At 35.0% G+C, this 288,358-nt stretch overlaps 1 protein-coding gene across 7 annotated transcripts; it reads right to left on the reverse strand.

The window, feature by feature from the left end:
• Positions 1–11,654: 11,654 nt before the first annotated feature.
• LOC118192806 (solute carrier family 2, facilitated glucose transporter member 10-like) lies at positions 11,655–227,986 on the reverse strand. Of its 7 annotated transcripts, none has more exons than XM_085807059.1 (13): positions 227,671–227,983; positions 205,065–205,166; positions 168,224–168,340; positions 144,668–144,858; positions 101,980–102,083; positions 84,199–84,307; positions 75,612–75,698; positions 64,894–64,980; positions 53,873–53,983; positions 35,925–36,531; positions 34,667–34,756; positions 20,855–20,987; positions 11,655–12,054 (listed from the first exon to the last, which is right to left on the reverse strand). In XM_085807059.1, the coding sequence occupies exons 1-13, from the start codon at positions 227,681–227,683 to the stop codon at positions 11,898–11,900; spliced, it is 1,908 nt and encodes a 635-aa protein (XP_085663185.1). In that variant the 5' UTR covers positions 227,684–227,983; the 3' UTR covers positions 11,655–11,897. The 7 variants fall into 7 exon arrangements, with proteins under 7 accessions (XP_085663185.1, XP_085663186.1, XP_085663183.1 ...); XM_085807060.1 differs by having other exon boundaries at positions 20,862–20,987; positions 34,667–34,789; XM_085807057.1 differs by having other exon boundaries at positions 34,667–34,789; positions 227,671–227,974.
• Positions 227,987–288,358: the final 60,372 nt, after the last annotated feature.

The raw sequence follows: 288,358 nt of genomic DNA on the forward strand, positions 1-288,358 counted from the left end.
ACACTGGCAAAAATTATTATGGAATACACCCCTTAGAATAATTAGAACTGATTTATATGAATTTAGCAAAACTGCGCTACAGTAACATATCATTGATAAACGTATATCCCAGGAAAAATATTCATATTATTATATAATGTTCCCTTAAAAAGAATGTAATATTTATTTAGCAATCATACTTAGTATTGCCGATTTTTCAGGAAACACAAAATTCACAAAGTTTTGCAAGCGAGTACACCATTCAATACTTTTCAAATGAGTTGCACTTGATGAAACAAACCATAGGCTTATACACAACCGTCCAGGAGTAATTTAGTCAGGTATTTTTTTAAAATGTTAATATGCAAAATATAGAATTAGTACTAAATATGCATACATTTTAGACTAGATTTTATTTTAATTATGTTATGATCAAGGACACTTATAACATAATATTCACGAGACTTCTTGACGTGATGCTTTCGTGGTGTAGTGGTCTGTACGCTGGGCGCGTATTCCAGAGCTCTGCGTTTCGATTCCCGGCGAGGGCGTTGCTCATTTTTCAAGTCTCCTGCTTCCATAAAATATCGAATGTCTCTACAATGTAAGTAAAGAAATATTCGACATAACAGACATTTAACTTTTTCTTATAATATAAATTTTGAGTGGGAACAGTTTTACATTGAGCTGGAAATACGTTTATGTATTCCGCAGTAAAAATTTACATTCATTCAATTAATTATTTATGTGTACTGAAAATTGTTTTTTCATTTTATGTAAAATTTATCTGGCGAAATTGAATTTATAAATTTTCTGCATTGGTTATAATTTTCTTCCTTCTGCAGAGATTGGTATATAAACGAGACATATTTTGTCGAATGCCATAGCACAGTGTCCATTTATTTATACGATGTTCCCATCATCGCATTTTTTGCGATCCTTTTGTGTTAATATATTCAAAAATTTAAAGTGCTATTACGTAAATTACAGCATTATATGTTACATGAAGGTGATTAAATTGAATCCAAATTCAAAATATTTGCATGTCTTTTCACTCATATTTCTAGCAATTTTATTTTCATAGGGAAAGTTACCAAACACTGATGATATAATAAGATTGACAGTCATTTGTGTTCTATATTCTTAAGCAGAACACATAATGCAGCTCATCAGCGCTCCAGCGGTAGCTTAACACTGATAGTTCGACAGGAGCTCAAATCCCAGCAAACAAGCTGGTTGCAAGATAATTTAGTTATTTCTTGATGTGTAAGGTAAATCAAGTTTCCTTTTCTCATACTTCGTGAAAACCTCCACGAAGGCATCCCTTCTCTTAGACAGACAGTTCACGTGGTTTGCCATGATTCAAATAACCAAAGAAGAAATGAGGAGAAAATGCAGTAGATACTAGCTATTCAAGGGATAGAACAATTAATAATAGATGTAGAAGAGCATTTTTGAAATCATGTCTTGAGTATCAATTCCGGGGAGTTCTAAATCACCGAGAGTTCTTAAATGTTAAATAACTTCAGTGCCTTTAATTGAGTCTGAAAATTGGAATGATGGAGTTGAATTTTTTGAATTTTAAAATTTACAATTTGCTAGAAAAGACGAATCTTCTGCTCAAGTGCTTGCAACAATTTTGAAAATTCAAAATTTGCTAATCTATGGGCGACGTGCGTGATTAATTACATCAAACGCTTCTAATAATTGACATAAAAACTCTAAAATTGCGAGAACTGTAAATAATCTAAAGATATTTAGAAATACAACAAGATTTGACAGTTTAGGAAAATGGAAAAATGTACTAATTATCATAAAAGATGAACAGAAAATAATTATAATGTAAGAAAGAAAAATTTTCTTCTTTCTTTTTGTTTATTTTCACAATTTAAAAAAAAATGATATAAATTTAAAATTTGGTTATTTAGGGAAATTGCTATAAATTAAGCATAAAACAAATTAGTGCGAGAATGATTTTGCATACGAACTGAGACTGCAACACATTTCAACCAGTTTTAACCAGCTTCAGATGTTAAAAAGTTCCATAATTAAGATCTTCTTATTGTAAATGCGCAATGTTTAAATCTTGGCATAAAATTAAATAACTTGGGCATTTAAATCCCGAATATTGGAAAATATCATAATTAAGAATTTTTAAATTTTTGCAATAGCATACGTACAAAATAATGATCAACAATTGTTTCAAGGCTTTCATACGAATACAATAATCCGAATGGAATGTAAAAGATTATTAATATTCTAGTTTATATTGAAAGTTGTTACACGACCTTGAAAAATCAATATTATAATTTATAAGGCAGACATGTAACTGAAATTATTAAATGCCACAAAAATGCAAATATAATGAGACTTTTCTAATGCGACCACTAGCGACGGCTTCAAGCGATTTAGGCAACTTATATAGATAGTTGCATTAGAGAGGCAAATGTATAAAAGCCTATTTATTTATGTTGTAGGAAACACTTTTAGAGATTGCCGTCATGAGATTCTCTGTACTTTAATGTAGAACAGTTACAAATAATACGTCTTACTAAAACGATCGGACATATTTAGGCTTCTAAAATGATGTCAAAAATTTTAAAAAGGAAATCTAACAGAAAAAATCCTGATTTGGTTAATTTAAAGCAGTTAACACAGTTTATGATAAATAAAACATTAATTAAAGCATCACAATCTTCAGTATGAGAAAAGATTAGCATGATCATCAAATCAGATTATTTAGGTTATGGCAAAGTACCATAAGATTATTTGCCGAAGTAGATATGCATGCTTTCATGGAGGACTGTTTATACCGAGAAGTTGATACAAAAATTGTTTCATACGTCTGATAGAAACTTACTCGTATTTATGTTACACATGGAGAAAACCACGAAAATTTCCTGGTAAGCAGCACATCCGCCATGGTTTGAACGCCAGTCGAACTACCAATATTCAACAATTTTTACCTCTCGGCTGCTAGTGGTCGAAGATCATCCAAGTTATTCTCTGAATTTCAAAGTTATAGGTCTGTGCTTTATTACACGATTATTCATGGTCAGATTTTTGGAAACTAGGGATAAATTAAAAATTGGAATTCTGGATAACCAAGTTAAGTAATTAAATTTATTTAATTTTCCGTTTTGATACGTTTTAGGTTATGAATACGAAAAGCTCCGTATGATTTATTTGGAACTCAATTTGGAGAGTAAAATGAATAAGTTTCTTTAATTTTGTTGGTTTACTTGACTATAACAAAGCGCACGAAAGTTATCTGCCTAAGAGGAGGATTGCCTTCGTGGAGGGCTTCCTAAGGAAAACTACCTCGTAACCACGTTATATAGGGGAAAAACCACGAAAAGCTGCTTTGCTAGGAATCGAACCCAGATCTAACAACCAGGGTATTCAGCAATTTAACCGCTCGGCCGCGTTTAAGTTTCCATAAGCTTTACACGTAATCGTAATTAATATAACTACTATGAGTAAAAATCCTTTTTAAGATATCCATCAGCCATCCATCAGATTTCAGCCTATCAGCGGCCGAGCGGTAAAGACGCTGAACACTGGTAGTTCGGTCCGAGGTTCCAATCCCGCGAACGGGCTGGCTGCATGGGCACTTTCGTGGTTTTCCCCATGTGTAATATGTATACGAGCCAGTTTCCCTTAGAAAGTTCTCCACGAAGTCATCCCTCCCTTTAGGCAGATAGCCCTCGTGCGCTTTGCCATAATTGAATAATCCTAATCCATCAATGTTTCTAGTTGATTTTTGGTATTCTGTGAAGATCATCACCTTAGAAAGATGATATTCAGTGCAAGTGTTTGTTTATACCTATCACTTTTGGAAGTGATCGTCTTAAGGAGATGGTCACCAATCGTTTATGGGCTACTAGATGATCCGGCTCTGAGTAGGTTATGCATCGGTGCATTGTAAAATGCATTAAATCCTCTCTAAGACGATCATCCCCGTTTCTAATTATTTTGGTCTTTGGTGGAAGTGGTCGTCTTAAAGAGATGATGCTCGGTACAAGTATTAATTTCTACTCTGGGAAATTATTTTGGAAGAGGTCGCCATAAGAGGGTTCATTGCATATTAAATGTTTAAATCACGTGGTTATAGTTTAAATGTTTAGACGTGGTTATTAAATGTTTAGATCACGTGGTTATAGGATCCATTTTAATTAGATTTTAAAATTTTAGTAAAATAAAAAATCTGAAAGGTTTCAGATTTTAAATTACGTTCATAGGGGCCTTTTTTTAACATTTTGTGTGTTAACTTTATTTATTAAATATCATGTTCTTTGCACTTAAACCATAAAATTCAGTTCAAGAGCAGTATCGCAAAATAAGTTTAAATTGAGCACATTTTTAGAATTTCCTATTCATAGTTTCACGCGCTGGAGATAAAAATGTTTTTTTCTGTACAACGCTGCCATGGCTCGCTTTGAAATTCTTGAGTTTGTTGAAACCCCAAAATCTTCAAAAAATTGTGATTTCGGATTTTTGCATTTTCAAATTCTCTATACTTTTATCTTTCTAAAAATACCATTTTTTAATCTCTATAAAAATTAGAACTGTAAAAAAAAAAAAAAAAAAAAAAAAACTAGTTTTAATTTGTCATCTACTGCTTTGGTCAATGAGGATTTTTACATAAAAACGCGTTTCTCTCCAAACGTGATTTTTTTTATACTCGATGTACCTTTTCTCAGGAACTTTTGCTCACAGGTATCTAAACTTTTTATGGCTTATTTATTAGGTTCCCTAATATTTACTGAAATGAGCTTTTTGTAATAAACTTAGAAAAAAAATTTTTTTTAAATTTTTTTGTGTGAGAAAAGTGCTAAATTTTACTATGCCTAACAAAATATTCTGTAATTTACTCTAAAATTCAAAATGTTTCGAAAGCTCATTTCAATATAATCAGATAGGTATACTTTAATTACAGAAAAAATTTCAAGCTTGTATCTACAGCAGATTTTGAGAAAAGGTACATCAAAAATTGCTAATTTAACATTGTCGGCATAGGGGTTTCTGATACCCTTTAATCAAAAATTCGTTAACGTTTTACAAAATATAAAATCGATAACAAAACAAATTCCAAATTTCAAATTTGGGCTTCCAGTTGCCCATATTCGCAGTAGGATTACGTCATTCCAAACTCGATGGCTCTAGATGCCATTGTTTTATCACAATATTTGGTGGCAACAGTTTGAAAAGTGAAACGGACATTCAGATTCGACGCAAAATTGCAAAATGAAAACAATAGTCCCTCAGGGACTAATAATTTTGAAATAAACCTCTTAATTTTAATAACTGTGGTATTCTTGTCTTCAAACTTAAGTGCAAAATTAAACAATTTTTTCCTGTGCAGATACGCTACTTTTAATTAAAATCAAATGAGAAAAATTATGCGAAAATTAATTAGCTAAAAAATTTAGTACTATTCTTATCGCAAACCGTAACTTGAAACTGCATCTACAACTGTTTCTTATACCAAAGATCAGGATGAATTAGTTTTCTGTTGTGCGTCAATAAATGTTTCACTAAACCGCAGCTTAAGGCTATAACTACACGCGGTGCGAGGAGAGTAATTACTTAAGACCTGACAATGACCGACGCTGGACAACCCGCCTTCCCCACTGGCTTCCATCGCGAAAGCTTTCCCCGCTAAACACCCCTCTATTTTTAACCTTAACGAAGAAACCAGCAGCTAACACATCTTCTTGCTTCTACTCGCACATGTTTCCGGTAATCTGTAGTTACGGTTGTTGAGATAAAACTTTTATCACCCAGCTTGGCGATCTTTCTCAACATGCCTTATATTTCCCATTGCAAACGAAGGGTGACATTTTTTCCGTTCCTTATTTTCCGGGGCCATTCTTTTCGTTTCCCTTTTTTCGGGGTGACATTTTTTCCTACAACCAGCATTGCCGGCATAACGTATAAGACTGCAGAGCGCTGGATATATTTTTTTCGCGCTTTGTTTAGCAAAGACCGAATATTTGTATGGTTAAAGAGTGATCAAAATGAGGTTTGAGGAGAGTAAGAACTTAATGGTAGTTCTTCTCATTCTTAAACCTCATTTTCCTATTACAGAAAGGTAAAAAATAAGTTACTTCTTACCTCAGTCACTTTGAAAGATTAATTCTCATTATTAAAGAACTTACCAGAAAATGAACGAAGAAACTGCAATGAATTTTTTAGCCCAATAAAATTATTCTTCTGTTTATAAATTCAAATTAAAGCAAGTTAAACCTCGTACAGACTAGTTTTTAACACTGCGTATGTAAACTCAAATTTCGTTTGTTAAAAAATATATATATATATATATATAAAAAAATATATATATATATTTTTATAAAATATATATATATATATATATATATATATATATATATATATATATATATTGTTACTTATTACTGCACAGCACTAAACATTATTCATTACTAATATAACTAATATAATAGTGTAACAGATCAAAAAGTATTTTTCTTTTGCAGTTTCAAAGTATAGTTATTTCTATGCTAAGAACTATCGATGAATTTAATAGAATACTTTTATAACTTGATATCTCTGATTAGTGCCTCAGAGACGAGTAAGTCATTAGTGACTGATTGCCGTACAGAAGGGCTCAAGTTCTAATGCCAGATAAGGCATGGATGTACATCATGCCCATCTGTTCATAAGATAAATGTCTTCGTGAAAGATTTTCTGAGCTAACCTGTAACGTAAATAATATTTGGGTTCAAAGATATTAGCAAAATATCTAAAATAATGTTTACAAAATACAAAATATATTATGTAGCAATTAGAATTTAATCGTAAACACACTTTCAATATGAAACTCAAAACGGCTGAAAACACGTGCCTATAATTTGTAAGAAAGTACTCTGATCACTAGGCACTGTGAAACAACAACAAAAATTTGAAAATATTATTACTTAATACTTACAGACAACATATACAAGACAAAAATAAGTGTGTAAGCATAACAATTAAATTTTCATATGCAGAATAGGTAATCCATAGAGTAAGATTTCGATTCTTATAACATGACTTGCGTGTGGTACAAGGTTACTTTACTTTAATATTTTCAGATATGAGTTTCCATAAAAAGTAAGTACTGAAGATATCTGAGAAGCAACATCCTCAGATCTTCATGTAGCCCGGGACATTACGACTTGAACAGGACATCCTTAAGATGTTGATTTACGAAGTCCTCAGGATATCTGAAAATCAACATCCTGAGGAGATCTTCATATATCCTGGGACATTGAGACTTGAATAGGATATCCTCAGGATGTTGACTTAAGAAGTCCTCAGGATATCTGAGAATCAACATCCTCAGGATATCCTAACTGCTTCCCGGGACATAGCGACTTAAATAGGATATCCTGAGGATGTCTTGTGTTATGGGGGAATGTATTTTAAAATACGGGGCCCCAGTAAAAGTAATATCGGATAATGGGAAACAATTTATTAGTCACTTATTTAAAAACATTTGCACAGGACTTCCATACGCCATCTAAAAATGGTATCATATAGGCCGCAATCGAATATTGCGGTACATATAAACAAGAATATTGCTAAAATTTTTTTGGGGGACGTTAGAAATTATCATGACCATTGGGATAGCTGCGTCAATGAATTAGGCTTTGCTTTAAAAACGGCGAAGCACGATACTACGCAAAAGACCCCCGCAGAAGTCTTTTTAGGAAGGAAAATTTTAACTCTCTTACATATATTTTTTTTTATGCAGGAAAGGGAAGAAAAATTTAAATTAAAGGACATTCAAGAAATCATTGACGAAGCGATAAAAAATTCCGATATAGCGAGGCAGAAGCTGTAAATCTATTATAATAGGAATAGACGGGAGGTAGAATATTCTATTGTAGTAGTGTAGCACACTAGCTATAGTATTAGTATAGTCCGAGTGTAGCACACTAGGTATAGTATTAGTATAGTTCGAGTGTAGCACACTAGGTATAGTATTGATATTAAAGTGTCATTTTGATGTCTAGTGTGTCTAGATTTTATTTTTATTTTTAGGAAGTTGGTTAGATGGTAGTGTCGTTCGTTTTAACACGCACGCTTGTCTCGTCACAGAACAAACTTCTGGACAGCGTTGGAGGAAATGAGTTAAAATATTGTCGGGTTTCCCTTATTTTGGATAACAAATTTATTTTAAGTTTGATACCTTTCCTGAACTCCTCAACTTTCCCTCGCATTTTCTCGCCAGGATGTAAATTTAAAGTGAAGCGACTATTTAAACGGGTGAACGTGTTTTCTCTAGGCAACGCACGTTTCGTTGCTATCTCGGTGTTACGCTAGTAAACCTCTTGGTCATTTTGGATTATCATCACGCCTGTTAGGCTTTGTTGAGTCAACCTGTTAGGCGTAATTTAACGTGCTAATCCAGCAGTATTTTATTTTAGATTTTTGACATGAATTACATTCTACACTCTATTTCTACCGGAATTTGACGATGCCATTGTAAAGCACAAAGATCGTAACTTTCTGTTAATTATCTGAATTAAGCAAAGGGTTATTTTTCCCTCTTCTTCTGTGCTGGTAATTTATTCACGCCTGTGCGAGAATTCGCCAGTTTCATTGCAGGATTTAGTTTATGTGGAATAGCAGAGACTCTTACAATATGAGTGAATGAAATATCTTTGAGGGCCAAATAAATGCAATAAAATGTATTTGGAATGGAAAATGGAAATGTTTTCCTTAGAAACAAGTACTAATACCTTTTTCATCCAGATATTTTGGAAGGAGCAAAGTATGTATAAGACTGATATCAAGATGAAGAAGATGTACGTGCTAAGCAAGAATGTTGTAAAAAATTAGTTTTTCTTAGTTTTAATTTAGCTTTATTTCATTTATAAAGTTAGCCCTAACAAGAAAAATTCAATAATGAAAGTGAATTAAGAACGCAGAGTATTAGAACTTAAACTTTGAAATGCTAGGAAGTTTTCTAGGATTTAAACTCTTAAACAAGGTCGTTGCGAGACCTCTTTTCTTCGAGTATTTAAATTCTGGTGGGGAAAGATGTAACGTTTTCCCTAAGTTTATAACAGTTATTTTAAGTTGTCACACTTTCCTATCTCTTCTAATTTCAGCTTAAAATTCCTTTCCAGAATGAGTTTTTAGAATCGCGTTAAATGCAAATGAGTTCCACTGACTTCGAGAGAGAGAATTCGATTTCTTGAATAGTGCGCGTTTGCTACATTTCTCTAAGCTGTTATTACGCTCAGCCGTATTACGTGCACTTGATAGCTTCACTAGCTAATTTAATATTAGGGACCAACTAGGTTAGAAATTGTATTAGCTTCGGCTAAATCTCTTTAGTTAGTCATTAGTTAAGTTCTTATTTCTTACATTTTTGAGTTTAAGCCCAAGTGGAGGCTTTATTGTACGTCTTGAGAAAAGAACCGTCTGTACATCTTTATTGTGAGCAATAAAGGATAATTAACCCTTCTTGAGTTTTACGTTTCTGTTCTTGAATTTCAGCGATTATTCGCTTAGTAGTTAGTTCACTAGGTTTCTCCACACTAAGTTAATAGATAAAAGGGAAGATCCCTACATCATAAATGCTTTAGCCAATCACAGACATCGAAGTCGAGACTAACATTGCAAATTGTAAACTTTTGACTCTCTCAGACATTTTTTCTGAATGCGTCCCACTTTCCTGTTTTGCTTACTTTCTGTTAGGATATAGTCACTTACTTCTCTCCTTCAAGCGCTGTACTTGTCTTAAGATGTAGAAAATTAACAAAATGTGAATGAAGAATGGATGCAGATATCGTCTATAATGATGTGTGAATCAGAATATGCGTCTCAAGACTTGTTTTATCTGGAAATTAAAATCTGTGAAATCGTCATGACGGCTGGATTTGACTGTAGCTACTCAATTATGCATTCTACAAACCAGCACCGCCTACAACATCAGCCCCGACTGATACATTTGTGTCTTTTTTCATTTGAAATCAATACAAAAGCACAGCTGCATGAATATTAGATATGTGATAACTTACAAATTGCTGACGTGAAGGTTACCGGCAAAGTTTGAAATCCGGTGTTTTATAGAATGCCCAAACATTGAATATAATGCCTAAAACTATAAGGTATTTCTTCCACCTTCCTAGCGTGCCTTCGTGGTGTAGTGGTTCTGCACGCTGGGCCGGTATTCTAGAGTCCCGTGGGTTATATAAGGTATTTCTTCCACCTTCCTAGTTTGCCTTCGTGGTGTAGTGGTCAACACACTGAGCCGGTATTTCAGAGGTCCTTGTTTCGATTCCCGGCGAAGGCGTTGTATATTTTTCATCTCTCTGTCTTTTCCAACTAACCTAGTATCTCTACAGTGGCGCCCGAACTAAAAGGTTTGTAGATGATGACTCTCCACACCCAGGATTTGACGACTGGGTCGCCTAAAAACCCTAGTCTCCGTTTAAAAGGGGGAGTATATAAGGTATTTCTCCCACCTTCCTAGCGTGCCTTCGTGGTGTAGTGGTTCTACACACTGGGCCGGTATTCCAGAGATCCGTGGTTCGATTCCCGGCGAAGGCGTTTGCTATTTTTCGTCTTTCCTGCTCCGGCAATGTATGAAACGATTCATATTTCACACATTTCCTAGGCATTCTATAGCATGCCAAATGAGAAACAAGCAAAGTATAAAATATACCTCCGATTCGTATATAAATACAGAGGAGCAGCTAGAAAAAGTAATAGAAAGCTTCCAAACTATGTAACGTCTAAACTAGTAAACTTTAAGAAAGGCTGTAACTCATCAGCCAGTAGAGTTAACTTCTGGAGGTTACCTGGTAGGTGTATAGCACATAGTTTAGTAATATAGACTCGTTTAAATGCTACGAACTAGGTTGGCGCTCTCAGAAGATGAATTGGCCAACTGCATATGTTGCCCATGCTTGGAGCCGGTTCTATGCATTTGTAGTCAGTTTCCTCTAAAAGAGAGTGTGGTGTGCTTTTTTTTTTAGTTTAGATTATACTATGAACTTTTGTTGAAAACTAGATTTCACCAAGCGAAAGGTAAAGAACATGTGAAGTGGCGAGTAATGCACAGATACAGAAAACATATATACTCTAAGGTAGTGTCAGATATAATCACAGAAATTTCTCAAAAGTCTCGGCAGCTGTGGGAATTTTCAGGATAGTACCCATATGTTTATTGAACAACTATTCTTAGAAAATGTCCTACGCCTCTTTACATCAAACTTTATTTAATGAAAATCTTTATAGAGACAATGGAAAAACAGGAAAACTTTCAATATCTGTTATAAAGTTCCGAAAAACATTTGAAAAAAAATTGAGGATGACATTATTTGTTGGTCCTCTAATTAGACTACTAAGTTATTCTGAATCTGCAGGTACACTGAATAAGGCTGAATTTAATAAATGGTAGTCCTTGAATTTAACAAAAAACTGAATTTAATGAAGAACACGATGACCTTTTTAAGTTATCGAAAGACACAAAATAATAGAAAACTAATTAGTGAGCCTTTGAGAGCTTTAAAAGTAAAGGGGTGCGGTATGATGTTTAAAATTCATTTCCAGACTGGGTCTTGCTTTTCCTACAGCATAGGTGTCAAAATATAATGTAGTACAGTGTGGTAAGTACAATGTTTGTGTATATAATGACAACACATTGCAAACAAAAATGGACTCTACAGTTTTAATCAAGTAGACCATTCCGCAGATTTTCCTACCACAAAACAATATGTTAAATGTTATTGTTCAGTGTAATTTGTGATGCTTATTCTCACAGGTTGATCCTAAATGTTGAAAAAATAAAACAGCTGATTTTTTTGTTGTAAATCCTTGTAAAATCCAGATTTCTTTCAATTACAAATGATTAATAATATATTTCATATAAACGAAACAGGTATGACGCAAAGCAGATTTTACATAAAGAAATCTAACGAATTTTCGTTTAAATATTTGTAACTTTTTGCTTCATGCTTTACTCCTGATGTCTTGGATTCAGATGCGAAAGTCTTTAAGGAATATTTTCTATGACTATAAGGAAATGCACATGCCTTGATATCCTTTTGTAGAAACCTAATAAAGGAAAAAAATAACGGAATTATGGACAGAAAGATTACTTCAATAACAATAAAATTTTTATCATCATTTCTTTTCGTATTAAAGTGTTGGCCATTAAAACTGCTACACCATCAAATACCGCAACAAACCTGAAATTGGATGAAACGTAAAGCAGACTATCATATGCTAATAATCAGCGTTTTTGGGATACATACATTACAGTCAAGAGTAATGACACCTTAACGCAGTCTAAAAAGGCAAACCAAAATGCCGACATTTGATTAGAAATTGCGTTTACTCGTTGTTTCTTGCGCTGTGGGTCGTGATGTGCTTCGTCCAAGAAAATGGAACTCATACTAGCATATCTGTGAATTCAGTATCCGGAGAATCTTAGATTATCGGATTATCGTAGTATGCAATTGCTACTCGTCTTGGTTACTGCTCAACAACGCACACACAACAATGCTCGAGAGGATCGTAATCTTTTCCGCATTGCTCATAGGGATCGTAAAGCCAAATACGTAACCCTGGGACAGGAAACTTGAATCCGTTACAAAGACTCAAGAATCCGTACGTATGGTGCGAGGATGTCTGCATTTATACGGATAGCAAGGCGACTATTGCTTCGGCTTGAACATGGAGCTACAGCACAGGAATCAGAACCTACAATGATGCATTCAATAATGCACATTGATGCGTTAATAACGTAACGTTGTCGTCTCTAAAGAATTCCGAATTTACTTATAGTATTACGATTGCCGTGTCTCTGCGCGAAGACACCAATAGGGACAAATTTTAGAAGCTTGCATTCTTCATCGTCATATTGCGCCAGCACCTGGATTGCTAGTTGGGTACACATGCCGTTCATCTCTGATCTAATATCCGGTTCTTTGAAAAATTACCATTACAATACCGCCGATTATTGGTTTTAATGCCGATTATTCGACCATAGCTATATTTCTGTCTAAATGTTTTTAATTTTTAATTATTAAGTTTGAAAATTTTCCGATTTATATTGGACATTCCATAGCTTTCAGAAATGTTGTTTTGAGCTTCAATGACATTGGAAAATTTAGAACTTTATTAATTTTTATCGTCCTCTCGATAAAGAACAAAATTAAGGCAATGAAATACAGTTCCAAAATTTTGCCTTATTAGCTTCTGTTTATTTCGGCTTCCTATTAATAGTTTTTATATTTGATTTAATTTTTGTGCAAAATTTGTATTACTTTTACCTTTTCTAGTTCATATTCCATTGTTTGCGTTTTGTAACTTGGGCTTTTTATAACTTTGAAAACTGACATTTTTGGATAACTTTGGAAAGTATTAAAGATTAAATAATATATATATAATTACAAAACAATTTTTCATAAACAAAATATAAACATGCCTAGAATTTTTGCGCATTAAGCTGCTGAAAAATTATCAGTAAAGACATAAAGTAAGAAATTTAGAACTAATTTTTCACAAAGGCCAAAAAATGAAATTCATAATCCAAAATGCTTTACTCCTGATGTAATTACTCCTGATTTCTTAATTTCAAATAATCCATTAAATGTTACAAAGAATTTAAAAAATGTTAAAACCAAAACGTTTCAAACAAGCAATAACCCAATTAAAAAATTAATGAAATTTAAAGAAAAATTAACATAACAGAAGAGTAATTCAATTATTTTCAATGCCACTTCGTTAGGGGGGGAGAGGAACACTGAAATCTCTCTTCTAAGCAAAAATCCTTCCTTTTCTGTATTCAGAATTAGCCGATGAACCATTCCAATGTATTTTAATTATAATAGGTCACCCGAAAATTCTGGCCCTTCCCCAAAGCAAGGAAGAAAAAAAGTAAATTCTAATTAGAATTCTGAACCTTAAATAAAGAGAATTCTATTTTATTTAAAGAATTAAAAACGTAAGTGAAAAAAATAAAATATTTTAATGAAAAATTTCAATCAAAATTTTTGCTTTTAAACATCTTTGACGAAGTTGCATTGAAGTTGATTGAATTCTTTTTCTGTTGTTCATTTTTCTTTAAATTCGTTAAATTTGAATCGGGGTATTGCTTGTTTGAAAAGTTTTGGTTTTAACATTTTTAAAATTCTTTCTAACCTTTAATGAATTATTTGAAATTTTTTGAAATTTATTAATTATGAATTTCATTTTTTGGTCTTTGTGAACAATTAGTTCTAAAAATTTCTTGCTTTATGTCTTTACTATATATATATAGGGAATTCTATAAGAACTCCTTTCGAATGCTTTTTTTTTTTTTTTTTTTGTATGTAAAGTTTTTTGGGAATAATTTAAAGGTGTATTATAATAATGGAATTAAGAATTTGTGATAATTATCATTCTAAATTTGAATTTACTAAACAAATATCATAGATTAGCTTACATGTATTAGAAATATATAGTAAATATTAGTTATAGTTCTATTGATTGTTATAAATTCTAAACTAATTTTAAACGTTTCATCTAAAAATGTTTAATATGATGCTTAAGTTTTATTAATCAATTTATAAGTAGTAAATGCTTTAAAAGTACATTAAAAGCCTTTACTGTTACATAACAGTAAATGCTTTAAAGTTAGCGAATTATGTAGTTCCATTTTTACTTTACATACTGATTAGCTAATAAGAGCTATCTTCAGCAAATGCTACTCTCGGTTCGTAAAAAATGAGTGCACAGCATTTTATCTAAATATTATATTCGGTGCTAAGAAATTATTGAAGGAGGGAGAGAATTAGACCATTCTGAATTTCAGATGACAATTAATGCCAAATGTTTTAGGGAACAAAATATTTTTCTCATATTTTCCATATATATATATCTATGATAAAAACCTGGAAACATGTACAAAAAGAAAAAAAAATATAATGAATTTGGGAAATCTCTCGTCAACTAATTCTGGGTACACCCTTCTATCCTATAATATATGGAAATGAATATTCAAAAATTCAGAACCAGAAGACTTGTTTCTCGTGCAAACATTTGCCACTAATAAGTGAAATGCTGAATCTCAAAGGGTACAAAAGTTTTAGATAGCATGTCATTCATACAGTGATAAAAATGACACATCGTTGAAATTATATAGAAATGTTAGTTGAATAATGTTAAAAGGAAAAAAGAAAAAAAGGAAAGTTGAATAATGTTTGCTTAAATACGTAAAGTTTGATACAACGTAAAATTTAATCCTTATCTGTATATATTAAATGCATATATATATACAAATATTTGTAATATTTGTATTATATAGCGATTTTATTTCTTAGTGCATTTATATATACACTGGTGTGCAAAAATTAAGGACGAAGTCGAAAAATTAGCATATCAGCTGAACGAAGAGGCAGAGCGGACAGAAAGACCAATCAGGAGATTAAGTAAGGTGATGTACGGTAGCACATGCGCAGATATGCAGGTAGACGTAATGGGGGAGTGTCTGAGTAGTATAAAGCATGTTGTCGGTGTAAGATCAGTATTTCTGGCAAAGAGATTGCACGCCGTATAGCAGTTAAAATCACACCGAGTTGCTACCTCAGCGAGAAATGGCGAATAATCAATCTGTTAGACGACATCTGGATGCTTTTAACCGAGGTCGAATCATTGGGAAGTTGGAGGAAGGCCGCAGTGTGACAAGTGTGGCTGCAGAATTCGGAATTACTCACAGCATCGTTTCACGACTTTGGAGACAATTTCAAACTACAGGAACAGCTATCCGGGGGTTTAGTAGTGGTCGTCCACGAGGAACCACACCCGCAGATGACCGGTATATTGCCTTACAGGCCAGAAGAAACAGGCGGCAGACAGTGGGAGAAATCGCTAGACACACGACACAGGCGACTGGACGACCGATATCGCTTTTTACCGTGGCCAGAAGACTGCACGGTGGTGGTCTGTTTGCACGACGCCCTGTACGGTGTGTACCTCTAACGCCTTCCCATCGGAGAACGCGTTCTCTGAGGTGCCGGGAACACCGGAATCGGAGAGACAAGGAATGGGGACGAGTACTCTTTACAGATGAGAGCAGATTCAGTCTGAGTAGCGATTCTCATCGCATACTCATCTGGAGAGAGCGGGGAAACCGCAATCAACCCTCGAACATCATTGAAAGGGACAGGTATGGAGGTGGCGGTGTTCTCGTTTGGGGAGGCATCATGCTTGGTAGTCGTACAGACCTTCACATCTTCGACGCAGGTTCAGTCAACGGGACCCGTTATTGTAACGAGATTCTTCTTCCATATGTGCGTCGTTTTAGAGGCGCTATGGGTCCGCAGTTCCTTTTCATGGACGACAGTGCACCATGTCATCGCACAGTAGCTGCCGAACAGCTCTTAGAGAGTGAGGATATTGAACGTATGGATTGGCCGGCACGATCTCCGGATCTCAATCCCATCGAGCATGTATGGCATTTTCTAGGCAGACGCTTGGCAGCTCGTACCTTACCACCAGTAACGATTCCGGAGCTTCGATTGGCGCTGCAAGACGAATGGGCAGCAATGCCTCAACAACTCATTGACACCCTCATTCTCAACATGGGGAGACGCTGTGAAACCTGCCTAGCAGTCAGGGGAGATCATATCAACTATTAAAGACCGGATGTTTCTTGCTGTACACCCATCACAGGGATGTTTCGGCCTTCAGTCGCATTGCGCTCCATGCTACTTTTTCAATAAAGCTTCTTTTTATCCCTCTGATTTCTCTTTTAGTAAGTGTTGCTTACATTACTCATGTCCTTACGTATTGGGGATCTTACGGCATTAAATGCGTTGATTTGGAAAGCTTTTGTACAAAGTTATATTGAAAAACCGTCTCGTCCTTAATTTTTGCACACCAGTGTATATATATATATATACATACTGTATATATATATATATATACAGTGTATATATATATATGTGTGTGTATATATATATATATACAGTGTATATATATATGTGTGTGTGTATATATATATATATACAGTGTATATGCTAATTTAGCATATACACTGATATATAAAACTATTTCCTTCACTTTTATTATAGTAAATTGTTAAAAAAGAGGAAGTGATTTAATCATAGCACATCTTTCTCAATTTAGTTTCTTAAAAATAGATTAAATCGAGCAGTAAACAATTATCCGGGATATAAATCTGTTATGCCAGTAGCGTATCAGATTGCATCATTTAGTAGCTTTTATTCAATTCAGTACTCTATTTTAACCCACTTGTTTTTAAAATATACAGTTTTACACAAATATGAAAGCGAAATAAGTAGACCAGTTTCAGGATTTTAGAAAGAATGGGAAAAAGAACTTTAGGAGAAAATAAGAGTGGAAGAAGAATTTGAGAAATTTAGTAAGTGTAAATTTTTTTAAAACGGACTTATATTTATAAAAAGACGTTGTAACGACGCCTTTAAAGTAGTCCAAAAAAGGTAAATTTGGAAGGCAATAATGCGTCACTAAAACGGCGCGACATGACGTCGTTGCCTAAGTTTTTGCGATGAAAATGTGCTATATGAAGGCGTGTGAAATCTGTTACTTTCCCATTAGCTGGTTTACGTCACGTGACCAAGAAATCGCCTTCGAAATTCTGTATATCTAGACGATTGTGTAAATAGTGTATAAGGTATCAAAATTCCTTGTGACTCTACAAGTGTATATATAAATTACGAACTGAATTTCAAGAACTTAAGACCGCCGTTCTCAACTCACTCGCTGATAAGAACATTTTGAATTTACGAACTTAGATTTGCCGAAATAACAGCGCCGCCTCCGAGTGTAAGGTGCGATTGCACCATAATTAAAAAAATTACTGTGATTGGCTTTCAGGCAAGAAATTAAATCGACTAATAAAATCTCATAGTAGTTGAAGTTAGTAGTAAAGTGATGATTCGTGATCCGTGACGTCTACAATGGTCTCAAAATACTGGATTTTCGCGGACATCTGAGCGTCTTAAAGACGGCATACTGCGACATCTTTGCAACGTCGTGAGCTACGAGATTGCTATGTCAATACGATGTCATCGTTATACTTGGGTAACTATGAAAACCATTTTTTTAATCTTTGATTATGTATTTTTAAAGAGAAATTAATGATGAAGCTGTAATCAGCAGCTAATGAAAACTGGTGCTGAAATCCCTAGTCAGTCCGTAGGAGTTATGTAATTTATTTCCAGCTTCTAAATTTTAAGAATTTGACTTGAAAACTACACTTTGGCATTTTACCATACTTCTCACAAATCATGTTCTTGCGCGAAGAGGTCTGGCGAACTATCAAAATAAAAGCAGAAGGGTTTTCAATAAAAAACAGCAGTCAGCTGTAAAAAGATTATTTCAGTAGGTAGAAAACTTCATGAAAAAAGCTTAAAGTTTCAGTGAAAGTACCTTAAGCCTGAAAATTAGACTGAGTCTATAAACAATATTGATTTTAGAAATTTGATACATATAGAATAACGTTAACGTTGAAACTGCATGTATTTGGCTGCCAGTTTTAAAAATTGACATTATAAGCTGCCATATCCTTATACCCAGATGATCTCATAACGAGGTTTGACTGTATTTTGAAACGATATATCATACTGGGTATTGCTTTCATATTCTTTAATAAGAACTCGCTTAGATTGCGTATTTCCATTTTTTTTGTAATAAAATTTTTATCAATTCACTCCTAAGAATTTACCAGATTTTTGAAATAATCATCTATGATACACTGAGTAACACTCGAACAACATATTTAACTTTATATATTTTTGATATTTAACAATAAAATTTATTTTAAAAGATTGCGCTAACAAATATTTCTTCTATATTAAGTCATTAGACTCATGGTTCAAATTTTAAAATGAATCAAATAAAGTACAGTTTTCGACTATAGCAATTTCGATCACATAATATCTTTCAGTAAAATTTTGGACAAAACTTCATTATATCTATGAACGGTTTGATTGGCTTTCTGAGGTAAAGATTTGATTGGCTTTCTGAGGTAAAGATTTGATAAGTCCCCCCCCTACTCAAGAACTTATATTAAATAAAAGGTCAATAATATTCAAAATCGGCGCGGAAAAAACTGACCTAAATTAAAGCACTTTCACAGAAGGAAAGACATTTTGCATTCTTACGAATGTTAATTTGAAACCAGAGTCGTAAAATATATCTTTGAGAAATCTGCATTCCTAAACTTAACGTGTACAGGGTGTTTCCGAATTTCATTGACTAATTGAGAGGAATAAGAGTAGCCATAAAGAGCAGGGAAATGACCAAAGAACATGGGGTCGCAAACCGCATTCAGCGGGTGAAAATGGATGTTTAGAGGACCGTGAGTCTGACGAAGTGAGTGGCCAAACAGATGCGACGATTAGGAGCACTGCGGTGGAGAGAAAACCTTTTTTTTTTAATCCAAATTTCTAATACCTATGAGGAAAATAAAAGCAGCCAGCAAGTATTCATTAGTGTACACTGCAGAATTCGCAGGTGTTACATTTCATTCGGAAACAATATGCCAGATCACATGAACGAGGAATATACGGATATGCATCTAATTTGCCGCCGAGCAAGTGGCAATGGACATATACATAGAGGATGTACAAATAGCAATATCCTAGGAGGCGTTGTTCGCACCATACCACCTCACGAACATCAATCAAAGGCTGCGGAAGACGGGATCCTCCCAAATAACGAGGCGTAATGCAGGGCAAGAAAGCAGTGTGCTTACACCTGAAACAGAAAACCGAGTATTGCAACGATTAGCATTTTCCCTATCGACCAGCACACGATCGGTTGCAGCTGAACTGGGTATTCGTCATAAAATGGTGTGGAAAGTTCTACATGCAGAAAACATGCACGCCTTTCTACGTGCAGACGTGCAACTCCTAAGCGATGCCGACTACTCCCTTCGGGTAGAGTTCGTACTTTGGATGCTTGGTTGTCACACGGAATGGTTCACAGTTTCCTGCCACTGTTTTATTCTCAACTGAAGCCTGCATTAAGACAGAAGGCGTGGTCAACATGCACAGTGCGCATATGTGGTCGTCCGAAAATCTCCACTGTCTAGTCGAAAGTACAACAGAAGTTCAATATTAAAATCTGACCAGGAATGTTTGGAGATTATCTGTTCGGATCGCACTGTGTGTTTGAATCCTTCGTCAGTCGATGGTGACTGTGCAATGACCTTAGCGGCCGCAGCTTCGAACAATTCCTATAAAACTGTCTCGTCGCTTCCTTTCTGACGTTGAGCTGTGATGCACTGTAACCCTGCTTTACGTCAAATATATGTTTTCTAATTATTATTGGTCCCTTTTGCTCCATTCAACGTCATACCCTTCATAAATATTTTTGCGACCTTCTCCCACTAAACATGATTTGCTACTCTCTGTTCTATGGCTATACTTCATTCTCTTAATGCCTATTATCTCCTCTCTGAATAGGTCGGTTGAATTTGGAAACACCTTGTATAATTACATTTTGTTGTATTTGAATACAGGTTCCAAAAGTTTTAATGACACCTCCAGTTATTTTAATTATATGAATCATAGATTTTTTGTTTGGTTAATTTACGCATGGAAAATTCTTCTTTCATTGACGCTTTGTTTTTCGTATGGGACGGGTATAAAAATTTAAGCTTCGTATAAATTTATTAAACGATAACACATTACCACATTTTATTGTAGCTTGAAAGCCTTTACTGCTTGATTCACTTTTTAAATTGAAGCCACGGACTACCAAACATTTAAGTGATATTTAATAATGTTTAGAAATACCCTGCATAGCCATTATATGCTCAATGATGCAGTCAATAATATTGCATAGGCACTATAAACGTATTAAAGAAAAATACTGTTACCCTTTACTTAGATCTTTGTTGATTTCTTCAAGAGTCTTGCTCTTCGTTTCAGGTACACAAAAGAAAACGAATACAGCTGCAGCATAACATACGAATCCATAAACCACAAATGTTGGGCCTATACCAGCTACATCTGTGAAGAGAATGAAGAAAATACCGTAACAAAAGTCTAAATTGCTAAAAGAAAAGCCTCTATTAAAAGTTTTGACGTTCAGTAAGATTAAACCTTACTACCCAGAATATACAAGCTGTATTAGGAATAATGAATGTACTGACCAAGAACGAAAAAATATCAGTAGGATTCTCCAGTGTGTAAATTTAAATTATAGTTAAAAGTGAAGAATCTTAAGAGTAAGCGAATAATCGCTTGAGTTCGTGAGACAATAAGTAAACTTGGGAAGGGTTAAAAAACCCTTTATTATTCAGATAAGATTTAACAGAACTCCGTCTTGGAGTTGTACAATAAAGCCGACACTTGGGCTTGAACTTAAGAGACTAAAAATCAAACTAAACTAATCTTAACTAAAGAGATATAGCCGAAGCTATCATAATTCTAACAGAGTTGGCCCCTTAACGCTAATTGACTGTAAAGCTATCAAGGGCCTAAAGTACGGCCGAGCGTAATAATAGTTTACGAGAGAGTAGCCTATAAAGGCGGACACGTGCAGCCAGAATATCTGGTGTCTCTCTCACTAAGGCTGTAGACCTTCGTGGTTAAATACCGCTCTTCCTCATTAGCATTCAGACGTGATTCTAAAACTACGTTCTAGCCGGAAGGGGCAAGTTGAAATTAAGAATCGATAGGAAAGGAAGTTTAACTCAAATTTTAACTATTAATAAAATTAACATAATCCTTACAACTTCATTAACATGATATATTTTCATTACTTTATTCTACTTTTTATCTAAATGCTCATACGTTTCTTAAGTATAACATATGTTCGAAAATGATACAGATTCTTCACAGTTTTTAGGAGCTTTTTGGATGTCATTTGCTGAATAACTCACTGAGTATTTACTATTAAAACAATGGGTTTTATATATATAATTATACTTCTTTCCTCAGTGCTTTATAGTAATTCATTACGTATCAGTCCTAGATGCTAATAATAATTCAGTGAGGAATATAATTAGACAATACAAAAATGTTCCTTTTATCATGAAAAGGTCATACTTCTAAAACTGCAGTTAACTGGGTAAATGACGAAAAATTCTAATCATCTATGAAAATAGAGTGCACTTCTACGAACCTCTAAATTATTTGGTCCGGAAAAGGATCCCATAAAATTAATGCTAATTTTTTTTTCTGTCTTACGAACTAAAGCTGCATATTCTTTTTACGAATTAAGGCTGCACATTCTCTCCTTTTTAGAACTCAAGTTCTTCAAAGGCCGAAAATGAGTAAGAGAAAAAGTAAAATTTCGCAAATTGGTTGAATTTTAAATTTCCTTAACTTCCTAAATTCTCAGGCTCATAAAAGGAGACAGAAGTTTGCCTCTATAATGGAACTTAATAGCACGGATTGTAGTTATTGACTGCACTAGCAGGTCATCAACATACATAAAACACATTGGCATTCATGCAAGAAAATAATTTGAGCTTGGACAACTTTTCATTTACGCAGAAAAGCATCTAAAGTATGTGTTAATTAATTCTTGGCTTGGTAGATTCTGATTTTCCAAACATGTCAAACGAAAGGAAGAGAGTATGCCCTTTTTATAAGTAATAAAGAAAACAAAGTGAAACACGTCAATTCTTTTGTCTTAGCTAGGCCTTGAAAACGGCATAATGCATGGGATTTACATTTGTATCTCTATGGCAGTGATTCTCAAATTGTCCTTTTGCTAAGTTCAATTTCAAGTCTCCGCTAGCAGACTGTGCGTCACGTTGTTTATAAAGGCGCTCGCGTTATTTATAATATGAATCGAAATATTTGTAATACTAATATCAAAATGAATGTTTTGAATCCCAAACTACTTTACTTCTATTCACACTTTAATTAGAAATGGCCATTTCAGTGACTGTTGCCTGTTGGGGGGGGGAGGGAATTCTTAATCGAAGCCTTTTTTAGGATGCAGTTTGATCTGATTTACGATCCTTTGACTAAACTGACTATTTCTTATGGATAAGTGAAGTATGTATGTTTTAACACATATTTATCCTTTTGCGTTTAGTAATAAAACGTTTGAATTTGTATTTTAGGTTAAAATTTAGTTTAAATTTGTATCTTTAAAATATTCTTCGTAAGTAACAAGGGGAAAAATTATATCCAAATCAAAATCTTTCTTGCTCAATTTATTGACCATTACATTGCTGAACTTTTTTATTGCAATGGAAAGTATAATTTCACTTAGACAAGGCGAACTGGCAAAATGCTTAGTTATAAAATGGAAATTCCGTGATTCTTCAGGACATAGTTCTGATTAACAAGTAATTCCATGGATCTGAAGCCCATTATTCAGCCGTGCTTATATCATCTTTTGTAAACTTTCATTAGTATGTGACCTTTATAGAAGTAATTTTGAAATAATTTGGCACAAGGCATTCTAGTTTAAACACAAAGTTCAATAAAAAATCAGCAAAAACTTCTGTAAAGAATAAAAAGCAGAATAGGTAAAGAAATAAAAATTCTGCGCGACAGTGTTTTACAGTACGGCGAGATCAATTTCAGTAGGTCATAATTCAATTTTTTTCAGTTATTGATGGTATGTAATTCTGTCACTGATACTTTATCTGTACAGCAAAGCTACATTTGTGGGAAACAAATAGAAGGCTTAATTCTTTTGACAAAATGATAAAAAAATAAATGAAGACTGAAAGCTTACAATTTGGAATATCAGTATTATATGGATGGACATACTTCTGTGAAAGCCTGCTAACTCAGCTAACCAATTTCCAGTGAAAACGTGGCTAACCTGAGGAGACGAAGAAGAGGCAATTGAGCGAAAAAAACCTCAAAGGTTTTCTAGTAAAAAACCAGAATTAATCGTGGGAAAGTTTAAGCGTAGTTTTGGCAATTGTTGCTACAGAAACATGGCAAGACCTTTTTTCCCGCATGTTAAAGGTAAATGTTAATTTGATTTAAAAACTGCTTATCATTTAATATTTGTATCCAGCGGTCACACAATTAGCGCATCGACAAACTCAGAGTGTACATTTATAGTACGGCTAGGTTCTTTTATACCATATTCTACCCACGGTTTACGCGTTTTTTTTTTATTTACATATCTAAAATAACATCATTTTGCTATGCCGATGACTGGGGAATTAACAAAGAGTGCTCAAAAATCACACAACAGAAATTTTAAAGATGTAACGTATCTTATGTTAATTAGCCAGTTATTATGATTTTAAGCTTTACTATCCTTTCCGTTGCACGTCCATTAAGTGCAATGTGGCAGCTTGCGAAAGGATGCCTTGTAGAGACATTAGGTATTTTTTGAAAGCAGGAGATGTGAAAAATGAGCAACGCCTTCGTCGGGAATCGAACCACGGACCTCCCGGATACGCGTCGAGCGTGCAGACCACTACACTACGAAAGCATGCTAAGAAGACGGGAGAGGTACCTTATATCCTCCCCCTTTTAAAAGGCGACTGGGATTTTTAGAGAACCCAATTGCCAAATCTTGGGTATGGAGAATCATCATCTACCACCCTTTTAGTTCGGGCGCCACTGTAGAGATATTAGGTAATTTTAGGAAGCAGGCAAGGTGAAAAATGAGCAACGTCTTCTCCGGGACTCGAACCGCGGACCTCTGGAATACGCTCCCAGCGTGCAGACCACCACACCACGAAGGCATGCCAAGAAGGCGGGAGAAATACCTTATAGCCTATGCTCTCATTTTGTTTTCAGTTTTAGCAATTTTTATTATTTGAAGTTGAAATTTGGTCAGGAAATTAAGTTGTCTCTTAAAGAAATGCATAGTTTTTTTTCTTTGTAATCAGGATTTGAAATGCTTAAGAAGTTTAACAAGAGCCAAAAAACTATTAATTCGAATTTTATTACATACAACACGCACTGCATTGAAGGCATTTTTATTGCCAGTACACGTAAAGCCTCAGATAACTCTCTCATGCTTTTGCATTAACTGTGCTTTTCCGTGACACTTCCTTTTTGGATGGAATCGCACATTTTACTCGAACCGCAGATGCATCTGAAGAAGTACGTGTTCCTTTTTCTTTCAAAATTCCCATTTTTATCTAAGAATCAATATTTTGCCACTCAAACGGAATAGTGGTCAGTGGCATTGACTGCCGTACTTACGGGCACGGGTTCGAATCCCGAAGAAGGCATGTATGTTTGCAAATATATAGTGTGATGGGGAACCCTAAATAGGAGGCGAGCTGAAAGTCCTCTCGAGAGGTTGGTGGTAAGGGAAGAAGGCGAGAGTCCATCGGACTCGTTCCTCCAGGTAGCTCTCCATCAAAATTAGGGGCGGAACTGAGCCCCTAATTTTTAAAGAAGCCGTATTGTTATTTTTTAAGAAGTCGTATTGTCACCTGTATAGTGCTCGAGGCTTTTGCCAACGATAGGCGCAATTTTGCAATCCTTGCCACTAAGAATTTCGTGAGCTCGTTCTGATGTTACTGACAGACAAGTGAGATAAGTGAACAACACAACAGAATCCATATTTTACATTAAAATGGAAGTAAAGAAAAGCAGTATAAATATGCAAGAATAACAGGAATTACTTTTATTTTAAATAATTTTATATAAAAAATAATTACTTATTGTTTGTCAAGAAACAGACAGGAAAAAGTAAAAGAATAAAGAAATAAGTTAGCTAGAACATTACAGTAGTAAAATTAAAGTGTCTTACCTTTCAATTTCGATCGTTAATTGATGATAATAATAGCCTTTATTGAATCTCTAAAGTAGAACGATGAAATGTACTTATATGCAAATTTGTTAATAAATATTTGAATTCGCTGATAAAAATATTATTTTTTTATGTATTATTTAAATTATTTTTTAATATATTAGTAAGAATAAATATAATCACGTATCTATATACATATAACGTGTTAATGATAATTAGTGGCAAAACTAACAATCAATGCTAGGAAGATCAATCTAATGGTTGAATTATTTTTCAATTTTAGCTGACAAAAAAACGAGTAAAATTTTAGGTAAATTTAAAGGTAAGGTACAATTTAAAGACTTCTTACAGACAGAAAAGTGATCACTAAATTAAAAGTGATATTTGTCTTTTTTGGTATATCTCCATCGTAGTGGGAAAACTACAGTATTCAGTTTTTAAAGCTACAGTACTTATAGGGATAAAAATTATTATATTACGGGATAGTATTACAAAAATTTTGCAAAATGTCTAAAGAAAAATAACACTTTTAAAATACTAAAGTAGCACTGAAATACTTTCTTTATTTCTGAGCACAGAACAGAAGCACTAACAGAAATTCATTTTGCGTGTATTTCGTTGTCAACGAAAGCCATCAGGTATCGTGTAACATTTCTAAATTTATTTCGCGCGATTTAAATCACTTTGTTTTATATTTTTCTTTTAAATTATTTTCAGTGTCGTTTTGAATTGTGTTAAATACATTAAAGTAGACAATATTTCGTTATTCTCTAACCTCAGTTTAATAACTTTTCGAGGAATACAGTTTACAAAACGGTAGTATACGCCAAATTTCATTAAAATCTGTTCATTAGTTCTGGAGTTACTTGACCAAATATCAAAATTATCTTAATTCTGAACAATGTATTTAAAGTGCTTCGCTTTGCAGAAAGCTAGATTTAGATGTATGATTTCATGAGAGTTCTCGGATCATTACTGATTTGATTGCTTTGGGCATAAGGAAGCGAGGCATTTTATAATGTTTTATAATAGGAAATTATAAAACAAACGTTCTAAAAATACTACAGAACACCTTATGGGATGGACTTCAACAGCGCACGCAAACACTGGTTACTATATTCTTACAACTGTAGGAAAGAAACTACGTCCATTAAGTATAAAGAAATTACTTTCGCCGTACGTGTGTTAAAACTGTAAACATTTCCGTTGAGCTTGTACAGCGACGCTCCCTCTCACTATTTCTTACTATTTATATTGGTCCAGTTATTTATGTTAATATTTATCCTTTTAAATTATTTCGAACAGATTCGTAAATGCTGCAAACTCGTTTAAGTCGAATTCATTTTGTTAACCTACACACATGTAAGCTTATACACATGCTATATCTACCATAGCTCACGATTGCTGCTTCATCTTGTACGGTTTTGTGTTTATTAACCCATCATCTTATTTTTATCTTTATTGTCATTTCTACATGTCTTGACTTCTGGAATCGACTGCTGACCATTCCTCCGTACTATTTATGCCAGTTCCTAGATTACCTGGATCAGCTTTAGCCTTTCCTAACCATGTTTTGCTGGCATAGGGAATAAGGCAAAGCTTAAAATATGACTTCGCTTTGCGAATTTCATATTTTAACTGCGAAACTTTTACTTTAATACAGCTTAAATCCCTCAAGCAGCGGTGATTTATTTTGAAATATAGGAACTGTGAAATTTGAAGTTTGAATTTCTAGTAAAAGGTTTATTTTAAACCTCCTTCTGAGAACGTAATTATTTTAACTAGAAGTCTAATACAGAATAGTAAGTCGTCTGACTGTTTACACAGAACATGTATTTAGCTTTTGAAATACCTGGGTTTCCTTTTTTTTTTTATTCAATACACTGCTCTTGAGTCTCTATAAAAAGCCGGGATCTTCATTGTTCTTCTCGTCCTCCAACTGTGAATTAATCCCATTAACCTTTTAACGGTGCTAATAGCTTTAGAAATGGAAGCAAGTTAGTACAATTGTAGGGTTTATATTTATTTTAACTAACATTTATTTTAAGTTAAAACTATCTTTCCTGTCAAGCCTTACTTTCCCCTGGAATCGCCAATGCCAGAGTATGTAAATTTTAGTAGAACGCGCAAAGTATTCAAATCTTTAAGCAGAAGTAATTTGAGTTAAATAGAAGGGAAACGAGTTCGTAAGAGTGCTTTCTTGCTTCACAAGCGTGAAGGTGGCTAGGTACAAATTGAAGAACCGCGCGTTTCGGCTTGTGTGCTTGCCTCGGCAGATAGTTGAATCTTTCAACTTAATATTCAGAAAGTTTGCTGAAATATCAGCTGTATCTTAGAACGCGGTTAAGTTAGTTACGTTTAGAGAGCCTCGTAGGTAGTAACTTGTTATTATTCATTTCTAGTTTCTTATTTTTATTTTACCGCCGGGTCGGCGTAGTTTGTGAGCGTCAAGTGCACGCATCTGTAACTTCTAAAGTAGAATAAAAAGGGAGTTAAACCCTTCTTAAGAGTTTAGTGTACTTTCCAGTTCATAGCAGTCACTACTATTGTTGCGTGTAGGTTAGGGCCGCGCAACACCACACTATGAAACCACAAGTTTATTTCCAAAACTAGTTTGATTTCGCATTTTCTTTGAACTCTAGTTTCATAAAATGTTTTCTGTAAATGCGTTTCTTCGCTGATAGGATTTATGCATCTGAAGACACGATAAATAGCTTCACATTTGGTGGAAGGAGCTAAAGCAATTTCTCTATCAGTAAACTAGTGCGACGGCGAGCAATATTAATGGAAAAAAGAAGTACTCAGTAAATTGGAGCTCTGCTATATTGGCTTAAAACCTATTTTTAGTTTCGTTTCTTGTGGTTGTGTTATTTTAGTCGAGAGAAAAAAAAATAGATGGTCATGGGCAATTCAACTGTACAAAGATAACCATTTTATTCAGAAGATTTTTTATGTAAACGCGTTTCATTTCACATAGGATTCCCTCACTAAAAGCAGAACATTTGGTGAAAGATATTTCATCAGTTTATATATTGGTAAAGTAGTGCGATTGAGATTAGATTAATATAAAACTGAAACAATCCATCAATAGGTATTCTGCTATGCTATTTAGTTTCTGGTGCTGCAGTGTTGGTTTTTAGTCAAGAGGGATTACGAAAACGAAGACAATTCCAAGGTAACGAGTCTTCTTGGAGACAAACTTTATTCCACTGGCAGATATGCAAACACACAGTAGAAAAGTACTACTAAACTTTATTTTTCAGCATAGTCACCATACTCTTGCAAATATTTTTACCAATGGTACACCTGGGTATCGATGCATAAAAAGTATCAGCGAAAATTCTCTGATACTATATCATGACTGCTTTTTGACCGTACGTATTAGTTGTTAATGGCCTGCTTAAATGCTTTTTCAAAGGTCGGAAGAGATGAAAAATCACTATATATCAAGTTCTGATTGTACGAAGGATGAGTAGTATCTTCCACCAGAACCAACATAACATATACGCGTATCGCTGGCTCCTTACGTCGAGCATTGTCGTTGAACAATAGGACGTTTTTTGAGAGACGGCTTGATCGTTTTCTGCATATTGACTCCTGCACCACCCCTGTGTGATAATAACTGGTAGAATTCATTATTTCTTCTCTGATGAAGAACTAAACCAGTAATATGCCCTGATGATCTAAAAGACAATTGCCATAATTGTTTTTGTGAATGGAACTGTTTTAATTTTCTTGTAAAGGGTGATGATAAGTGTTTACATGGATGCTTGCTTCATCCAGTGCAATGGAGATGAATGCATCATATCCCATCCATTGCTATGAATTGCGATGTGATGCATTCGCATTTCGTTTCCTGCAAAAGTGCTCTGCGCTTCTCTGATCAAAATGCTGGTTAACGATGCTGGCTACCGTATTGTTGCGCTCGGTTTCTAATCTCAGGTAATGCTTAGACATTTGTATAGCTTCTATATGGCATGAAAACACTTAAATACTGGTCATCCGAAAGCTCTCTTGAAAGGTTTGTTGGTACGGAAAGAGGGGTGAACTAACCTCGGATATGTTTCTCTGGTTTCCCTATCAATCCTTCCTCATTAAACCGCATTAAGTGCATGAGATATAACTATGTAAGGTATTTTTCCCACCTTCCTAGTGTGCCTTCGTAGTGTAGTGGTTCTGCACGCTGGGTTGGTATTCCACAGAAGTCAGTGGTTCAAGTCCCGGCGAAGGCGGTTGCTAATTTTTCATCTTGCCTGCTTCAAAAAAAAAAAAAAAAGTATCTAATGTCTCTACAGTGGCGCCCGAACTAAAAGAGTTGTAGGTGATGACTTTCCACACCCAGGATTTGGGGATTGGGTCCCCTAAAAACCCCAGTTGCCTTTTAAAAGGGGGAATATGTAAGGTATTTCTCCCGCCTTCCTAGCGTGCCTTCGTGGTGTAGTGGTCAGCAAACTGAGCCGGTATTTCAGAGGTCCGTTGTTCGATTCCCGGCGAAAGAGGTTGCTAATTTTTCATCTCTTCTGCTTCCAAAAATTACCTAATGTTTCTACAACTTCTCTCCTCATTGGTCTGTGATTGCCTGTGAGCTACTTAGATACACAACATGAACACGCCTTCCATTCATTCCGTAATCCATTTGCTCATGTATAGCATTGTGCTTACATGCACTGAAACGTTGAATTTATTAGTAATATCGCTAAATCGAATGTGATAAACATCTTGAATCGGAGCTTCAACAAAGCGAACTTTGTTATCTATTGTGAATGTGCTTAGACAACTAGCACATCAACTTTTACACCAGTCCTTCCTATGTCGAACTCAGTGCAACGAAACCACACTAGTTTACGTAAATTCACATTTGTATCATACACTTTAACCAGCTGAAGGTGGGTTCGCTTTAGAAGTCGAAACCTTTTGCACTTCAAAGTTCGACCACGTTTATGTTGGCACAGCCATCTTACAGACGATAGTTCGTTGCTCTTATGAGACACGTGCATCATCTACGGGTGACGTTCAAATGTTGTCGTCATTTGCTGCTACTAAGGCAGAAAATTTGAAGAAGTGGAGATATGTTACAAATGAACTCAAGCTGAGAAATATTACGTGAGAGCTCTTGCAACTTAATTTTCTTAATTGAATGATTTATTTGTCCTAAAATTTTGATCGAAAACTCTGCCTTTCTAAGGTAACTTCAAATTCCTTATTTCCCATCCTGTAGCTAAATAATTTAAACGTAGCATTTTGCAGAAAAGATAAACGCTCTAATGGTTTAACGTTTTCAGAGACTTGACGTATGAGAAGTAAGCACATGCATTATACAAATTTCGTTGCCTAACATATTGTAGAAAACATGTCTTTTCTCTCTCTCACACACACATTGAGCCTAAGCAACAAATTCAATTGAAAAAATATAGAACTCTAAAGTTTAGGAAGCGAAAGCCGTTAGAAATCAGCTATGCTCAAACTGAGATCTGAATTCCCGTCATTCCTATTACTAGCTGCACGTGCTGCACCAATTACACCATAACAGTGCGCACTAGAGAAGGCTAAATTTCCTTACATTTTCCTCCACTTAAAGAGTAACTGGAAAGAGGAAACGAGATCCAGTTGGCCAAATCCACGCTATGACAAATTATAGTCCACAACCTTTTAAGACAGATGCCGGTTGAGTCATTATTACGATTTTTGGGACAGGAAGCGTGACGAATTTGCTTTGCCTTCGATGGTATTCAAAACAGGGATCTTCCGACTGCCAGACGGACGTGCTACCAGTTACATTACTACAGCATGTGGTGAGATAGGCAACAATTTTTTACGTTTTTCCTTATTAAAAGAATGATTGAGGAGGGAAGAACTCAATCCTAAATCCAGGTAGAGACGAATAATCGTCCATCACATTTTAGTCGGGCGCCCGCTATTAGGTTATTTGGAGCAGGAAACCTTAAAAGTCAAAAGTGCTCTTGCGGGAATACGAAATCCAGATCTTCCGATTGCTGGTCGATCATGCTACCAGTTACACCACGAGAACATGCTGTAGAAAGGCGGAAACTTCTTTAAAACTCATTAAATCATGCAAGTACTAAGGTTTTTATCACACAGTTTCTTAACAGACTTTCTTTTCGGCTAAGAAGAAATAAGGAATTTCCTTGTGTTTCATATTATAAGATATTTTTTCCCTTCCCTTATACGTGCTGGCATGGTGTAACAGTTACGGTAGCACTTCCGGCTAGCAAACGGAAGTTCCTTGATTCGGATTCTAATGAAGACATCGTTGATTTATCACCCTTTTCACTCCAAAAAAGGTCTAAACGGTGCGCGACTAAAAATGTGATGACCAATAATTCGTCATAACGTGGATTTGGCTGACTGCTTCTAGCATCTCTATCCTCAGTCATCTTTTATGTGGAGGAAAGTATAAGAAATTTTTGCATTCCCGTTGCATGTTGTCATGGTATGAGTAATGGCTAGCCAAACGAAGGATCCGGAGTTCGAATCTCGGTGAGGACATAGTTGAATTTTTCTATTTCTAAGTCAGAAAAATCTTACAATTCTACAATATTGCTCCACATTGTCGCAATTTAGCACACATTTCCAGAGGTCGTTTTTTCTAGAGGTCTTTTTTAAAAATATTTCTGAAATACATGCATTCTGAAATTGAATTTCCGATGCTAATTTTTGAACACAGTCTCTTTTCTGTAGCTTAAAAACTGTATCACTGTATCCAAATTTTGCTTGATTGTTAAAACTGTCTTGTGTCATTTAGTTGTTGGATTCATTCATTTTTAAGAAAAGCTTTAAATAAAGGAAAAAAAAAGTGGAGGAGGGACTTTAAAAACTAATCATCTATTGAAACAAACACCAAATGCACATGAATTATATTGCCCATATAGACCAGATTCATTTCCGTAGCAGTATATTTATCTGAAGCTTAAAATGTGTAACTATAATGTAGGTCGACTGTTTGCTTCTACTCATCTCATCACAGCCTCCAACCTTCAAGAAAAATGTTCTAGTAAGTTTCAGTACAAACTGCAAGTATAGCAAGTATTGCTCTGTTCTTCATGTAGCATGGTGAAGACCTCTGTTCTTCATGTAGCATGGTGAAGACCTCTGTCTTGGTTTGGGAAAAATTTCGTTTGCCTCACAGTAAAATATAAACTCGTTTCCAGATTTCTCAAATTAGTTGAGAACTGCTAATCCAATTCATTCATTTCATTTCCCCAAACCATTCAGTTTAAGCTTTGTTTTATGACGAGCGTTTTATCATGCTAGAAAAATATCACTCAGTTTAATCTTTGTTTTTTGAAGGGCATGTTATCATGCAAAAACAATTATAGTTCAGTTCCAAACTGTAACTGCAGGGTAGGGAATGAAACTAGTATTACTGCATAAACAGACTTTGGGCGCAAAACCTCGTAGATCAAACTAAGAAGAAAAAGTACACACGCAAGAATTTTTCTCCAACAAATTCACAGTGGTGATGATACTATACAATATGCAGCATTTTCCCGACTATCGTCGTGTTCCTCTATGTCTATTAGATAACTGGAACATAAGTATGTTTCATCACTCCGTAAGATGCTCTGCCAGCACAGCTATAGTCTAAGACAGCGGTTCTCAACCTTTTGACTAACGCGTACCATCTAAACAAAATTTGAAAACCTTTAGTACCACCACTACAAAGTACTACTACCACCACCACTCTTGAATAAAGTTCAGATCGCATAAATGTACGAGTGTTAGAGAAAAAGCTCAATCAAGATGTTGAGGTTTTAATTTTCGAATTTAATAATTAAAAATACTTTGCTTCTTTGCGTACCACCTATTTTTCTCTTGCGTACCACAGGCTGAGAACACCTAGTCTAAGGGAAAGGTTTCTTTCAGTAGCATCGTTCATAGGACCTTATATCGTTCATATAACCGAATGTGCAATCGCATCTATACGAATGGTACCAGAATTAGCATAACTTCTCAAAGCCAGTCAAATGTAGTTTCTGGTGAAGCCTACTGGTGGATCTTCATCACACGTCAGACGCATTCTAATGATCCCGATGTATAAAACGATTCGGTTTTCGAATTCGGGATTGAAGTTTTATAACTCTCTCTTGTTTGCGTTTCTCTAATACATCACTCATTACTGCAAGCGATATTTGAAACTTTTCTACAAACCTGACGGACAGGATGAGGAATCGAAGGACACAGATGATCATGTCACATTGAGATTCATTCAGCTTGGGTCATGGATACATTCTGAGACTAGTGCTTGGTATATAGATCTACTATAAGCTCACGTCTTTTTCGATGATGATGCATCAATTATTAAATAGTAATAATAATCATTTAGCTAATAATAATTATTTTGTTTGTATCCTATATGTATCTATGATGCACTAACGATTGCAGTGGGTGTTCTTGCATTAAAGGCAATATAAAAATGTAATGAAGCGAAGTTACACGAAGCGAATCTCTTGAAGACCTTTTTTCAGCGAATATGTATACAGTATTAGAATGCCATACTGCCGAACAAAATCAATACTCTAGAACCTTTGCCTGTAGCAAAATAACATTATAAATATAACGGCTCATATCACCTTTTCCTTTTAAATAGTCAGATAAAAGCGAAAGTTCAATGTTGCTTGCGATATTTTGGTGTTAGATTTCTAGAGCGTCTTGGATGATGACGGATTATCCGCGACACGAATAGTTTATACACGGATTATTAGAAGTTTATTGAATTTTACGAAATATATATAAATAAATATATAAATATGTTTCAGTTACTCCAGAGTGCAATATTAGACTATATCAAAATTGATATTTAGGTGCAAATAAATGCTTTTTATATGCTTGTTGATACGGAAGGAAATTTTAGTCAAAAAAAAAAAAAACTCTACTACATGATAATTTCAATTTTTTAATGTTAATGCAATTAGGGCATGACATTTAGACAAGAAGATAATGCTTAGTTACAATATTCAGAAACAATACTTACTCAGAATATCCAAGAAAGTAAGGGAGACTACAATATTGGATCCCCAGTTGATGCAAGTTGCTACAGATACAGCTCTTCCTCGAAGAGAACCTGGAAATATTTCACTGAGTACCAACCATGTGACTGAAAAAGAATCGAAAATGTTATAAAATTTGGCTAGAATATCAGCATGAGGTTTTAGAAGTTCATACTTTTCAACGTATTTTAGAAAATTCAGATGCATGCGAATAAAACAGAAATTATTTAAAAAGATCCGGCAGCACTGCTTTGATTTACATACCGGACGTACTGTCTCATCATTTTGAGGTAAATTTTCTCTAATAAATTATAACTAATTTTGTTCTACAATGGGCTATAAAGGGGCTGTTTGGTGGCTTAAAAATCAAGCAGCTTTAATTTTTTTTTTTTTCTTTTAAATTAGGTTGTATATTAGAAACACTAGAAAGATAAGACTAAAATGAAAAAGTTATTCCCCGGCGTATTTCTTGTTCTTCTATTTTAAGATATCTTATCTGTTGTTTTTTGCTTTATGCGTATTTATTTCCTAAATAAAGGGCTTATAGCAGGTACAGGTAGAAGCTAGGACAACATCTTTTAGCTAGACAGCAGTTAAGCTTCCGACATTATTTTAAGGCTGAACACTTTGGAGGTCCGAGTGTCTCCCATCCCTCTTCTGTATTACTAACTTCTGGGAAGGACTTCCGGTTCGTCGGGTATTTTGACTGCCCCCTTGCCGCACAGGCACTGTACGTTTACAGATTCTTATTCCATGACTAAATTTTTTTATTGTTTGAAATGATATGGGAAGATGGTTTCGGAAATACAAAATAATGCTTAATTTTGAATAAAGGCTCAAAACCAGCGCTTTATAGCAAATAAAATAGTTTAACAACTTTTTCTTTGATTCTCAAGTGTTTAAAGACCTTCCATCACGCCTAAATACGCCTAAAGAAATACGACACTCGTGCGCCTAAGTTTTATGCTTCTCCCGAGTACCCTTTTAGTGGGGGAGAATGTAAGGAATTATCCTATTCCCTTGTGAGTACTGTCGCGTTATAGCGCACCCAGCTAGCAAACAGAAGTTTCGAGGTTCAAGTCCGGCTGAGGGTGCAGTTGATTTCTCGTATTTCCTTGCTCAAAAAGAAATCTAATTTGTTCTAAAATTATCACCAAAAATAGCATGTATTATTGTCTGTTATATTCATTTTCATCTCTAAAATTTCTGTTTAATTAAAATAAATGATACTTAGCTTTTTACCTGGTCCGTAGCTCATCCCGTATGCACAAATAAATATCATTAATGAAGTAACTGATATAATTTTTATCAGAAGAGAGGGACCAATATCCACTTGCTGAGTTGCAGAATCCAAATAGTCTTCGCTATTGTTTGTTACTGTCAACATTCGATGTTTTTCATGTCTATTAACTGGAAGCGTGCCATTTTTTAATAAAGTTTCATTTTTACTAAGTTTTACTATATACAGACTTTTGTTATTGATTTCAGAGAATTGAAAACTTTCAAAAAATATATTGTCTTGAAAATCTTTTAGACTTTCTGGCACACTACTTTTGTTTTTAATAAAAAGTATCTTGGTGTTTTCAGTAATTATTTTTGCGTCGTTGGTTTTCGGAAAAATATAGCTTCTGCTGAGTACAAGTGGTTTAATATTGCGAGGAGTCTGAGAGGAAGTGTTTGAATAAACCGCTGGTGAAGTACAACCATCCGTCGAACTGTATGCTCCCTGAAAAGTTCCAAAAATTCCAAGAAGTGTTATACTGGTCGCCATTAATAGACAGCCTATTAAGAGGAGAGATCTTCTTCCAACTTTGTCAACTATCAGAAGAGTTACAGCTGTAGAGAGCACCTGTAATAATATTGTATGAAAACTTCAAAAAGTTACATAATTTATGTATATTTTTATACTAGAAAACATAAATTTATTATCTGAACACATTTGTGTTTGGACAACAGAGTTTAAAAATAGAATAGAATTCTTCGGAAAATAATTTTTAGACACTCTATCGTCTTCTCAGTTTTTTCAACAAGATACTCTGGAAAACATATCATAGATTACTGAAGAGTAAATTGTAAAATAAAATTCAGTGTTAAAGCTGGTATCTAAAAACTATAATCAAAAAGAAGCCGACCGAAAAAAAAATTAAATTACGTATTATATTTTATAACAACTTTAAAAAAAGAGGAATGAAACGAGATTAGAGTATTTTTCTGAACTTAGATGGGAAAGTCCATATGTAAGGATTTTATGTTAATTAACCAATTATTATGATTTAAACCGTTACTATAAGTTTTTCTTTGCGTAGTCCTCATCCGAATGCAAATTAGTTGTTTGAGTATTTAAGCTGAGAGTTTTCGATGTTGAGGTTTTCTTGAGGGTTTAATTAGAGATTTTTGGCAGCGCCACCTGCAGTTTATGTCCTGTCATCAGTTCTGCCAGAGATTATTCTGGCTTTACCCATGTTGCTAGCCGATGCTAAAAACGCGTCGTTCAAATATTTTAGCCAGCTTAAGAAGACTTTTTCGTGTAGTCTCCGACTACGTTATTTGAATTTGAACTTCAGCTTATGTTATTTCAAACTCTTGCAAGTGGTGGAAGTTCTTTTATATACACAAATGGTGTCTTCTATTTAATTTAAATATTTATAATCCAAACTGGAGCAGCAATAACTCACTTATGAGTCTAGTAATGTCTGAAAGACCTTGATTTAAGTTTCTACACCAAAGTTAGAACCCTACAAATATAGCGCAATTGACTTCCAGGAACGTGAAGTACGTTAAAAAAGTACATATTTTGCATATCATAATATTACCAAAAAGACTATATTATAAAACCAAAAGACAACTCATTGTACATCGAAATAGAGCTGCGATATTTTGACTTAGTGAAGTATTGGGTGTGAATGAAATTGCCGATAGCGGATGGGGTGAAAATACAGTCTCTGGCCACAAACACTGCATCGCTATAATCACGTCATAGCATCACTACAATTAGCAATACAGGCTGGGCTGTGGAGGTCATTTTGACGAGGGTCTCTTTAACACTGTTGAAGAAAGCATAGAGGACATGTATAAGCAAGTATTTCCTCTCTGCATGACTTGTGGAGCAAAACTTTAATACTGCGTTTGGCAAATGTGTGATTAATGAAAGCAACAATGAAAGGTGGTGTATGGAATTTCGCGCAGAGAACACAGCACTAGAAAATGTTCAGATAGCCATCCGTTGGCGGTAGTTTTAAATGAGCGTCCAACGAACATTGTTATGTAGCGTATTTTAATATAATGGAATTAATAGCTGGATAAATACCAAAATTTCACTGGTCTTCTGTATACCTAGTATGTGATGATTCATATTAAATCCAATTACATTTTAATATTTGTAAAGTAAAGCAAAAGAGTTTATTTCTCTCTTGTGTCTTGGTATTAATTCAAAATATATTTTCAAAAATAATTCTTTTAATCGCAACTCATTTCAATTTTAGTACTAAACTGACCATCCATTACCCCATCAAAGTCTTTATTATATAATCATATAAAAACATAAGATATATATCAATACATAATATCTTCCCCAAAACTACAGGTAACTTAACAACCAACATAATCCATTAAATCACTTCTATAGAATTTGAAAATACAAATTCAAAATACTTAGAGAAAATTTCGTAACACTTAACAAATCAAGCAGTAATTCGATAATATACAGATTCAAATTTAGTAACTGTATCTAGTTAAAAGTTACAAGCATCAGATAAAATCAAAAATTTACTAAGCTTATAGGTGCGAGAAAATATAAACGAAAAGCCTTAGTAACTAGGTCCGTATATTCCAGGAACTCATAAATCCGAAGAAATTAACCATGGGCTAACTTAGTAGACTACCTAAAAGCTCAAATTATAAATTTAACATTTAATAGCATATTTATTAAAGATCTAGATTAATCGTAATTTTAAAAACAGTTGATCCCTAAAAAATTTACGAATAAAATAATTTTCCTTGCAAAATTTGTTTTATCAATTATTTTTACGTCATTCCAAAGTCCTAACAAACATATTTCAGTTCATTACCTCCATAAAAACGTACTTCTATTCCAAACATATATAAATGATTAAATTATTATCAATAGAATTCATTTAGTGTTATCGTTAAGTATTCCCAATCGCTTGAGAATCCTGCATTTAGTATCATAGTTAAGCATTCCCCATATACTGAGAAATCAATTTACTGAGAATCAAGAATACATCCTTAAACAAAACACCAAAAATGGAAATGAGACAATATGTTGAAATAGACTCACTTTTGAAATTTAGGATCTTCGGGAGGGCTTGCTCTTTATTCACTTCTGTTAGACACATAGTTTATGATAGGGATGTTTGTATGATATCTGCCACTAGCCGCGAGTAACACTTCTCGGTGAAAAGTAAACGGAAGAGGGGAAAAAAGTAAACAAGGAATAGATTGCATGTAACGCCCCGAGTAGGGAAACCGCAAGTTTGAATAGTGAAGATGAGAAACTGAGGTGAAATCAATGAAGAAGGTGAGATCCTCAGCTCTCTAGACAGTGGGGTTGGTCTAAAATCTCACTGTTTTATTCTTTGTCAGAAGCTCAAACGGCAACTCGCGAATATATCACTCTCCAACCAACGATGTTCTTCCAGATTCCTCTTACAGGAAACCGGACTGCGAATCGTGTCTACCACAGACATAGTGTTTTCCTTCCTTGAGGTGATTAGACCCGGGAGACTGCAATCCCTCTCTTTCTGTGTTTATTTTAATTTCATAATTAAAGCTACTTCAAAATCTCCAGAATAGAATCTCAAGGAAATACTAACTCTCTCGTCATTCCCAACCTGTGAGGAAAACCTGTTAATATTAGTTCAATTTAAATATTGAAATTTAGCTTTAGCCAATATCTTAATTTTAAGCCTCTTTTTAGCCAACAAAATCTAGGCAATAAATTTCCAGAGGCTCCCATGAAATAGAAATCCAACTCCAGTGGAAATATTCGAAACTCTTGTTAGCTGCAAAAATTTAAAACATTTTATATAAAAGGAAAAGTCACTCCTCGGTCTTTAATTGACCATAATTGGCGAAAAACTCTCTCCTGCGAATGCAGTTAAAATCTTGAAAATTCCCTAGTCTTTATCATCTTTCGCAATAAATAACACAGATGAAAAATAATTTCTCGTCTATCATCTAATCAAATCACCTGCATTACACACCTTGACTTGCATCCTACATTGTTTAGCACAGAGATCATTACACAACCGTAACTAAATAATTAATAATTGCAATGATTCCATACATAATTTAAATTATTTAATAGTATTAATATTAAATTTTATTTACAACAATACTATTGAAGCTGATCCTCGCCAAAATATTCGCGTTATTACAGAAGAACTTTATAAACAACGTACTACTATTTTCGATGTCTCCATGACATCGGCAAGGTGAAAAAGTTGCCAAATGAATTGAAAATTCTGAATAAAGTTCAGCATTTATATGTATGCAGTCCTTCCAGTCTGAGGAACAAATGAGAAGAAATTCTACATCGGATTATGATAGCTTACAAAAAATAGCGATATAGCACGACAATTGTAAATGAACAGCACAATGGAAAGATCGAAAAGCAAGAAAACCATTCTTCCAAAGCAATTCTCGACCCAAGAAAGGTGTTTCTGCTTGTGTGGTGGTCTACTGTTGGAGTGATTCCTCGTGCCTCCTTCCGTCAAGGCCGGACTATAAAGTCTCTCAGTGCACTGTTGTATGAAACCCTTCCTGAAGCGTGTAATCTCCTGACTTATCATCCCATTAATCAGTGCCACTTCTGTCACCTTGAAAGCTTTTTAGTCGTAAAAAAATTCTCTGACAGACAAGTTCCACAAACAGATCACAACTTCATCTCATCACAGACTCTTTTCTTTTCGCTAGGATTGATTTGATTGATTTATTTAAGCACACAACGGCTACCTGCCTAAAAGAGGGGATGCTTTCGTGGAGGACTTTCTAAAGAAAACTGGTTCGTATACAAGTTGCACATGGGTAAAACTACGAAAACACCCATGCAGCCAGACCGTTCGCGGAGATTCGAATTCCGGATAGAATTATCAGGTTCAGTGTTCCGCCTTACTTGCTTTGGGAACATGTAAAGACCTGACTCGGAACAGGGAGCTTACTAAAGCTATGTTCAATAAATGTGGGAAGTAGACAAGATACACAGGAAGGGTATACGAAACCCTTTATTTTTCACTCTTTACAATAATTTCCGAACTTCGGAATACAGAGACCAACCACTTGTGGTCTGAACGTAAGAATATAAACAGAAAGAGCAAATCATAGAAGAACATATTCAGGATATGTTAAAGAACAAAATAATAACGCCCATAAATAGTGAGTACGCGAGTCCAGTCGTACTATGTAGGAAAAAGAACGAGTTTCCTCCTTCGGATAAAAGGGCTTGGAGGTTTGCTATCGATTACAGAAAACTGAATAGTATTACTAAATTCCCAGTTTACCCTTTGCCGGTTATAGAGGAAATTATTAGAAAGATTAAATCTACAAGATACATGACTACTTTGGACTTAAAGTCTGGCTACTATCAAATAGCTATGAGACCCGAAGACATACATAAAACCGCGTTTATAACAAAATCGGGCACTTATGCATTTTTACGCATGCCCTTTGGGTTGTGTGGGGCTCCGTCAACATTCCAGAGAGCTATGGACATTGTTCTAAAGCCTGTCCTAGGAAAATCGACTTTAATCTATCTAGATGATATAATTATAACGAGTAGTACGTTGGAACAACATATTAAAGATCTAGAAGAAGTTTTTAAATTATTAAAAGAGGCCGGTCTTACAATTAACGCCTCAAAATGCAAGTTCGCAACTAAAGAACTTAAATATCTGTGTTATAAAATTTCGCAAAAGGGTATAGAAACTCAAGATTCAAAAATAAAAGCAATCAAGAATTTCCCACCTCCCAACACCGCCAAGAAACTTTCTTCTTTCCTTGGGTTATGTTCTTATTATCGGTCATTCATAAAAGATTTTGCTAATATTGTTGAACCCTTTTTAGTAATTAAAAGAAAGAAAAGTAAATTCACATGGACAGCAGAAGCAAATACCGCATTTGAAAGATTAAAAGAAGCGCTTATCAATGCCCCTGTCTTGAAATTCCCGGAGGGGGACGAAAACCTGGAAATTGCAGCAGATGCGTCGGACTATGCTGTGGTTGCGGTTCTTATGCAAAATGGCCATCCTTTAGCATTTTTTTAGTAAAACGTTGAATCGTACACAAAGGAATTATACAGCTACAGAGAGAGAAACATTAGCCTTATTAATGGCTGTACACAAATTTCGAGTTTATTTCGGCAAAGCGCCAGTAACAGTCTTTTCGGATCATGCGGCTGTTGGTAGACTTTACTCGGAGAAAAACCTAACGCCCAGGTTAATAAGATGGGCTTTAAAACTCCAAGAATATAATCTCATAATCAAATATAAACCGGGTAAGAAAAACAATGTAGCTGACGCACTTTCTCGTATAAAACTGGACGATGAAGGCAATGAACTTAAATGCGCTGTGTTGACTTCAAAAATTTTAGATTCTAGACATACAATTATTGCTGAATTGAAAGCTGATCCTGAATTTGGAAGTATCTATGCATATTTAAAAGACCCCGAAAGCTTTGAGCACACAGATATCGATGCGATAAGAAACAGAGCAGAAAACTCTGAAATAATAGATAATTTATTATTTTATACGAAAACAACAAACGAAAATCTCGAGTACAAACCAGTCATCCCAGCCTCGCTTCGATTAAGCATTTTGAAGGAATTACACGACGCGAAAACAGCGGGTCATTTTGGGGTCAGAAAGACTTTTAAAAGGGTACGCGAGGCGGTATAGTTCCCGCAATTATACAAAATAGTAACTGCGTATGTCAGGTCCTGCAATCAATGTCAGTTAATAAATGATATTAATTACAGCCCGGCCGGGTACTTAAATAGCATTCACGCTACATTTCCGAATGAAATTTTAGGCATAGATCTTCTTGGTCCTTTCCCCCAGAGAGAGTTAAATAAAAATCGTTTTCGTTTAGTAATTGTAGATCATTTTTCAAAATGGACAGAAATTGTTCCACTTAAACGCGCGTCAGCCAAAACAGTCGCAGATACATTCTTACACAGATACATTTTAAAATACGGTGCACCGATAAAAGTCATTAGCGAAACGGTAAACAATTCATTAGCCAAATATTTGAAAACATATGCACTGGACTTGGCATACGCCATATCAAAATGGTTCCGTATAGACCACAGGCAAACATAGCAGAAAGAGTTAATAAAAACATTGTAAAAATAATTCGAAGTTATGTTAGCAAACATCACAAGCGCTGGGATGGCTACATAAATGAGTTAGCTTATGCTTTAAGAACGGCAAATCACGATACTACGGGAAAAACCCCAGCAGAATTATTTTTAGGCCGCAAGTTAATTACGCCATTAGATAAATTATTCTTTGTGCAACAAAGAGAGCAATAATTTAAACAGAAAGACGTGCAAACACTTATTGACCAGGCGGTTAAAAGCTCGGATAAGGCAAGAAATAGACAAAAGTTATATTATGATAGAAAACGCCGTGAAGCAGATTTTGGGGATAAAGTGTTGAAGCGGAAATTTTCTTTATCAAGTGCCCCAGACAATTTTACTGCAAAGTTAGCTCCAAAATTTGAAGGCCCCTATGTAATTCAGGAAATCAAGGGAGTCGTATTGTACCTTAAGAACGAGAGAGGGGAAATCTGTAAAGCAAGTCCCGACCAGGTGAAAAAATATTATAATCAAAATGATTTTGAAATCCTTAAAAGTTTCTTGCAGGACTCAAGCGTAAAAGAAGTAGAAGGTCCAGAAGTAACATCACCCGTTCCACCACCCAAGAAGCAGAGAATTGAAGAGAAACCTAGCCCTTCTACAACCTATGCGAAGTTACCGAAAAGAAGAAACGAAAACTTTCAGACTCCAGCATTTAAGAAATACAAGAAAGCAAAGCCGCCGCGTAAAGAGACCTTGGTAAAGAGGAAAACACCACTTACAATGTATCGCAGTAGAAATTCTACATCGAGGAGAACTCTTCCAGGGCCAGAGAGTCAGGTGCAAACAAGGCCGCCGTTCCCGAGAACGAAAAGACAGCAGGAGGAACGAAAAGACAACCACCAACGGAAGAAATTCAAGCATTATTCCAAACCGGAGGACGCCAAGACCAGCCATCCAGGGGAAAAACGGAAAAGACAGCAACCCGACGACTACCACTCTAAGAGCCCAGCATGCAGAGGGCGAAAAAGAAAAAGCAACGTGGACGGCACTCGGAGGACACTAAGGAGAAGACTGACGTCGATGAAACCTATAACGTGGGAGCAGTTCTGCCAGAAGAGGATGTCGGAGTTCCAATCATCGAAAACTCAAAGATAAGTTAAAATCTTCTATAATTTTTTTTTCTTTTGTTCCGAAATGTTATGCGTAAATACGAAGTTCTATGATTTGACGGAAGTCAATGTGTCTTGGTTGAGACTTAGTTTTGTTTTACTTTATTTAGCTAAGGCAAAAGTATTATTTTCTTTAAGTATAAAATCTAAGAACAAGCAGTTTCTGTTGGTCGAAAGACTAATTCTGTTATGTTAAAGCCAAAATTTGGCTGAAGATAAAAATAACTTCATATTCTTGTATTAATAAGAATTTTAGTTTCAGTGCCGCCAGCTTGGCGAAGAATGAGTAAAGTAAAAATTTATTTTCTCTTATTCATTTTATGGTAAATTGTAAAAATCATATGTATTAGAATTTTGTAAATATACGTAAATACTTGAAAGTTATGTAAAAGTAGAATTTAGTCTAGAAGCATAAAATCTTAGATGCTAAAAGTAAATGCTCAAAAGCAATGAATTCAAATTTAAGTATTAAACTGTAGATAAAATCATGCTTTAGAGCGAAAGCCTGCATGTCTAAAGATGAATGAGGGGGAATTTAGAATGAATGTATTTTGTAGGGTTCTCCACCTACACTTGAATTTTAAGAATGTTAAAGTAGCTCATCGAGTTGTAGAATGTCGAGTAAGGTGTGTCTATTTGGTCGTTGAATTCTAACAAATCATTGTGGTTAGGGGAAGTGTTGCAATACTAAAACACGAATATTCCCGTTTGACACCACACATGGTGGAGAGCCAGGGTAAAGTTAAATTCATGTTTGAATACATGAATGAATGTGAATTAAGCAGTAACTAAGGAAAATAAATCGTTCAAAAACAAAAACTTATTCAGTGTCAAGAAAGTGTAAATTATAATGTATTTAGAATGATACTGATACTTATTCCTTCCAGATGCTGGAAGGAAGAGAACAGATTGATTGCTGAAGTCCAGGAAAGGTTGCTGTAAGAAGAGAGAATTAAATAAGAATCTACAGAAATTTATTCTACCTTTTGTGAGATAACAGATTTTTTTTTTTTTTTTTTTTTTTTTTTTTTTTATGTAAACGAGGTTCTTAAAATTTAGTTCAGAATTGTGGAAACTTTTCAACAGGTCGTTTCTAGGACCTGCTTCCAAGTTTACCAAATTCTGGCAGCGGCAAATGTAGGGTTTATATTTATTTTAACTAACATTTATTTTAAGTTTAAACTATCTTTCCTGTCAAGCCTTACTTTCCCCTGGAATTGCCAATGCCAGAGTATGTAAATTTTTGTAGAACGCGCAAGGTTTCAAATTGTCAGCGGAAGTAATCTGAGTTAAATAGAAGGGAAACGAGTTCGAAAGTGTGCTTTCTTGCTTCACGAGCGTTGAGGTGGCTAGTTAGAAATTGAAGAACCACGCGTTTCGGCCTGCATTTCCACTGCGTTTGCCACGCGTTTCGCTTGCCTCGGCAGATTGTTAATCTTTCAACGTAATATTCAGAAGTTTGCTGAATTATCAGCGGTATCTTAGAACGCGGTGAGATTAGTTACGTTTAGAGAGCCTCGTAGTTAGTCACTTGTTATTATTCTCTTTTTAGTTTCTTATTTTTATTTTACCGCCGGGTCGGCGTAGTTTGTGAGCGTCAAGAGCACGCATTTGTAATTTCTAAAGTTGAATAAAAAGGGATTTAAGCCCTTCTCAAGACTTTGTCTACTTTCCAGTTCTCAGCAGTCACCACTATTGTTGCGTGCAGGTTGGAAGCACGCAACATTACAACATAACCAAATTAAATGAAAAAGGAAACGATGAGATTATAACCATATTGAAAATACTGATGAAACTCTGACATTTTTGGCCCCCCTGAAAGGTTACACTGGTAAGGCTAAGGATATTACTGAAAAAAAAGTATAAGCGCAGATTACGAAAACCACCTTACCATTGTGATGTTATGCATTGCTTCTGATGATCGAAAGTTAAAAAACATACTTAATTTAAAATTAAAACAAAAATACTCGACCGAAAATAACTTTCTAGGAACAGTTATGCATGTGTTCAAAAAATAGCAGGTAGATAACAGAATAACTTTCAGAAGACTGGCTAAAGATTGTGTAGAATAGACAATCAGGAAATGTTCACAGTCCAGTTAACATATTAGTACTTGATGCTATTTGAGAACATTTATATGAATAGATAAAAATAATGTAAAATGTGCAATTACTTGGCTATGACTCTGTATGTTGTGCTTATCCAACGGTAACTGCTTAATACTGCAGTTAACAAACCATTTGAAAATTTCTGTTTAGAGGATTATTAGTTGACTGACAAATGTACAATCAGAAACTTCAGAAACTTCAGATGTTCTGAATATTTATCAGGAGCTGTATCTGTGCTACAATATCTGTTCACAGAAATTGTAGCACATTTTAGACCTTAACAAAGATCGCATCACCAATATTCCCAATTCTCTTTCAGGCAATATACAGTGACTCCAAAAATTGAGAACAAAAATTGACTACTGGTGGTACGTAAGAATCTAAAAAGACAAGTTTAGGGCAAAGAGGTTGTAAGGATCTTAAGTTTTACTAACGTTTATTTTATTTTAAATCTTTACTATCACTTCTTATTTTCTACTTCCGGCCAGAATTATAAGCGTGAAGGATTTTATGCAAAGTTTGTCTGGCGAACGCCAAGTACTTAAGTTGTGGCTTTTTGCCAAGCAAGAGAGAGAGGAAGCAGTAAGTCAACGCAGGCCGCTTACCTTAGAAGTTACGCAATTGCTGTTTGCCTTCCAGGCCAGAGGTTTTAATCCTCTTGATAAATTAAACGTATTGTAGTGTTCACAGTCTCTGTGCTACATGCGCTTCCTGTTATTATAAGGCCAATCTTCCACGTGTATTATTCTAGAGTTAAATTAGAGTTTAGTTTTATTTTTATACTTTTACGTTAGACCCCGAGTGGCGGGTCATTGTATTCCGAAGTTATTGTATATAGAGAAAAATAAAGGGTTTTGTATACCCTTCGTCTGTATCCTGTCTACTTACTACAATTAGTGAACATAGCTTTAGTAAGCTCTCTGTTCCTAGTCAGGTCCTTGTATGTTCCCGAAGAAGGTTAGAAGGAACATTGATCCTGATAGTGGCGCCCAACGAAGAAGTATAACCATGGCCGAGTTTCAAGAAGAACCTGTGCTGCCTGCAGAAACGGCTCAGAATCCAGAAATGCCAGCTGCCGCCCTGGAAGGATTCGGTTACATCGTCCAGACCATGCGCGCTTCGATGAAACCAGAAGCAACGTTTAATGGGAACTCACCGGTAAACAGTTTTTTGGAAAAATTGGATGACCACTTCATGCTCTACCCCGTGCACGAGTTTCAAAAAGTTACCTTAACTACCAGCGCTTTGAGGGGCCAAGCGCTTAACTGGTTCAAATGTATAGGCAGAAGTCTCTTGGGTCAAGCAGGAAGTCCCACCTATACTTACGAAAATTTCAAGATTGCCCTACTAAACCTTCCCTACAACCTTCCCTGTTGTAAGGGATCGTGCGAAATTAGAAACGGAACTTTTCAGCATATATCAACAAAGAATCGAAAACCTCTCGAGCTTTATTTTAAGAAAAATTCACGTTTTCAAGCTCTTGTATGGAAACCGTCCGGATCCTGAAATAATTCAAGTGATTTTGCCGAGGTTACTGCCCCAAGTGCAAGACTTTATTGAACTAAGAAATCCGACTACACTGGAAAAGTTATTTGAGCTAGCAATCCAGTTTGAAAGTAGAAGAACGGCGGACGTCGAAAGAAGACGTCAATATCAACAGCGAAACCAATTTGGTACGCCAAGACTACAGCAAACTCAAGCATACGGCTACGGAGAAAAAGCGAGTCAGTGGGCAAGGAAACCCGAGCATTCAAAAACAGCCGGCGAACGTCGACAGTTCAATAGCAACCCAGGAAAAAAGTCTCAAGGCCAGGGGAAAAAGAAGGAAAGCACGGAAAGGAAAAATAATTTAAACTAAAACGGATTTCTGCTGACGAGAGGGTGCGGAAATCCGAAGGCCACGAAAACCCCTCTTCCTACAAGTTAAATACAGTAATGGTGAAAAATTTGACTCTTCCGAAGATTGAAGTCTTGGTGAATAATATCCCAGCCACCGCACTCCTGGATACCGGCGCGCAGTGTTCTTGTGTGGCAGAACAGTTTTTTAGGAAATATTTTCGCAAATACCGCATATATAATGCGGATAATACGACAGTATTAGCGGCGCAAGGAGAAAAATGTAAGTGCGTAGGTAAAGTACCTTTGTATATCCGTATCAAGGACGAACAAATAAAGGTGACGTTTTTTATAGTAAAGAATCTGCAAGCACATTTAATCTTAGGGATAGATTTTCTTTCAGACGGACAAGCAACACTGGATTTTAATGAAGCGTCCCTTAAGCTGACGATGAGACCAGTTCGTACTGAAAAGGCTGAACCGCCGATGGTAAATCTTGACCACCTGCCTAATGACGAGCAAGATAGAATCCGACAAGTGGTAAGTGAATTTGCTTCGTTATTTAGTGATATTCCAGGATTTACTCAGGTTACTAACCATAGTATTGACACCGGAGATGCATTGCCAGTTCGTCAAAAACCATACCGGTATGATAAGAATAAGGAAAAAATTATAGAATGGCATATTACCGATATGCTACGTAAAAAGATCATAACGCCCATCTCAAGTAGTTATGCTAGCCCGGTGGTTTTATGTAAGAAAAATAATGACTATCCTTTGGAGCATCCAAAAAGGTGGAGATTTGCTATTGATTACCGTAAATTAAATTCCATAACGAAATATCCGGTATATCCGTTACCGATCATAGAAGAAATTTTAAGGAACATAAAATCAACCAAATTTATGAGGACTTTAGACTTACGGACTGGTTATTTTCAAATAGGGGTGAGGCCTGAGGACGTGCCTAAGACTGCTTTTATAACCAAGTCTGGCACTTATGTATTTTTGCGTATGCCGTTTGGCCTTTCAGGGGCCCCAGCAACATTTCAGCGATGCATGGACATTGTGTTAAGACCTGTTCTTGGAAAGTCCACATTTATCTATTTAGACGATATCATTATTACTAGTGATAATCTAGACCAACATGTACAGGATTTAAGACAGGTGTTTTCTTTATTAAATGAGGCCGGTCTAAAAGTTAATGTCGAAAAGTGCAAATTTGCAGCCCCTGAATTAAAATATTTAGGTTACAAAATATCTCAAAAAGGGATCGAGACAGATGAATCCAAAATAATCGCTGTACAAAAGTATCCGACTCCAAACACGGCAAAGAAGCTCTCTTCTTTTCTAGGACTTTGTTCATATTATAGGTCCTTTATAAAAGATTTTGCGGCTATCGCTGAGCCATTGTTAAAATTAAAAAGGAAAAAGGCAAGATTCTCGTGGACGGCCGAAGCCAATAGTGCTTTCGAAAAATTAAAACAAGCATTAACGCAAGCCCCTGTGTTGAAATTTCCTGAAAAGGATGAAAATTTAGAAATTTCAGCGGATGCTTCGGATTATGCGGTAGGAGCGGTACTTTCGCAAAATCAGCAGCCCGTGGCATTTTTTAGCCGAACTTTAAATCAAACACAAAGAAACTATTCCGGGACCGAGAGAGAGGCACTTGCAGTTCTGTTAGCAGTGCAAAAGTTCCGAGTCTATTTTGGAAAGGCGCCGATAACAGTATACTCTGATCATGCGGCGGTAACTAGATTGTACTTAGGGAAAAATTTATCCCCAAGGTTAATAAGATGGGCACTCAAGCTGCAAGAATATAATCTGGTAATCAAGCATACCCCTGGAAAGGAAAATATCGTAGCAGATGCCCTATCAAGGATTAAAATAGACGAACAAGGCAATACCGTAAAGATGGCAATGCTTACAGCGTGTACAATAAATTCCCGAGAAACTGTAATAACAGAACTAGGTAAGGATCCTGAGTATGGAAGTATTTATGAGTATTTGAAGGATCCTGAAAATTTTAGCCACCAAGATATTGTGGCGATAAGAAATAGGGCGGCCCATTACGAACTAATAGATGGTCTATTATTCTATACAAAAACTACGAATTTCAACAACGAATTACGACCTGTTATCCCAGCTAGTCTTAGATTAAATATCCTGCAGGAGCTCCATGACAGCCCTTTAGCTTCTCATGCTGGTATTCGAAAAACTATCCATAGCGTACGCGAGGCAGTCTACTTTCCTGAACTGCAAAAGTTAACAAGGGCGTATGTCCAGTCCTGCCCAACATGTCAAGCAGTTAATTATATTAATTTCCGCCCGGCCGGGTTTCTAAATAGTATTAAATCCGAATTTCCAAATGAAATAATTGGCATTGATTTATTGGGCCCTTTCCCAAAAAGTCAGTTAAATAAAAGTCGCTATCTCCTTGTTATGGTTGATCATTTTAGTAAATGGACCGAAATTGTTCCCTTAAAACGAGCCTCCGCGAAATTAGTTACCGATTCTATTTTAAATAAATATATTTTAAAATACGGGGCGCCCCTAAAAGTTATATCGAATAATGATCCTCAATTTGTAAGTAATATATTTGAAGACATGTGCCAAAAACTGGGCATACGTCATTTAAAAATGGTCCCGTATCGGCCGCAATCAAATATAGCGGAACGGGCCAACAGAAATATAGTGAAAATTATCCGTAGTTATGTTAAAAATTTTCATAAAAGCTGGGATAACTATGTCAATGAATTTGCTTTCGCCCTTAGGACCGCAAAACATGATACAACGGGCAAAACTCCTGCTGAGTTATTTCTAGGCAGAAAGATTATAACACCGTTAGATAAATTATTTTATGTGCAACAAAGAGCCCCAGAATTTAAAATGGGTGATATAGAAAAACTAATAAAAGAAGCAAAAAAGAATACGGTGTAGCACAAAGAAAACAGAAGCTATATTATGATTTGAAACGACGGGGAGTAACTTATAAAGTAGGGGATGAAGTTTTAAAAATTAAGCATTCACTTTCTTCAGCACCAGAAGATAAAACTGCCAAATTTTTTCCACGATTTGAAGGACCATATGTTATAGAAAAAATAACGCACGCTGTTGTAGTGTTAAAAGCCAGAAATGGTGAAACCTGTTCCGCAACCATTGATCAAATCAAGCCCTACTTCGATCGTAATAAAATGCAAATCTTTTCAGATCTTTTGCAGGATCCGGCACGGCAGACACCGCAGGTACAAGTTCCAGAGGTGGAAAAACGACAAGTACAAGGGCAAGCCAATGAGAGACAGAAGCAAGTGAAAAGAAAATTGCCCCGCGGAAAAATTGAAGGTAACAAGAAAAAGAAGCCGTTCCACCGTCCAGAAAACAGAGTTCACGAACACCCCCAGAATGAAGAAGGGAGAAGGACGACGTATGTGAAGAGGACCAGGAGAAATGACGGCAACTATAACCCGGCTTTAAAACGGAAGATCTACTCATCCGACAGAACTCTCCGCAGCAAAAGTCGCCGAACTGCGGAAGGGCCATTTAGCGGCGGAGGAAAAAGTACAAGGAAAATTTTAACGGCCAACAACGAGGTCCAAGCAGGATCACGACAGAAGTTTCCCGGTTCCGCCAAGACCAGCTGCCTTCAAACGGCCAAGACCACAAGCAGAGGAGAAAAGGAAGGTGTTCAAGGGTGGCCGAACTGGTGAAAAACGGAAGCTTCCAGAGGAAAGCACTGAAGGGCGAGCCCCTACAAGAAGGAGGATAAACCAAACTACTATCTGCAGTACCTTTAAAGACTGGGCCCAGAAAAGGATGTCCGAATATTACAAAGATAAGTAAAATTTTATGTTACTTTGCAAACTTAAGTTAATCTTTCATTCTTACTGCAAGTGGCATTTCAAGAAGTTTTACCTCATGCGAGGTCTACCTTTATCGCCAAAAGGGCGAGAAATGAGTTGTGACCGATTTTCGTATTATGTTTTTCAATTACTCGTGCGTAAAACTAAAGTTGATGTATAATAGCGTTGTGTAAAAACTTAAATATTGTAAAAAGTTATTGTATAAATTTTATTTAAAACATTCTAGCAAGAGAGAAGTTTTAGTCTGAAAGACTTTTTGAAATGTATTATTTCAATGTAGAAAGAATTGGCACTTGCTTTGAAAAGAATAGAAGTTAACAATGTACTACTAATGTATGTTTTCAAATCTGTAAAATTAACGGCATGTTGATATGTTCTTATATACATGTGAACTGTTATTTTAAATGTTAAGAAATACCGTGATATGGTAAAAGTGAAAGTAATGTTAAAAATTTGTTATTCGTGTGACTGTAAAGATTAAATCATGGCGAATATGTGTTAAAGGTTGAATGATGTAGTTAGGCTCTCTGACGCTACACTTTAGAGTTAGCCACTTTTAGAATAGTACCTCAGGGTTTAGAGTTGAAATTAGGGTGTGTTAAGAGGTCTCGTTATGTTGAATTTTAACACGTTAGTGTTTTGATTGTAGGAGGAAGTGTGGCACACGTAGACAGAAACACATTCGTGTTTGGTGTTCTTTTACAACACATGTCAGAGAGCACGGGGAGAGATAATTAAAATAGTCATGAATGAAATAAGAATGTTAAGAGCAGTATAATTGTATATGTTACTTGCCATGTCATTGTGTAACATTTCATTAAACTAGTTTTCCTTCCAGATCTCTGGAAGGAACCAGAATTGAATAAAAGCTCCTGTTTAGATGCAGTACAGATGAAAAAAGGATTGTTGTATATCCTGGGAGCTGCTATTGTAACAAATTTCTTTCTTTTAAATTTTCTAGTTTCTAGCGAAGTTATATTTGTAAAAGATTGGCTTCGCGTTAGATTCTAGAGCTAAAAGTTTTCAACAAGGTCGTTTTAGACCTCAGTTTCAAACTAATTAACTCTGGCGGGAAGTATGTAAGGATCTTAAGTTTTACTAACGTTTATTTTATTTTAAATCTTTATTATCACTTCTTATTTTCTACTTCCGGCCAGAATTATAAGCGTGAAGGATTTTATGCAAAGTTTGTCTGGCGAACGCCAAGTACTTAAGTTGTGGCTTTTTGCCAAGCAAGAGAGAGAGGAAGCAGTAAGTCAACGCAGGCCGCTTACCTTAGAAGTTACGCAGTTGCTGTTTGCCTTCCAGGCCAGAGGTTTTAATCCTCTTGATAAATTAAACGTATTGTAGTGTTCACAGTCTCTGTGCTACATACGCTTCCTGTTATTATAAGGCCAATCTTCCACGTGTATTATTCTAGAGTTAAATTAGAGTTTAGTTTTATTTTTATACTTTTACGTTAGACCCCGAGTGGCGGGTCATTGTATTCCGAAGTACGGAAGTTATTGTATATAGAGAAAAATAAAGGGTTTTGTATACCCTTCGTCTGTATCCTGTCTACTTACTACAATTAGTGAACATAGCTTTAGTAAGCTCTCTGTTCCTAGTCAGGTCCTTGTATGTTCCCGAAGAAGGTTAGAAGGAACATTGAACCTGATAAGGTTCAGAAATCTTTCATTCTAAAATATTTTCAAATAAGTAAATTTACAACAAATAAAATATTTATATTAAACGGGGAATGCGGCAAACTACTTGTTAATGCAAACGGGTCAAAATATATCCCATTTGGAAGCTAAGCTCACTGAGTTTTACTGTTTAACTGAAAATGCAAGTAATTAGAAGCCTCGAATATTATCTTAATTGTAAACAGAAATTATTACAGGACTTTAAAGAAAATCTATTTACCTTTACTATTCCAAGACCAACTGTAACTAAAGTTGCTAAGGAATCAGAATCATACCCGAAATGCTGAAATACTGAAGGAGCATAGTACAGCACATTGGTGTTACCTGAAAACTAATATTAATACGTTAATCTTTCTAAAAAAATGGGACTTTTTTCCAAAGCATAACATTAAAAATCTGGCCCAATATTTCAGTAAAAATGTTGTAATTGTTGTATCATGTTTCCATGAAATTACTTTGATACTAAATGTAATAAAATTTCAGTTAACACATTTTATCGTTTAATTTTTGCATGCTAAAATCATCATAAAGTGGAACTCAATATCACATTAAACATCCATTTATTCGTACTATAATTTAGAGTATATTATTTCGGAAAATAACATGCCGTTTTTCTCAGATACCATGATTCATTCATAATTTAGATATTTACAACTGGCAAGAAAAAATTCGAATTTAACAGATACTCACATTATTTCTAATTTCGTTCCATACTATTTGTTATAATTTCTTGAATACCAAACTAAGGATTCACAAGACAAGAACGATTTCTAACAAGAAAATCTTCAGCTTCATTTAACTTTCCAGTGTTTATGGACATCTTATTCTACCATGAGGGTTGGTTCTGTCCTATAATAAGGAACAAGTTGCTCAATGGCATTTTCTTCGTAAGGCACCGTATAAAATAATAAATTCCGCACATTTTTATCAGAATGCGCATTATCATCGAAACTCTCATAACTTGAAAATCGAAATTAATTAAATTTTATTAAACTAGAATCATAGATCTACGACCAACAGCTTACGAAGTATTTAATCTTACACTAACCCCTGTATGATTGGAACTTTTTTGTAACCCCTTGGAAACACCCTGTATAATTATAAAATGCTTCATCTGCAGCTACATATTAGCAAATGATATTTTTTTACCTTTTCAGGGTCATCCGTAATATTTTCTGCGGTAACTCATGCTTTCATGTAAACATGATACCACGAAATTCACTTATTTCTGGCATCCATTCACTGAATGAGTAGTTGAGTAAATTTACATCTCGTGTGATAAAAAATGGAGCAACTTGAAAAAGGAAAGACTAAGAAATAGGATTAAGACATATTATTTGCTTTAAAGAAAATGTGTAAAATACTGTGGCATACAATTCTAACTATTGAACTCAAATTATTCATTTAAAATAATGTGCAATTACTAAATTAAAAAATAGAATTAGTTGTAAAAATAGTTTTTTACAATTGTAAAAAAAAATTTGTATTTATTTTTTAAATTAGAAATAAGGTAAATGAAATTAAGAATGAAAGTAACATAAAGATTTAATGGCGGATGCTAAATCAGCATTAATATTAATTTTTTGCCGGTTTCAAGAACTGAGTATTTCCAACTATCAAGGCAATAAGAATAATTACGTACAAAAATTTGTACGAATTCATCTAAGACAGTAAGTATATATTATCATTTGGCTTTGCCTTTGACAATCAGAATTTTGCTGTAACTGTGCTCGTTACAGCTATCCTTAAATGTCTGTTCATTTCTGAAATTTTCACAGATGGGGTAAGGTAGTTAGAACATTAAATATTAGCTTCATCTATATAAACCTTTTTAGGATTGACGACCTTTTATTAAGAACTACTTTATATTAAGAAGAATTAAAATTTTCAATTTGTTATATGGAAAAAGGCTCCATGCAGAGGTGATTCAAATTATTTTGCTTACTCTGCTATCACAAGTTAAAGATTTCAGCGAGTTCAGAAACCCAAGCACGCTTGAGAGTTTCCTTGAACTCGTGGTAAATTTTGAAAGCTGGAGGGTTGTAGAATATAGGCCTACGGTAAAATATAATCAGAGGGTCGGGCAGACAGTTTCATAGGCCTGCAGCAGAAAATCCTTCTAGAATTGAACTGAATATAGTTATAAAAAAAATTTGGCTCTGCCTGTAATACAAATATTGTTAAGTAATATGCCAGTAGATGGACTATTGGGCACAGGGGTTCAAAGCAGTTTTTTCGCTGATAAATTTTACCGAAAATATTTTAGAAGATATAGAATGTTTGAGGTGGAAAAAGCGCAAGTTATTGTCCCAAGTCAGCAGTGTACAGATGTCACATTACAAGTGCAGATAAAAACCGAGCAACAAAAAGTAGTTTTCTCCGTTCTGAAAAATGTACAAACTCCAGTAGCTTTAGGAATGGATTGTTTAAAGAACGCGGGGGCTAAAATCAATTTTCAGGAAGGCATAGTGCAGCTAGACATGACTTCAGTTGAAGTGAAAGAAACGCACCCTCCGGCCAGTGAGCTGAAACGCCTGCCGATTGAAGACAAATACAAGCTGGATCAGTTGGTAAACTGTTTTTCTAATTTATTTGACGACAGCCCTAGTCTCACACAAAGTGCAAACCACAGCATAGACACAAGAAATGCCTCCCTCCTGTAAAGCAAAGCTTTACCACTATGACAGAATCAAAAAGGAAATCATTGACAAGCTTATATAAGAAATGTTAAAGCACTTGGTAGTAATTCCCATAAGCAAGCCTTGCGATAGCTCTGTAGTGCTATGCTCTAAAATGAATAATCTCTCATCAACGTACCATAAGGAATGGCGTTTGGCAGTAGGTTACCGAAAACTAAATAGTATTAATAAATATCCTGTTTATCCACTGCCTATAATTGAAGAAAAAAAATAAGAATATTAAATTAATAAATAACATTACGACAATACTTCGGGATAGTTTCAAATATGTGTAAAATTAGAAGATGTGCCGAAAACCTCATTTATTACAAAGTCAGACATTTATGCCTCTTCGAGAATGCCGTTTGTCTTACACGAAGCTCACGCCACGTTTCAGAGGGCCATATACATAATATTAAAATCTGTACTCGGGAAGAATACTTTTCTAGCTAGAGGGTATGATTGTAACTAGCAAGATAATAGACGAACATATTAGGGACTTGTAAGAAGTGTTTTCGCTTCTAAACGAAGCAGGATTAAAAAGAAATGCATCAAAACCTAAATTTGTGGCCAAGAAACTCCGTTACTTAGGGTATAATATATCAGAGAATGAAATTGGGACAGGAGATTACTAAATAGTCGCAATAACGAATTATCCGCCACAAAATACCGCAAAAAAATTTGCCCTCATTTTGGGGCTCGTATTATTATATGGCTTTTATCTGGGATTTTGTAAAGATAGCCGAAACGGTGTTAAAATTGAAAAGAATCGGTCGAAGCAAACACAGCGTAACAACAACAAGAAGAAGAAATTATGACTGCATTAATTCACGTGTCAGTTTTGAAATTTTCTGAAGCCGATGGGAACTCAGAGATTGCCGAAAATGCTTCAGATCTTGCGGTTCGAACCACGCTGATGCAAAAAAGGAGAGCCGGTAGCTTATTTAAGTACGACTCTTAATCCCACTCAGAGAATTATACGGCTACAGAAACGGAAAACACTGTCAGTTCTCTTAGAGTTCCGAAATCTCCGAGTGCATTTCGGGAAGACACCGGTTACAATTTACTCACATCATGATCATAGATTATGAGTCCTTAAACTACAAAAACTTTGTGTTATTATGAAGCATACTCCAGAAAAGAGAACGTAGTGGCTGACGCTCTGTCGAGAATGAAACTAGATGAATAGGTGAACGTGTAAGGATCCTAAGTTTTACTAACGTTTATTTTATTTTAAAACTGTACTATCACTTCTTATTTTCTATTTCCGGCCAGAATTAAATGCTTTAACTTGTTTATGCAAATTGTCTTGCTAACACCCAAGTATTTAAAGTGTGGCTTTTTGCCAAGAGTTAGGGAGAGAGAAGGAGTTTTAGGAAGCACGCCGCTTGCCACTGTAGTTTTACGAGTTTTCACTCAGTTGCTGGTTGCGTTTAAGGCCAGAGGTTTAGCCCTCTTGATATTTGCAAACGTAGTGTAGTTTCAGCAGCTCGGCATACTACATACGTACCCCCTTTTAAATAAAGGCCAGTCTTAATGCTGGGCATTTGTATACTAATTCAAAGTTAGCTTTTAGTTAGAGTTTTAGTTAGTAGTTTTTATATTCTTACGTTCAGACCACAAGTGGTTGGTCTCTGTATTCCGAAGTTCGGAAGTGCCTGTAAAAGATTGAAAATAAAGGGTTTCGTATACCCGTCCTGCTTGTGTTGTCTACTTCACACCTTCTTGAACATAGCTTGAGTAAGCTCCCTGTTCCTATTCAGGATCATTCATGTTCCCAAAGCAAATCAAGAGAAACACAAGTCCTGACAAACGAACTCAAATAAGCTATTCTCTCAAATAAACTCAAATAAGCTGCGGAAATTCTTAATTTTTGTGAGACTATTATTTTATCAACAGACCAGAATTAAAAATATTTCTGATTATTTAAAAGATCCTGATCATTTCGAGCCCCAGAATATAAAGGCTATCAAAAATGAAAACGCAAATTATGAGATTACTGATAATCTCTTGTTTTATGCTGAAGTAGCAAACGAAAACAACGAATTAAGAACGGTTATCTTAGCAGTATAAGGTTGAGCATTTTGCAGGAATTGCATGATTCCAAGTTTCAGGCCATCTTGACATAAGAAAAACGATACAGCGACATCGCGAACCTTATTATTTTCCACAGTTAAAAAAGTTTATTCTGAGTATGTCAAGTATTTTCATATTTGCCAATTAGTTAACCATGCTAATTATAGCCCAGCCGGATATCGAAACAGTATAAAGCAACTTTTCCAGTAAACAGGAATTGATTTCTTAGGTCCATACCCACATAGTAAGTAAGAATGGTGTTTACTCGTTATCGCAGATCTAGAAATAATTCCCGACGAAAGAGCCTCCGCTAAAACTGCGTCAGATTCTTTTTTAAATAAGTTTATTTTAAATATGGAGTAGCATTAAAAGTAATTTCAGGAAGTGGCAAGCAATTTATTAGTTAAATATTTGAGAACCTATACATAGGGCTTAGCATATGGCATTTAAAATAAATCCTTATCCGCCGCCGTTAAATATTGCAGAACGGGTGAATAAGAAGATGGATAAGATTATTTGTAATTGTGTAAAGAATTATTATAAGAGAACATCAATAAGTGTCAATGAATTGGCATATGCTTTTGGGACGGCTAAACAGGATCCAACCGGGAAGAAGAAGAAATAATTTTTGTGTGAGAAAGTTAATTACCCTTTTGGTTAAACTATTTTTCGTTCAAAAGAGGCATCTGGAATTTAAAATGGCGGATATTCAGAAGTTTGTCAAGGAAACTATCTATAATTCGTATATTGCAAGGAAAGAAAAACAAAAATTATTCTATGATAAAAAAACGTGCAAGTACAATTTTAAAAGGGGAGATAAATTTCTCAAAATAAAACAATCTCTTTCATGTGCAACTGCGAATTAAGTGAGAAACTTTTTACCTAAATTTGAAGGCTTGTTCTTCATCCAGCGAATATGGGAGTCCGTTATTTATTTTAAACCACTAACGCGGGAAAAAGTTAGGGCAAATGTAGATCATTTAACAAAGTACTATCTGAGCGATCTGAGCGCCTTTAAAAAGATATTTTATAAGAATGAAATCCTGAGAGACGTGCAGTGCCAGAAAGAAATAACATAGAAGTTCCAGTTACATCGAAAGTGTAAGTCCCGGAAAGGAAAAGACGGGAACCGCAGACGGTGGATAAGAAAAGAAAATGCCAAGGTTTGGAGCATCAAATGGAAACGAGCTACATGAGAATATGGTGTCCCGATTAAGGAATAATAAAGCTTCCAGAAAGGAAAGGACAGTTTAACAATCTAACTAGATCAAGTGAACGACCGATGGAGAATCAGCGCCAGCTGTGGGGGATCAGCGAACAAGATCGCAGTTGCGCTCTAGTAGGCCAGCGAAGTACCTTGATCGCAACAGCTGCGCCAAAAGCTGTCAAAGGAGGAGGAATCACTGCAGAGGAGAAAAGGCTACAACAGGCCAAACGTCAGGCCCGCCTAACAAACAAACGAGGGTTCAAGAGAAACCAGGGGGGGCCGACGGCGAGTCTAGAGATGAGAAAGCTGTCCGCAACTTCAGATTTCCCCCACAGCCAGCAAAAATTCTAAATGTTCTAGGAATGAGTGCAGAAACAAGCGTTTCCATGTCATATACAGCCCTGGCCGAGGAGACAAATTAAAGTACAACAAACGGATATCTATCCTTCTTAGAAACAATTTTTCGGCGAACATACGGGCGACTACCAGAGAAGCTAAAGATGGGTGAAATTAAATATCTTCAAGTATTTACACTACTGGCCACCCAAATTGCAACACCAAAAAAGACAAGAGATATCACAACAAAATTTATTTAGTAGATAAAATGTTGACCAAATATCAAATGACTAAATTTATAGACTTCTGTGAAGTGTGGTTCCTTCCAGAATCAGTAGCCAGAGTAGCCGCCATTGTTGGAGATCACTGCTGCCACACGCCTTGGCATTGATTCAAAGAGACTTTGGTTGTGTTCTTGGGGTACAGCAGACCAAGCAGCCTCCACACGTTGCCAAAGTCGATCTGGTGTGGCAGCTTGGGATGTAATCTGGGTCAATCGTTCAGCAACCATGGACCACATGTTTTCTATCGGCAAAAGATCCGGAGAGCGAGCCGGCCAGGGAAGCAATTCAATCTGGCGATTGACGAAGAACCCTTGGACAATGTGTGCCACGTGTGGTCGCGCATTATCCTGTTGAAATATGGCTATGGGCAAGCCCTGAAGGTAAGGAAGGACAACTGGCTCCAACACCTCGGAGATGTAGCGCTGGCTGTTTAAAGTACCGGCAATGCGTACTAGAGGAGTGCGAGAGTGATATCCAATATCGCCCCATACCATAATACACGGTGCAGGACGAGTGTGGCGGTGCATAACGCAGCTGTTCAGCATCCTCTCTCCAGACTCGAATCCGAAAATCGTGGTGTTGCAGACAAAAGCGTGACTCGTCAGTAAAGACAACTTCATTCCATTCTACCGTCCACATACTTCTTTCATCGCACCATTGGCGGCGGAGATGTCTGTGGTTCTGCGTCAAGGGCAGATGAAGCCATGGACGTCTTGTGGACAGACCACTCTGCTGTAAACGACGTCGAATGGTACGCGCAGACACTGGATGATGCGTTACAGACTGAATGTGCTGTGCTATGGTTCGTGATGTGACTGAGCGATTCGTCACTGCCATGAGCACAATGTTCCTGTCATCACGTGAAGTGGTGCACTGAGGTGGATGGGATCGAACACGTCGGTCCGTCGTACCCTCCTGCATCCAACGGTCACATATCCACATTACAGTTGTTTGGTTTCGTCCAACACGACTACCGATTTCCTGAAAGATAATTGACACTCTCGGTAGACCACTATCCTTCCTCTGTCGAATTCGGATACTTGATCAAACGATGATTGCTATTTACTACGAGACATAACTGATCTTTTTATTTTTTCTGGAAAAAAAAAAAAAAAAAAAAAACAAGAAAAACACAGTTGCCGAACTTGAAATCGTCGAAAACTCCAAGCCTTAAATAGCGCTTTGAAGTGGCGCCCCAGGCAGTTTTTAGTTTATGTCTAAAAGTGCAACAGTTGCTGTCCAGCTTTTGCCTCAAGTGGGATCTTTCAGTTTTGTTATGTACGAAGGAGCTTTTAATTTAATTATACATTTATCGCAATGATTTTAAGTTTAGTCTAAGAACTTAAATTCTGATTTTAGTCCAAGAGACTGGTTTTTGAGGAAGTTCGGTAAAACTTTAGAATATTTTTAAGCAGCTCCTGTACATGTGATGCGAAGTGTAAACTGAGTAGATTTTTCTCAGTGTAAATGTACCGTAAATATTTCGTGATCTATGTTTGATAATTTAGTTTTGTAAACGTATAAGTGTCTGCTAAATTATGTGTTAACAAAAGAATAGATGCTTCCATACTTGTAAAAGATGAATTCTTAATGTGTGAACGAAATGTAAGTGCAAGCTAACAAAGGAAGATGAAATAAATAAATAAAAGCTATAGCGCCATGCATGTAATTACAAGTTAGGCTCTTAGGCTCTCCAGCTAACCCAAACTTTTAATGATCTATTTTGCTTAGCACACTAGGAATAGTTTTGAATTTAAGTTCTCAAAGTCTAGTGTGTCTAAGTTATTAACATGTAGGATTTCAGTTGGGTGGCAGTGTTGAAATGCTTGTCTAATGGCACAAGCTTGTACATTTGAGTATATTTTGCTGGAGAGCAGAGGAAGTGAAAATTAATTGTAGAATAACTGCAAACGATATGAAAGATTTTGATGAAGTGAAACAAAAAGTCAATATTTAAAATGTTTTAGATGTTAGTTGTTGAACTAATTTCCCTTCCAGATGCCTGGAAACAGATGAAAGTATGATTTTGGATGTAATGAAATGACTGCCCCTTGACTTCTCCGTCTGTAAAATTTATTTTGTAAGCTTAGATTGCAAATTTTCTTAATTGTAAAATGTTGGCTCCAGTTAATTTAAAATTTAAGATCTTACCAAGGTCGTTAAAAACTTTCGTTCCGATTACTTAAATTCTGGCTCGGAAACATCTGAGGCTCCTTAATGTCAATTAACCAGTTATTTCATGTTTTAAATCTGTACTGTCACTTCTCCCTTTCATTTTCCCTTCAGAATGAAAATTAGTTCGCATATATTTAAGGTTGGGTTTTAGATTGCAAGACACAACGTGGCCACGTTGCTATCTTAGATAAGAGTTCTTGTCTTCGACCTTGCGTGACAATTGCCAATAGTTGAATTCCAAGTCATTTAAGTTTTTCGGCAACTTCGCATTAAATTGATTGTGTAGCCTGTGAGTGTTAATTTATTTGAATTTAAGTTATCTCGCCACAAATAGTTTGCTGAGCTGGAACGACAAAGTATGTTTTCTGTTTTAATTTAGTTTTACATCCTTCTCCAGTTGTCTTTTACGTTCTTCTGCAGTTTCAGTTGTTACTTAGTGAAAATTTACTTAACTTCTAACTAGAGTTTACACACTTTGGATGACTGCTAAGCGCACTAAGCTCTACAGCATATCAAAGGCTATTTCTTCCCCCCCCCCCGATATCCGCGATTGAAATGCCTTTTCAATTTCGTTCATAAACTCCTACTCCATGCAATGTAAATATTGAATTAAATGATGAAAATCGGCAATCTTGCGTAAACAGTACAAAAACAAAAATACACTTTTAAAGGCATTTACAGAAGTCACCGTATGAATGAAAATTTCCTTGCGTCAGCAGTAAGTTAGAAATAAAACTACAGAAAATTAAAATATGTAAATACCATTTCTTTACCCATGCGTAATAAAGGAGGAAATCAAAGCTTCTTTCTATCCTATTATAACAGGCAATAATATACACTGTAAAATATTACTAGTTGTCATAAAGGAAGGGATTAATATGAAAAGTGTCTCAATATTAACGCAAGATTTGAATTTGCCACCATTCGAGCAGTAAAGTGTTGGCAGCCCTATTTAAAAAACCATTTGATACCTGATAGTTTAGAGTTATTAGTAAAGAAGCATTACACAATAGAATAACGTGTTTTCATTGTTGAAAAATATTTAAAAAATAATGAAAGTCTGGCGGGCACAGTTCGAAAATTTCGATGAAGCCCGTTTTCACCCTGATGACTTTGTTAATCGTCAAATTTGCTGCATTTGGGGTTCAGGAAACCCACATGGGATTGTCGAAAAACAAATACATCCTCAAAGTGTCACTGTTTGGTGCGGATTTTGGGCTAGCGGCATCATTGGACTATAAAGCTGGTCAAGCAGTGAATGTTACTGGTGCTCGATATCGCGATATGATAAATGTTCGCGATATGTTCTTTCTGCATTAATTGGACGATATTGATGTGGACGACATGTAGTTTCAACAAAACGGTGCCATATGCTATACAGCCAGTGAAACAATTCAATTACTGCATGAAGCATTTCCTGGCCGTGTACTCTCTCGTTTTGGTGATGGGAATCGGGCCCCTAGATCGTGTGATTTAACACCATTGGATTTCTTTTTATGGGGTTATTTCTAGTCAAAGGTCTACGCCAACAAGCCCACAAACACACGTGCATTGAAGGAGGAACTTCAACTCCACTTCAACGAAATTCAGCCACATTTATGCAAAATGGTCATGGAAAATTTCGACAAAAGCGTGCGTATGTGACAACAAAGCTGTGGAGGCTATTTGCCCGCTATGTTATTCCATACATAACCCTAGCCTGTGTACTTTACGATTCAATAAAAAAATAACAATTAAAAAAGTGTTTTTTATTTAATTCAAATCTTGCGTTAATTTTGGGACACCCTTTATTAAGTTAAAAGCTGCAGCACCTTCGCAAAGGGTTCGATTCATTGTTATTCAAAAACTTTACCCTTCAATGCTTGCTATCCGAATTCGGAACGAAGCTTCATTCTAAAGGCTTTTTGAACTCTTTACGATTCTTTTTCTCCTCTTCGGACGAGATTCCCTGCTCTCTCCTGAACTTCTTATCAAGTGTCAATATTTCACTCACTGTCGTAGGGTAGAATTTTTCAGTCTTAAAGGAATGAAAATTACCGTGTTTAATCCTATACAGGGTAAAACTCGCAGTCACTTTACAAAAGGGTCGGATTCTCAATTGAAGAAACTAAGCCTGTACTTAAGCCCTTAGGATTTTATATGATAAAGGGTGTATTTTTTTTAACAGGTATTTATTGTGATTTATTTTGCAACAAGTTTCCGAAGAGAGGTTCAAAAATGCTCGAAAAATTTCTCGATTTATTTGGTATGTTTTCCATACAATCTGTTCTCCGCACTGATATATGTTTTCATTTTGCAAGCTGTAAACCCATGTTATATTGTATATGGTTGCATAATATGTGTATTCTCTTCTAAATTCAATTAGCATTAATTTATTATACAATCATAGAGTTAAGACAACAGTTTTAAAGTAACAAACTTCTACATAATGAAATGATACGCAAAGATGACTTTCTCGAGTGATGAAAAAAATTCTATATTCTACCTGCTGTAGTGAAACAAGTGTCATACCAAGCACCATTCGACCCCGCATGTTGCTAGATGAACTGAATAAATCCACATAGCGGCAGCTCTGTAATTGAAAACATGAAAAAACTAAGTGAGATCATAATACAAAAAAAAAAAAAAAAAAAAAAAAAACCATAATTATTGACTGCAATAATAATAAATAACGTCGATTTAAATATTTCTTGAAATTTGTTTTACACCCCAGTTTTTTAACACGGGGAGTATTTGAAACTCTTTAGCTATTTCTAAAAAAATGAGAATTTTATACAAAACTAACAGAAATTTTAGTTTTTCAAGCTATTTTATTAAGTAACTGAGAGCTTAATAATGATAATAGTAACAAATATATCGCAACTTTCTTTTAATCTAGTGTCATAGACGCGATTCTACGTGAAAAGGCCATTTGAACGAAAATATGAAAAGTATACAAACTTATAATTCATAAAGAGCTAGGAAGTTGGCTATGTGAATATGGGGAAGTACATAATGGCTTTCCGACAAATTTGAATGTTGTTATCGCCTAAGCTGCTTATTGTTTTATGTATTACATCCACTAATTAGTCAGTCTCCAGCAATTTCGTGCCTTAGGCGTTCATTAAAGTTAATGCCTCATTAATTATATTAAACACTCGAAGTGAAATAGGATTTTATTTAGTTGTCGATAATGAAAACAACTTGGAACTTTTAAATTTTATTAACAATTATCAGTTATGTTAATATATTTCCATTATGAGTTATTCCGTACTCGTCAGCTAAAGATGTTTATAAAAATTGTGCCAAAACGCTGCGTACGTTGAAATTAGTCTCAGTTGGGTTCTGAGTAGAATTTTCGCCGCTGCGCCTGAGAGCCGCCCATGAGAACAAAAAGTGAACGTCTGACGTTAGTCACGTTCGGTGCAGAAATTCAGTCGTGTTACTGGCCGGCTCACCAGTGTTCTATATCTTCATGCAGAGTTATATTGAAATTGTAAGCCAGACAATATGTTAGATTAGCAGCGAGTTGCTTCTATGAGAAGTTGAGTTTATCGTTTTTATTAATTATTTTAGTTGTAAATCCAACCAGCATGAGGAATGAAGTTTTATGATCACCTTTACTTTTAGAATTGTATCTTGTATATGTTACCGTATATAATGCAGTTATTTCATAGAATACCTAGTTATTCCATGAAGTAACTGATAGTGGCCGTTAAAGTGTGTAATATGTTAATAATATGACACTTTAACTAGTTATTCTATGAAATAACTAGGTATTCTATAAATTAACTAATGAGAGACAGTTAAAGTGTAAAATAAACAATTTATCTAAAATGAAATAACTAGGTATTCTATAAATAAACTAATGATAGACAATTAAAATGAAAAAGAAGCAATTTATCTAATTTATGCAGCGTATAAATGGTATTTATGGAAATGTACCATAAAATCATTTGTTACAACAAGGATTACTAAAATGACACTTGGAATTACAAAGAACATTATTTCTAAAACAAAAACATTTTTTGTTGACACACTGGGTTTTACATGAACATTTTTTAAATCCCTGACCAGTACCTAAACTTTGAGCTGTAGCAACCGACCGGAGCGATATTTCTACATCCGGTACTTCTTCGATTTTAATTAATTTTTGTTCGCAGACACTGAACTGGGATCGGGAATATAATTGTTTTATGCGGCCGTTTCTTGTGCCCAATTGGAAAAGTCCTTTTTCGGTTATTTTTATGGTGATAGCTAAAATAGATTTGGCATCACCTTTTCCTCTGTCAACTTCAGGCACTGGGACACGGACGGTAAACGCCACAGAGGCTTCACAATGAGATTTATCCGACATTAATTTCATCTTTTTCGCTTGAATTTCTAAACATTTTTTAGACTTTTCTCTTTCTCTTTGAACATTAAGCTCATTAAAACACAATTTGCAGATTTTCTGCTCAACTTCATCTTCTGAAACATAATCTTCTGAACATAATATATGGACAGGCTCCATACATTTGAAGCAAACTATATCTTCACTGCATTCTTTTAAACAGACAACACATACTTTTGTAATGGAATTATTTAATACTGTTTGTTCAACTATTTTTTTTTTCATTATCAGGTTGAGAAGAAACATTCATTGCAGTCAAAGTATTTTGTATTTGATTTTCGTCGACCAACGAATTAAGTGCTTCCTTCGGAATGGCAGTTGTTGACAGTACAACTCTTAGCTGCGCAACCAAACATAGCCTCGTAGGGGGACCTTTTAATACCAGAATGGAACGCTCTGTTCTTCATAAGCTGGATAAATTTTAACCCGTTACTCCACGAAGTTGACTGGTTGTCTTGCATCTAAGTCGTCAACATATTTTCTATGTCCTGATTGGCTCTCTCAACATTGCCTTGGCTTTGGCTATGTCTTGGTTTGCCATGCTCGATCTTAAGCTCTGGCCAAGTTACTTTTAAGTCATCAATAAGTTTGTTACAAAATTCTCTTCCATTGTTCGACTGCAATATACATGGGGCTCTAAACAACAGGAATATATCAAGCAACAGTCCTGCAACTTCTTCTGCTCTCTTTGTTTGAAGAGGTCTTAAAACCGCAAACTTTGTAAGGTGATCTTGATAAACTAAAATAAATTTATAATTTCCATTAGGTTGTGATTGAAAATCTATAAGGTCAACCTGACATCTTGAATTCATATGTGAAAAAATCATGGGCTTAACAACAACACCTATTCTGCCCGCTTTGCGTTTTTGTTGACAAGATTCACAAAATTCAGGAAAATCTTAATATCATTTTGCGTAATAGTTTTGTAACGACTTAGTTTTGTAAGTTCTTTTATCATTCGGTCTCTACCACCGTGCCCAATAGATAAATGAGTTTCGTACAAAATGTCAAACAAAGAATCACTTGAGCAATAAAACATTACATGTGGTGTTGCATTTGTTACTGGGACTATTAATTTTTCTACTCCTTGAACTTCAAGGTCATCGTAATGTTGAAGTAAACAATAACCACGTGGCGCTTTCTTATCTGATGTTTATCTTATCTGATTTCTTTACATCATCTTATCTGATTTCTTTACATCAGCTATCAAACTTAATAATTTTTCACGGGTGAGCAAAGAACTTTTCTCTTTCACATCACGCTTATTTAGTAAAGATTCAAACTTTTCTTTCATTGAAGCTTTTTTTTCGTTATCACTTAAAGAATTCATTGTTCAAGGCAATTTAAGGTCTTAAAAATAATTGCACTTTAACGTAAGCAAACTAAATTAACGTAATAACAAATGACTAAATTATAAAACTTAAAAAAAATAAATGTATCTTAATACCTGATACGAGGAAACAGTATTTGACGAACAGCAGCCGGCACTGTACGTGCAAGCAAGCAATTAACCGGAATGAACTGGCGCCAACACTTTAAACAAGTTCTCTTCCTATGGCCTGGAATACTAGTTCATAAATGCAGTAGGAGTGGAAGGTAAATGTATTTGTCGTTGACATTTTGAGAGTATGGCAAAAAAGTATTCTCGTTGTTTTATGCTTTGGTATTTTTGCCGTCCTTCAAAAATTATTTTATTTGAATTCGAAATTAACGTTTTTTTTTACCCCGCTACTTTCCATATTGTTAAACGAAACGTAAATGTACCTTATACTAAAAAGCGAGATATATGATATAGATTATTTTACACTTTAACGGGCTGCAGATCTTTATTCTATGAAATAACTAGTTAAACCATAAAATGCAAGAGAGTTTTACACTTTAACGGACACGATAAGTTATTTCGTGGAATAACTAGGTATTCTATAAAATAACGGATTTCATACTTTAACGGTAACATATACATAAGGAAGAGGCGATAGCTCATTCAGGAGAAGCCATAACTCGTCACCCAGCAGCTTATAAAATAGTTAAATGTAGAAAGCCTCAAACCATTCATGAAGAACTTATTTTGCCAGCTGCGATTGAGATTGTAGAAACCGTGCTTGGAAATAATTTTGTCAAACAACAATAGTCCATACCTATATCAAAAGACACTGTTGCCCGTTGAAATGGTGATACAGCTGAAGATGTATAGCATCAGCGTTACGGAAAGCTGCGTGAAAAATTGTTTTCAGTTCAGCTTGATGAGGCAACAGATAGCAACAAAAATGCTCATCTCCTTGCCTATATTTGACGTTGTAAAAGTATGTTAACATTAGAACTACTTTTAGGCAAACCAACAGAACTCAAAGCAACAGCACTCTTACTATTTGTTATTTTAAATGTTTTTATAAACGAGGTAAACATAAGTTGCCATTGGCAACACTGAAAAATTGCTTCAGCATGTGCACCGATGGTGCTCATTCAATGTGTGGAAGATTCCAAACTATACAAGCACTTGTGGAAATAAAATCTGCACAGTGTCTCTAGACACATAGACACATAGCATGATCCACAGAGAAGCTCTTGGTTCAAACGAAGCGACTCCTGGTCTGAATATTATTCTAACGAAGGTTGTAACCTTAGTAAATTACTTACAGGTGAGGCCCCCTAAAACAAGAACATTTTCTGCACATCTTAAAGTCATGAATGCACTGCATTCGGAGTTATTATTTTATTGCGAGGAAAGCTACTAATCACGTAGGAAATTTTTGCAACGTGTTTATGAATTATTGCATGAAACCCCCATTTTTCTAGAACAGGAAAATCCACCGAAAGCTGAAACGTTTCAAGGTGGCTTATTTGTGATGAAATTGAGCTAACTGTAGATACACTCGAGCTTATCTTGAATCTTCAACTCCAAGAAGTAAAAACACATATGTTGGATTCGAGAAAATGTTAATTTTTTGAAAAAACTGGAATTGTGTAATAGAAATACAAAACAAAAAAAAAGTTTACAAATAGAGATGACTATGTTGAAACTTAACGTGGCTCAAGAACAACATGTTAATGTTGTTTTGTAACCACTGAAAATCCTTTAACCATGCTGGCAAAGAATTTTAAAAGTATTTCCTTGCAGGCGACAACTTATTAGGAAGTTGCGAGTAGGTAAGGGATCCATTTCAAAATACTCCAGAAGGTCTACACTGTCGAAGTGTTGAAGGTATTCGTGGTTCATTTTTGTTTACTGTTACAACTTCGCTAAATCGAGACGAGCAGATGAATAAAACAGAATTAAAGTTCTTACCTTAATAAAGTGTAATCCAAGCTGCCGATGTAAGGAACCCGATCATTATATTAGCAAACACAAAAATAACATATTTATTAGATATTAGAAGAATAAAAATATCTAGCGATGATTACAAGCGTTTTATACTGTCCATTGCATAACGCGAGAAGTGAGTCATACAAGGAGAGAATGTTTCTCCTTCTTTTTGGATCAAGTCCAATTTCAGTTAGCGGGGGTGAGGGGGAAATTAACGTCGGAGTGTACAGCTTCATCGCTGTCATTATGAATTGCTCCACAATCTTCCACTCGATGAGCTGTTCTGTCCGAAGTAAGGCCGATTCCTTTTAATAAAAATTCCAGCTGTTGTCTGGGCAAAGGTTTCGTGAACATGTCTGCATACATCATTTTATTGTTGCAGTGTATTAATTTAACAATCCCTTGATTTTGTAGATCACATACGTAGTGATATTTCACATCGATGTATTTGGTGTAACATCGATGTGTTTGGTGTTAGCTTCCTGTTGAGCGAAACATAAATCTCCCATCAGTTGTCTAATCCATCGTAGCTCCTGCAATGTTAAGGCTAGAGTGATGTATTCGGGTTCTGTCGAAGATAGTGCAACACAATTTTGTTTCTTGCTTCTCCATGATACCGTACTGTTTCCTATTTGAAATATATATCCGGATGTGGATTTTCTGTCAGGGGTATCTCCTGCCCAATCAGCGTCACTGTAAGCTTTGATGACTGGTGCACCATTGGATTTTAGATGTAATTTGTAATTAATTGTAGCTCTCAGATATCGTATGATTTTAATGATACCGTTCCAGTCCGATGTTGATGGATTTTCTACTTTTCTGCTAAGTATTCCAACAGAATTTGCTATGTCAGGTCTTGATACTGTTGCTAAATATAAAAGTGCTCCCACTGCTTCTCTATACTTCCGATTATCGGGAAAAACGTCATCCTGGTTGTTTTGGTTCTTCGAAAAATTCGTAGTCATAGGTGTATAGCTTAGTTTCTTTGGTGACTCTCCGTCGAATTTTTCGATCATACACTTAATCTTGTTAGCTTGATGAAGTTTAAAGCTTCCGTCTTTTTCTCTTTCGATTTCAATTTCTAGATATGTAGACACTTCTCCAAGATTTCGAATGTCGAAATATTCTTTGAGAATTCGTTCAACTTCTTGAATTAATTCACACTTGTCGCTCGCGACCAATATGTCATCAACGTAAACGATTATGTAAGTTCTTGCTTTTTTCTCGATTAGTGTGAAGGAACATGGATCAGCCTTTCCTTGAACGTATCCTTGTTTGCGCAGGATTTCAGCTATCTTGTGATTCCAGTTTCTGGCTGCCTGTTTTAGTCCGTAGATACTTTTATTCAGTTTACAGATTTTATTTGCTTCTGAAGCAGAGATGTAGCCTTCTGGTTGCTTCATATATATATCTTCTTTCAGATCTCCATATAGAAAAGCTGTTTTTACATCGAAGTGATTTACGTGCATTTTATTTTGAGCTGCCCCTATTGCCAAAATAGTCCTTATTGTGGTATACTTTACGACTGGTGGAATGTTTCGTCGTAGTCGTGCCCAAATTTTTGGCAATATCCTTTAGCTACTAAACGAGCTTTATATCTGATAACGTTTCCTGAAGCGTCGGATTTTGTTTTAAATGTCCACTTGTTTCCAATTGCTTTCTTTCCTTTTGGAAGATCGACTAGTTCCTATGTTTTGTTCCTCTTCAGTGCTTCCATTTCTTCTTTCGTAGCTTTTAACCATAGTTCCTTTCCTTTGGTAGGAAAAGTTTGCAGTTCTTCCCAGTCTTTAGGAACTTTGATTTCTTCATTCTTATCCATGTATGAAAGTCTGTTTGGTGGGATTCCTTTAGTCGTTCTGTGGGATCTTCTCGGTAATAGGGGAATTTCTTCTGTTTCAATTACTTCCTCTGTAATAGCATTTGGACGTGGTTCTGACAATTTATTTTCTTTAAAAGGCCATTCTATTTCCTAATGCTGATCATTTAATTGACGAGGCATTTCTTCTTTTTTGTTTACATCGAATATTACGCTTCTTCTGATCACGACGTTGTTTGCGTGTGGCATGTAAATTCTGTATCCTTTAGTACGGTTTCTATATCCAACAAGAATTCCTTTTTCTGCTCTTTCGTCTAGTTTGCTTCTTTTCTGCTTTGGAACTCGACAATAAGCTGTGCTGCCGAAAACTCTGATATGGCTTAGATTCGGCTTCTTATTATTCCATAGTTCATATGGTGTTTTTTCAACTGATCTTGATGGTAGCCTGTTTTGCAGATAGGTGGCTGTCATTACGGCTTCACCCCAAAATTCTCTTTTGAGTCCTGAATCGAGTAGCAGGTATCTTGTCATTTCCATTAAGTATCGATTTTTTTTTCTGCTCTACCGTTCTGTTGCGGTGAATATGCTACGGAGGTTTGATGTTCGATTCCCTCTTCCTTTAGATAGTCTTCAATCTCTTTGCTTGTATATTCTCCTCCATTGTCTGTTCTTAAGACTTTTGGCTTCTTTCCAAATTTGTTCTTCGTCATGGTTACAAATTGTTTTAATTTGGAGATAGCTTCATCTTTTGTAGCTAACAGATAGATCATTGTGTATCTCGAATGATCCTCGATGAATGTTATGAAGTATTTCTTTCCTCCTAGTGATGTCGTACCGATTGGTCCACAAATATCTGAATGTATCAAGTCTAGAACTGATTTTGCTCTATAGTTGTTTAGCTTGGGATACGGCAATTCAGTCATTTTGCTTCTGATACAGCATTCGCATTCTTTTTCCTTTTTGGCTTCTCCGTCAATCCTTATTCCGGTTGCCAGGTCATCATTCTTTAGCCTCTTGATTGCTTCATAATTTCTATGTCCTAGCCTTCTATGCCAAAGATCTATACTATTTTCTCTTCTTTCTGCAGTTGCAATTTTGGCTGTTTTTCTTTGCGATTCAACTACGGTATATAAATTTCCTTCTGCTTTAGCAATTCCTATGGTTTTATTTTTATTCTTTATTCTGCAAATATCTTCTTCAAATTCAACTGTGAATCCTTTGTTTGTAATTTTTCGTACGGATATCAATCCTCCTTCTAAGTCAGGAACGTACAGAACATCTACGGGTCTCACTTCTATTTCGTTATCTTCGTCGTCTGTACAGTATAAGTATCCTTCTCCTATACCTTCGGACTTCATCTGCGTGCCGTTAGCAATTGTTATCTGCTCAGTTTTGCTTCTATCCAATTTGGTGAAAAAGTTTATGTTATCGGTCATATGACAAGTAGCACCTGAGTCAACTGACCAGTTTGAGTTTTGAAATTTTCTTTCTCTGGTGACTTCGAACGTGTAATTCTCAGTCTTCTCATGATTCTTATTTTCATTTTCATCTTCATGTGTACCCTCGTTTTCAGCAACTTTCGTTTTCTGTTTATTTCCATAATTTCCTTTATTTGTTTGCTTTTCATTCTTGAAAAATGAGTTACTTTCGTTTTTATCTCTTTCTTTGTGGTTATTTAAGAATCTGCATTCTTTTTCTAAGTGTCCTATTTTTTTGCAATAATTGCATCTTCGTTGATTGAAATGCTTGAATTTTGTGTTAAAATTCGTTTTGAAGGCAGTCGTTTCTTCTGCTCGCGTGCCTTCTTTTCTTCTCAGGCATTCGTCGATGAGTTTCGTTTTTACGTATTCCAGCGTTAGTTCTTCTTCTGGGCGTGCTTCTAAAGCCGTAATAAGATTTTCGTAGCTTTTTGGTAAGCCGCTTAGTAAGAGCGCTGCAATGTGACTGTCCTTTATTTCTTCACCGATTCCTCGCAGTTCGTCTAGGATTTCGAGCATTTTGTTGACATGTTCTTCGAGTTTGTATTCATTTTCTTCTTTTAACGTATACAGCTTTCTCAGAAGGTAAAGTTTACTGGAAAGATTCTTTCTTTCATGTATTTTCTTTAATTCATTCCATATTTCTTTGGCTGTCGTTTTATTTCTTATGTGTACGATTTGGTTGTCTTCTACGAGTAAACTAATGGTAGCTTGTGCTTGTTCATCTCGTTTTTTCCATTCGACGTTTATTTCTTTTGGTGTATCATCTGCTATTAAATCCCATAAATCTTCCTTTTTCAGGATCATTTCAAGTTTGTATTTCCATTCTTGATAGTTGTTATTGTTTAGTTTCATGATCGAATATTTATTTTCGCTGCTGGTAGCCATTTCTGCTTCTGTATTTCGAATGCGCAGTACACAACTATGCAGTTTTGTTTCGCTTTTGAAGACAGGCTTGGCTTTTCCTTTTTCGAATTATCCAGCGGTAATTTATGGCAAAGTATCTTTTCTGTTTTTTATTCTTGATAGCTTATCTCGACATATTTTATGCGTTTAATTGAAGTAAACATACTCTCGGTCTCATAATCTATTGTTGAAGGTATTCGTGGTTCATTTTTGTTTACTGTTACAACTTCGCTAAATCGAGACGAGCAGATGAATAAAACAGAATTAAAGTTCTTACCTTAATAAAGTGTAATCCAAGCTGCCGATGTAAGGAACCCGATCATTATATTAGCAAACACAAAAATAACATATTTATTAGGTATTAGAAGAATAAAAATATCTAGCGATGATTACAAGCGTTTTATACTGTCCATTGCATAACGCGAGAAGTGAGTCACACAAGGAGAGAATGTTTCTCATTCTTTTTGGATCAAGTCCAATTTCAGTTAGCGGGGTTGAGGGGGAAATTAACGTCGGAGTGTACAGCTTCATCGCTGTCATTATGAATTGCTCCACACGAAGAAGAGTCTTCACAGACTGCAATCAAAAGACAATTTAGCAATAAATTACTCTTTAAATTTGGGGCACGGTTGGAGGATACGTTTTTCATCCTGAAAACTAGAACATTTCGTAAACTATTATCATTTTCAATATCCCACCTTCTCAAAACCGGATTTTTTTTGCGGTCGCTGTTTTGAAGACAAAATATACATAGATCTCAGCTAAATCTAGAAAAGAGAACTCGGAGTGTCTATTTCTTACATTAAATCTTTCTTCGTAAAACTTTTCTTTGTAAGTCAAGCCCAAGGAAGACACTATCAATTATTATTTTTTTTTAAGATTTTATATGGGTAAGTTAATTACTAAATAAATTGTTCAGTACTGATACAGTCCTATTTATAAGGGTATTATATCAGTGTAAATGTATATTTTTGTTATACCCGAATGTATTTTCTTTTACTTTCTTTTCAGTAAATTAATCAATTTTTTAAAAACAGCTTCTTATTTATTTCGATAAATAAATTTCTGTTTTCTTCGATATGCGCGCTCCTCCCGCAAGTTCAGAATCGCTGCTGTAGGAGATTAGTGAGTGCTTTTGCTTTTTATCTAGTTCCTACCTTCTTTGTTTGCCAAGACTAGAATGAGAAAGCACTTGGAAAGTATTATTGGAACATAAAACCTCAAGCATAAAATTGTGCACTTTATTTAAGTACACACAATAGACGGGATATACACATATGATAGTGTACACTTTACATGTAAACAGTTGAACTGTTCTAATACTGACCTTTTGTTCTTCGATGGATGATATAATGGCCTCCATTTCCTCCTCCACATCATTCTTATTACGTAAAGAACGCAAAACCTTTCTTGCCTACATAAATAAAAATATTTTTCAATTTACCATGTACATTGTTATAAGCATTAGTATATTTGCAAAAACCAAAGTATCTAAATTATGCCCCTCAGACGATCACCTTCTTATTGTGCGAGAGCGTCATGACGCTGAAACCCTTTTTGATCTTTCCTTTTCCTTTTTGGAGGATGGAGCTCGCTCTGAGATGTTTTTACTAATATTTTGTTCCTGACATTACACGACACTGAGACCCTTTTTGACCGCAAATGAAGCTGAGACTCTTTTTGATCTTTCCTCTTTCCTTTTCCTTTTCGGAGAATGGAGCTCACTTTGAGATGTTTTACTAATCTTTTGTTCCTGACATTACACGACGAGAAACCTGCCCATATGTTTATCGTTCATGGAGACCCGTAAGACAGGAATGAAGGACCGTATGCTAGTTCATCTACGCAGCTATCCCAGCGCTAATGATAATCTTTTATATACCTTCAGGTAATTTTTAATTATGTTTCTGTTTACTCAGTTTCAGTATTAGACTGTGGTCTGCTAGGGACAATCTTAAAATGCTGTATGTCAATTTCTTCAAAAATCTGACTCACGGATTGTGGATCATTAACGGATGCTTGTTTGATTGGGGCCCCATATTTTAAGATAAAAAAACATAAGTATAAACATTTGTCTGCAACAATTTCCCCAACACCTTCTGCAAGGGAACTAACTCACTAGTTTTGAAAAGTGGTCAATTATTGCTAAAAGTCAGTTTATTTTTTTTAACTTTTGGAATATTAAGATGCAATAAGATTTTTGTTGTTTGACTTCTAAATTAATTCTAGAATATGGTCCTAATGAATGGCCACAGTTAATATCTTTAATTAACTGGATAGTGTTACAGGACTTTATTGACGTCATTGTTTTTCACAAGCGTAGATCGACTGACAGTGGCGCATTATGTCACTCATTCAGTAAATTGAATTTAAAAGTCACTGAGATATTCAGTCAGATTCTGTATTCTTATTTGTCCCCTCCTTGAAAACAGAAGACCATCAATAATTTTATATGTTTCGACCCTGTTCCGAATACCAGTGATATAAGGTGTTTAAAATTATTAGGATCATTTAAATATGTGTAAATGTTTTTAAACTTGGGATCCACCTTTGAATTTTTTAATATTGTTTCGTGAGAAACTAAACTTTTGAAGTTAGCAGCGCATAACTTCTCCCTTTTCCTCGTCATCTAATTTAGTTCTGGGCACGGTATTCGCCATGACATTCCATTTTACCGGCGTCTTCTTAATCTTTAGATTATACTCCTGCATTTCGAGAACCCGCCTTATGAATCTTAAAGATAAATTCTTCCCCGAATACAAAAGATTGTAACATAATCCCTGTACATAGTTACGGGCTCTTTGTCGAAATACATTTTGCACTGCTCAACACTGAAAATGCAGGACTAAGAAGGCGTGACCAAAAAGTGATGAAACTCGGCAAACAGATCGAAACAGCAACGGACAATAAGTGATCTTTATTTTGAAATTATATACATAATGCACAGCGAGTACAGCGTCGGCTCAGTAGGTTGTAGCACTACATTGGACGGTGATACACGAAGCAACCCGTCTGGGTACAGTGTCAATGAGACTACGGATCGTGTCCTGAGGAATGGCTCTCCATTTGCTGTCAACCATTTGCCACAGTTCGTCTTCTGAACGCGGCAACGGCAGATTCTGCAAATGGCGTCCAGTCAAATCCAAATGTATTCGTTTGGTGAGAGATAAGGAGGGAATGGTGGCCAGGGAAGCATCTATACATCTTACAGAGAACGTTGGCTGATGCGAGGTGTGTGTAGTCGGTCGTTATTATGCTGATAAAGGGCTTTCGGGCACTCCCTGAAGGTAGTGGTGCCCAAAAGCCCTTTATCAGCATAGAAGGTAGGGGAGAAAGGGTCCCTGAAGGTAGGGGAGTGTCACCGGCCGCAGCACATTATTCACGTATCGTTGGACCGTCATAGTGTCCTGAATATGAACTAGAGATGACTTGAAATCGTATGCAGTTGCGCCCAAACCATAATGCTACGTTGTAGCGCGGTGGGGTGTTCCACAATTGCTGCCGGATTGGACCTGTCTCCACATCGACGCCACACACATAAGCGGTGACTATCATTGGAGAAACAGAAGCGTGACTCGTCTGAGAGCACGACCGTGTGCCACTCCATCGTCCACATCCTTCAAGCCCGGCGCCATTGCAGACTTTGCCGTCTATGATGTGGGGTCAATGGCAGTCTTCTTAACGGACGCCACAAGTGCAGGCCGGTAGCCACCAGTCGACGGCAAATGGTTCATGTCGATACGGCAACATCCAGGGTGTCTTGAACATGCTGCAGGATGGAGGTAGAAGTGGCTTACGGGTGCGCCACCACTTGTTGGCGGTTGCATCTATCCACGCGTGTTGACGCCACTCTAGCTGCACCGGCATTCCTCGAAATTGCCACATTTCCTTGTTTCAACCATTGTCGCCACAGTCGGTTCACTGTGGATGCGTCCAGGTGTGTGTCAGATGAGATTTGCCGTATGGACCAACCTACCTTTCTCAGTCCGATCACCATGCCCCTCTTAAAATCATCTATCAGCTGAAATTGCCTCCGTTGATGACGGAGACAAGAACAAATTTGCTACGATGACTTCTCTAGCAGAAATAACGCCACGAAAATTGAACATTCTGCAGGTTCCATCCCTTATATTTTCTTAAACTTCCGCTGGAGAGCTGCCCATTTCACATCGTTTCACATAAGTTGGTGACGTGCGTCTACCCTGAAATTTGCATAATTTTTGGACCACTCCTTTTTGGTGTTGCATTTTCAGTGTCGGGTAGTGTAAATTTCTAAACAGTCGGAAAGAAACCCTGCAGTTTGTATTCCCGTAGCTGTGTAATTTCTTTGAGTTTGAATATTTTGTTTAAAATATTATTTACTAAATTACTATCCTGCAGAAGCACTCCTCCTAATCAGATGTATTTGCAGCTATCTTCAGTTTTACTCCCGTGTCAAGAAATTTTAAGACCGGAGCTTGAATTAACGAAGCTTTGAAAATCTCAAGAGCTGTATTCATCTCCGCTGGATAACTGAACTTTAACATGAGCTCCGCAAATTTTACTAAACTCTTAAGGAATATTTTCTAGTATGAGCGCAAACCCAAGAACGATGCTAATTTCTTGTATTGCTTGTATTTGTTGACAGGCAATTTTTAATTGCAATTATTTTGAATTTCTCGATTTCAGTTCCCTTAGTGTGATATATTGCACCCAAAGAAATGAAGTAATTTGCCCGCGAATTTGTATTTTTACGCTTTCACTTTTAAACACGCTTCTTTTAGAAAGGTACAAACTTGCGTAGATCCTCAATATACACATGAATTCCGCTATTAGTTGCTATTATATCATCTAGATATTTAATATTGATCTTCATAGTACGAGGCTTAAAATTATGTGCACTGCCTTATGGAGCGTAGCGGAAGGACCTCATAACCAAAATGGCAAACTTAGAAACTCATACACGCCTGTTTTGCGCATAAATGCATTTTCTCTCGCGCAGGTCTCTTGCATATCTGAAAATACCCACAGGTCAAGTCAAGGTTGTCGTATTTTAATTTTAATAAAAATTTTCTCAATTATAGGTAACCCCCTGTCTTTATCTCATATGTAGTTCTGTGAAGTATTACACATGAGAATTTGGTATATGGTGTATTATAGACTAATATTACTTACAATTTCTGAAGCTATCTTTTAACTCCGGTCGAAAATCTTGCAATTCCAGGGATGGTGGTGACGTCTCTTTCTCGATCAGCCCGCTTATCCCGAGTTGCACCATACCGCATGAATATTAATGCGCGCCTCTGCTGACTCCAAAAAATCCAAATTCAATATCACATGTGCCGGAAAATTCTCTGACTACATAAAACAAAATGCAGTATTTTCGCTCTTAACCCGCACACTCAGAGTGACACCGCCAATGAAGTCACAATACTGCCTTGCGTCGTTACAACATTCGTTTCTACAACTTCAAACAGCATACGCTTCCTTAAATATTTGCTAAAATATTCCTCCGCCGAGATGTTACTCTGTGTCCCTATATTCAACAACATTACTGAAGGAATTCCACTCAAAACTACTTGCATGTGAGGCAGTTTGACTTCTTTCAGCAACACTGAGTTCAATAGTATTTGAGAGGTTTTCTGCTCATCATTGGCAAGTGATGTGCTCTCAACCCTCCTTTCTATTTTTAACCATTCACCTTATTGTTTTAAACACCAGTTTTTACCTTTTTATCAAAAACGTTTTTCATCTAGTCTTAGATATCGTCACCTTCTTTACACAGAAAATAATTCTGCCGATAATTATCGCTTGTTCTCCGGACGAATTTAGCGTCACTTTTTCCACGAAATCTGTTACTGAAGCTACCGACATATCTGTCACCATATTCCCACGTATAGCTATTTTACGTTATTAGATGACTTTCGCATTTCAAAACTAATTCGAATAGTTCTTCCATTGTATCGGGAATACTCTGTTCGACCAAATCATGAACATGTTGTAACATAATCTTCATAAACAACTGTATGACTTCAACATCCGGGTTTTTTCCTGTACAACAATTTCCTCATCTTCACTTTTCTCAATATAAATGTCATCAATTCTTGTCCTAACCCTTGATGTTTTCAGAAAAATTCCAACTGCACCTGAGCTCTATTTTAACTGCAGAAAATATTTCCACTAGTTCGCTGCTGGAATCACTTAAGAAAGATTTCCCTATGTCTTTGTATCAACTCAACATCTAGTCCTCTAAAACGGACCAAACAAATAAATACTAACTTAGAAAGACGATTTAAAATAAGCTTTTTTATTAGAACTTAACAACTTACACCAGGGGTTCTCAACCAGGAGGAATTTCATAGTTTCAGGAGGAAATGCGATTAACCTTTTATTTAAATCTTAGGTAGTTAGTTTTAATATATACACATAGAAAACTACTTTTACTTGAGTTTTGGTATTTATAAATGTTTTCTATGCTTTGTATTGTTTAATTTATAAGACACATTTAAAATAACCTAAATATAAGAAAGTGTATAAGACTTTTTCGAGTTTTGGAAAGGAAAGGGAAGGGAATAATCGTTTACCATTCGGCGAAAGTGGTGTATGGGTCAGAAAAGTTACATGGCTCGTATATTTAATGGAACAATCCATCGTTTCTTGTGGGATTTAACAGAACATGAACATTAAGATAAAACTTCAGTAATTAAAGTATGCAATTAACACGGCAAAGTTCTACTGTAAGCTTTGGCTCAGATCCTCTGATAGCAAAAGCAAACACGGATAAAGTCGATTCAGGTAAATTTAAGACCAGAGCATTCCTAATTCGGAAAAGACCAGTGATCGTTGCTTAAAGCTCTCTCATAATTTCAAGAAATATATTGTTACGTGTATTATTTAATTTGCACCCTGGTGGGAGCCGACGAAAGTAGAAGTGATAGTAAAGATACAAAAAATACGATAATAGATTACTCAACATAAAACTCTACGAATGTATTGATGGCCTTTAAAAGTTTTACACCATGAAATAAAACAATAGCCAGAACCATGTTTGTTTTTTAAATACTTTAAAACGGAAGGTTCAAATGATTAAAAGTTCATGGCACAGGACATACAGAACTCAGGTACCCGAGATCCACCTCTGAGAATAATCACCTCTGAGAATATAGGCGGACAAAGTTCATCTATCATCCTGGATGGTAGGTGTAGTCTTGTCAGTCTGTCTGCAGTCATGGTATAGCCATTGTCAGTTTGGTGAAAGATCTCACGAATGCACTGGATAAAGCAGCTGCTGAACAACACCCCGCGTATTACGGAAGCGTAGGACAGCGAAGGTAACATGCATTCTAGAACTTTCCTGTTCAAAGATGGTTCACCGAAGGCCCTGAACATAATGCACAGGTATGAGCATTAAAACCTCAATAGCAAAATAGTTACTTGTCAAAGTGCCGGATATTCAGACTAAAGTTGAGCAGGATGAGCATTCAATGAGACTTCAATCTGAGCTGAGCGGGTATATTAATAATGACTAAAAGCTTCCAAAGATTGTTCCCTTCGGAGCTTCCATACAGCCATCGGGATGCTATGAGAAAAGGCAGATTCGTTAGAGTGACGTCAAGTCACTGACGCATGCTTATGAGTAGTAGATGGTACTATTATAGGCGTATTCCTGTACTTTAGCGAAAGGCAAACTGCCACATTAGTCACCTTGCTGACAATCCATGCGTAGCAGACATCATAGCGCAGTACATGCGGGTTCTCGGCACTGTGCAAAATACCCATCTCTAACCAAGGTACTTGATACGGCTGCACGATTCAAAAACCGATGCAGACAAGCTGTCCATCGCCTGGATCAATGATTAGGAGCGCCGTTGAGATCCCGTACGTTGCTCTGTGCAACCCTCCTAAATCCATCGATTGCAAATTCCTTCAAAAATTACTAGATCTGCACTAACGCGAGCAGCAATAATGTGGTAAAGTAACCCATAGCCATGGTAGACTACGATTCTTTTGCGACGTTCTGGCATCATCTCTTTCTTTTCATACAAGACATAACATCACGTGCAGCACAAAAAATAACGAGAAAACACGATTTTTAAATGAAAAATGGGCATTTCAATTTTTTATACTATTTCAAGGTGACACTAATATGAACATTTCGTGAAATGATAAAAATTTGCATATACTTGCATGTTTTTTCTTTTAAGCAGTTGTCATGTTTCTGTGTGAACGATCAGCAATGCAATAATTGCATATAAGAATACAGTATCGACAAAAACGCATTCATTCTTGTTTCTTCATAAATTAGTCTCAGTATCCCTCCGGTTTCATTTACACTGCTCATGGAATACAGCATTTGATAGAAAGGGATAATTTGCCGCATATTCACAGTATTTTATTAGAATTATCAAGAATAAGGTTATTAGTATTTACCATAGTAATTAATACTTCTGTTTATTTTGTCAGCTTTCAGCATTCGGAAATGAAGAACGTTGTAAGGTATTTTATGTTAATTAATCCATTTTTATGATTTGAACCTGTACTATTATTTCACCTCTTTGTTAGCCCTCATCAGAATGGAAATCAGTTCAGGACTATTTATGGTGTATTTAATTACGGCAAAGCACACGAGGGCTATCTGCCTAAGGGAAGGGATGCCTTCGTGGAGGACTTTCTAAGGAAAACTGGCTCGTATACACGTTACACATGGGGAAAACCACGAAAACGCCCATGCAGCCAGCCCGTTCGCGGGATTCGAACCTCGGACCGAACTACCAGTGTTCAGCGACTTTACCGCTCGGCCGTTGGTGGGCTCAGGACTATTTAAGGCGAGGTTTTGGAATGTTTTAATATAAAGACTTTGGCAATGACTCCTGCAGCCTTTATTTTATCTCATTCGACTCTGGCAGTTATAGTGTTCCAGTATTAGCCATTTTGCTAGCCAAAGTTGAATTTTGCTGTTTCACGTTTTGAGTCAGCGTTTCATTAGGCCAATTTATGTAGTCTCGGGTTACGAATACATTTTAAATTGTATTTTCTTTTTTTTTATGATTAATGTACGCAAGTAGAGATATTGTACCTTCTGTTAAATTCAAATTTTAATGAAAAGGTTTATTTAAAACTTTTATGGAACTTTGTGGTATATTTTCATAGAGCGATAACTTGGTTGGCAGTATAATAGGGTCCGAAGGAAAATTAAATTAGTGTTACACAATTTAGGACCCTATAATGTAAGAAATCTTTTATTTTGATACAAACACATTTAAAATTTAAATGCCAGTCTAACTTTTAACTTCTAGATCAGATGCTGAAAATTACTCGGCAGTGTTTCACACGGTTTGTAAAGATTTCCTAGACCCTAAAAATATATTGAAAGTTTCGAGTCATATTTTGCAATTAAAAGAAACATGCTTGAATAAGCATTATATTATCTAAAAGTTAAATGATTTTGTAATTTGTAGTGTAACAGACGAAACGAAAATCAGAGCAATTTTTCGCACTACTTTTGCATTTTATACTTATAAAATCTGCGAAGAATACGGCGAATATGATAACACTCGCCTGTCGATTTGCTGAAGTTCAGTAACTGCTCAGATGCTAAAATCCTAGTCGATGTTAGAAAACGCTAGCTAGTAACTTCTGTAACATGTTGGCTAGGGCCCCTTCTAAGATTAATACGTTCTGTGCTTGTGTTATACATAGAGACCAAATAAAGAAACTTTATTTAGTAGAGTCTGTGAGTTTTAATTAAACATTAAAGGCAAAAATACTCGCTTCCGAAATTTAAATTCTTGACACGGGCTAACAACTTGCTATGCGAATACATTTTTGTGAATTACGTTTATTGCTTATCACGGGTTTTTCCAATTGCAATATCAGAGTGTATTTATTTAACCTGAAATGAAACTAATAGCTGCATAATAATTTTTAAACTATACCTTATCTTTCTTTCCTTTAACTATTAAGTAGTGATGGCTATTTGGCATAAGTGCAATTCCCAAAGCTTGCAGAAAAGCTGGAATGGCGGCTACACCAAACATGTATTTCCTGAAAATGAATTGGAATGAAATTTCTGGGGAATTTTCAGTCAAAATTATCAGAAGACTAAGTCAAATTTAGATATATTTAAAGATAAACATACAGCAATGTATGAGGATAAACAAAAAATAATATTTTGCCAAGATTAAATATAAGCATCAGTCAAAAATGAGATTTCCTTCTGATCCTGATGGAATAAGTTACACTCATGATTATTATCCTTAATAGAAACATAATGTTATACACGAAACATCCAACATCGGCAGCCTGAAATAAATTTTAAGGTACCTATAAATCACTAAAAACGATTTTAGTAGCTTTCTGCATCTGAAGTGATTCATTCACTCTCATGTCTATCGGCGTACATCTGAACATAATACTAGATTTCATGCATTTATCTGATTATTGATTTATTGATTCATTAATTTACGCAGGTAATATTTCGGTCAGTACTATATTATTTCACATGGTGCCGATTCAAATCTCTAGTTATATTGCTGTAAATTTATCTAAATATTTAAACTCACTTGATTGCGTTATTGCTTTCCTGTATTCTTGTAATACTGTATGTTATTTATTTATTTCTTGCAGTTAAGGAAATAATTTTAGGGTTTATTTTTGCATATTGAAATTGCTGGCTGATCATTTTTTATACATAAACGTTTATTTCTAGTATAAAATTGTAGATCTTCTGATTCTAAATCCAGAAAAGTTTAAATGGAAGATATGAGCATAAATGCTCCTGATAGGCCTCATTTGCATAACCTATTGCCAAACTGGCGATTTTTGCTGATTTCCCGCTAATTTGATGACTTTCTGAAATTTCAGAAAAGTACAATTTCGAATCTCCGGAAGCGTCCATTAGACTTGGCAGCGCCATATAGTTACTGCTTCGACAATAAACGATTAGACATTTTATCAGTCAACTCTGACAAGTAAACCTTCTCTCCTTTGATACTGGTTTCCCGGAAAACCACATATTTTCGGAAAGCTTATGTTACAAGTAGAAAAAGTGTGAAATATTAGGGGCAGAGGGATAAGCGTTTAAGAGCTATAGGGCCCACAAAGTATCAGAAAATTGTTGGAAACATGGCACCAAAGATCGTTAAAACGCTAGTTTCACGTATTTATTTGAAATAATAATATGGTAAGAAGGGGATCTCATTATAAAGGAAGAAACGACTCGTTGAAAAGAAACAACAGACGTTGGGATGTTGAAAATGTGACTTATTATTAACTTCAAACAAAATCTATACGAGAGATAATCAATGTGCAATTCATCAAATAAACAGTCAGACGGACTGAAAGACAGTTCACAATGCGCACATTTAAAAAAGGGCGATAGCCTCACACTTTGCACACTCATCATTTGTCAATGAATCGAAGGAGTAATCCATTGGCCCAATCCACATTTCATGTGCGTAGTCCAAGTATCTACCCTTATAAAAAGCATACTTAATCAAGTTCTTAAAACGAGGAGAGCTGAAGGCTCAGGTGCTGGGCACTTCAACAGGCTCCTAGGCTGGGAAAGCCACATCCTGTATGTAACACGTGTAAGATAGCATATCTTTTTCCTGGCATATCATGGCATAGTACTTAAAAGAGAAAAAATTCCTCGTGATAAGCAGTTGGTGAGCCTTGCGCAAGTACAGTACAGAGAGTTAGTCGGTTCCTAAGCTGGAGATGTGAAAAGCCTACGTTTGAGTAACAGATACTGCTGCTACGTTGTCTGGCGCTCTAGTGATGATGGAATAGAATGCAGAGAAGGTCGATGAGGTGCAGGGAGGAGCTACTGGGTCACGTGTGCCAATGGTTGATCTGAAAAGAAAGTGCATATTCTTGCTCGTCAGGCATTGGCTGGGGGGCTGGGCTTAGTTATAAATTTTTCTTAATGAGGATTCGAATTATAAACTACTTAATATTTGTAAAAATAAATATAATAAATACAAAAAGAATACGTATGAAAGTGAAGGGATCATTTGCTAAAATAATAAGTGGCCTAAATAACTATTATATGAGAAAGTAACGGTAATTTGAAAAATAGAGTAGTGAAAATAAAATTGGTAGTACATTGGATCGAATGTAGATGGCGACACTTATGCGTGTCTTAGAAGAATCTAAAAATATTATTACAAATGCAATTATATGATGTGAATTTTGGTAAGAAACGTAAGAAAATGGATCTTAAATGTGGGTACAGCAAGGTACAGCTACATCCAAATGCCGAAGTACTGCTCCGGGTCTCTCTTTTTGTTTTCATTATCAGTGTAATCGTAGTTCAGTCTGGGAATGGAACTGTTGTTGACTTTTTCTATATTATTAAAGAATTTTTTGCTATTTTTGCAATACAAATACTGATGCTATCAATGTTTAATTCGTTGTGGATGGCTTCGTTTCTGAAGTACCAGGGACTATTAGAGATTCTTTGCAGTGTGATATTCTGGCAGTGCTGAATTTTAAGCATATGAGTTTTACAAACATACCCCCAGACGGGACAGGCGTAAGTAACAATTGGTCGCAGCATGGATCTGAATACATGAAGTTTGTTATGGATAGATAAAACAGAGTTTCGGGCAATTAAGGGGTTGAGTAATGCTTTAGTACCCCGAAACTTATTCAGGATATGTGTGATGTGTGGGGCCCATGTGAGTTTTTGGTCTAAAATGATACCGAGGTATTTGACTTGCTTGGCACAGGGAATGCTGACGTCATACATCTTGAGGGTGATACTCAGATCGACAATTCTTTTTTTGGTGAAGTACACAGCTTCTGATTTTTCCACGTTCGTTTTTATTTTCCATTTCAGCATCCAGGACTCTAATGCATGGATGTGTTCTTGTAATGTTTGTACGACTGCGGCCATGGACGAGCCTTAGTACAGGATCGCAGTATCATCTGCATAAAGTGCGAGTGTAGTGTGAGTGTTGTGAGGGATGTCGTTCGTATAGATTGAAAATAATGTAGGCGAAAATAAACTTCCTTGAGGCAAACCCGCAAAAGTTACTTTCCGTCTGGAGTGAGTATTGTTATAGTGAACGACAAAGTGTCTATCGTGGAGATAGGAATTGATGATGTTTATGATGTATGGGAAACCCAGAGTGATTAATTTGAAGGTGAAGCCTGTAACCATACACAATCAAAGGCTTTCGAAATATCGAGGAAGAGAGCTCCTGTGGTGAGTCTTTTCTGGAAACCTTCTGCTATCATCTCAGTGACACGATAGAGTTGGTGCGTGGTGGAGTGTTTACTTCTGAACCCATATTGCTGTGGAATAAGGATGTTATTATCTTTTAGGAAGTCTTGCACTCTCTTCAAAATGACGGCTTCAGCAATTTTACTTAAAGTCGACAGCTAGCTTATCGGTCTGTATGAAGTAGCCAGGGGGGGATCCTTTCCTGGTGTTAGTATCGGTGCGATGATGGCTGTTTTCCAATTGGTAGGAAAATACTGTAGGCGGATCATAGCGTTCAGGAGTTTTTTGAACTTGCATATCATTTTCGCTCCATCTCCTTGATCAGTTTATTGCTAATCTTATCCAGTCCGGGGCTTTTCCGGTTTTTTCTCTTCTCGATATAACTAATAACCTCTGATGGCATAATTAAGGGAGTGTTGTTTGTGTGTGTTTTTGTGTGTGTTTGAAATTGTGTAATGAGTGATGTGACTGTGAGTTCTGTTTGGGGATTAGAAATGCTGTGAGTGCGAAATTGAGAAGCATAGTGATGAGGAGAGCTGAACTGACATAGTGAAAAGGACTGTAGGGCCAAAATACTGTCGCGATGCCAAATGTGCTTCTGTGTCTCGATAATAATTGTGTCCTTTATGTAGCGAACAAAAGATTTGGAGTGTCTGAAAAAAATGAATGTCCAGAGGCTAAATCATCCCCGTAAATCCTTCAGGTACCAGTTCTTCTCGTAGGACTTTACCATCAGGTAATTCGGAAGCAGATAATGCATGAACATACAGGAAATAGAGACGTCATTACGGAAAAATGTCCATCTATACACACTTCAATGATATTTTGTGGATTCTATAGCTCCTAAACGCTTATCCTTCTTGCCCCTAAGACTTTACAGTTTTTCTACTTGTGATATAAGATTTCAGAAAATATATGGATTTCCGGAAAACCGGTATCAAAGGAGAGAAGGGTTTACTTGCGAGGTTCAAAACGAGCTAGTTAAACTGCGCTTTAAAATTTACGGTGTGAGTGATATTGCAAATTAACGATATTTCTCATGAGTTAAAGAGGGTTTGACTAATATCTGTATTTTGCTTAATTTATTCGCGGCTATTTATATTGCTGTGTATAATTATTCATTACAATAACCTGTAAGTTTCTTCTTACCCATCTGAAACGATTATTTAAAGAGATGTCCACGAAGACGTAGCTCACAACAGTATCTATCTCATTCTCTTTTTAGCTTCATATTTAGTGTTGCGACCTAAGGACTCGTGTCTCTCTCTTTTTTTTTTTCAATCCTTTCTAATATTTCATTACAAATTGAAACTTACAAAGAGAAATTTTTTTATAATACTACGTGTCATGGTTTTTTTCAAAATTATGTATCACTTTTTGCCAAGCTTTATTTCCTCGACATTTCCTGAAACAAGGCCCTTACTCTCTCATGGCTTCTTAGAACCGAAAAGCAATCATTTCAGATAAGCAAGGAAAAAAAATTATAATTTATTATATATACAAATAACACAGAATAAATACCTACATAAATATAACACTATAAATAACAGTACAATAGATAACTGTAAATAACTCAAAATGTGGGTATTAAGCAATTTTCGCGCCAGAAACGTCGTAAATTTCCAAAATCTGTTAGAGATGAATTTTAAAACGCAATTCAGCTAACTCTTTGAACTGCATTTCTCAGAGCTGATTAACAACTGACTTGTCCTGGCTCTCGGACCCCCGTATGTATATATGGAGTTGTACTGCCTTCTGGAATAGCGAAAAGTCTGCAATAGGATCTCAAAAATGAGTTTTTCTAAATCTTCTAAGAAGTCGCCAAATTTGAGATAAATTGTTAAATGTCGCAGACTTGGGGGACAAAAAGATCCATTTTTGCCATTTTTGGACAAAATGATCCATTTAGGTCCATTTTTGCTTACATCTCAAGATGAATCCTATAAAGTTCTAACTGAGTTAAATTTACAATTTAAACATTATTGAACTAAAATTTTAAGGATCTATAATTCTATATAAGAAACAAGCACTCATAAGCAAGACATGTGGCTAAAAATTCAATTACAAGCTAAATAAGTCCTAAAAATTACCCTAAATTCAACAAATAAGCAAATTACTAAATAAAACAACAATGTGCTACTGTTACACAAAACAACTATGCAATCAAATGAACTTCATTATTATAGAAATTTACAACAATAGAGCTATCATTGTTGCTGTTGTTAATAAGATGACGGTTATCCGCAGGATGAGAAAATACGCACTCATAAAGATGCTGTCTAAAAAATTATATTAAGACGTTTGTAATTTTTACTAAAGTGTTATAACTTAACCATTTATTTTTGAAAGCGATATTATTTAACCATCGTTATATTTGTAACAAATATTAGACATTTATAGAGACATTAGGAGTTTTTGGAAGCAAGAGAGAAGGAAAAATGAGCAACGCCTTCGCCGGGACTCGAACCACGGGCCTCTTGTATACGCGCTGAGCGTGCTGACCACTACACTACGAAGGCATGCTAAGAAGTCGGGAGAAATACCTTACATACTCCCCCTTTTAAAGGGCGACTGGGGATTAGGGGACCCAATTACCAAATCCAGGTAATAGAGATTCATCATCACCATTTTTAGTTCCGGTGCCACTGTAGAGACATTAAGTAATTTTGAAGCAGGAGAGATGAAAAATGAGCAACGCCTTCGCCAGTACTCGCACCACGGGCCTCTCGAATACGCGCCGAGCGTGCTGACCACTACACTACGAAGACATGCTAAGAAGGAGGGAGAAGTACCTTATAGTATTTATCTTTTTAGCTGTTCAAAATTATACCTTATCCCACCAGGTGGCGAAGGTCTTGACCCTTAATTATGAGGCTAGACAGGTTTCTTCACGTAATAATAAAGTGTATATCACAATAATCGTCATAAGTGCACAGCACTATTTTGTGGTATGCAGATGAAGAGATTTAACGTAAAATTTACTAATAACAAAAGTGTCGCTGGCAGCAATTTCGTTGGAGCTCGCAAATTTAACACAGTTGCTGTTATATAGTGAGCACATCTTGATATGGAATTTGCAGTCTTTGGTCAAAAGAAGAGAAAGACGCTCTGGATAAATTTTTTCTCCTCCTCCGAAAAGGAACGAGAGGGAGCAACGTCATTCACGAGACTGATATGCAGGAAACTTTTTTAAGTTCCTAAGAAATCTACATTGAAAAAGGAACTGATGCGTCACTTTCACGTATATTGTGTGATGTATATTATGTGCGTATTCTGTGTGATAAAATTTTAAATCTATCTTAAATGATGATACTGATGATTGTTGAATGATTACAAGAAAGATACTGTCATGGCCGGTTAGTACATTTCTTTATTCTGGGCATAATGTACTGGAAAATAGATTGGTGAATCCTTTGATTAAAAATAAGGTATGTAAATTCGTGATGTTTGGCATAGTGTTTCAAAACATTAGTACAATATATATTACACATTAGAAAAGAATGTTCTGAGTATCTTCGTTTAAGTGTTAGTAGTGTAAAAAATAAGAAGTATAATATTTTTGTATGTATTCCAAATAAATTGCATAGAATGAACGAATGTATATACTGACTTAAGTCAGCTTTAAGATATAAAAAATACTACCCGTGAAAGCCAATAGAATCAGATGTTATTCATGTAAGTTCCAACATAAATTTCATAGACAAAGAAATATGTGTAAATTGTAGTGGGAGTTTTATCTCGTCTGTAACGCTTAACATCCCGGAGAGTGATAAATAACCAGGAAGCACTTTTTCAGTAGAATAAAGAATTTTCGTTAAGTTTATAACGGAAGAAGGGATCACAAACTCTGAAATTCTGAACACGCTTCGGTGTCAATAGGGAGAACATTGTAATATCTAGTTTTCTTGGACAGCATAAACTGCTACTAGACCCACTTGAAAATATGTTAGAGACCAATCGCTAAGATTAGAAGATGAATACAATAGGGGAAAAGTGTAAAAGACCCTTTTATTGAACTCAATTATTTACAGACGGCGCAGTCTTTGTGTTTACAGATCCATTATCCACTTGTAGCTATAAAACTGAAGATAACGGGGAACTAAACTATATTTGAAGATATGATAGTAGCTCCAAATTACACAAAATAATTTAACCTAGCAAGCGGGTTGACTCAGAAACTTACACCGGCGTGATATTAAACTTCGGTGGCAAGAATGCGAAACTGAGATTCAGAATTCAAACAGATGGTGAAACAACTAAGTGCGCACTCAATAACGAAACACTCTCTGACTAACCTTTTTACTACTTCAGTTTAATTCTACTCATTCACCTTAACTCATTTACATCTTGGCGAGGAAACGTGAAAGATACAAGAGATGACAGAAAAGGCTAATAAATTAAAATAACTATTAGTAAAAATAATATACACCTCTCGATATTATCTCTCGTATGCAGATGGGTAAAATATGCTCCTACATCCCCATTATGATCCAAAAGTAGTTGCTTTTCCATCATGCATCGAAACACATAACTTTTTTTGAAGAAATGATTAATCAACTCTAAGAACATTGAAAAAGATGCTTTGCAACACAGGAATATTAATTCAAATAATAACGTGCTTTACAGGTATGCACGTATTGTATTTTTTAAAGCTTCTCATCCTTCCCGGTCACACTTGAATGCTTTGTGCATGGTATTTTTGGAAACTTATATCTTTAAATTTGACTACTTATGAAATGTTTATCTATGGTGATTCATTTATGTGCTGACCATTACACCACGAAACTTCAGCAGAAAATGTTTGAAGCAGTGCATTGAGAAGAGGGAAGTGTAGCCCTAAGGAACAAAATTTGCTATAGCATTAATACGAATCTCCTTTAATTATGGTTTAAAATCAAATTGCAAACTTTTATTCTTGTATTATAAGGAAGCGTAGAACATTTTTTTAACCTGAGAAATACAAGTTTTGTAAGTAAGTAAAATCTTCCCCTTTCTTAAAATGCATTCTGTACAGACTATATACTAAAAATTTCTAAAATTTTATATAAGTATTCAAAAAATTAAATCAGGAAAAAAGTAAAAAACCAATTGGTTGAATTTATTAAGATTTGAATTTAAAAGATAGACTATGAAAACCATATTACAGTTTATAAGTAAGGAGCTTACAAAATTTTCTCCCTCTGCTTTTCGTAATCTGTTAACGCCGGATTGTGTATTCACAAATTATGAAATTTCTACTAAAATCTTGAATATTATAATTAACATAAACCTATCGTCTAGAAATTATCGATACTGTCTAGCAAGCAAAAGGTGAAATGAAGAACTGCCACGGAAAATGAAATCATGAAATGAAGCGAGTTAATATCGTTCTGAATTGAACTTTAATTTTGTCTTACCAATAATTTTTCGCTATTTGTTTTTCTTCTTTATCTTACACTTTTTCTCATATTTGTCATGTATGTTTGTGTTTTTGCTATGTGTGATGAAATTTTAAATCTGTCTTGTCTTAGATGATGATAGTAATGATTCTTGGATGACTACAAGGAAGATACTCTCATGGCCGGTTAATACACTTCTTTATTCTAAGCAAAGCATTCTAGAAGAGAGTTTGATTAATCCTTTGATTAAATGTAAGATGTGTAAAAGAGAATCTGCGATGTTTTTCGCAGCGTTTCAAAACGTTAGTAGAATATGTATTATACATTATAAAAGAAAGTTTTAAGAATCTTCGTTTAAATGTTAGTAGTGTAAAAATATAAGAAATGTAATAGTATTTTTCTGTATGTATTCCAACTAAACTGCGTAGAATGAACAATGTTTATAATTGCTTAAGTTAAGCTATAGAAAATATTACCCGTGAAAGCCAGTAGAGTCAGATGATATTCGTATAAGTTCCAACGTAAATTTTGTAGACAAAGAAATATGTGTAAATCTCAGTTAACTTTTAGGAAAGAAGGAAATGTAAGATCAGAAAGTATTTAAAGCAATAAAAACATTAAATATAAAATAAAAATATGACAAGAAAGAATTTTTTTAAATATACAAATTGAAATTTGATGAAATAAATAAAAATAAAGTACAGTAAAAATAATTCTTTTTGTAAGCAAAAAATAATAAGGAAAAAATGTTGAAAACAGAAATTTGCGTTTTTGAGGTGGAAAAAATTGAAAAGAAAAGTTAAACATGAGGGAAAAGGCGAAAGAAGAAGAATGTACAAAAAATGATATTTTAAAGTTTCCAGGGAATAAAAAAGAAATTTTAAAATAATATTTGTATTAATTAATGACTTACTTATAATGCATCTGGATCCATTAATTACGATTTGTTTATTGAAAACAGTGAGAAAAAAATTTTGGAACCAGTTTTTTTTTAAGGCGTTTAGTTCTTGATTAGTCCGGTTTCAGACAGTTTGAGACAGTGAGGGAGCCAATTACCCGGATTATCAAAGCATAGCTGTATTTGCTTCACAATTAAAATGATAGTATCATCGGCTTTAACATGTAATTTTAAGGCATAACTTCATTATTATTGACGTATTAGGCGTAATATTCATTTTCTTCTAACCAATAAATTATCCATAGACGACTTACATAAAATGTGTTTCCAAACACAGAGTGTGAAGACCAATAAAATAATGGTATATGTAGAGTCTAAAATATGAAAATAAAGTCACGTAACATATGCTAAAGTCATATAAAACCGAAAATTCGAATCTCAGACGTACCAGAATTTTCCCACCGAGATTCCAAATTCCGATTTTATGTGAATTTTAATGTCTTAAATGAAAATTTAACTGATTCTTTTTTCCGTTTTCGATCTCAAATGAACAAAGAGACCGAAATACGTTTTCTAAACATATTAAATTTCTTTTATGAAGTTTTAAATCATTTTTCCCTAAATTGGAGTTTCAGTAAAAGAAGATAAATTTTTATATTTTTTCCCTTTTGCATTTTTATTTTACGAGTTTGTACTACTATGAATTCTTATTTTAATTTTGATTTGTTTTGATACTGTATTAAACCTCTTATACATAGTTGCAATTATTAGTATTGTTGAGAATTGCCTTGGTTTGACTCCAATTTACTTTTAACTTTAGATGCTTTAACGTTATTTTACTTCAATCCTGTAGCTATAGCGCAAGACGTGTATAAAAAAAGAGTTTTTAATTTCTAGCCTCTTATTATGCTTCTTTATGTATTTATATATAAAGTAAATGCTTGCGATATAATGTATGCGAAAGTATACGCATGCGATAGTTAAATCTGAAAATACGTAAAATCAAAATAGTATCCCGACTGTTTAGGGCAAACATCATTTATGCACAGGAGCCTAAGAAAGTACAATTAAAAGTTCCGTTGAAAGATTACTATTCAGGTCTTTTAAAATGTATGAAATACCATTAATACGTTAGAATTTAATTATCAAACCAGTTATTTTATGTTAAATAACTTTACGCTCCTCGTTTTCTACCCAGAATGTTAATTTTTAGTTCGTGCGTATTGAAATGAGGTAGAACGATATGGTATTTAAAGGAAAGTTTTAGATTATTTAATCAGTGTGTGCCGCCTGTTGAAAGCCACGTTATTAGTTGCAGTTCTTTGATAGTAGTCTTCTCAATGTCTTCGGAGTTGCGTTATCCTTGCCAAGAGTGCTTCTCATGCCGGTATAGGTTTGGGCCATCTTTATGCGTTAATCAGTTCTGCGTAGATTTTGGCTAACTTAACGACTTAACGTAGTTTTAATTTGAATCTTTATCATTTTGAGTTGCGCCATAGACGCTGGCTCACTTTGTAAGCACAAGAAGAGCTGTCTGTTAATTAATTAAGTTCTTAATGAAAGGGTCTTTTACATCCTTCTTACGTTCTCTGTTTTCTTAATGGACATAGCGACAAAACACTTACAATCCAGCTCGAATCTCGATTTTGTTTATGCTGTCCAAGAATGTGAGACTCTACAAATATGTTAAAAATATGAATTAAAGTACAAAATCAAAATTAATTTAATATGTTTAGTGACGAGAACCGCTTTGTTGATTACGGTTTCTTCGAAATTTGTATTAATTTCTTTAATTTAGTTTATTTGAAACAATTCATCAACACAGCTCGAACAAACGTGTGTGTCGAAATGGGGAAAGCTACTTGTCATAATTGAGCATTTAGCCTTGTTACATTAAATATACATTAAATCTATTACGCGTGTCAAAAAAGTTGACAAATAATTTAGTAAAAAACTTTACAATCAGATTAAATCACTCTTCAGAAATTATCAATATTCCAAAAACATGAGGCAAGATACTCCAAATATCAGCTCTAATAAATGAAATAAAAAATGTAGGGGAATTACATGAGAGGTGAAAATGCATTAAATATAATGTTGTATGGCTGTTTATAGCGAAGGAAAAATTATTCTGTGTTAAAAAAATAAGGAATTCACCTCGATAAGGTGATGGTTTTGTTTTCGATTTATTTAATCATGGCAAAGCACTCGAGGGCTATCTGCCTAAGAGGAGGGATGCCTTCGTGGAGACCTTTCTAGGGAAAACTGGCTCGTAAGCACGTTATACATTTGGAAACCTCGAAAAAAACCATACATCCGGCCCGTTCGCCGAGGATTCGAGCCCCTTACGGAGCTACAGATGTTAAGCGACTTTACTGCTCGGTCCCGGGTGGGCCCGATACGCTGGTGGAAATGAGTTGCTTTGGAATCATTCAGGTACTGGAAATTATAGGAATTCATTCTGGACAGAACTAAAGAAATTTGCTTAGTATGTCGTTGTTATAATAATGGAGAACTTATAGAAACATTTGAAATCTGTAAAATCATGTTTGCTAGCCATGCTCGATTATGTGTCAAAATCATAGTGCAGTAGATGACGCTTGAGCTTCAGACCGAAAATTGTTTGATCGTAACCATGATTGGACACATTATAAATTACATACTCCGCAATTACATATTTCTGAAATAGAGATTATATTTATTTTGTTATTCAAAGCAAAATTTTCTTCTAAACTTAAGCTAAAGAAAGAAATTAATCACAATATATTTTCTTATCATTTGCCAATAGAAAGTGAACCCTTGTATTCAGTTAACTTTAGTGTGAAAAGTTTCCCTCTTACTTTGGCATGGGTGTCTGAAAACTAAACTATATTATTTTAATCATTATGGAGTCTCATGCTTAAGTATCACTTTTCATGCAACAAGTTAAAAGTATATTTAAAAATTTTATAATCTAAACCGGATATTTTGAAGTATAAAACTTCCTTTTCATTTTCAAACTCACTTTAAAATCTGAGTGATAATAGTTCAAGCTTTCTTGCCTCATACATTTTTTAATTAACAGGTGTACTATAACATATTTCTTACATAATAACCATTCGTATAGATAACTTACAGGTCAAGAGAAGATAAAACCGTAAGCATTTATTGCAGTTCCAAGCGATAACAAAATTTACAAATAAAGAAAATAGCTCATATGGGGAGTGATAACATATTTCTTACATAATAACCATTCGTACAGATAACTGACAGGTCAGGCGAAGATAAAACCGTAAGCATTTATTGCAGTTCCAAGCGATAACAAAATTTACAAATAAAGAAACTAGCTCAAATGGGGAGGGTCACTGTAATTTTTCTTAAGAGATACAAATATTACAGATTCTATCTTAAATCGCAACTGCGATATTAAATTCACAACTTTTGAGTTGGAAACACAAAGCAAACCTATCCAATCGCAACTGATTCAACCCGTAAATAGAGATAACCCAGTGAAATATCTTGGAATTCACCTTGACTCCAAACTAAATTTTAAAAATCATCTTCAAGCTACCAAAACCAAAGCTATGCAAGCATTTATGAGTGTTTACTCAATCATCAATAGCCATTCGAAACTAAGCATAAATACAAAAAGAATTATCTATCTGCAATTAATAAGACCAGTCATGCTTTACGGTTCGCCTGTTTGGGCGGCAGCTGCACATACGAATAAAAAACCGTTACAAACTCTGCAAAATAAAATCATCAGAACCATGCTGGGTGCACCGTGGTTCGTAAGAAACGAAGTCCTGCACAGAGACATGAAAATAAATACTATTGATGAAGAAATACTAATGACAGTTTATAAATTCTATAACAAAATTGAAAATCATCCCTCCAATCTTATCAAAGATATGGACAATTATGACTGCATAATCGAACAACCGTACAAAAGACCAAGGACAATTCACCATAATGTTCGTTGGTAACATGTGTATATATTCATCTTCATTGTTTATTATTTTATTATTCAGTATTTACTCAATATCATGCTATACTTCAATTCATATTGAACTTTGAACTTTTATTGAAGTATATGCTCTATTTACTCAAGAAATTACCGTATTTTTCTGCAATTGTATTGGTCGATCAGCAGCCACACCTACTTATTCAAGTTTTATTTTTTCTTAATCATCACATATCAGTATCATCATTATGTTATTTTTCTACGTTTAACTGAGAATGTTAGAAATCAATTCTATTCATTGGATTTGTATATAGTCTCTTATTTATTTTAAAATACAGCAAAATATGTCATCTTAAGCATCTCTCGCTCTACCAATTAACATCACGGAAATTGCGCACGTGACCAGTACCACTGACTTACATTAGTAAACTGATTTCACTTCCCCGTCATAGAATGTCACTCTTGAAACAATATCTCGAATTAATTGAAACTCAAGATTCTATTTACTACTCACATGCATCCTTACGAGATTTAATTCATCACAATTCTAAAGCCTTAAATGGATAATTCAATTAGGTCTGTTTTATTAGTACGACACTTAAAGATCAAAGTTATGACCTGACCTGACTTGAAACCATGTTCAGTTTTCGGGCCATCGCAGTGTAGAACAGTCGTTTTTTGAATCTTAGGAAAGCTTTTGAGAGAAGAAAGTAGTCGTAAATTCAGTTGCACTAAAATGAAAATGGTAACTGATATCAAACTTAACAGCTGTGAAGAAAAGATTTCACTGGAATGCATTAAATTTTAGAAGGATTACAATTAGAAATTTCTGAAATTCTGACATGTTGTTGGAAACGTGATTTCTTTTTGCTCTGCGCGTGTGGTATTCCACAAGATGGAATTTCATCATACGGACCATAAACAGAGTTCATGAAAATTTGCAACCTTTAAAAAATTGCCTTACTGAAATTCAATCAATATCAAATGCAGATCAAACTATTGCAAAAGCAACAGGAATTAAAAAAAAAAAAAAGAACTATATGATGATAATTTCAAGTTTTGGTTAGAACTTTTTTATCAGATGCGTCATGCTGAAATAATATACAACTAAATGCAATCCAGAGAAATTTGTGTGTTGTTTAAAGTTAACGAATATATAAAAAATTTCAAAACTGCTATTTTAGAATTAAGAAACTCAAAGTACTGTAAGAACTTTTCAAAGCCACTGGTGGCAGAAGCTAAGGAAATATGTGATTTTATACTGTGTATTGATATAATGCACAGGTATTCTTCCACTAAATACTTAGCAGCTGCTGCTAAATTGTTAAACAAGAAATGCTTCGCTAGTTTTAGGAATAACCATTCTACAGAAGAAATAGTGCTGACCACTGAAGCATATTTAATGATTGACACAGAAAAGCTTGAAACTGAACTAAAAGTATTCTATTGTAGGTCTGATATCCATGAATACTGCAAACGAAACAGATAAAAATTCTCTTGAGAGTTCCCATGACTACATCAGAGGCAGAACGCTGCTTTTCAACATTAAATAGAATGAAAACTTTTTTAAGAAGCACTAGGAATTCGAAAAGACTAGATGCGCTTGCATTGATTTCAAAAAAGAAAAATTTCCTCAGTTGTCATCCAGAGATCAAGGAGAAAATTATTGATCTTTTCGCGCAAATTAAAACAAGAAAAATGGATTTCATTTTTAAATGAATAGGCAAAGATTGAACTGTAATAATTTTGGTTAAAGTAATTAAGAAATGTTTAATTTTTTTCTTGTAGGATTTCATGAACTTTCAAAATAAATTTTCTTTTTATACATGTTTATTTCCTTTTAGACAATTTTAAAACAAAGGTTAAATTTTTTTGGAACATCACCCCCACTAATTTTAGCCACGAGCCGCCACTGGTGCCAAGACTGCAAAGAAGAGCTTGGGGAAAGTTTCGCCGGTATCCTACATTGTCCAATCTAATAGCTTTCAAGAAAGCCAAACCAAACGCACAAAGAGGTAGAAGACAACGACAGAGGGACTCTTGGGTATCCTATGTGTCAACAATCATATCCTCTACATCAAGTAGACGAGTGTGGGAAAGAGTAAGGAAAGCAACTGGAATGTACAATAACCACTCACTCTCTATTTTGGAAAAAGATGGCAGAGTGATAAACAATATAGAAGAAATTGCAAATACAAATTGGTGAGAGTTTTGCTACAGTCTCTGGCAGCAACAGCTATCCACGAGCATTTCTTTCTACCAAGCTACGCTCCGAAAAAAAATGTCCCTAAATTTTGCTCACATTTTCCGCATCAATGTACCTATATGAACCGTCCTGTTTGACTTTAAAATATGCAAAGTATAAATATAGAAACTGGTTTACTGATTTTCATGTGAATGGTGTTTTAAGAGTAACATATAGCAGTTACAAGTCTGATCTAAAAAACATTATTAAGAAAGGTTAACAGTATCAACAGTCTTATTAATTTTATTATTTGACAAATAAACACTGGAACTCATATAAGTTTTTATTAATTCTTATGTTCCGACCAGTGTGAAATAGCTGTCATATGTATGTGGCTCGCGAAGAAATGGCTGAGTATGTTTGGACTAGATTTTAACTCTTAACGATCTGCGCGACTTCTCACTCTTCTGTTCACACATCATGGAAAAGTAGCAAAGTAAAATGGAGTGCTAGGTATTCTGAGAAAATTAATACTATTGAAACCTGTGCGCGTCTGTCTGTTTGTTTGTTTGTTTGTAACATTATCTCCTGTGGAAGGGCGGGGAGTTGAGTTTCCAGAGAGGTACCCCTGGATTCCAAAATTTCGTGGCAAGCTATTTCGGCCAATCTCATCTTCGTATGTCTTTAATCAGGCGAGATATTAAAAACTCTGAAAACGCTTATTTTCCCACTCTGATAGTTGCTTTCTTCGCTAACTTCATTGCTGTTCGGCGTGCTGCGTCGAAGCGCGCATGAGGTGGAATTTAAAAACTGCCATCCCTCTTTTCTAAATAGAGTAAAATTTTTTATCGAATCATGCGGCTCATTTATTCATCCGTCACCTTTTTCTGTTTTTTGACAGTGATGTTCTTTATGAAATTTTCTTAAAAAAAGCTGAAAAAGTCAACATAAAACTGAAACATTGAGATTTTTGCAAGACAAAGTGAAGTGAATCAAGCCAACACAGAGTTGGAACAATTTGAGATTTTTTCCAAGGTTAGGGTAAACTGAAGCGAATCAAGTTAAGATGAAGCTGAAATATTTTGAGAATACCGACTTTATTTCGTTCATGTTTTAAAAAATTCAGGTGTATATAGAACTGATTTCATTCATATTGAAATATTTTTATATATTTTCTTTTCAGGTATACATAGGATTTATAAATTTTGCTTTGACCGCAGCCCGCTCATCTGGCGGGCTTGTCCGTTAGTGGGTTATGATCTCTGCAAACTGGGATTTATGAATGCTTCTGAGTTGTCACAAATTGGCGAAATATCGCAATATGTCTCAGACGTCACAACAAATGTTGTAGCCAAATCGGGATACATTTTAACAGGCTATATCTCCGGTTTTGTTAGAGCTAATAACGCAATTCCAACATCTGTTTGCTCAACATTACGCCTAATAGAAAATAATAAAATAATTAAACACCTAAAAATACAATAACTGCCCACAAATTAAAATTTATGCAGATAGAATTTTCTGCACGTAAGGAATGTACGCAAAATTATATTAAAAATAAGACACACAAAAAAATACTAAATACATAAATGCAATCTTATTGTAACACAAAAAATGCGAACAAATTTACAATAAAATAAAAATTAATAGCATTAATAAGGAAACACGTGTATAAACACGAACCATAACAATGCTTCAACCCTTTGCACTTGCCGAGGCACTTTTCTAGAATAATTTATTTTTGTCTCACGACTTGTAGAGAAATGTGATATTTATTGCTCCTGAAATAACTTTTTTCTTTTGTCTGTGTTATTTGTCGCCTGGGTGTTCATTGGTAAAGCGGTTAAAAACATTGAATACTGGTAGTTTCTATACAAATTCGGTTCTTGTGACAGGTTGAAGTGGTTTTATCTGTCGTCATAGTAACGTCAGTGGTGATGTGGTTTCCGAGTACGATAGCTGTATCCGCACTCCCTATAGCTAAAGTAACGTATTTACAAAGAGTTAATCAAATGCTCTAATTAAAAAATATAGCATTTTCTCTAGCTTTTGTAAGACAATGTTTAATTAAGTAGATTACATACCATCCATTGTGCGTGGTTATAAATAAGAAGTTGACAAGGTACGCTAAAAGGAAACCCACAGTTATTGCTACTTCGTTGAGTGAAACCATCATACCTCGTCGGCTCTGAGAACATTAAATAAAAGAAACATTTTATACATATACGTGAACAGATTATGTTATATGCATAGCAAATATATGAAAAATATTAAAGAGAATATTAATTGATGAAGATTTCTTTTTTTTTTTTTTTTTTTTTTTTTTTTTTTTTTTTTTAATTTTAGATCACAAAACATACATAAATTCAAAGCTTTTAACTAAAGGAAAGTAATCTATAAGTATTGCAATAAATTACGGTTAAATACTAATATAAGCATAGTTTATGTTTCGTTAAATGGAAAAAAAATCTGGGGATGCTTTGATTCCGGCTTCCGTTGTTTGCAGCATATCATAATGATAAATCTGCATACTGAACTACCTTTCTATCTTAGAAGTAGTGTATGAGCTAATTATTCCTATAACTAAATATGCATAGTTTAAATATGCGTGTTAAGGCAATTTGCATAAACAGTGATAAAAAAAAACTCTATAAATTTCTTCTTCTGTTTATGAAGTATGTAACGAATGTAATTTTACATATAGTCAACGCAAAGCCATTCAGTTGAATATTTAGTGCTCAAATGTAATTACAAGTAATGCTTCGGAAAAAATCATTATTACGCTTTCATATCTATTGCATATTTTTATCTTAATATTTTCACATTATGCATAGGCTAAGTTTTAACTCATGCATTTCTAAGTTAATCTATAAAAGGCCCATATGACTCCACTTTCAAATCTATTGCACAAGTAACAGACAAGTAAAACTCTAAGGGACATACAAAATTCGAAGCAATATCCGAAAGAAAATAGATTTTGGTCTTGAGATGATGAGCTCTTCTGATATTGCTTATATATTTGTAAAAATTTAAAGAGATGGTTGTTCAATGTAAATTATGAATTAATTAACACTTTCTTATTTATGGCTTTTTCTATACAAAAATAATATAATTTCATATCTTCTTTACAAAATTTCATAAAACCTTGAGGAATTTTCTCCGGTTTCTCACTAATTTTCCCTTTAAAAACCGTAAGTATAAAACTAAACATTGTATCCCTTTTCGAATGGAATAATAAATATAGAAATTCCATGGTTAAAATGAGTGCTAAGATTATTATCGTCTTCAGTGCTTTGCTTTAATTTTATTTTACTTTCACATATCATGCTGTCACCGATTTTTTGGACTACAGCTAGAAGGATAATTTCTTGTTAAGGTGCATAGTTTAAATTTGGTATTAAATTTCAATTTTTATAATACTGTTCCAAAAGGAAGCATATCTAGAAGGAGTGTAGCTACAACTGTAATTTTTTTTCAAGATGCGTAAAATAAGCAAATACAGAACAAACTTTTAGCATCTCAGCCTCAATGGAAGTAAATTTCAATGATATGCCAACAAGATTTCAAAATATAGTCATAATGTATTATACAGTCATATGTAAATAGCCTTGATTGTTTTAAAAGCGCAGCGTGGATGGACAGGAATTTTAATCCCTATTCAGAAGAGAGTACAGATGCTTCAAGTTGGGTACGACAACCATATAATTATGATAGTAATTTTGAGAAAAGATGCAGTATTGGCGCGAGAGAATTGAGTGCATCTTTCGGTGAGATTCCCAGATGAAAGGAGCTGAATTTTTCTGTGATTTTAAGAATATACAAAAGTTTGCTCGAAGAAACGAGAAGAAGGTTCTAGATATCGTAAGCTGACTACATCGACAGAGGATCATATTCAGGGTGTCTTTGGCTGGCCGATCTGTGTCATTGATAGTACTAGGACAGCAGTGGAAAAAGGACGTATTCACTGATATCTGTCCGATACGTCCTTGTTTATTTTTCTGTAGATTATGGACATCGTCAATCGGTTCTCAGGTTATCTCTGATGAAAGCAACGTAGTGACAGACTGCAAGTGGCATGTTGAACGTCACGTGTGGAGAATTGAGTGGCATGATACCGTCTTCTCTGATGAATCATATTTTTGTTAAGAAGGAAATAATAATTTCTTGCGTATCCGCCGCTGCCGGGATAAGACTCTTAGAAAAATGTACTCATACCTCGCGCCAATAAGGAGCATTCTTGTATAGAGTACTATCCAATGTAACAGCACATCACATTTCATAAGAGTTCATGCTATCATTATAAGTGTTTGCTACTTCAGGAACATTCTGTCACTAGACATACAATACATCCAGCGTCTCCACAGGGTAATTCGTTCATCAAGACAATGCCATTCATCATACTACAAAAACACGAACTTTCTTTTAAACTAAACACCATATGAAAAAAATCAAAATCATATACTAAAAATGCTACAGAAGTGTATTTGAGGATGGAAAATATGCTAGTAAATATGGTAGTTATTCATGCACTCATATCCAAAATTATCTTAACGTGCATGCACTTACGGAGTTCTCAGAGACTGGAAAATATTAAGTTTATGAATTTATGTGGAATGATACATGGCATCATAACACCTAAATACAAGGGAAAAAATTTAAGAGCACTGCATAGGATATAAAACAATATGAATAATACTAATAGTATGTTACAAGGAGTATCCCAGACAAAAAATTAAGGCTTATGAATTTAGTATGGAACCGAAGTAGCACAGCAACGTCGTTCGCGGATGTCGTTGAGAAAACGTTGCAATATGTCGTCTTTAAGACGCCCAGATGTCCGCGAACATCCACTGTTTTGCAACCGTTGCAAAGACGTCTTTATTACGTCTTTGCTGTTGAGGATTTTGTCGCATAGACGTCATTATTGCGTCTTTCGCATGTGATATTTTGGTTGTGAAAGCATCGTATCACGACGTCTTAACGACGCCTAAATGTTCGCAAAATTCCACCTTTTTGCAACAGTTGTGAAAATATCGTTATTATGTCCTTGTGTTACATATTGATTTATGAAGAAAAATAAGCTTAAAAATTAATATAGTCTTCTTCTTTTTTAAAATTTTGTATTCCTTGTATTTACTTGTATTTATCTAAAGTTTAAATATTTTATCATTTTCTGAAAACAAGAAGATAATACAATTTTTTCTCTTTAGACTAAATATGCATAATTAATAATAGCTTTAATTATTTTCAGTACTTTAAACTATAGTTTTTAAATTTCTCTTTAGACTAAATATGCATAATTAATAATAGCTGTAATTATTTTCAGTACTTTAAACTATATTTTTTAAATAACTAAAATTTTAAGTTCCGATTGTTTAAGATTTGATCAGTTTTTTTTCTTTAAGTGAGAGTAATTATGAAAGTGGTTATTATAAATATATAACATTAATAGTAGGTTTTAAGTAAATAAGACTCAATTAGATATGAATAAAAGTAAAGATATATATGTGGGTAAAAAAAAGAGCGTTTCTGATAACAGAATTATCACATTTATTTCTGTTAAATCTCAGAGACATTGAAGATTGTCCCTGTCATGATAAATTAGGAAGCGGTTCTTAAGGTAACAATAATCAGTATTTTACCTGAACTCTAGTATAAATTTATTCTCGTATCACAGTAAAAAATATGACCATTAACTTCTATATCTCCAAGATATGCAAATGAAAGACAGTATAAAGTAGTTAATAAATGTGATCAAAAATATTTCATGCAAAAATATACCTAAATCTAATAACTTCCCATATGCATATCTAAAATGAAATAATAACCTAACAAACAACATACATGACAGCACTATTTAAGAAAAAACATGAAGTAGTAGTGTTTGAAAGTATAAATAGCAGTAGGAAGATAACAGAACTCAAATTTCCAATTAATAAAAAATATTTCTGTTTTTTAAATAGTAAGCGATTAAAAGTGCAATAATTATGGATTGCAGTATTTACTAGTAATGCTGATGTTTCTTAACACCATTTCTTTCGATCACATGTAAATGTATTTACTTATTTTTAGTTTCTACATTTTAGAATAGTGGTAGTAAACAACGATTATTTTCTGCACTTTTTATAATATTGTACAGAAATAATTTAAATAATATAGTATATGATAGTAAGCTAAGTGCGTTAAAGTAAGCTCTTGGTTAAATAGCATACGATGAAATATTTTGCTTCTATTTATTATGAATATTGAGATAATCTAATAGACATATATGACGGCAATATTTAAAAAAAAGGCGAATTACACAGTGTTTGGAAGAATAAATTCCAAACGACAAGTAATAAAACTGCAATTTGGAATCAATATAAAAATGTTTAGTGTTGATTAAGTATGGCATAATTATAGATAACAATATTTCATAGTAATGCTAATGTTTCCTTAACACTATTTTTTCGATTTTATGTGCAAAGTCTGAGCACCAACCTGTATCATGAACACAATAATCTATTAATATGAATGATATGCGCTATAGCACTTAGGACGTTATAACCGAATCCGTGTATCCAAATATAACGATAATCCGTGTATCCAAATATTGCACCGCTGGAACCACTGAAGATTGGAAAACCACAATATAATTTTAATCACCCGAAAGTCATAAAACACCAAAACAGAACACTATTTAACTTTATAGACGATGTTAGCAGGTTGCAAGCAGATATTCACAAACAAAATAAGCAGAAATTCGGCATTACCATGAAGATTTCTCCTCAATTCAAAATAAACTGCCATCATTATAGTTTTGTACGCCGTTCTCTTTCTGTATTGAAGCTTTTCAGTATTTAATTCCCACGGTGAATTACAAAACCGTGAAGAAAATATTTCTGAAAATAAAATGGAGTTTGAAATTATTGCGCCGTTAACTGACTTCTTCGAATTTGGCAGCTAGCCAAAGCGCGCAAGCCTCGACGTCAAATGTTGGTTTATATAGTCATGCAGTAAATAATATACATGGAATGTCGAACAGCAATTCAGTGCAACGTTTCAGCGATTTATTCGATTACATTAAACCTTCGACGGTTCTTCTGATAATTTAATAGAATCTTTTTTAAATGGCCTAAAAGAATTATTTCAACTGAATAGAATTGTGAACAATGTTCACAAAATACGAAATTTACAAAACAAAATATTTATCGGGCTCGCTAAAACATTTGTAATGTCAATGTCGCCAAATCCCGAGTGTACTGTAATACTAGGATTAAACCAAGCATTTTGAAATGCACGGGAAAAACATAAAAACATAAAAAACAGTTCATCAGAATTTTTGCAGGTAATGAATTTCGTATTTTTGTTCACAGTTTCTCTAATTTTGATGTCAACATTTATTAGTAATTTATCAAAGCCATTAATTTTGTCGTTTTCGATTAAAATTGTTAACATTTCTTTTTCCTTTTCCATTAATATTTCCTTTCTGCTCGTCCTTACCGTCGATGAGTTTTCCGTCATATATATTGGACAGACGTTAAAAATGTATGGATATGCATCGTCTTTTAACGTTGGACGTTTTCTCGGAATTCTTAAAATCGCCCCACATCTTCGCGCACAATCATATCTTCGTGAAAATTGTACTTTTTGCTCTGTATGAGGTAAAATGTTTCATATTATGTCACCATATTAATTCAAATAAATTCTTCCTTACTTCAAAAATAATAAATAAAGTCATATTTTAGCAGTGAAATAATTGCTAATATGTGATTTGCATTGATTTCAGAAATATGATTTTTTAAAATATATCAAATGCATAACTTAATAACCTACTTTATAGATTAGTTTCATTTTTAAATATTTTGCTATAATATTTATAAAAAAAAATATTTTAAGTATTAATTATTTTTCAAAATTTTAAACAATAATTTAGAACGTATTTTTAATACTAATTAAATTTAATAATTCGAGTATATACATTAAATTTATATTTCATTAGATGAATCTACCTTAGATTAATATATTTAGATGAAATAAAGTAATGGAATATTGCAAAATAAATCTTATGCGGACATCAGATTCTTGAAAGGGCAGATTTAGTCTCTTTTCATTCTAAAAGTAGCGCTGATGAACTATGAAAAAATGCTAAAACTACCATGTCTTAAAGCGGTCATATCACGACGTTTCAACGACCTCGAAAAATTGCCATGATGCAACGGAAAATACTTTGCGTCTTCGTAACGTTGTAAAGACGTCGTAAAAGTTACCACGACCACTTTGTAACCTCTCGGACCATTTTGCAACGTCGTGTGTTACTTGTGAATGTTATCTCTCATGACTTATACACACCTATCACAGCGTATTTTTCACGTTTGCACTAATGCTTTTGAAAACATAGTTTGGAGAATTAAGTTCCACTCCTCCAGCAGTATGGACGTCAGGGGACTTATACACAGAAGTGACAAAAGTCATGGGATACCTCAATATTTTGTCGGTCCTCCTTTTGCCCGGTGAAGTGCAGCAACTCGACGTGGCATGGACTCAACAAGTCGTTGGAAGTCCCCTGCAGGAATATTGAGCCATGCTGCCTCTATAGACGTCCATAATTGTGAAAGTGTTAACGGTGCAGGGTTTTGGGCACGAACTGACCTCTCAATAATGTCCCATAAATGTTCGATGGGATTTATGTCGGGCGATCTAGGTGGCCTGATCATTCGCTGGAATTGTCCAGAATGTTCTTTTAACCAATCGCGAACAATTGTGGTACGGTGACATTGCGCATTGTCATCCATAAAACTCCCATCGTTGTTAGAGTACGTGAAGTCCATGAATGGATGGCTGTAAGTGATCTCCAAGTAGCTGAAGGCATCCATTTCCAGTCAATGATCGGTTCAGTTGCGCCAGAGGACCGAGTCCATGCCATGTAAAAGCAGCCCAGACCATTATGGAACCACCACCAGCTTGAACACTGCCTTGTTGACAACTTGGGTCCATGGCTTCGTGGGGCCTGCGCCACACTCGAACCCTACCATCAGCTCTTACCAACTGAAATGTGACTCATCTGACCAAGCCACGGTTTTCCATTCGTATAGGGACCAACCGATATGCTCACGAGCCCACGAGAGTCGCTGCAGGCGATGTCGTGCTGTCAGTAAAGGCACTCGAGTCGATCTTCTGCTGGCATAGTCCAAGGAAGACACGTTTCGCCGCACTGTCCTATCGGACACGTCCCTCGTACGTCCCACATTGATTTCTGCGGTTATTTGGCGCAGTGTTGCTTGTCTGTGAACATTGACAACTCTACGCAGACGTCGCTGGTCTCGGCCGTTAAGTGCAGGTGGTCGGCCACTGCTCTGTCCGTGGTGGGATGTTATGCCTGAAATTAGATACTCTCGGCACACTCTTGACACTGTGGATATCGGAATGTTGAATTCCCTAACGATATCCGAAATGGAATGACCCATGCGTCTAGCTCCAACTACCATTCCGCTTTCAAAATCTGTTAATTCTCGTCGTGCGGCCATAATCACGTCAATGCCTCTGCACATGAATAACTTGAACACAAATGAAAACCCTGCCAATGCACTTCGCATTTACACATTTTCTACGCGATACTACTGCCATCTGTATATTTGCATATTGCTATCCCATGACTTTTGCACTTCAGTGTATGTCCAGAAGAAGTGTCGAGTCATTAGATTATTTTGATGCAGGAGATGTAAAAAATCAGCAATGCCCTCGCCAGTACTCGAATACGCGCCGAGTGTGCTAACCGTTACACGACGAAAGCATGCGAGAAGGAGGGAGAAAATAACCTTTTAGAAGGATGTCTACTTGCAACTGCTTTTCCAGTGCGATCCCATAAGTTCTGTAATGGTTTAAAACCAGGAAGTTTTGCTGGCCATGGTATTCGCTCAATGTCTCCACTTGGAATTCGTCAACGAGTTTTCCTGGATGTGGACGGACTTTATTGTTCATAATTAAAACATCAGATCTATATGCATCTCAGAAAAGTTTTAAATGCAGGTCTAAGGCCTCATCCTAATATCTATGGCCAGTCACAGTTCTAATGTTTAAAATATGTAGGACCGTGCATCAATAGATCATTATTCCTCCCCATACCATCACTCCTTTATTACCAAAACGGTCATGTTCTATGGTGTTCCAAGGAAGATTTCGCTTTTCTGACTCCCTCCGGATGTAAACACATTTAGAATCAGATGTTAAACTAAAGCTCGACTCATCAGTATTAGAAACATGAGACCACTGGTGTTCACTCCAGTTCCGATATTCTTTTGCACCAATTTAATATGTCACTCTTTTGTTGTGATGACAGGTGATAGGGGAAGGATGACGGGAGCACCTGGTATCTACCAGAGGTAAGCAGATGACTTATGATAGCCTGCAAACTTAGAAGAATTTTACAATATATTGTGGATTTTCGCTACTTTCGTCTCTGGTGGAAAACAGCGGTCATAGTAACAATTCTTAAACCCGGAAAAACAGCTAACCAAACCAAAACCCTATCGTACCATCAGCCTTCTGCCAATGTGTAGTAAAATTGCGGAATTTATTATTCTTAAATCCATCAATAATTATGCTGAAAACCAAGGACTTCAGCAGTAAGGGTTCAGAAAACACCACTCTACTGTTCATCAGCTGTATTGAGTTACAGAAAGGATTTCATTTGAACTGCAGGAAAAAATCAACACTGCTACTAATTTTCTAGATATAGGTAAAGCGTTTGATCGAGTTTGTCTCGATGGACTTATTTACAAGTTAATCACTCTGGGCTCCCCAGAACACATCATTACAATACTTTATTCCTATATTTCAGATAGATACTTTGTCGTTCGTGTCAAAAAGACATATTCCACTAAGAAAAAATTTGCACAGGAGTATCCTAGGAATTGCTGCTAGCGAATTTACTCTTAAATATCTATGCGAACGATAGTCTACTCACACAGAACACAACACTCGCTATGTACGCAGCTGATACTGCGATCCTCACCCAAAATGCATCTATTAGCTCAGCTATACAATAGCTACAAACACACATTCACGCACAGTTCTTGCTTAATAAATGGAAGATAAAAATTAATGTTAAAAAATCAGTTGCTATCATATTTATTAAAAAATTGACTTTTGATGGAAATCTCACTTTCTACAATACTATTTCCTGGGCCAAGGCAGTCAAATATCAATGTGTAATTTTAGATCATCATTTATCATGGAAGCCTCACACTAAAACTTACAAAGTTTCGAGCTAGTAAATTTACACTCAGCCCCCTAATCGCTTGAAACAGCGTTTTAGCTACAGATAAAAACTACTCATTTATAAGGCTTTGTTGCGACCCAGTCTTACATATGAATGCCCAGTCTGGGGTTATATTTGCAAAGATGCATTACTAAAATTACAATAGCTCCAAAACTGAGCACTGAAACAACTGGCAAACTGTCCTTGGTATGTCCGAAACGACGCCATTCAACAACGAATGCAAAATTCCATTAATAGTTGAAGCGATGATCAAATTATCGAAAAATTTCTACCAGGGAGACAATCCCACAATCCCAGTTCAACCCAAGGGAGATAATCCTACAATCCCAGTTCAACCCAAGGGAGACAATCCCACAATCCCATTTCAACCCAAGGGAGACAATTCCAGTTCTCAATTGCAACATAAACTGCAAAGCACAGAAAACGGCCCAAAGCCATCCTCAGAGGTATCTTATAATTTTTACTGAATGGCGTATTATATTAAAATTAGAAAATACATAGAAAAACTTTTACAAATTTATTACCAATTTAACAAATATTGAACTATTAATATATCAAATTTTATGTTTCACTACCAGTAATCAAAATTTCAAGTTTCTTTTAATAGTTAATCATTAATTAAATCATTAATTAATCATTAATATAATCATTAATTTGAGAGTTCCAGGGTTTGAGTCCCGGTGAGGGCACTGCTCATTTCTTCAGTTTCCTGCTTAAAAAATCCTAATGACTCTACAAAATAACCGAAAAAATTTAATAATATTTTTAAATTACCTATTGGAATAATTGAAATATAAGGAATTGTGATAAGGTGGCATAAAGGTTCTTTGTCTAGGATGAGTGATTTCCGAGTTCAATAGTTTTCATAACGGTGGCGAAATCCTCTGCCTTTGTTAATGGTTCCGGTTGCAGTCTGGAAAGTCACTCCAGTGGACAAAGAGATAAGAATTTTCACCAGGGTCATCAGATGAACACTTTGTTATGTATGAGTGAAAAATCCCTCCCCCGAGAGTTCAGCGCAAGTACACACAGGGAGATATACAAGGTGGTTTCCTGAGAAGAGGGGACAAATTGAACGTAGCCACATGCTACATCCAACACTATATTTTCCCCTGTATTGGTAAGTCATGTTTCTATTCTATCAGGATGCAGCCAGCACCTTAGTGTAGAATAAGAGCTTGTTAAAATTATGGAGGAAGAGGAATTGAGAAAGTGTTTAGGAGATTTAGGCAGAAAGAATTTATCGCCGACAGAAGTTAGCCAACTGTACGATCTTGTTAAAGAATGTGAACAGCTAATAACTTCAGGTTTAAAAGCTCCGCAGGTTACTGAGAGAATTCATGAGATAACTATCAAACTTAATGACTTTCAGCTTAAAGCCAAAAATCAGGAAAGTACTAGCACAATGAAAGATCCGAATCAGGAAATGTTAAAATTAAACGAGTTAATTCTAAGACTAAAAAGAAAAAAGTAATTGATGATGAGGGTTTTATTTCCTCAAGAAACACGCTAAAAAGAACGCGTTCGAAAAGTGAAATAGCCGAGCCACCGCAGAAAAATAAATTTGCGGAATTACTTGACGATGATGAAATGGATAGCACAGAATAGGGAGAATTCTCAACCCCCAAAAAGACAGCCACGCATATTCCCCCATCGTACTCTGCGAATTTGCAGGAGACTGGGGAAAATTAAAAGCAAGAATTGAGGATACCCTAAATATAAAAAATTATAAGGCGGAATAACAGGAGACACACTAACGAGTCGTGCAAAAACTTCAGATGATTACCGTGCAATAACGGACATGTTTCAGAAAGACGGTGTACCCTTTCATACCTTTCAAGTTAACTCTAAAAAGCCGATAAAAGTTGTAATCAAAAGATTATCTCGCACTACAAAACGAGAAGAAATCGAACAAGAATTAAAAGAACTCAAAATCCCTGTTAGCAAAGTCAGGCAAATTACTAGTTACAGAGAAGGTCAAGTCGTTAATTTGCCCCTTTTCCTAGTTGAAACTAAGAAAAATGAAGCAGGAAAGAAAGTATGGAAGCTAGAAAAATTGAGAGGATTGGATATTCTTGTAAGACCCTATAAGAAAAAACCTGGTCCTGTGCAATGCCACGGGTGCCAGCGTTACGGACATACGAGAGAACTATGTAACTACGCTGTCAGATGCTTAAAATGTGCAAGCAAGTATATGTGAAACGTATACTTGCAAAGATCCGAAGGAAAAACTACCAGCACGCTGTGCCCTCTGCGATGGTTCCCATGTATCGTCCTATAAGGGTTGCGAGAAATAACCAACAATTAGGAAAGCTGAAATTCCTCCCAAAGCGGCCGAGCAAAAAGGAAAATTTGGCTTAAATAAGGAAGATTTTCCTGCCCTTCCGACAGGAAAAAGTACAGAGAACACCAATAAATCGAGCTGGGTTAATAGCGAAGCTAACTTTTTTGACTGAATTAAGACCCAATTATCTAAAGCGAAAGAACTTTTTACAAGGTTCAAAACCTCCAGGTAATTGATGACTAAAATTGAAATCGGCATGGAAGCTATTGAATATTTTACCAATTTAAACTATGAATTTTAACGCCCATACGAGAGCGAGTAATAATATCGATATAATTAATTCTTATCTCAGAATCGCATTTTTTAACGCTAATGGCGTTTTCAGGCAAAAACTTGAATTAACTGAGTTCCTGACTAATCACGATGTTGATGTCATGTTACTATGTGAAACGCATCTACGGGCTAGTGAGAAGTTTAAAATTCATGGCTATCGTATTATTAGAAATGATAGACTCCGAGGCAGAGGAGGAGGGACTGCAGTTCTTATAAAAAATCATATAAAGCATAACACAATAAATTTGTAGAGTACTGCTAGGATAGAATATACCGCAATACTTGTAAATAGCACCTCAAATGAAAATCTTCTAATTATAGAGGCTTATAACCCCCGATAGATATTAATCTGCAAGACTTAGATATTCTTACGTCTTTGAATTTTCCTACGATCCTGGCCGGCGACCTGAACGCGAAAGATTGTTCCTGGGGAGCCAGAAGAAATAGCAGAAATGGAAGACTACTTTTAAATTATTTAAACACAAGAAATATTAAGCTTGTTGCACCTAATAAGTATACTCATTATTGGAGGAATAATGGAGACATCCTGGATATTGCTTTGTTCAAAGGAATTACCCAGACCCCATATTTAGAAGTTCTGGAGGAGCTTTCTTCTGATCACTTTCCCGTGCTCTTTGATTTTTATAGGTTCTACCCTACTCCGCCAAAAATCCGCACTAAAGTTAACTGGAATCGTTTCACGGAACATATGAACAATCTGCCCTGCAATCCCCTACTTAGAGACTGTGGTGAAATCGAAAGCGAAATCTACTCGCTCACCTTAAAAATTCAAAATGCAATCAAAAGTTCGTTTTATGAATGTAAGAATTCCTACACTAGAAAACTCCCAGATGATATCCTAAATACTATCAAAGAAAGGAATAGATTAAGGAAAAGGCATAATATCACTCAAGACCCTACCTTAAAAAAGCAAATTAATTATTTAAGCAGAAAGATTTCTACTGATATTAATGATTTTAAATCAAGCAGTTGGGAAGATTTGTTGGATAACATAGGCGCAGATACAAACACAGTTTGGAAAATTGCTAATGCTATGCGGAAAGAAAAGACGAATCATATCGCGTCGTTAAATCACATGGGCTTGACCCACCACTCCGAAGCTGACATTGCGAATGTCTTCGCTGATACGCTGGAGGCGACTTTTCGGCCAAACCCTACGACCGACCCACAACACGAAGAGGAGATCAACAATGAAATTAATAGCATCAAAGGCAGAGATAACCAAGATTTTATTAAATTTGTTTCACCAGGTGAAATTCAGTACATCATCAAAAGACTTAACATCAGGAAAGCCCGAGGTTTTGATGGAATAAACAATCTAGCCTTGAAAGCCTTTCCCCACAGATGTTTCGTATTACTTGCTAACATTTTTAATGCGTGCATAAGAAACTGTTACTTCCCCTCTCAGTGAAAACACTCTATAATTATTACGATCTTAAAACTGGGGGAAAATCCATCGGAAGCTACCAGTTATCGTCCCATCAGCCTTTTACCGGCGATTGGCAAAGTATTCAAAAGAGCTCTTAACTCAAGAATCACAAGTCACCTAGAACGCCTTGATCTGATCGACCCAGCGCAGTTCGGCTTCAGAAAGCACCACAGCACGACCCACCAAGTACTTAATGTTGTAGAATTTATTTCCAGAGCTTTTTTCCACAAGACAGGAGTTGCGACGTGTTTTCTAGACCTGGAGAAAGAGTTTGACAGAGTCTGGCATGACGGCCTGCTCTATAAAATCAATAATTGCATGTTCCCCATCAGTTTTGTGAAGCTCATGATTTCTTATCTGAAGAGAAGAAATTTTCAAGTTCGGGTTGGAGATACTCTGTCGCAGAAGAGAGTAATACAAAGTGGGGTCCCGCAAGGCTCAGTTATCGCACCAAAGCTTTTTAATATTTTTATAAATGACTTACCTAATATATTGGGGTCTAAAACACTAAAATATGCAGATGACACAGTGATTTTGTCGCAATCAAGAAGCCCGCAGTTAGCTCTAAACAACCTCCAACTCTACGTGAACGTTGTCGCCGCCTGGTGTCAGCTCTGGAAGGTAAAATTAATACCTCAAAATGCAATATTGTTCACTTTCATCGTTACAGGAAAAATGAGAGAACAAATAGTGACATAAAAATTGGAAATGATATCATCCCAGTTTCTTCGTCCGCTAAATATCTCGGAGTGATTCTTGATGAACGACTTAGCTTTAAAGACCATGTAATTAACCAAGTTACCAAAGCAAATAGAGCTTACATGTCTCTCTATAATCTCATAGACGGAAATCTAAACTTAGCCTTAAAAATTAAACGTACTCTGTATTTAGCACTTATTAGACCAATTTTGCTTTATGCAGCCCCGGCCTGGGCCACTGCGTTAACCCTCCAGGCGGCAAGGCCGTATATATGCGTTCGAAAATAATGGCTCTCATAGCGGCAAGGCAGCATATATGCGTCCAAATATTTTGGTCCTCATGGCGGCAAGGCAGCATATATACGTAAACTTAAATTTTGGCCCGAAACGGCAAAGCAGCATATATACGGCCTGTCTCAGAGTGCCCTCCCTCTCTGCTCTTAATGTAAATTGACAGGTGATAATTTTTCTCTGCGGGAGGTAATTGAGGAGAGGAAACTATCTATTCGCTAGGGGCAAATGGGTTTTATCGTTAGGTTTTGAATAACAGCTCGGAATAAATAGCTCGTTCAAAACTTCCAGCTGTTCCAGCTGTTCTGTGCTTATACCAGCTATAGTAAACTTAAATGTTTATGTTTGTAAAGAGAATTTTCATTTTCCAGCCTAATTATTCTCCAAATTTTAGATGCAGTTTGGCAAAATGTAATTGGAATTAAAATTAAAATTGCAAGAAACTGCAACAATATTTTGAAATATGTGATTTCAATTATATTGCAATTGTAATTAGCTTCGCAATTACAATTAGAAAGTAAGTACTTTTTAAATGCAACAATAATGTATGTAATTGCATTTTTATTCTTAAGTCTTACAATTACAATGCAATGATAATCACAAACATTATAATTATATAATCTAATTACAATTACAAATTTTATTGCATCTAATCACAACTACGGTAATATTAGCTAATTACAACATAATTTTAACTGCAATTGCAGTAGGTAATTATAACTACGTAATTAGGAAAGTAATTGTCTCTGATAATTAGAATTACTTAACATAGTGAAATTATGATCATAATTGTAATTCTAAGTGTAGTATGCAATTGTAATAAAATTATGCAATTACTAAGTAGTTATAGTTAAAAAGTAGCTGTTTTTTTACTTACAATTACAATTTACGTAATTTCATTTAAATTACAATTACTCTATATTTGTGAAATCCAATTTCATATTCAATGCAACTGCAAACATATAATCTAATTACAATTACACTGTCATTGTAACTCCAGTAAGTAATTATAATAATGTAATTAGGATAGCAATTGTTTCTGATAAAAGCAGTTACGTAGCCCAGGAAAATCATGATCTTAATTGCAAATGTAATTGCAGAATGCAATTGAAAACACATAGTAATTGGAATAATATTATGCAATTATCTTGTAATTACAATGTAACAATTTTTAATTATATATACAATTTACTCAAATGCATTTTAATTATAATTGAATTTTAATTGTGAAATCTAATTGAGTAAACGGTATAACTGTAATTATATTATCTAATAAAAATTACAATGCAATTGTAATGACCTCTTAATTAAAATTGCGCAGCAGATGATTGTAACTATTTAATCAGAAAAACAACTGTCCCTTATAATTTCAGTGACATAGGCTAAGGAAATCGTGATAATATTTGAAAATTACAGTCAGTAATATTATATTCGAAATGTTTCTGCATTTTGGATAATGAGTTTTTAAATAATACAACGGGATAATCACCTATGAGAAAAATATTAATATTTTCTGTCATGTCAATATGAATCATCTTACATATATTGTAGTTTGTGGTACCAGCATAAATAGGAGTTTATTTAAAGGAAATATTTTATATAGACCGAAATGCACATAACGTTAGTAAGCAAATATGTATGTTTATGATCTTCGATATACATGTGAACTTAAATTACAAGATTAAGGGAAAGCAAGCAAAGAGTTTATGCCAATGCAAAGGGATGTTTCCGCAAAGGATTTGCTACGGGACGCTTGTCCAACCTATTGCTTTAGCTGGTAAAAAAGGATTCTGATCAGCAATCAGTATGCTTAATTGCTGTGTGTATTAGACATTTTACTAAATCCATTTATTATGAATTACCGCACAGACAGTAAAGCGGTTCGTGACTCTGGTTGCCGTACCGAAGAGCCTGGGTTCGAATCCCGGATAGGGCATGAATGTAATTTGTTCGTCCTCTTCATAGGTGGCAACGGTGGCCAACGTATTAGTTCCCTCCCTAATAATATGACCGGCCTTAGTAGTGATCAATGTCTATAAACGGCTACTCCCTGCCATTGGGAAAAAAAATTACGAATTGGTCTTTTATTCAACATAACACACATTTTCCATAAATAGTTAAAATGCATTATTCAGTTACAAGTGAAAGTACTTGCATGAACTATTTTCCATCATTGTTTCACGTAAGAACAAATAAAAGTACAATTTTCTTGTGCAACTGTGATTGTCATATTATTTGGATTACGGTAAAGACTGCAAAGATGCTTCTATGGAGGACTTTCTAAGGGAAACTGGCTCATGTTCACATCATCCGTTAATAAAAGCAGGAAAAGATCTTTATTTAATTGAATGCAACGAAACGTTTAAGAAGAATGATGTACTCATAGAGAACTTGTAATAAATAAAATGATTTGTATTCATGTTACAGATAAGGAAATCCACGGAGCTATCTAAACATTTAGATTGTTTGCCAAAATGGGCATCCGATTTGAACTTGTAGTATTCAAAAGACGACTTATTACTCTGCTGAGCGAAAAATCTAATTGCTTTTGAAGTTATATTGTAATTCGAACAATCATTGTATTACAATTATTATTATTTTTTTTTCCCCCAATGGCAGATTGGGAACAGTTACAGTGCAACACAGTCCATTAGTCTATACAAGGCCAGAAGTTGCAGTCACTTTATTATGGAGGCATCTAATATGTGGGCCACCATCGCCTCCTATGAAAGGACGAACAGTTAAAGCCATGCCTTCTCCGGGATTCGAACCCAGGCCCTTCGGTATCGCAGTCTGGCTTCCCTAACCACTATACCATCTGGGCGGCACAATTACAGTTATAACTGCATTAGTTGTAGTTTTAACTACAAAGTAACTACAATGAATTACCAGCTTTTCTCAGTCAATAACAGATAGCTTAAACTTTAAAGATAAATGGAAGGTCTTATAATTTGTCGAATGGCAATATTCTAAGAAAGTGTAGTCTCCAGGATGGTCGGAGTTTAATTACAGTCTTACATTTCGCATACTCGCAGCACTTGCCCAAAGGCTGTTCCAAGATTATTTCTGTTCACCTCATCCATTAATTTTGGAGACAGAATCATGTCTAGAGACATTTTTTTCTGAGGACAGTATTTTATATAATAGAAAAAAAAATAATAATAATAATGCGTCTCCCTCAAGGTGCAACGAGTACTGATAAATTTAATTGAAATTACAATTACAATTGTAGTTAATACAAATACAATGTTACTTTAACGGTTAGAATTACATTATAGTTCCTAATGACAAAAATATCAAATGAGTGTTATAGATTAGTATACTTATCACAATATTAAACTTTTAATACCGTTTTATTTTATTTAGCTTATCACAATATTGAGCTTTTTAACACCGTCGGTACTGAAAAAATGTTTTACTACTGTCATGAAATGTATATTCGATAATAGTTTCTCATTGATGTTTTTCTTATATATTTTTCTGCATAATTCATAAATGTTTGCAATGGAAATAATTCTGAGGCTTTTATAATACTTCTAAATTTTCATGAAATAAAGTTCCATTAAGGTTTACTTGAAGGAGACTCTCAATGCAAGCACTCGAAAGAAGTTATGCTACATTTACATATTATGAAATGGTTGAATGTACAGTATTTACTTGTAACAGCGGTGCTCAATATATCGCGTTTTCTGAAAGAATGCATATGTTGCCTAAAATCGAATTTAAATCACTATAATCAGAATAATTGGCTAAAGTATTAAATTGTAATTTTTACAGCATCAATCGAATTAGTGGATTTTATTGAAGATAAAAATGTGTTGATATTGACAAGCTATATTAGTTTTTGTACTATAATGAATGCTAGCTAGTAGCTATATGAATATAATGAATGTACTATAATGAATGCTACCTAGTAGCTACTCTAGCTAATAGCTAGAGTAAAACTCAGGATATGGTAACATTAAATAAATAAATAAATAAAATTTAAAAAAAAAAAAAAGAAGAAGAAGAAGAAGAAGCAGAAAACAAAAGCGAAAAGGAACTGAATACATTCCGAAAGAGAAGGCTTACTATGGTGAAACATTAGAAACGTGTAGACAAAGTGTTAATACTTATATGTGAGAAAATACTAAGGACAAATTAAAATACATCATAACTACGTTTGGTGCTTTCTATATTATTTGTATCAATATTAATATAAGTACCCAAAAAATACTTAAAAAATGGGTATTTTCGAAAATTTAAAGGAACAAAATTGCAGTCTGAAAATTTATAGCAGCGGAACTTTTGAAGTAATTTGATGCCTTCTGAAGGTCGCCATGAACATAACAATTTATAACTGTCAGCTTTTACAACTTGGAATCAGATAAACTCTATTGTTTGGTAAACCGGACTGTCTAGTAATGTTTTCGGTACTGTCTAGTTTCCGGGAATGGCGATGTATGCAAGCTTTTTCCTCTTTCTGCCCTAAGAATAAACAGCTCATAGGGGAATTCTGAACGGAAAGCGAATACGGATAGAAGAATGTTCTAAGAACTACGGGATAAATTTATAATGGGAATAAAAGAATGAAAGAAATCGGAGACTCTTTTCTAGTAATCATTTTACTCCTCGAAAGTTGGTTTCAGTATCACCTTTTTAAGGAAATAACACATGAAATGGATTTCAGAAACTGAATCTCGAAATCATCAATAACTATCCAATATTCTGCATTTGTAAATATTTATTTAATTTGCATTTCAACCAAATGTTGAAAACAAAGCGGAAAAAAATCTCCTTGCAAAAGGAGAAAAAAAAAAGATTCCCATTCTTTTACAGTGATATTCCATTAAATTATATCAGAAAATCATATCACTGTTGGATGCAATAAATACTAATTTCAGACATGTTACCTGTTTATGTTGTTAACTCTCTTTTGCAACTGAACACTGGTAGTTTTGCCTAAGTTTGAATTCCGGCGAATGCGTTCGTTTCTTGGTATTTTGGTGAATTTTAGGTTGAATATACCAAACCAGTTTCCCTGAAAATGTCATCTACAAACGCATCCTTTTCCTCAAGCAGGTGCCCATCGTATGCTGCCTGACGAATATGCAAGAATTTTTCTTCTTTTACACAGCTTTCATAATCACATATTACCCACCAGCGGCCGAGCGGTAAAGACGCTGAACACTGGTAGTTCGGTCCGTGGTTCGAATCCCGCGAACGGGCTGGCTGCATGGTCGTTTTCGTGGTTTTCCCCATGTGTAACGTGTATACGAGCCAGTTTCCCTTAGAAAGGCCTCCACGAAGGCATCCCTCCATTTAGGCAGATATCCCTCGTGTGCTTTGCCTTGAATAGTACCATACCAATAATACCATAATCACATATTATATTATTGAACATTTTTAATTTGCAAAACTATAAGTTATGGAAAACTCTATGACATATTTATTTAGATTAATAAAAAGATAAAAATTAAATGCGTCATCGGCATCATTTTGTTAGTAATATCATTATATAATCTATTGTACTTTTTTTTTTTTTTTAGTGTACTGGGGAATCAAAGAAAATTTCTCAAAAGTATCATCATGTTTTCGTAAACTGATATATAGTGTTAAATTATTATATTAAATTTCAGTTTATTATAGCAGAAATCGTAAATAGCTGCATTATGTATAGCTCTTGCTTCACTGAGCTTTCGGAAGTTAATCTGCGTCCATCCGCATAATCGAGAAGCAGGTCGATTTGTTTCTCAGTGCAATCGCTGTGGGATCTTAATTCTACTGACCGATGTTCTATAAATTTAAAATATTTTGCCCTGCCTAAATTCTGTAGCTCTCTACATTCTAAAACTTTTGCCGTTGTCAAGTGCCAAATTCTTAGAATTTCGCCATCCCTAAATTTTCTTGTTAGATGCCTCTTTAAATTCTAAGAATTTTTCAGCCATTAATCTGCCTCCTGGCCAGACGTGTTTTTCGATGCCACATATGTCACTGAAAAAGGTTGAAAAATCGGAATTTTAAAAGCAAACTTCCTACTTTTCATCAAATAAATTTTATCGATTAGCAGTGCTATGGAAGCATTAAAACATTTATGTAATAAATACACAAATACTTCAGAAACATTTTTTTCTCTCTACTGAAGAAAGGCCTGTCTCTGACTACCTGCGAATTTGATTAAGTTTTATCCAAAATCTACGTCAAAGCGTTTCTTTTTGGCCTAATATTAAATTTTACATTGGCATGTTCCTGTCCCTGCTTGATGTTGACAAGATTTATTCAAAACTGACTGTTCTTATTTTTTATTTTAAAACAAACAATTTAAATGGAAATCCTCAGCTTGCTTTTATTTATTTAACTAATAACATTTGATAATGTGAATTGAGATCTCTAAGTAATTTGCGTATTTGAAAACAAAAAAATTTTAAACACCAATTTTGAAGCTTTTGTTTTGGTTTGCTTTGTTTTTCCTTCAAAGCAAGGGAGAGCTATCTGCCTAAAGGGAGGAATGCCTCCGTGGAGGACATTCTAAGAAAAACTTACTCGCGCTCACATTATGCACAGAGAAAACCACAAAAATTCCACTTTGAAAGGTAAAAGTGTCTAATTTTTTAGAGCGCGATTTTCCTAACAATGAATTTTAGCAATTTAATACAAGTGCTATATTTAATTAAGAATTAAAACAATGTTCTTTTGTGATTTATGTAAGGTAACTCTTTCTGTCAAAAGTAATCATATGAAAATGCACCGAATTTCAGTACCATGTAATTTAGTTCGGAAACTGAGAGGTATCTGTGACATCTTGTCTATATGTAGAAAATTTTTAATAAGGTTATTATGACTGAAATTTGTTTCAAAATATTCAATCAACCAATAAATGCGATGAAGGTAAACTCCCCTTTTATAAATATGAAACAAGATAAACGAAATAAATTTGTGGTAAAATGAATTACAAACATTATGTCGAAATGACTGACACTGAGCATGTGTTTGTTATTTTAATAGTAATTTAATTATCAATTAGATGTAGCTTTCAATAGGAATTAGGTATTTTAAGCCTCTTATAAATTTTTTCTTAGCGTTAAAGCTCGATAACATGAATCAAAAACAGAAAATTAGTTAAACTACACTGTCTCACTAGTCGTAAGATTATATTACTGAAATATGCATATAAAAGCAAATTAACATTCTATAAACGTACATTAAAATACCGAAACGCAATAAAAATTAATAACATTTATATTTAAAAAGCAACAAAGCCGGGCTCATGTGAATCACTAGAAGAAGCGCCAAATTGGCTATGCGAATTCGAAAATTACTTTAATTATTAGGGGAAATAAGCTTCGTCAAACTTAAATCAATAAAACAAACCCAAAAAATTGCAAGGAAACCTGGAAATTAATGCAATATGCATTTCAGTGTTATTTCTTATTTATCAAAAACGAATTTTTTAACGTTTCCATTTGAAAATTATAAATAATTGGCTACATTATTTCTCTGAATTTATAAAACTACGATTAAAAAATACTTTAAGAATTATGGTATAATTATGCTATAAGAGTTATAACATTTTGATTTAATACAATTACTTTTGCTTAATACAAGTGTAGCTATTTTTATATTTATGTGGACGCGCATTGACCTTTCTGCCTCAGGTGAAAAAATATCTTGGCACGGCTCTGATAAGCAATTAAGTTTAGAAATATGCACAAAATTAGTAACAATGCAATACAAAACTTCCTTTTCTGTTTTGGATTTCCAGAAAAAAATATCTTTTTTCGTCTAACCAAAGCATGGACACAAAACGTGTTCCTTCCTCCGTAAGGGCAAAAGCAGCCCATCTGCTTAATCGCCTCTAAGCGGTAATCAAAGGACAGTAGGAAGCCATCACTTAAGTGAAACGACTTGTTGATCGCCCTACAAGGAGGGGGGAAGAAAATCTAACAAAGGCCGTTTTCAGGACAATTTTGGTTCACTCCAAGTGAAAAAAAAATTGTAAACATGGTTAATTTTTACTGCAGTTTTCGAGACGTAAATAGATTTGAATGCGAGCCGCCCGGTGGGTTAAAGACTGAACGAAGAAAAGTTAACCTCCTGCAAAATAAAATACTAAGAGCGATGGTTAATGCGCCTTGGTATGTTAGAAATACGATCATTTATGAAGATTTAAAAATTAAACCAATACTGGAGCAGATCCTAATGGATGCTCACAACTTTTTTGAGAAAATAGAGAATTCGCCAGTCAATACTTTGAGAGAACTTACGAACTATGATCCCACTGTGGAAAGCGTCGTGAAACGACCTAGGTCCATTCACCACAATGTAAAGTGGAAGCTGTAAATATGCATATAGTTTTATCCAACTTATCTCATTTTATTGAAGTATTTAAACAAGCATTTAATCCTAGTATTTAACCAAGATTTATTTCATGTTTGTGAATTTGTGTTTGTGTTTATTACTAAGAATATGGACTTAGTGCCTCGACAGGCAAAGACTTTTAGTGTTATTTGTACAACGTGTAAATAATTGAACTCACCATGCCTACCACTGTGGATCCAACCGTATTGGCTAGTATCGGTCACGTGATACTCATACTCTGAATTCTCAAGAATTCGATATTATTATCTCGAATCTCTCACAAAGTAGTTTTATGTTCTTCAGTCAGGACTCAGATGATTTTCATGACTTAAAAATTGAAATTTTTAAGTCATTTGAAATTTTATTATGTTAGTGTACGCCACCTTGACTTGTCACCTTAAAGCTCTGATTGCCTGATCTCTCAGACTCTTATTTTCGCCTTCGGGTGAGTGGCGTGATAGCGCCCTAAATTTTTTCTACAACCGTGAATGGCCGTATGGCAAGTTAGAATGATCAGGTTTAAACTCTAAGAAGTTGATGCCTGTAGTGAACGTAAAGCATAAGAGGGGACAATTTTTGACAAAGGAGAGCGGTCAAGAGAGTTTTAGTTTGTGATTTTCGCTTCTTCGTGCATCTTTTACCACGTGCTACGATGGTTATGTTATTATGTGAAATTAATGTGATTCTGTGATTTTCGAGTGTGAGATCTTCATTTTTTGGTATTTTCAAGCATGGCAGAGAAGGATACTTTCCCATGTGTTTCTACTCCTCTGACTACGGCGATCCTGAATATGGCTTATGAATTAAATGATGAAATTATTGCATATGGAAATACAACTCTAGGTGACGACTGGACAGATTTAATTACTAAATGTGATTTCAGACTTAATGATTATGTTCGTACTATGCAACTGTGTGAAAGGATCATCTATGATATTAACTCGCGAGGACAGGAATGTGTTACAACTCTGACATTGGTTGACCATGAGGCTAACAGGATTAAAATTAAAACCAAGTTCCAACCTACCAAGGAAGATTGCCGAAGGACTGTTGGATATTTTAAAAGGTAAGTGCGAATATTACGGCAAATTGAATCCAAATTCCACTAATATTTCATTAAATGATGTTGTGTTAAATAGTATTGAAAATTAGTTAAAAAATACTAGTGGTAATTCTAAAAATAATTCTAAAAAGGATATTGATTCTGATGTATGTGTTAAATCTCAACCTAAGGCTAAACGAAATTCTAAAAAAGTTTACAAACGTTCTATAAATGATTCAAGGGGATGAGGATGGATTTCTCCTACCCAGGAACCGCTCACGCCCAGCAAAAATTCTAAAAAAGTAATGTTGATTTACCAAAGTAATGCTGAGAATGATGATGTTCAAATTATTGATGTGAATTTGGATAATGATAATATGGATACCCAAACTAGTCCTGCAAATGATAATAATGTTACTGTTCAACCCCCTAAATTGAGACCTATCATGGTCAAACCTGATGAAAAATACAGTGACTTTCTAAAAATTCTTAAAGCAGATACTAAGCGAGATTTCGCTGGTAAGGTTAACGGCGGATTTTAAAAAAATTTTCCAAGTACTGAAGATGATCACAAGGAAATTTCTAGATACCTAGATATAAAGAAAATTGATCACTATGTTAACCTTACCAAGCACGATAGGCCTATTAAAGTTGTAATAAGGGGTTTGCCAATTCACTGTCCCACTGATGAATTTAAAGATGAATTATCTAATCTTGGTTATACAGTAAGACGTGTAGCCCAAATGCACCGTGTTAAAACAAAAGCACCCATACCATTATTTCAGGTGCAGCTTGCTAATAATGTTTCATTAGCAAGCTTTAAACGTTTATGATGTAGTTAAGTTCATGGGTTTCTTTGTGAAAATTTTGACATATCAATCTAATGGAAGTGTTGGGCAGTGTCACAACAGCCAGCACTTCCATCATTCATCAGAAATCTGCAAATTTAAACCGTAAAAGTGCGCTGGTTCGCACAGAACAAATGAGTGTTCAGCCAAGACGCTAGATACAGTTAGGTGCTGCAACTGTTTGCAAGTCGGTCACACCGCCAATTATAGGGGGTGTCCGAAATTCCCAGCAAACAACGCAGTTAAAAAAACCTATGCTTGGTAAAAATGAACTGTCTTCTATTAGTAAGGCTGCAAGCCAAAATGTAAACATGCAAAGCAAATCTAATGTTGTTAATGGTGTTTCTTATGCTAATGTTACTAAAAATGTGGAATATGAAATGCATGATGTAAATACTAATGTATGTGATAATGTTAATAAGCAAAATGCTAATAGTAAACAAACTCAAAATGATTTTAGTCTAGGTTTTGTTGATATAATGAGATTTTTCAAAGAAATCAGTAATATGTTTAAAGGGCTACCTCTTGGAAGTATTATTCGTAAAGTGACTGACAAATTGTCTGAGTTACAGGCAGCTACTATTGCCATAGACAAATTGTTTGTAATATTTCATGTATGTGAAGAAATTTTTGGTTCATTGAATAATGCAAGTGAGTAATTCTGTATAAAGTTGCTTACAAATTTATACGTGGAATGCTAATGGACTGTCCCGAAAAATTAATGAGCTCCGGGACTTTGTAAATGAGTACGATCCTGATATTTTCTTCCTACAGGAACACCGACTTGGCCCTGCCACACCAATATATGTGCAAAATTATGCCGCTCATCGGTACAACAGACCTGCTACTGTTATTAATCCTGGAGGGGGAAGCACAGACCTTTTGATTAAGCGCTCCATCCCTCACTATCCTGTTCCAATTCCACAGCTTTCAGCCATTGAAGCTTCAGCTATCTCACTCACAACAAGCACTGCCGCTACTTACATTTTCGTCTCCACATACATTCCACCTGCTCGAAGGCCTCACTTAGTCCTCGTGGACTTACAGGTTCTACTCTCACTTGGGACTCACGCTATTATTGGTGGAGACTTAAACGCTAGACACCATGCTTGGAACTGCTACAATTCAAATGACATAGGAAGCGTAATTTTCAACTTAGCCAACTCAGCGAATTTACGAATAGCAGCTCCAAAAACCCCAACACGGTATACTGCCCGTTCATCAGGAATCATTGACTTCTTCCTGCTCAGAAACACCAGCGTTCCGCTGGATGTTTCTATGCTGGATGAACTCTCATCTGACCATAACCCGGTCAGAATGATTCTGGACATTCGCAACTATACCTCACCAGACACCAGAGCCTTTACTACTGACTGGCGAAAGTATGACAAAGCTCTCAACAATATTCAGTACACCATACTCACAATGCATACGAGGGATGATATTCATCGCTGTATTCAGACTTTCACAACATCTATTATTAGAGCCCATGCCAATGCTCAGAAAGAGGTTCAGAAAAGACATATCTTCCGAAGCAAGGAGCTAAAGCACGTGATCACCCAGCAGAGGGCGGCAAGGAGACAATTTCAACGAAGCCGTAACCGGGAAGATACACAATCATTCAGTCCTCTCTCAAATGCTGTCAAGTCTCTATTAGACACCTAAGCACAACAAAGCTGGATACCTCAATGCACTCTCCATAGATGATAATTCACTGTGGAAAGCCTTTAAAAAGTACACGAAATGCTACAATAAAATTCCGCCTCTTAAAGACCCTCAAAAGACGCATTACACAGAAATTGAGAAAGTAGAACTCTTAGCTCAGCATCTGCAAACTCAATTTTGCACAAATAACATTCATGACACTACAACATAAAACCTTGTGCACCAGTTTCACTCCACCTTCTCAACAAATCCATGCACAGACAACATCATTCCAGCCTTACCGTCAGAGGTCTATGCCACCGTCAAAACACTCAAGAAAAGGAAAAGCCCCGGTACTGATGCCATCACAAATAGCATGATCAAGAAATTCCCTGTGAAGACCATCTTCATGCTAACTGAAATCTGCTACACTCATGTCCATAAATTAAGGATAATGCAAAATCAGGCAAAGGAACAGTTAGAAGAAAAACAAATTTGACTTATTTGTAAAGCTTATTTATTAAACAAAAGGTAAAGAGCAAAAAAGATCCTATATGTTTGATATTATTAAAAAAATTAGCGATTTTTTCTCCCTACAGCAAATTGCAAAGAAGACCTATTTACAAAAAACCAATATTACATGGTTGGTATGATTGTTAATACATTGTATGTCTCCCAGACGATGCAATACAGTCCGTACAACGCCTAGGCATGCTGAGTATCAAATTATCGATCTCATCTGGGGGATATTACATCATTCAAAACGCAATGCTCTCCGAAGTTCCGGTAGACATGTAGGAGGAGGTTGACGGGCTGCAACTCGTCGGCCAAGCATGTCCCTCACGTGCTCTACTGGCTTCAAGTCCGGTGAAAGTGCTGGCCAGTTCATGCGGGTGATATCCTCCAACTGAAGGTATTCGCTTACGATGTTTGCACGGTGAGGACGTGCGTTGTCAACCATAAACACAAATTGTGCGCCCATGGCGCCCCGAAACAAACGTACATGTTGTTCCAGAATGACATCCCGATAGATTTGGCTTGTCATGGTTCCAATTGGAACATGCAGGTCAGTTCTGGAACTCAGAATAATTCCACCCCAAACGAGCACTCCTGCACCACCATAACGGTGTCGTTCAATGATGTTTTCTTCGTGGTAACGGGTACCTGGAGCTCTCCATATGAAAGTCCGGCGAGAATCAGACTGCAAGCTAAACTTGGACTCGTCGGAAAACATTTCACAAGCCCACTGTTGCGGTGTCCACAATGCATGCTCTCTACTCCAGGCTAACCGCAGGCGACAGTGAGTTGCAATAAGTGGAACGCATCTGGCAGGTCTACGAGCATATAGACCAATTTGCCCTAAGCGTCTGTACACGGTCTGCCTTGACATTGTCGTGCGAGTGGCTGAAGAGAGCTGACGAGACAGGTCTGAGGCTGAGCTCCGCCTGTTTCTTTTGGAAGTAACTGCCAAATACCGGTCCTCATTCGGCGTTGTAACTCTGGGGCGACCTGTGCTGTAACGTCTACTCACATTACCATCATCTTGGAATCGTTGCCAAAGCCTGGAGATGACACTCTGGTCAATTCCAAGTTCGTCTGATACTTCCAAATGGGTACGCCCACATTCCAGACGGCAGATAATTCTACCACGTAAAAAATCATCCAAATGCGTCCTTTGTGGCATAACTATTCGGTTATTGCACTGAAATGCTTATAAAGCGCCTGCGAACAATTTTACTTCTTTGCCTGTATTCCTTATATATCACTCTCTTACACTCTCGTCATTGTGACGTACTATCGGTGTCATCTGGTTACTTCCTGAAATTTACATATGATTCTTGAAGATGTGTGTAGTGATTTTACAGGTGATACATTTATTTTAGAGTTCGATTTGCGCGTTACTCCGAATTAACCTTAATTTATGGACATGAGTGTATATTATCCTCACCTGGCAATACTTTCCTCGGCAGTGGAAAATAGCTATCTTCATGCTAACTAAAATCTGCAATATTATCCTCACCTGGCAATACTTTCCTCGGCAGTGGAAAATAGCTAAGGATATACCTATTCTCAAGCCTGGTAAACCTGCGTCGGAATCTGTATCTTACGGACCAATAAGCCTATTATCTTCAGTAAGCAAAATATGTGAAGCTATCATACTCAAAACAATCAACGAATTTCTGGACTCCAACAATGTTATTATTCCGCATCAATTCGGGTTCAGACGACATCTCTCCACGACCAACCAACTCTACCGAGTGGTAGAAACAATTGCAGAGGGAATAGCTAACCGGAAAGTGACTGGTGGTTTATTCCTCGACGTTGCCAAGGCTTTTGATCGAGTTTGGCTGGATGGCCTCACCTACAGTTTACACATCCTAGGCTTCCCGGGCTACATCATAAACATTATTAATTCCTACCTAACAGGTAGACACTTTGTTATTCACGTCTCTGGCACAAATTCCACAAGCCATGTCATCACGGCTGGCGTCCCGCAAGGATCTTTGCTCGGACCTACACTTTTTAATATCTACGTGAACGACATACCTTCCACACACGACACAGCATTAACTATGTATGCAAACGACACAGCGGTCCTCGCACAAAGTGCATTTCCAGGTCCAGTTATACAACGACTACAAAATTACATACACAAGCTAGAGACTTGGCTCTCCAGGTGGAAGATCCTCGTGAACGTGGAAAAAAACAACAGCTATTAAGTTTGCGAAGAAGACTAACTTCAAGAAAAACCTGAAGTTCTATGGCACTGATATTCCCTGGGCCAAGCAAGTCCCTTATCTTGGGGTACTTACATGGTCCCCGCACATTACATCTATTATCCAGAAGTTTCGAGTTCGTAAAGCCAAACTATACCCCTTAATTGCTCGAAACAGTATATTACCTATTTACAACAAGTTACTCATTTACAAGTCCATTCTACGTCCACTTTTGTGTTATGCAAGTCCAGTTTGGGCATATACCAAGAAAACTCATAGGAAAAGATTGCAAGTCTGCTAGAATACTGTTCTACGACAAATTGTAAGTGCTGAATGGTATGTAAGGAATAATAGAATACATGAAGAGTTAGGCATTGAGTTACTGCGCACTCATTATTATACCTTAGCCAAAAAATTTCATGAAAGGCAGCAAAATATTGATAATCCCAGTATTAAAATCTGTGATTACGACTATAACAGTTTGGAAAATATGAATAGGCCTATGGCCCAACTAAATGTATGGATCGTGTAGTATGCAACTCTAATAATTTGACATATGTGTTTATTTATGTATTTATTTTCATTCCTCTTATCTGCTACACTTCAAATTTTCTGTCTGCATTCTCACTTTTGTGTATGTTATAGATATATGAATATAATTATTTCAAGTTCATGTCTTAATATTTGATGTTGTGTACTTGATAATTCTTAACCTTTTGTAGACGGATGGCCAATATATTGGCAGTTGTATTCCCTGTTTGAATGGACGGGGTTGTCCACTTTATTGACCATGTCCTTTTCCCTCATTTTACAGGCTGAAAAGTGGGGTGAAATGTCAAATTTGACGTCCCTGGGTTTTCAACCACTTATCTCTTTCAAAGATCTCCCTTTTGCGACATAGATGCACCCCTGTGAGAATCCATTAAACTACACAAGAATCTTTGTTGCAAATAGGAGGTGATTTCTTAACGGGGGGAAAGCATTCGGTTCAAGATTTCCCGTCTTTTGGTAGCTTTTACTGCTACCAAAGCCCCGGCCTCAAAAGGTTAATGGATTCAATTTGCCTATGTTTGCACGACATCATTCTTGTTACAGTCACCAGTTTCTCGACTTTTCTGCTCTCACTAATTTAGACAACTCCATTGATATTAATACGTTAACAATATTCTTATCTGACCTTAACAAAATTATATATAAAAAAACACCTATTCGATTTATCTTTCGGTTGTTGTATTCTACCTTTCGAAATGATCAAACTGTTCTATAAGGGGTAGAGCCTTGGCTCAGGCACCCTGGTGTCTCAAACACCATTCTATAGAGAGAGAGAGAAAGAGAGAGAGAGAGGGGACAATTTTTCCTCTTTAGAACTATAGGGATGTTGGGCTGCTAAGAACGATCATGCCTCGTGTATAATAGAGATGTTGTAGAGTCATTAGGTTAATTGGAAGCAGGAAAGAGGAAAAATATACAACCGCCTTCGCCGAGAATCGAACCACGGACCTCTGGAATACCGGCCCAGCGTGCTAACGTTACACCACGAAGGCACGCTAGGGAAGTGGTAGAAATACCTTATAATGTATATAATGTATCGTGTATAATGCGTTAGAGCATTTTTCCTGTAACAAAATTCTGAAATTACGGGACTAAATATATCCAAGTCCCATACTGTCAAGAATCGCAACTATTAATGTTTTTATCTTATTAAAATTCATGTTATTTTTAGAACTTGAGTTTGAAGTTCATTCCAACGCTGCTTCACAACTCGGGGTTTGTGTAGCGGTTTCGGCCACTACACCACAGAATACTCTATAAAGCAACCATTCGTGATTCTATATCTTTTTTAGTCTTCTCTGAATACGGTTAACTTAGAAAAGTAATTTTTAAGACCTATGTAACTTTATGTTCTCAGTAACTCGTCTTCTTAAGAAGATATTTGCCAAAAGAGTTCACTGTAATTAGATATTATTTCCGAAAAAAATCTGAATTTAATTTTTCTAGGTATAATATTTAATTTGAGTCTTCTAAATGAATGTTGAAAAAAAAAAAGAAAAAAAAAAAAAAAGAAAAAAAAAGAAACAGTTTTCTTTAATATTCCCTTTCCGAAATAGTCACCAGTGGCCGAGCGGTGAAGTCGCTGAACACGCGTAGTTCGACACAGCGAACGAATTGGCTGCTTCACATTTTTGTATTTTTCCTAATATATGGATGCTCGCCACGAGAAAGTTCTCTACGAAAGCATCTCTTTCCTTCGGCAGATAGCCTTAATATGCTTTGGCATAATCCAATAAATACAAATTCAATGCTGAAATATTAGACAATTAACCCCTGGCATGTTCTCATAACGATTCAAACTATTAACAAATCAAATATCCAAACGATTAACTGCAGAACCTGAAATTATAAATAACTTGTTAATTTGTAGAGTCTTGTTCGTTTAGGGAGCATTACATGCAGACCCTACTGATGACGAGATAGCGAATTCTCGCTTTGTTTTGGAAAAGTGATGACTGCCGACAAAGGTTATACGAACCTTTTTACTTTAACTAAACTGAACAGAACGTGCACACACTCGGTGCTCACAAAAGAACCACCACTTGTGGCTAAGTAACTTAACCACAAAATAGTACAGGGTGCTGCAGGGAAACTACCTTATTTTAAAAATGAATAACACAAATAGTATAAGCGATATCAGTTTAATTTCTTTCCAAGTTATAGAGAGAGAGAGACACTTAATGATTTTTTTTATTGCGGTTTAAAAATAATATCATTAAGGTGGCCTCCGTTCTGGTCAATGCATTGAGATAGTTGAGTTTTGAAGTTTCTTTCCACTTTTACCAGCATATCAACGGGTATGTTGTCGATAGCAGCTTGAATATTGTTCTTCAGTTGAACCAGGGTCTTTGGACATTAGAGATTTCAGATATCCCCTCAAAAAGAAATCAAACGGGCTAAGTCAGGCGAGCGCGCTGGCCACTGACAATCGTCTCCTAAGGAGATAAGGCGTCCAGGGAAATGTTCTCCAAAAACAACATGGTCCAATGATGCCTATTCTGGACAATACACACCAAACATGAGAGGGATTCGTGCCACTCCATTATCGCATGTTTTGCTTAATGCATGCTGCAACAGGAAAGATGAAAATGAGCCTCATCGCTAAGGGACACAAGGGCATCATAAGGCGCATTGTCAAGAACGGCTTTGCATGCATTTTTTCGTGAAAGCAAATCGCGTGGATTAAGTTTTTACACCACTACCAATTTATATGGACAAAAATACAGTACGTTGAAAAGGAAAGGGAGAACTTCTAGGGAGAACGTGCGCTCCTCTCTCATCCACTGCATGATCGGTACTAAACCTACATGACATAAAACTTTAGATACCGCTCTTTTCAATGAGCATCCCGCATTCTTCTCAGCATACATGTCGCTAGATGGCGCGCGTTTCAAATAAGGAAGTTTCCCTGCCGCACCCTGTATGCACAATCAGAATTAATCAAATTTCAATTACAGGACTGGCTCCTATTTTAATCTATATCAGATTTATCTGTTTCACACAGCAAAACTGTACAGGGTAAAATAGCAAATAATCTAAAAGTAAGTGGCTAACACAAATGATTATCTACAGAGCTAACTTGCAAATACGCGGCATGAATCTCGCTTGAGGCATATATTCGTTCTCGGCGTAACCCGCTCTACTCTTCAATTCTGCTACTAAATACTATTTCCGAACTCACTGATATTTTACATATACATCATTTAAATTTGCATTCTGGCAAGAAACTGAAATCAGAAAGAAAATGGAAGTTTCTTAAAATAAAAATAATTGATTAGTACAAAATAAGGTCTTTACAAATTAACATAAGTTTCCTTACGTATTTTAGATTCACGAGAAACAATTATTTCAGAACTACAAACAGACCTAGAATTTGAAAATATTCATGCATATTTGAAGGAACCCGATTACTCTGAGCATCATGACGTAATGGGAGTTAGGCACAGAGCCGCCAAAAATGAAATTATAGAAAAACATCTGTCTTATTGCAAGAGAACAAATAAGAACAATGAATTCCTACCAATTATACCAAAGAGTTTAAGACTGTCTACTTTACATGAACTACTTGAGAGGTCGTTTCGTAATTAGAAAAACAATTCAGATAATTTATTTACCACAGCCGCAAGTTGTTTATTTTCAACAGCTACAAATATTTGTGAAGTCCTGTAGCACTTACCAATTAATTAACGATATTAATTATAGGTCTGCCGAGAACCTAAATAACTGAACGCCACATTTCCTGAAGAAATCTTAAGAATTGATCTGTTAGGGCCTTCCCCAAGTAGTGAAAAGAATAAAAACTTATATTTGCTCGTGATTGCTGATCATTTTTCGATGTCGGTAAAAAAAATTCCGCTCAGAATGGCATCGCGAAAACAGATTCGTTTTTATATAAATTTATAGTAAAATATATAGCTCAAATAAAAGTACTCTCGAATAATGGCCCACGGTTCGTTAAGTCAAATTTTTGCGGAAATGCAGACGGGTCTTGACAATAAGACCCGCATGTATTTCTTCAAAATTCCTTTGACATAAAGCATTTTAAAAATGGTCTCTTATCAATCACAATCGAATAGCTCAAAGCGCGTCAAAATTATGCGTATTTATGTAAGAAATTGCCACCAACGCTAGAATGTCAATGATCTCGCCTGTACACTAAGATCCGCTAAACACGATACCAGTGGTAAAAAAAACCGCTGATTTATATCTTAGGCGGAAGTTTTTTACGCTCCTCGATAAGCTGCTTTTGTTGAAAACAGGTCGGAATAATTTAAGATGGTTGACATTCAGAAATTGATGGATGATGCAACAATGAAGTCGATTTTAAGCTTAGAGAGAAGGTTATATAAGTTAAGCATTCACTTTCTTGTGCACTAGAAGGAAACGTGGGTGAATTCCTTTACGAAATTCTAAGAGCCAGTTTTTGAAAGAATCAGAGAAACAATGTTGTACTGAAAGTGAAAGAATGGTTAATCTGTAAGAGCGAACGTCAACCAGTTGAGGAGATATTACAAGAGAGCTGACATGTCGCTCATAAGAGCTGTATTAGAGGGAACCCCTAGCATGAGCAGTGCTGGCCCATCGGAAAGGTCGGTTGATTCAGTAGTGGAATTTTTTTAAACTGTAGGAAGGCCCGCAGAGTAAGCGGAAGGATTTCTGGAAGGGCAAGAAAGAGAAATGTCCAAAATTGGATGATTCATCGAAATAGAAAGCGACAGAAGAGAGGGGCAAGAAAGAAAACGTGGACGAAGAACAATACAAAGATTTAATTACCTCTAAACCGTAATTAAGCTTATTTTGAAATGTAACATCTAGTTTAATTTAATGTGAAAGCCTGAGGTATTGTTTTAGAGTTGTCAGACCTATATCATTAAGACCTATGTTTCAAATAGTGTAAACTCTGGTGAGGGCAATTGACATGTAAGGTCTCTTAATTATAGCGTATGACACTATTTTATATGTGTAAGGTTTATCCTAAGTTTTTAACAGATATCTTTAGTCAAAGCTACTTTCCTGTCCCTCCTAATTTCAGCTTACAATTTCCTACCAGAATGTGCTTTTAGAATAGTGTTTAATGCAAATTGAGTAAGAGCGCTATTTAAGTCGAAGTTTACTAACTTCGTTAGAGAGCCAGAGTTTCTGACTAGCGCGAGTTCGCCTTTGGCCTTTGACTAGCGCGAGTTCGCCTTTAAGTCTCTCTCTCTAAGCTATTACTACGCTCGGCCGTATTTCAGACCCTTGATAGCTTCGCCAGCTTATTTGATATTTAGGGGCCAACTACTTAGAAATCTTGATATCTTTGGCTATATCTTAGTAGTTAAGCATTAGTTAAGGTTTACTTCTTATTACTTTGAGTTCAAGGCCCAAGTGGAGGCTTTGCTGTACGCTCTGAGAAGACGCCATCTGTTAAGTTCTTATTTTGAGAAATAAAGGGTACCCTTCTTGAGTTTTCGTCTCTGTTCATGAAGTAAAGCGATTATTCTCATAAGTGTTCACGAGATTCCTACACACTTAGCTGTTAGATAAAACATTGGAACCCCACATATGTAGTGTCACTTTTACATTCGTAAGCTCCAAAAAGGATGTACACTCATGTCCATAAATTAAGGATAATTTGGAGTCACGCGGAAATCGAACTCTAAAATAAATATATCACCTGTAAACTCACTACACACATCTTCAAGAATCATATGCAAATTTCAGGAAGTAAGCAAATGACACCGATGGTACGTCACAATGACGAGAGTGTAAGAGAGTGATATACAAGGAATACAGGCAAAGAAGTAAAATTGTTCGCAGGCGCTTTATAAGCATTTCAGTGCAATAACCGAATAGTTATGACACAAAGGACGCATTTAGATGATTTTTTACGTGATAAAATTATCGGCCGTCTGGAACGTGGACGTACCCAATTGGAAGAATCAGACGAACTTGGAATAGACCAGAGTGTCATCTCAAGGCTTTGGCAACGATTCCAAGATGATGATAATGTGAGTAGACGTTACAGCACAGGTCGCCCCAGAGTTACAACGCCGAATGAGGACCGGTATTTGGCAGTTACTGCCAAAAGAAACAGGCGGAGCACAGCCTCAGACCTCTCTCGTCAGCTCTCTTCAGCCACTGGTACGACAATTTCAAGGCAGACCTTGTACAGACGCTTTATGCAGACTGGTCTATATGCTCGCAGACCTGTCAGATGCGTTCCACTTACTGCAACTCACTGTCGCCTGAGGTTAGCCTGGAGTAGAGAGCATGCATTGTGGACACCGCAACAGTGGGCTTGTGTGATGTTTTTCGACAAGTCCAGGTATAGCTTGCAGTCTGATTCTCGCCGGACTTTCATATGGAGAGCTCCAGGTACCCGTTACCACGAAGAAAACATCATTGAACTACACCCTTACGGTGGCGCAGGAGTGCTCGTTTGGGGTGGAATTATACTGGATTCCAGAACTGACCTGCATGTTCAAATTGGAACCATGACAAGCCAAATCTATCGGGACGTCATTCTGGAACAACATGTACGTTTGTTTCGGGGAGCCATGGGCGCACAATTTGTGTTTATGGATGACAACGCCCGTCCTCACCCTGCAAACATCGTAAGCGAATGCCTTCAATCGGAGGATATCACCCGTATGGACTGGCCAGCATTCTCACCGGACTTGATACCAGTAGAGCACGTGAGGGACATGCTTGGCCGACGAGTTGCAGCCCGTCAACCTCCTCCTACATGTCTACCGGAACTTCGGAGAGCATTGGTTTTTGAGTGATGTAATATTCCCCAAGATGAGATCGATAATTTGATACTCAGCATGCCTAGGCGTTGTACGGACTGTATTGCATCGTCTGGGAGACATACAATGTATTAACAATCATACCAACCATGTAATATTGGATTTTATAAATAGTTTTTTTTTTTTTTTTTTTTTTTTTTTTTTTTTTTTTTTTTTTTTTGTAATTTGCTCCAGGGAGAAAAAATCGCTAATTTTCTTTAATAATATCAAACATATAGCATCTTTTTTTTCTCTTTACCTTTTGTTTAATAGATAAGCTTTACAAATAAGTCAAATTTGTTTTGCTTCTAACTCTTCCTTTGCCTGATTTTGCATTATTAATTTATGGACATGAGTGTATATTGGCTATGTGTATATAAGAACAAAGTTTTTAAGAGAAGCTTTTGCAGCCTTCGTGACATTTTCTCACCCAGGTCTAAGAATTATTTTAGACCGGCTTTAGCCTTTTGCAGCGAGTTTGCTTGCGTTTGTAGAATCCTTTGCCAAAGCTTGATAAGAATTTGCCTTCTGAATTTTCAAGAGCCAAATATTTTACTTTGATTCTTTTATGTTAGCCTAAATCCTGCAAATAGCTGTGAATGAACTGTAAGTATGAACTAAGTTTTAATCAAAATGCTGTTTAAATTTTATTCTGAATTTTTCACTTCTACTTTCATCAGATTCCCCCATCGCGCTGATTAATTAATGTTTATATGAACTCAGATATTGAGTTAAGAAAGAAGCTTTGTCAGCGTTCGTTGCCCGTCTCGATACTTATTTTCTCCCGTATTCTGAATTTACTTAAATATTGTTTTAGCTTAGCTAACCTAATTTTGTCCCTTGATCTGAAAGCTTGAGCGAAAACTTATAATGCGCACTTTGTCATGTTCATCTCATATTTTAAATGCTTAAAGGTTTACTTTAATTTTGTCTCTGCTATTACATAATCTGTGCAAATTAACAGGCTGAAGAAATGTGTTCGTTGTGTTGCTTCTTTGGAAGATTACTATGAAGCGTTATGTCACCTGACAGTCTTCTCAGAGCCAGAGTTACCATTTAAAGTATTAGTTAGGTACTCACTAGCCAAGTTAGGTACTCTCAGAGCCAAGGAAATTTATTAGCATTACTTCTCAACTGAGATTCTCGGGATTTCAGCTTTTGTTCAAATTAAGAGAAATTTCGAATTAAGGAGATGGCACTGTATTAACATTTCAAAAGAGCCTTATAATAATTATTAGGAAGAATTTAACGCATTCGGTAATAGCCTTTCCTTAGTTCAAATATAAATTCGGACTAACTTCTAGTTTCATTTTTGTTTTGCAGTATATTTACATTCTATTTCTTTAACATCTTTAAAGCTGTTCGTTTTCAGAAATATTAGCTTCCGTTTCTGGTACGCATAGGGAGCGCATGCGGAGTTGATATTTTTAATGACATTGCTAAGAAGAAATATCCAGTAGAACTGTTAAAATAGGTGGAGAGTGTAACAAATTTATTGAGAAACTGTCACGTTCAAAAAATACATTAAATATGATTTCTGTTCTAATTTTTAATACAATGTCGTTTCCATGCAATGAAATATATATCTTTTAAGCTGTTTGATAGAGCAAGGCTGGTTGCCTCAAAGTTTCGTATTTGGAATATCCCATGAAGAAAAACCGTCAGAGCTGTCGAGCGAGTCCATCTTTCAAAAACGTACAAAGAAGACCATTCATTTTGCCCTTGAAATGTGCATTTTAATTGCTGTAACGATCGTTTGGCATCAGATTTGGCTCTGTGTTGCATCGCATTATTCGAAATTTTCTTGTAAACTGCAATATTTCATTAAATGTAACGAAAAATAGATTTTTAATGTATGTTTTAAGATTAGAATGTGTCTCAATAACTTGCAATACACACGTTTTGTATTTTAATAATGTTCGCGCTCACTTCCCTCGTGATATTTTTTATGAAAGAGATACACTCTTGCGCTGTGTTCTGTGTATGTTACGTGCGTACGGTTTCGTAATAGATTAATGTACACAGAACCAATGACAGCTTGATGAAATTCATTTTCCAAACATTACTTTATAGTCCTGGAACTTTTCACACAGAAGTACTCGTAGAAAGACGTTGATTATAAGGCAGTAAAAAGTTTGAAATGCGCAAACTCCCACAGTGATCTCCCAGAACTCTGAGCTAGACTCTGAACTAAACTGGAAACTGACTTAGACTCTATAATTGACCGAGCTATTGCGAAGGATACTCTTTTCGAGCTCACATAGTTTTTCTCCGGCCACCGAGAAATTCCTTCCTCCCTCAGCAACCGCTTTTTCGACTCTTTCGCCTTCTTCGGTCAATGACCTCGTTCCCCCACCCCGACCACCCCAAGGCGCTCTTAACCATGGAGGTAGGAAAGGGAGGAGGGGCCATTCCGCGCTAGAAGTGAAGCACTGCTTTGACGCTTGGGTCACCAGACGGGGTGTTCTTTGTTTACATTCAGAAGCTCGCTTGACAAGATTCTGATAGTATTTCGACACACGACAGTTCCATAGAAATCGAAAAAGGGACACTCTCGCATGAAAAAAACATTCATAGTGTGATGGATAATAGCAGTTTGTATAGTTTACTGACATTTACGCAAAAATCTTGGTTATTTTTCGATAACTAACAACAGCGATTTTGATTATGAATTTGTTTTATAAAATTCTAAGCTGTTGCACTACAAAAATATAGATTTTAAGAAAATTGCTAAAAGAGATCTGCCAAAATTTATTTTCTAGAAGATTTGAAAATTTTGAAACTTGATGGCTAAATGTAAATATAAAATTATGTATGTTAAAATATTTGTAATTAGGCACATAGGTCAGATTAAGTTTTTATTAAATAGAGTAACGCATGCAAGGACTATCTGCCTAAAGAGAGAGATGCCATCGTGGAGGAATTTTGAAGAAAAACTGACCTTTGAGTGGGTATTAAAAATAATACTTATAATTTTCATTCAAATTATATTCATATATATTTTTTATGTAAAACTTTCGGGTGTATGCTAAATTAGTGTAAATTACTTTACACGAAAAATATAGTGAATGCACAGAAATTAAAGATTTGCACATGCCGTAAATGATAAATAGGAAATATGTATGGGTATTTATGCATGTGCTTGCAAAAAGCATGTATCTGCCTTTGACAAAATACTTAAATATTCATTAAATTATATATAAATGTATTTGAAATGAAGAATTTATTCACTTATAAACAACTGTGAAAGTACTGTGAAGAAATCTAATGATTAAATGTATCTAATTTATAATGTTTATAAATGTTATCTAAATATATAATAACCTTAATATTGAATTGTAAACATAAATTGAAATCCTGTTGACAAATACGTTATAAAACTATTTAAGCAAGAATTGTTCGTATTGGAAAGCAATCTCTTAAAAGGTATTGTAAAGCAAATGCTATGAGATGCGCACTTAAGAACGTAATAAAGAGTTTTGGAATATGTATTGTTGAAATGAAGGGTTTAAAAAAAAATCTGATAAGTATAATTAAAAGAATTATTCCCTTTACATTTTATAAGAACTCAGTTACAAGTTTTAAATAATACTTAAAAAAAAAAAAAAAAAACTTATTTTATTCCCTTTCAGAAATGTTCAGAGAAAGTCAAATACTATTTAATACCTATTTAATTATTAGGAATTAGCGAAATACTTCTTTAAAGTATTTCGCTAATTCCTAAATAATTCTCTAATTTAAAATGAACCGAATAGAGCATTAATTATAAATTGACTTACATTTTTCGATTTAAAAGAAGCCAAAAAATCATGTCATATTTAAGAAAGTATTTTAGGAAGAAGCTCTATAAATAGAAAAGAAATAATGCATAATTTTAATATTAATAATACAATAAACTTTGATCTTAATTTTTGTACCTTAACCGAATAGAATCAAATTACCGTAATTTTTTTTCTAATTTAATTAACGAAAACTTGTGAAAATATTTCATTCAAATTAAACCATTCTGAGAAAACTCTCCTGTGAAAAGTATAGCGTTTAATTCCGTTCAGAATGAAATGTTGTTTAAAAATATGTTGTTTTCACATACTTAGGACTCTGAAGTGTTGTAGAAAAAGAAAATATATACATTTATATGTATATTTGCGACGTAATTACAAAATATTTACACCCGAACGCGTCAAATCCCATAGAACTCAATGGTAAATGACCGAATGTTTTGGTCACCACGTAGGGATCGCCGGTGCTTCAGACCAGGGTACGGAGAAACTTGTTTAGGGCGACTCCTTCTTAGTTCCTACCTCCATGCTCTTAACATGGAGGCAGGAAAGGGTACTTCCTACCTCCATGGCTCTTAACCTCCATGGGCTCTTAGCTCATAGCTTGAATACAGTTACCTTACCTTTCCCGAGGCCCGGTTTACTGCGCCTCTCTCCATCAGCTGACTCGTCTCCATGGTAACCATTCACGCTTTAGCGTTCCGGTTGCCTCTCCTTTGTATCTGAGGGCAAGCAGTTGACTCGCTATGGGGGGCTAAATGCCTTCAATTGTGATCAATGCTTGTTCTCTCCTCCTGTGTCCAAACAAGAGGACTCTCAACGAATCTTGATTTTTTTTGCTTAACTGCATCTTTCGTATACTTTAGCTACTGCTTTCTCTTATCCATTCCTTTTTTCTGAACGAAGATGTGGAGGTAATTGCATTTAATTGCAAAGGTACTCCGTAATTCAAACGCCTTGGTCCTTGGTCCGAGAAATTCCTAGTACCTTCGACTTCTCGAAATTGCTGGAAAGCATTCACAATTACAACTACATAGGCCAGGATAAAGTGATATTCATGTAGGGACCGAAGCAGTTACAGTTGTATAGGGGTGAGACCAAATTTCCGCCCCAAATTAGCTAAGTTTGGCGACTTTTGGCGATATTTCGCCAAATTTGGTTAGCAGTAGCAGTTAGTAGGCAAAATCATCGGTAGTGAAGCAATGATTACGCATACATAATGTTGCGAGTTCTGTACATATGTAAATAATTTTAGTAAAATTATATGTAAATATTTCTTTTGTGTAATGAAACGCGTAAGGTCTCAAGTGGACGAAGCATCGCCAGAAAAAGGTTTGCAGGGGTAAGTCCATTTAATACTCAGGTAAATGGCTGGGGAAATAGCGCAAACCTAGTGATGGTTTCGCCTACTAACTCAACAAACTTTACCAAGGCAAGCATCGCCAGCTTTGCGCTATTTCCCAGCCCATTTACCTCAATATTAAATTGGCTTACCCCTGCAACCCTTTTTCTGGCGATGCTTTGCTCTCTTGAGACCTTTCGTGTTTCATTATACAACAGACATATTTACGTATGTGCGAAACTCGTAACATTATGTATGCGAAATCATTGCTTCACCTTTCAGGCTTAGAAAAGGTATTTTAGAATTGGAGATATTATTAAGACTGTTCACTCTATACAATAATCAGCAGCTATTAAATACGGCCTGAAACAGGCGATACTTCGAGTAGTCGCCAATCCGTGTACCGGCTACAATGAGGTTACGGTGTGGTGTATTTAATTATGGCAAAGCACACTAGGGCTATCTGCCTAAGGGGGGATGCCTTCATGGAGGACTTTCTAAGGGAAACTGGATCGTATACACATTACACATGGGGAAAACCGCGAAAACGCCCATGCAGCCAGCCCGTTCGCGGGATTCGAGCCTCGGACCGAACTACCAGTGTTCAGCGACTTTACCGCTCGGCCGCTGATGGGCCCCACAATGAGGTTACATGTAAGTTTAGGTTGTAATGGCTTATCGACTATTAGATAAAACCTATCAAAACCTCCTTGAATCTAAACCCACTTGCCTGAGAAGTTTTTAATCAGCCAGAGGAAGACTTACTTCACATTAGATAGGTGGTTTAACCGTCTTTAAATGATCTCTTATCTTCAACTGTCTGAGGAGTATTTATATTCACAATTTACAGCATATTTATGTGCTTTTTTATTACAGCACATTTATATACGTTTTCTTTTTTTCTTTTTTTTTTTTTTTTGGTTACAACACATTTACATGTTTTTTATTATTATTATTATTATTATTGATCATATTTCTCCCTTGCCTATAATGTAATTCAATTTAAGCTACTATGAGGCTCATAAAGAATCTAACTGCGCTTTGGCTCTACATTGATGCATGTTTTATATAACATATTAGGAAATGGTGGCTATAGACTTACGGATTAGAACTGCTAAAATATATTGGTATAATGCATCCAGAGACTGAAATACTTCTGTTAAACACTGCATTATGCTGCTTGTTTATTCCTTAAAATTAATATAATTTTAAAATAAAAGGAAAATTTACTTTAGAGAAATACTGTTGAAACAAAAATTACTTAAACGCAGTTAGATGAGCAGTATTACATAAATCTGAATCATCTACACAGATTTTTGCATAAAACTATTCTGAGTGCTTTAATATATGAACACTATTCATATAAAAAATTTCATTTGATTAAAAAACAGACTTTGAATTTTAGTAAATAATATATGTACTTACGGGTGGTGATATTTCTGATAAATAAGTGCATTCTGAAGTAACCGAAATAGAGACAGCTATTCCTACAATTAATCGACCGAAAATAAGCATAATAAAATTGAAGCTAAAACTGAGAATTAATGCTCCAGTAATGAAAAGGCAGCTTGACAGAGCAATTCCAGCTTTTCGGCCCCAAGTGTCCACAATATTGCCTAAAATAGAACATGGAAATTATATAGTTACCTAAAACAAAACATGGATGTTATATAATTGCCTAAAATTGAACAGGGAAATTATGCCTGTAAAATGGGAGGTAGATGATATGCAGCTGTAACAGAGTACAATTTATTGAAATTTTAACGAAGTAGGAACACTATGCAAAAATTCACTTCTTCATGTTAGCGCAAAAAATGGAAAGAAAATACTTTATAGGTTCCTATCTTCTGTAAATTCAATTAAAAGCTCTGCAAACCTTATTATACTGCCAAGTGAATTATCGCTTCATCTGTGACAATGCGAAAAAGGCCTATGAAGGTTTTAAATAAAATTTTTTGTTAAAATTTGAACTTAACAGAAGGCGCAGCTTGTGCTTAAAGTCAAGCTTCATCACTTGAGGGTATTAAGTAACCAAAAATTAAATTTACAACTTAAAAATGGATTCATCACTAGGGACTACAATATAGAACTAATTAAGCGTGGACCTTATACCTTTAATGGTGCGATTTAACTTTGGCTATCTAAATGAATGGTACCGAAAATACTACCTAGTAGATCTAGGCGAAGGAAAGTATAAACTGTAAGCGTCGTTGACTAAAGCTGTATCTCTAAAACTCCCTCGCCAGAAACAGTCGTACCTCATTTGATTTTTGGTGAGTTTTGACGGAAAGAAGTTACAGTACAGATCCAAATCCTACAAATGAGTCAATTAACTCTGCAATTTTCACTGCATTAAACATAAAAGGAAATAACTCATTATTTGAAATACACCTACTAGTCAAATAAGTTCGTACTAAGTAACAGATATCTCGTAGAAAAAGAATTAAGAATCTATTATTCCAATAACTTCATAGAACTTCTAAAAAACAATTTATAGAAAATTAGATCTCAGTTGCAATCATCAAAGAGTGATTAACGATTTTAATTTAACTCTACTACGTCAAGGATACTGCGAGGAATTTTTTTTTTTTTTTTTTTCTTTTTGTGTGTGTGTGTGTGTGTGACCTGGTGCTTGTAATAAAACAACTCGACTGCGTTTCGTTGAAGAATACCTAAAGAGGGAAATTAGAAGGTATGTCATATTATGAATTTGCAAAAGATCACTGCCAGTGTATATTTAATATATACTGATTTCCATTAAAATTTCTGTATTTAAAACTGTGTAAGGAATATATTTAAATATAGCTTGACTTCTTCTGAGGTTTGAAATTTTAACAACTACAAAAAGTGGTGGTGGTGTATTTAATTATGGCAAAGCACACTAGGGCTATCTGCCTAAGGGGAGGGATGCCTTTCGTGGAGGACTTTCTAAGGGAAACTGGCTCGTATACACGTTACACATGGGGAAAACCACGAAAACGCCCATGCAGCCAGCCCGTTCGCGGGATTCGAACCTCGGACCGAACTACCAGTGTTCAGCGTCTTTACCGCTCGGCCGCTGGTGGGCCCAACTACAAAAAGAAACGTACCTAAAAATAGCTCTCCAAATGATACCCGTTCTCATAGGGGTTCGATATCTGCGTTCCCGGTTACGTGGCAGATATCAAACTTGAATTCACGTTCCTGCCACATACATCCTAGTATATTTCGATTGATGCATGACACCATCTCGTAATTATGCTAAATTACTTTGCAAAAGGGGCATGAAACCACGATCTTTGATGTAATACCATGAAAATATTATATAGAGTTATGTTACGTGAGCGTGGAAAACAAAGAGGAGGAGAATATCTTCAGAAGCACATCCAGTCTAATAACTATGCAGTTCATCACTCAGCTAAGTGAAGGAGCCCTGATAGAAATATGTGGAGGAATTTCGTTATGTAAAATGAAATCATCGCTGTCTTCCGATAAATGCGGCGTTGACCACTATTGCAGCAAGCGTAGGTAAACTACATTTATAAAAATTTTCTGAGCAAGAGAAAATGGCTCATAGCTGCTTGGTCTATATTTACATGATGGAGTTCAATATGATAATAAAATTGGAAAGATTCTTCATGTACTGATATGCAGCAACCTTAAAATTATTTTCATATCTTTAAACATCGCAAGGTTATACAGAAAGTGAAATAGCAACTAAGAGATAACACTTTTGATATATACATGTGGTGTTTATAAAAATTTCCTTGAACGCACCGATATCTCAACGTAAACATGGGCTAGGCGCACGCGCATGCACACAGCTATCCAGAGACATGTCAAAAAATGTCACGTAATAAGGGGTACGCGAGACCCAAAGACGAACTCGCTGCGAGCAGTCAAACTTAATCAATTTGAGAATAGCCCCACAGCCGCAGTGAAGCAGAGTCCCGGTATTCCTTAAAGATCTGAACGTATAAGTACCAAATACTTATGCTCAGAAACAATATATGTTCCTCACTGTAGGACACACGACAAATTCTTCATAATTTTGATTTTAATTAGATTGAAATAAAAATTATGTCCAATTTGTCGTGTTTCCTATAGTGTGTGGCATATGCTGCTTATTATAAACATTTCGTCTTTTTTTTTTTACAATATAAGAGACTCAAAATGTGATACTAAATTGTAGCTCATTTTATATAAAAACAATAAAATATTAAATTAGTTATAAAAACAGTGAAATTTTAAGCACACCCCAAAAATGAAAGAATATCAAGTGATACTAAAAAATTTAAAAATTATTAAAATAGTTAAAAATTTTTTAATATTTTTATACCCACAAAAATATCAAGTGATACTAAAATAAAAAATATAGTATGATTTCTATCATGACCCCGTATTTCACGAGGGCATAAATTTTCCAAAAATAATATATATTTTATAAAGAACCGCATATTCTAAAGTGTCTGCAAATCGTATGAATAGTCTCCATCTTTCATACCTTCATAGTTGAATATATAATTTCCTTCAATCATTTTCTTGATTCCTTTTTATCAGAACATTTTCTATGACTTTCGTAAGAAAATGCTCTTTTTCTTCATCATCTACTTCTATTTTTACAATACATATTTAGTTTGAATTTTTCTCAATAAGCACAGATTTTATCTTCGAGGCTCTAAATCTTTCAATTTTAGAGTTTTAAGATAATATCCGAGACTATTGAATTCTTCCATTTTATAAAGACTTTTGTAAAACGTGAATTTAAAAAAGTGATATCATAATTTATTATAAACAAGGGTACAGTGTGATTGTCTTCTACAAAATTGTATTCCCATCCATTATAACCTTTAATATTATTAAATTCCCTTCTAAATAATAATAAATCATCTTCGTTAAAATTCTTAATTTTATATATTACAATATAATATTCATCATCTACAGATCTAGAACTATCTAAATATTCAGTATTATATTTTGTGTAAATTACTGAATGTGTCTATTAGTTTCATTTATTAGGAACTTTTTTATAAATATTTTTCATTTAAAACCTTAAATAAATTTTTTCGAATAACTGAGAAATTTAATTGATATATATAACATAATTTGAAGGAGTATTTCTTGACAATTAAATAAAATATTCAGTATGATTGTTCTTTGCTTGTAATACTTCAAGTCTGTAACCTACATAATGTAATCTGAAACTATCAAAATACCATAAAAAAAGTTAGTCAAGGTGCAAATAGCGTGAATAGTTTAACATATCTTTTTTTTTTTTTTTTTTTTTTTTTTTTTTTTTTTTTTTAACATATAGGTATACAGGTAATATACAAACAATGTTTTGCCTATTTTCTAAATCACTATTCGTTTTTCAGTATAAGAATATAAATCATGAAGATGAATTAATATAATGATATTTATAGCATGTCTATTTGGCTTATGGTTCAATTGAATTAAAGAATTTATAATATTTACTTTTTCAATTTTTTTTCATTATGTTAATTTAATTTTAGAATCCATTTGTTAATAAACTTTTTTTATATTTGACACATAAGCTAGTTAATAAATTAATAATAATTCTATGACATTTTTCTTTAAGGGAATTATCCAGTATGTATTTATGTAAATCTGGAATACACCATTGTACTTGATATGTGTATTTATTTAAAAAATTATTACCCAATTTTGATAATAATTATTCATCCTAATTCACTACATCGTTCAAATCTTCAATGGCATTTCATGATACTTTTTATATCTAGAAACTAATTCCATATTTAATTTTCTAAAATTTTGTAGAATAAAATTATAACCGCATCTAAACAATCTAATTCCAATGTGATGAAAATCACAAAAACAGTTTGGGATTTGAGTGTCTAGATGCAATTATTAAAACTTTCATTCGTGTTTGAGTTCTTCCATGAATGCACTTTGACAGTAGTTTTTTGTCAGAGAGTTTAAACACACTTTTAACACCTAATAAAATAGGTTCTGTCAAAGAATGTTCGGACATATTTTTCACCAGCTGATATGTCTTTATTGTAACCACACCAGACATCTGTCCCTTTTAAATTGGTGGGCGTGCCAGTGCTTGTTAACAATTTTAAATCAAAGATATCGGGCTTTTAAAACTTCGAAACGTGCATAAATTATATAATTTCGGGATCGTCTCAGTCTACTTTACGTTTTTAGTCCAAAATTGAAAATTTGAAAGTTTTATGCCATATATCCCCTTAAATTCTAAAATTTCTTCAATTTTAATTTCTTCATTATGCTGCTATTTCGTATCTGCCACGTTATAATCTTTTCCATCTGTTTACGTATAATTTTTAAAATTTCTCCGTTCGTTGAAAATATTTCATTTAATTTATCACGTATGGTTTGTTTTTCATGATTGCTGTATGAGTATTTAGTTGTGAAGCTGTAAAAAAAATCCTCTTCATTCAATTTTTTTGCCCTTTCTATGTAACCTATAATTACTAAGTAAAGTTTCAGATTCACAGTAACAGAATTCACAGTTCAGAAAAGTTTCAGATTCACCGAAAGAAATGATTAGGCATCTTATCGCTCATAATGTGAAATTCAATAATAAACCTTTGAAACCAAATCTAACTGCGAGAGAAAGAGCTACAATGCGCGAAATTCATTCTAACCCGGATATCATCATGTCAAAGGCCGACAAAAGTGGCCGATATAGTCGGGGATAGTGGATAGTCGTGGATAGTCGTCATGGATAAGAACACTTACATCGATGGTGTCACTAAACTCTTAAACGAAGAAGCATAAAATCCGATCCCTAAAGATTCATCACCTTCGGACTTGTCAAAAATAAAAACTGCGATCAAATCTCACAAATCATTTCAAGCAACTTAAAACATTCGCTTATCCCATCTGTTGCGAATTGTGCCAGATTATATGCTCTTCCCCAAATTCATAAAAGTGGTATTCCTTTTCGCCCTATTGTATCAAATTTAGGTACTGCCTCGTATCCCTTAGCTAAATATTTAGTTTCTAGATTTTCAACTCTATTAGACAATAACATTTACACCATAAAAAATTCAATTGAGTTTGTAAAAAAGGTTAAAAACATTTCTCCTAAAAATTTACTCATGGTTTCTTTTGATGTAAAATCATTATTCACCAATTTTCCAGTGGAGGGTGCATTAAGATATCTAGAAACCAGACTTCGCAAATTTCATTTCTCTTGCATCGAAATTGATGATTTAATTTCTCTCACTCAACTCTGTTTGAAACAAACACATTTTGTTTTCCAAAATAAATATTACAAGCAAACTGACGGATTAGCCATAGAAGCCCCTTCCGTCCGATCCTGGCTCATATCTACATGCATTATTATGAATCAAAATTGTGTGAAACTTTAATGTTAACTTTAATGCCGTGAAGTTTAAAAAAACTTTAAACTTCACGGCATGGTTCCGCTACGTAGACGATACTTTTACCCTGTTTGAAGGTAATAAAGATGATTTAAATAAAGTTCTTTCAACAATGAATTCTATTGATCCTGCTATTCAGTTCACTTTTGAACTTGAGACTTGCAATTCTCTTCCGTTTCTCGACATTCTGGTCACACGTAACACATCCAACTTCAGTACTACGGTTTACCGTAAACCTTCATCGGTTTGCCTTCCACCACACTTTAAATCATGTCATCCGACTAAACAAAAGTTAGCTTCATTTTATTCCTATGTTTTCCGTGCTCTTCAAGTTTGCTCCTCCAAACTAGCCCTTGATGAAAAACTGAATTATTTAAAAGCAATAGCTATTGACAGGGGCTTTTCACCCAACATTATTAATCAAACAGTTAAAAAATTCTCATCTCAAGACACTAAAAGGCACACTCTTGTTTTAGGAGATTATAAAAATTCTGTTGTCATTCCCTTCTTTCCATCAATTAGCTATAAAGTTGCACATATTTTGCAGAAATTTAACTTTCGAGTTGTTTATTCTCCCATCAATAAAATTTCGAGTTCCATACTCAAGAACCCCATTCCGGATAGGAATTCTTGGGGTATTTATAGGATTCCTTGCCAGTGTGGTTTACTTTCCATTGGCCAAACTAAGAGAGCCTTAAAATTTCGCGTCAAGGAACATGAGGCATATGTTAGAAAAAAGGAAACACAGAGGTCTTCTGTTGCTCAACATTGTTGGTCTGAAAATCACACTTTCAATTTTTCTGCTGCCAAAATTATTCAAAAAGCATCCTCCATTGGAGAACTGGATTTTCTAGAGGCATTTCTCATTCAAAAAAATCTTTCTGTTCTTGTTAACGATCCTAATTCCAATCCATCTTTGCCTTTGTTCTTTAAAGAAATTATGTTTTAGTTCTGGTTTCACCAACAGATGTCACCACTTGCTTATTCTTGTCCAGGGTTTCTTATCTTATCTAATCATTATTTCCTATCTTGTTCATTTGCGGTTTTGCAGCTGAGGATGGTGGTTCGGTAAAACCATCGAAACTAGTCCTGTGAAAATTTTGAAATTTAACGCTGATTTTTGTTGTTTGACTTGTGAATTAGTACTTATTCGGCGTGTGTTTGTGTCTTAATTAACCTATAATTATTCATTTATTTATGGTAAAAGTCAGGAGATCATAAATTTTTTTCAAATAATTTTCGTCTTCCTTAACAATAAACTTATATTCAACTTGATTAATGATTATTTAAATTAATGAGTTCATTATTTTGATTAGTTATCCACATATGAATGCTCCTAATTTCATCAAATTTAACAGGGAAAAATATGGGTTTATTAAATGTTTTTGAAATCATACTACCGGTCTATTTATGCTATTAAATATATAAATAATTTCAGTGGATTTTTCCATTTACATAAGCTCCTTTTACCTAATAGTTAAGATTTTATTATAGTTAAGACCTATATAATATTGATGCGTTTTTTATTCTTCTGCCAAGTTCGTACGGGGTTCGTAGATTTGGAGTGAATAACGACGACACTTGATGAAATATCGAAACACACTTTATTTACCAATATTAATCAGATAGCTCCAAAATCACTTTTATAGTCGTCGAACTGTTATAAACACGCTGACACGTTCAGCGACACATCCTTCACACTATCAGGCAATAACGGTGGAGACAGCTTCACTGCAAAGCATAATTTCGGAAATCAAAACTATCCGATAAAAAGTCTTGGTGCGACATTTGTGGATTTAAAAATTGATGACGTAGTGGCAAAAGATATTACAGTATTAATTGTGCCAGATTCGGCTCAGCTAGTTGACTTATTAATTGGACGAACGTTCTTAGATTTGCCACATATTGCATATGCTATGGTCGGTGATGCCTTACATATCGCCTATGCAAAAGATTATCCATTTACTGAGTTGGATTGCACTGAAGAAAATTCGTGTGTTAAATTACAAGCGGATGAAATAAAGAAAATAATAAATAACAGTGCAAATTTTGTAAATTTAAAAACTGAAAAACAAGTATTCTATCCTGCGACAAACTATGAAGTTGATTATGCTAACCAAAATCATGTTCGAAGCAAATGTAACAAAAACAAAGATTTACACCTCTTCAATGGTGATAAGACGTACGATTGGAATGTGAAATATGATGATTATTTTCATGTTAGAAGCAAAGCTGATTGTTCAAAACCCTTGTATAGAAAAATACCAAATATAAAGGGAAAGAGATTTCCAAGCCGAAATGACCAAGTTGAAAGTATTGTGTCTTATATTCCTGAGAGAAATTTTGTAACAAGGAGAGACTACCGTTTGTATGAGATGCGCAAAAATGATTCAGATGTGAAAGAAGAATACGAAAAAAGGTCTTCTGATAAAGCAGGTTTAAACTTTATGGATGGAAGAAAATTACCAGAAAGGAAATTTGCAAGTGAAAGAAGAATTAGGCAGCCAGAAGAATTTGTGTATTCAGCCCAAACGTTGAGTGAAGATAAGTCCCTGCAAATTTCATCTTATTCGGAAACCACGCACCGAGAAATGAAGCATCAAATGCCAAGGAGAAGTCATATTAATCAAGCTGAGAGTAAAGAAAGAGTATCAGGTTCAGTGTTCCGCCTTACTTGCTTTGGGAACATTCAAAGACCTGACTCGGAACAGGGAGCTTACTAAAGCTATGTTCAATAAATGTGGGAAGTAGACAAGATACACAGGAAGCGTATACGAAACCCTTTATTTTTCACACTTTACAATAATTTCCGGACTTCGGAATACAGAGACCAACCACTTGTGGTCTGAATGTAAGAATATAAAAATATTAACTAAACTCTAACTTAACTTTGGAATAAAAAACAAGGGCCTACGTGGAAGATTGGCCGTATATTAACAGGTAACCGTATGTAGTACAGAGAACTGTTAACACTACAATACGTTTAAAATTATTAAGAGGATTAAACCTCTGGCCTGGAAGGCAACCAGCAACCGAGCAAAAACTGCTAAGGCAAGCGGCCTGCTTCTACTAACTCCTTCCTCTCTCTTGCTTGGCAAAAAGCCACAACTTAAGTACTTGGCGTTCGCCAGACAAATTTGCATAAATAAGTTAAAGCTTTTAATTCTGGCCGGAAGTAGAAAATAAGAAGTGATAGTAAAGATTTAAAATAAAATAAACGTTAGTAAAACTTAAGATCCTTACATACTTCCCGCCAGAGTTAATTAGTTTGAAACTGAGGACTAAAACGACCTTGTTGAGAACTTTTAGCTCTAGAATCTAACGCGAGGCCAATCTTTTACAAACATTTCTCACTAGAAACTAGAAATTTAAAAAAAAAAATTTTTGTTTTTACATTATCAGCTCCATGGACAATTACTTTTCATCTGTACCGCATCGAAACAGGAGTTTTTAGTTGAAATCTGGTTCCTTCCAGAGATCTGGAAGGAAAACTAGTTTAATGAAATGTTACACAATCAAATGGCAAGTCACATGAATATTTATATTTCTCTTAACATTCTTATTTCATTCATGACTTTTATTTAATTATCTCTCCCCGTGCTCTCTGACATGTGTTGTAAAAGAAAACACCGAACACGAATGAGTTTATGTACCAGTGTTCAACACTACCGTCTACAATCAAAACACTAACGTATTAAAATTCAACATAACAAGACCTCGTAACACACCTTATCGTCATCTCTAAACCCTGAGGTACTATTCTGAAAGTGGCTAACTCTGAAGTGTAGCGTCATTCATTCAAACTTTAACACATATTCGCAATAATTTGGCCTTTTTACAGTAACACGAATAAGGTTAAAATTTTTGGCATTACTTTCACTTTTACCATATCACAGTATTTCTTAACATTTAAAATAACAGTTCGCATTGTATATAAGGACATATTAACATGCCGTTAATTTTACGCATTTTGAAACATACATTAGTAGTACATTGTTAACTTCTATTCTTTTCCACGCAAGTGCCAATTCTTCTACATTGAAATACTACATTTCAAAAGTCTTTCAGACTAAAACTTCTTTCTTGCCAGAATGTTTTAAATAAAATTTATACAATAACTTTTACAATATTCAAGTATTTACACATTCCTATTATACATCAACTTTAGTTTTACTCGCGAGTAATTGAAAAATATAATACCAAAATAGGTAACAACTCATTTCTCGCCTTTTTGGCGATAAAGGTAGACCTCACATGAGGTAAAACGTCTTGAAATCTCCACTTGCAGTAAGAATGAAAGATTAACTTAAGTTTTCAAAGTAACATAAAGTTTTACTTATCTTTGTGATATTCGGACATTCTTTTCTCTGCCCAGTCCTGGAAGGTAGCAAAGATTCGTGTTTGATTTATCCTCCTTCTTGTGCGGGCTCGCCCTTCAGTTCCTTCCTCTAAGAGCTTTCTTTTCCCTCCAGTTCGGTCACCCTTGAATACCTTCTTTTTCGCCTCTGCCTGTGGTCTTGGCCGTTTGATGGCCGCTGGTCTTGGCGGAACCGGGACACTTCTCTCTCGTTCCTGCTTGGATCTCGTTACTGGCCGTTCAAATTTTCCTTGTATCTTTTCCTCCGCCGCTGGTGGTCCTTCCGCAATTCGGCGACATTTGCTGCGTAGAGTCCTGTCCGATGAGTAGACCTTCCGTTTGGGAGCCGGGTTATACTTGCCGTTATTTCTCCTGGCTCTCTTTGCATTCGTCGTACTTCTCCCTTCTTCATTCTGGGGGTGGTCGTGCGCTCTCTTTTCTGGACGGTGGAACGGCTTCTTTTTCTTGTTACCTTCAATTTTCCAACGGGCAAACTTTCTTTTCAATTGCTCCTGCCTCCTAATGGCTTGTCCTTGTACTTGTCGTTGTTCCACATCTGGAGCTTGTGCCTGCCGTGCCGGATCCTGCAAAAGATCTTTAAATATTTGCATTTTATTACGGTCATAGTATGGTTTTATTTGGTCAATGTTTGCGGAGAATGTTTCACCATTCCTGGCTTTTAACACCCCTACAGCGTGAGTTATTTTTTCTATGACATATGGTCCTTCAAATCGTGGAAAAAATTTGGCGGTTTTATCTCCTGGTGCTGAAGAAAGTGAATGCTTAATTTTTAATACTTCATCTCCTACTTTATAAGTTACTCCCCCGTCGTTTCAAATCATAATAGAGCTTCTGTTTTCTTTGTGCTACTTCAGTGTTCTTTTTTGTTTCTTTAATTAATTTTTCTATATCACCCATTTTAAATTCTGCGGCTCTTTGTTGAACATAAAATAATTTATCTAACGGCGTTATAATCTTTCTGCCTAAAAATAACTCAGCAGGAGTTTTGCCCGTTGTATCATGTTTTGCGGTCCTAAGGGCGAAAGCAAATTCATTGACATAGTTATCCCAGCTTTTATGAAAATTTTTAACATAACTACGGATAATTTTCACTATATTTCTATTGACCCGTTCCGCTATATTTGATTGCGGCCGATACGGGACCATTTTTAAATGACGTATGCCCAGTTTTTTGCACATGTCTTCAAATATATTACTTACAAATTGAGGACCATTATCCGATATAACTTTTAGGGGCGCCCCGTATTTTAAAATATATTTATTTAAAATAGAATCAGTAACTAATTTCGCGGAGGCTCGTTTTAAGGGAACAATTTCGGTCCACTTACTAAAATGATCAACAATAACAAGGAGATACCGACTTTTATTTAACTGACATTTTGGGAAAGGGCCCAATAAATCGATGCCAATTATTTCATTTGGAAAATCGGATTTAATACTATTTAGAAACCCGGCCGGGCGGAAATTAATATAATTAACTGCTTGACATGTTGGGCAGGACTGGACATACGCCCTTGTTAACTTTTGCAGTTCAGGAAAATAGACTGCCTCGCGTACGCGTTGGATAGATTTTCGAATACCAGCATGAGAAGCTAATGGGCTGTCGTGTAACTCCTGCAGGATATTTAATCTAAGACTATCTGGGATAACAGGTCGAAATTCGTTGTTGGAATTTGTAGTTTTTGTATAAAATAATAGACCATCTATTAGTTCGTAATGGGCCGCCCTATTTCTTATCGCCACAATATCTTGGTGGCTAAAATTTTCAGGATCCTTTAAATACTCATAAATGTTTCCAAACTCAGGATCCTTACCCAGTTCGGTTATTACAGTTTCTCGGGAATTTATTGTACATGCTGTGAGCATTGCCACCTTTACAGTATTACCTTATTCATCTATTTTTATTCTGGATAGGGCATCTGCTACGATATTTTCCTTTCCGGGGGTATGCTTGATTACCAGATTATATTCTTGTAGCTTGAGTGCCCATCTTATTAACCTTGGGGATAAGTTTTTTCCTGAGTACAATCTAGTTACCGCCGCATGATCAGAATACACTGTTATTGGCGCTCTTCCAAAATAGACTCGGAACTTTTGCACTGCTAACAGAACTGCAAGTGCCTCTCTCTCGGTCGCGGAGCCCACCAGCGGCCGAGCGGTAAAGACGCTGAACACTGGTAGTTCGGTCCGAGGTTCGAATCCCGCGAACGGGCTGGCTGCATGGGCGTTTTCGTGGTTTTCCCCATGTGTAACGTGTATACGAGCCAGTTTCCCTTAGAAAGTCCTCCACGAAAGGCATCCCTCCCCTTAGGCAGATAGCCCTAGTGCGCTTTGCCATAATTAAATACACACACTCTCGGTCGCGGAATAATTTCTTTGTGTTTGATTTAAAGTTCGACTAAACAATGCCACGGGCTACTGATTTTCCGAAAGTACCGCTCCTACCGCATAATCCGAAGCATCCGCTGAAATTTCTAAATTCTCATTCTTTTCAGGAAATTTCAACACAGGGGTTTGCGTTAATGCTTGCTTTAATTTTTCGAAAGCACTATTGGCTTCGGCCGTCCACGAGAATCTTGCCTTTTTCCTTTTTAATTTTAACAATGGTTCAGCAATAGCTGCAAAATCTTTTATAAAGGACCTATAATATGAACAAAGTCTAGAAAAGAAGAGAGCTTCTTCGCCGTATTTGGCGGCGGATACTTTTGTACAGCGATTATTTTTCATTCGTCTGTTTCGATTCCTTTCTGAGATATTTTGTAACCTAAATATTTTAATTCAGGGGCTGCAAATTTGCACTTTTCGACATTAACTTTTAGACCGGCCTCATTTAATAATGAAAACACCTGTCTTAAATCCTGTACATGTTGGTCCAGATTATCACTAGTAATAATGATATCGTCTAAATAGATAAATGTGGACTTTCCAAGAACAGGCCTTAGCACAATGTCCATACATCGCTGAAATGTTGCCGGTGCCCCTGAAAGGCCAAACTTCATACGCAGGAATGCATAAGTGCCAGACTTGGTTATAAAAGCAGTCTTAGGCACGTCCTCCGGTCTAACCCCTATTTGAAAATAACCAGTCGTTAAGTCTAAAGTCGTCATATATTTGGTAGACGTTATGTTCCTTAGAATTTCTTCAATAATAGGTAACGGATATACCGGATATTTAGTTATGGAGTTTAATTTACGATAGTCAATCGCGAAACGCCACCTTTTTGGATGTGTTAATGGATAGTCATTGTTTTTCTTACATAAAACCACCGGGCTAGCATAGCTACTTGAGATGGGCGTTATGATCTTTTTCCGTAACATATCTCTAATGTGCCATTCTATAATTTTTTCTTTATTCTTATCATACCGGTATGCTTTGTGGCGAACTGGCATTGAATCTCCGGTGTAGATACTATGGTTAGTAACTTGAGTAAATCCTGGAATATCACTAAATAACGAAGCAAATTCACTTACCACTTGTCGGATTCTTTGTTGCTCTTCCTTAGGCAGGTGGTTAAGGTTTAACATTGGCGGTTCCGTTTTTTCTTCTCGAACTGGTTTCATCGTCAGCTTAAGGGACGCTTCATTAAAATCCAGCGTTTCTTCTGCCTCTGAAAGAAAATCTATTCCTAAGATAATATGTGCTTGCAGATTCTTTACTATAAAAAACATAACCTTTACTTGTTCGTCCTTGATACGAATGTATAGCGGTAATTTACCTATGCACTTACATCTTTCTCCTTGCGCAGCTAACACTGTCGTATTATCCGAAATATATATGCGATATTTACGAAAATACTTCCTAAAAAAATCTTCTGCCACACAGGAACACTGCGCGCCGGTATCCAGGAGTGCGGTGGCTGGGATGTTATTCACCAACACTTCAATCTTCGGAAGAGTCAAATTTTTCACCATTACTGTATTTAACTTGAAGGAAGAGGGGTTTTCTTGGCCTTCGGATTTCCGCACCCTCCCGTCAGCAGAAATCCGTTTTAGTTTAAATCTTTTTTTTTTCCATGCTTTCCTTCTTTTTCCACTGGCCTTGAGACTTTTTTCCTGGATTGCTATTGAACTGTCGACGTTCGCCGGCTGTTTTTGGATACTCGGGTTTTCTTGCCCACTGATTCGCTTTGCTTCCGTAGCCGTGTGCTTGACTTTGCTGTGGTCTTGGCTCACCAATTGGTTTCGTTGTTGATATTGGCGTCTTCTTTCAATGTCCGCCGTTCTTCTACTTTCAAACTGGATTGCTAGCTCAAATAACTTTTCCAATGTAGTCGGATTCCTTAATTCAATAAAGTCTTGTACTTGGGGAAGTAACCTCGGCAAAATCACTTGAATTATCTCAGGATCCGGACGGTTTCCATACAAGAGTTTGAATTAATGAATTTTTCTTAAAATAAAGCTTGAGAGATTTTCAATTGGTTTCTGGTATATGCTGAAAAGTTCCGCTTCTAATTTCGAGCAATCCCTTACGACAGGGAAGGCTTTTACTAGGGAGTCTTGAAATTTTCGTAAGTATAGGTGGGACTTCCCGCTTGACCCAAGAGTCTTCTGCCTATACATTTGAACCAATTAAGCGCTTGGCCCCTCAAAGCGCTGGTAGCTAAGGTGAGTTTCTGGAACTCATGCACGGGTTAAATCATGAAGTGGTCATCTAGTTTTTCCAAAAAACTGGTTACCGGCGAGTTTCCATTAAATGTTGCTTCTGGTTCCATCGCTGCGCGCATGGTCTGGACGATGTAACCAAATCCTTCCAGGGCGGCAGCTGGCATTTCTCGATTCTGAGCCGCTTCTGCAGGCAGCACAGGTTCTTCTTGAAACTCGGCCATGGTTATTCTTCTTCGTCGGGTGCCACTATCAGGTTCAATGTTCCGCCTTACTTACTTGGGGAACATTCAAGAACATGACTCGGAACAGGGAGCTTACTAAAGCTATGTTCAATAAATGTGGGAAGTAGACAAGATACACAGGAAGGGTATACGAAACCCTTTATTTTTCACTCTTTATAATAATTTCCGGACTTCGGAATACAGAGACCAACCACTTGTGATCTGAACGTAAGAATATAAAAATATTAACTAAACTCTAACTTAACTTTGGAATAATAAACAAGGGCCTACGTGGAAGATTGGTCGTATATTAACAGGAAGCCGTATGTAGTACAGAGAACTGTTAACACTACAATACGTTTAAAATTATTAAGAGGATTAAACCTCTGGCCTGGAAGGCAACCAGCAACCGAGCAAAAACTGCTAAGGCAAGCGGCCTGCTTCTACTAACTCCTTCCTCTCTCTTGCTTGGCAAAAAGCCACAAATTAAGTACTTGGCGTTCGCCAGACAAATTTGCATAAATAAGTTAAAGCTTTTAATTCTGGCCGGAAGTAGAAAATAAGAAGTGATAGTAAAGATTTAAAATAAAATAACGTTAGTAAAACTTAAGATCCTTACAAGAGTACTGAAAATTTTTACCTCATTCATGCTGAAAGAAGTAAAAGAGCGGATGGCAAAAGCAAGATGAAGAAGTACCACTATAAAAAGGAAAAAAAGGAGCGGGTTAGACTGTATACAAGAACAACCCACGTGAGTCAGCTGAAGTCTTGGCATGCTAATAACCTAGAGGAGTTGGATGAAGAGGAACCAGGTAACTCGGATATTAACTCGTGAAGCTACAGGTAATGTAATTTTTTTTTTTTTTTTTTTTTTTTTTTTTTTTTTTGTCCCGAACCTACAAAGAACTTTACTGGAAAAACTTCATTTTTTAGAGCTTTTGTTATAGAACATTTTACTCCTTCTAGAACTTTGAATTATGATTATACTGTGCCCAAAATGTGGATTCTTGTGGTTTTGCCCACAATGTGTGTTTAAAAAAGAAGCGACAATTGAGGGCAATTGTTTAATTAGGATGCCCGAATGTTAGCAATTTCCACAGTCTACCACCAGATGGAGTCATGATATTAAAAGATATTCAAAGCGTTTTGTAATAAAAAGACGAGAGATAAGGAATGTAACCACGGTGACAGACAATATTAATTATTCATGCACTTTTTAAAAGAGCAGTAGAATAAAGTATTTCGATGATGTTGGTTGTGAATTTCTGTCCTGTTAAAAATAACGCAAAATCAAAAAGATACGCATAGTTGATGTAAGAGAAAAATCCTGACGCCAACAAATATAACAACTAAAAGTTACAGAATATAAATAGTTACAGAATAATAGCATTAAAAGATTTGAAATCTGTCCAGTATTACAATATTTTAAGGGATTTATTTTAAAAAGCTGTTAGAAATATAATTTTTAAAGTACATATCATTGCACGTAATCCTGGATTATATGATCCATTTCATCCTCCAGTGATTTCTACTAAATACTGGATTACTAAACATATAAAGATATTTTAAACCATAAATTTGAATATACAGATTTGAAAATAGTCTAATGTGTATTTCAATTTACGGTAGTCAAGTTACCTGAAGGAGATTAACATTTAAAAAAAAACAATCAATGAAGAAGACTTAGTCAACTAAAGAAGTATCGAGTAAAAATAACGATAACATCTTTTTAGCTAGATCTATATTAACGGCTCTACATATTAAAAATCCTGACCTTTTATGTTAAAATTACTTTCCAAAAATTAACAAAAAATGGTATTATATATGTATTAAAAAGGGAAGATGATTACAAAAAACATTCGTTGTAAAATTAGGTGAATCGTGTAATACTCCGTTAGAAATGTGTAATTTAGAGCATGCCAAACAATTTGGAGAATTTTTAGATATTCAAATTACTGTATTGTTTACAGAAAACTTTTTTAAAAAGTAAAATAATTTATAATATAATCCTACTTGTATACATTACGTTTATCAAATGGAAATCACTGTGATGTCATTACTTCTGTCACAGGTTTTTTAGGGAAAAAAAACCATTGTCATTATTGCAAACTGAGTTATGATAAAAATATAAACAAAAATGTCTTCTCAAGGGGAAGAAACACCCTGTAATGATTGTTTTAGATCATTTAAATGTGTGGAATGCTTTGAAAATGACAAAAAACAAAAGGTTTGCGAAAACTTATGGAAACGTACAAAATGTAAGCAAGAAAGATAAGAAATCTAAAAGACCATAAACGTAGCGAAATCCTATGTAAAAATTGTAGAGGATGGCTTCCAAAGAACATAATTGTTATATATAAAAAAAAAAAAAAAAGCACTAAGAGGCATATGTATAAATAGTTGCCTAAAAAATAGAGAATGGTGTAAATGATGTAAAGAAAATGACGGGACACATTGTTTAAACATATGTATGAACATAACATAATTTAACATAAAATTTAAAATAAGAATTATTGGTGTAGCAAATATTACTATGGAGGATTTACAGAAAAAATGCATCTTTTCTGATTTTCAAAAAAATCAAGAAACAGGTGTCCATGAAGTTAATTTAGTAATAAATTGTGATTTTTCAGGTATAAAAAAATATTTAAAGACGGTGAAGAATATTGTAAATAGTTATTCGATGAAAAACATTTTGGTTATACAGCAATAGCTCATTATGGAAAAGGATTTGATTTCCAGTTTTTAGCAAAATATTGTTTCAAAAATAAAATTAAAGTGTTTACTATCTATCAAGGAAATAAACTCATCGGTATAGAAGTTAGCGATTATGATATAAAACCTATTGATTCCATTAATTTTACGCTTCTACCCTTCAGAAAGTTTCCTAAAAAATTTTGTTTAAATAAATTATCTAAATGATATTTTCCTCATTTAAATAACACATCTAAAAATCAAAATTATGCAGAAAAATATCTAGATAACTATTATGGTTATGATTATATGACTTCAAATCAAAGCCAATCCTTTATGCGATGGTATAATTTAGTAAAAGACGGAATTTTTTTATTTTCAGAAAGAAATTATTAAATATTTTAGATTTTATGTAGATATCTTGAGAAAAGGATGTTTGGAATTTAGAAAATTGTCTTAAAAATTTCGAATATTGATGCGTTTATATACATTATACTAGTAACTGTATGTATGGTTATTTATAAATTCTTACAAGAATACCATCGCTATTGATGAAGAAATTGTTTTAAAAGATCAACATAGTAAAATATCAATTGCTTGGTTAGATTATCTATCTCAAAATATAATATGTAACATGTTCTAAATAGAGAGGAGGAAAACATTGAGTATGAATAATAAAACATACAAAATAAATGGATTTTATGAAAATACTGTCTATCAATTTCATGGATGTTGTTGGCATGGATGCGCTAAATATTTTAACGAAAGGAAAGTAAATATGCATAATCAAATGTGTATGAAAGATTTGTATGGAAAAAAAACAATAAAAGTAGATAATAAGATAAAAGGCGTGGGATATGAACTCATAGTGATGTGGGAATTGAACTCGTTGTGATTAAGATAGCGCTAAAGAATTTTAAAAATATAAGAAAAAAAGAATGGAAAAGGAATTTTATAGAACTTTAAATTCAGAAATCACTTTTCAGGCAGTAGATGTGAACTACCGAATTACAATGGGAAAATAACAATGATGAAAAATTTAGATATATTGTTGTTGTTTCACTTTATCCAACTGTTAATATTTTTGATGATTATCCAATAAAACATCCTTATAAAATTTACAGTACTGTGAAATATGATAAAAATTGGTATAGCTATATCAAATGTAAGGTGTTAGCTCCAAGAAAATTACATCATCCTGTATCATCTTTTAAGGAGATAAATTTTTATTTTCATTATGTAACTCACGTTCAAAAAGTATTCAATGCAATCATTTTAAAACTATTGCCGAAAAGAGAAAATGCAAAAAATGTTATAAATTAAGAAATAAGGAATGCTAGCATATTGATGAGGAAAGAAGTTTTCTAGGTACTTGGACAACAGAAGAACTTAAATTAGTCATTGAAAAACAATATAAAATTTTAAATATATTTGAAGTTTTGCCCTTTAAAAGGAAAAAGAACGACTAATTCAAAGAATATATTAAAATGTTCTCAAAAATCAAATTAGGAACAGATGATAAATGGTCTAATCATTTTAAAAATAAAGATGAATATAAAAGAGCAGTTAAAGAAAAGTTAGGTATAGAATTATAGAAAATAGAAAATAAATCCAGGTATGAAACATATAGCTAGAATTTGTTAAAATTCTCTATGGGGTAAGTTTGGCCAAAGAAAAAGTATGAAGCATACTGAAATGTTTCAGATTTGGCTCACTTTTATAAATTTATATTAAGTTATAAGGTTAAGAATTATCAGGGTATTATTAATTAGTCATTAGCGATCTGAGGATAGGGAAAATTTGAGGTGTATCCCGAAGAAGAGTTTCACCCGGTCCATTAATTATGATTTATTTACTCAATTGCATGATTGCTCAAAATGTACTGACCTAGCATTTTATATATATATAAGCTGGTTTTTGTGAATCAGAATGCGTGAAATGGGCCATTGAAAAAGGATACAAAGGATTTGATTTCCAGTTTTTAGCAAAATATTATTCTAAAAATAAAATTAAAGTGTACACTATCTATTCAGAAAATAAACTCATCTATATGAAAGCTAGCGATTATAATAAAAAATCTAGTGAATATGTTATTTTTTTCCTTTTCTTTTCCTATTTTTAACCGGCTTAATCTATCCAGCTAAGCACCATACTGTTTAAACCAGCTCAATTTCCCTAACTGCGTACTAGAAAGGCTTTTATTTTTTGCTTTGTACGTCTTGATACATTACAAGCGTTGTCAATTAAAAATGTTTGAAAACTTTCGATTACTGTGTTTACGATATCTGTCAACTTTCGTTTACTGTGTTTACAATAGTTTCGATTACTATGTTTACGATGTGTGTGTCTTTCGATTACTGTTTTTACTTTCGCTCCTTACCGCCTGCTCTCGTCGTGTAATTAAGAAGCACGTCCCGCTAGCAACCAAAAGGTCCGGAATTCGAATTTCGGCAAAGGCATCTTTGATTATTAAGTGTTTCCAGCTTCGAAAAATTCCAGCGGCCCCTGAAGTAAATTGCGATGGACAATAATTCATCACCACCAGGGTACGGCAACTGGATCCCCGTCTGCATATTTCACAAGTGCACATCTGTGTATCCAAAGAGGGAGTGGTTTCTAGGATGGACCAATGGGCATCCAGTAATATTTATGTCATGTCACATGACCTTTCGCGGGCTTTAAGATTTAAGCAAGATGGTTGAAAATATTCTGCCATGTAATTTTATCTGCACAAAATAGTTAAAGCATCGTCGATTTCCTCTGAAACTTTTCATTGCGAAATATAAGTAATTGTGAATTGAATAGAAGCAATTAAAGATTTCACTACCTGGTTGAATGAATTTGAAATAAATACAAACAAATATTGGATACTCCGCAAAAATATCTAAGTGAAATATTACTTAATAAGTGGTAAATAAGATGAAGAAAGAAATATGTGATAAACATCTGAGCCCAAAATGCTATCTTTACATACACTGGTGTGGAAAAATTAAGGACGAAGTCGAAAAATTAGCATATCAGCTGAACGAAGAGGCAGAGCGGACAGAAAGACCAATCAGGAGATTAAGTAAGGTGATGTACGGTAGCACATGCGCAGATATGCAGGTAGACGTAATGGGGGAGTGTCTGAGTAGTATAAAGCATGTTGTCGGTGTAAGATCAGTATTTCTGGCAAAGAGATTGCACGCCGTATAGCAGTTAAAATCACACCGAGTTGCTGTCTCAGCGAGAAATGGCGAATAACCAATCTGTTAGACGACATCTGGATGCTTTTACCCGAGGTCGAATCATTGGGAAGTTGGAGGAAGGCCACAGTGTGACAAGTGTGGCTGCAGAGTTCGGAATTGCTCCCAGCATCGTTTCACGACTTTGGAGACAATTTCAAACTACAGGAACAGCTATCCGGGGGTTTAGTAGTGGTCGTCAACGAGGAACCACACCCGCAGATGACCGGTATATTGCCTCACAGGCCAGAAGAAACAGGCGGCAGACAGCGGGAGAAATCGCTAGACACACTACACAGGCGACTGGACGACTGATATCGCGTTTTACCGTGGCCAGAAGACTGCACGGTGGTGGTCTGTTTGCACGACGCCCTGTACGGTGTGTACCTCTAACGCCTGCTCATCGGAGAAGGCGTTCTCTGTGGTGCCGGGAACACCGGAATTGGAGAGACAATTGACACCGGAATTGGGGACGAGTACTCTTTACAGATGAGAGCAGATTCAGTCTGAGTAGCGATTCTCATCGCATACTCATCTGGAGAGAGCGGGGGACAGGTATGGAGGTGGCGGTGTTCTCGTTTGGGGAGGCATCATGCTTGGTAATCGTACAGACCTTCACATCTTCGACGCAGGTTCAGTCAACGGGACCCGTTATTGTAACGAGATTCTTCTTCCATATGTGCGTCTTTTTAGAGGCGCTATGGGTCCGCAGTTCCTTTTCATGGACGACAATGCACCATGTCATCGCACAGTAGCTGCCGAACAGCTCTTAGAGAGTGAGGATATTGAACGTATGGATTATCCGGCACGATCTCCGGATCTCAATCCCATCGATCATGTATGGGATTTTCTAGGCAGACGCTTGGCAGCTCGTACCTTACCACCAGTAACGATTCCGGAGCTTCGATTGGCGCTGCAAGACGAATGGGCAGCAATGCCTCAACAACTCTTTGACACCCTCATTCTCAGCATGGGCAGACGCTGTGAAACCTGCCTAGCAGTCAGGGGAGATCATATCCCCTATGACCGCATGTTTCTTGCTGGACACCCATCACAGGGATGTTTCGGTCTTCAGTCGCATTGCGCTCCATGCTACTTTTTCAATAAAGCTTCTTTTTATCCCTCTGATTTCTCTTTTAGTAAGTGTTGCTTACATTACTCATGTCCTTACGTATTGGGGATCTTACGGTATTAAATGTGTTGATTTGGAAAGCTTTTGTACAAAGTTATATTGAAAAACCCGTCTCGTCCTTAATTTTTGCACACCAGTGTAAAACTATGCATATGAGAAAAATATATATACCAATTACATATGTAAATAGAAGTCAGGACTTTTTATTGCAGTCTGTATGAAAACGATTGTTTAATAACCAATGCAGAATTTTATTCAAAGTGAGCTTTACTAATTTGAATTCGTATACATTTTACTGTGTTAAATTTCACATTTAATAACTGCTCACTCTTACATGTACTGTCTACACAAGAAATACTCATCAAACTGAATGAAGTTATCTTAGTCACAACGAATATATTCAATTTATTCACATATTAACTTTTACTGTTAATAATAGATATAATCAGATCATACACAATATGTATTCTGAATCTTACACTTTAAAATTCAAAACAATGCAAGCACTGAAATAAGAAATCACTAGCTTCATTGTAACACTTCCAGTCTAAAAAAATTATACACTTGAATTCTCTTAACCCACAGGTGTTAGTAAATGCATAATATTCGAGGCTAATTTTATCTTGAGTCATTTTATCGATGTAAAGAGCGATAATACGCCGTGAACATCAACCCAATTATTAATGCATGATAAAAATCGCGAAGAAATGTCAGCGATTGAGTGATAAAAATCGTGAAAGTGAAATGTCAGCGATTAATTAAACTCATAAAACGAAAGCACTAAGAGATTTTCTGCTATTACGCCATACATTTATACCTGCGAAACAAATACATTTTAAAACGTGAACAACATACGCTCACAGGCTCGAAGATTTAGAGTCACAAGAGCAATAGAAGCTCATTGGTCAGTTTTCGAAACCCCTCCCTCAGTGGCTACGCTGATGTGCACTTGGGAAATATGCTCCCCGCCTCTCCATTAGCCCTTTAAGTGGGGGAGAATGTAAAATATTGTAACTGGAAGAACGTCCGGCTAGGAATCGGGAGGTTCGGAACTCAAATCTTGGCGAGCGTATTGCATATGCTTCTTGCTTCGACAAACCAAATGATGCTGATGCTTATTGGCTCAAAAATATATTCGAATCATTAACTTACGAACATTAAAATTTACGAAGCCTTAGAAACTCGTGTGTGACGAGAGGGAAGGATTTAGTTTAGAAATTTACAAATAAAACGTGAAAAGCAAGCGTTATGAAAATTTCATGTTATAGGATTCCTAAGAAACTAAATTTTAATGAAATTTGGATACTTGTTCTACCAGCTTTGCTTTAGTTACAGCAATATAAATATATGCTTACCTCCAAAAAATGATGCGCAGAAGGCTCCAATAAGAACAGCACTTACTACCATCTCTTGTTCGAAACAGCTTAAATTAAACTCAACCCGGAGTTGTAGCAGAGCTCCAGAAGTTATTCCTAAAAGATAAAATCGAAATATAGAAAAAAAAATGATAGTAGTGTTGTATAGGCACCAAGATTCGCAGCACCAATAATAGAAGTATTTTAAAATAACATTTTAAAGCTTTATTTTCGATATCCTTATCCGAAAGCAAGTTATATCGGTTTCAGAAATGTAATCCGACTCGTTGTCACCACAAACATAGTTGTGGATAACGTAAGAGATTAAGGCTTAAAGTTTTAAAACAAAAATTTCAGAAAAATTTCCTGAACTTTCGTTTTCACTTAAGAGAAACTAGAGGAAACTTCCATAAAAAGGATAGTATCACTGATTGCTGATGTATACATTATAAAAATAAATCTGAAAATGTTTTTTCTGTGTCTATTCTCATAAGGCTGATATTTAATGCGATACGCAAGTCCAAATGTCAATCTTAATTTATCAGGACTAGTTGATCGTCTAATTTGTTTAGGGAACATCTAATGTCCTGAATGCGAACAAGGAGCTTACTCAAGCTATGTTCGAGTATGTGTGGAATGGACAACGCAAGCAGGAAGGGTTAACTTTACTCTTTATTCTCCACGATATTACAGGCACTCCCGCACTTCGGGATACAAAGACCAATCACTTGTGATCTGAACGTAAAAATATAAGAACTACTAACTAACTAACTAAATTTAAATAAGAGCTAAACTTTGAATACTTTACACAGATGACTAACACTAAGGTTGGACTTTCAGGTTATTACATATGTAGAACGCAAACTGCGGAAAACTACAATACGTCTTAGATATCAAGAGGACTAAACCTCTGGCCTTAAAAGCGGACAGCAACTGATTGAAAGCTCGCGTGAAGTACAGTGGCAAGGAGACTCACTCTTTCTCCATCTAACTCTGTTCTTGGTGAAAAGCCACAACTTAAATACTTAAGCGTTAGCATGTACAATTTGCATAAACCGATTAACGCGTTTATTCTGGCCGGAAGTGGAAAATAAGAGAGGACAGTAAAGATTTAAAACAAAATAAACGTTAGTCAAACTTAGAATCCTCACAAATTATGCCTGCCAAAGCTGTATGAAGCTGTTAAATCCCTGTTCTCTTCTCAAAATTTGCATAACCATCTGGAGGGAACGAACTCGTGACTAAGTTCGAAGTGATACAGCAATATGCAAATTGTCACAACCTCACATTTGACTTACGTTTTCCGTATTTTGAAGACATTTCTGCATACATATTTAAAGGACACAACATAAAAGCTTTGCGTAATGTTTTAATAAAGTAAAGTGATCTATTAATTATATTATGTGGAGCATTTTCACAGTAAGATGCTCTGTCACTTCAGTAAACGTTATGACTATAGCAAAACATATTTATGTAGATTAAGTTCAATATTTTCACAATTTTTTAAGCTCGTACCTAATTTATATTACCGTATTCATTATCGCAGTAAGAACCAAGATTATAAAACATTAATAATTACGTTTTTCTAACTGGTTTTACACCCACCAGATGCCAAACTGTAAAATATCTGAATAGTTGTATTTCGACGGGAGCTTAAATCCAGAAGCTGTATGGAAGTTTCCGGGCTTTTTAGAATGTTTAACGTGAATAAATGCTATTTTCCCTTAAGAAATTCCTCCACAAAAGCATCCTTCTGTTAGGCAAATAGCCCTCGTGAGATTTGCCGTAATCTAAATAATCAAAGAATAACCTAACTTGTTTTACTTTCAAGAAAAGTTTTCCCTGATATTATAAAATTGGGGGAATCATTTGTAAACCTGAAATCTCAACGAGGCAAAAGATGCTCTATAAGTACTGAAATTCATTAAGAAATGTATTGACGCATTGAAATTCATTAAGCATTAAGAAAATTCGAATTTCACAATTATTTGTTGAGTTTCTTAAATGCGCTATAAATTTTAACGTGAAAGGCTTGTTTTTCATGAAGAAAAATTTCACCACACGTAAACAATTGTGAGATCTCGTAGTGGACTTCGATCCAGTAACGGATACTTTAGGCGTAATTATGTTAAAGGTCGATCTATGGATAAGAATTGATACTGTTTCGTGCTTTTAATACCAATGTATTTACCGGAGTTTAAAAATGTTTGAAAGCCATGCGTTCTCACGTTCAACCTTTTAAGAGCAAAATGTCCACTATTGGGTTAGTGTCCGCACCCACTATATTTACTTTATATGAAAACAATCACATCGAAATTTCTAGAACTTAAAAGTTCTGTTTCTGTGTAATCATGTTCGAAATGACAACAAATGTTCATTTATATCTCAATCACAAATATACTCACAAACAACTATATCTAAATAATCATAATGTCTAATCACAAATATTGCATTGACATCATATCAAAATTTTCATATAATTTTATTCTCAAAATTATAAACTAAATGAAAATAAAAAACCGCTGCATTATTTAGGAAGGACTTACTAATGACTCGGTGGTACCGCTATACAGCAGAATAAACTTCAAAAACTTATCGTGTGATACTTTTAATGTTCTTTTAGCTACAGCCCGCAAACACAACATATCATCTGTCAGTTTAGTTTCTAGGATGAAGAGTATTGTCATGCCTTTGAAATTTTCTTTAAAATTTCGTTTCTTATACATGTTGAAGGATTTCGCTATATTTTAGGTTTATATTTAAATGAGGACATGTGACACTAGCAGTATAAATATTTTGAATGCATACAAAAGTGTCTGGTGATTGCAGGGATGCAAAACACCACCAGAACTAAATGCCAGCATTTTCAAACATTCTGGCTTTCGCATTTCAATGATTCTCACATTCGACATCTTTCATTACGGCTAGAATTCAAGCATTCGATACTGTCACCATATTTTGCAAATTTTAAGATAAGCTTCTTTTATTGTTTAATTATACTCTCTATGTATAAAGGAGGTTATATCGTTTTCACAAATGATGTACAGGTTGTTATTTATATTTTTCGATGATCAAAACTCACACACGTGCATCTAAAAAATTTTAGGACTAATCTTTCTAAAAATTCCAGGGGAAATGCTAAACGCTTATTGAAAATGCATGGTTATTATTTTGTATATTTGGAAGATACTGATATTACAATGACATCTTAACTTGCGTTTTGGAAAATATCGTCTGCTTGCGGATAGAATTTTCTGCACGTTAATCATTTGCTTTGATTCAGTGAATATCTGCTTACTGCCTTCAAAAGCTAAGCATAGAATGACAATAAAATTTTATTTTAAAGCAGGAAAACAGCAGCGGAGACATTTAAATATTGTATAAGGCATTTGAAAATCAAATATTAAAAAGATTCAATGTTTTCATTGGTAAGGATGATTCTTAATGGACACAAAGATGTCGATAATGAACTTAGAAGCATATGAGCATTCCGTATCGCGCCGCGCGCATAGGGAAAAATCCGTCCTCATGATTGGATATGGCTGTACGCTTAGGGACGCCTTGACTTCGCCAGCGCTCACTTTCATACCTTTTGTTTTAAATTTGAGAACAGTACCGAAAAGGCTATTAATGAAGCACACCGTATTTTCGCCATCAAGAGAGTATACTTCTTGCGGTACTATACTAGGGTGAATTTAACCCTTTGTCCTGGGGGCCTTTTTCGCGCGGCGCAACAGCAACTCGAGATGTTTTGCAGCTTTTTTGAAGCATTTCTTACAAGTAACTTAAAATCATCACACACACACAAATTAATGTATAAAATTTTTGTGTTTTAACATTTTATATATGTTTACACCTTTATAAACACAGTTTCTTAAATAGTAGTCTCTGTAATTTTTCTGTGTATGGTATTTCATGTAACAATTCCTAAGATGCATGCCTGGCTTGTCGGGCAAGTATTGCAGAAATATGTAGTTTGATGCCTCTTTTTCGGGTTCATTTCTCTGAAAACAGACTTCGCGATAGATAAGAAAAGAAAAGATTTCAGATGAGAAAATCTTATCCCCATTTAAAGGGGTATCATTTTATACTTCATAAGATAATACAGAAAGAGCGTAGGAACTCGCTTCGAAGAAACTAAACGTAAACAGTTATTGCCCCGCGTCGACTTTCCGCATCAAACCAAGTGGTGAGCGAGAGTCACCTCTCGAGCTGCGGCATCAAATCACATGGTGCGTGAGATTCACCTCTCGAGTTGCGGTATCAAATCACATGGTGAGTGAGATTCACCTCTCGAGTTGCGGCATCAAATCACATGGTTAGTGAGAGTCATTACTCGAGTGCAAAGGGTTAATATAAAAAATATAGTGTGTTTTCCCTATAGAGAGAAAGCATCATTTCTTCTAATGCCCTAACTCTGTAAATGTATATTAATTTTGTGTACAGAAGTTTTTAATAAATGTGTTTTTAATTAAAAACCGTTCATATTAAAGGTGCTGTGTTTATTAATTAATTAGTTAATGTTCATTGTATATCCATTCTCTACAGATGGAATCCTCGAAAGCATGAAATAAATCAGTTTTTACAAATAGTAAAAGCGTTGGGTGCTTACATAATGCTCAATAAATTCATGATATTTGTAGTCAGTCTGAGAAAGTAAAATTTATTTTTTAAAGTAGACTACTGTAGTTTTGGAACAAAGAAATCGATATACGTATGTGTCAATTTATTATTTTTATATTACTTTATGAATATTCCGCATTTTTTATGTGTAACATGTTTCGTATCTTTGTATAAAAATAATGTTTATCAGAGAAGGAAGTTTCTTTTGTTTCAAGTCAGAGATAATACTAAATGCACTTTTTTCTTCTATTTAAGGTAATTTTAAAAATGTGGGCATTGACATGGAAATAAAATATAAAGTTTAAAAGAAATATTTTCTGCGATATAAAAGAAACAGAACGCAATGAAATTACAATAGCAATATACTTAAGAGCACACAATGCTTTTACAGTTGGGTCGCGATCATCATTTAATACAGTGTGTTTGCACTAAATTCATGAACTCTGCTATTTATAAGCACTTAAGATTGCTTCTGATATTAACAGAATCTTTGGAGGATTTTATAATTTTATTATTCTATGAAGCAGGAAGGCCATCTACAGAAAGCTGCATGTCAATTTTTTTTTTTAGTCTGGCATTATTATTCAAAGAAACCAAACGATAATTTTCACGCGCAGTATTGAATATTCAGAGCAGTATTGAAAACCATAACAATTCGCTTGGGCGTTCCCAAGCATAAAGAAGAATAATGTCATCGGAAGGTATGCCAGGAGTAACCCGCGGTACTCATCCGACGGAAGTGATAGTATCTAGAGTATAGGTTCTCAACCTTATTTTGCGCTCCGGCCACTTTCAGGATATTTTTTAAAGCCCCCAATTTTTTTTACTTGCGAATCTGAAACAGCTATTGCTACGATTATATTTAAACTTGTAATATTATGTATTATAGTCGTAAGACAGGATATGACCCTATCCTTATTTTGAGTTTAAAGAAAACTGTTTCATTGAGAACTGTTGAACATAGAAAATGCCGTGGTTTGCAAGGCAAATATTTATTACAGAATAATACGCAGAGATACACGCAGAGTTACATGCAGAGAAATATAAGCAAAGTTACATGCAGATTTAGAAGCAGAGAGTGAAAACTTCTACAGTGGGACGGTGCTTCTGGACACCTGGGTATCTAGGCTAAAAACCTTACCCCGTGTAGAACATTAATTATCTTTTCGAACATCGTATCGGACGTGACAGAAAGTTATACAGTCAAAAGTCGTTAATCCGGACTCGTCGGGACATCGGCGATTCCGGATTATCGATTTTTCCGGATTATAGATCATCAGTTTAAATCTCGTAAGATGGCATGCAGAAATTCTAAAATTAAAAATATGAAACCATAATTTATGAAATAAAGAACAATTATGATCTAAAGGGTATCAAAATTTGCAAAAAGAAAAAGCTTAATATTTATTTGTTTACTTTATTAAACATTTCTTTCAATGTAAGTTGTTTAATAAGTTTTGCTTCGTTTCATGTGATAATACTTTCTCTTTAATTCTATTAAACAGACATAATTTCTTGTTCAGTTACAAAGTTCCGCCGTTCAAGTCCTATAATTGCTGTGTCAAGAACACCGACTAATTTGTCAATCGAAATTTTTTTGTTTTCAATAACCTCTGCCACTTTTCTTCGCTATCGGAAGCGAATTATAATGACGAGGAACTTGTTTTAAATCATATCAAAGACGGAGCATATCGAGATGAAATACTACATTTGGTAAGGAATTATAAGCCAAATAAAATAAAAACATCTGCTCTGAAGATAAGGATAGTGCTGACAAATCAACTTCCAATTCATTACGCGCCCGCCGCCGAGCAGCGTGAAATTGATAAACAGATTTCGGATTTCAAAACATACTTTCGCTTTAGATCCTTTACATATTAACAAATATGTATCGGAAATTCTATTTGATATAATCGAAAGTTTAAGCTTACTTTTATAAAATTGCTCTTACATTCTGCAAAAAATAATAAGCCGGATGCAATTCGAAAATTAAGGAACAACGCAATCATCAACATTAACTGAAATAGATAATTAGATAATTTTAGCTTATACGTCCATTATACATAAAATGCGCACGCGAAAACGTATTCTGCACTTGCGCACACTCATATGCGCAGTCGTAAAAGGTCTTACGCGCACGCGTGAACGCCTCTGCGCATGTGTCAACGCGGCGCATGCGCAGAAAGTTTTTAGTTTTGATGTCCGGATTATAGATCATTCCGAATTATGGGTATCCGAATTAACGACTGTTGACTGTACTTACTTTTAACCAATAAGAATGCGATTACAAATATCTCAACACTCCCCATTAATCGCACATTATAGAAAATATTAAAAAATTACACAATTTTTTAAACAGCTCAATAATAACAGTTCATAGAATTTTGTTTGGACAGAGCCTTAGTTAACATATCTGCAATTTGTAAACATGATTGTACATATTCAATTTCAATATTATTTTCTTTAACAGCCTTACGAATAAACTTCAATTTTATATGTTTCAGCCTATCAGGTTCAATGTTCCTTCTAACCTTCTTCGGGAACATGCAAGGACCTGACTCGGAACAGAGAGCTTACTAAAGCTATGTTCAAAACTGTGGGAAGTAAACAGGATACACAAGAAGGGTATACAAAACCCTTTATTTTTCTCTATTTACAATGACTTCCGTACTTCGGAATTCACCGACCCGCTACTTGGGGTCAAAACGTAAAAGTATAAAAATAAAACTAAACTCTAATTTAACTTTAGAATAATAAACGTGAAAGATTGGCCTTATATTAACAGGAAGCGTATGTAGTACAGAGAACTGTGAACACTACAATACGTTTAAAATTTATCAAGAGGATTAAATCCTCTGGCCTGGAAGGCAACAAGCAACTGCGTAACTTCTAAGGTAAGCGGCCTGCTTCGACTCACTGCTTCCTCTCTCTCGCTTGGCAAAAAGCCACAACTTAAATACTTGGCGTTCGCCAGACAAACTTTGCATAAAAACCTTAACGCTTATAATTCTGGCCGGAAGTAGAAAATAAGAAGTGATAGTAAAGATTTAAAATAAAATAAACGTTAGTAAAACTTAAGATCCTTACATACTTCCCGCCAGAGTTAATTAGTTTGAAACTGAGGACTAAAACGACCTTGTTGAGAACTTTTAGCTCTAGAATCTAACGCGAGGCCAATCTTTTACAAACATTTCTCACTAGAAACTAGAAATTTAAAAAAAAAATTTTTTTGTTTTTACATTATCAGCTCCATGGACAATTACTTTTCATCTGTACTGCATCGAAACAGGAGTTTTTAGTTGAAATCTGGTTCCTTCCAGAGATCTGGAAGGAAAACTAGTTTAATGAAATGTTACACAATCAAATGGCAAGTCACATGAATATTTATATTTCTCTTAACATTCCTATTTCATTCATGACTTTTATTTAATTATCTCTCCCCGTGCTCTCTGACATGTGTTGTAAAAGAAAACACCGAACACGAATGAGTTTATGTACCAGTGTTCAACACTACCGTCTACAATCAAAACACTAACGTATTAAAATTCAACATAACAAGACCTCGTAACACACCTTATCTTCATCTCTAAACCCTGAGGTACTATTCTGAAAGTGGCTAACTCTGAAGTGTAGCGTCATTCATTCAAACTTTAACACATATTCGCAATAATTTGGCCTTTTTACAGTAACACGAATAAGGTTAAAATTTTTGGCATTACTTTCACTTTTACCATATCACAGTATTTCTTAACATTTAAAATAACAGTTCGCATTGTATATAAGGACATATTAACATGCCGTTAATTTTACGCATTTGAAAACATACATTAGTAGTACATTGTTAACTTCTATTCTTTTCAAAGCAAGTGCCAATTCTTTCTACATTGAAATAATACATTTCAAAAAGTCTTTCACACTAAACTTCTTTCCTGCTAGAATGTTTTAAATAAAATTTATACAATAACATTTTACAATATTTAAGTCTTTACACAACGCTATTATACATCAACTTTAGTTTTACGCGCGAGTAATTGAAAAACATAATACCAAAATCGGTAACAACTCATTTCTCGCCCTTTTGGCGATAAAGGTAGACCTCGCATGAGGTAAAACTTCTTGAAATCTGCCACTTGCAGTAAGAATGAAAGATTAACTTAAGTTTGCAAAGTAACATAAAATTTTAATTATCTTTGTGATATTCGGACATCCTTTTCTGGGCCCAGTCCTTAAAGGTATTGCAGATAGTTGTTTGATTTATTCTCCTTCTTGTACGGGCTCGCCCTTCAGTGCCTTCCTCTGGAAGCTTCCTTTTTTCACCAGTTCGGTCACCCTTGAATACCTTCTTCTTCTCCTCTGCTTGTGGTCTTGGCCGTTTGATGGCAGCTGGTCTTGGCGGAACCGGGAACCTTCTTTCGTGTTCCTGCTTGGACCTCGCTGCTGGCCGTTCAAATTTTCCTTGTAACTTTTCCTCCGCCGCTGATCGCCCTTCCGCAGTTCGGCGACATTTGCTGCGGAGAGTCCTGTCGGATGAGTAGATCTTCCGTTTTAGAGCCGGGTTATAGTTGCCGTCATTTCTCCTGGTTCTCTTCACATACGTCGTCCTTCTCCCTTCTTCATTCTGGGGGTGTTCGTGAACTCTCTTTTCTGGACAGTGGAACGGCTTCTTTTTCTTGCTACCTTCAATTTTTCCGCGGGGAAATTTTCTTTTCACTTGCTCCTGCCTCTTAATGGCTTGCCCTTGTACTTGTCGTTTTTCCACCTCTGGAGCTTGTGCCTGCGGTGTCTGCCGTGCCGGATCCTGCAAAAGATCTGAAAATATTTGCATTTTATTACGATCAATGTAGGGTTTGATTTGATCAATGTTTGCGGAGCAGGTTTCACAATTTCTGGCTTTTAACACTACTACAGCGTGAGTTATTTTTTCTATAACATATGGTCCTTCAAATCGTGGAAAAAATTTGGCAGTCTTATCTTCTGGTGCTGAAGAAAGTGAATGCTTAATTTTTAAAACTTCATCCCCTACTTTATAAGTTACTCCCCGTCGTTTCAAATCATAATAGAGCTTCTGTTTTCTTTGTGCTATTTCAGTATTCTTCTTTGCTTCCTGAATTAGTTTTTCTATATCACCCATTTTAAATTCTGCGGCTCTTTGTTGCACATAAAATAATTTATCTAACGGCGTTATAATCTTTCTGCCTAAAAATAACTCAGCAGGAGTTTTGCCCGTTGTATCATGTTTTGCGGTCCTAAGGGCGAAAGCAAATTCATTGACATAGTTATCCCAAGTTTTATGAAAATTTTTAACATAACTACGGATAATTTTCACTATATTTCTATTGACCCGTTCCGCTATATTTGATTGCGGCCGATACGGGACCATTTTTAAATGACGTATGCCCAGTTTTTGGCACATGTCTTCAAATATATTACTTACAAATTGAGGACCATTATCCGATATAAGTTTTAGGGGCACCCCGTATTTTAAAATATATTTATTTAAAATAGAATCAGTAACTAATTTCGCGGAGGCTCGTTTTAAGGGAACAATTTCGGTCTATTTACTAAAATGATCAACCATAACAAGGAGATAGCGACTTTTATTTAACTGACTTTTTGGGAAAGGGCCCAATACATCGATGCCAATTATTTCATTTGGAAATTCGGATTTAATACTATTTAGAAACCCGGCCGGGCGGAAATTAATATAATTAACTGCTTGACATGTTGGGCAGGACTGGACATACGCCCTTTAACTTTTGCAGTTCAGGAAAGTAGACTGCCTCGCGTACGCGTTGGATAGTTTTTCGAATACCAGCATGAGAAGCTAAAGGGCTGTCATGGAGCTCCTGCAGGATATTTAATGTAAGACTAGCTGGGATAACAGGTCGAAATTCGTTGTTGGAATTCGTAGTTTTTGTATAAAATAATAGACCATCTATTAGTTCGTAATGGGCCGCCCTATTTCTTATCGCCACAATATCTTGGTGGCTAAAATTTTCAGGATCCCTTAAATACTCATAAAAGTTCCAAACTCAGGATCCTTACCCAGTTCGGTTATTACAGTTTCTCGGGAATTTATTGTACATGCTGTGAGCATTGCCACCTTTACGGTATTACCTTGTTCATCTATTTTAATTCTTGATAGGGCATCTGCTACGATATTTTCCTTTCCGGGGGTATGCTTGATTACCAGATTATATTCTTGCAGCTTGAGTGCCCATCTTATTAACCTTGGGGATAAATTTTTCCCTGAGTACAATCTGGTTACCGCTGCATGATCAGAGTACACTGTTATCGGCGCCTTTCCAAAATAGACTCGGAACTTTTGCACTGCTAACAGAACTGCAAGTGCCTCTCTCTCGGTCGCGGAATAGTTTCTTTGTGTTTGATTTAAAGTTCGGCTAAAAAATGCCACGGGCTGCTGATTTTGCGAAAGTACTGCTCCTACCGCATAATCCGAAGCATCCGCTGAAATTTCTAAATTCTCATCCTTTTCAGGAAATTTCAACACAGGGGCTTGCGTTAATGCTTGTTTTAATTTTTCGAAAGCACTATTGGCTTCGGCCGTCCACGAGAATCTTGCCTTTTTCCTTTTTAATTTTAACAATGGCTCAGCGATAGCCGCAAAATCTTTTATAAAGGACCTATAATATGAACAAAGTCCTAGAAAAGAAGAGAGCTTCTTTGCCGTGTTTGGAGTCGGATACTTTTGTACATCGATTATTTTTGATTCGTCTGTCTCGATTCCTTTTTGAGATATTTTGTAACCTAAATATTTTAATTCAGGGGCTGCAAATTTGCACTTTTCAACATTAACTTTTAGACCGGCCTCATTTAATAAAGAAAACACCTGTCTTAAATCCTGTACATGTTGGCCGAGATTATCACTAGTAATAATGATATCGTCTAAATAGATAAATGTGGACTTTCCAAGAACAGGTCTTAACACAATGTCCATGCATCGCTGAAATGTTGCCGGGGCCCCTGAAAGGCCAAACGGCATACGCAAAAATGCATAAGTGCCAGACTTGGTTATAAAAGCAGTCTTAGGCACGTCCTCAGGCCTAACCCCTATTTGAAAATAACCAGTCGTTAAGTCTAAAGTCGTCATAAATTTGGTTGATTTTATGTTCCTTAGAATTTCTTCAATGATCGGTAACCGATATACCGGATATTTAGTTATGGAGTTTAATTTACGGTAATCAATAGCGAATCTCCACCTTTTTGGATGCGTCAAAGGATAGTCATTATTTTTCTTACATAAAACCACCGGGTTAGCATAACTACTTGAGATGGGCGTTATGATCTTTTTACGTAGCATATCGGTAATATGCCATTCTATAATTTTTTCCTTATTCTTATCATACCGGTATGTTTTTTTGGCGAACTGGCATTGCATTTCCGGTGTCAATACTATGGTTAGTAACCTGAGTAAATCCTGGAATATCACTAAATAACGAAGCAAATTCACTTACCACTTGTCGGATTCTTCCTTGCTCGTCATTAGGGAGGTGGTCAAGTTTTAACATCGGCGATTCAGCTTTTTCTGCACGGACTGGTTTCATTGTCAGCTTAAGGGACGCTTCATTAAAATCCTGTGTTGCTTGTGCGTCTGAAAGAAAATCTATTCCTAAGATTATATGTGCTTGCAGATTCTTTACTATAAAAAACATCACCTTTACTTGTTCGTCCTTGATACGGATATACAACGGTACTTTACCTATGCACTTACATTTTTCTCCTTGCGCCGCTAACACTGTCGTATTATCCGAATTATATATGCGGTATTTGCGAAAATACTTCCTAAAAAATCTTCTGCCACACAGGAACACTGCGCGCCTGTATCCAAGAGTGCGGTGGCTGGGATATTATTCACCAACACTTCAATCTTCGGAAGAGTCAAATTTTTCACCATTACTGTATTTAACTTGTAGGAAGAGGGGTTTTCGTGGCCTTCGGATTTCCGCACCCTCCCGTCAGCAGAAATCCGTTTTAGTTTAAATCCTTTTTTGTTTCCATGCTTTCCTTCTTTTTCCACTGGCCTTGAGACTTTTTTCCTGGGTTGCTATTTAACTGTCGACGTTCGCCGGCTGTTTTTGAATGCTCGGGTTTCCTTGCCCACTGATTCGCTTTGCCTCCGTAGCCGTGTGCTTGAGTTTGCTGTAGTCTTGGCGTACCAAATTGGTTTCGCTGTTGATATTGGCGTCTTCTTTCGACGTCCGCCGTTCTTCTACTTTCAAACTGGATTGCTAGCTCAAATAACTTTTCCAATGTAGTCGGATTCCTTAATTCAATAAAGTCTTGTACTTGGGGAAGTAACCTGGGCAAAATCACTTGAATTATCTCAGGATCCGGACGGTTTCCATACAAGAGTTTGAATTAATGAATGTTTCTTAAAATAAAGCTTGAGAGATTTTCAATTGGTTTCTGGTATATGCTGAAAAGTTCCGCTTCTAATTTCGAGCGGTCCCTTACGACAGGGAAGGCTTTTACTAGGGCAGTCTTGGAATTTTCGTAAGTATAGGTGGGACTTCCTGCTTGACCCAAGAGACTTCTGCCTATACATTTGAACCAGTTAAGCGCTTGGCCCCTCAAAGCGCTGGTAGCTAAGGTAACTTTTTGAAACTCGTGCACGGGGTAGAGCATGAATTGGTCATCCAATTTTTCCAAAAAACTGGTTACCGGTGAGTTTCCATTAAATGTTGCTTCTGGTTTCATCGAAGCGCGCATGGTCTGGACGATGTAACCAAATCCTTCCAGGGCGGCAGCTGGCATTTCTGGATTCTGAGCCGTTTCTGCAGGCAGCACAGGTTCTTCTTGAAACTCGGCCATGGTTATTCTTCTTCGTTGGGCGCCACTATCAGGTTCAATGTTCCTTCTAACCTTCTTCGGGAACATGCAAGGACCTGACTCGGAACAGAGAGCTTACTAAAGCTATGTTCAAAACTGTGGGAAGTAAACAGGATACACATGAAGGGTATACAAAACCCTTTATTTTTTCTCTTTTTACAATGACTTCCGTACTTCGGAATACACCGACCCGCTACTTGGGGTCAAAACGTAAAAGTATAAAAATAAAGCTAAACTCTAATTTAACTTTAGAATAATAAACGTGGAAGATTGGCCTTATATTAACAGGAAGCGTATGTAGTACAGAGAACTGTGAACACTACAATACGTTTAAAATTTATCAAGAGGATTAAAACGTCTGGCCTGGAAGGCAACAAGCAACTGCGTAACTTCTAAGGTAAGCGGCCTGCTTCGACTCACTGCTTCCTCTCTCTCGCTTGGCAAAAAGCCACAACTTAAATACTTGGCGTTCGCCAGACAAACTTTGCATAAAAACCTTAACGCTTATAATTCTGGCCGGAAGTAGAAAATAAGAAGTGATAGTAAAGATTTAAAATAAAATAAACGTTAGTAAAACTTAAGATCCTTACAAGCCTACCAGAAAAGTTTTCATTAACAATACTTTTAATACATGACTGGTTATCTTCAAAAATATACACATTTTTAACCCTGGAAATTTCATTTACAACATTTTTTATCCATATAATATCTTGAATACCTTTGCATAAAGCAATTATTTCAGCTTCTGTTGATGAAAGTGCAATACACTTATTCTTGTTACAGCACCACATAATAGGACAATTTGAAAACATTATAAAGTAACCAGTAATTGATTTCCTATCTTGAGTACCTCCCCCAATCTGCATCTACATACAAACATAAGTTTGCCCTTTCCAAATCACCCTTTTTGTATATTAATTTTAAATTTAAGGTGTTTTTCAAGTGCCTAAGAATTCTCTTTAGAGCACACCAAGCAACATCAGTAGGATGCTCCTGCAGTTGGCTTAAGCAATTTACTGCAAATAAAATACCTGGCCTTGTGGTATATGCTAAGTAAAGTAAAGATCCAATTAATTCTTTATATGGGCCATGAAATGCATTTCCTTTCTGAAAATCAGCTGCTGTACATTTTGGTTCAATGGGAGTTTGGGCTGTTTTACAATCAGACATTTTAAATTTATCAAGTAATTTTTCAGTATATGGTTTCTGATCTAAATATAAACAACCAGACTCAAACTTCAGTCTAATGCCTAAAAATTCTGAGACACTTTCAGATTTGATCAAACTTATTTTTCTGCGCAGGGTATGCCTTCTCAGGTTTTTATAGGTTCTTTTATGGGTCTTTCGCGGCGACGTAAATCCATTGCTGTCTGTCGTTTTATTTTTCCGACCTTTTACGCTAACATTTCTTTTTAATGGTTTTTCTTTCTCATTGCTGGATGGGGTAGGTAAGTTAGATAAATCTTTAATGACCTCCTCTAATCTATCATAGTTACTGTGGTTTAACATGAAATGTATTAATTCAATATTGACTTTCAATTGAATCACCTGTGGGTCGGAATCCGGACAATTTGCTTTCAACATCGCATCAACATCTTTCTCATATTTTTTTTTTCAATTCTAAATAAGTACGGGTAATGGGTCCCCCTGCACTCTCACATAAATGCTCAAAAAATAACTTAGCCTGCTCTTTTATGCTGCTACACGCTGCGGCAAAAGACTGCTACTAACGTTGGCTGGACGGTAATGTATACTAAGACTAACAAGTACAAAAGAACTTACCCAGAGTCACGATGTATAAGTCTGATCTCGAGTGATCCACAAACGTAAATCCAAGGCTGGTAAGCGCCTCACGAAAACTTCGCACCGGGATGCCAAGAACACAAAAACACTCAACCTCGTCTCTACGAGCTCAGCGGTTGAATGATTACTTTTGCGTGCGTACGGGTTCGTTTGAAATGAATGCACAAGTCCGATAAAAATGAGCAAAAAATTTATTATTATCACAAGAAAAATGCTTAAATTTTCTCAAATTATCATGTAGTATTACAATATCTCACAGTAGTTATCTTTTAACTAATCAAATGTCCAATAGAACGTAATTCAAAACAGCTAAAGAACGCTAATCCGCGAATTCGCTACAATCAACAAGAGCAGTTTTCTAAACAACAACAAACTACGCAGCAACTACTACGAACTGAGATGTTTTCCTCCTTTTATAAGATTTTAAAAATCCCGCGCTAGAATTTTCTGGTACTTTCTCGAAATCAAAAAGACATATTTATTTATTTAATGCACGCGCTCTTGTATTTTCAATTTTCCGGCTTAGCTTTCTTTTAATATTCGTCACGCGCTGCACTGCGCGAGAAATAAAACCATTTAATTTATAATTGAACTAACATTAGCTTTTTAAATACCAAATTCGTAACATTACCATTACGAGAGTGAAAACATGTAAGCAACCAGAGATGGTGTACCACCGGGGTGCCTGGGTCAAAGGACCCTACCCCAATCGAAAATACGCTAATTCGAACACAATGCAAGATAATAATATGCCCAAGATATCTAATTTTTTTAATTAATATATATATATATATATATATGCAAATTATTCATGGGCTTAAAAAGTGAAGTTAGGATGATAATTACTAATTGATGAGAGCGTACATGATCACATGAAGAACATGCCGTCCAGGAAAGCTCAGCAGGAACAGAAACAGCAGTACATAGCAAAATCATACAAAGTTTGGTAAATGCAATACCCAGTGTGCAAAAATTAAAAGAACAGAATACAATTAATCAGTAAATTACTCAGTACAAGTTAGAAGTAATAATAATACACAGTACAAAAACATGCCATTAAGGAGGTATAGTTGAACTTAATCAGTTGTGTCTCTAAGAATGGCCATAGCTGTTATGTTACACATTACTAGTTGTACTAAAAATTTCTTCGAATATTGAAAACAAAACAAACAGTTTATCAATAGAATGTTCTGCACTTTGCAGTTCAGGCATTTTTTTCTGAAACCTTTTTTAGGATACTCATAACAAAGAAGCCTCTAAATATTTCACAGACCTCCACTTTATAAACATCAGAAAATGCACTGAAAGAAAAGTCAGCACTTTGGCCACTCCTGGGCGAAATACCCCGACTTACGGATTTATCCGATCTGCCTTTGGTTATATTTGCGTAGCTTACACCAGGGCTTACACACAGCACTAAATCCACGTTCAGCTGAATAGGAAAATGGGAATGCTATCAGAAATCGTTGAGTAATCGACTATAATCCTGGGTACAGTTGCAAAATCGGCCCTGAGGCCAAAAGTTTTGTTAGCCATCCTTGAATTTAATTTTTATTTCTTCATTTGTCGTCAGTTCTATTAGTTCTTCTTCTAACTGGGATGATCCTGCTGTGTTGGCGTTTGAAAAAAGATCCAAACCCCAGTCTGGTATGTCCATGTTTAGAATGTCTTGGAATCGTTCCTTGAGACCACTGTGGAGGTTTTCCAAGTGTTGACAATAAATGAGCAAGTTGTCGTGCTTGAATGATGCTCCTGAGAAATTTGGGAAGTTATTGAATTTGCGTCAGCCAATATTTCTTTTGTATAATAGCCGTTTTGACACGAAAGCAACAATGCTATTTTTTGTCTTAATCAAGTTTAAGTCGTCGCCTTGAAGTTGGAGATTGGCATCATAAACAATTTATACAGGTCTGTCAAGTACGCAATATCTTTCTATGGTGAAATGAGGTTGTCGCGCAGTTCCGTGTCTTTGTTTCCTAGGAACTCCATCACAGACCCAAACAGATTGTAAAATCGAGTCAAAGAAGTGCTGAGTTTTTCGCAATCAAATGCTGTGGAGGAATTACGCAATGCACAGCAAGCACGTTAGGAACTTTATTTTTTAAGCACTCTGTGAAGCCTTTGTGACGCCCTGTCATATCCAGCACGCCCTCCGTAGCAAATGACAAAATATTATTAAAAGGACTTTCTTTTTCGTCACAAAGTTTTTCCAGTATATTGAATATGGTTTCTCCTTTTGTATCTGTTTCCAAATTGGTAACAAACAATAGTTCTTGGCATATTTTTTCATCTTTAATAAACCTCACGTATGACAATAATAATGCTTCATTAATTGGTAAATTGGACTCATCCAGCTGAATTGAAAATTGGCGAGTCTGCAGTTGATTGCACAATGATTCTTCAATATTTTCAGCCATCTCATCAATTCGTCTTTGCGCAGACTTACTGCTCAAAGGAATTTTTCGGATAATATCTGTATCTGGTTTACGAAGCACAGTGGTTATTACTTCTTTTACTGCTGGTAAAATTAAATCTTCCCCAATAGCATGTGGTTTGCCTGTTTTAGCGATCAACAATGAGATATTGTACGAAGTTCGAAGTCCGTCATCGTCCTGCTTAAAAGTTGCTGAAAAAAGTTTTCGTATTAGTTGGCTCACTTTCCTACTTCCTTTTTCCTGTTTTGAAAATAGGTCACATCTTTGTCTTTCTTATTCGGGTGCATTTTATTAAAATGATCTTGAAGCTTAGAAAGCTTCACCGCTTCATTTGAAAATGTTTTTAACAAATAAGGTACATTGGGGATGATGAATTCATGGATTTTCGATAAATTAGTATTTAATATAATCCACACTATACTGCCGTCTCTTCTTTTTTTGCTTCCGACATGGTGTTTACTTTACAGATACGTGAGTAGTAGTAGTGAATGTTAGACATACCCAAGTTAAGGGTTATTTATTATAAAAAATATATATACTGTGTTACAGCTGTGACAAGAAACGTGACATTCAGAGCTTGTTGACAAGCAGATGTTACTAGCTGGTAAAAAAATGCGTACCAAAAGACGGTTCTTACCAATTAACTATTTTCATTACTCAAAAATACATGACAAACAGCGCATGTTCTTAATTTACTATTTCCTTTTCTCATGGGGAAAAAATCGGTGTTAAGCACTCTGTGGGAGATCCTCTCAGGGAGACCCAAAAGAAAGACTTTGAGAACGCTAAAAGATCTGCGGAAAACTGTGATGGATGTGCTGTGAATAGGGCGGAAAGACTGCGTCTGCCGAAGCAAATGGTCTGCTTCGGTTTTATTCAATGCTCTAATGCTAATTTTAACATAATTCATCTTTTGTATAACCAAGAATTAATGTGTTACGTTTTCGTTAAAAATAAAAAAGACAACATGTCTGTTTATTCTCCCATCTCGGGAAAACTCGCCTACGTTACAAAACTAAAGAGGTATCTCTCAACAGTGAAAGATCAACTTTTAAAACCCTATCATCAATTGCACGCGATAACGCTAATAAAAATAAAATGACCAATCATTTCCTTTATACAGGTTCTAGTCATATAACACGCATCAACAGGAAAAAGATAAACATGCGGTGACTCGTTTATAACACTCGGCGCGGAAGTAAAGCGCCAGGTGCGGGAGCAAAGTGCGAGTTAGAACAAACACAGATAATACTGTTAATTCCTGCAGGATTGCAAAAATCACGTCACTTAACAAAAACTTGTTATAATTAAAATGTTACAAGCATATTTTTGCTATTTTTTATTAACAGGCTTTTGTTAACTTTGCCTGTATTTATATTTGAGATATTTTACGTGAAATTGGATGATTTGAATATTTTTAATTCAAATATAAAATTAAAAATGTTTATATCATCCAAGTGAAAGTAGATCTGAATATAATGGAATCTTAAGTTTAATTTTTATCCACTTTCCGAACTACAGAAATATGCGAATTTTCTCACACGTGATAGAAGTGATTAAAATACATACAATAACAAAAATTAACCAATATTGGTGCTAGTTCAGTTTTCCTACCCCCTCCAAATATTTATAAACAACTAAAAAAAGTAATTATTTAAACAAAATCTATTGTTTTTTTAAAGGCAGAATTTTATATAAATCATTAATAAAGTACATCAGTGGCCATAAAACAACTTTTTCTATATACTTAATTGGCTTTATGAATAAAGTTAGGTTATGGTTTGTACCTCCTCTTGCGAGGTATAGTTGCTTAAACTAAATAATACACACTAATATCGTTACCAAATGTATGATGAAAATCATACATTTGGTAACGATATTAGTGTGTATTCAGATGCAATAACAAAGTCATGCTATAATTTATCAATTCTCACTACTGCTGAGTGTAAAAGAAACCATCAGACACAACGTTAAACTAAGTATAACTCTTTATTGTTACAAAAAAAAGTAGTTATTTCTCCACTTCTTTTGCTACAACCTCCGCTGACTACGAAAATATCATCAAACAGTTCCAAGTTTTCAAGCTCCTCCAACTTGATTTCCATTTAAACGCGAAAAAAAAATTAGACCTTTAGTTTTTCTACCCCCAGACTAAATTACATATTTTTTTTAATATAATGTATAGGGAATAGGAAGCACCCCAGTATTAAAGTTTACTTTATTTGGTACATGATTAGCGTGTTTTTTTTTAAGACAATATTTTTTAAATCTACCCACGCGCCTCCATGCCATCTCAACGCCCTCTAATTTTCTCTGGGTCTTCTACAGCTCCCCTGAAAGTCTCATACGACCATATTGAGAATCTAGGACATAGACGGACCTTAAAACCGAAAGTGACGTCACCAAGGCTATCTTGGATTTCTATCTTGGAAGGGACGACACCTAGTTTGAATGATGTGATGCTTTTCATATGGTTTTCCAAAGTTTCAATTTTGTTTTGTGATAATGACAATATTTTTAAGTTTTTATTTCTGCGGGAACGGCGAATTTTTTTCCGTTTTTTTCCGGGTTTTTTTTTTTTTTTTTTTTTTTTTTTTTTTTTTTTTTTTTTTACAACGGTCTCTTGAACCACGTGCTAGGAATGACATCAACTTTCATTTATTTTCCTTTAGTATTTCTAATTATTTAATATGGAATTAATTTCAATTATTAAATCAGTCGTTATTTTTTATTACTTAATCTATCATTACTTTTAACTGAACGTCTTATTATTTAATATTTTTTCCATTTTTAAATTATTCTATTTAAAACAATACCTTTCCCGTGAAATTCAAAACGCAGGTGGGAGACACACAAAATGCCTCAAGGCAATGGTTTGTTCCTTGAATCTTGTTATTTGACTTTATCCAACGAAAACAACTATGATGTCATTACACTGAAAGGTTGCAGAAAGAAGGCTCGTTCGCCTTTCCCCTCCCCCGCCTGAGTGACCCGAAGCCATGGAGGTAGGAAAGGGAGGAGGGGCCATTCCGCGCTAGAAGTGAAGCACTGCTTTGAAGCTTGGGTCACCAGACGGGGTGTTCTTTGTTTACATTCAGAAGCTCGCTTGACAAGATTCTGATAGTATTTCGACACACGACAGTTCCAAAGAAATCGAAAAAGGGACACTTTCGCATGAAAGAAACATTCATAGTGTAATGGATAATAGCAATTTGTATAGTTTACTGACATTTACGCAAAAATCACATCTTGGTTATTTTTCGATAACTAACACCAGCGATTTTGATTAGGAATTTGTTTTATAAAATTCTAAGCTGTTGCACTACAAAATTATAGATTTTTAAGAAAATTGCTAAAAGAGAACTGCCAAAATTTATTTTCTAGAAGATTTGAAAAGTTTGAAACTTGATGGCTGAATGTAAATATAAAATTATGTATGTTAAAATATTTGTAATTAGGCACATAGGTCAGATTAAGTTTTTATTAAATAGAGTAACGCATGCAAGGGCTATCTGCCTAAAGAGAGAGAGATGCCATCGTGGAGGAATTTTGAAGAAAGACTGACCTTTGAGTGGGTATTAAAAATAATACTTATAATTTTCATTCAAATTATATTCATATATATTTTTTATGTAAAACTTTCGGGTGTATGCTAAATTAGTGTAAATTACTTTACACGAAAAATATAGTGAATGCACAGAAATTAAAGATTTGCACATGCAGGAAATGATAAATAGGAAATATGTATGGGTATTTATGCATGTGCTTGCAAAAAGCATGTATCTGCCTTTGACAAAATACTTAAATATTCATTAAATTATTTATAAATGTATTTGAAATGAAGAATTTATTCACTTATAAACAACTGTGAAAGTACTGTGAAGAAATCTAATGATTAAATGTATCTAATTTATAATGATTATAAATGTTATCTAAATATATAATAACCTTAATATTGAATTGTAAACATAAATTGAAATCCTGTTGACAAATACGTTATAAAACTATTTAAGCAAGAATTGTTCGTATTGGGAAGCAATCTGTTAAAATCTATTTTAAAGCAAATGCTATGAGATGCGCACTTAAGAACGTAATAAAGAGTTTTGGAATATGTATTGTTGAAATGAAGGGTAAAAAAAAATCTGATGAGCATAAGTAAAAGAATTATTCTCTTTACATTTTATAATAACTCAGTTACAAGTTTTAAATAATACTTAAAAAAAATAATAATAAATAAATAAATAAAATAAATAAATAAATAAAAAAACTTATTTTTATTCCCTTTCAGAAATGTTCAGAGAAAGTCAAATACTATTTAATACCTATTTAATTATTAGGAATTAGCGAAATACTTATTTAAAGTATTTCGCTAATTCCTAAATAATTCTCTAATTTAAAATGAACCGAATAGAGCATTAATTATAAATTGACTTACATTTTTCGATTTAAAAGAAGCCAAAAAATCATGTCATATTTAAGAAAGTATTTTAGGAAGAAGCTCTATAAATAGAAAAGAAATAATGCATAATTTTAATATTAATAATACAATAAACTTTGATCTTAATTTTTGTACCTTTATAAAATTATAACCGATTAAATTATAATTTATAACCGAATAAAATCGAATTACCTTAATTTTTTTTTCTAATGTAATTAACGAAAACTTGTGAAAATATTTCATTCAAATTAAACCATTCTGAGAAAACTGTCCTGTGAAAAGTATAGCATTTAATTCCGTTCAGAATGAAATGTTGTTTAAAAATACGTTGTTTTCACATACTTAGGACTCTGAAGTGTTGTAGAAAAAGAAAATATATACATTTATATGTATATTTGTGACGTAATTACAAAATATTTACGCCCGAACGCGTCAAATCCCATAGAACTCAATGGTAAATGACCCAATGTTTTGGTCACCACGTAGGGATCGCCGGTGCTTCAGAGCAGGGTACGGAGAAACTTGTTTAGGGCGACTCCATTTTACTTCTTACCTCCATGCCCGAAGCACTTGCGGCATGAAGTTTTTCGCGAGTATTTCCGCTCTCGTGTTGTTAACACCACATGACCATTGATCAAGGAAACATAGATTGTTTTCAAAATTCATGATGTAACCCCTCCAAATTGATTATGGCCCTTATTCGACACCAAAATTACTAAATTAAGTCCTTCAGTGTTTTTACCTTTTTTCACTGTGGAAGGCAATTACTCTTTTTGTTAACTTAACATTTTGGCACTAAATTTGCCTCTTTGCGGAACCCTCTTTTTGGCGATAAAGATTATTCTTTGAGGATGTGGGGATAAAGGATACATGCCTATGAGGCCCGTAATAGAACCCTTCCTTGGTCCTTGGCGTTTAAAAGGGCCAATCAGATTCTCGCTAACATTAACCTTCCTGTTTTAATCAATCAGAGTGCTTTTTTATTAAAGCGACCATAGATTTACCTTGGCTTTCTAAGTCATTACTTTAAATTTATTCTTTTCTGTCTTAAATGTAAGATTTTCTCATATTTTAAATTTCTGTGTTTGTTTTCAGAAGCATATTTTTATTGTCTGCTTTTTGCTTCTCATTCTTACCAAATTTAATTTATTAAATTTCTTCCCACGTTTATACATTTTGCAAACGTAAATTTTACTTTCGAAAATTAATGTTTTGACATTTTTATTTCTACAAACGTAAATTTATTTGGCTCGACTCTTATATGGGCCCTAATATCACCAAATGTGGCGATATATGTTCTGCGCAGGTTTTTGGGGCGATTACGTTTTGATGAGTGAGTGATTTCTCTGAACTAACCGGTTAAATTTGAAGAAATTTTGACGAATCATGTAAATATTGTACCCGCATAACTTTAATATCGATAATATAACTTCTGTTATATCAGAAGTTCAAACCCAGTTCTCTTTGATACTGACATAATTTTCCAACTAACTATGTGTAATTTCTTTATATCTCATACTTATAAAAAACTGCATATATTAAAAGCAACCTTTATTAAGTATACAAAAGCTAAACAGAATTATTAATTCAAATAAATTCAATACGATACGGTAAGATAAAATACAGTCATGTAAAGAAAAATATGTCTTGACGGCGAAACGCCCCGACGGCGAAACATCCCGACGGCGAAACGGCCACTATGTAATGGCGACTGTGAAAAGTCCTAAGCTCGACCAAAATACACATGTGCTTTAAAATTACCTAAATAAATTCAAATGCAAGTATTCAAACAAGAATGCTTCACAAATCTGAGAAAACATAAGAACGTAGCGAATAATTAATTAAGGCAAAGTATTTAAAGGACTAAGAAAAGAGATATTGGTGGAAGAATTTCTAACACAAACTTGCTCTATTCTGATTACGCATGGGCTGCATCCTTTATTTAAGTTATTATTCAAAATAAATCCTATATATAGCTAAGGATTTTGTCCACATAAATTTGTAATATAAATTATTAGAACGGCTCCAGACGTATGCAATAATTATATACTATCTATAGAAAAACTTCTTCCCAAGGTTAAGCAACAGACGTGAAATATGAAACTGAAGACGAAAATGCGAGATTTCGAACAAAAGGAAAGCAAAACATAAAAATAAATAAATAAATAAATAAATAAATAAATAAAAGTATTTTTTCCTACTTATATTCTGAATGCGATAAATTAGGAGTAAGAATTTTAATCAGTTTCATGCATTGTGCATGAAATATAATGAAGCACCTTTTAATCATTTACTAAGCACATTTATTTATACTAAAATCATCCGTTCAGAGGCTGTGATTTGCATTTAGGCACTGACTGATAAATCAGAGTGAGTCTTTTCTAAAGCTTCAGATTTAGAAATAATACTACTACTGGAATATTACAACTCAAAAGCAAAAGGTTTACAACAACAATGGAATTTAGCGTAAGCGAGAGACTTTGAAAAATTACCTTTTGGGGGGGGGCTGATTTTTATGAATTCCCATATCGGTAGCAAAATTATAATGCACTTCATATGAACTTTTAATTTTCTTTTATATTAATTACGAGCATTTTTTCAATTACATAGATTTAAAGAAAATGTTTCGTGTTAATTTTCTTTTTTCATAAGATTTATAAAATTATCTGCTTAATTTTTTTCATTTTCTCATTTATAGTACCGAAAGAGTACAACAGAACATTTTCTGGAAAATGTCCATAATTTATAAGTCATGTTTCACGTTTGCTAGATAATTTAATTAACATTTTATTAGTAAGCAGAAATTTTTATTGTGTTTTCAATGGAAAATGCCCGAATTCAGTGTTTCATTATTAATTTCAGAACCTTTAACCATTTCTATTCGAAACAAACACAGTCAAATTATTGTCAAGGTATTCCATATAGTTACAGTTTTCTACTTGTCAAACCATTTAATTTCTAATGAAGTTTGATTCTTTGCCAAATAGTGAAATGTTTGTTATTTTTTGCACCCGAAAGCATTTCGTATCGTATTCGTATCATATTCGTAAATGAATATTTCCTGAAATATTCTTCATTTCCTTTTGGAAAGTTTACATGAGTATCTTCATTTTTAATATTTTAACGTGTCTTTTCCTGCATCCCAAATAAATTTTTGAGCGTAAAATTTGCAATTTTGACGGAGGTTATTTGCGGATAACTGTGACGTTATCGTGTTTTCATAAACCGCTTTTTGGGAAAGATCGTTATTGATAACCTTTAGAACACTTTGAATATACTACCTCTTTTTACGTTACTACCATGGCAAATCATCGAATTTCCAAATATTTTCCTATTCATCTTTTACAATGCCTTCTAAACACTTGGGAACAAATTTTACTAAATAGTTTATAAGGTATTTTCTCCCTCCTTTCAGCAAACCTTCCTGGTGTAACGGTAGAACACTGGGCACGTATTCGAGAGTCAAGTTTCGAGTCCCGGAGAGGGCACTGCACATTTTTCAAGTTTTATGCTTCCAAAACACAGTCTACAAATGGAACCCGAAATAAAAGGTGGAGGACAATAACTCATCACCACCAAGATTTAGCAGTTGGGTCCCCTAATCCCTATTTTCTCCCTCCTTCCAGCATGACTTCGTGGTGTAACGATAGCACACTCGGCGCGTATTCGAGCCGGAGACTTTTAACCCTAGCTGATATGGGTTTTGAATACTTTCTCTAAATCATCACGATCACTGACTTGCATTAAGAAACATTTTGTACTAATTTCGTACGAAACATGTCTAAGAAAATATCAGTATCTCATCTTCATAAGAAACATACTTTATAATGCTTTGATTTAAATTACTGGGAGAAAAAGAATCATTGTTTTGTAAAAATGCATTAAAAATTACGTTTTATCACATTTGAGAAGAGCAATTAATCATACATAGCTAGTGTAGTGTATTGATGAGCAGGGTTATACTTTAACTTATTGTATTACATATCAAGCGAATATTTGAAGAAAGTCATGTTTATCCCTTACTTGCTCATTTTCCAAGTCGAATTTTACTAACACATAGATATCTTTATTGCATTTTTAGAAAAAGCTTCAAGACTGAAATGAGTGTTTCATTACCAGACTTGCAGCGTCTTACTTCATTCCACTAAAACGAAAACATTCATAACTTATTACGACGAAAAATTTACTTTTTATGTTTACTTTTTGTTATACTTTTTGATTGATTTTTACACCATTTGCATACCTATGAATTTCCCTTACCCACTAAACTAATTAACTACTATTATCCTTACCTACTAAATTTCTACTACGTCTCCTAGTCCAGTGATAACATACTATTAATTTTAGCTTTTCCCGTCCATTTCGTATCTGACAAATGCTCAGTTTAAAAAATTTAACATGCTTAATGTCTTGTATTGCACTGCTGAACCAAACTCATGCTTTCATTTTTATTAGGTGTTTTATGAATATTTAAAATAATGGTTTATTACAAAGACCTCTTTAGTGCGTTTTTCGTAAAATCTTAAAGATGAAACTGAACGTTTCGTTACTCATTTTGAAGATTCTGGATATATTTTACTCAAAATAACTCATACGTTGATTTTGGTATTCTTGGCCACATTGGTATTTTAGGCCACATAAACTAAACTAGATCCTACAAATGAACCTGGCGAATTCTCACGCAGGCGTGAACAAAATACCAGCACGGAAGAAGGAGGAAAATAACCCTTTATTAATTCAGCTCAGAACAGCACGTCCTTTCTGCTTTACAGTAACATCGACCGCTAGCGATGGAACTTGAACGTTATAACATAAATCAATTAAAGTGTAAATAGATTAGAGCTGGATTAGCACGTTAAATTACGGCTAACTTAGGCTGATTCAACAAAACCTAACAGGCGTGACAACAATCCGAAATGGCCAAGGGGCGTACTAGCGTAACGGCAAAATAAGCAATGAAACTTGCGCTGGCTAGCAAAAACACTCTCTGAATAAACTCACATATTCACCCATTTAAATACTCACTTCACTTAACTTTAAATTCACATCCTTGCGAGGGGAAGTTGAGGACTTCAGGAACGATAACAAAAATTTGAATAAAATTTTAGTTAACTAAAGGAAACACTATAACATATGTTCAGTACAGAAAATTCTCTTGACGTACCAATATTACTACCAAAACAGAAAAGTTTCCTAAAAATTCATATTACATTTGTTTCTTTACGAACTTGTACATGAATATTCACATTTAATTCTGTAATGTGTATTTTCCTATATCACAACTAACATTTCGAACATAAATTGTCAAATAAATTCATGCCCCACTAAATTTACGTATTTGCGATGTCGCTGTGTTTTCGCAAACGCACTGAGAGTGCGCTTTGGGTAGTCTTTTGGACACTTCGAAACTATTTTCTCTTTGCTAGTGGCATAGATCAATGAATTACCAATGCTTTTCTGTTTATTTTCAGCTTATGAATTGTTTAAATACTTAAAAATATATTTGTATATCGTTTTTGTTTATATTTATGATATCTATGACAGATTTCTTGAGTGTTTGGGAATAAGTGTTTAATTTATTCACGCGAATGAAACTGATATTTTCTTAAAATTTTATAATTCGATGTATTAGTCACTTACGACAAAATGCCGGATTTGGTGTCACTGTTCAACATTGGCAAACAACATCTCACGCACCTGGAGTTTCGTCGAGAAGTTGCAATTGCCCTTTTACGAATTGCAGCAAGAAAGGGTGGACCTCCCAATCCAATTCAATTGCTTTCGCTCGCACTTGGTTTCAACTACACAGAGTTCTTACCAAAAGTTCAGAGTTGCCAAAGGCCAATCACGGTAGTAAAATAAAAGAGATGTACTTTAGGTACATCTGTCACCCGGAGGCGTAAAAAACTTTCAGAGTTTGGGACTGGCATTCCTGGTCGTGGTGACAAATGTTGCATTCAAAAATAACAAAAGTCGTAATTATAAAACACAGAAAAAAGCTGAAAACTATTTACATAAATACAACTACCAAGACGGGTTGTGATGTATGGTGCGGGGTCTTTTGACCACATATTCAACAGTAGGGTCATAGTCGCACAGGCTTCTAATAGAAGCGTGGAAGAGGTTCTAAGGCTTTCAAAGAAATTATGTGAAGTGATCAAAATTTGTTCATGCATGGCCTTCACATTCAGATCCTCCTGAAGTTGAGAGTTCCTCACAAACCACGGTGAGTTAACAATCGCTCTAAGTATTTTATTTTGTATTATGTCTAGTTTAACACGCTCAGTCTTGTTGGCTGTCGCCCATGCTGGCACTGCGTATAACATAATCGGTCTGATTAAGGACAGATACAGTGTTCTTTTGATTTTTATCGATAAGTTATACTTCCTGCCAATCAAGCTGTAAAGGGCACAGAACGCAGCATTCGCTTTTTCCGCTACGGCTGTAACATGGTATTTAAAGGTAAGCTTGCTATCTATAATAACTCCTAAATACTTATAGGAGTCAGCCATCGGAACTGTATCGTTTTTAATTTTGATATCCGTATTAACAATTACATTCTGCCTGTAGCGTCTGTAAAGCACAACACAGCATTTACTAGAATTTAAATTGATTTTCCAATCCTCGCACCATTTCGTAACGATATTTACTTTGAATTGCAGTTTTTCCATTGCAAGAGGCGGGCTGACAGAATCCGTAAGTACGACCGTGTCGTCGGCGTATTTTAGAATCTTGGAATCCAAGGGATTTTGGAGGTCATTTATAAATATATTGAAAAGACAGGGAGCGAGGACTGCTCCTTGCGGGACATCACTAATCCGAAATGGCCAAGGGGCGTACTAGCGTAACGTCAAAATAAGCAATGAAACTTGCGCTGGCTAGCAAAAACACGCTCTGAATAAACTCACATATTCACCCATTTAAAATTAAAATTATCTTTTTCATGGAAATTGCATTTCCACACTTTACTTGGAATGTTCTACGGTAAAGATATGAGATCATAAGTTAAATAAAGTTGACCGGGAGCAGGAAATTGCTGAGCTTATGGATAAGTCCTGCGTGCCACACTCGATCGAATGCCTTAGGATGGACCTATCCCCAAGACCAAAATTTAACAGCCTTATCTCACAAAGGGAGAGTGGTGGTTATTAACTCTTCGCTAAAACTCAAGCTATGCACAGCGTGGAGCAAATGCAAGATTAGAATGCAAAAAAATTTTACATTTGAACTACTTTTCCAATGTACCATGGAATGCAGGTATAAAGTAAAATTTTAGGCAGTTATTGTGGAAAAAAAAAAAAAAAGGAAATTTTTAAAATTTCGTCTATGCTTTAGTTTAAATCCTTCATAATTTCTTACCGGTTTACTTTTATTTATTTTATTTAAGACTGTATTCCATTTTTAAGCGCAACAGAGTGAGCTTAATTAAAAGTACCTAGTGTTCCCAAATGGGAGCATCAGAAAAATTATACATAAAATTTTTCTCTTAATTCTAATAACCGATACTTTTAAACTAAAGCATCAAAAGAGGAAATATGAAAAAAAAAGTAACCAAAGACTGGATCTGAATTCGGCTTTTAAAATGTTGAGTGGAATTTCTGCAAAGAATAATGACGTAAATAAAAAAAAAATTAAGTTATAAATAAAATAAGATATTTGGGATTCTAAAGTAACCAAATAAGCGGAGTAACATGCTGTACAGATCACTGCTTAAGTAAGAAAGATTACATAATATCAGTTTTTAAGTATCTAAAGGAAATAAAACAGAGAAACGAGAAATTTGTTAAAATAAAAACATTTAGTTTAAATACCTGAATATCTGAAAATTTCCAGTTTTCAGGACATTTTAGAAATTCGAACGTATTAAGAAATTAGAATGTTTCTTATACTTTTCAGATTCAGAAATTAAGTATAATTTAATCATTAAGAGGCTGTTCATTATAAAGAATATGATATATGTGTTTTAGAGTATCGTATTCTTTGGCAACACAAACTAACGAGCTCTAAAAAGACTGTAGAGGAATTATCCTCGAGTCTTAGAATACAAAGTCAGAAAAGGGGTATAAATGACCCTTTATTCAATCACAAAGAGTTCACAAACGACCCCACTTGAGTTTACATAAGGGAGCACTTCTGACTTAATTTAAACAAGTAATGTTGAATATAAAATAAAATATAATTAAACTAGCCTAACGGTTCACAGGCTAATTTAATCGCCCAGGAAAGGTTCTGGCTCGTAGACGCCAGCGGAACAAGCTTAATGGTTAGAAGCTCTCAGCGCCAAGAATCCAGTTGCTCGTAAGCAAAAGTAACAACATGACCTTAAAGTAGACATAACACGCTCTAAAATCAACTTCCGAAACCTTCGCTTAAATAGCACTTGTTTCTTCCGTAATTTGAATAACTGTGCGTTAACTGATTAATATTCTGGTAGGAAAGCGTGGATGAAAAAGAGAGTGGCTTTAACTCAAAATTAACTAAACTCAAAATAAATTGTATCTCCATAATGTAATGAAAAAAGTAAAATCCCTGACCAGTCGCGTAACTAAAATATTCTCTTTTTGAATTTGCCATTACGTTCCTCCTCTGGCCCTCCACAGAAAAGGTATTTATAGACAATTGTTTGCTCTGTTCACGTTATCTAATTCGGAAAATAAAGTGGCATAACCATTGTGTGTTTTGCAGAAACAATTGAAATCTTACAACTTACGACATAAATAGGCTTTTGTTTGGTGAATTACGTTTTTGTTTGTGAATTATTTTGTGCTAGCAGTTCTACTGATACATGCCTGCTAAACTGAAACCAGTACGCGAAACTGGGAACGTTTACTGTTCGTATATTTAGTGATAAAAAGCAGATGGATCACCAAATTTTAGGCATATATTGGCAATAAATCTAAGTTACTCTTAGCTGATGGGAAATCTGGCCTCATCCGGCGAATTTTCTTTGAATAATTTAATTTACTTAAATTACTGCCAAAATTTTCTGCTTTTAATTAATAAATATAATACTTGCAATTAATTTTTCGGAATAGAATAATAATTACGGAATTAAAATTTCCTTGATGAATTAAATATTTAAACATTTAATTCGTCAAGTTTCATTCAAAGAAAATAAAAGTACGGAGGTTTTAAAATATTTTTGCTCTTTAAATGCATTTTATAAAAGCATTTCAGAATTTCATGCTCCGAATTATAAATAGTTGCCATAGAAAGATTTTATTGTATACAATGATATTCTGAACATTAGATGCGAAATAATGTGAAGTAATTTTAATAGAACTGTAAACTATATATGTTTCTTAGTACGTAATATAATTGTAAACTCTACTTAGAATGTGACCTAAAAGATTTTTTTAGTAAAATATCCAACTTGTAAAATGAGGGGAAAAGAGAGATCAAAACTATTTTCAGAGATCTTTTTGGCACAATATAAACTTATGCAAACAACTTCTTTTAAAGCATGCAAAATCAATATTTTAATCAAAATATAAAGCGAGTTCAATAAGTGAGCTCTGATTTTCTTATAATTTTGCAATAGATTTACTAGCCATTTTTTTCTTAACAGAGAGGAAACTTTGTTTAATATAATTCCTAAATTATTTCACATCAAAAATTTTTTCTCGTGGACCAAGGAATACAGTATATTTATTCCGTCTCTAAATTATCTCCTATCCTACTTGCTCTAAGCTAGTCTTTATATCAGCTCTTAATAGACTATTTTAGGTAAGGTCCCTCGTAGATCTTTTTGCTTAAGCTCACGGGGCTTTCTCAAAGTATAAAATATATAAGTTCAATACGCTACATATAACTGAATGTGTGATATAATGAAGATACAAAGCTATATTGTTTATTCTTATCCAAGTTCTACTATGCTCATTTTTACTTATTTCTGTGTGAATATTTGTCTTGATACACATTTTAACGCGACAGGAAAGGGGTTGCCGACCTAGTTTATAGTCAAACATCATGTTATTGTTTTCAACAGTGAGCATAGTATTACATAAAATACGATACAATGATATATGAAGCATACCAGGATTAAAACGTGTACAGATAGCAGACACTGCAGTCTTTTTTGGCCCGACGTCCTTTGTTAAAATTAATCACACTAAAGTGAAGCTTTTTCACTTTCGTATGACAAATTAAATTATGATTCAACATATTTACATATATGGTAGAAAGTTTCTTGATTATATACTTTTCACAATTATACAGAGGGTGTCCGCCGATAACATCTCGTCAAAAATTATTTCATTGATCTAATAATATAAATATATAATTTGAATTTTATACACTGCTGGCCACCCAAATTGCAACACCAAGAAAGACAAGAGATAATCCCAACGAAATTTATTTAGTAGATAACATGTTGACCAAGTACCAAATGATTAAATTTATATATAGACTTCTGTGAAGTGGGTGTCCGCCGATAACATCGCGGAGGAAAACGTCGCGGAGAAAACAACGCAAGGCGAAAACGTCTTGCTACAAAACATCGTGGGAGAAAACATCGCAAAGAGAAAACATCGCGGTACAAAATATCGTCGTCGAAAATAAAGCGGTTCAAAAACTTCGCAATTTAAAAACATCTTCGTCGAAAATATCGTAGTAAAAAATAAAGTATCTACAAATCATCGCATGACGATAACATCGCAGACATGCTTTTTCAGGTTTTAATAATTGTAAATGGATATTCCCATAATGATTTGTGAGCGCAAGATGTGAAAAAGGATAATTTTTACTTTCACATTTTTTATTAACTAATAAATTTTTGCTGAAAACGTAAGAAGGAAACTTAAGCATCCAATTCCAATTGCTTTCGCTCGCACTTGGTTTCAACTACACAGAGTTATTATCTGAAAACGTAAGAAGGAAACTTAAGCATAGAAAATTAAATGCAACTTATAGATTATACTTTTCATGAAAAATTGCCAGTAAAAACTTTATAAAAAATATTTATTAATGGCCTTTGTTAGTTAACTATGTCGGTTTTAAATTCTATTAAGTGCTATAAGTTGCATTAATTTTCTATGCTTAAGTTTCCTTTGTATTTTCTCAGCAAAAATTTATTGATTAATAAAAAATATGAAAGTAAAAATTATCCTTCTTTCCATCTTTCCCATACAAATCATTACGGGAATATCCATTTACAGTTATCAAAGCCTGAAAAAAGCGTGTCTACGATGTTATCGTCATGAGATGATTTGTAGATACTTTATTTTTTACCGCGATATTTTCAACGACGATGTTTTTAAACTAAGAAATTTTTGAACCGCTTTATTTTCGACGACGATGTTTTGTACCAAGATGTTTTAGAACTGCCATGTTTTCTCTTTGCGATGTTTTCTCCCACGATGTTTTGTAGCACGACGTTTTCGCCTTGCGTTGTTTTCTGCGCGACGTTTTCGTCTGCGATGTTTTCGCCGCTATGTTTTCGGCTGTAACCATACAGAGTGTTCCAACCAGGATTTTAAACTCTGGGCATCCAGATTCTTTGCTTGGAGTGCACAAAAAATTGCACAAATAACTATACCTGTACGACTCACAGTTTCTCAGATGTATATGAAAGAAAAGTGTAATGTCGCATCCGGTATAAGGAAATATAAACTTTATTGTAAATATGAATATCGGCATTTATATGGTTGCGTGCGTACTGGTTCGTAATAGATTGAAAGCACACAGAACCGATGATAGTGTGATAAAATTTATTTACCAAAAGAAATACTTCACAGTTCTGTCGGTCACTATTCACAGTATCGTAGAATGCCATCAGTAGTTACACTACTAAGAACATTAAACACAACGCAGTCCAAAGCGCATCTAAAAGGCTAAGCTCTTACGGATATCTCAGTACTCCGAATTCAGCTTTGAACTAACAACTTAACGCAATGCATAAAAAGTTGGGTTATACGAATATGCCAAAGCACAGGAGGGTTATCTTCCAAAAGGTAGGGACACCATCATGAAGGACTTTCTAAGAGAAACTGGCTTATATTCAAAGTGCTAAAGCTCGGATGGTTGGCAAAGTGCAGGATGTCCAGGGAATTAATAAATAATTTTGCAGAAATGAAACTAGCAAGATGCAAATTTTAATAAATCAGAATTTATTTATTATCTATTCATGGTGACTTTTATCATAAGTTTTATCAGTCACACTGTAGAGTCATTAGGTTTCTCAAAGGAGGAAAATGAAAATCATTGATACCTTCACCAGGATTCTAACTTCGGACCTTTCGATGGTAGACGAACATGCTCTCCAATCACACCACGAAGACATGTGATAAGCAAATACGGAATCTTTGGAAGGAGATCAGATTCAAGTAATATAGTAATAACATGAAATTTTCTCGTTCGAAGCTGACTCTTCTGTAAAATTTAAATTTAGTTTTAGAATTTTAAATTTGTGCTCGTCGTAAAAGTTGGCTCATGTTGCAGGTTTAGAATTTAAAGTCTCAGCAAGGTCGTTGCGATTATTTCTGGTGGAAAAACTTGTAAGGAGGTTATTATTTAAATTAACTAGTTATTTATAATTTCAGCCTTTACTATAACTTCTCTTTTCCGTTTGCACACCAGAATGCAGATGAGTTAGAAAGCATTTATACTGAAGACTTCTCAGACTGAAGTTAATGACAGCATTTAAACTTGTAAGATTTTCACTTAGTGTAATTCTCAGTTACTGTAGAAAGTGACGAATCTTAAGAACTAGCTAGCGAATAATCACTTAAGTTCGTGTGACAAGAAACAACAAGATGGAAGGATAACTAACCCTTTATTATTCCGATAAGATTTAACAAAACTTCATCTTGGAGTGCACAATCAAAGCCGACACTTGGGCTTGAACTTAAGAGACTAAGAATTAAACTAAAGTTAAGATTAACTAAAGAAATATAGCCGAAGCTATCAAGTTTCTAATGAAGTTGGTCCCTTAAACACCAGATGACTGCGAAGCTATCAAGAGCCTGAGTACGGCCGAGCGTAATAACAGCTTTGAGAGGGAAAGTGGCCAAAAGGCAGACACGCGTAAATCAGAAACTCTGATTCTCTCTCACTAAGACCAAAGAACTTCGCGGTTAAATACCGCTCTTCCTCATTATGCATTCAGACGTGATTCTAAAACTACGTTCTGGCCGGAAGTAGTAAGTTAAGAATTTGACAGGAAAGGAACTTTAACTTAAAACTTAACTGTTAATAAATTAACATAATCCTTATAAACTGAAGGTTTTAGATTTTTTTAGAGTTTAAAACAAAGCGTGTTCCTGGCATGCGCGGGCACGCTACGTTTAGTTCCTGCCAGCTTTAATAGATGTAAGTTTGGGCTTTGCTTTATTCTCTGCCCATAAACTGATTTGACGCTCCGGTTAGAATGACTTACCAGTAAAATATAATAATATGTGCACTCTTTGACTACTAGTCTACGTTTTAAATTGAATCTGACTGTTCTTTTAGCTGCATCATCACAGGCTGTGGTTGATATTGTTAGCACAAGAAAATGAATTCATGTTCTAAGGTCTATTTAAATAGACAGGTTATTAAAATCTTTTCATGGCTTACACTTACTTTAAACATAGCGATAATCCGTTTGACGTTTGTTGAAGTTAATAGTTCCTGATTAAGTGAAACCTCATGATTTACTGTAGGAAAGTAATTTTTATTTCTGTGATAAGCGGTGTAGCTTAAATATGATACATTTGCCTGTAAAATACTCAGAGATTACTTGCTGAAAATTATTTGTTTGAATGAGTAGGCATGACCTACCAGCGATAGAGCGGTAGAAATCGCTGAACACTGGTAGTTCGGACCGGAGCTCGAGTCCCGTCGAACCGGCTGGCTGCATGGGCGTTTTCGTGGTTTTTGCCATGTGTAACGTGGATACGGGCCAGTTTTCCTTAGAAAGATCTCCACGGGGTATATCCCTTTCCGTGTAGAGCGTACTGGCAGAGCACATAATAAATAAATAACGAATGAATACGCATACTTCCACAGCTGTAGTTTCAAACAAATAGGTTAAATGATTCTTATGCAACTACTTATATCAGTGGTGGCTAACTTCTGTGTAATCAAGAGACGATTTTAATCATGTATTGGCGTCAAGAGTTATGTTATTTACAACATATGTTATTTACATTTAGAAAATATTTATTGATATGTTTTAACGCAATAATAGGAGGTTATTTTAAGAGTCTACGTCACTTATTTTAAATTATCTCTATACGCATTTTGACTCACAGAACAACAGCGATATCAAACATAAAACTGAAGGCACCTGAAATTTGAAATGCCACTCAGAATGCTTTTTTCAGCAAAATATTTATGTTTTTAAATTTTTAATTTGAAAAGCAACAAGATACCCATCAGGAGAAAACAAGTTCTCCAAAATTAGTTTTGGAGTTTGTTATATTAAAAAAGTTTTCAACATGTTCTTGTTATAGTCAAGTCCTAAAGATGATCCTAAAATGATTAAAAATATGAAAATATACATAGATTTGAAAATCTGGCTCAATGAAAATATGTTAACCCAGCAGAAGGTCTCAGGCGGCTCTCGAACCTACAATTTGCCATCAATTGGTTCGTGATAGTATAAGTGGATAATACTTAAGAATCAAGTCACTTTTGAAATAGCGTCTCATCATAAGCTGAAAAATTACAGCATTGCATGAAAGAAGTGTCAGAAATGTTATCACGTATTTACCTATGTCGTAGCCGAAGAGGATGCCTCCGATTGATGCGACTAGTGCGGCAAAAGTCACGTACATTGGCTGACATTTCTGTGATGAACTTTCAGTTTCTCCTTCTGCAAAAAATATTTTAAATACAATTAGAGCAATATCCTTTAGATTTAAAAAAAATCTTTCTATAAAATTTTATTTAATAACCTGATGATTCCTTGCACATTAGATAATTATATATATATATATATATATATAATAGTAGTAGGTAGAAAAATAGCGATCTTGCTAAATATATTATATATATATATATATAATATTGCTAAATATATTATATATATATATATATATATATATATATATATATATAAGACATTATTTCAAAGTAACCAGAATTTTAAAATTCAGGATTCGGATTTAATTTCGTTTGGTTTATTTAATTACGGCAAAGCACACTAGGGCTATCTGCCTAAAGGGAGGGATGCCTTCGTAGAGGACTTTTTAAGGGAAACTGGTTCGTATACACGTTACACATGGGGAAAACCATGGATTCGGATTTAAAGATAAATCTATGAACTGCATTCGAAAGAGAATTACGTATCCCCCTTCTACTGCATTTCTACGGAAGAATTACTTATTTCTTAGAGATTTACATTTTCAACTGAATAAACGTGAATTCTTCCATTATAAACGCCACCAGTGATCGAGTGGTTAACACCATTGAATACTGGTAGTTCGACTTGCTCTGATTCTGTTACAGGCGATCGGGCTAGTTGGATGGATGGTTTTTCGTGATTTTTCCTATGTGTGAGGAAAATAATAGGTAGTTTCCCTCAGGAAGTCCTCCACAAAGGCATACCTCTTCTTCTTCAAATGGCCCACCAGTGCACTAGCGATAAAGTCGCTGAACACTGGTAGTTCGGTACGATATTCGAAATCCGCAAACGTTCTGGCTACATGGGCGTTTTCGTGGTTTTCCCAATGTGTAACTTGTATACGAGCGAGTTTCCCTTAGAAACTCCTCCACGAAGGCATGCCTCCCTTAGGCAGATAGCCCTTGAGTGCTTTGCCGTAATCAAATAAATCAGACCCAAACTCTTCCTCAGATATCCCTCTTGGCTTTACAGTATTCAAATAATGACTTAACCTAACTTAACGTCATTTATCATCAAGGTGCTAATATTCGTTTTTCTCATCAACTTGTTTAATAACTCGTCATTCAATAATGAATAGTATCTTGTTAGTCTGTTATTACTTATTTCAATTTAAAGTAAGCAGTTTCAGCATTCGTATGTAATGTTTAGAACTTAACGAGGTTTTAAATAGTGAAACACATATCAAGTGATGTCCAAAATATAAACACTTATTCCTTGGGAGACATAGTAAGAATTGCTAAATCATGTTTACTATCTTACTGAATAATTTCGTAAAGCTAAAAACCTCTACGTAAACTATCTATGCAATTACAACTTTACCTTATCACTACTGATGGTGTTTTGATTTGAAACGCAACAAGTAGCGGTGCGCATATTTTATTTTATGTTTTAAAAGTCTACGAGTAGTAGCAAATGTACCTTTAGCTGAGATTCGTCTTTGTGTTTTTTATCTGAAGTTCAATAAATACGTTTAGCTAACTTGTGCTGATGAAAAACTGTCTGAGAAAGGTTAAGTATTGGCAGCGAGTGTAGTTAGTTTATAGCTGATAGCAGGCGACGGCACTAGTGCTTCACCGTGGAATCGCCTTTCGATTGCAATTTTCTGTAAGTTAGATGTTTTTTCCAGGCTTGACACATCTCCAGCATTAATATTTAAACAGATTTGTGAGAACAAATTCGTGGTATATGTGAGGTTCTTGTACTTAACGCAATGCAGTGTTTACTATGATTTTTTGCATGGAATGTAGCTTATATAAGAGATTTTGTAACTGGATTATAATGACTTAATGTTTGTTTTACTCGCACAAAAGACCTGAAGGGGGGGGGGACTGACGGCATAATGTAGTTTTCCTTCAGGTCGAAATACTCTACGCCAGAGATGAGAAAAAACTTGTGCCTAGATTTGCTACCACATTCATTATTTTGATGGAGTTTCGTCTGTGTTCTTTCCTTTTCATAAAGAAAACTATATATTTTGGATTTATTTGGGATTTTATTTCTATGTCTTTTGGGAAGCATAAATTGTAGATCCTACGTAAAAGACGAAGTAGTGAATTCTTGCAATGTCTTGAACAGATACTTACAGAGGAAGATTTAAATAATCTTTTTATTTGAACTAAAGTAGCAAGATGAGCGCACTCTGTGCTCACAATTCATCACCACTTGTGGCTAAATTAAACTGAACGGAAAATAAAAATGTAAAATCACAATAAATTAGGATGGCTAACGGCTGGCTTCTTAGTTATCTAAACCGCTAAAAGCCGAGCATAAAATATCAATATAATCTGAAGGATGTCTAACACCAACTAGAGAGCTATTCCAAACACGCAGCATAAACTCAGAACTAACTCCACCATTACGCCTCACGAACTCTTAAAACGCAACTGCTTCTGAACACACTTAAATTTTGCATAAGGAAACAATAATGAATGAACGATATCACTTGTCTACAGCGAGAGTGAAAACGAAATATATTGCATGCTATAAATATCACAAAAAAATTACTGCTTCTTTTCCATGTGGTTATAAGATAGATATAGTAGACATTTTAGAGTAGAGGGGATATTGAATCCATGATGTAATGTTGGCAACTTCCTACTGAAAACAGTTTAAAAATCAAATACAAATCTATCTATTAAATTTGCTAATTCTGGCGTTTACTAAGTTTGCTAATTTGGAAGATTTGTTGCCATCTTAGTCAGCTGGCAAATCTTCCAAATTTGCCAGCTGGCTAAGATGACTATTTTAACAAGGGACTACCATGAAATGTTGCATAGCTGCTATACAAATATACATCTGCCATAGCTTTAGCGCTTACCAATATTTCAGTTATTAATGCAAATGTTAACAGTACTTCATTTTATAATTTTGGTTTCAGAAAATATTGTCATACAAATGAAATATTAAAATAGTAAATCCTTCTTCTACCAAATGTTTTCACAACTATCAAATGCAGTCTTATTTTATTATAAAATAAATAAATAAATAAAAACATCCCTTCATATCAAGCTCCCAGTGCTCAAGATTTGAATTAAAATTTTTTATGACGTTTAACAATTTCTGATGTTTAAAAAACATACGGCAGTATTCTAATGTACTATTACTTTTATGTTCTGGTGAGCAATTATACATCTTTATTCGGCGAAATTTCTCTTCCTAGTAAACATCTGTTATTTAGTTCAAATAAAATACTTCCCCAAGCGTTTATGTCTCAAGAGTTTCGTGTCTCGTATTCTTTACCAGCTGTACCTTTAAATGGTTTATTATTAATTCGGAAATGTATACGCGTACAAAATTTATTTGGTTTTATCATAGAAGATACAGCTATTACGTTACGATTCCCCGCTTTCCTTGGCCCAGAGCGGGAAGAAATAACTTCCCGTTTATTGGTATTTTACGTTCTTAGGTTGCGTATATCTTTTTCACTGTAAAGTCAACACTCAACTAATCCAGGTTTATTTATTATTTTATTACAGGTCCATCTTATTTTTACAAATACATGATAAGATAAAAAAACACCAGCATCAATCCTCAAGTTCCATATGCTACCATTTCAAAAACAAGAACAGGATGCATTACTTCACACAGCTTGTTCACAGATAAAGTTTATACTGAATACAATTAATTAAATATAAAATGTGTTTAAAATTATAAAAATTATGAATTAAATCTTAAAAATTATGTACTATTATTTAAATGTCAGTTTTACTCCCGAACATTTTTTTATACATCATTTACGTCTTATTTTTAAACTTAGCATGTCAAGCCTAATTTAGAGAATAAAAATGCTGTTGGCTGGTGCCGCCATCTGTTGAGGGATTTTAAACTATTTGTTGTTCCAACACGTTCATTCAACAGTACGACATCTTTAGTGCACCTTCTGTGACCAAGGTCAATCGAAGATTGAAGCATCCTGAGTAGGATAAAGCGTATTTACATTCTACATTGGTAGAAGTTCAATCAATAGGTTTCGATAGGATTTCAACTGAATATGAAATCACTCAGAAAAAAAACTGCGCTAACTTTATTTGTAATTTTGCGAATATAAAATAAAGAATAGAGTTTATAATTTAACAGCGAAAGCGGAAAATAGCTTATTTTAAGAGATAATGCGTGCTCTAAAACCTTAAAAGAGAACATATTTACTGTAATTCTATGTTTGAGGATTAACAGTTCTTTATTGTGCATAATGTGGCATTTAAACTTACATATAAGTAATGTGTGTGATTGTTGTGACTCATTACTTATATGTAAGTTTATATTCATGCGTAGTCCTTTGTCTGTCTCAGCCTGCTTCTCTCTTGCTGCAAAACATCTAGGAAATTATGACAGTTTTTCATTAATTTATGAACTTTAATAACCTAATGCTACTGTTTAGATTTTATACTCAGACGCGATAAAGGCCTAACTTAACGTCTCTGTTTTTCAGACACTATTCTAAAAGGTTTCTAGGAAAGATTCCAAGGGCCCAACCCTAAGCAAATCATACTGTGGTTTAAAAGTCGTAGAACTGATGATTTTACAGCAACGTTCAAGATTCTTACTAAACAACAAGCCTACCAGCGGCCAAGCGGTAAAGTCGTTGAACACTTGAAAGATCTAGTTTTCTTGGCTTGCATGCGCTGCTACTAGACCTACTTGAAAGTCTGTTAGAGACTTAACGCTAAGACTAGAAGATGAATACAACAGGGGAAGGGTGTAAAAATACCCTTTTATTTAACTCAGTTATTTGCAGACGACACAGCTCTTGCGCTTACAAATCCAGTATTCACTTGTAGCATTAAAACTAATGATAACGGTGAACTAAACAAAATTTAAAGATAAGCTAGTAGTTGAGGACTACACAAATTACACTGGTGTGCAAAAATTAAGGACGAAGTCGAAAAATTAGCATATCAGCTGAACGAAGAGGCAGAGCGGACAGAAAGACCAATCAGGAGATTAAAAGTAAGATGATGTACGGTAGCACATGCGCAGATATGCAGGTAGACGTAATGGGGGAGTGTCTGAGTGGTATAAAGCATGTTGTCGGTGTAAGATCAGTATTTCTGGCAAAGAGATTGCACGGCGTATAGCAGTTAAAATCACACCGAGTTGCTGCCTCAGCGAGAAATGGCGAATAATCAATCTGTTAGACGACATCTGGATGCTTTTACCCGAGGTCGAATCATTGGGAAGTTGAAAGAAGGCCGCAGTGTGACAAGTGTGGCTGCAGAGTTCGGAATTGCTCACAGCATCGTTTCACGACTTTGGAGACAATTTCAAACTACAGGAACAGCTATCCGGGGGTTTAGTAGTGGTCGTCCACGAGGAACCACACCCGCAGATGACTGGTATATTGCCTTACAGGCCAGAAGAAACAGGCGGCAGACAGCGGGAGAAATCGCTAGACACACGACACAGGCGACTGGACGACCGATATCGCGTTTTACCGTGGCCAGAAGACTGCACGGTGGTGGTCTGTTTGCACGACGCCCTGTACGGTGTGTACCTCTAACGCCTGCCCATCGGAGAAGGCGTTCTCTGTGGTGCCGGGAGCACCGGAATTGAGAGACAATGAATGGGGACGAGTACACTTTACAGATGAGAGCAGATTCAGTCTGAGTAGCGATTCTCATCGCATACTCATCTGGAGAGAGCGGGGAAACCGCAATCATCCCTCGAACATCATTGAAAGGGACAGCTATGGAGGTGGCGGTGTTCTCGTTTGAGGAGGCATCATGCTTGGTAGTCGTACAGACCTTCACATCGAAGCAGGTTCAGTCAACGGGACCCGTTATTGTAACGAGATTCTTCTTCCATATGTGCGTCTTTTTAGAGGCGCTATGGGTCTGCAGTTCCTTTTCATGGACGACAATGCACCATTTCATCGCACAGTAGCTGCGAACAGCTCTTAGAGAGGGAGGATATTGAACGTATGGATTGGCCGGCACGATCTCCGGATCTCAATCCCATCGAGCATGTATGGGATTTTCTAGGCAGACGCTTGGCAGCTCATACCTTACCACCAGTAACGATTCCGGAGCTTCGATTGGCGCTGCAAGACGAATGGGCAGCAATGCCTCAACAACTCATTGACACCCTCATTCTCAACATGGGGAGACGCTGTGAAACGTGCCTAGCAGTCAGGGGAGATCATATCCCCTATTAAAGACCGGATGTTTCTTGCTGGACACCCATCACAGGGATGTTTTGGCCTTCAGTCGCATTGCGCTCCGTGCTACTTTTTCAATAAAGCTTCTTTTTATCCCTCTGATTTCTCTTTTAATAAGTGTTGCTTACATTACTCATGTCCTTACGTATTGGGGATCTTACGGTATTAAATGTGTTGATTTGGAAAGCTTTTGTACAAAGTTATATTGAAAAAAACCGTCTCGTCCTTAATTTTTGCACACCAGTGTAATTTGACCTAGCAGGTTGACTCAGAAACCTATACCGGCGTGCTATTAAACGTCGGTGGCAAGAATGCGAAGCCGTGGTTCAGAATTCAAACAGCCGGTAGAAATAACAACGTGCGCACTCAGTAGCGAAACACGCTCTGAATAACTTTTTCTCTATTTCAGTTTAAAGACACTCTCGTTCACCTAACTCCTTTACATCATGGCGAGGAAACACGAAAGAAACAAGAAATCACGGGAAAGTCTAGCAAATTAGAATAACTATTAGTAAAAATAGCATGCACCTCACACACCGATAGTTTGGTTCGGGGTTCGAATCCCGGAGAATGGGTTTGCTGCATGGGCATTTTTGTGTCTCTTCTTATGAGCAATCTGTGTACGAGCAAGTTTTCCATTAGAAAGCCCTGCACGAAGACATCCCTTTTCTCAGGCAGATAGCCTTCGAGTGCTTTGCTGTAATTAAAAAACCAAATTATGAAATAACGGGTATGGATAATGCGTCATTTGCAAAGTTTCATATTCCAAGACCTTGCGGATTCCAAAAATTGTTTTGTTTTATTTTTTATTTATACCTTAATTTACTTTATTTCACAATCCTATTCAGCAGTATGCAGTAGAATTTTCAATACCTAATACATTCTTGCCTAAGAGTGAATTATGTGCTGCTCACCTGCAAATGAGCAAATTCCTACTTCTTATGGGCTTTGAGCTTTTTTAGGTAAGACACTGAGCATCGGAAGAACAGAGATAAGCTTCAAAATTTTATAAGAGATTATCTTTTATTTATTTTTCAGCATTAATTATTTTTAACTTAAATTGTTATTAGTTGAAACTTAAGTTTTTTTTTTCATTTATGTTATTCTGTAATTCCTATCCCTTGACAATTTTCTACCTTATTTCCCCATTTAATTGTTTGTTCGCAAGTCTTTATTTAATTTTAGATACACATTTTTAATTTCTTCCTCACATTTTAAAAATTTTTAGTTTCTTATGTACTCCAAATTTTAATTTATTTCTTATATTTTCTGCTTATAACACAACATTTATTTTCCGTAATCTTAAAACATGCTAATTAAATCCTTAATATTAAACGCTGCTAATTTCTACTGTTTCTTTTTACTATTTTACACTGCAATACATATCGATCTTCGAGTACTGGTGTCACTTAAGTATAATTCTAAATTTTACACGAAGATTTTATATGCATTGCAGTGTCACATTTATTTGCCATCTATGAATAGAAAAACTTCAAATAATTTCCTCATTAGTTAAAAGAATTTGAAGTCATTTATTTGATGTATGAAGTATAAGAAGTAAACATCAGATATTTTTTAGCGGAAATATGTCCATATTTGGCTGTAAGAATTCCTTTTATACTCCATATAACCAAAATGGGATTAAGCTTTTAAAAATAGATTGGATAATAAGATATTACATGAAAAATCTGTAGTGCTTTTCCATTTGAAAACAGTGTGTAAAGTTATAATACGTATTAAACTTTCTCTTGAGCACTTAGTTAGTAATAGCATACATTTGTTTATTATGAAAGATAGACCATTCGTTTCATAAGCTCATTTTTTATTACTTTAATGTGTGGGTATTTATTTAATTTACTTAAAAGCTATTTTATGATGAAGCAGCCTTTCCTATTGCTCTTGCTTTCAACTCGCACTTTCATGCTAGAATGCGAATCGACTCGCACGCGTGTATTCAAATGAGGTAGACGTAGTTAACATTTAAGGGAAGATAAAATCAGAGTATGTTCTGCCTGCCTGAAAGCCACTGTTCGAGACTAGAATTTAATCACACAGCTATTCAAGAAATTCACAGTGAACTGTATCATCTTTAATATTACTTCTGTTAACAAAATTACACACACATGGGAACTATATATCCTATTCGAACGGACACCCTTGCCTTACGCACTTTAACGTACATATTACAAAATCAGAATTACCAGCCCACAATCAATGGCGGCTAGCTTTTCACCTTGTTTTTGTCTACTCGTAGTTGCCAGATCCACACGTAGACAATACTCAGATAAGCGTTAGTAGCGACGTTTCTAACTCTGATTATCTATCGATTAGATTTCTGTGGCATTGAGCTATTCTTGCCATTAGCCTTGTTTACGCCTACTTTTCGAATCAGAGCGGGATAGTTAATCTGTGAAGTTCTTAGGCTAAACTTAACTTCATTTAAGTTATTCATTATCTTTTGACTTAAGCCAAATGTGTTGGCTTTTGTGAGCACCATTAGAAACCATTTGGTGCCATCTGTGAAACCTGATTTTAGTTAATAAAGGGTCTTTTACAACCTTCTCCTGACTTTGTAGTACTTTAAGGCTTAGGGATTAGTTCCTAAAGAGTCTTCTAACGTCGAGCTCAGTTTATAATTGCCCAACATACTAGATCAGCGGTTCTCAACTTTTTGACTAACGCGTACCGTCTAAACAAAAACTGAAAAACTTTAATACCGCCAATGCATTTTACAATGATTTTTTTTTTTCAGTTTCTCAACAGAAATATTTAAAAAAATATATTTTGCCATTTGCACTTCCTATTGGCTATTTGTATTAAATGTGCACACATAAAACATTATTAGATTAAAAATTGGCTACCATTTTAATTATCAACATTTAAGTTACAATTACTTTAATTCTAAATTTTAGTGCAAAATTTATGCATGTTTAAGAAAGATAAGTTTCTTTATCCCTGTTCTCATTTCACTTAGTTTTAACCGTAAATTAGGATCCACTTTTAATTTTGTTCTGCATTTATTTTTCAAACATGGAAGAAAATCCTTGTTCACACAAATAGGCAATAAAAATTTAATAACTTTATATGAAATGCCTTTAAATTCTTTTTCTCGGTTCAGCCAAAAGTTATCAGGAGTGTTATTTTTGAAATCTTTAGTTAGAGTTTGATCACGGGAAATTTCTATTAATTGTTCTTCTTCTTCACGAGATAAAATTTCAGGTACATTTGAACAAAATGGTTGTCCAATCCGATTTTTTTTTCATGATTCTCGGGAAAATACATGTTGAAATTATTTATCAATGAAAAACAATGATTTTTAATGTCGGGTGGTAATTTTTCTTTTATTTTCAAATTATTTTTGGTTAGAAAACTTTCTAAAAGTGTAGCTAATTCTTTGATTACTAGCCCGAGTTTTTTTTTATAAATATATAATCGCATTTATTTTATCTTTAATGGTCAACAATTTAGCATTTTGCCCTTGTAATCCGAAATTTAATTCATTTAACTTTCCAAAAACATCAGCTAAATATGCTAAACGCGCCAAACATAATTCACTAATAAACATTTTTGCAATGCAAATTTTGAATCACAGAGGAAAATTTGAATTTCTAATCGAAGTTCAGAAAGACGATTTAAAACTGCCTCTGAACAGACAACTTACTTCGGAATATAACAGAAGCGTTTGTGTTCACTGTCCATCTCTTGCCATAAAATAAACATTTTCTTGAATTTAAAGCTCGGCTTTTAACAAAATTAGCAATTTTCACAGCTTAATTCTAAACGATTTTCAAGTTTTCGGGGCTTGTTTTGGCTACTAAAGGTTCACGGTGAATGGAGCAGTGAGTAAATTTAGTTTCAGGGGCTAATTTCTTTATTTGAGAAATAATGCCGGAATGTTTCCCTGTTAAAGCCCTAGCTCCGTCACTGCATTAGGCCAAGGCACCTATTCCTTGAAACTTATTCCAAGGAATATCATTCTTAGACATAAAATCGTCAATCACTTCGAAAATTTCATTTGCAGTTGCTCTACCATAAAGCGATTCATAAAATAAATACTTCTCCACAATTCACTTATCTCCTCCAAAACGTATGTAAATTAATAATTGAACGAAGTTCGTTATAGGATTACGACTTGCATTTAATTAAAATGCGAAATACTCACTATGTTTTATTTTTTGAATAAGCGTCTCTTTTGTGGAATTTCCCATTTCGGGAATTCTTCGACTTACTGTATCATTTGATAATGAAATATTATTAAGTTCATTAGCCGTTTCTTCGTTGAATAATGTTAAATCAATATCTTTACTGCTGGTAATACAGAGTGGGACAAATAAATGTGGCTCGGAGAACAGAGTTCCAGAATATAAAGAAACACATCAAAGGAAAGGATATACAGTACTAACCTGACTATAGCAGATGTTGAAATTGACCATCATTCATCTCTTGGCTTTTTTGGGCACTGGTCAGCAAGTTGCTGAAGGCAGATCAAAGCTGGATTGCAGGAATTTCTGCAATCTCATCCGAAATTGTCTGTTGCAGTTCTTGAGGACCATGAAGGTGGTTGCGATACTCCTTAGACTTTAGGGTTCCCCATAAAAAGTAATCACAGCTGGACAGATCAGGTGACCTAGATGGCCACCTAGGGCCGAGACCAGACTGACTTCTGCTAGCAATTTTGTCAGGCGTGAAGATGTGATCCAAGGTGTGGCCGGCTATATGAGCAGTTGCTCCCTCCTCTTGAATGTAATTGTAAGTCTTGTCCTCTTCAGTTAATGCTGCTACAAATGGGTTAAAAATGGTGGAAATATAATGCTCCGAATTCAGCATCTGATGAAAGAAGATGGGGTGAATAATGCAGTGTGCAGGTACTGCACACCTTCTGATCATGCAATGGTGTTGGGTGGAAGGTATGCTGATTCTCCGCTGCCCAGAACCTGTGATTCTGTGAGTTGACATAACCACTCAGGTGAAACCAGGTTTCAACAGCAAAAAAGAAAAGTTCCATGTCCAAGCCATTCATTGTTATCCCAGTGAACAGCCACTCACAAAACTGGAGGCACTGAGGAATAGCTGCTGGTTTTAATGCATGAACAGCAGGCACTCTGCAGGGATTCATTTTCAGGTCTAGGTGGAGTATTTGTTTGCGTGATCGACGTGATATGTCGGTCTCTTGCAACTGGCGTCGTGTTGATTTGGTAGGAACCTGAAGCATTTTTCTGCTGAACTGCAGCCCCATTTTCTGGTGTTCGGACGCGCGTGGGAATGTTTTTTGACCTGTTCAAAACAGACTCTGGCTGACGCCATCTTCTGACTAATCGTTGCAGAACACTCTTTTCTGGATATCATTAAAATTAAGAGCAAACAACTACCACACTTTCCACGACTTTGTTGTAATGTAACTTTTCAAAACGAACAACCTCTATTCCACCGTAAATACCATCTTCACCTTTACACTACTCAACTCATACTGACATAGCTCGCACCAAGCTCTGAACAGATTTGAATAACGTGGTGTGGTTATATGCATACAATTTACATCCAGTCGTATCCACTCATCTGAACCACTTTTATTTACTTTCCTTGGCGTGTTTCTTTGTAACCTGTAACTCTGATCTCCAGGCCACTTTTATTTGCCCCACCTGTATTAGTGTATTTATCTACTTTTAAGGACTTAATGCTTGCGACTTAAGCACTATTAAGTTACGTTAGTCCGAAGGACTATTATGAGTACGAAATTTTGGTGCAAATCTAAATCAAATAATTGTGGCTATTGTATATATCTATTAAGAGTTAAAACTAAGTAAAGCAATCTTTTGAATTGTAGTATACTGAATAAAGTTTAATGATCTGAATACATGAATAACATTAATTGTATTATAACATATATATATATATACATATATACATATATACATATTATATTGTAACATTAATTGTAGTATACTGAATAAAGTTTAATGATATGAATACATGAATAACATTAAGAACTAATGTATTGTAAAATTAAATGTGTTTCCTGATTATGTGTTTTGTAAATGAAAAATAAAAGCTAGCATATGATAATGACCTAACTTGAAGTTAGGCTGTCCAGTCAACATTTGTAACGTTAAATGAAATTTAAGTCTAGAACATTAGGTATAGATTTGAAATAGGGTATCTTTGATGTCTAGTGTATCTCAAGCTTGTAACCATGCAGAAATTCGGTTAGCAGGTGTAGAAACTGTATTGCACCAGATGGCGCTGTGTGCGCTTGAATTATTCGGACTAGTTCAGAACCTTGATGATTGCGAAAGATGTAACAACATCGCGAAACATTAACCAAAGTTTATATGTGCCTCTATTTGTTGTAAATGTATTTAATTGTGTCGTCAATAAAATATAGAGAAAATGATAAAAGTGGTGAATGCGTCTGACAGGTAAGTGAGATTTCTTTATATATTGAATTGAATTGAGTTTTAGCGACAAAGAATGTAAATGCGTATTTACAAATCTTTTTGGTGTCGATAATCCGGAAGAGACCTTTAGATAAAGAAAATTGCGAAGTGAATACTGAAAAACGTGTTTAGCGAATTGAATAATTTAAATTGTTATGATGGATATTGAAGCTTTAAAAAAGATTAGAGCACCTGTCAGACGCGCGGCAACTGACACTATGAAACTGTTAGAAACTGAAATAAACAAACAGGAAATATCAGTTGATTTAATTGATGAACTTTTAGCGAAACTTTTAGATAAGGAAGCTAATTTAAAGTATCTTAACGAGGAAATTCTAAAACTGTGCAAAACGGAAGAAATAGAAAAGGAAATTGAAAAACAGCAAGAATATAAAGATAATATTATTACTTGGAAAATTCGCGCGAATAGAATCCTTGAAACGAAAGAAAGCGAAGTTGTTCGCGAAACTGAAAGAACGAATGTTGTAGAAACCAGAAGTGAGCAGCAGAATACAATCAAACTTCCTCGCTTGCAGATACCTCAATACGATGGCAATATATTAAGGTTTAACGAATTTTATTCTCAGTTTGAAGTAGCTATCTATAAAAATGTGAATCTTAGTAATGTAGAGAAGTTTAGTTATTTAAAATCGTACTTAACAGACGAAGCTGAGGTAGCTCTACGTGGTTTAGCATTAAGCTCTGAAAACTATGAAATTGCCTTGAACATATTAAAAGAACGCTTTGGTCGAAAAGCTATTATTATCGATGCGCATATGGCAAGACTTTTAAACTTAAGTCCAGTACGAAAATCATATGACATTGTAGCGTTACGTAGATTTTACTCAGAATGCGAAACACATATTCGAGGATTAGAAAATAACGGAATTAATCCTAATAGTTACAGTTGTCTATTGTATCCAGTGTTGTTAAAATCGATACCCAAAGATTTGTCCTTAGAATTTTCTCGTAAAACACATTCGGAAGATGAAATCAAAATATCTGATTTATTGGAATTTTTAAAGATTGAAATTCAGTGTCGTGAACGTAACGAGTACTTAAGTAGAGACTTTAAACACTTCCAGATTCGCGATTGGAAACTAAATTTAATCCTTTACAAAAACCTAATGAAAAGTATGGGAGATTTAATAAAACCAAAATTGAATGTAAGGGGAAAAATAAATTAAATTCGAACATTCCTAGTACTTCTGCATTTATTGTTGATGTGAAAAAATGTATATTTTGTACAAAACCGAAAATAGAGCACGATTCTACCTCTTGTCCCTTATCGGTAGAACAGAGAAAATTAATTCTTAGAAAATATGGTATACGTTATGCTTGCTTTTCGAAGGGGCACGTATATAAGCAGTGTCAAAAGAAATCTATTTGTGGAATTTGTAAACGTTTTATGCATCACGAATTGATTTGCGATCAACCCAATGTTTATTCTTCTCCCCCCCCCCCTCTGGAGTTTCGTCAGACCGTCGACGCGAATAAATTAAATGTTGTGTCTTCCGTAGCATGTATGAATGAATCCGATGATTGCAACATACTACTTGAAACTTGCTCGGCAGTATTAATAGACAGTAATAAAAGCAAAGAGATTAATATTTTGTTAGATAATGCGTCACAGAGATGTTTTTTGAGAAAAGAAGTAGCCGTAGAAATGAAACTACCCATAATTAGACAAGAAAGTCTAGCTGTTTACACTTTCGGTTCTAGAGTGCCAATACAAAAAACGTATGACGTATTTCGGTTTTCACCTTGTAATTTATGTGATTCGGACAAGAAAATAACGATTGAAGCACTTTTGACTGACTGTATTTCAGGATCGCAGTTTAAAGTATCACATAACAAATTAATGCAAATACTTTCGAGGAAGAACATTCAGTTGTCAAACTTAAGTAAATCGTCAGGAAATGAATTGTCTCTCCTTATTGGAGCACAGTATTTTTGGGATATTAATACGGGAGAAAAACAGCGATTAAACAAATCTCTGTATTTGATTGATACTCTGTTTGGAAGGGTTGTTCAAGGTCGAATCCCTCCATCAGATTTAAATGCGAATCGGGATATTTCTATTATGAAAATTGAATGTTGCGCCGCATTAAATGAAAAACTAACGCAGTTTTGGCAGTTAGATTCAATGGGGATAAATGATACTCACAGTGGAGATTTTAAATTTAAAGAGGAATTTATTTCTCAGTTCGAAAGTAATTTAAAATTTGAAAATGGAATGTATACAACTAAATTATTCTGGGACGGTAAACCAGAAAACTTGTCTAACATTTTCGCGATAGCAAAACGAAGATTTCGTAACTTAAGTGTAAAAATGAAAGAAAATGATTGGGTTTATAATGAATATAAGAATATAGTTAAGGAGCAATTAAAACTGAATATCGTTGAAGAATGTCCTTTCGGCTTAGAAGAGAATTCTTATTATACGCCTCATTCAGCTGTAGTAAGATCGGATAGGGACACTACAAAAGTCAGATTGGTTTTCGATGCATCGTCAAAAGGTAATGGGTGCAAATCTCTTAATGAATGCTTAAATCCTGGGCCACCGTTGAATCCCAGAATTTTGGATGTAATCTTGCGATTTTGCGAATATGAATATGCATTCAACTGTGATATTCAGGGAGCATTTTTGACCATAGGAATAGCGGAAGAGGGTAGAGACTATTTACGTTTTTTCTGGTTTTCAGATGAAAGTGATTCAAAAACTTACAAAATTTTACGAATGACTCGCGTTCCCTTTGGAGTGATATCAAACCCATTTATCCTTTCTGCGAGTATTAAATACCACATTAGAAAATATAAACTTGAACATAGCGAAACTTGTGAAATGCTTGACTCGGCACTTTATGTAGATGATCTTTTTTACGGAGCAAATACAATAGAGAAAACTTTAGAACTTTCACAGAGCGCTGTAAACATGAATTTAAGAAAATTTAATACTAATTCGGATGAGTTGAGAAATTTATGGAGTGAACGAGGTTTGTCTGAATTGACAGAAACTGAAGAACGTCCTTTGAAGGTTTTAGGCATAATATGGAACACCGAAGAAGATACTTTTAAGTTAGATGTAAAACCTCTACTGAACATTACCTGTGATAGGAAGAATTCAAAACGTAGTGTACTTCAGACAGCTTCGAAGTTATTTGATCCTATGAGAATTGCATCACCTTTTATTGTTCTCATAAAATTATTAATGCAAGAAATATGGGAACTTGGTTTAGGATGGGATGATGAGCTATCAATTGACTTGAAGAAAAAATGGGATAATTGGTGCTGTCAGATTTATCTGTTGAAAGATTTGACAATCGGAAGAAAATATTTCTCCATACCATGGAAGTTGGTGAAAGAATTAGAACTACACATATTTTCTGACGCTTCTCCTAAAGCTTTCGGAGCAGTTGCGTATTTCCGTTATGTGTCAAGTGATGATTGTATTTATACAAGTTTTATCACTGCGAAATCTAGAATCGCACCGCTTAAAAGGTTGACATTACTGAGGCTTGAACTTATGGGAGCTGTTATTTCTTCTAGACTTTTCCAATATTTGAAAACAAATTTTAAATTTCCTGTGCCTAGGGTATATATGTGGACAGATTCCTTAATCGCTCTTCATTGGATTAAAGGGAAAGCTTCAAAATGGAAACCTTTTGTATCGAACCGTGTATCCGAAATCCAGTCTAGAACTGATCCTGCTGATTGGAATCACTGTAGTGGGCAGGATAATCCTGCAGATTTCATATCTCGAGGAGCTACCGTGGAAAATTTGATGTCCAGTTCGATTTGGATGCAAGGTCCAGAATGGCTTCGGATGAAAAAAAGGGATTGGCCAAAAGGCTCTAATTATGAAATTTGTCGAGAGATTTCTCCAGAAGTATATTGCGAAAAAAGAAGTAAACTGGAAGAAGTATCGTCTTTTGTGTGCGAAGTGCAATCGAATTTGACACATTTAATGGATTTGAATAGATATAGTAGTTTAAGAAAATTATACCGTGTTACAAGTTGGATACTACGATTTATATACAACCTTAAATTTAAAACTAAACGATGTGGTGAGCTAAGCACTGAAGAACTTAACGAGGCTGAAATTATCTGGACTAAAACTGTTCAAAGTGAAGCTTTTGCGAAAGAGCTGTCCTCTTTGAGACAGGGTAAAACAATTTCTAAGACTTCCTCTATTCTAGAACTGAATTCCTTTCTTAATAATGACGGGATAATGCATGTTGGTGGAAGACTTCAGAAGTCAAGACTTTCTTACCTTCAAAGACACCCAATTATTATGCCCTCAAAACATCACTTTGTGAATTTATTAGTGTGGGATGCACACAGTAAAGCGTTTCACGGTGGAATATCTGAAACTCTGATAGAAATACGCGAAAGATACTGGATAATTAAAGGAAGACAAACTGTTAAAAATATCTTAAGAAAATGTATTCTGTGTAAACGATTTAATTCTTCTCCTGGTGTGCAAATTACTGCTCCTTTACCAGTAAATAGAACAGAAGAATTACCGCCTTTTTCTGTAGTAGGTATAGATTTCGGTGGACCACTTTCTACCAAAGACAGTGATAAGAAAAACTACATCGTGTTGTTTACTTGTGGAGTAACGCGAGCTCTTCATTTAGAGTTCGTTGGTAGCATGAGCACAGAAACATTCAGAAACATTTCTTCTTGCTTTTCGACGATTCATTGCTCGTCGAGGTCTATGTTCTCAAGTTTTGACGGACAATGCCAAAACTTTCAAACGATCAGAACTTGAACTTCAAAATTTGTGGACTGTCATTAGTTATCGAACAGTAAAAGACTTTTACGCCTCCCACAAAATCCAGTGGTGCTACATCGCTGAGAAAGCTGCGTGGTGGGGTGGTTTCTATGAAAGACTAATTAAATCTGTAAAACTTGCTTTACGAAAAACTCTCAGAAAAACTACTTTATCTCGAGACGAATTAGAAACTCTAGTTATTGAAATTGAAGTTCTTAACTCTCGTCCTTTAACTTATGTTTATTCTGAATTACAGGAACCTATGCCTCTAACTCCAGCTCATATGCTATTGGGGCGCAGAGTGAATAGTTTGCCTCCTGCCAGGCTTCATTTTGATTCTAATTTAGTTAATAGGAAAATGCTAATTAAAAGATTTAATTATCGAGAAAGATTGGTAAGTATGTTTTGGAATAAATGGAAAATTGAATACTTATTGATGCTGATCTGTTCATTGTGTTAACCCTTCAGGTAAAATTACTGAATTTAAAGTTAATGATATTGTATTAATTCATGATGAAAAGCTACCTAGACATTTTTGGAAATTAGGAAGAGTTGTAACAGTATTTCCTGGAAGAGATGGAAAATTAAGGTCTTGTGAAATTAAAACAGGTACATCAGTTATTAAAAGACCTGTGCAGCTTTTATATAATCTTGAAATAAATGAATAAATTTAATTGTTTATTATATGTTTATTAATCTGTATTATTGTTACAGGATTATTCCATATATGTGATGAAAGTTTAATGTATATACAGGTATTGAGTTGCCAGCTTATATTCTTTATTATACTTTATTGCAAGTAACTTTACAAATTGTTTAAAGATGAAGGCTGTGTTTATATAGTAAATAAGTGTAGTTTCTTTAATATGTGAATTGATTGAACTTTACATTGTAAAAGTTTCTTTTGTTAAATTTGTATTAATCTAAGTGTTTGAATGAACCCCTGGTCATTCGGGGGGCAGTCTGTAGAAACTGTATTGCACCAGATGGCGCTGTGTGCGCTTGAATTATTCGGACTAGTTCAGAACCTTGATGATTGCGAAAGATGTAACAACATCGCGAAACATTAACCAAAGTTTATATGTGCCTCTATTTGTTGTAAATGTATTTAATTGTGTCGTCAATAAAATATAGAGAAAATGATAAAAGTGGTGAATGCGTCTGACAGGTAAGTGAGATTTCTTTATATATTGAACTGAATTGAGTTTTAGCGACAAAGAATGTAAATGCGTATTTACAGCAGGTAGTGTCTGGAGCGGGCTGGAGAAAAGAGTTTTGCAAAGAAATGAAAATTTTGAATGATTATTCTAGTAGATTAATGTTGTATAGCTTAAATATTTCTATGACTAAACTGTTTTTCTTCTGAAACTCATGTAAGGAGGTATGAGATGTGAGACGGTGATCACCCTGTAAATAATGTAAAGTTAATATGAAATTTTGTAACATACACATTTAGCTTCCTGAATTTAACAGAGTATTTGTAAGGGCTAGCTCATACTTTTAATTTGTAGAACTCAAAATCTTAGCCAAGGTCATTTACACCTCCTTTTGCGATTTGTTTAATTTATGGTGGGGAAAAATGTAAGGTATGTTATGTTAATTAACCAACTATTATTATAAGCCTTTACTATAACTTCTTCTTCTCGTATTCCTTATCAGAATGCAAATTAGTTGTTCGTGTATTTTAGTAGAGGGTTTTGAATGTTTAGATTAAAGCTTTTGACAGCCGCGTTCTCCTATTACTTAATATCGCAAGGTCTGCCTAAGTTCAGTTTTAGCTTTAGCGTTTAATAAGCCTGAGTTTTAAGATAAGCGCCGGTAAATATGTATTTCAGGCTAGCTTAAATCGATTGTTCTATGTGGAGTTTCTAATTACGTTATTTACATTTGAAATTTAACTTTAATTTGCGTTAATTTAATTACCTGCAAATTCATTTGTAGCGGAAAATCGGTCACCCCCCCCATCTTTGTTATTGTCTCAAACTCAGAGATAATTCTCTGTCAGTCTAGTAGGATCTGCAGGACTGTTACACAAGCTTCTAGATACAGCAGAACCCAAAGCTGCTATTTCCGACAGGTACTGAATTGGTAAAAATCCTGTCATACAAATCGAAAAACATTAAGATAAGATTTTATGTGAGAACGTTTTGCCCATTTATAAATGTTAGAGCAATTTAATGAATATAACGGCATTTAAAAAATTACCTGAACCTAAAATTATTCATTATACACCGTCGGCACAGCACCCAAACAGTATACGACCGGCTTGTTTTACTCTTTTGACTTACGCCCACTTTTTACGCTATTTTTCCATGTTTCATGCTTTGTTAAAAGAGATATACACATTCTTTGAGTTGAATGTATGAGAATTGTTGTACAAAAGTCATAACTCCATTTTTTCCTCAAAAACCTAGTTAACCCTTTAAACGCGTTTTCTTGGAATAGCGATTTTTCAGATTCGTAGTTTGGTCTGGAGCCAACGATAAGTTTCTTTATCGATATTAATTTGCAGACTTTAAAAATAAAAATATGAAATGAAAGAATAGACTTCCTTACTTACAAAGATATGCAAATGCTTTAAAAGTAAAAACATGCAAATGAGTTTTAATGAGTCAGATTTTCAATTACTGTAATGTTCTACCACTAACTTTGTAGCTGTGATGTAAATGGTCAAAATTTATCAACAGCTTTAATAGGTGTACCTTTTCATGACAACCACCACCAGTGGATAACAGTCTGTAAATTAACCGGCATTTTTTAGACATAGGTAAACATCAGTACTGATAACTAATATTATTCTATAAGCTGATCAGTTTCAAACTCAAGTAACTCCCCCAAATATGCACTAAGACGAGCATCACAATGTCCAGTTTCGATATCAAAATAACGTATTTGATAGATTAAAAAGCTATAAACAGTTACGTCTCGAATTTTTATTATAAGAATAAAATTATTTTTAGAGGAAACAATAGTTAAATCATTTCTATATCATATATTTTATCCTTTAGAGGGCATGCACAATTTGTCACATAAGCGTCACATACCGTCTATGACACTACTGTATTTAAATGATTCATCACGTTCTTAAACTACTTATTTTTTTCTTTTCGAATCTGCCCGCGCAGCTAGTAAGGTGTTTGAAAAAAAAGAACTCTCAACATTCAGTTGGCTCCCGTTCCTTCAGAAGTTATCAGTAGATTTAATTTAGTCTCTTTTCTTCTCTTACTAAAACAAATAAATCGCACCTTTTTAATAAGTATCCATTGATTCACTCAGTAACTTGTAGTCATAAAATTTATAGCATTCTTTTTTTTTTAATGTTTTCTAGCTTTATACTTAAAATCTGTTTTGCTTAATTTAAAATGCTTATGTCCAGATTTATCTTTAACCTCCAATGATAATGATATAAATGAGTAATAATGATATCCCATGAGGTATCCAACTGATGTAATTCGTTTTTGAAAGGAACAAGAGAGTTCAAACGATTTCTGATTTGCGTTACGTCATCTGATGGTTAATCAAGCGCTTTTCGCAAAGTGAATATCTCAGTGAAACTCTGCTTTACAATATTTGATTTCGTGTGTTTAACTTAAACGTTCAAAACGTTTAACCAAAGCTCCGAAGTGTCATTTTGAAGAACCAGTTCAGTGCAAGTCATCGGCCATTTAAAAGCCGGCCAAACGATCATGGAAGTAGTGAGTTATGTGAATATTTAAAGGCAGGCAGTCTGAAACAATTTCAGAACACTGAAACTGTTGTAAGGAGGCCTGAACAAGGCTGTAAATGAATAACAACTTCTTCTCAAGCTTGGTATCTGGCAATAATTGCCAGTCATAAGAGCGAGTCTACCTCTCGGCAGCTAATTTCAGCGTTTGCAGCCACTACTGGAAGTGATATATCATGACAAAATATATATAGATGGCTTGATGAAAAAATATGGCAGAAAGCCAATGTTATGTGTTTCACTGTCTTCACAACAAAAGTCGGATCCCTTTAATTTCTGCAATAATAGAAGTGAATATCAATGTTCTCGTGCTTTCTTTACTGATAAATCGAGATAGTTTAATATCTGATTCTAAACGAGTTTACATCTGGAGCGAGTCAAAAACGCGTAATTTTCTTTCGAGCATTACAGAAAAAGCCGCCGTTTCGGTAAGGCAGTAGTAATATGGTACCGGAGCAATAATGATCGACTGACGTACGCCCCTAAACAATTTCAGCTATGTGACCGGCCAGAAATATCAGAATGAGGTCTTTGAACCTTATGTAAGACTTTTCAGATGTGCATAAGGATCTGGCCTTTTATTTGTGGACGATAATGCTCATCCGCATCGAGCGAAATTAAATGATAATTTCCTTCAAATTGAAGATATTGAGGTAATAACATGCCAGGAAAATCTCTTAATCTAAACCGGATCTCTTAATCTGGAGAACTTATGGAACTAGTTTAGAAAAGCACTTGCAACGCGACATTCTCCATCTAGAAATATAAGTCCTCCGGAAACCGTATTGCTGGAGGAACTATCCTCTAATCTTCCCTGTAATTTACCTTGCTGAGACAATGATTTCTATAGGAAACCAAAATCGTCTAGGAACCATTGTTCGGTATCTTACACAGAATCTACTATATTAAAAAGAAATAGATTCATGCAGCATATTATATCAGCTTTTCTTCTCTTAATGTAAACTATACATATATAAATATTAGTTAAAGTGAGAATTTATATGGAGAACAATATTTAAAAAATAAAAAAGTGCCTTTAATAAATTATTGCGGGGAGTTTTCTATGAAAATCTGCATTTCGTAATGTTCGCAACCATTTAGATTAAACTGAATGCAGCACATATGTTTACCTTCGATCAGTAATTATCTTATGATCCATAAATTAAGAAGACATTTTTTTCAATCTAAGTAACAGTCAATAACTTTTACCTTATATATATATAGAGAGAGAGAGAGAGAAAGATATAAATAATAAATATACATAATCGTCCACTTAAATATTAAACAATAGTAATGTAATAAGCATACATTTAAGTAATAAACATTTGGCTTTGGAGAAAAATAGCACAAAATGTTTTTTAGTTAAAAATGGATAACGCACTTACTCTCTTCTGTCATGCTTCAAAATATCTCTCGAAGTGCCGCGTCATGATCCTATCTCGTAGATTATAGCATATTGCAGTACCTGAGCAAGAACAAACACATCATCTATTATTTATGATCCCCCCCCCACGAATCTGACAGCTGCTTACCGTAAAATTCTTACTTGCGCTTTAAATCTAAGAAATGCTGTATAATTTGCACTCTTTTAGACAAGTACGCAAGCAACCAACATAAGAATAGACTCATAAAAAAGAATGAAAGAAAAGAGAAGCTACAGAAGTCCGTGAAATCATTGCTTCGTATCTCTAGAGCATTAAAACAGTAGCAGAAATCACGCCGTTATAAAAACATGTCATGCCATTATGCGTCTTATGTAGGAAGAAAATTTCAGAATCATTCTGTTTCTTCATTTAGTATTTAGTGTTTCATCTGTTGAAACACGTGAGTGACATAAAATGTTTTGCAGTGTTTAACATAAAAGGCAGCTGGAGTGTAACTGACTTTTTATAAATTCAGTCTTTTCATCTGCAATGTGACTGTTGAGACTAGCAAAATGTCAAAACATGTGTAAAAAATATATTATCAGAACAATTTTCAACTATCGAAAAATTCTTTATTTGTATTATGCTCAAAAATTTAGTAAAGCTTTATGAAATTTTATCCTTTTTCAGTTAGCAGGGGAAAATTCGTTATAAAATGTTTTGCTTACTACGACTATTTCTCTAAAAAACAAAATCAATTATTTATTTCCCGTCATGAACTCAGTTCAGAATATTTTATGATATTCTTTTAGTTATTGTGTTTCACCATTCCCCGTATAAAATTTATTTTAGCTACGCCACAATAAATTAATCTGTATATCAAGAATTTATATACAGTGCAGGATTTAAAGTACATACATTTTAGACTGACATTTTAAAACTTTGCTATTAGCATTGTATTTCATCATTCCCGGCACAAAATTTATTTTAATTACTCCACTGTAAACTAATCTATGTATAAAGAATCTATATACAATGTAGAGTTTAAAGTGCATACATTTTAGATTAACAATTTTAAATTTTGCTTTTCTGATCAGAACATTTACCAAACAATATCTTGTCTGGGCTGAAGAGAATAATTAATGCACAGAATAGAAACAAATTAATGAAATATGAATTGCAAAGATTATGTAACTATTTAAAATAGATGACTATAATTAAATGCGTTTGCTTGTTCTGAACATGGACCTTATAAGAGATAGACTAACCCAGTGGGCGGGGCGCGCGTCACCGACATGTCGGCAAGAAAGAGTAGGGACGATCTGGTTTACTGTAACACTGAAACCTATGGCGTTTGTATCACATAACTCTTTTTAATTATTAAATGTGATACGTTGTATAGTTATGAGATTATGAAAGCCACAGTTTTTTCCAAATAGGATTTAATATATCTCATTAAAGCACTTTTTAATGCATTTCGCACATTTTGTTTTCACGCGTAATTCGTGTACAAACATCTTTACTTCGGTAAAACGGTAAAGTCTCTAAGCATAAAAATTTATGAACTTAATTTTGCGTACAAATAACGTAAAATTAAATAAGATTGATAGTACGTGATGCTTTGAAGTAAATAAGGTAAAATTAAACAAGGCCTGATAATTTTTTTGAAAAATTTAATGAACATTTTCAGGCAGTAATTTTAAAAACTATAATAACATTACAAAACGATCATATTTATTTGATTATATGATCATTAAATTATTAACATTAAAGTGGATTAGTTATTTTAATAATTCATAAAATCCGGAGCATAAAATTTTCTGAGCGTAATGAAGAAAAAAAAAGATAAAATAAAATCTAGAAGCACTCTTTTTTTAAAGTTTTGTCTGTTACCTATATTTATTGAATATCATGTTCTTCGCCCGTAAACCACATACATTTGAAAACAGCATATCTTTAGAATTTCCGCACTGGAGATAAAACTGTTATTTTCCGTACAGTGCTCGCTCTGAACTCGTTGAGTTTGTTAATCAAAAATTCGTTAAAGTTTTACAAAATATGAAATAGATTAAAACAAATTCGAAGTTCGGCCGTCCAGATGCCCATGTTCGAGTGGAGGATTACATTATTCAAAATTTGATGGCTCTAGATACTGTCGTTTTTGACACAGTGCGAGAAACATACATGTATTTTTGCAGATTCTTCCTTATTTAGGCCCACCAGCGGCCGAGCGATAAAGACGCTAAACACTGGTAGTTCGGTCCGAGGTTCGAATCCCGCGAACGGGCTGGCTGCATGGGCGTTTTCGTGGTTTTCCCCATGTGTAACGTGTATACGAACCAGTTTCCCTTAGAAAGTCCTCCACGAAGGCATCCCTCCCTTTAGGCAGATAGCCCTCGTGTGCTTTACCATAAATAAATAATCCAATTCAATCCAATCTTCCTTATTTAATTTCTTTAAATATAATACAAGGCGATAATATTTGGTAACAACAATTTGCAAGAAGACACGGACATTTATAGTAAAACAGCGCAAAATGCCGCTTCGAAGCTAACAGTCTTTCTAGGCTACCGCTCCTTTGGGCTAATAAATTAACAGTAAATAAAAAAAATCTGATGCAGAACTAAAAATAAATTTTAAAAAATAATCACTATAAAATACAAACAAAATTAATTATTACGGTTAGATACAATTTTAATATTAGAATTAAATGTATGAAAATTTTTAAGGAGTCAAAAGTGTTTATCACTGTGATGTATTATGAAATATAATTGAAATAAAATTCCTTTATAAAAATTGAGCTATAATACAAATCTGTTATTTTAAAAAAGCAGCACAATTTAGAATTTTAAACAAAACTTTCAAAAATTCGTTTTTAAATATTTTAGTATTTGTTACTTATTTACACCAATAAAAAGCATAAAAATTGCAAGAGAAAATTCCTTGTTTGAAATTTTTTATTAGTTCAGAGTTAAAATATTGCTTTCTAAAAGAAATAGTTACAAATTTCCTTACAGCATAGGAAAAGCTAAAAAAATATGCAGTCCTGAAAGCATGCAATAGCTTTATAATTATTTGGAACGTTAATTATGCTTGATAAATATGCTAAATTTTTAAAAATCAATCTCAATTTCAAAAATAAAAATATGTAGAAATTCTAATTTGTGAAATGAAGCGCTACAATCAGCTTTTTCTTGACATTTGTACACGCTGCACTAGGCACCTACTATTAAATTTCTGCAAGTCGTCCCTACTTCTCTGAATGTGATCAAAGTGACAGCCGGGAACGCCTCAGACGAGGGAGAAAACGCATTTGGGTTAGTCTATTTCTTATAAGGTCCATGGTTCTGAGAAATAAAACTGAGATATGAAAAGACATTTTCAACAACACTTTTTAAGTCGTATTTTCAACACGCCTGTTTTTAAGTCAGGAAAATAAATAATAACATGCAGATAATATTATTTGATTAAGAAAATGAATTTCCCTCTTTACTTAAAAGCACACTTTTCAAACACAAAAAAAAAAAAATGCTGTTTAATACTTACTCTTCGTTAAACGCTTCTTTGGGGTTGACGAATTGCGATTGTGATTGCTGCTGCGATTCTTTCCCCTCGCTCTTGATTGCCGTTACTCTGCTAACTGCTCGCATATTTCTGCACTTGTTGGCACATACAGAAGGTTTGTTCCCGTTGAACTTTGTGTTATGGGGACTGTAAAAGGTCCTTGCGTGCCCTATTTCTTGCCTAGCTCTAATTTTCTTGACTTGGAATTGATCTGGAAAATGTCAATTATTCAGCAAATTGTGGATCGCTTTCATGCACTGACTTCCAGGAATGAGAGCCTGACCCCCTATGAGCAAGTTGAATTGGCATTCCTGAACAGATTTATGGATATAATACATAACACGGAAAGAGATTTGGCCTCTCAATCTGAGTCTAACCATTCTAACGATGTGGCTTCAAGCATGGAATGGATTACCCCCAGCCACAGTGTTAAACGGCCGCTCAGCCCTGAAAAGTCAGCCGAATTGGATTTGAAAAACCAATACCATGTGCTAACTCAGCTTCCTCCCGAAAAAGCTCATACCCATGGCACTGAACGGAGTACTCACTCAACTACCCAAGGCGATGTTGCAGTAAAACGCAGGATGAAACCGAGGGCTGCAAAAGCTGATGATTCATCCAAAAAGCCGAATGAAATCTCCTCCACGAACCCATCTAAAGTAGCGACCAGTAGCCACGCTAAAGTGGCGCCATCTAGTGAATCCTCCGAGAAGCCGGCTGCAAGTACGTCCCTGACGGAAAGCATGGTGCGGCCTATCGGAAATACAGATGAGGTCACGTGCCCGGCTGGGCAAATAAGTGATGCTCATGTATCTGAAGAATTTAAGTTTCCGAAAAGAAGTTCGAAGCTTCCGCCGATTGTCATTAAGGATTCAAACTGGAAATGGAAGGATATTACTGACCTATTGAATAACTCCGGCTACAGTGAATTTAATGCAAAGATGAAAGCCGTAGATGAATTTGAAATCAAAGTCAATTCCAGTGAGACTTATCGTAACATCACGGACCTCCTTGACGACAAAAAGATTAAATTTCATTCATATCAGCTTGCTGAAGACAAAAACATCAAAGCCGTCATTCGTAGCCTTCCGATTGACACCCCAGTTACGGATATCCAAGATGCTCTCATTGCAGAAGGATACGCTGTTAAAAAGGTTGTACAAATGTGTTGCCGAAAAGGTCCTGAAATTGCCCCCATGCCTCTATTCCTGATCTTGCTAGAAAGGAATGAGAAAACCAAGGACATTTTTAATAATCTAAAGTATCTTATGAGGCTAAAGATAACAGTTGAAAGATACAGAGGTAGACGCGGTATCACGCAGTGCTTCCGATGCCAAGACTTTTTCCACGCTCAAAGTCAATGCCGTCACGCACCACGGTGTGTCAAATGTGGTCAGGGGCAGGAATCTCGTGACTGCACCAAGCCCAAGGATGTGCCACCAAAGTGCTGTCATTGCGGACTTCCTCATACTGCCAGTTTTAAAGGTTGTTCGTTCTACCCCAAGCCTCGCTCATCCTTTGTGCAAAAAGGCATATCATATGCAGATAGAGTAGTCAACAATATTAATGCTACTCCCCCACAGATGGCGCCACCAGCAACCTTCCCACAACTCAGTGAGCTTCAAGCAAAGCTCGACGAAGCTAATGCGGTAATTCAAAAGCTCACAACAGCCATCTCTATGTTTGCTGATGTAGCGAAGGCACTTCCTACCGCCTCTATGATGGAGGACACAGTCAGGCCAGCTTCCCCGAACCATGGATAATCCCACCTCTCGGCAAAGTTCTCCTGTTAAGATCCTGCTCTGGAACGCGCAGAACGTTACCTCCAAGATACCGGAACTTCATGAATTTATCCAGCAAAATGATGTAGACATCTGCTTAATTACAGAAACCCATGATAACCCTTCGCACTCCTTAAGGATAGCCAATTATTTCAGCTACCGTAGTGACAGACTCCACCACCGTGGTGGCGAAGTGCTCATTTATGTTAAAAAGACATTTGATTCACATCTGAAAAGTGCAGAAAATTGTGATGGAATGGAAAGTGTTAAAGTGATGGTGAATCTACCCAACATTGGGGAAGTCACTTCCTGTGCTGTGTATAACCGCCCTGGGAACAAGCTCAGTGATGAAATTCTGGATAGACTTATTAACTCAGACTCCCCCACCTTTCTAGGTGGCGATTTAAACGCCAAGCATCTCGACTGGGGATGCCGCAACTCGAATTATAATGGACGTATAGTGCATGATTTTGTGTGTAATTACCCTGTCTTTCTGCATGTGCCGGATGAGCCTACCTATAGGCCAAATATGCTCAACCGTCGGCCTGACATTCTGGATATTTTTATTACGACGTTCAATATTCCTATGGCTATTACGGTAACATGTGACATGTCTTCTGATCATGTACCTGTGCTTGCTTACCTTGGAGTGGAAAATGCTAAGAACCTATCGCCAATTAAGCATACTGATTGGAATCTTTATCATAATACTTTGATGACCACTGATTTTAATTGTGTCTCGTTACAAAGCCCTTCGGATATTGAACGTGCTATAACAGACTTTACTTCGTACCTGCATTCTGCTAAGTCCCTAGCTACGACTGAGGTTGACCATGTCAGACATGAGCACACGCTTCCTGCCAATATTCGCGAAATAATCTGCTTTCGAAATCATCTCCGAAAGGAATTTAATCTCACCTGGGATCCTGCTATCAAAACTCAAATTAACAGGCTTAATAGGAAAATCAAGCAAAAGATTCAGGACCATCCTTCTAGCTTATGGCAGGATAAGATGGAAAAGATCAACAACGAACCTGGCGTCATACAAGGACACTAAAACGCCCCTGCTCTGCCAGAAAACCGCTTAAATGCGATAACGGATTTGCTTACTCCGATCAAGACAAAGCGGAACTTTTTTGCGGAACACCTTTCTAAACAGTTCATTCCAAATTCCTTCCCCTCAGATCATAGTTCGGACATTCAAGTTCATTACCTTAACGATCAATGGCTGCACTCCCCTTCTACGGAACCTTCTATCAAACTAACCACGCCGCACGAAGTGCAGAACATTATTAAGGGACTTAAATTAAAGAAAGCTCCAGGAAAGGACAAGATCACGAGCCAGATGCTGAAAAACATGCCTTTTAAGACCGTATGCAAATTAACAGGCATTCTCAATGCATGTTTGTATCAAAATTATTTCCCGCTTTTCTGGAAGCAAGCAAGCATCCTGATGATTCCTAAGCCAGGAAAACACAGGATTACCCGGGAAACTTTAGACCCATCAGCCTACTGTCCTCCATAAGCAAGATCCTGGAACGTATTATTTATCTCAGAATGCAAGAAAACTTGGACTTTCTCGTTGATCACCAGCACGGTTTCCGGAAAGGACTTTCGACCACAAAGCAGTTAGTCAGGCTCACGGTGTTCATCGGCGCGGCTATGCACAACAGAATGAGTGTTGCTATCCTGATGCTAGACGTGGCAAAGGCTTTTGACCGCGCCTGGCATCCAGGGCTAATCTATGAGCTAATTCATCTCGGTTTCCCCAGAAATCTGATACTCATTATCAAGTCCTTCCTTGAAAATAGAACTTGCACCGTTAGAGTTGGAAATGCAACTTCATGTGTCAAAAATATTTACGCAGGTATTCCTCAAGGGTCAATTTTAGGCCCGCTTTTTTACATCATCTATACCAACGATTTCCCATGCTTTTCTCGCAGCCAGCTACGCTGATGATACAGCGATAGCCACCAAGTCTCTAAACCCAGAGTATGTCTTGTCAAGAATTCAGGCCAAAATCCCTGCTATTGAGGGGTAGTGCAGTCGCTGGAAAACGTGCATTCAGCCAGAAAAGTCCAAGATTCTACTCATTCGAAATCGCAGACAGAGAAAACGGGTCAGAACTGAGGTTAAACCTTTTGGCAAAATCATCCCTACAGTTGATAAAGCTAATTACCTGGGAGTTACCCTTAACAAGAACTACAATTGGAAGGATCATATGCTTAGAGTAAGCGGAAAAGCACACGGGATCATTTTCAGGCTTTTCCCTCTCCTAAAGAATGAAAACCTCACCCTCAGACTGAAAAAGAGGATTTATGAAACTGTAATCCGACCCATTCTCACGTATGCTTGCCCAGCCTGGGCAAACTACAAAGCAAACGAAATTAGCAAACTCCAAGTGCTTCAAAATAAGGTGCTAAGAATCATCACAAAAGCTCCTTACTATGTTCGGAATAGGACCCTCCACTCCGACTTGAAAATAGATACTATTCAGGACTAACTCAGCAGAATAAACAACAACTTTTTTAATAATATTATCAATGTGAATCCAGCTAATTTCACGGACATTCTTATCTACGAAATCCTGGCTGAAGACAAAAACCTCCGCCCATTCGCCGCCCACCTCTTGAGTTCAGAATTCTAAGTTCCAGTTTTCTGGTTTTTCAAGCAGCATCGATCGGGGTCAGTTTCTGAGAGGGTGACCTCCCACGTGACTGGCTCCGACGAATGAACAGTTAGTATTCGGGCTATCCTACACAGGTTATCCGAAGTTTCTTTCTCCGGCCCCAGCTTGGCGGATTCCATCCAAGATGTAGCAGTACAGGAGCAAAGTGCTTCTTTTTCTCTTTCTCTCTCTCCAGCACACTTCTACCTCCACGAGAGAAAATTTCTTTCAGGTTTCTACTCTGTCAGGCTCCACATGGGATCACATCAGGAACTGGCAAGAGCAGGACTTTAATTTCCTGCTGAAAGCCAGTATAACCGCAAAGTTCCAAAGTTCCAAACACTTCTTTATTAAGCAAGAAGAAAGGAGATGAGGACTTTGGCGAACGCTCATTTGATGTAGTATATACAGATAGTCCTCTATTTGCGAAGAGGGCCGTTCAGGAGTTACGCCGTCGATTCTGACGTTAAGTCCGAGATTTATTTTATTCTTGATATCGTTGATAGTATTTTTATAAATTAGGCTTTTATTAAGCATAGAATGAGTTTAAAAATATATAAACTTGTGGAACATTTACCACCTCGTGTATAAGACGCACCTTGATTCTGGATCCTGAAACTTAAAAATATAAAGAATTATTTGGTTGACGGACTGTTTTATACTGGCTTGTACAATTTAATATCAAAAAAATTACATAAATTTATACAAATCAATGTTTACTCAGTATTCAACTTGTCGTCACAGTTGGAACTTCTATCCATTAGCTGGACCTCATTTGTGACAGATGATGAGTTCAAAACAGAGAATTAGACACAGCCGTAAAGTAGCAAAACAGGCACAGCCGTAAAAGTAGAAAAGTAGCAAAATTCGCGCAGCCGGTAAAGTAGCAAGCTTTATCTAGCAACGAGCAACGTGGCCTAAAGGCAGAACACGCTCTCTATCTAAAGTTCCAGGCTCTACTAGTCACCACGATTAACATTTAACTGCTGTGAGCGGTCTGTGAGGCCGCTGAGGATTTTCTAACCGTCGTTTCCATCCCTAAAAACGGAAATTGGTCACTGTCCTTCCTCCTACCTTCTCAAACCTGTCCTATAAGGTCACATATCCAGTTTCACACTTCTAGCTTTATTATGGTTTCAGATATCACGTTTTTTACTTTTTAAGTTCTCTGGGAGACCGCTCACAGCAGATGCGTACCAGTTTTAGTGGACGATAGACGTTATTTATCGGATGCTTATGTTTCGTAAAAATGATAAATATGGTTTCAAATTTTACAAGGAAACGTCCCGTATATCTCACTCAAAGAAATTGAATATCTTGTCAACAATATTTTTGATGTAGAATACTCTGATTCTGAAGAATCATATAGTATTCACAGCGAAAGCAAAAGTGAATCAGAGCTTGCAGATGAATATCATAATTTTTCTAATTATTGTGAATAAAATGATAATTTTTATGGAAAAAAGCACTTCAGATGGAGAAAAAAGAACCAAATCGGGCGGTACGAACGCCAAAGCATAACATAATAATTCAGCCCCCCTGGTCTAAAACATCCTGCAAAAATAGGCAGAGCCCGAAGGTACTTCGAACTTATGTTCATACCATTATTTGTGCACTTGACAATTATTTTTTCTCAGCCATCAATTGCTTTCGGTTGGCTCCTAAAAGATTCTCCCACTAGGTTCAACATCCATCTCCCACTTCTCAAGTTATACATCAATATGATCGTAGAAATAGACAGTACACTTATTTCTTTTTCTTTCACTCATTTTTTGTGCTATCATAGAACATTATTACAAGTTATGCAAAATGTTTAATTAATAGTGTTTGAAATTTATTGGTATGTATCTTTTGTTGATTTCTCAATTGTGTGAGCATAATCATTAGTTTAAGGCTTGATCACCCTTAAATATCATTTCAAGATTCAACAACATTGTCCCTAACATATACAAGTGCATAAGTGTTTGATTTCATCATTCCCTGGTATGATGTGATTATAATGGTTTGTGTTGTTTCTTCATCCTGTATGTGATTTATCTAATTAAGTGTAACTGGGGCTGTACAAAAATTGCATTTTGCTTTATCATAGAAATATTTCATTTACAATTCTGTACTGTGTACTTGCAATACGGTATATTAGAAAAGTTTACGTACCATATTTATATCATGCATTTATATGTAGTTTGTATAAAAAGTTGCTTATGTGAAGACTGAGTTTATATAAATATATTTTTTGTATTGAATTATGGAATATTTAAATAAGTGGTTCTGCGTTCTAATGTTAGAAATTTTGTTTTTGTGTAGATGGTATGGATTTGGTGATACCTAAATGATAAATCTTCCAATTTAAAATGTAATTTGTATTTCAGACTTAGCTCCATAGTGATTGTTTTGATTTTATATAAGGCTGGCACCATGATACCGGAATTTTTATTATGCACATAATTAATTTTTCCTCCTTCCCTCGAAAAGGGGTGAATATCTGATGAGGTCACATTAAATTTATGTCCTTGGAATTATTAGTCCTCTAAAAACAGATTAGAAATTTCATCTGGCGACAATATTTTACTGGCGAATACTGCATCTGGCTAATACTCCACATTTTACTTACAATAATATGTTAATTAAAGATCTTGAAGACACATTATTTAAATGTTTATTGTTTTCAGCATGCTGATATGAGTCTTGAAGAATTGAAAATATTTCCTTCCCAACAGTTCAGTTGAGAGTAAATTGCAATTAAATGGGTTTTTAAATAGTTTTCGATATGAATTCAAACTATTTTAAAATTATATAGACATGTACACATTCGGCAGCAGTACTTTCTAAGCCACAAACAAAAAGAAAAGGTTTGGTTTGCTCTATTTAATTACACCAAACAACTTGCAGGCTATCTGCCTAAGGGTAAAGATACCTTCATTTCTAAAGGAAACTGGCTTGTATATATATTTCACGTAGAAAAACCAGGAAAATGGCCGTGCAGCTATCCTGTTCCCGGGATTCGAACCCAGGACCAAACTGGCAGTGTTTGGTGACTTTTGGCTGCTCAACTGCTGGTGGGAAAGAACAAGGTGCTTGCAATTGAACACAAATTTAACGAATCACTCTAGCCTCCTATAGCTCACCCCTGTGTGTAACAATATAAAACAATACTCTTAAGATTGTTTCAGGATTATTTATATAATTACTGTTACATTTTTATTAAATTTTTGTTATTTAATTGAACTTGTTTCTTTCACTGCGAGTCTTTAATCGTTGAAAAAGAGATATTAAATTCAGAACAAAAAAGTAAATAATTACTGCAAGATAAAACAGACTTTAGTTTTACATAGGTAATGATATTTTTTAAATACCGCAGCAAGCACACATTAGGTATTCTGATATTAAATTGGTAGTTTTGCAACAAATGTAATTAAACTCTATTAGTAAATAATCAGTTCAATAAATGAAAATAAAAAATAGGGGATCTTTTCCAGTAAAAGATAACACATGCACAACATTTTTTTTTTTTTTTTTTTCAAAAAAGCTACATGTACCAATTTGAAACTTAACAGCGAGAAAATATCATCTCATTATAACTGTGATAAAATTTTTCTAAACATAAGAAATTCATCTTTTAGGCTATTGAATGGGATAGAATTTTACTCCTTTGGAGGAAAAGAGCACATGTACTTTTAAAATAAAAAAGATCTGCATTATATTTTTAGTTAAAGTACTGCATTTATTCGTTAGAAGTTAGTTCAAGCAGGACAAAATTAAATATAGATTGAATTAGTTTCAATATTTTTTACTCTTTATATTTAAATATGAATAATATAGAGTTCAGTATAACCAAGTGTTCATAATACTTAACTGAATTCAAATCCGAATTCTATTTTAAAATCTTGTGAAATCAATTTGAAACATACTTCTGAAATAACAAAGATATGCAAATTTTTAACAGAAAACGATACAAATATCAAAATCAAAACTGACATCTGATTTATAAAAAAGAATAACTCATTATGATAGTAAAAATAAATTTACTGACTGAAGCAAAAAATTCTATAAGCTTCATTAAAATTTCCCCACAGTTTATATCAAGCTGTGTATCTAAGCATTTTGCAAAATGAGAGACGCGAAGAACCTATTCTAATTAAATTTAACATATACACAGCAAGTATTATTACTAATACTTGCTGTGTATATGTTAAATTTAATTAGAATTACTAGTAATATGATTATTTTTCTAAGGGGAAGGGACTGAAAAATATCTTCAAATTATTCATTCATAAAAAGTACTACAAGCCTTACAACATGAAAGCTGTAAATTAATTTTATAATTTGAGGAATAAAATACAACCATTAGTAAGCAGAATATTATACCTGTAATGACCTTACGGATGAATAAGGCACCATAAAGAAAACGAAACAAACATTTATTAATAATTACTTTCAAAGAATAATGGTAAAAAAATTAACGTTCAAAGAATAATGGTAAACTCGGAGCACTATCTCTCTCCTACAACATAGTTAATCTACCACCTGCCTCCTCTGAGGCTAACATGCAACTGTTGTCTCTCTCACTTGCTGGGCTCTACCAGGCAGCTGATTGGCTTACCGCAGCCAGATACATGACACCCCCCCGGTAAGATTGTGCTACGCCAAAGCGAAGCAGAATCTGAAAACTGAACCAGCAAATCCAAACTTAAATTGTATACTCCACAAACCAATGCTTAATAATTAATACACTTATTAATATTTGAATTATCTTACATTGAAATAAACCATTAAGCACTTAAATGACATATATAAACATTTTTACAAACGTAATACCAATACTGGCCTAATATCTCAATATATATGTTTTCTTAACCAAATTAATTCAAAATATATGAACATGTATATATGACGTAATAACATACTTTAAAATAAGTGCAATAAACATTCATCTCACAACAGATGAACAGACGACTTGATATAATACCAGAGTTCTGTAATAAAACATATATGCAATAATATTTCAAACCACGATATTATAATGCAATATTAAATGGAAACCAGTAATATGTTTTTCAAAACAGATGGAAAGTAGCTCTCGTACAATTCCGGAACAAAAGAAAAATAACTAATGTAAAGTTTTAAAACATGTTAGTTCATACTTAGTTCACACCTATTTCATTCACCAACTAGTCTTGAAAGACCATCTGCATTTTTTAATTGTGCACCAGGGCAATCAGAAATATGAATATTATAACGCTGAAGTGCCATTGCCCATCTCTAATTTGGCAGAATGCGGTGCCGACTTATGCAAATATAATAATGGATTATGGTCTGTGATCAGCTCGATATTCGATCCAAACATCCAACTCTCGAACTTTTTTAATGACCACACAACGGCATAAGCCTTGCGTTCAATAGTTGACCAGTTCTGCTGAGTCTTCGAAAGTTTTTGACTGGCAAAGCTGATAGGATGCAAACTGCCTTTGCTGTCTCGTTGTGACAAGCAAGCACCAACACCACATGAACTAGCATCACACCGTATGGTGTAAGGTTTTCCTGGTTCTGGAGTGTACAGTTTTGGTGCTTCACACAGTCGACGTTTCAGTTCTTGAAATGCTGATTCCTCAACATCAGTCCATGGAATTATCTCAGGAATTTTCGTTTTCGCAAGCTCCGTCAATGGGCGAGCTATTTCTGCATAATTCTTTATGTAATCACGATAATAGTTGAATAAGCCTAATGCACTCTTTAGAGCAGTCTTTGTTTTAGGACTTTTCATAATTTCAATGACTTGTAATTCTTCAGGATCAGGTTGATGTCTTCCAGCTCCTATTATATGTCCTAAATACTTTATCTTTGAACGTGCAAAAACACATTTCTTTACGTTCACCATAAACCTGAGATCACTTAATGTAGTTAGCACAGCATCTAAATGTTTGAGATGAGAATTCCAATCTGATGAAAAGATAGCAATATCATCAATATATGCTTTGCAAAAATCACTATGTTTTCGTAAGGCATCATTCATCACTCGCTGAAAAGTAGAAGCTGCATTTTTTAATCCAAAAGGCATCATTTTCCAACGATATTGGGACCGATGTGTCTTGAATGATGTTAAATCACGACTTTCTTCTTCTAAAGGTATTTCCCAGTAACCTTTCAAGACATCTAAACAGGTGATAATATTCGCGTGTCCAATTTTATTGATTAGATCAGTCACATTCTCCATTGGAAAATCAACAGGCTTGGTTACTTGGTTCAACAATCTGAAGTCAATACATAAACGCATACTTCCGTCTTTCTTGGCAACACATACGACTGGGTATGCTATTTGAGCTTCACTTGGCTCAATAAGACCCAAGCTCTCTAATTCCTCGATCTGTTTATCTACTTCAGGTTTCAAAGATTCTGAGATCTTATAGATATATGGCTTTTTTCTTTCAGCTCCAGGTAACAACCGAATTCTATGTTCACCAACGCTGGCTATTTGGATCTCACCAGAAAATAACGCGATATGCTTGAGTAAGAGCTCGTGTAATTCCTTTTGTTTGCTACCCTCTAAATGACTAATATTCACCTCGATGTCCTTTCTAGTTGCTGTGCAATCTCCTTTATTTGGAGTTGCATGAATTTCCCCAAACTCAGAATCATCTTCAAATATCACTCCCACAGTTTGTGCTCGAACATAAAATTTTCTTATTTTGCTTACATGAACATGCCGCACGGTCCCATCTGGTAATTTAACTTTATAAGAATGAGGATTTACTCTTTCAACAACTTCACCTGGACCTGTCCACCTAGCATATAGCTTGTTGCTAGAGTCTGGTATAAGTAAATATACTAGATCACCATTTTTAAATTCTTTCAAACTTTTGCGACGGTTAAAATAATATGCGTAAGCTTCTTGTTTTTCCGCGGCGGATAAAGAAGCGAGCTCAGATGTTTTCTCTAAATTTATCTTTAATTCTTGTAGATAATCAACTGCTGAATTACTCAGATTAAGTGGTAATGGTATTTCACCGGACCATGATGATTTTAACACAGCTAAGGGACCTCTAGCTTCACGATCGTACGTAAGCATAAATGGAGATACACCTGTAGTGCAATTTGGAATTCACGATACGCAAAAAGTAAATAAGGTATGTGCTTGTCCCAATTAACAGGATTTGTGCGAATTACATGATGTAACATTTGTTTAAATACCCGATTCCATTTTTCCACTGAGCCGTTTGATGCTGGGTAACCAGGTGTCGAAAAACGAGGATGAGTTCCTAACCTTTTTTCGAATTCTTGAGTTAATTGTGAGGTAAAATTAGTGCCTTGATCACTAAAAATTATTTTTGGAATACCGGTTCTCATAAAAATATCTAAAAGAGCATCACAAGTAGCTTTAGAGGAAAGACTTTTTAAAGGTATGACTTCTGGCCATTTTGAATGATTATCTATCAAATACAAGCAATATTTATGTTTCCTTCCTGAAGGCGGTGAAATTTCACCAATAATATCTATGTTTACTGTATGAAAGGGATATGGTGCGCGAACCATAGAAGTAATCGGAATTTTATCCGATTGTCTTTCCGGACTTTTTAATTGACATCTTTCGCATGTTCTACAATAATTTTCTACATCTTTGGATATGTTCGTCCAATAAAATGAAAGCTTAATTATTTCTTTAGTTTTCCTCATACCTAAATGATTTCCGAATATGGAATCATGAGCTAATTGAAGGACTTCATTTCGATAATTCTCGAGCAAAACTAGCTGTTGTATGTTTTCCCCACATATTTTTTCTTTATGAAATAATAATTCGACCTGTAAAAAGAAATTATTCTTCCCTAATTCTGCGTCCTTAAAAGAATTTATTAATGTTTGGCAGTTTCTCTGATCGACCTTAAATTTATTCGATTCCGAATAACTGTTTAGTCTTTCATCATTCTGATTCGCAACTGAGCTATAAAAAAGATTTACATTTGACAGTTCAACGGCGCCAACCTTAGGTTGTTTTTGTTTTTGAGTTTCCGGTTTCGTCTCGGGGTAGACTATTGATTCATTCTCGTCTTCAAATATGCGATCCCATACATCTGGTGTAATTAAACATTGAACATTGAGCTTATCTGTCAACGCGAAAAGAGCTTCTACGCGCGAATATAGACAACTGTTTGGTTTTTTGTAATAAATGGGAATAGTTGCTAACGTTGCCTCTATGACATCGCCAAATGCAGAACTTAAAATGATTTTACCCTTACTTTCTATTTTTAAATCAGGAATTAATGTAGTGTTCAAAATTGGTATTTCCGTACCTGAATCTTTTATAGCTTCTACTTGCTTCCCTGCAATGTAAATAGTAATCTTTTCCAAGGAATAAAAATTAAGTTTTCCGTCGGAACACTCGCGTTTTTGTAATTGTTTAGAATTTACATTGGTAACAACCGCATTGTCCTTCGGCTTACTTGAAGTGTTAACTTTCGGCTTGACCGGGAAATTATCGTTCTGTTTATTGGACCTCTCAAATTTTTTATTTCGCCTGTTCGGGCAATCTTTAGCCAAATGTAAACTGCTACTACACACATGACATTCTCGCGGTTTAAACGAATGTTTCTGTTCGTTTACAATTGAATCCTTTCTTAGCGCTGGTGGAATATATTTAGAGTTTTTGTTGTATGGATCACGAAAATTAGTTCGTTTTTCACCTCTTATGTCATCAAAAGATTTACCTTTTGCGATGAAATAAGTGTCGCATTCCTTCGCTAGTTCTTCTGCAAGTAGCCAACTTTCACCTTGTCGAACTGCAACATGGCACGCTAAATCCAACGTTTGAAAAAGTTTGTCAGAAATTATTACGTTAATTAAAGACTCAAAATCATTGACGTTTCTGCTTTTACAATAATGGATCCAACGTGATCTTAAACGAGAGACGAACTGCAAATGAGTTTCTCCCGTCAACCTTTGAGCTTGGCGAAAATTTTCTAAACATATAATTGGCGATGATTCATATTGCTTAAGGATTAAAGATTTAATTTTTTCATAATCTTTCAAATCATCATCTTTAATATATACTAGAATATTAGAAGATTTATCACCTATCAGTTTAAGTAAAATTTCAGACTTAAACTCATTTGGTACGTTCTTATGCTTAAAAGCCCTTTCTATTGAATCGAAAAATAAGTTCCATGCTTCACCCTTTTTAGGTACAGAAATCGATAATGCCTGTACAGCTTTCAAAAGCTTATCTAATGAAAGTGTATTTTCTACGTTGTTACTAGATTCGTTGCTACTTTCGATTTGCATCAACCGCAATTTCACAATCTCTTCTGACTTTTTCCTTTCTTCAACCGTAGTATTAAGAAATTCAATAACAAAATCTTTATCTTTCAAATATTCTTTAGAACTTAAAAGCTTATCTTTTAATTCTACAACTTTTAAACTAGAATCGGCTTCTTCACCGAGTTCCTTCAACACCGAAATCAAATCACTTTTAACACACACACACACACAGATCGTATTTTATTCTCGAGTGTCAAGACGTAGAAACATCTTTTTACTCGACTTCTGATAAAGATCGGGAGGGGGAGAAAGAGAAGGGTGAAAGGAGTGTGGGAGGCGGATGAAAGAGAGTGAGGTCCGCACTAGCGGCGGCGAGAAAAGGGGGGTGTCAAGTTCAGTGTCGTTATAAGATGAAGCCGCGGGTGGTAAAACCGCAGAGTGAGTTTTGCGTGAATGAGTCAATTAAGGTTGTGAATCTTATGTGGGGAGGATATCACAAGGGTAGCGATGTTTTTCTCTGGGACGCGGGGAGTGTCTGAGAGTGCTAATAAGGCTATTACTGTGGGTTTGTACTGAATAAAAGAAGTTGACCGCTAATCGTTTAATATACTCTTGAATAAGTTCCATTCGAAGGTCTCTGTGGATATAGATGTTGGGAATATACCAAGGAGCATTGATAATTTCTCGTAAAATTTTATTTTGTAGAATTTGTAATTGTTTAATATTGGTTTTAGCTGCATGTCCCCAGATCGGTGCTGCATGTCCACAGATCGGTGCTGCATAAAGAAGAGCTGGGCGCAGTATGGAGCGATATAGAATTAATTTGTTTGTAGTAGATAAGTTGCTTTTTCTACCAAGAAGAGGTCGCATAGTAGCTGTGGTGATTTTAAATTTTTGTACTACGGACCGGAAATGGCTTCTGAAGGTAAGTTTTTGGTCAAGGGTGACTCCAAGGTATTTGGTTTCATTAATCCAGTCTATTTCTTCGTTAAATATTTCAGGGGGTGGAGGATTGTATTTCATGTTTCCTTTACGGAAAATTATTGCCTTAGTTTTATCAGTGTTAATTTTAATCCTCCAAAGGGTAAGCCATTTTTCCAGTTTTATGAGATAGCTTTGGAGTTGGTTTCTTACGGCGATAACAGTGCAGGCTTTAGTAAGTATGGCGGTGTCATCGGCAAAGAATGCAAGATGAACAGAAAGGTTTTAGGGATATCTTGTGTATAAATATTAAAAAGGTACGGCGAAAGTGCCGACCCCTGTGGGACACCAGCATTGATTACTCTGGTGGTAGAGTAAGCAGTACCGATTTTGATTCTGAATGTTCTGTTGCTGAGAAAAGAGGCTATTAAGCGAATAAAATGATCTGGAAAATTGAGAGTGATTAGTTTGTAAATAAGTCCTCGATGCCAAACCCTGTCAAAAGCTTTCGCGATATCGAGAAATATAGCACCGGTCGGAAGCTTGCAATTGTAGCCTTCAGTGATAATGTTGATAACTCTGAAAAGTTGGTGGCAAGTGCTATGATGATTACGAAAACCGAATTGTTCTTCTGGGAGAAAATTCATGGAAGGGTGAATTTTTTGGATGTGGAAAAGTAGAATTTTCTCAGTAACTTTAGACAGGTGGCTAAGTAAACTGATAGGGCGATAGTTCTGTGGGAGAGTTGGATTTTGTTGCGGTTTAGCAAAAACAATTATTATAGCTTGCTTCCATGAGTTAGGAAAATGAGCGAATTTGATAATGTTGTTGATTATTTTAGTTAGGCAGGTAAGAGCGTTGATCGGAAGATGCTTCAGTGCTTTGGTCGAGATGCCATCGTGCCCTGGGGCTATGAATGAATATATGAAGTTCCACTAGGTCCATGGACAGGTGGAATAGGTTTATAAGGTTTCTTGAATTTGAGGGAAATGTCAAATAGGGAATTGTCCTCTATAGCTAGGTTATTTAGGAAATTGGTCCATTTTTGGTTTTTGAAGTTCTTGATTCTTCTGTTGATTTCTTTTTGCATAGAGTTTAGTTCGTGTTTGAGTTGTGGATCCCTGGTGGTTTGCCATCTTTTACGGATCCGGTTTTTTTCTTTAATCCTATTTCTTATATCGGCAGGCAGAGGAAGGAAAGGCTTGTTCACATAAAAGTATTGGTTGCTTTTTTTAAAGCAGAATTGATGCTGTTGGTAAATTTTGAGACTTCGTGTTCTAAATCTTCTGTATTGTTGATGCATGGGTTACCTTGTATGGAGTTATTCAGAATTTCAGAGTATTTGATCCAATTTGTAACTCCTATATTTCTGTCAAGTGAGGGGAGGTATTTATTAATGGGGATTTCAAATACAATGGGGTTGTGGTCGGAAGACAGGGCTGAAATTACAGAGATATTGCATCTGTTAGTAATGTTATTTGAGATGAAGAAGTCAATTGTGGTGGCGCTATTGTACCCGTATTGGGTGGGCTCGTCTGGAGCATGAATGTTATAATTATTTGATTGAATGAGCTTAAATATGTCATTTCCTTTTTTGTTAGCAGGTCCTCGGTTCCAACAGGGTTGTTTGGCGTTGAAGTCCCCTCCGACAATGGTAGAAGTATTAGAATTAAGGAGGTGAATCAATTCTTGTGCGTTGGGATTATTATTTGGTGGGATGTATATATTCGAAGTTTTGAATTTTTTATGTTCTATTACAATTTCTATTGTGTTACTTTCGAAAGTGGTACTGGAATTTGGAATTTGAGCGTGTTTTATGCTCCTTTAACCAAATGTAATGATGCCACCGCCTCTTCCTGTCTCACGATCTGTACGGTAGGTGTTATAATTAGCATAAAGTACTTTGAGTGCTGGTTTAAAGTGAGTCTCTTGTATGAGTATTACGTCAGGTTCAATTTCAATAATGAGGTTCGATAATTCATCTTTTTTATGGTAAAGACCGTTAGCGTTCCAAGAGAGGATTTTTATGTTGCATCTGTTCTTGAATTTATTAGCATTAAAGATGATTTCCTATTTTTTCAATGATTTTGACTACTGCGATTATTTTATCAAGAGGTGATTTCTTGGTTTTAATGTTTTTGAGTCCTTGTATCACTATTCTCCAGATTGTTTTTAGCGTAGAGAAGTCAAAGAGGTCTGACAGGGAGGATTCTGCGGTGCTGGTAGTTTCTTCTGTTAGAATTTCGTTTCGAATGGAGATTTGAGCGATATTTTCGTTACTGTTTGATGTCAGCGGAGGAAAGTCTTGTTTTCTGTTAGTCCAGGGATTGGTTGCTGGTGGAGGACTGGGTTGGAACTGAACTTGTTTGTTTTTTAGTCTGGCTGGGCAATTTGAAAAGTTGGCTGGATGAGGACCTTTGCAGTGATAACATATGGCTGGCTGGTCGCGACTACGGGTGCATTCTATAGGTTTGTGATTGCGTCCGTTCCCAGTCTCTGGTGCAGAGCAGGGAACTGTGAAAAAATCCCTGGCATCTATAGCATTGTGGAGAGCCAGGTTTCTTGCGTAATGATTCTATTATTACGTTCATATAACCTATGCGTTTGATTTTGAATACTTCCTTATTTTCTTCTGATTTTGGTATATGTACTAAAAAAGCGGCATTGGTTTGTTTTCTTTTCTGTTTCTTAATAGTGTAATAAAGTTAACTTTAAATCCTTTGTCAAGAAGTTCTTGAGTGATGGTTTGGGGATCTGTAGTGATGGGTAAGCCTCTTATTATGACTTTTAAAACTTTATCTTCGGGCAGTAAGTAGGTGTGGGCTTTAAGCTTAGTTTCTTCGACTATTTTGCGAATGAATCGATGTGAGTCAGAGTCTGCAGGCTGTATTTCAAGACGGCGTCCTTTTAAGGTGCCAGTTATCTCTTTTCCGGTTTGCTTGTTTTAAGTTTTTTAAGAATTCATCCGCTTTTGGTACGTCATCTACGACAATAATTGGCACTTTATCAATTCTGCTTGTTTTGGGGCTGGAGTTTGGTTTTCTATTTGCGGGAATGGTGTCACTTTTGTTTGGTTGATCTTTTGGGGTGGTAGTGAGCTGAGTGGCTGATTCATCTTCGTTGTCCAAATGCATGTCGTCTATTTGGTTCTCTAATTGTTTATATCGATTGTTGGTTTTGAGGGAAGGCTCCTCATCGGAGTCAGAATCCGTTTGTCTATGGCGCAATTTTCTTTTTCTTTGTTCTTTGAAACCACTAGTGGATTGAAGTATGTCGCAGAAGTTTTTAATCTCTTCAAATTGCTTAGCGAGCTTTTCGTTAGAGGTTTGTAATTCGTTTATTTTTGCATTGGCCATCTCGTTTTCCTGCATACGCAGTTGATTAATGGCTTTAACAAAGAGAAAGTTTAGTTCTTTTTGATCACTAGCGGACAAAATCACATTTGTGTCGTTACGGATATCTTGGATATCTTCCACCAAGGATCTGGTAGTTTCGACATCATTAGATAAAGTAATTTTGTGACTTAATATTTGGAGAACGTTGGGCTCATCATTGAAATGTCTCATGTGAGGATTTTCTGAGTTTGGAGGTGAATTTTCCGTGTTTATGTTATTATTAGTTACAGTTATGTTTGTTGTGTCATATTGATTAATCATGTGAGGCAAATAAGTTGGAAAACGGCCTAACTAGAGGCCGTACCCGAAAGTACCCTTATCAGCACTGTGAATAAAGAAAATCAGAAGAAAGAATAAAATACGACCTGTTTTATCCAGTGAAGGGGGCAGCAGTGGAGTTAAGGCGACGCTTTTGCGAGGCGAAAGCCAAAGAAGAAACAACCCAGAGCCCGTGAGGCGAGGTCGAAGAACTCGGTACAGTAGCGGGGGTGGTAGCAATGCGGAGAGCGGAGCGATAAGACGTCTATCTCGAACGCTGTTCCACCTCGGTCACTTTTAACTACTCCCTTAAACATATTTAGAAGAAATTTTCCTTAAAATTACAACAAACATTTCTCACCTTTTCTCAAAATCCAGTCACATTCGTTCACTCTGGTTCTCGAAAAAGAGCGTGCTGTAATGACCTTACGGATGAATAAGGTGCCATAAAGAAAACGAAACAAACATTTATTAATAATTACGTTTAAAGAATAATGGTAAAAAAATTAACGTTCAAAGAATAATGGTAAACTCGGAGCACTATCTCGCTCCTACAACATACATAATCTACCACCTGCCTCCTCTGAGGCTAACATGCAACTGTTGTCTCTTTCACTTGCTGGGCTCTGCCAGGCAGCTGATTGGCTTACCGCAGCCAGATAAATGACAATACCGTTGATAATAACGCAATCCATCACATTAAAAACATAAACATTTCTTCACTCGCTAGTAAGCTTAGCCGCCTGGCTACTCAATAAATACTAATTCAGACGTCAAACATAAAAAATCAGCGTTATATTTTCAGAATTTTCACAGGGCTAGTTCCGATGGTTTTAACGAACCACTATCCTCACCTGCGAAACCGCAAATGAACAAGATACGATATAATGATTAGATAAGAAAGCCTGCACAAGAGTAAGCAAGTGGCGCCATCTGTTGGTGAAACCAGAACTAAAACATAATATCTTTAAAGACCGAAGCCAAAGATGGATTGGAATTAGGATCGTTAACTAGAACAGAAAGATTTTTTTTGAATGTGAAATGCCTCTAGAAAATCGAGTTTTCCAATGGAAGATGTTTTTCGAATAATTTTGGCAGCAGAAAAGTTGAAAGTGTGATTTTCGGACCAGCAAAGTTGAGCAACAGAAAACTTCTGTGTTTCCTTTTTTCCATCATATGCCTCATGTTCCTCGACGCGAAATTTTAAGGCTCTCTTAGTTTGGCCAATGTAAATTAAACCACTCTGGCAAGGAATACTATAGATATCCCAGGAATTCATATCCGGAATGGGGTCCTTGAGCGTGGAACTCGGAATTTTATTGATGGGAGAATAAACAACTCGAAAGTTAAATTTCTGCAAAATATGTGCAACTTTATAGCTAATTGATGGAAAGAAGGGAATGACAACAGAATTTTTATAATCTCCTAAAACAAGAGTGTGCATTTTAGTGTGTTGAGATGAGCATTTTTTAACTGCTTGATTAATAATGTTGGGTGTAAAGCCCCTGTCAATAGCTATTGCTTTTAAATAATTTAGTTCTTCATCAAGGGATAGTTTCGAGGAGCAAACTTGAAGAGCACGGAAAACATAGGAATAAAATGAAGCTAACTTTTGCTTAGTTGGATGATATAATTTAAAGTGTGGTGGAAGGCAAACCAATGATGGTTTACGGTAAACCACAGTATTGAAGTTGGACGTGTTACGTGTGACCAGAATGTCGAGAAACGGAAGAGAATTGGAAGTCTCAAGTTCAAAAGTGAACTGAATAGCAGGATCAATAGAATTCATTGTTGAAATTTATTTAAATCATCTTTATTTACCTTCAAACAGGGTAAAAGTATCGTCTACATAGCGGAACCGTACCGGGAAGTTTAAAGTTTCAAACAATTTTGATTCATAATAATGCATATAAATATCAGCCAGGATCGGACTGAGGTGGTTTTCCATGGCTAATCCGTCAGTTTGCTTGTATTATTTATTTTAAAGAAAATGTGTTTGTTTCAAACAGAGTTGAGTGAGAGAAATTAACTCATCAATTTCGATGCAAGAGAAATGAAATTCGCGAAGTCTGGTTTGTAGACATCTTAATGCACCCTCCACTGGACACTGGTGAATAATGATTTTACATCAAAGGAAACCATGAGTAAATTTCTAGGAGAATTGTTTTTAACCTTTTTTACAAACTCTATTGAATTTTTTATAGTGTAAATGTTATTGTCTAATAGAGTTGAAAATCTAGAAACTAAATATTTAGCTAATGGATACGAGGCAGTACCTAAATTTGATACAATAGGGCGGAAAGGAATACCACTTTTATGAATTTTGGGAAGAGCATATAATCTGGCACAATTCGCAACAGATGGGATGAGCGAATGTTTTAAGTTGCCTGAAATGATTTGTGAAGATTTGATCGCAGCTTTTATTTCTGACAGGTCCGAAGGTGGAGGATCTTTAGGAATCGGATTATATGGTCCTTCGTTTAAGAGTTTAGTGACACCATCGATGGAAGTGTTCTTATCCATGACGACTATCTGGCCACCTTTGTCGGCCTTTGAAATGATAATATCCGGGTTAGAATAAATTTCGCGCATTGTAGCTCTTTCTCTCGCAGTTAGATTTGGTTTCAAAGGCTTATTATTGAATTTCACATTATGAGCGATAAGATGCCTAATCATTTCTTTCTGTGAATCTGAAACTTTACTGAAGTTGAAAGCTTCTTCAATAGGAGCCAAAATCTTTGGAATCGACGGTTTACAGGTTTGTGAGAAGTTAAAATCATATTTTAGAATTCTCTCTTGTTCTTCTGATAAAGTAACATTAGAAATATCAACTATTGGCTTAATGTTTACAATGGGAAGAATTTTTGAACTACTCGAACTGGAAAATTGTAAAAGATGTTTTTCGAATTTGACTGCAAGGGTGTTTTTATGACTGTTAACTGCATTCTCCGTTCTAGACCAAGACTTCTGTTCAAGGGCAGTGAATTTTGGATATGAACGAGCGAGTTCCAAATGAAGCTTATAGAGTTCATTTTCAATTTTGGACAATTGTTGACGTGTACCCCTTATGATGGGCCGAAGTAAGGCAAGCTTGCAATTTAACAGAATCCTTGAAACGCGACTGGAAGATTTTAGATTGGATTTGATTTGAATGAATTTGGGGATCAATTTTTTACATTTACATTTAAGTAAAAAGTCAAGATGATTCAGGAATTTTTGCCGTTTCAGGCGTAATTTAGTGAAACCATTAACGCATGAAGGCATGATAAACAATGCAGAAAATTAAACTAAATTAACTGACCAATAATAAAGCACGCACAAAACAGCAGAAAAATCCTTCACTGAAATGAATACAAAATAAAACGTTTGGAACCAAAATGCATGAAATTAGCCAAGCAAAGCAACAATATCCAAATTTGCGAAACGCAAAAACAACTTTAAAACTGCAAAAAAGTACTTACCTAAACCCATGAAATTACAACATGGCGCCCACACCACGTGCAAAAAAGGAAGCAAAAAAGTAAGCTGTTTTCGGCTCCGAAACACATACAAACGCAAGACGACGAAAACCACGTGGAAAAAAGAAAGCAAAAAATAAGCCTCTTTATAGCTTCGATAATTAAGACACAATAACACGCCGAACAAATACTAATTCAGAAGTCAAACAACAAAAATCAGCATTATATTTTCAGAATTTTCACAGGACTAGTTTCGATGGTTTTACAGAATCAACCATCCTCAGCTGCAAAACCGCAAATGAATAAGATAGGAAATAATGATTAGATAAGAAGGCCTGGACAAGAGTAAGCAAAGTTAAGACTAACCAAAGACTAGACTAAACTAAGACTAAACCAAACAAAGACTAAACGAAAGTTAGCTTCATTTTATTCCTATGTTTTCCGTGCTCTTCAAGTTTGCTCCTCCAAACTAGCCCTTGATGAAGAACTAAATTATTTAAAAGCAATAGCTATTGACAGGGGCTTTTCACCCAACATTATTAATCAAGCAGTTAAAAAATTCTCATCTCAACACACTAAAAGCCACACTCTTATTTTAGGAGATTATAAAAATTCTGTTGTCATTCCCTTCTTTCCATCAATTAGCTATAAAGTTGCACATATTTTGCAGAAATTTAACTTTCGAGTTGTTTATTCTCCCATCAATAAAATTCCGAGTTCCACGCTCAAGGACCCCATTCCGGATATGAATTCTTGGGGTATTTATAGGATTCCTTGCCAGTGTGGTTTAATTTACATTGGCCAAACTAAGAGAGCCTTAAAATTTCGCGTCAAAGAACATGAGGCATATGTTAGAAAAAAGGAAACACAGAAGTCTTCTGTTGCTCAACATTGTTGGTCCGAAAATCACACTTTCAATTTTTCTGTTGCCAAAATTATTCAAAAAACATCTTCCATTGGAGAACTCGATTTTCTAGAGGCATTTCACATTCAAAAAAGTCTTTCTGTTCTAGTTAACGATCCTAATTCCAATCCAGCTTTGCCTTCGGCCTTTAAAGAAATTATGTTTTAGTTCTGGTTTCACCAACAGATGGCGCCACTTCCTTACTCTTGTGCAGGCTTTCTTGTCTAATCATTATGCCCTATCTTGTTCATTTGCGCTTTTGCAGCTGATGATGGTGTTTCGGTGAAACCATCCAAAATAGCCCTGTGAAAATTCTGAAAATATAACGCTGATTTTTGTTGTTTGACTTCTGCATTAGCATTTGTTCGGAGTGTTATTGTGTCTTCATTATAGAAGCCCCAAACAAGCTTATTTTTTGCTTTCTTTTTTCCACGTGGTTTTCGTCGTCTTGCGTTTGTGTGTGTTTCGGAGTCGAAAACAGCTTATTTTTTGCTTCCTTTTTGGCACGTGGTGTGGCCGCCATTTTGTGATTGCATGGGTTTAGGTAAGTACTTTTTTGCAATTTTAAAGTTCTGTGTGCGTTTCGCAAATTTCGATATTGTTCCTTTGCTTGGCTGATTTCATGCATTTTGGTTGCAAACGTTTTATTTTCTATTCATTTCAGTGAAGGATTTTTCTGCTGTTTTGTTCGTGCTCTATTATTGGTTAGTTAATTTAGTTTAATTTTCTGCATTGTTTATCATGCCTTCATCCGTTAATCGTTTCACTAAATTACGTCTGAAACGGCAGAAATTCCTGAATCATCTTGACTTTTTACTTACGTGTAGATGTAAAAAATTGATCCCCTATTTCATTCAAATCAAATCTAATCTAAAACCTTCCAGTCGCGTTTCAAGGATTCTGTTAAATATCAAGCTTGCCTTACTTCGGTCCATCATAAGGGGTACACGTCAACAATTGTCCAAAATTGAAAATGAGCTCTATAAGCTTCATTTGGAACTCGCTCGTTCATATCCAAAATTCACTGCCCTTGAACAGAAGTCTTGGTCTAGAACGGAGAATGCAGTTAACAGTCATAAAAACACCCTTGCAGTCAAATTCGAAAAACATCTTTTACAATTTTCCAGTTCGAGTAGTTCAAAAATTCTTCCCATTGTAAACATTAAGCCAATAGTTGATATTTCTAATGTTACTTTATCAGAAGAACAAGAGAGAATTCTAAAATATGATTTTAACTTCTCACAAACCTGTAAACCGTCGATTCCAAAGATTTTGGCTCCTATTGAAAAAGCTTTCAACTTCAGTAAAGTTTCAGATTCACAGAAAGAAATGATTAGGCATCTTATCGCTCATAATGTGAAATTCAATAATAAGCCTTTGAAACCAAATCTAACTGCGAGAGAAAGAGCTACAATGCGCGAAATTTATTCTAACCCGGATATTATCATTTCAAAGGCCGACAAAGGTGGCCAGATAGTCGTCATGGATAAGAACACTTCCATCGATGGTGTCACTAAACTCTTAAACGAAGGACCATATAATCCGATTCCTAAAGATCCTAAAGTGCTGTAGAAGTAACGAGAAATTGTGTACCCGTTACCGTATGTATTCGTTACTGGGTGAACCAGTACTCGTGACTTTCTGTAAAATCTATCGGTATTCGTATCTTGAGCCTATTTTATCGGTATACGGCCCTAGGGATACGGCCTATGCGATAGGGAGGTTTGAGTCGTATTTTTGGGTAGAAATAATTCACCTCCTTTTATGGTTCACAGGATATGATTAATTATTTAATTTTCTGTTGCTGTCAGGGCTTAGTTTCTAAAGTCAGAAGCGCCTACGGAAGTCCGTCAGGAAAATAGGAAAAAATAAAATAATTATTTCAATAATAACATTAATTAGTAATTAAAATAATAAAAAATTACTTATTAAAACTTAATAATTAAAATAATAAAAATAGCGATTAAAATAATGAATAATTAGCAACTGAAATATAAAATACTTATAAGTAAAATTTAATAAAAATGTAAAGACAAATAAAAATTAAAATAATTCTTAAATTTATGATGAATAGTAAATTATAAAGTAAAATACCAGACCTTGTCTTATTGGCTTAGTAACTTTTCGTCCTTTCTCATTTTATCCCAGGTCGAAAAAGTGTCATTTCGTTCGCTGCCTTCCCCCACCAATTCCCTCTTTCCCGTTTCATCCGCTGTTTGAAAAATAGTTGTTTACTTTATGATAAGGCGAAGGTCTGTTTACTTCAATTAAAATGGTTTAGAAGAGGTGACTGTTTCTACTTCGACTTAGCTTTTGATTTCTAATACTATTTAATATTTTATGCAGACAAATTATGCTGAGCAGAAGAATGAATTTCAGACATGTTCAAAAGATGTTGTATCTGAATATAATAACATTTTTGTTATATAGTATCCATTTTTTTAATTTCACACATTTCTAAAGCAACAGGACCACGGTATCACTATTTTGGCACACACACCAAAAACATGTATAATTAACATTAATATTACATTCTTTATTAAAAGTAATGGGTCCTCATTAAATGCAACCATTCATGCTTTTAGAGGATTTTACATGTGGTGGTCTTAAAAAGGTGATGTTCACTACCAATGTTTGTTTATGTTCTCAAAAATACAGATCTCTTAGAAAGTGACCTCTTAGAGATGTCGTAATTAGATGATTTGCTATAATTATTTTCTAATAGATAACGGAATTAATGTAATTTAATGTCAATGACTCGAAGAAGCAAGTTTAAATACGGTGCAACAAAAATACAGAAGTATTTTAAATGACGAAAATATTCATATTTTGTCAGTGTCAAATTTTAAAAAGAACTAATTTTGGACAAATTATGAAATCTAACTTTTAACGTTGTCTTCTGGTTCCTATATTTATATCTGGCAAAGGTTAATACTCGTTATGAAAAAATAAAAATACAAGAAGTCTGAGTCCCGTAGACAGAGATTGACCGGGAAATTTAATTTCAAAATTTGCAGTGTTTGATGCCATTTGTGACTTGGCTTCGGGTATCGCTTAATTAAGTTAGAATAATTCGAGGAAATACGTTAAAATGAAGTGCATCAAAAATAAGCATAATTTAAATAGTCGTAGAAGGAAATCATGTGGTATCCATATCAAATTTCACTTTTCATAATGAAAATAAAACTTTCCCAAATACAAATTAAGAAACTGGGAGACCGCATTAAAGATTAGATTTCGTTATTTGCCCGTTATTCGTTAATTCTTTCGCTGCTTCCCCCCATTCCTTTCATCAGAACCGCTAATGACGAAAGGGTGAATTTTCCCCGATTCATCCTCTTTCCAAAAACTCCTTGTTGAGACAAGGAATGCTATATGATAAATGTCAACTTGCTTTTTACACTTAACAATATGATTGATAAACACATTTGCACATGAATAGGTTAAGTACGAATTAAGAAAAAACTTAAAAGAAATTTAGAGATCTAATAAAAGGTAAGAAAATTTTTATGTCATTTTATTAGAGATAATAGTGAAGCACTAAATATTTCAATGTGTTATTTCATAAAATTATGAGTATAGCTTTATTCATTTAAGAAATGGCCCACCAGTGGTTGAACAGTAAAATCGCTGAACACTGGTAGTTCCGACCTGAGTTCGATCTCAGGCGAACGGGCTGGCTTCATGGGCGTTTTCGTGGTTTTTTTCCACGTACCAGCTTATAAGCCAGCTTACCATGTACCATACGAGCCAGCTTTCCTAAGAAAGTCTTCTACGAAGGCAATCTTCCTCTTAGACAAATAGCCCCAGTGTGCTTTGTCATAATCAACTAAACCGAATCATTTAAGAAATATATCAGTTGATCACTGTTCAGTGTACTTCTGCTGTTTGCTTTCAAAAACACTTTGTAAAGACATTTCTACTATAATGCTAATAATTCTAGAAGGCTCATAAAATCCGAAATTGTGTTACACTAGCTAACAGAGAACTTAAGACTTAAGTCTGCTTAATGCAACAAAAATCTGCTTAACTTGCTTTCGTGTCTTTGTAAAACTTAAGTACATGCAGAAATAAATGTTAAAATCTATCACGTATATTTGTAAGGATGTAAAGCATACTGTTTTGGTTCACGATAATGATAAATATGCATCATGTTACGACAGTTTTAAAAGATTACAAATAACTATACATATGCTAGACTTCTAACAAAATTTCTGTTACAATATGAATATGCATTTATTATTCTATGAGTCGTAACATTCAGTATTCGTCATTTTTAGATTCTAGGTATATGATAATTTTTTTTTTTTTTTTTTAAATTTTCGTTTTGTTTTTCAAAATTAATTCACTTTATTAGCTTTTCTTCAATTTATTATAAAGAAATAAGAGTTTAAATTTTGATTTATATATAATATGATATAAATTCATCATTCATTAATAATACTATGTATAACAAAAAAATTGTTATTCATGTTTCAAATTTTAATATTTTAAATTATTTGTCTTACATTTATTGTTTATTTGTTGAATGCGTAGCTAAATATTTCAATTATACACAATAAAGATTATACAGAAAATAATTCAGCTGGCATAACAGCTAATTGCGAAAGAAAAATTAGAGTCTTATTGCTCTTAACTCTTAGTGCAAGCAACCATTTTTAAATTGACATGAAAATAAACTAATTCTATTATCTATTAGAAAATGACTATACTGAATTATTTATTGACGACTTCTAAGAGGTTGCTTTCTGAAAGATACCTGTATTTTTGAGAACATAAACATGCGTTGATAATTGTACATCACTTTTTTAAGATACCAGAGCAAATACACAGAGCTCCAAAATCCTCTAAAAGCATAGACGGTCACGTTTAAAGAGGCTGACTACTTCTAATAAAGCATGTATATTAATGTTCATTATACATTTGTCACATTCTTTCTTTCAAAACAGCGATACTGTGGTTCAATTGCTTTATAAATATGTGAAACTAATAAAATGGGCCCTATGTTATAAAAACCTAATTATATTCAGATACACACCTTTTGAACATGTTTGAAATCCATTATTCTAATCAGAATACCTTGTCTACAGAAAATATTGAATCAATATTAGAAATCAAAAGCTAAGATTAAAGTAGTAAGAATCATATCGTCTAACCCATTTTAAGTGAAGTAAACAGGTGCTTGCTTTATCGTAAAGTGAACACCTGTTTTCCAAACAGCGAATGAAACGAAAAAAAGAGTCCACCAGAGCTCGAGCGGTAAAGTCGCTGAATACTAATAGTTCGGTCCGGGGTTCAATTCCCGACTAACGGCTGGCTGCATGGGCGTTTTCGTGGTTTTCCCCCATGTGTAACTTGCATATGAGTCAGTTTCCTTTCAAAAATCCTCCACGAAGGCATCCCTTCCCGTAGGCAACAACCCTAGTGTGCTTTGCCGTAACCGAATAAACCGAAACCGAAAAAAAAAAAAAAGGGAATTGGTGGTGGAAGGCAGCGACGAAACGTCGTTTTAGAAGAATGGGCTACATAACCAATTTTCTATCCATACTCTGGTAAACAGTACATTATTTGCTCATCAAAAGTCTAAATTTAGCTAATGCTCGGCTTAGTTCTTAAATGGCAATTTCAGCCATAGCCCCCAAACAAGACGGTGTCTGGTATTTTATTTCATTACTTAGTTATTCGTTATTAATTTAAGAATTAATTGAATTTTCATTTGTCTTTAAATTTTTATTGAATTATAATAATAATAATTTAATATTCTAGTTGCTAATTATTTTATTATTGTAATAGTTATTTTATTTATTTTTTATTTTTATTTATTCATCTTCACTGATGGCCTTCCATAGAGCTCTAATTTTAAAAATTAAGTCCTGACTACAACCAACGATTGCGAAAATAAAAGCTAAGTAACTTACTTAGTGATTGTTAGCATAAATTTAGGTATTCTGCATAATGAAACTCAAAAGGCATACGAAACGAACGTGCGCCAAGGTATATATTGGCGAGAGAAAGTAAAGCTCGTGTGCAATGCAGAATATTTGATTTTCACCCTAGCTACTTGTACCTGGCCAAAGGTCTAATCCAGTAGTACTTTCTTCTCTTTCAGGTACTATGGCAAAGTATATTCCTGTTTATTTTTCTTATTGCCTAATATAGGTAAGCCTGGTGATTTAGGACTGATGATGATTCTCTGTAAGTTATTCTTTTCAATACTTCAGTGTTTTAATGTCCGTAAATATTATTACTTTTTGTTATGCTTAAGTTAAGCCAAATTATCCTATTAAATAAAGATTTCGTAGTTAATCTTTTTGACTTATGATTCTTTAATTCTGTGCTTAAGGAAACGTACTCATTACGCCTTCAGTGCTAATGCACAACCAACAGTGATAATTAAATAAAATAAAAGCCAAGGCTTTTATTTTCGGCCTTACTTGGCTTTTATTTTATATATATATATGTACGTGTACTTTACATTTAATTATAAGGACGTATATATGGAGGCTGTTCGCACATTTTTTAGACGATTTTGGTAAGCGGTAATAAAAAATCGTTTGCTGCAAAAGAAGTAATTGCAATTGTACTATGTTTTTAAAAGTCAAAATTATCGTCTGTGGCTTGAAAGTTTTGTTTTTATTCAAAATGGCGAATTTAACAAAGCAGTTGTTCGAAGGCTACATTTACGCTCTTTCCGAAGAGAAATATGCATACTCCGTTATCGAAAAACGATGTGAGAGTCATGGTTTTGTGATATCTAAAGCGTCGATAGGTAATATCATCAACAAGAAAGGAAAAAAACGTCAAATTGGAGCCTCAAGTGGGACAAAAATTCCATACAAGTTACCAAGGAAAAAAACGGACATCTTCGACTATTGCAAAGGTACGTTGTTTAATGTTAAAAGAAAATCCCCCTAGTCAAAGGACAGCTGTAAAATCATTAAAATGCTCGGAGTCCACTGTAAACAAAATGATAAACGTTGATTTAAATCTTAAGAAAGCGAAAAAACGTGTGCATCGTCTTCTTCCAAAGCACATCGCTCAACGCAGGACACGCTGCAGAATTCTATATGAGAAACACTTATCCAAAGAAAAATGGAAAACAGTTGTCACAATAGATGAAGCATGGGTGTTATATTAAAATTTTTAAATCCTAAAGGTATGTAATTCAAGTTTTAATTTATATGATAATAAGTGGCTCTTTTATGATAAATTATTTAGGGAGTTAAGCCAATCAAGAGAGGTAAGTTTCCTTGAAGTAAAATATAGTTAAGTGGTAATGTGAATTAATAAATGTAAACTGTTTGTAATGTGAAATGTGTGTTCTGTTGAAAAATTGTGTAAAAATTGCAAGGCAAATAATTAAAGTAATTAAGTAAAAATGAAATGTTTTAAAATTAAAATTTTAAAGCAAAATTTAAAATGTCAAAAAATTTTCCAAATTTTCCAAACATTTTTTGAATTGAAGTCCTTAAAAAACCTCTAAAAAAGATTCCCAGTAATTTCCTAAAAATTCCTTAAAGAAGTTAAATTTAAAGAAAGAAAATATTGAAAGTTTAATGAACTTGATTTTAACTGGTATATCAAAACTTAACTAAATACTGGCTAAAGTATGCAAAATTAGAAGAAGATTAAAATCTTCACTCAATTCGGGCTATAATTGAGACTTTTGAAAAGAGTTGCCCCTTTATTAGTAAAAGGAAACAATCCAGTATTGATTAAATATACATATTTACAAATTTATTTACAATAAAAATTTACAAATAATTTCTTTACTCTTCTTTATCCTTCATTACCCTCCAGCTAAGGTTTAAGGTAATGTTATCATATCAAAACGAGCCAAAAATTTATTATAAAGTTAATGCCTGCCTTTTTAATATATAAATTAATAAATTTTGGTGAACAAAGATAGCAGCTTGGCACTCAACTTTACCTACATAAGCGCCATCTATATAATTAATTTGAAGAACACACTTACTTCTCTTTAAAAAACACTTTTGCAGGCCCCAACGCTCATTTAATAGATAAGTTAGAATTAAAACTTACTATTTACTTGCTTTAAGAATTTTTAAAAATTTTTTATGTAGTATTTAAGTATTTTCTAGATATGAAATTATATTTTTAAGTCTATATTTGTTTTTTAAAAATTGTAAATTAGTTCTTTATGTTTCTTATTGGTTTATATGGATTATCTCTAGTTCATTTTTAGTTTATTTTTATTGATATGCATATTCGTGTCGGGGAGGTTTCTGTAGACAAGGGTTTCTAAAATACATTAGTTTCTAGATTATTATTTATAAAAAATTATATTTTTTTAATTTAATTTTTTTTAAAGTTTAATTTAATACTTTGTAATGTTGCGCGCTTCCAACCTGCACGGAACAATAGTGGTGACTGCTATGAACTGGAAAGTATACAAAGTCTTGAGAAGGGTTTAAATCCCTTTTTATTCAACTTTAGAAATTACAGATGAGTGCTCTTGACGCTCACAAACTACGCCGACCCGGCGGTAAAATAAAAATAAGAAACTAAAAAGGACTAATAACAAGTGACTACCTACAAAAACCTCTCAAAAACGTAACTAACCTAACCGCGTTCTAAGATACCTCTGACAATTCAGCAAACTTCTGAATATTACGTTGAAAGATTTAACTATCTGCCGAGGCAAGCACACAGGCCGAAACGCGTGGTTCTTCAATTTCTAACTAGCCACCTCCACGCTCGTGAAGCAAGAAAAAACACTTTCGAACTCGTTTCCCTTCTATTTAACTGAGAGTACTTCCGCTGACTATTTTGAATACTTTGCTCGTTCTACTAAAATTTACATACTCTGGCATTGGCAATTCCAGGGGAAAGTGAGGCTTGACAGGAAAGATAGTTTAAACTTAAAATAAATGTTAGTTAAAATAAATATAAACCCTACATTTGCCGCTGCCAGAATTTGGTAAACTTGGAAGCAGGTCCTAGAAACGACCTGTTGAAAAGTTTCCACAATTCTGAACTAAATTTTAAGAACCTCGTTTACATTAAAAAAAAAAAAAAATCTGTTATCTCACAAAAGGTAGAATAAATTTCTGTAGATTCTTATTTAATTCTCTCTTCTTACAGCAACCTTTCCTGGACTTCAGCAATCAATCTGTTCTCTTCCTTCCAGCATCTGGAAGGAATAAGTATCAGTATCATTCTAAATACATTATAATTTACACTTTCTTGACACTGAATAAAGTTTGTTTTTGATCGATTTATCTTCCTTAGTTACTGCTTAATTCACATTCATTCAAGTATTCAAACATGAATTTAACTTTACCCTGGCTCTCCACCATGTGTGGTGTCAAACGGGAATATTCGTGTTTTAGTATTGCAACACTTCCCCTAACCACAATGATTTGTTAGAATTTGTTAGAACAGATTTCCCCTCTCTCGTTCTTAAGGTACAATACGACTCCCTTTATTTCCTGAATTACATAGGGGCCTTCAAATTTTGGAGCTAACTTTGCAGTAAAATTGTCTGGGGCACTTGATAAAGAAAATTTCCGCTTCAACACTTTATCCTTAACTTTAAAATCTGCTTCACGGCGTTTTCTATCATAGTATAATTTTTGTCTATTTCTTGCCGTATCCGAGCTTTTAACCGCCTAGTCAATGAGTTTTTGCACATCTTTTCGTTTAAATTCTTGCTCTCTTTGTTGTACGAAGAATAATTTATCTAATGGCGTAATTCACTTCCGTCCTAAAAATAATTCTGCTGGAGTTTTTCTCGTAGTATCGTGATTTGCCGTTCTTAAAGCATAAGCTAACTCATTTATGTAGCCATCCCAGCATGTGTGCTAACATAACTTCGAATTATTTTTACAATATTTTTATTAACTCTTTCTGCGACGTTTGCCTGTGGTCTATACGGAACCATTTTCATATGGCGTATGCCAAGTCCAGTGCAGATATTTTCAAATATTTGGCTAACGAATTGTTTACCGTTATCGCTAATGACTTTTATCGGTGCACCGTATCTTAAAATGTATCTGTGTAAGAATGCATCTGCGACTGTTATGGCTGACGCGCGTTTAAGTGGAACAATTTCTGCCCATTTTGAAAAATGATCTACAATTACTAAAAGAAAACGATTTTTTTTAACTCACTCTGGGGGAAAGGACCAAGAAGATCTATGCCTAAAATTTCATTTGGAAATGTAGCGCGAATGCTATTTAAGTACCCGGCCGGGCTGTAATTAATATCATTTATTAACTGACATTGATTGCAGAACCTGACATACGCAGTTACTATTTTGTATAATTGCGGGAAATATACCACCTCGCGTACCCTTTTTAAAGTCTTTCTGACCCCTAAATGGCCCGCTGTTTTCGCGTCGTGTAATTCCTTCAAAATGCTTAATCGAAGCGAAGTTGGGATGACTGGTTTGTACTCGAGATTTTCGTTTGTTGTTTTCGTATAAAATAATAAATTATCTATTATTTCATAGTTTTCTGCTCTATTTCTTATCGCATCGATATCTGTGTGCTCAAAGCTTTCGGGGTCTTTTAAATATGCATAGATACTTCCAAATTCAGGATCGGCTTTCAATTCAGCAATAATTGTTTCTCTAGAATCTAAAATTTTTGAAGTCAACACAGCGCATCTCAGTTCATTTCCTTCATCGTCCAGTTTTATACGAGAAAGGGCGTCAGCTACATTGTTTTCCTTACCCGGTTTATATTTAATTATGAGATTATATTCTTGAAGTTTTAAAGCCCATCTCATTAACCTGGGCGTTATGTTTTTCCCCGAGTAAAGTCTACCAACAGCCGCATGATCCGAAAAGACTGTTACTGGCGCTTTGCCGAAATAAACTCGAAATTTGTGTACAGCCATTAATACGGCTAATGTGTCTCTCTCTGAAGCTGTATAATTCCTTTGTGTAGGGTTCAACGTTTTACTAAAAAATGCAAAAGGATGGCCATTTTGCATGAAAACAGCACCTACAGCATAGTCCGACGCATCTGCTGCAATTTTCAGGTTTTCGTCCCCCTCCGGGAATTTCAAGACAGGGGCATTGATAAGCGCTTCTTTTAATCTTTCAAATGCGGTATTTGCTTCTGCTGTCCATGTGAATTTACTTTTCTTTCTTTTAATTACTAAAAAGGGTTCAACAATATTAGCAAAATCTTTTATGAATGACCGATAATAAGAACATAACCCAAGGAAAGAAGAAAGTTTCTTGGCGGTGTTGGGAGGTGGGAAATTCTTGATTGCTTTTATTTTTGAATCTTGAGTTTCTATACCCTTTTGCGAAATTTTATAACACAGATATTTAAGTTCTTTAGTTGCGAACTTGCATTTTGAGGCGTTAATTGTAAGACCGGCCTCTTTTAATAATTTAAAAACTTCTTCTAGATCTTTAATATGTTGTTCCAACGTACTACTCGTTATAATTATATCATCTAGATAGATTAAAGTCGATTTTCCTAGGACAGGCTTTAGAACAATGTCCATAGCTCTCTGGAATGTTGACGGAGCCCCACACAACCCAAAGGGCATGCGTAAAAATGCATAAGTGCCCGATTTTGTTATAAACGCGGTTTTATGTATGTCTTCGGGTCTCATAGCTATTTGATAGTAGCCAGACGTTAAGTCCAACGTAGTCATGTATCTTGTAGATTTAATCTTTCTAATAATTTCCTCTATAACCGGCAAAGGGTAAACTGGGAATTTAGTAACACTATTAAGTTTTCTGTAATCGATACCAAACCTCCAAGCCCTTTTATCCGAAGGAGGAAACTCGTTCTTTTTCCTACATAGTACGACTGGACTCGCGTACTGACTATTTATGGGCGTTATTATTTCGTTCTTTAACATTTCCTGAATATGTTCTTCTATGATTTGCTCTTTCTGTTTATCATAGCGGTAAGGTTTAGTCCTACAGGGTTTGTCGACAGTTAACTGTATCTCATGCGTAACTATTTGACAACTACCAGGCCGTTCTGAAAACAAGTTTGAAAAAGTACTCACCACTTGCTCGATGGTTTGGCTTTCATGGTCATTCAAATGGCTAAGGTCGACTTGTGGTTGTTCCACTGGTTCCACCACCCTCCGATCCATCTCCAGCACAATAGAACTTTCCTGAAAATTGAGTTTGGCCTTCGCGGCTTTTAAAAACTCCATACCTAAAATAAGTGGACTTTGCAAGTTTTTTACTACAAAAATTAATACTTTAAGGCTTTCGTTTTGAACTTGTATTTTTAAAGATAGATTTCCGATACATTGACAAGTTTGTCCTTGCGCTGCTATGATTTCTGTGTTTTTATTTTTAAATAATCGTAACCTATTAAAATTCTTCTTAAAAAATATCACTCATAAAATTACCTTCTGCTTCTGTATCGATGAGGGCTTCTACTGGTACATCGCCAACCAGGACTTGTATATTTGGTAATTGTGAGTTTTTTACGATGACCGTATTTAAGTATCTTCTTGAGGGTTTTTCCAAAACTTCCGGGGTCTGGAACCTCGCTTTCACAGGCCCCTCTACTCGTTTAAAGCTTTCCTTTCAACTTCTGCCTTCTGGGTACGCGGACGGTTGTTTTCAAATTTCCTTTTTGGGCCTTGACCTTCGAGCTTCGATGAGTTAGCTTGATAGCTCTTTCCCCCATAAGAGCGGTTTGCATTTCTGGTTTTCTCATTTGAAGATTGCCTTCGGATACTTTGAGAATACGATGCCCCTCTAGCTTTTTCTGCTATTCTGCGATTTTGGAACTTGACCACCAATTCGAAGAGCTCCTGCAATGTGCTTGGGTTTATAATTTCGAAGTTATCTTGAGCAGCAGGTAGCAATCTTGTTAAGATTATTTCAATAATCTCCGCGTCGGGTTTCTTCCCATACAGCATATCCGTCAGCTTAATTTTTCGCAGAATAAAGTCCGTCAACTCTTCTATATTCCGTTGATAAAAACTATATAGTTCGGCTTCTAGCCTTGCTCGGTCTTTCACTATGGGGAAGGCCTTTAATAACGATTTTTTGAAATTTTCAAATATATATGTCTGTCCTCCGAATTCCCCTAATAAAAATTTGCCTATATTCTTCCACCATAGCGAGGCCTGTCCTCTTAGTGCAGATGTGGCGATGGCAACTTTTTGTCTTTGAGGCACAGGGTAGAGCTCGAAGTGATTTTCGAGGGCTTCTAGAAATATCGCCACCAAATTTTTTCCGTCGAAACTGACGTTTGGCTTGATTGACGCTCTCATCGTCTGGACTAGGTATCCAAATCCTTCCAATTGGCTTGCCATTTCTTGTTGTTGTCCAGCAGCTTCCATCCAATTTTCGGCCATTTCTGTTCGACAAGTGTTCGGGCGCCAATGTAATGTTGCGCGCTTCCAACCTGCACGCAACTGTGACTGCTATGAACTGGAAAGTATACAAAGTCTTGAGAAGGGTTTAAATCCCTTTTTATTCAAATTTAGAAATTACAGATGCGTGCTCTTGACGCTCACAAACTACGCCGACCCGGCGGTAAAATAAAAATAAGAAACTAAAAAGGAATAATAACAAGTGACTACCTACGAGGCTCTCAAAAACATAACTAACCTAACCGCGTTCTAAGATACCGCTAACAATTCAGCAAACTTCTGAATATTACGTTGAAAGATTTAACTATTTGCCGAGACAAGCACACAGGCCGAAACGCGTGGTTCTTCAATTTCTAACTAGCCACCTCCACGCTCGTGAAGCAAGAAAAAATACTTTCGAACTTGTTTCCCTTCTATTTAACTCAGAATACTTCCACTGACTATTTTGAATACTTTGCTCGTTCTACTAAAATTTACATACTCTGGCATTGGCAATTCCAGGGGAAAGTAAGGCTTGACAGGAAAGATAGTTTAAACTTAAAATAAATGTTAGTTAAAATAAATATAAACCCTACAACTTGACTTTACTTGCTTGTTTCTCAAAAGACTTCATTAGTATTTTCCTTTTAAAACTTTAATTCTTAAATGCTAATTTCTTAGTGTACCACTTTATTGGTATTTCTTTTTGGACATTCTTCACTTTTTACTTTTGGTTTTGACTTTTACCCTTGCCTGCATGAATGACGAAACACGAATTGAATGTTTGGAGAGTTAGGTTTGGGGGCAACTTTCCCTTGATAAGTCTGTCTCCTGCCTGCTCAACAGTCATTCACTTATGCATTTTGTAAAAAAAAAATTGTATGGATTAATTTTAATTTGCTAAATTAGTGAATTTTGGCTTTAAATTTGATTTTTTACTTTTATACGTGTTCGTTAAAATTTAAATTTAATTTGTTTAAATTTAAATTTCATTCCTTGAAGCAATGGCGCAAAGAATTATTTAATTAAATTTGTATTTAAATTTATTTAAATTAAATTTATTTAATTAAATTCAATTTGTTCTTATGAAACAATTATATATATATATACATATTTACGTTTGGTAGTATTACCGATTGCAATAAAAAGGGAAGTGCACATCTACATGTTATAACGGTCCTATATACAAAATTTCAACGTTCTGCAACTAATCGTTTTTCAGTTATGCGAAGTGCATACATACGTACTTACACATCACAAAAAAATCCCTTTTAAGTATCAATTTAGAGTCATAATCATTAGTCATAATTATCAGCTTAGAGTAAATGAGATTACATTTAACAATCCGTTTTTGGAAAAAAGAAAAAAAAAGAGTCCTTCATTGTGTTCGTACGTACAGACGTCACCCGAAAAAATAATTCACATGGATTCCGTAATCGTAAAAAATGGATATTTCCGTTGAAATATGATACCCGAAAGTTTTCTCGATTACAATACTTACTTCCTTTTTATTTCGTACAAGGAAGTAAAGAACTTATGTTAACCTACATATTCTTATATAAACAATACCTAAGTGCAGTATATAAATATTTCAAATCAATAAAATCTCACCATGGCACGCTCAAGAAAAAGAAAATCAATAATCATCTAAATTTTCAAATTACAAACATAAATCTTAACCCTCTGAGCGTTATGATCGGATTTAGACGGTCAAAGAGATCTATCTCAAAAGCGTTACCGACGCTTTTAGGCGGTCATTGGAAAAGTGTTCGAAAGCGTTACTGACGGTTCTAGGCGGTTAGTAACGACGACCTCGAAAGCGCTCTGACCGCCTTAAAGCGGTCGTGCATATGTCTTACCAGCCCCTCTTATTTTTGGAACCCTGGAGATTTCTAAATGACAACTCTCAGTAGGATTCTAAGAGTGTTGTTCTTCTTCGTTTTAGACCGCTACGTTTTATCGCCAAGAAAATGTTTAGACATACGACAAACTGACGCGAACATTCTTCGCTAAATAAATAAGCAGCATGTAAAAATTTTCCAATACTATCTTTAAACAGATAACATTTTCATAAAATATCCTTTAGATTTCAAACTAAATGTTCAGAAATATGCAAATTCCTTGTGAATGCTATTAAAAAATAGCATTTCAAAATATTTGCATTATTTAAATAAATTTACTTATGATTGTGTATATGCATAAAACAGGCAAGTTAAAAACATTCAATTAATTCGACCGAACCGAATAGTACTGCATTCAATTAACATGAATTACATGCAATTGCATATAAAGAATAACATTACTTAAGCAATAAGTCAGATAAAATTTAGAAAATCAATAGTCTTTTTTAACCGTCCTAGTGACCGAGACCCTCAACTAAAATCTCTTCATCTCAAGTCTTGAAAAGAAACCAGATTCTACTATTTCTTCTGCCCATTCTGTATCCAGATTAAAGCTAAAAGCGGCAGACGTTTCGCTGTCTTTAGTTGCTTTTCCCCCACTCAAATGACCGTCGTTCAGCGGGGCGTATTGACGTGTCCATGTCCTTTTGTCCAGCAGGCTCCCGTTATGGCAAGAAAGATTTAATTGAATGTATACCAGCTTTTAGTGGTTATCGCCGTGTTGGCTGCGTAACTAAACAGATTTTAAACAGCGTACGTACTTTATGAATACGTGTTTGAAATTGATATTGCTTTGCGTTTTTAGTTTTATATTTGGAAAATTATTTACTTTTATTTCTCCGTGTTTTACTAAAATAGTTCACAAAATCTGCATAAAAATTGTAGTCATTCCTCACGCAAAAATTTATAGAAAATTACGTTTTGTTTCCACCATAACTTTGTAGCATTACTCATTTGTATTACGTAGCAAGAAGAAGAATAGAACTAATAATTAGGCCTAGAGAAAAGATACGGTCATCAAAATTTTCTACTCATCGCATTATACAAATAAAAACGTACACAATTTATGTACTAAATAAAATGCATTACGTTAGCCTATAGTTTAATAAACAACTAATTTTACTTATTTTATCTTTTAATTACTTAAATTTATATTTTAATCAATAATCTTTTCTGAATGACGTTAACATGAATATTTTCCAACGACATTGACTTGAATTATTACTAAATCTATTTGAGATGAATTTGAATTTCAAAAATGTTTCTTTACATGGTAACTTTGAACGTTGATCACAACGAATTTATATGATAGAATATTGAATTAAAATTTTTCCTATACCATTCAGTTTTTACAAGTTCTGCATTTTTCTTTTTTTCCTACCAAAATCTTAACTTTAATTCTCAGCTTCCTATTCATCGTTATTATAAATACTTTTTTTAGATAAAAATAAAATATTCTTTGCTACATTAAGACCCTCAATGCCTTCCCCCCCCGTCGCTGGAGAGATTTGCGGAAAGAAAACTGTGTCATGAAGTAGAGTGCAATGATAAAAGATCGTCTAAAGTGAAAAGCCGGCACATAAATGAACTCTTTTAAGATAAACTATATTACTATCTGGATTTTTGAATGATTTTATTTATTAAAAATTCCTTTTCCATATTAAAAGTTTATAATGATGATTTTAAATCATGTACTGAAAAACGTTAAATTACTTGAAATTTTTCTAAATTCGTACATACGCACAGAAAACTTCCAAAATATAATTTTTTTCACTTTCTTTTATTAATGCTTTAAGTATTTCTAACTTAAAATGAAAATTAAGACTAAAACTATCGTGCGAATGAACGTAGAACTGAGAAGAATTTTGCCTAATTTAGTGCACTGAAAAAATCTCAAATTCAGTTTTAAGATGCTGTATTTTCAAAGTTAAAACTGTTTTTAAACATTTCCCTAAAGAAGCGTCTTTTTTTGTTATAAATTCTAGGAACACATTCTTGAACGGAAATATAGTTTCACAATTAAATTAAAATGCCTTGAAATAAGTGTGTCTTGAATCGTGTTAGATAAAATTATATGACATTAAATAAGAAATGTTTTTTTTCTCTGTACAGTGTTAAAGCTGATGCTTTCCCATTTTTAAAGTTCTCTCTGCTACTCCTAGGCTCCAAGACATCCGTAAATAATTAGAGAAGAGGAATGTGTAGCTGACTTAGATAAATCATAGAGTGAATGTCAGTTCGGGTTTACTTCGCTGTTATTCGTCGGTTCTTGTATTAGGCATAAACTTCAAGAGTTAGAAGGAAAAGGTTCGGCGTTACCTTCACAGGTAGTTTGCAGGGATTTGAGGAATGCGTCCTCTGAACGCATTGAGGAAGGGGAAAGTTACAGGAATATTTTTTAATTTACGGAGCCTGCAGCTGAAAAGATAGTGGGGAAAATACGTAAGGATATAATACACTATCGATTTCCAGAGCAATCTTGAGCAGGCAAATTGCAGTAAATCTGTTTCGCGTCTGAAGAAGAAGGACTTATGCCAGTTCGCTCTTGAAATTGATAAATGTTTATTTAAAAATCTACGCGAATTTAAAGTTTACTTTTTTACAAATTTTAACTATTATATTGGCATGTTTCTCTTCTTATTAATTTGCTATATTGAAAATTCAAAAATATGATACTTGAAATCATGCTCTGTGTGGAAATTTACACATACATGCATATGTATATATATATAAAATCTTTAATATACAAGTTTTATCTGAATGCATTGAAAAATAAAAAAAATAATTCTTAAATTATCCCAACAGTTCTGATCATATGATACTAAAGTCAAAATCATACAACACTTTTCAAAGGATCCTTGTCCTCATTATTTTTAAACACTTATAATTAAAACACATATACTTTATCGTATATATTTTGAACTTTATGTAAATTCTTTTATTTAATTTCGTCTCCTTACCCAGGATAGCTATAGCTTAAAATTTCAATTCAACAAGGAAAGAGATTTTTCCACTGTATAGCATGAATGAGAGTTAATTTTCCTTAAAAGGTCCTCCATGAAGGCATCCCTTCCCTTAGGTATGTAGCCTTTGTGTGCATCAAATCCAATCAAGCGATCAATCAAGAATGAAAAAAAATTTCTGTTTCGTTAAATCACGTGATCTGCGGAGTAAGGGCTCCACTTGTGGTCGAGAAGTAAACAGCTGTATACTGGTAGTTCGATCTAGGTTATTGCGCAGAAGAGCGAGTTGTTATTATATAGACCATTTTGTAGCTTTCTGCTTGTGTAATGTGAATACGACCTAGTTTCGCTGAGCAAGTCGTCCTCGAAAATATACCTTCCCTTAGGACAGCCGTCGTGTGCTTTGTCATATCCAAATACCCTGACTTGATAACCCACTAGCTACATTTTACACCGATGCGTCCAATGACGTTCTGAAAACTGAGTAATTAAAAAGATTTTTTAATACGTTTCATTTTGCATCTTTTAATTTCCTACACTTTTGTTCGTTTTGAAATTTGAAGCACCTCCATGTCTTTTTAAATCCAATAAATGTGGTTAGAAACACAAACAAAAATTTGAACCTTATGGACCCACACTGAATTTTCTGTCAGAATAAAAATACCAAATGGGAAAACTCGTATTCGGTGAAATATTGTACTACCGTTGCAGAAACGACTCTGCAGAAGCAACTGAAATTGGCAAAGCAAATCAGAAATTTATTTCAAAATTTGACTCAGTCAAAAAGTTCTTAACTGCATAATTCTTAACCTTCAACTCTTAACTACACATTAGACACATAATTTAATGGAATTCGATAAATATACCTCAAAAAGGGAGGACTCTCGAACGATATACTTTTCTAGCTTTCCTTTTGAGTAAGTAAAGAAGAAAACGAGAACTTTACCTGATATATATAATTCATGATATATATAATGAATGGATATTTAATAATTGAAAATGCTCGATTGATTGAGCGAAAATTGCACACATGGAGTTCATGATTACCATGAATTTACTTGCAACGCTGAATGAGAATGATTACAAATAAAGTGAAATTCTTGATGTTTCCTGAACATTTTATAATATAACTAACATTGTACAGTTTTATATGCAGAACCTGAAGTACTGTTCTGTTACTGAGAATTATTCTTGGTGCCAAGTATTTTATGATTATTTCCATCATACGTAAATTTCATTCTCATTGTGCATAAATTTATATCTGAAATTCTATTCAACATTTAATTTAAAAACTGGAAGGAGTATCTAAAGTATGGTCATCAGAATGCGACAGAATATTATAAATGTAGTTTCATGATAGTAATTTATTTCAAAAACCAAAATCTGCTTTTGGTATTTCGCATTATTTTATCATAGCAACAATCAAAAATGTTTTGAAATGCTTTTAGAAATTTAAGGCTTTTGGAATAAGGTAGCTCAAATATTTTTTATCCATTTTTAGTGTAGACTATACCTATTTCCAAAATTAATTAAAATCCTTATTCATCTACTTTTTAAAATTTTTATGTTTTGAATGCGCACTCATCGTTCAGTGGATAATACTTTTAATGGATGGACAACAAGAGGTCATCCGAAACTCTAAAACGAACGACGTAAAAATTTTAAAATATGCCATTATACGAATGATTGATATTTTATCGTAAATTATTATTCAGTTATTTAAGAAAAAAATAATTTTAATATGATTAAATTTGATTGAAATTGAACTAAGGATTTACATCTTCTGTATTACACACTTTTAAACAACAGATAGGAAATACAAAATATCAGAATTTTTCTTTAATGTGAAAGCTTAGAAAATCCTTCAAAAGGAAAAAAAGGGGGACCAAAACGTTACAATTATTGCAACCTAATTTAGATAAAGGGACAACTTCTCCAGCAGCGCGGGAAATTTTATTACCCTCAGTCACAATGAAACAGACAGAATGGGAAAGAAGAAAAGGCAGGACAACCAGGGTGTTCCCCCCCCCGCGCCCTCGCCGCATTCAAGCAATTTTGACTTGGCCCTGTATCCAAAAGGAAAGATGCAGACGATATATATCTTTGATTTTCGGAATCGTGAGAAAGTATCTGTCATTTCATTTGAAGATTTTTTTTTCAAGCTTTCATTCCTGTTTCATGTTAGAATTACGTTTCAAGAATAAAACTACAGTTTGTTGCAACAATTTTTAGAAACAAAACAAAAAACTAAAAACAAAACAAACAAAAAAAGGATAGTAAAGATTTTTTAATACTGTATGATAAGTGAAACTCTTACGTTATTCCCTAAATTCTCTCAAAGGTTAATCTAACGAATAATGCTTAACAATTTAAAGAATAATGTCTAAGTCTTTTCACTAATATTCTTTTTAGTCCAAAGGGGCTTTGTCCTTGGAGGCTATTGTTTTCGTTTTGCGATTTTGCGTTGGTTCACTATAAATGTCCGTTTCAATTTTCAAACTGTTGCCACCCAATGTTAGAGTACTGCATTATGTTTGAAAAAATTAAATGATGAAAAATCTACATAAATGTATGTATATTTCTGGCATTGTGATAAAACATTGGTACATACAGCCATCGAATTTTGAATGACGTAATCCTACTGCGGATATGGGTATGTGGAAGCCCAAATTTGAAATTTGGAATTCGTTTTGTGATCGATTTATATTTTGTAAACCTTTAACGAATTTTTGAGTAGCAAACTAAACGATTTAAAGGCGAGCAATGGCAATGTTGTACAGAAAAAACCTTTTTATCTCCAGCGCGCGGAACTGTGTATCGGAAATTCTAAAGATATGCTCAATTTAAAACTACTTTGCGATATTGCTCTTGACTGAATTTTATTGTTTAAGTGCAAAGAACGTGATATTTAATAAATAAAGGTAACACACAAAATGTTAAAAAAGTCCCTTTGGACGTAATTTAAAATCTGAAACTTTCCAGATTTTTCTTTTATTCTGCAAATGTAAATAACTTTGATAAAAAAAAAAAAAATCGTTTTGTGTAGTTTCATTTTAGCCCAGAAAGGATGTTAATTCCGTTTTGGCATTTTGCGTCCATTCACTTTCTGTGTTGATTCACTTTTCTGGAAGCCTTAATTTGGAGTTTGGTTTACTATTTATTTCATATTTTGTCAGACATTAAAGAATTTTTGATTAACAAACTCAACAATTTCAAAGCAAGAAATGACAACATTGTAAGGGATTTAAAAATAAAAAATAAATAAAAAAATAAATAAATAAATAAATAAATAAACCTTCAGCGCGCGAGACTTTGAATCGGAAATTCTAAAGATATGTTTATTTTTAAATTATTTTGCGATATTGCTATTGAATTGAATTTTATGGTTTAAGTGCGAAGAGCATGATATTTAATAAATAAAGGTAACACACAAAACATTAAAAATACGCCCCTTATTGCATAATTTATTATTTTAATAATATATATTATTAATAATTATTTAATAATATATATTATTAAATAATTATTAATAATATATATAATATTTTATAATTTATTATTTTATTATTATTACTGTTTTATCAGTAATGTTCACAATTTTGAAATTCTAAGTTCCATAACCGACAAAATAATTCAAGCTTATGATATTTGTTATTCTTCTACAAAATCGCTTATCCTATGCGCTTTTTAATTGCAATTCCACACCTGAGTCGTTAGATATCGTTTTCAAGTCCCTAATGAAGGAAGTGCTTTTAATCTTATATAAATCCTAAGAGACTAAAAGTATCTGCCTATGAAACAAGAATGCTTTCGTGAAGACTTCTGAAGGGAAAATATCTCGTATTCACGCTACAGAAAAGGAAACCATTAAAACTCCCATGCAGTCCACCCGTTCACTAGGATTTCAACCTAGGTCAAACTACCAGTTCAGCGACATTACCGCTAGGTCGATACTATGAAATTGAAGAATTCTTAAAGCATACGAAAAATTTACTGCATTTTTCTACTTCTTCACAATCAAATTGAAATATTTTCCTCTTTTGATCTTGTTTTTTGTTATAAATACGTATTTTTTAATTAAAGATTTGTCCACAACATGTTGAAATGAATGATAATTTGGAATTAATTGTTTTTCTTTAATGCGTAGCCAATAGATTGCAATTTTCTTGATCTAATTTAATCCTATCAAAAATTCTGTTCTAGTAACGCTTACAAAAGGCACTAGTAGTATGTTTTTTAAGTCTTGAATAACTTCTGAAACACCCATAAACAGTATTATTGGGTTTGATTGCTTTTTTAATTAACTATAATGAAGAACATAAACTTTCCCGAGTTTGCAGCGCACTGATATAGCATACGAGTTCTATTTCCCTAAGGCAAAGGACGCATACGAGGAGGATTTTTTAAGGGCAACTAGCTCGTGTTCGCATTGCTCATGGGAAAAAAAAATACAAAAACGACTAAGTAGCCACCTCATTCTCTGGGAATTTAACGCCGGCTTAACACAATTACGGTACTCTTATTCCCTCTGCCAGTGGTTGGCCTTTTACTAAGGCTGAGAATTTTAATAATATTAGTATTTAATATTGCAAAACATTTACAAATGAAATTGATGCTTTCAAGGAAACGTTTAATTGAATTACGTATTCAATCTATTAATACCGAGAAGAAGATAAAACTGAAAGCATATTGATCATATATCAGGTCTGTCTTCTAAATTGGGTATTAAAAATCATTCAAGTGATTGTTATAGATTTGTGCATATTGTATGGATTTTTTAAAATTCGCAAACCGAAATTGCGGTAACACCATTAATTTCTTTCGACATATTTCATCCTCTGAAAATTTCGTTCTCTGTTTGAAAACAAAATAATGATCCTGTTAACAGCTGTACGGAAAGTGAGAAGCTCTTTTTTTTTTTTTTTTTCTTCTCATTCACTGCTTTATGACAGTGTTTAAGCAACACTTTTTACAATACACTGTAATAAAATATGTATAAAATTTTTTTACGCATACGTATTTAAACGACTACGTTTTTATACTGTTTAGATAATCACTAGACGTCTGTGTTTGTAGACAGATTTGATAAAGTTAAATGGAAATGCACGGAAAAGCTATTTACCTTGAGGTAGACATCTTTATAGAGAGACTTTGTAGGAAAAATTGCTGGTATTCACATCACAACTGCAGTTTTAATGAGAAGAAAAAATAAATAAAACCTGAAAACGTTTTCAGATTTTACATTACGCCCAATTTTAAGGTTTTGTGTGTTACTTTCATTTATTAAATATCATGTTCTTCGCACTTAAACCATAGAATTCAATTCAAGAGCAATATTGCAAAATAATTTTAAAATGAGAGTATCATTAGAATTTCCGAAACACAGTCTCGAGCGTTGGAGATAATTCCCCCCCCCATTCATTGTCATTGCTCACTTTGAAATCGTTGAGTTTGTTTATCAAGAATTCCTTACAGTATTCCAAAATATGAAATCGATAATTAAACAAATTTCAAATTAGGGCTTCCAGATGACCATATTTGGTGGAAGATTACCTTATTCAAAATCTGATGTCTGTTGTTGACCGTTGTTTTATCACAATGCGAGAAACATACATACATTTATGAAGATTCTTCATTATTTAATTTCTTTAAATATAAAACAGGGCTGTAATATTTGATGGCAACAGCTTAAAAAGTGAATCAACGCAGAAAGTGAATCGACGCAAAATGCCAAAACGAAATTAATAGCCCTTCTGGACTAACGCCCTTTGGAATAATAAATTTTTTTATTCGGATTTAAATTGCTTATTATTTGTAAGATTGCTGTTATGAAAATTAGTCCATTTTCCCAAACATATACGAAACAATAAGCTATTTAAATGTATGTTTATTTTACTATAGATTACTGCGGGAGATGAATTCAGCTATCGCCTTTAAAATATGTAGTGAAAGATCCATAAGTAGCTGGTATTGGTATAATAATAACAATAATTTTAATAATAAATGAAGTTAAGGAAAAGTTGTATAGAAAAGAATGATAATATTTATTTTATTACTCGTTTACTTTTATATTTAATAAAAATCACTTTGCTCATTACTGTGCTTACTTAATAAAGTTTAGAACCTCTAACATATGATAGCATACGTCGATGCGTTGCAACCATGGCCGGCGCTAGGCATTTTGTCGATCGGCGTAACTTTTGAAGGTTTTAAATTTTGCTTTCCGGTGCATTGCTAAATTAAAAAACATTTTCAGCTTCTAAATGCCTCTGCCTTGTGTATTACCTAAATTCCAAAATTTTTGCCGTCCATAAATTTTGCTGCTCAGTATTTTTCTAAATTCTAAAAATTTTTCCGCCTTTTAATTCTACCGCTCCTGCTGTGACGTCAGTCCTGGTTTCAACGAGTATCAGTTTAAAGCTTACGATTACTTAAAATTCTTGTAACATGTTTATTATTCTAGTATTTCCGAAAATAAAGATGTTTCTATGTTTATAACGTTAATATCAGTCTTATGCTGTCTGTGAGTAAAACATCTCTTGTATATTTAAATTTTCAATACTATACCGATATGCTTCTATTAAAACAAATCTTTTAAATTTTAAATTAAATGTTAACTTTTAAATTAAATGTTAACTGTTTGTTTTTTCATGTATAGCAGTGCTGCAAAAAACTCTGCACTTTTCTCTCAAGTGAAGTGAACTGATTTGTTGTAGTTAGTTCTTCCTCGTGCGTGTGCTGTATTCGCTAGAGTGCATAAACGCGGCGTGATATGTTTTGTAGAATGTTCTTTTCTTTACGCTACGTAAATTGTAAATAAATGTGATTGATTTAATTAATTTAAGTAATTTATTTGTGACCATACAGAACGCAACCTGCCGTAATTGGTGACCTATGGACGAAAAATATGTTACGTTAATTGGTCACATGCTTCGCTAAGCCTTGTTGTGATAAGCCTATCCCACTGTGGCGACTTCGCTTTCTGGATAATTACGATTATTTTGTTTCTGCTCTCCGGAACTGTTTCCACATACTAGCGATGCCTCAACCCGATCAGCAGAGCCAAGTAGCGAAAGTTACACTTCGCATTCCACCTTTCTGGAAGGCTAACGTGCGGTTGTGGATCGCACAATGTGACAGTGCTTTCATTTACAGCGGAATTACAAGTGATGAAACGAAATTTTCTGCTCTTATAGCGAATATAGATGCGGAAACTTTGTCGCACGTCTCGGATATCGTACTCAACCCTCCAGACTCGGACAAATATAAAAAACTGTCTGAGAGGCTCATCAGTGAATTTGAAGATTCTGAACGCCAGAAAATTAAAAAACTCCTCACTGAACTTCAGTTGAGGGATGAACGGCCTATTAATCTCCTGCGGAAAATGAAAGAGCTTTCTGAGACACAGCTTAATGATGACTTTTTGCAAAATTTATGGATGCAACGGATGCCAGCCCATATCCAAACAGTTCTGTCTGCTTCTTCTGAAACACTCGATCAGCTAGCAATTATAGCTGATAAAGTCGCTGAGGTTGTTCAACCTAGCGCAATCTGTGCTACTTCTGGAACTGGAACGTCCTTGGATTCCAATGCCATCACAACTGAAACCCTAGCCAAGCACATCGAAGAACTTACACGGCAAGTTTCTGAACTTTCCCATGCTCGGAAGACAGCTCGGTTCCGGAGTCGCTCAACCTCTCGCTCCAGAAAAGGTAATACTTCCAGTAATCTGTGTTTCTATCATAACCGTTTTGGTGATAACCGTTTTGGTTTGGCACACAAATGTGCTAAGCCTTGCGCGTACCAACAGCAAAAAAACCTGTAACTCCCGTCATAGCTGAGATGACGAAAGTATCCAAAAAGCCCAGTCGATTATTTCTTCACGACAGGAACACTGGTCAAAATTTTTTGATTGATTCTGGTAGTGAGATCTCAGTGTTACCTCCTTCTCCCAAAGATAAGAGAAACTGTTATCAAACATTTGCCCTTTTTGCTGCCAACAATTCTAAAATTCCTGCATATGGATTCTTGCGCAGACAGGTCGACTAGAGTCTCCGAAAGCCCTTCTCTTGGACATTTGTGATTGCTGATGTAACTTCATCTATCATCGGTGCAGAATTTTTGAAACATTTTAATCTTCTTGTTGATTTGAAACGGCAGTGTCTTATAAATCCTGAAACTTCACTGTTTACTTATGGCCAGGGCTTAATTTCTAAGATTAAAAGTGCCGGAGCCCTATGGAAGACCGTCAGCAAAGAGGAACAAGAGCAAATAAATAAATAAAATGACTAAACTCATTAATCATTTTAAAATTAAATAGTTAATTATTATCAAATTAGTTAATAGATATTTAATTAATGCTTATAAATTGTTATTTAATCAATAATTATTATATAATCAATTAATTATAATTTAATTTATAATTATTAGATAATTAATTATTATTTATTAAAATAATTAAAGATTGAAGTAATTAACTAATTAAAATTAAATAAAATGTAAAAAGATAAATTGAAATTTAATACGTGATTTTTAATATAAATTTATTGTTAAAATAAAATTTTCGAGATAAAATTTCTACTGAAATTGTTATTCAATTACATAAAAGAAGTGCCGCAGCCTTCTTATTCAGGGCTCCGGTTCGTTCCGACTTGAATTATGATCTATTATAAAAACTAAGATGCACCGAAGCCGAGATCCGGTGGGTTCCGGCCCAATTTAAGTTCTGATCTTAGGGGGGGGGAGTTCTTTTATCATCACAAAAATTAAATGTACTTAAAGTATAGCTGATGAAAATTTCAGGGCGAAACAGAATGAGGGTATGAGTGGGTGAAAACAAAAAAATGAGGGGAATCTTGGTGAGGGAGAACGTTCTCTTTGACCGCGGCTCTGTTGACATAATTATAGCCATCAGGCAGATGGGTGTCAGGGGTAAATGAGTTCTGAATCGGACTCCTAAATGTGAAGTTGCTGGTTACGCTTCCCCCGCCATTAGTGGATACTGTGTGAAGACGATGTATAGGACGTGCGTGAGCAGTTTATCTCAGTATTTCACTCTTATTGTACTCGCTGTCACTTAACGCGCATTTAAGAACACAAATTTTCCTTCCAGCCAGGATAACTAACTGTAAGCATCGATAACAATACACTAGATACAATGGCATGGCGAGAAATTTAGGCGTTCCTAAATAAACTCCCCCAAATTTATTGCTTTTCTTAAAGGGAAAGGTTTCCGCATGTGAGTGAGGGAACTTTACTTGAAAGTATCATGTTCTCATGAGTTCGTATTTCTAGGGAAATAGAGTTTTGCAAAGTCTGCTTATTGTTAAACGTTAGGAATTCTAAATCTTTTTTCCTTTGAATTGTGGTTCAGTTTTATAAAAAGAAGTACTGGAGCTCATTTTATTTAAGGCTCCGGTGCGCTACAGCTAAAATTGCAATTTATGTTAAAAATTGAGAAGCTCCGGAGCCGGGGGCCGGCGGAATTTAAGCACTGCTTATGGCAATGTTGCTCACAAAAGCCAACCTTCTATTGTCACTGTTTCTGTTAATTCAGATTATGACTCCTTGCTTTCTGAGTTTCCAGATATAACAAATCCTACTCTAATTAAGCAGACTGTTCCTCATAACACAGTGCATCATATCTTGACTCGTGGACCACCTGTGACTTCAAAACCGAGACGACTCCATCCAAGCTGCACGAAGCAGTGAAATCTGAGTTCGAATTCCTCCTGGATCAAGGAATAATCCGTCCTTCCAAGAGTCCATGGAGTTCACCATTGCATGTCGTCCCTAAGCAGGATTCTACAGTTCGTCCGGTTGGAGATTACCGCAAGCTGAATTCTGTGACTGAATGTGATAGTTATCCTATTCCGTACCTTTAAGACTTTGCTCATTCACTTTATGGTAAATCCATTTTCTCAAAAGTAGACATCTTTAAAGCATTTCACCTCATCTGTGTTTTGGCTTAGTGAAAGCACCCCAAACCTTCATGTGCTTTATGCACGAGGTCCTAAGGGGATCTCTCATTTTGTTATGTTTATCTTAATGATATAATATGTTTTTCAAATGATGCAGTGGAGCATAAGAAGCACTTGCATGCTATATTTCAAAGACTGAGGGCTTATGGTCTCAAGTTAAATGTTTCAAAATGTGTGTTTGGTGTCACTGAGCTGGAGTTTCTTGGTGACCATATAAGCCCAGAAGGGGTTAGACCCTTGCAAAATGAAGTCCAAGCAGTCTTATATTTTAAGTTGCCTGAAATTATTGGTAATTTGCGTAAGTTTCTAGGCCTAATTAATTTCTATCGTAGGTTTTTGCCTCATGCAGCAGACAACCAGGCTTTGTTAAGTGACATTTTAAAGGGGCTTCTGGCAAGAAGAATTCGAAGAAACCAATTATTTGGACTTCACTTGCAACCGAGGCTTTTGAAAAATGCAAACAAGCACTGGCTAATGCCACGTTACTTGTCCATCCTTCTCCAACTGCCCTACTTGCTTTGCATGTAGATGCATCTGATCATGCTATTGGTGGTGCACTGCATCAGGTTGTGGACTCCAAATTGCAGCCCTTAGGTTTTTTCTCGAGGAAGCTCAGTACAGCAGAAACTCGGTACAGTGCTTATGACCGGGAGCTCCTTGCTGCTTATGCATCCATTCGCCATTTCAGACATATGTTGGAGGCTAGAGAGTTTGTCCTCTATACTGATCATAAGCCTCTGATATATGCTTTCCGTCAAAAGAATGACAAGTGCTCTCCACGCCAGGTGAGGCATTTAGATTTCATCTCGCAATTCACAACTAACATACAGCACATTCCAGGGCCTGAGAATATTCCTGCAGATGTCAAGTCCCGTATAGCTACCTTAACTCTTCCTCCATCAGTTGATTATTCTGAAATAACTGAAGCATAAACATTGGATGATGAGTTGAAGTCCTTACTGTTATCAGACACATCCCTGCAGTTAAAAAAATTACTCTCTCGGAATCAAACATTGATCTATTCTGTGATGTATCGACTGGCAGAGTTTGTCCCTATGTCCCAACACAGTTTCGCCAGGATGTTTTTGCGTCATTACACAACATGGCTCACCCTGGTGTACGCAGAACACAACACATTGTGCAGTCACGATTTGTTTGGCCTAAAATGTTATCGGATATAGCTGAATGGACCAAGTGTTGCATCCCATGTCAAAAGGCTAAAATTCATCGCCATACAAAAGCACCTTTGGCAAGTTTTAAGGAGCCTTCTCAAAGATTTGACCATGTTCATTTGGACCTTATAGGCCCTCTCCCTCCCTCAAATGGTTATTCTTACTGCTTGACTTTAATTGATCGTTACTCTCGATGGCCAGAAGCTCAACCACTCAAGGATATCTCTGCTGAAACTGTTGCAGAAGCATTCTTCAGATGCTGGGTCTCCAGGTATGGAGTGCCCTCTACTGTGACAACTGACCAAGGACGCCAGTTTGAAGCTTCACTTTTTCGCTCTCTCACTCATCAATTGGGAATTCAGAGATCCAGCACGACTAGTTACCACCCCCAGTCTAATGGGTTAATAGAGGAATTGCATCGACCTGTTAAGGCTGCTATCAAGTGCCATGCCACTGAGCGGTAGACTGAAGTCCTTCCTGTGATCCTTCTTTGTTTTCGAGCTGCTTTGAAAGAAGATTTGGGTTGCACACCAGCAGATTTGGTTTTTGGCACCACCATTCGTCTGCCTGGGGAGTTCCTGGTTCCTGCTCAACAACCGGTTGACACCACAGATTTTGTCAGCCACTTACGTGCACATATGCAAACACTTCGCCCCATACCACCCAAGCGACATAGTGAGAGCAAAACCTTTATACACCGTGATTTAGCCACAGCTACCCATGTTTTTTTTCGTCATGATATGGTGAGACGCCCACTTCAACCTCCTTATGATGGACCGTTTTTAGTTGTTCGTAGAACAGAGAAGGTCTTTTACCTAGACATAAATGGCAAAACTGTACCTGTATCCATTAATCGTGTAAAGCCAGCTTATGTTCTGAACAGGGATAAACCAATCGCTCCAGCATCAACTTCACCTCACCGTTTGCAGGGCACTGTGGTACATGATTTGCCACTTAACCCCGATACCCCATCAAATGATTGTCCACCTGATATCACAACTTCAACACAGCCTGGAACAAAGGTGCAACCTAAGACTACACGTTCTGGGCGTCATGTTCATTTCCTTGTACGATATCGTTGACACTGGAAGGGGAGTATGCAGCAACCATGCAACTAACTTTTAAATTAAATGTTAACTGTTTGTTTACTAAACTCTGTAATTTTCTCACAAATGAAGTGAACTGATTTGTTGTAGTTAGTTCTTCCTCGTGCGTGTGCTGTATTCGCTAGCGTGCATAAACGCGGCGTTTGTAGAATGTTCTTTTTTTCGCTACGTAAATTGTAAATAAATGTGATTGATTTAATAAGTAATTTATTTGTGACCATACAGAACGCAACCTGCCGTAGATATTATGTTCGATTATTTTTTAACTTGTTGATTCTAAACTGATTGTCGCCTTTTCAATCCAAAAAAATTTCGTATTATATCTAGTTGCTATATACATCATTTTATCTACATACACTAAGTTACGAAATTTAACTTTTACATTAGTACTACAGCAAGAAATTTCAAAATAGAAATTGTTCTTCGAATGCAAAACAGTTGTATGAATATAATAAGTTTCAGAAACTGTATTTACTATGATTTAGGGCTTTAAAATTTTAATATTTATGACATAGATTTCAGGAGGCGTCTTGGTATTGAAATAATTGAATACTAATCCTGAATTCTTAAAAGTCCTCCAATAAAGGCATCTCTCCTTTTAGGCAGATAACCCTAGTATGCTTTTTGTTACTACGGAAAGAATTTATTTTTGTGTAAAATTCTGAATGCTTGAATTTTTATAATACACAGAAACAGAGATAACAAGAAACTAAAAAATATTCATAATTTACTAAGATATATAAACAATATAATCATTGTTAAATAGATTTTTAATAAGAATATTTTGGAAAAAATAAATTATTAATGTACACTTCTATGTCCTACTTCCTAAGAAGCTTGTTTGTTTTAATTGAAAACGATGAAACATTCTTAAATCATCTGAGTAAGAAGTGTAGAAGTGCTTTCGTAGAAGATTCTGAAAGGAAACTTGGCTCATAATTGCATTTCACACAGCGAAATCCTAAAAAGTTCCTATGTAACCAGGCTGTACGCCATGATTCGAATCCGTATCGAAGGATCAGATTTCAGATTCAGTGGTCTTGTCCAGTCAGACATCAGAAGACCCAGTTTCGTAGAAAACTAGAAGAATCAAGTCATTAAAGAATTTACTATTACATAGCATCGACTAAATAATTTGCATGTCACATAGATTTAAAAATTCTAACATAACACGCAAAGTCACATTTTCCTAAATAGATATAGGCTAGCCAATGGTCGAGCGGTAATATCGTTGAACACTGGTAGTTTGACCCAGACTTATGTTCTGGCAAACAGGTTGACTGCATGGACGCTTCGGTGGTTTTCCTTTTGTGTAACGTCATTACCAACCAATTTCCCTTGGGAAGTTCTCCACGAAGACATACATTCATTATTAAGATAACACTTTCTTGCTTTGCCGTAATCAAATAAACTAAACCTAAAACTGTCGTATGTTTTGGAGCCTTTTTAAAGGAAGTTTCACATTCAACATCCCTAACAGTAATGAGATAATTTTACTTGTTCGCATATGCCATATTGACATATTTTACACGTTCAAATATTCAAGAGAATAATTATAACTCTATTTTGGCTGATCATAGAATAGATAGAAACGGATAATAGAATAGATGGAAATGGGTTTTTACGTAGATCTTGTACAGTTGTTATATTGTGTTTTAACTGACTGATTATAAATACATTTAGGTAACATAACTTTAAGAATATCAAATTTATGTATAGAAATATTGCTTTAGATGAATTTTAGAATGAATATTACAAAAAATATTTTTTAGAAAGACAATTTAAAGCGGAAATTATTGTGCAATATTCATTTTAAAAGGATAAGGTTCGGAGAACAGCCTTAACGCCAAAACGGCAAAACGGGGAGAAACAGCATATTATGGTAGACCACGTTATGGTTGTCATCCGATGACGTACTATTTCTAAGAGGACAGCGTGATACGTTTTCCCTGCTAAGGGATTATCCGTAGCAGCAGATCGGGATACGTATTCGGAAAATATTATTATGTTTGCTGTTTGCTTATCAAGCAAAGAGTATTAAATTAGAAATAGCACATAATTGAATAAAATATTGATAATATATGTAAAAATAAGTGTCTTGCCCTGTGAATATTTATTCAATGCTTTATTTTCTGTTTTCATTTATTTAATGCTTTATTTTCTGTTTTCATTTGCTTTGTTATGCTTCCCTGTACTCATCGATGTTCAAACATGGTTTATTCTGTAGCATTTTAGTATTTATTTTATGTGCATTGATTGCAAGTAATCTATAAATACCCATTTGGTTTAATCCTAGTATCCGGTGCACACGGGATTTGGCTACTTTTGGCGACTTTATGATGAGCAGTAAAAACGGGACATGTACGATGAGTAGTAAACAGGTCATTCAAAGAATATATATAGTATATATTATGTATGTACACACATAGTATATAGTGTATAGTATATAGACGTTCTTTGGATCATTTTTGGTGTTGGCGATAATTTTCAAAATCGCGACGTTCTTTGGATCATTTTTGGTGTTGGCGATAATTTCCAAAATCACGCCAAGGCTGCACCGTATACTAGAATTTTATCCAAACATTTTCTTGTACTTTCTTTCTTGCAATGTACACTTTCATATCGTAGTGCAATAAAATAAGTCAATGTGTGCTCTCATATCATATTCATAGTTATGTACAGTAATCTGAATTCAGAGGAACTTTAAATTTGCCTATAGAGTTGCAGTTTTACTTCGCAGTTGCTAGAAATATCTGGCTTAAACAGCTGGTAGTTCGGTTCGAGGTTCGAATCCCGCGAACGGGCTGGCTGCATGGGCGTTTTCGTGGTTTTCCCCATGTGTAACGTGTATACGAGCCAGTTTCCCTTAGAAAGTCCTCCCCGAAAGGCATCCCTCCCTTTAGGCAGATAGCCCTCGAGGCTTTGCCATAATCACACACACACACACACTGGCTTAAACAGACCTAAGTTCTCAGACTAAACATATTTGCAGTATATTTGTTCTGGGACATTTGTAGCCTCAGTCTGATATTTATTATATAGCACATTTAATATTTTTAGTATTTATTGCACGAATTAGAAATAATAATAACTTTTTTTAAAATATGTATGCGATAAATTTGTGTGCTATTAGACATGGTAATGCTCTCTTAATTGTTCAAAATTTGACAAAATGCAATTTCATTTTTTAACTGCAGTGTAAATATAAAAATTTCATTAAACCTGCTAAAAGGATACATATTTTGTAGTATTTAAACACATATTTAGTTACATGCATTATGTAATGGAAAGAGTAATTTGCATTAAACATTTCCTCATCTTAATAGTATTTTATATATATATAATGCATTATGAACTGAGAAGTCTCAATAAATTTTAATAAATTAATATTTCCTGGTGTCATAAAATAATGCTGTATGCAGTTAATAAAAGTGGATTTAAATGCTATAAGAATAAACTAAAAATAGTTTGTTTCATTTTTGATTTTAATTACCATAAATATAAATCATCTCCAACTTACAGAATGTGATAGTGAAAATTTTGCAGTATTTCCTTCATGATTTATTTAATTTAATTAAGTAAACTGAAGTCCTTGGTAATTGTTTATGATTACAGCAAGATATTTCAGAATTATTATAAATGAATTGTACAAATAGATAATGCAAACTTCATGCATTACAATGACAGTGGATCTTGTTTATGAAACAGAAATTGATTCTACTGCAGACCTTGTCAGCCAATTAGCATCACTGCAGCAGAGACTTGCTGAATAGCTTTCAAAGTATATACCAATCACTTCTTTGTCATTGTGATGCATGTATTGCAGTTAATAACAGTTCATCTGAACAATTCTGATAAATATCAAGCATTATTTCTTGTAAGTATCTATGATTAAAATTGCATTTTATTTTCTATATTCTTTGCACATAATATGTTTCTGTATTCATGTTTCACATTCCACAATACATTGTATTGTGAAAATTATTACTTAAGCCATGCTATATTATACCTTAGAGGGTTGACTATAGAGCCAAATAAAAATTAAATTTTATGTGTATTAGGAATAGTATTTATATGATAG

This window comes from Stegodyphus dumicola, chromosome X1 (assembly GCF_044657685.1).
Source record: "Stegodyphus dumicola isolate Sdum_Otavi_A_Nest chromosome X1, ASM4465768v1".
Classification (NCBI taxonomy): domain Eukaryota; kingdom Metazoa; phylum Arthropoda; class Arachnida; order Araneae; family Eresidae; genus Stegodyphus; species Stegodyphus dumicola.

What these genes read in the sequence shown, in the direction of transcription:
- LOC118192806 (XM_085807057.1), bottom strand. An exon ending in CCTCTTCGGCTACGACATAG is followed by an intron (nt 168,341 to 205,064) that starts GTAAATACGTGA and finishes TTTATCTTTTAG; the next exon opens with GAATAACTTCTGGAGCTCTG. An exon ending in TATCAGAAATATCACCACCC is followed by an intron (nt 102,084 to 144,667) that starts GTAAGTACATAT and finishes TAATGTTCTCAG; the next exon opens with AGCCGACGAGGTATGATGGT.